The following is a 288,358-nucleotide window of genomic DNA, read 5'->3' on the forward strand; positions in this document are numbered from 1 at the left end:
TCTAAGGTCCTCTTGAGGGTTCCACCTTTTAGTCTGACTTCCAGGATGTAGAATTCTGTGGTACCAGCTCTATTTGGGTTTAATTTTGTGTTCTCCCCACCTTTTTCCTTCCCCCAAGCCAGAATCATATCCAGATAATTATTCTGCTTTCCATTGTCAAGTTCCCACTAACTTTAGATTATAAGAGGGTCTAAAACCTTTTAATTCTCTCTAAATTAATAATGGTTATCCCACTTAACCAGTCTGACTTCATTCTCCATTGGAGAATCTGCTTCTTTTTTTCAGACAGGAGCTGGACCTGAGGCAATAAACTCCATCTTGGCCCCAGCTGAAACCACAGAGGAATTGGAGAAATAAGCAAGAGTGCTGCTTTCTTAGTTAAGTTGATATCAGCACAAGGGTGATGGAGAAAGATACTGAGGACACTCAACACCTACCAGAGATCCAGAGGCTCCTAAGTGCCCCTCACTGAAGAAGACTTAAAACGCTCCCAGCATGGCTCAGGGAATTTTGTAGAAGAGGGGGTGGAAATATTGTTAGAGACACAAGTTGGGACATTTTAATGCATGGCCCACAATCCCCATGGTGTTGACCTGCATTCCCAACAAGGAAAGCCTCTTCAGAAAAGGTGCAGGGAGGAGAGAAAGGATGGTACCAACATGTGTTGTTTACATACAAAATATGTCCATATCTAATTAAAAAAAAAAAAAAAAACAGAACACCTAGAAACTTTGGAGCTGCTGTTGAGGTTCAAGATTCCAATCTAAGCCTCCAACCTTCAAGTGTTGATTTGGCTACTCAACTTACCAATTAGAGACAGTGGCCAAGCCTGTGCTGTAAGTAGTGGCTCTATCTTTAGCTCAGCAGGAAAACCCTACCAGTGACATTGCTTTAAGTAAATTGGGAAGCAAGGGTGAATGATGGTGCAGCGGCCCTGGAGCAAAGGGGGCTTACATTCTCATCAAATATAGAGCCATCTGCAGCCAGACCACTTGGGAGCCAGCTCTAACTTTTCCCTTTGTTAGTTTCAGGACATTAGGCCTCAGTTTGCTCATTGGTAAAGTAGGGGTAGCAATAGATTCTATTTTATAAGATATTTTAAAAATGTTATTTGAGAGAGAGGGAGAAGAAACAGTGTGAAGGTCCTATGGGCATGCCAGGGCAGGCCTCTGCTGCAAACATGAACTCCAGATGCATGCGCCACTCTGTGCATCTGGTTTTGCAAGCAAGTGCCTTCAACCACTGAACCACCTCTCCAGCACCCTTTATAGGGCATTGCTGAGCATTAAACAAGCTAGAACTTTAGATGACAGTGCTACTTAATTACCTATACCTGGCATATTGGAAGCATTTAGCATGTGTTAGCTGCACTTAGCAGACAGGACAGCTTGGCTGGAAAGAAATCTCATTTCTTTTACTAGAGTCCAATAAATATCATAGGCTATCATAGAATTATGGAGGCTGAAGGGGCCTTGCCTAGAGACTTTTGAGTTGCCCAGGATGTCAGGCTATGGGCAGGCCTCTCTAACCAGAGGTCAGATGTCAATTTCAGCTCTTCTACTTACTAGATAGGTAAACTTGAACTAATAGAGAACCTCTTTGTGCCTGTTTTTTTCCTGTGTAAAAACATGGATGGCATGCCTGTGTCAAAAGGCTATTATGAAGCTTAATAAATATATGTGAAGCTTTTAAAACCATACCTGACAGAAAGCAAGTGCTTTATGTTTGCTTTAAGAAGACATATGTAAAGCCCCTTTCTCAGAGCTTGAAACTCAGGAAGAGTTTCATGTTGACTCTTATTCCTGCTTCGTTTATAGAATGCCTTTGCAGATGCTGCCAGTATAGAGAAGATGAGGGAATTGGTAAATTCCCTGATAATTAAGTGTGATTACTCAGAGATAAAAACTTTGGGAATGATCTGAGTTCAAGACCCCTTGCTAGCTGGGTGGCCTTGCATCAGACATAGACCCGCTGAACCAGCTGCCACCACTCCAAAGAGTATACCAGAAGAAGAAGAGACGTTCTCCCAAGTTTTCTTGTAGGAAGGGGTCTGGGGTACAGGGAAAGATTGAAGGTTGCCTTCACAATGTTAGGCACAGACTGCAGGATCTCAGTTTCACTATTCATGCAATCCATGGGGGTGCTTTAGCTGCTCTTGACAGCCTGGCACACTCATTATTCTAACAATGCTCTTATTGCAATTCCTCGGGTCTATGAGTGGGGTAAAAGGTTGATTTAAAGTGAGATTCAGAGCTGGAGAGATGGCTTAGCGGTTAAGCGCTTGCCTGTGAAGCCTAAGGACCCCAGTTCGAGGCTCGATTTCCCCAGGACCCACGTTAGCCAGATGCACAAGGGGGCACACACGTCTGGAGTTTGTTCACACTGGCTGGAGGCCCGGGTGCGCCCATTCTCTCTCTCACTCTCTATCTGCCTCTTTCTCTCTCTGTCTGTCACTCTCAAATAAATCAATTAAAATAAACAAAAAAAAAATGAAAGAAAGAAAGAAAGAAAGAGAGATTCAGCAAATGAGTGGAGCAGTCAGCATTTTAATCCTTCATAAAATGCCTATGGAAGGGCAGAAATCTAGGATTTACAATGCCCCTTCTGGGAAGACAATTTTGATCTTAATGGTCCCTTAGTGCACATGTAGGTCACAGTGAACTGCAACCTGTTTTATAGGTTTAGATTTAGAATATCCAAAATGTTGTCAACACATCTGCCACACAGTATTGGAAAAACAATGGGAGTCCCTACAATTTAGTCAAATCTCAAGTGCCTTAAAGAGCCTAAGCAAGACCTTCTAGGTCATATCCTCAAGAAAGCTCATGGTGTATTTTTAAGCCTTCCCAGAAAATCTTTTGAATCACCCATAGGGGTAACTTCTGCCTATTTTACTGAATGGTACCTTGAGGCTGAGAAACCCTTTGTCCTAAAATTTTAGAAGGGCTTTTGGTGATTGCTCTCTGATGGCCCAGTGCTTAGCAAGGGCCTCTCCACCCCTCTGACTCTGAGCCTCTGGTTAGTTCCTAGGAATGTCTGAATTTCTGTCTGTCTTGCCCCAGGAGAGAATTCACTGCTAACTTGCCAGTACACAGAATCCTGACCAGGACTCATAGTTAGCTTCCCCATTGCATCCAGCATGCCTGCTTCTCTCTCCTCTGGCTCTACATTCTATCATTTTACATACCTTCTTTTCCATTCTATCTTAACGACATATTGTTGGAAAGACTGGTGACAAGTCAGTAGTCTGCTGAGGTTTTACTGAAGCCAGTTTTCATGGCAAGCTATCAAATCAATTGTCTTGTGAAGGACATAGTGTCCCCCCACCCTCGATTTGATGTTGATGGGACCAAGCTACAAAGGACCTAATTCCTCCATGGCCTCGCATCTCTAATGCTGAGACGGGAATTTAAACCTTCAGACTGGCTTGGTGGCTCACAGCTGTAAACATGCCTGGCATCTGAGAAGCTTCTCTGAATATTTGTGAAAAGGAACAGTATTGTCATCCTGGTGTTATATGATGGCCATACAAAACTCACAAAGAGAAGATTGTTTGCTCAGGGGCACAAAGCCAATAGAAATGTTTGGCCATCTCCAGCATCCTCCAAAGGGGAGATGACATTGGGATTTCAGATGAATGTGACTATGTTACTGTGGCGGCCCATGGCTACAGGCCAGACACACATAGCCATGGACACCCAGGTCCTTCCATCTCAAGTAGAGCATTGACTTGGTGAATTGTCAACTCCATTTTGAGTCCTGCAAGAAAGGGCTGGTTAACTTTATGCCTGCTTCCTCCATGCTTCCCCACAAGAAAAGAAAAAAAAAAGTTATTTCCCCTGTGTTCCAAGCAAAAGGCTACTCCATAAGGACAGTGTGGGAATGCTTGTGATCTTATCCTCTCCCCCTCAGCCCAGTAACCTGAACCTAAACCCAGGCAGGTGGGGTGGGTGAAGTGGAACCAGGAAGTTGTTATGTGTGTGGGGTTGGGAGGGTGGGGAGAAGGTGCCGTAAACTCCCCTGGTTGCTGCCTGGGCTAATAACCAGGCCAGGCCAGTGCCCCTTCTCCCACCCCTCCCCTTTCCCACATTTCCTTTGGGGCATGAGCCTCCCAAGGATTCTGGCTATAGTTGCCTGAACACTGGAAGTTCCCTTCCAGCCTCTAGTAGCAAAAACAGCATTTCCTGGAGCTAGGGATCTGAGGGAATGGGGAGGGATGGTGGTGAGGGGACAGATTTAAGTACACTGGAAGGGTGGTGGTGGTGAATTTCCCAAACCCTAGTGGCAACTGACCCTTCTAGACAATACATTAGTGTAGGCAGAACCTCAGCAGCACAGGGTCATTTCCTGGGGTCTTTTGGTAGCCCCCAACCCTCTCTGTGTCACAAATCCTATAGAGCTGGTGACTTCTATCTCCTCATGAAGCTAGGAAAGACTGAGGTGCTCTTAAAGTAAAAAGACTCTGAGATGGTGTCAGGACCTAGCATGTCTCAATTTTCTGTGCATATCAAAATTCAGTAGGGAGTGTGTTTTGTTTAATGCACAAGGGTGTGTGCTTGGCTTAATGCATAAGCGTGCTTGGTTTAAATGCATCAGGGAGAGTGTTTGAGTTAATGTACTTGGGAGTGTGCTTGGTTTAATGCACAAGGGAGCTTGCTTTGGTTCAATGCATAAGGAGAGTGGTTTAATGCATATAGGAGTGTGTTTGCTTTAAATGCAGAAGGGAGGAGCCCAGGGATTTGCATTTTTACCCCATAGAATGGTCCTGGTACAGGAATGTCACAGCAAACACCCAAGATTTGCCTATGGAAAAGGCCAGGAGTTGTAATCTGGCCTCCTTTGGTAAATTTGTCCTGATGAAATGGGATTTGGGGGTTCAAATGCAAACCCCAAACCTATGCTCCTGTCTGCTTTACTTAAAGAATTGAAATAAAACAAGACTGTGGATTATTTTTGTGAAGTACATTTATTCAGAAGTCAGGAGGGCAAAGACAGAGTCCACAGATCAAAGAAGAGGAATGGCAGAGGAGGTTACTGAGAACCAAACGTTGAGAAGTGGATGCATCCACATGGTCTAAGGACCTACCCTGGCAGCAGCTAAGCTAAACTAAGCTGCCAGAGTCAGAAGGCCAAAACCTTACTGGTAGTGAAAACCTCATATGCAGAGAAAAGAGCAGCCAGCAGCCTGAAAAGAGCAAAAAGCCCGCCTAAAGCTTTGTGAGCAGCCACACTTTATTTTGGGTCTGGGAAGGGGCTGAATCCAGAAGTCAGCACACCTGGGTGCAGAGTCAGGAAGGGGCTGAGCTAGTACCCAAGCACTTGAGTAATTCCAGCTCTGCAGCAGCTGCAGCAGATAGCAGAGTGAATACATGAGTAATTTCCTTCTCACTGGGAGCCCCTCTGCTAGGGACACTGGGAACAGGACTCCACGTAAGCCACTTATTCCTGTTAAGTTGCTAGGACTCCAAGTTCATAGGGCCAATGTGCTGCTTCAGGCCCTGCTTTGGTGTGACCTTTCTTGATCCCTCAGTAGCTTTTATATCTTCAAATCTAGTAGTGCCCAGGGCAGCACTGTTACCCTTAGGTCCTTGTAAGGGAGGGAACTGACAGAAGCCATAGCTTTGACTGCACTCTAAGCATTTTGGTGAGAGTCTTTGCAGGCACTAATGTAGGAGTGCTTTGGGGAGACTAGAAGATCTCTGTCCTGTTGGAGAGAAGGTGAATGGGAGATGGTAGCTGCAGAGTATGATGGTCCACTTTTGCCTGTCTTGGACTTTGCAGTGGTATACCCCAAGCATAGGATCCCAATAGAGGTCACATTTTTCTCTCCAAGAACAGGGGTGTCTCTTCCTGCCAGCCTCAGTGGGGGTCATGTCAGGCTTCCCAAGTAAGATGGTTTGCTCCAGGCTTAGCTGCCAAGGAAAGCCACCTGCAAGGCCTCCAGCAGAGTGGAGCTGAACCCACACATGGAAAGTGCTGCTCCCCAGTTCCCTTCTCAAAGCCCTTTGTTTACCATGGTGACTTTCACTTGGGTGCAAGGCAATGAAGTTGTCAAGGATTCACAGCCAGACAGTGTTTGCTTGCCTTCACTATCCAGGTGAATTATTCGTGGTGACTTCTATTTTCCTCCCACAAAGAAAACCATTCCATATTTCCACTCTCCTTCCACCTTTAGCATAAATGCTTATGAAAAATTGATGGAAAAACATGTCCAGGGGCCTTTGGCTTCTCCTAGAAAAGCAATGAAAAAGCCAAAACCTTGCTATTAGTAGTGAAAAGCTTAAAATTCCAAGTATTTCTCCTGGCTTCCCTGGTTTTCAAACTGATAATCAAACGTCTAACAAATGTCACACTTGTTATCTGGCTTTCTTTTTTAATACAAATGTCCTGGGAGAGGAATAATTGCATTTAAAATGTTAATTCTAATACTGTTGGAATGTTCAGTCCCCTTCTTTCTTCTGCTAGGCATATTGGCTGAATGATGATGGCAGGATTGAAAAGTTTTTGTCAATAGGTTGGTTGTTAATAGGGGGAAAAGTAGAATATAGAACTCATAAAATTCACTAAGAATACCATTATAATTTTTCCTGGTCATTCTCCTTGGTTTCTTTTACATAAAATTCCATATAAAACACAAGCTATTTATATAAAAGTTTGCAATGTTATATTAACCAATAATACAAGGAATGAAACAATTAAGGAGCACAAATAGGCATATTAATTAGCCCACCTTGCACATGTAGCTATGTGTTCTGCATTGCATTTTTCATTACTATATGAGCTGTTAAATGTATAAAAGAGGTACATTTTGTGGGCACATTAACACTATGAGAACTTGAACTTGTTCATTTCCTGGCTTTTATGGGCCCGTGTGAGCAATATGCCCATTCTTTACATACACTCCCATGCCCTGAACTCCCATTGACTTCTAGAATCCCACCTCCACGAATGGAGGGAAGCAAGGAGAAATCAGCATGATTAATTTGGCCAAATCTAAATTTTGTGTATATGCCTAATAGAAACTGCATCCTACAACTGAATCCCGGACAGAATTTATGCTCTTAACTCTTTGTGAAGTTGGGTTGGGTTCTGTTTCTTCAACCAGTGCTGTTTGGAAAGCAATTAAGCAAGTCTATCATTATTTTGGAAGTTTGATTTTTCCCTTCCTGCATTTCTTTTTTCTTTCCCCCCTCTCTCCTTTCCTTCTTATTCTCTTTCTCCTTCCTCCCTCCTCCCCTTCCTTCCTTCTTTCCTCCCTTTATTCCTCCCTCCCTCTTTTCCTCTATTCTTTCTTGTCTTTTTAATCTGTAACTATTCATTTAATCAAAATCCATGATGGCATAATGCTTGTTGTATATGAGGTACCATGCTTAATATCCAACAAGCAGTATTTCATACCCTTCTGGGAAAGTCCTTGACATTACTCCTACTTAATTGATGAGAAATCATTGTTTGTTTCTGAGGTAGCTTCTCACTCTAGCTCAGGACCTGGTTTGCACTCTGTAGTCCCCGGCTGGCCTGTAATTCACAGCAATTCTCCTACCTCTGCCTCAGGAGTGCTGGGATTAAAGGTATGCACCACCAGGCTCAGCAGAAATCAAGTTTTTGGGAGCATCAATGGCTTACTTACCATCATACTGAAAGTAAATGATAAAACTTCGGACATGTGATGTTAAGATACAACCTTTAGACACTCCAACAAACTGAATCCCTCCACTGACATGAAATAACCCTGCTTCACTCAGCAGACATGAATTCAGCAGACATGAATACAAAGTTACATAAATTTTTATTAAAGAATGTTTACTAAATTAAAAAGGTTCAAGTCAAAATGATGGATTTGACTATGAACTTGTACTTTGAGAAAAATTACCTGGATTTCCAGAAGGTGGTCCTACTTGCTCAGTCTGAAATGTTTTCCATTACTGTTCTGTTTGGAAATGTTATTTTTTGGGAAGGAAACCAGTGGTTAGCTTCAGAAATGGAAATACCAATATGAAAGATGAAATATTGGAACATGGTCAAGTTGTAATCCAGAGGTGGCTCAGTTGCAGGAGGGAAAACATGTATGAATTCTGTATCAGATAGCTCACAAATCTGATAGCTTTCTTTTTTTTGTTAAAATATATTATTTTATGCTTTTAGCATGGCTCAGAGAATTCTGTGGAAGAGGGGTTACAAAGATTGTTACAGCCACAGTTGGGACATTTTGCACAGAGACATTGCCTCTCCCTCATAACTGACTGCTGCCCCCATAATGCATGACTCACAATCCCCATGGGGTTGACCTACATCCCCAACAAGGAAGTCCTGTTCAGAAAAGGGGCAGGGAGGAGGGAAAGGATGGTACCAACATGTGATATTTACATACAAAATATGTCCATATCTAATAATATGTGTATATATAATATATAATCAATATATAATTAATATGTAATATATAATTAATATATAATATAATTAATACTATAATTAATATAATAATATATAATTAATATATATTATATATAATATTTTAAAACTCCCCCCTAAAATGTATAACTTCAAGGACCAAATTCCTGGCTGTGTTCTGAGCATATTTAGCATTTTGAGTGTTAAAAGAGCTTCAAATAAATCCCTGAGAAAATTCCTTCCATTTCCAAGTCTACCTATCCAGAATTGTCAGAAAGGGTTGTTGACCAAGGAAATTAAGCTCTCTTTACTATACAGATGGCATGAAAGTGCATGATTTTCAAAGCAAAGCTATGGAATATTAGACATGTTACTTCTCCTTGAAATAGATTTCCTTCTTGGTATTTCATACCTGAATGACAGTTGCATCTTCTATGGAAGATTTAGTCCCTTTAGTCTTTGTTTTTATGTATAATTGATTAGTAATAACTCAGAAATCTTATGTAAAAGAATTTAAAAATTCAGTTATCATCTCCAATTCTGTGCAGTTGTTAAGACAAATTGACCAAAATCTTGTAATCACTTCTGTGCATTTAGGTTGAATTTTAAATACAGTCTTAATAATTGCCATATTTAGTAGTAGAAGAATTATTTTGTGGTTGAAGATTCTTTATTTAGTAGTATTTATTGGATGTAATGAATGCTGTTGAATTGGTTAGTATGCTGTCTTTTTAATGGGGAATTATTGCTACTGGCCTGCCTTCCATAGTCATGCACTTGGAGTTGTTTTTCAGTGCTCTGAAAGTTAATGAAGGCCAATTTAAAGCAATTTTCTTGAAGATTGCTGCTCAGCCCTGTCTGAATTATAATTCCAACATTTATGCCAGGCATGAGTGAGTAACGAGAGGTTAGTAAATACAATTATATTAATATTGATGTTATTTTAGTTGCTTAGTGTTAGTAATCTTGCAGGCAGCCAGTCAGATTAATAGAGACCTGAAGCATTCAATGCATATATTACACCAATAAACCTAGCATTTAAACAGACATTGAAACTAAGTGTTCAAGAAAGGGTTACCATGAAAATAGAGCATTTATCTTGAGCTTGTTTTGAGCTGCTAAAGAGGGAAAGAATTTTTTTTTTTTCCTCTCTAAAGCTGTACTTGAGTCATTGGCATTTGTTATCTTAGATATGCCGGCTGTGTTAGCCATAAAATGAAGTTGTTATTTTTATTTTTTTGAGAGGTAAATTACAGATGTTATTTCCACCCCCAGATCTTACGCATATCTTGCTCAAATGGACTTAAGAGCTGGAAAATCAAGTACCTTGTGTTATATGTAAAGAACACACACGACACAGAAGCCAGCTCAGTAATCCTTGTTCAGCAGACACTTACTGGATCTCTCTAGCTAACTGAGTACACATCTTTCAGTGGTCCTGTATCCTGTCAGTTAAGATCAGGTTTCACTTTTTATTTTGTAAACAAAATTTCACAGACTTTCTTAACTTCACTCTGATAATTAGCCATCATAAAAAAAAACTTGTAAAACTTTCTTCTGGGAAGTCAACTACCTATATTATTGAGCTTATCGTTGTAAGGGAATTAATATAACATAACATAATATATATCTTTAATTTCCTTGAGATCAATATGAAGTGAATTCCTCTTAGGAACAAAATGCATACATATAAATGATTTCAGAGTCAATAACAAAAGTAGTATATAAAGTAGGGCATTTTCTCTTATTATATTACTTGTTGAGCAGAGAATAAAAAATACTAGTGAAGAAAATTTGAGGATGTCAAATTTATAATCAAGATTAGTAAATTGATATTTATTAATTCTTTTGCAATTTTTGAACTGTAAAATGGAGATTATTTATTTTTATATTAGTTATTTATAAGACAACAAATTGAAATAGATGAATGCTATACTAATGTTACGCTCTTTCTTTTCCAAATTTTACTCCATATTGACGGATTATGATTTGCCTTTTTAGATAAATGCCATAGTTCACAGATAGTTTAAAGAAAATTCAAAATAAAACCATGTGAATTTCCAAGATTATGCCAGTATTTTGTATTTGGTAGAATAATAATTTTGTTGTTGTTATTGAAGTAATGGTTAGGTTAATCAGATTGTTTTTCACTTTGGATCTTTCCCTCTAGTTTTTAATATTTTGACTTGACTATGAAACAAATATTATCCAAAAATTACAACTTTGAGGTCGTCACTTAAAGGCTTCTTGAATATTAAGAAAAAGTCAGTGTTTTGTGAGTGCAGTGAGCAGTTTTATCTGACACCCATTTGAAAATAATATTAGACATATTTTGACAGTAAACAACTTGAAGAGACTTTGTTAAAAGTTATTCTTATGAAGCTATGAGGCTACATCCTCTCTTCAGTTTCTTTTTGTCTTTCTGTTTATGTGTAGAATAAAGAAGTGTGTATAATTTATTACTATTTAGTAAATTTATGAATAGTCTTTCTCATATTTCTGTCTTGGAAGCCATCAAATAATTGGTTTTTGTAATACTGAGTCAAAATTCAGTTTAATATTCTTTTTCAGAACAGGATACATAATCATAGGATTATTAGACATTTCATAATTTTTAGAGGTGACTTAAAGCCACACAGGCTTATTCCTAGGCTGTGAGTTTCCTAAAATTATAATCTTTAATTCTTCTTCTCAAAAGCAAACAAACAAACAAAATGTTACCCAAGATGCATATAAAACATGCATTAAAGGGGCTTTCTACTCTATGTTATTTATTATCCCTCTACCTTACCACCCACCAGTGTTGTGGATTTAAGAGAGTCAACATAATTGAGTAAGTAAATTACCAAAAACCTAGGCAGCTGCTGCAGACACCTAGCAATAGGCTGTACTTCAGTTCTAATGTTCACGTATTAGCACATTACCACAAGCAGAAAGGGGCTCTTAATTATGCCCTGTTTTATGGGAGCACAATAAATTCCTTTTGTTGATCTTGTTGCAAACTCAATGGCGTTTTTGTGCAGTGTTGAATTAGGAGATATCAAAAGTCATAGGTTGAAGGATTATTCTGAGTATTTAAAGAACGTGTAAGTAGGTAGTAATGAACCCAAAGCACAACGAAATCTGCTTGTCTGCATGCAAAAGTACCAGTTTTTCAGCATTTCAAACTGACAGCTTGTAAATGTAAATTTTATTAAATGTACAGCAATAAAAATTTGTAGGTTTCTGTCACTTTGAATTTTAGTGGCTCAAAATGAGGCCTTTAGCCTTTTAAATCACAGCAGGTAAAAGCAGAGCTCTCATTCACTCAGCATTTAAAAACCTTTTTTGGTTTCACTATGTACATTGGCTCACATTATATCCTTTGCAGGATTCAAGATGGATGTATTATGTCACCCACAGGCCTGTGTTTTCCATTGCCTGTATATCACAGTTCACAAAATGTTTCTTGTATAACCTTACGAGAGATGGAGGGAGAGTGCTAAATGGAAACAAATAGATAAAAGAAAATTAAGAAAGAAACAAGTAATGGTATCATGTAATAATTCACAGCATGGGTGAGTATATACTAAAAAGAAGTCAAGCTCATTTTGATGTAGGTTATAGAAAATACAAAACTGAATTCAATAAAATAAGCATAAAGTGAAAAAATATTGTGTATAATAAACATTTGGTTAAGATTTCATAAAGTGTTCCAAAATATAGAAAGGAAATTAAAAACATGCATAAACCAAGGCTCAGATTATAGCTCAAAATGATCATTGATTTTTCTTTTAAAGAAAGACCAATACAAGACATAAATAACAATTGTTTCCTATGCTGCCTCCTGGCTTAATAATTAAGAAGTATTTAATTTCTGTATTTATCATCCTATAGAGCAGCAGTTTCAACTGATACCTGATCAATGTCAGAGTTTAAGCATGATCATTGAAAATGCAGTTTGTCAAGTAATGTTACTTTATTGTGCTACATACTATTGTTATAAATGACTTCTGATGAGGCTTGTGAGAAGGCATTTGGCCACCTGCAGTTGTTAAATATCCCCCTGGCACTTTTTCTAAGCGGTGAAGTATTACTCGATGTTTTGGCCACATTCCAGTTTGGGCTAATGGCATTCGTCCTTTCAAAGTTTCCATGCAGTTTTAATTGGATTTGATTCTTTTCTTCACCTTAAGAAGCCTTCCCCCTGAAACATTCCCATTCTGGCAGAAAGAGAAGAGGCAATTGTCCTGTCTTTGGTTAAATCCATGTGGATTATGACAATGTTCTGTATACTATCAATGTGAATTTCAGCACAGTGCATGTGCATTTACAATTACAAATGTTTTTTGACTGTACATAGACTCTTCCATCAATAGTTTTTCTTTTGAGTATTTTAAAGTACTTTAAATGCAGAGACTCAATATCTTATGTTTTAAATGGTGGAAATCAATGTCTTACCTAATTAACATGCATTTAAAGACTATGTTTACTAAGGCAGCAATTACATTTTAATATGTTTATTTATTTATTTGAGCAAGAGAGGCATGTAGATAGAGAGAGGTAGATAAAGAGAGAGAGAGAGAGAATATGGGCACACCAGGGCCTTTAGCCACTACAAACAAACTGTAGATGCATGTGCCTCCCTGTGATTCTGGCTTATGTGGGTACTGGGAAATCAAACATGGGTACTTCACAAGCAAGCTCCTTAACCACTAAGCCATCTCTCCACCCCAATAATTACATTTTAGAGGGCTAACCTTTCTTCCATGCCATATCACTCCTGAGTATACCCAAGTGACTCGATATCCTACTACAGACATACTTGCTTTTCCATGCTCATTGCTGTATTCACAACAACTATGAAATTAAACCAACCTAGATACCCATCAGACTGGATAGTGAAAAGGTGTTACATATACACAGTGGAATTTTCTTTAGCTATAAAGAAAAATATTATCCTGAAATTTGTAGGAAAATGGATGGAACTGGAAAATATGCTAGATTAGGTAACCCAGGACCAGAAAGAAAAAAAATCACAAGTTCTCTCTCATATGCAGATCTTAACTTTTAATATTCTATGTGTGTAATTAGAGGACATAAGAGTGGGTATAGGCTATAAAACTAGATCAAGAGGGGCCCGAGATATGGCTTAGAAGTTAAGGCACTTGCCTGTGAAGCTTACCCACAGATTCAGGTATGACTCCCCAGTCCCCACGTAAAGCTAGATGCACAAAGTAGCACATGCATCTTCAGTTTGTTTGCAGTGGTTGGAAGGAGCTGGCACACACATTCTCTCTCTGTCTCTCTTCTTTCTGTCCCTCTGCATACAAATAAATAAAATATTTTAAAAAACTGGATCAAGAACAAATGAGTTAGACAGTTTGTTAATGTTTTCTTTGATAACTCATTTAAACTATCTCTATTTCCAGTTTCTCTTTTCTCTATCACTTCTGGTTGAATCTGCTGCCATGATCAATTCCTCTATTGTTTACAATTTTACCAGTGAAATCTGTCCTATCTTCAGTCGTTGGTCACTGTTGCCACTGCTGTCTTCCTTCTTATTTGCATATGTTTGAAACTGTGCATGCACATGTATGTGGGGAACTCGAGTGCAAGTGTTCATGCATGCCTGTGGTAACTAGACATGGTGCCTTCCTCCCTTACTGAGGCAGATTCTCTCACTTGAAAACAGTTTACTGATTTGCCTAATCTGTCTCTGTGTCCTGAGCACTGTGATTACAGGCAGGTCACCATACTTGGTACTTATGTAGGTACTGGGGATTCAGGTCACCATGCTTGCACAGCAAGTGCATTAGCCAGTGAGCCATCTCAGCTCTAGCCTATCTTCATTATGCATGGGTGAATTCTACACCTGCAGGTTCAGCTAACTGTAGATGAAAAATTGTGGGGGTTGAGCCAGGATTGCATCTATACTGAGTAGGGTATTGTTCTTATTAGCCCTGGAAGAGTATATTATGTCCACTAGCTATATAGAATTTACCTTGTATTACATATTATAAATAATATAGAGGTGATTGAAAGTGTAGAGGAGGATGTGCAAAGGTTATCTGCAAATATTACACCACTTATATCAAGCCCTTGAGTGCCTTAAAAGCATGAATTTTTAGAGCTGGAGTTTCAGAGTTTATATTTAATCACCTTAATTTAATCTTTATATTTCTACTTTTCTTCTTACTTAATATGTGACTATTACAAATCATGCTGTATATAACATAATACAATATTTCTTTTCCCTGGTACCAATTCTAGATACTTTTCAGCAATAATATATATATTTTGAGGTAAGGTCTGTATCTAGTGCTAGCACAGGTTGATGTAGAATTCACTATGTAGTCTCAGTGTGGCCTCAAACTCATCACAGCAATTCTCCTACCTCTGCATCCTGAGTGCTGTGATTAAATGTGTGTACCACCACCCTGGGCAATAATTATTTTTTAAATTAATTAATTAATTAATTTGAGAGAGCAAGAAAGAGGTAGAGAGAGAATGGGTACTCCAGGGCCTCCAGCCACTGCAAATGAACTCCACACACATGTACTGTCTTGTACATCTGGCTTACATGGGTCCTGGGGAATCAAACCTAGGTCCTTTGGCTTTTCAGGCAAATGCCTCAACCTCTAAGCCATCTCTCTAGCCCCAATAATTATTAGTTTTTGACATTTTGTACATGTATATAATGTATTTTTTTAAAATTTTTTATTTATTTATTTGAGAGCGACAGACACAGAGAGAAAGACAGGTAGAGGGAGAGAGAGAGAATGGGCGCGCCAGGGCCTCCAGCCTCTGCAAACGAACTCCAGACGCGTGTGCCCCCTTTTTCATCTGGCTAACGTGGGACCTGGGGAACCGAGCCTCGAACCAGGGTCCTTAGGCTTCACAGGCAAGCGCTTAACCGCTAAGCCATCTCTCTAGCCCTATAATGTATTTTTATTACATTCATACACATTACCTAATTTTGTCTCCCTTCCACCCCTGGTGCACCCCTTCCTTTTCCCAACTAGCCCCATCCTTTCATTGTTTTTTGTGTGTGACCCACTGAGTTCAATTAGGGTTGCTTCCACAAGTATTGGTGCAGGATTATTTGCTGAACTAAGGAGGGGTGGGGCCTAATGAGCCCCTATCCCATCCATGCTGGAGCTTGAAGAGCCCAATCTTGTGCAGGCAGTCATACCTGCTCTGAGTTCATGATCGCATGGCCACTCTGTATTCCCGTGACAGCAGCCCACAGTGCTCCTCCTCAAACTTCAGATCTTATAATATTTTTACCTCTGTCTCCCACAATGTACCATAAGCTTTAGAAGGCATTATATATGTTCAGTTTATGACTGAACCCAACAGTTACCTCTTCTTAGTACTTTGACCAATTATGAATCTGCATTAATTACCTTGTATTGCAAAAAGAAGCTTTTCTGATCAGAGTTGAGAGCAGCACTAGTCTATAAGACAAGCTTAAATAGTTACAAGGCATCCAGTGGTAACTATCAACATTGTTTTGGTATTATTCTTCCAAACACAATACATTTATTTCCCTGCAATTTTTTGTTTGGTGTGATTTAAAAAATAAGATGAAATCATACCATATTTCTTGTGCAACTTGCTTTTTAATTTTGACTTGTAATATTACTTGAAAAGACTATTTCATGTTAGTATTTATACTTAGCTTTCAATATTAGTATGTTTAGATATACATTTCTTAAATTGGAGCATATAAATATCTACTGTTATGCATGCCCTATTGTTGGATGTTTTATTATAACTATGTCCCTTGCATGCTCCTTTTTGTATGTGTAAAATTATTGCTCTAGGTAACCCTTGCAGAAGTTGTATCATTTTGTAATTGTGGCAACCAGGGTCCAGAGATATGCAATAATCTTTCTAAGGACACAAAGTTTTGGCAAAGCTAAGACCTAAGCCCAGATCTCCCAACTTTTAGCTTAGTGAACTTTCTGTTTTACTTTCTAAACAGAGGCCACTGTAATGTTCTGTCCATATCCTTTCTTCATTGTTTCATCCTCAGAAGCTTGGATGTCAGCTTTTGACAACTCCCTGATACATCCCTCACTGAAAATTGCTTTTGGTTCAGGGCACTATTTTGGTTATAGTTATACTTCCTTTCAGCTTGTCCCATGAGTTGTACTAGTAGGTGCAAGAATTCAGACCTGACCCTTGGTTTCAATCAGAGACCACTCTGAAGAGCCATTCCGTGTAGAGCATCACATAGGCTAGCTGAGTCCTCCCTTGCAATTACATTCAGAGTCAGTTTCTAACTGCGTAATCAGGATTAACTTTTTCTTATAATTTAATTTTCTATTTAGTTATCTGTGTACAGCTGGAATTTACTTTTGAATACTGAATTCATATCCATGAAATTTGTTAAATTTACACAATTAATAATTAATTTATAAATCTTTTTGGATCAAAAATAACTTTTTAGTAGTGAGAGAGAAAAAGAGAGAGAGAGAGTGTCAGACAGAAGAGAGTGAATATGGGGAATCAAACTTGGGTCCTTTGGCTTTGCAGGCAAGTGCCTTAACCACTAAGCTATCTCTCCAGCCCTGTTAATCCTTTTTTCTTTTTTCATTTAAGAGAGAGAGAGAAAGAGAGAGAGATCGAAAGAGAGAGAGAGAGAGAAAGAGAGAGAATTGATGTGCCAGGGTCTTAGCCACTGCAATTGAACTCAAGACTCTTGTGCCTCCTAGTGAGCATGTACGACCTTATGCTTGCCTCACCTTAGTACATCTGGGTAATGTGGGATCTGGAGAGTCAAATGTGGGTCCTTAGGCTTTGCAGGTAAGTGCTTTAACTGCTAAGCCATCTCTCCAGCCCCTATTAATCCTTTTTATGTGTTATATGTTGCAGATGCCTTTTGTGGGTCTGCTTCTTGTCTTTTGACTTTGAACAGGGGCTCAAAGTAGTTAAGAAAAAGTAAATTATTTAATAAAGAGAAAATCATTTTTAAGATTTATAGATTGGGTTTAAGTTGCTAGTACCCTCTGAAGGTGTGGGTCTTTCTTTGTCATTGGTCACCAGTAGGGGACCTTCACCTACATTCATATTCTTAATTATTTTTCTCATTATCAAGATTTCCTAGTTACTGGTCTTGTGAGTGAGGGATTTGGAAGGAAGAGGCAGGAGGCTCTTAGTTCAGTATGTCACACAATGAAGCTTAGAGATAGGTATTTTTCTTGAAATACTTCAGCTATGACCTGAACTACTGGAGTTCAGCTCAACATAACTGCAGCTCAGCAAGGGGCCTCTTCTGAAAACCAGCTGCTGGCTGGGCTGGGTTTTCATTCATCAGGGGGATTATGACTCTACACATTTTTCTAGACTGTTGTGGCCATTTAAAGGTAAGGGGAAAAAGAGGAGTCTGGGGAACTAATTAGGAAGGAGTGACTCTCTTCTGTGTCTTGACCTTAACCCCATGGAAGAAGTATGGGGTTTAATTTACCCAAGTAAGGAAAAAACATAAACAGTAGGCAAAAATGCTTTGTGGTAAGGCTTTCAGCAAATAATGCATTGGTCTGATGCAGAAAGAGAAACAAGGAAACAAAACACGGAAAAATGTCAAATGTTTTAAAACGAGCAGCTGAATGTATCATTGTGGGGTGTGTGAGTGTGTGTGTGTGTGTGTGTGTGTGTGTGTGTGTGTGTGTGCAGTGTTGAGGATTGAACCCAGGTCCTCAAGCATGTTATGCAGCTACTCTATGTTGTCTTTCATTACTTCTGATAAAAGGCTTGACCTTTTAGGAATATTGTCTTTATCACATTCTTTCCAGCTCTAGTTGTATGCTACACTTTCTCATTTTATTCTCCATGTTTCTAAATCCTCCTTTCATACTTTTAATATCATGTCATGTTTGTGCTAGGTTCTAAGCAATTTCATTGTATCTATTGTTTAGTTACTGAGCTGTTGTAATTGTAATATTTAATCTATTCACTAATAAAGTTTTAATTTCAATAATTGTAACTACTACTTCCAAAAGTTTCATTAACAAAACATAGAGGGGCTTGAGAGATTGCTTAGCTGTTAAGGTGCTTGCCTGCAAAGCCCAAGGACCTAGGTTCAATTCCCCAGTGCCCACGTAAGCCACATGCACAAGGGGGCACACACTCTGGAGTTTGTTTGCAGCAGCTGGAGGCCTTGGCATGCCCATTCTCTCTCTCTTACTACCTGCCTATCTCTCTTTCTCTGTCTAATAAACAAACAAATTGATAAAAACATAGAGAGGCTGAGGAGATGCTAGCAAGTATGAGTACTTTAGATTGGATCCCTAGAATCCATGTAAAAGCCAGATGTGGTAGGCACCTGTAATCCCAAGGAGAAAGGAGGTGGAAACAGGAGGATTTCTAGGAAATGCATGGGCCAGTTAGTATGACAAATACACAGGTGAACAATAATGAGAAACCCTGTTTCAAACAAGAAGGAAGGTGAGGATTGACAGCTGAAGTTTTCCACTGAACTCCATGTACCACCTACTCCATGCACATCACATACTCAAAACAAAACAAAACAAAAGAGTTTTGGCTTTTGTTTTTTACTTTTAATTAAGTCTTTAGTTTTGTGACTGCAGGACTTTATAGAGTTTATGCTTTGCTAAATATGTTAGAAGAAATTTAACCATTTTCATTAAAACTTAGGAATAAAAAATATGTAATATCTAGGAAATCCAGATGAAGACAATCAATAAGCACTTGGTATCTATGTCTAGTTTTAAGAGTTCTTTAAAATAATCTCATATAACTTGATCTTCATAGTGCTCTTGTGAGGTCTTTACTCTCATTTCCATTTTATGCATAACAAAACTAAGACTAGGAGGCCTACCTAGGGCCACCAAGTTAGTAATAAGAGGAGCTGAAATTAAGCCCATGTTTTATTATTCTCATTACTTTTATATATTAAATAATTTTCATGAGAATGCCATGGGGGTAGTGGAGGGTTGAGTAATTAGGGAAAGGTGTATCCATTATATAGAAATTGGATTTTCTAATGTTGAATAGGCTTAGGTCAAGACAACTCAGTGTTTCCTGGAAAATGACAAGAGATTTAAAAGATTATTTTCCCCAATTTCTACATTTTCTTTTTTTTTTTCTCTCCACCTCCATTTCCAATATTTCTTTCAGAATCTTGAGGAAGGTGAGCACAGGGAATAGTTTAGCCACCTAGGACATTGCTTGACTTAAATCGTAAACACACCCTTCTACGCAATGTAGCTAACAACCTACTGGGGACCTGAGTCATACCTGTACCAAACACAGCAAACTAGCAACTGTTTGTTCTTCCTGATCCGTACCCATTTAAATATATTTTTAGGTAGATCTGGGATTGGAGCAGCATGAGGCCATTCAGCTTGGACCGATTTTGGGTGCAGGAAGGCAAACTGTGTCCTCTAGGTGAACTTTTAGGAAAAATCCCTATTTACCATCTTATGCTTATGCATACCTGGGCACACACATGATTAAAATCAGATGCACCATGGAGAGAATCATGCCCATTAAAGAAAATATTATATAACCCAAACCTGTCAATCAAACCATGGGCCACCCAAACTAGACCCCTAGTAATCCATCCTCCCCTAAAAATCCTATAATGAGAAGCCCCAGACCACTTCCAGGGGCCCTTGAGCACTCTACTTATGAATGGCCTACTGCCCATTTGTCAATGTCTTCAGACCTTTACCATAGCTTTGCTCTTAATAAAGTGCCTTTCCACATAACTTTTGTGGCAACTCAATTCAGTAAGATTCCAAGAGCTTGGAAACACCAAGAAACTGCTTGTAACAATCTCATGTTCTGTAAAGTGGCTTATAAGTTATCATTTGTGATAATTAAAGATTTAATTATTACTTTGTCAAAATATTGTGAAGATGAAATTAGATAATGTATATCAAAGTTCTTTTGAGTTATCTGCCTCATTGCTCAGAGAAGGGAATTACAAATTTCTTTAATATGTAAGGGTACCATTAACATTAACCAAAGTCAGAATTCATCTTTTTTTGTTATTTGCAGCATGTATCAGAGTTTTCTACAGAAACAGAATCCTGAATGTGTAGACATGTGTGCATGTTTGTGTGTAAAGAAGGAGAGATTTAAGAATCAGGTTATGTGCTGGGGAGATGGCTTAGTGGTTAAAAGTGCTTGCTTGCAAAGCCTGCCAGCCAGGGTTGAATTCTCTAGCCACCCACATATAAGCCAGATTGGCATTCATTTGGCAATTCAGTGGCAAGAGACCCTGGTGTGCCACCTCTCCAACACACACACATGAAAATGATTTTTTTTTCAAGGTAGGGCCTCACTCTAGCCCAGGCTGACCTGGAATTCACTATGTAGTCTCAGGGTGGCCTCGAACTCATGGTGATCCTCCTACCTCTGCCTCCAAAGAGCTGGGATTAAAGGCATGTGCCACCATGCTTGGCAATATATGTATGTGTGTGTGTGTTGGATCATGTGATTGTTGTTGCTGGCACTTAGGAGAGCTAGCTGGAAACTATGGCAGATTTTTGCCCTGTGACCATTTTGAGGTACAATTTCTTCTATGGGAAACTTCAGTTTTTGAAAATGAATCATCACACATGAAAAGTATTAATCCATGTCCTTGCATGTACAAAGGTTAATCCAGTGTTTTGGCTGACTTTGGTTCAATTTCCTGGAGATAATGTTTCTGTCATACCCAACCTTTATTCACACTTAGTCAGATATGTCACTTCCCCTTTGCTTTCTTGCAAATTTTGTTTTATTTTATTCTGTTCTAAGCTAAAGCCTCACTCTATGGCCCGTGTTGGCTCAGAATTTACTATGTAGCTCAGGGTGGCCTTGAATTCATGACAATTCTCCTGCTTCAGCCTCCAGGTACTGGGTTTACAAGTGTGAGCCACCATGCCTAGATAGCTTGGTGTGTGACTGTTTTACAGCCAAACTCACACATGAGCTCTAGTATGCTTACTTGACATTGGTAGCAGACACTTTTTCAAGAGACTGTAACACAGATTTAGTGTATACACTGTACATGTGCTGCTGATATGCTTCCCAAGAACCCTACACAAAGCATGTTGGTTACTGTAGAATCTTCTTTAAAGATGAGGAGTGGAAAATCAAAGAAGTTAAACTAATTGCTCAAGTTCAGAAGCATGACTGCCCATGGGCCCCAGATCCACTCAGGTCGAGGCTCTGCTTTCCCTGCTGGAGGGACCTTCATTTGACACTGATTTATTTTACTAGCAATATCTGAGTCTGAGAAAGCTTTAAACATTGAGTCAAAATATATGAACCTTTCAGTAATGAGGATTTCAGTATATTTAAGAAAATCAGTTTTGTTTTTTTTTTTAAAGAGACCATCTGTGTGTTTATTTCTCCCCTGATGATGATGCTGTCTGTTCACAAGAGTGATGCCAGGCCACTGGAGACCATAGACACTGCGGGACGAGGGCAGCGCCAAGCAGTCAGGGTGTGTCCAATAGACCTGCCATCAAATCTTCTGACGGGACAGAGATACCTTTTACCCCCAGGGTCATTAAAATGCAGTAGAGACATGTGCTGAAGACATATGTACCATTGCACTGTTTTATAAAGAAAAGTTAATTTCTTTTTCTTTCTTTTTAAGGTAGTGTGTTGTTTGAGCCCAGGCTGACCTGGAATTCACCATGTAGTCTCAAGGTGGCCTCGAACTCATGGCGATCCTCCTACCTCTCTCTGCCTCCCGATTGCTGGGACTGAAGGTGTACACCACCTCGCCTGGCCCCAGAAAGGTTAATTTCTTTCTTTCTTCTTCTTCTTCTTCTTTTTTTTTTTTTTTGTTTATCCAGGTAGGGGTCTCACTCTAACTCAGGCTGACCCGGAATTCACTATGTAGTCTCAGGGTGGATTTGAACTCACAATAATCCTACTACCTCTGCTTCCTGAGTGCTGGGATTAAAGGCATGCACCACCACGCCTGGCCCAGAAAAGGTTAATTTCTTTTCTTTACTTTCTTGTTGTGTTTTTTGTTTTGGTTGGGTCTCACTCTAGCTCTGGCTGACCATGTAGTCTCCAGATAGCCTTGAACTCACAGTGATTTTCTTACCTCTGCCTCCCAAGTGCTGAGATTAGAGGTGTGTGCCACCATGTCAGGCAAGAAAGGTTAACTTTTTTTTTTTTTTTTTTTTGGTTTTTCAAGGTAGGGTCTCACTCCAGCCCAGGCTGACCTGGAATTCACTATGGAGTCTCAGGGTGGCCTCGAACTCACGGTGATCCTCCTACCTCTGCCTCCCGAGTGATGGGATTAAAGGCATGTGCCACCACTCCTGGCTAGGAAAGGTTAATTTTTTTTTTAATTTTTATTAACATTTTTCATGATTATAAAAAATATCCCATGGTAATACCCCCCCACTTTCCCCTTTGAAATTTTATTCTTCATCATATTACCTCCCCATCTCAATCATTGTTCTTACATATATACCATACCAACCTAAGAAAATCAGTTTTTAAAGAAATATTTTCAAGCCTTTTCCTGGAATTTTTCCATTTAAAAAAATATTCATTAACATACAAATAATCAGGTTTCATTATGATATTTTTGTTTTGTTGTGTGTGTGTGTGTGTGTGTGTGTGTTTGAGGTAGTGTCTCGTTCTAGCCCAGGCTGTCCTGGAATTCACTATGTAGTTTCAGGGTGGCCTCGAACTCATGGCGATCCTCCTGCCTCTGCCTCCCAAGTGCTGGGATTACAGGCATGCGCCACCATGTCCGGCCATTATGTTTTGTTTTTTTTTTTTTTTCCGAGGTAGGGTCTCACTCTAGCTCAGGCTGACCTGGAATTCACTATGGAGTCTTAGGGTGCCCTCAAACTCATGGTGATCCTCCTACCTCTGCCTCCTGAGTGCTGAGATTAAAGGTGTGCGCCACTATGCCCAGCCTGCATTATGGTACTTTTAAACAGTGTTTTGTTTCCCTTCCCCCTCTTTCTCCTTCTCTTGCGCCTTCCTCCCAAACTTAAGCTCCTTCTCTTATCATAATATCTTAATATATGTTTCCTTTTGTGAATTTTTAGTTTTAAAGTAGTGTTTTTGAAATTATGAGTTCTACTATTTTAGCTGTGTATGTATTAATAAATATTACTTGGAAAAGTCTTAATTTTTTTGACCCAGGAACCCTTTTTTGCAAGTAACATCAGGCTAGTTCTTTTAAATTACATTGGCTTAGGAAGGTAAAAGAGTTGTTTGTTGCCATGATTCTCAGAATATAATGTCAACTGAATTGTCACTTTTCAAATCTGGGGTTGTGCTGGTTTGATTCAGGTGTCCCCCATAAACTTAGGTGTTCTGAATACTAGTTTCCCAGGGGATGGAGATTCGACAATTAACACCTCCTGGAGAAAGTGTACTGTTGGGGGCGGGCTGATAGGTGTTATAGCCAGTTTCCCCTTGCCAGTGTTTGGCATAGTCTCCTGTTGCTATGGTCCACCTTACATTTGCCAGGGGGGTGCTAGCTTTTTTTTTTTTTTTTTTTTTTTTTTTTTTTTTTTTTTTAGCTTTATTTGAAAAGCAATTCATGGGACTAGTGTCCCAATGAACTGACTTTTGCATGACAGCATCCCAAAGTTAAGATGATAGGATCTCACTTGTCTGAATGTTTTAAAATTGAACTTTACAGCATATAAAATGGGAAGCCCAGATGACCTAGTTAGAGGCCACCAAGCATGCAGCTGTTGTGCCATAGGGGAAGTCTATCTAAAACAAGGTCTCAGACAGGATCAAAGTAAAGGATGTTTTGTCTTGAAATACACACTACTATCTTGTAGAATCTGGAAATGTACTGTCCCTAATCATTCAGTTCTCTCTGCTGCATCTTCACCATCAGGGAAATTCATGCCTCAACAGCCCCACAGTCCAGGTCTAGATAACATTTTGTATTTACATCCTAACTCCTGTTTTTCAAAACACTTCCACACTTACTACCTATTTAAACATATCAGCTTCACTGGTGGGTTATGACATGTCTGGTTTTCACAGCTGTAGAGGAGATCTGAGAAATCTCCTGCTCTACAGATTTTTGGTTTTGTCTGGAGCTATGTTTTAGGAATCAATGAAGCATAGCCCCAAGTAACGAGGCAGAACTGTGGACAGCTGGGAAGTTGCCACTCACATCCAGGCTGGGATTCTGGTACCAGAATAAATTTTTCCTTTTCAGACAAAGGCTTTTAGATGATTGCAAAACCAATCAAGTAACATCATGTAATAATAAAACAAGAAAGTCCCCATCTGTTCCCTGGAAGGGACTGCTGTTCAACATTAGTGTTAATAATGCCAGTGGATTTTAAGTCCTGTATAAATTGAATCATGGAAGATGTTTTTGTTTGTATCTGGCTTCTATCCTTCAATATTATATTGGTAAGATTATTTCATATTGTAACATACAACAGCAATCTATTCATTTTCATTGCTGTATAATATTCTGTTTTATGATTAACTGGTAATAGGCATTTGGATTCGTTTTGGTTTGGGTGTTGTGGTGATTTGAATGTGACATTCCCTCAACTGCCTCATGTGTTTCTGATTAAGCCTCATACTTGATCTCCAGCTAGTGGCAATTTGAGAGGTAGAGACTTTCTAGAGGAGACATGTTGCTGGGGCTAGGCTTTAGAGTGGTATAGCTCAGCCCCCATCTGCCAAAGTTAGCTGACTCATTCTCTTGCTGCTTTCTGCCAATTGCTGTGGCAAGATGTGATGCCCAGTCTCTGCCTTGCTATGCCATGGTGAAACTTCCCCTTGAAACTATAAACTGAAATTAACCCCCCCCCCCCCATATCCTGCTTTTGATTGCTTTAGCTTTGTCTCCAACAATAAGTAGGAGACCTTGCAAACTAAAAATCAACCAACTGGTCAGGAAGTATTTACTTGTGCAATAGTGGCATGACTTCATAGGTAATAAACTGTTCTCTGATTGGACATGAGGTTCCATGAGTGGGAAAGAACTCATATCTAGTACTGGAAACCAAGTCAGAATTTCACTGACAGGAAATTCACAGACTCTACAGAGAAGCTCCCACTGCTCTGTGGAAAATAAGAGTGAGGCTTGCACACCACAAAAGAAAATCTCTCAGCTGTGCATACTCCCTTTTAACTCAAGAAGTTTTCACTGTTGTTTAGAAAATCTGCTTTACTTTACATATGGCAGAGAAATGGAGGAGAACCAAGACCACTGACAGAACAAGAAGTTAGCTGACTGCCCACCATGAGATGTGCCACCTTTACCAAATATGCCAGAGTCCAGGAGAAAATGCAGAGTGATGACATGGACACTGCTCTTACTACTAATCTGACAACCAGACCCAGGTTGATGGTGACAAACATGGTGACCAATCAAAATAGCAATCCAGAGGCTACAAAGAACTCAACATTAAATTAGAAGAGCTGCTTTCTCAGTGAACCTGGTATCAGCACAAGGGTGAAGGAGACAGACACAGAGAACACTCAACTCCTGCCAAATCAAATATCCAGAGACACAGAGACTCCCAAGACCTTGTCACTGAAATAAACCTAAGATGAACCCAACATGGCTCAGGGAAATTCACAGAAGAGGGGGTGGAATGATTGTTAGAGCCATAAATTGGGTCATTATGCACAGAGACATTGCCTCTCCTCTATAACTGATGGCTACCCCCACAATGTAAGACCCACAATCCCCATGGGGAAATGATAGGGAGAAGGCTCATGATGGTACCATCAAGGCTGTATACAGACTACATACATAACTAATAAAAAAATTAGACTGCCAACAGGTCTGCTTATGGCTCAAGGAACATTGAGGAAGAGGGAAAGATTATAAGAACCACATAATGGATAGGAATATCCTGAGGCACAGTTCCCCATTACCCTACAAGGACAGACTGAGGCCTTCATGAACCTACAGTGAATACCATAACTCTGCTAAGGAGGGTTTCCAAGTTAATGGGAGCTGAGGCAAGGGGATAAAAGACAATAACCTGTTATAATTAATATAAAATAAAAATTAACATAAAGCATAGAAGAAACAAAACAAACAAAAAATAGAAGGCAAAGGGTATGTGTAATGAAGCAGTCCTGGTCTAGGTATGGTCCTGCCTATCCCTGACCTATCATTGTCTCAGCTCAAGTCTCTCCTCCAAGATGGCCTGACAAGTTGCCAAAACTGTGAAATCTCTTTCCAGGAGATAAAATCCTTCTCCACTTGGCACCAACTTTCAGCCTTTGCCTTATCCCCAGCATGAGGTTTCTGAAATAATTCCAATGCATTGAAGTTCATTATTTCAATACTCTGATAGCCAGAGAGGGGCACAAGTGTCTCTTTAGAATATGCATTCCTCTGTTGGTTTGGTTAGACTATCAAATTGGCTTCCAAAGTGGTTATAGATATTTATATTCCTGTCTGCATGCAAAGAGAGTTTAATAGCGTCAGCTTTTTTCCAGTACTTGGCAATGCCAACCATTGTAAGTTTGAACAGTTCTGGTAGGTGTGCAGTTGTAGCTCACTGCATTTTCATTTGCACTTACTTTATTGCTAATGAAGATATTATTAACCATTATATGAGGCACCTATCCTTGCCTCAAGTCTAATATTCTATTTTTGTCAGTTTCTAATAATGTGGGCATAAGTTCTTATTCTGTCTATATGTCCCCTGTAAGTTACATGCATTAAAAGTATCATCATCATTGAGCTGGAGAGATGGCTTAGTAGTTAAAGTGCTTGCCTGCAAAGCCTGAGGACCCAGGTTTGATTCCCTAGTAGTCACATAAGCCAGATACACAAGGTGGTACATGCATCTGGTGTTTGTTTGCACTGGCCAGAGGCCCTGGCACTCTCATTCTCTCTCTCTCTTTCTGTCTCTCTCTCTCACACACAAAATAAATAGATAAATATATTTTTTTAAAAAATAGTACAACCTTTAATAAAAATATTGTCATCACAAGAATAGGTAGCTGACTTCCTGGAAGGAGAATAAACCACCGCTGGTCAGCATCTAGGGCCCAGGTGAAGCCATAGAGGATTTGGAAAGATGAACAAGTGTGCTGCTTCCATGGCAAGCCTGACAACCTGGGCCAGGGTAAAGGAGACAGATACTAAGGATACTTAAAATACACCAAAGCAGAAAGCTGCTGAGAGTTCAACAGCAAAGCAGACTTAAAGCACACCTACCAAGGCTTAGGGAATCTTGTGGAAGAGGGGGAGGAAAAAATGTAAAAGCAACAGGGTGGGAGTGACTATCCAGAGGCTTTACCCTCACTCGCACAGTGACTGACTGCTGCTATCACAACTCATGATCTATGACTATAAAGTATACCAGCAATCCCATTATGGATGACCCTCAGTGGAGTTGGGGCAGGGAAGAGGGGAATGATGGTACCAACCGATGATGTGTCCACACAAAGTTTCTACTTAATAATAAAAAATCGAATCTCAGGCCAGGCATGGTGGCACATGCCTTTAATCCCAGCAGAGGGAGGCAGAGGTAGGAGGATTAAGTCCACCCTGAGACTACCTAGGTCATCTGGAGCTAGAGTGAGACCCTACCTTGAAAAAGAATATCAAATGTGAGATTTTCATTTTCATTTATTTCAGGTATTATTATTATTTTGTGCTACTGTGGATCAAATCCTGGGTCTTGCACATGCAGGGCAATCACTATCATGGAACTACATCCCCAGCCTAGAGGTGTCTTCTGATGAGAAGTTGAAAATTCTTTTTTCTTTTGCTTGTTTTCCAAGGTAGGGTGTCACTCTAGCTCAGGCTGACCTGAAATTCACTATGTAGTCTCTGGCTGGCCATAAACTCACAATTGATCCTCCTACCTCTTTGTCCCAAGTGCTGGGGTCAAAGGCATATGCCACCAAGCTCAGCTGGTAATTCTTAATGCAACTCATTTAAACAACCTTTTTTTAAAAGATTTGTTTCATTTCTCCCTAAGACTTCCATTCAATGATAGTAAAAATGTTTTTTTCTACATAATCTTTTTATTTTATTTTATTTTATTTTATTTTATTTTTTCTTTCACAATTTTTATTAACATTTTCCATGATTATAAAAAATACCCCATGGTAATACCCTCCTTCCCCCACCCACTTTCCCCTTTGAAATTCCATTCTCCATCATATTACCTCCCCATTACAATCATTGTAATTACATATATACAATATCAACCTATTAAGTACCCTCCTCCCTTCCTTTCTCTTCCCTTAATATCTCCTTTTTACCTTACTGGCCTCTGCTACTAAGTATTTTCTTTCTCACACAGAAACCCAATCATCATATGAGGGAGAACATGTGGCACTTGGCTTTCTGGGCCTGGGTTACCTCACTTAGTATACTCCTTTCCAGATCCATCCATTTTTCTGCAAATTTCATAACTTCATTTTTCTTTACTGCTGAGTAGAACTCCATTGTATAAAAGTGCCACATCTTCATTATCCATTCATCTGTCGAGGGACATCTAGGCTGGTTCCATTTCCCAGCTATTATAAATTGAGCAGCAATAAACATGGTTGAGCACGTACTTCTAAGGAAATGAGATGAGTCCTTAGGATATATGCCTAGGAGTGCTATAGCTGGGTCATATGGTAGATCAATTTTTAGCTGTTTTAGGAACCTCCACACTGATTTCCACAATGGCTGGACCAGATTGCATTCCTATCAACAGTGTAGAAGGGTTCCTGTTTTTCCACATCCCCGCCAACATTTATGATCATTTGTTTTCATGATGGTGGCCAATCTGACAGGAGTGAGATGGAATCCCAATGTAGTTTTAATCTGCATTTCCCTGATGACTAGTGATGTAGAACACTTTGATGCTTATATGCCATTCGTATTTCCTCTTTTGAGAATGCTCTATTTAGCTGCATAGCCCATTTTTTGATTGGCTTGTTTGATTCCTTATTATTTAACTCTTTGAGTTCTTTGTATATCCTAGATATTAATCCTCTATCAGATATATAGCTGGTGAAGATGTTTTCCCATTCTATAGGTTGCCTCTTTGTTTTTTTCACTGTGTCCTTTGCAGTGCAAAATCGTTGTAATTTCATGAGGTCCCAGTGATTAATCTGTGGTTTTACTGCCTGAGCAATTGGGGTTGTATTCAGAAAGTCTTTGCCAAGACCAATATGTTGAAGGGTTTCCCCTACTTTTTCCTCTAGCAGTTTCGGAGTTTCAGGTCTGATGTTAAGGTCTTTAATCCATTTGGACTTAATTCTTGTGCATGGAGAGAGAAAAGAATCTATTTTCATCCTTCTGCAGATATATATCCAGTTTTCCCAACACCATTTGCTGAAGAGGCTCTCTTTTCTCCAATGAGTATTTCTGGCATTTTTATCGAATATCAGGTGGCTATAGCTACCTGGACTTACATCTGGGTCCTCTATTCTGTTCCACTGATCGACATGTCTGTTTTTGTGCCAGTACCATGCTGTTTTTGTTACTATGGCTCTGTAGTATAGGTTAAAATCAGGTATGGTGATACCGCCAGCCTCATTTTTGTTGTTCAGTATTACTTTAGATATTCGAGGTTTTTTGTGCTTCCAAATGAATTTTTGGATTGTTTTTTCTATTTCCATGAAGAATGCCTTTGGAATTTTGATAGGGATTGCATTAAATGTGTATATTGCATTAGGTAAGATTGCCATTTTCACAATATTGATTCTTCCCATCCAGGAACAAGGGATGTTTCTCCACTCTCTAGTGTCTTCTGCAATTTCCCACTTGATTGTTTTAAAGTTCTCATTGTAGAGATTCTTTACTTCCTTGGTTAGGTTTATTCCAAGGTACTTTATTTTCTTTTGATGCAATTGTGAATGGGAGTGATTCTCTGATTTCCTCCTTGTGTTTGTTCTTAGCATATATGAAGGCTACTGATTTCTGTATATTTATTTTGTATCCTGCTACATGGCTGTAGGTTTTGATCAGCTTTAACAGTTTGCTAGTAGAGTATTTAGGGTACTTTATATTATAGAATCATGTCATCTGCAAATAATGATAACTTGATCTCTTCCTTTCCAATTTGTATCCATTTTATGTGTGTCTCTTGCCTTATTGCTGTGGCTAAGACTTCTAAAACTATATTAAATAAGAGTGGGGACAGTGGACACCCTTGTCTTGTTCCGATTTTAGTGGAAAAGCTTCCAGTTTTTCCCCATTTAGTAATATGTTGGCTGTAGGCTTGCCTTTGTAGGTAATTTGATTTTTCTCTCTAACTGCTTTCAATATTTTTTCTTTGGTTGTGTGTTTGGAAGTTTGATTATAATATGGCTAGGAGAGGTTCTTTCCAGGTTTTGTCTGGCTGGGGTTCTAAAGGCTTCCTATATCTGCATTGGCACCTTTTTCCCAATTTGGGGGAAATTTTCTTCTATGATTTTGTTGAAGATGCCTACTATGCCTTTGGAGTGGAATTCTTCTTCTACTATGCCCTGAATTCTTATGTTTGATCTTTTCATAGTGTCCCTAATAGCTTGAAATTCCCACTCATACTTTTCTTTAAGTTTGTCTTTCTCTTTGTTGGACTGTATTAGATCTGCCACCTGGTCTTGTAGCTTAGATATCCTGTCCTCTCCTTCATCCATTCTACTGGTGAGATTTTCTACAGAGTTTTTTATTTCATTAACTGTGTTCTTCATTGCTAGTAATTCTGACTGGTTTTTCTTTATTATTTCTATTTCCTTATTTATGTCTTATATTACCTTCTTTATTTCATTAAATTGGTGTCCTGTGTCTTCCTTGATTTCCTCTTTGATTCCTTTGATTTCCTCTTTGATTTCTTCTTTAATTCCTTTGATTTGTTCTTTGACCTCTTTGAACATATTTACAATCATTCTTTTGAAATCTTTCTCAGGCATTTCCTCTAACTTGTTCTCACTGGAGGTCATTTATGATGCATTAATACTTTTAGGTGGATTTATATTGTCTTGCTTTTTAGTGTTTCTTGTGTTATAATGTATATATTTTTGTATCTTGGATTAAGTTAATGTTTGGATTTTCTAGCTAGCTGGGTATTCTTAGCTGTATCAATTGATTTGATGCTATATATTTTCAGGGTAGGAGCTTAAGGTGTTAGGTGTGGCTCTTACGACTCTCAGAGTATCTACAAAGGTGTTCATAGGGGTTGAGTTTCCCTGCTATGGGAGTATTCAAGTAGGTTGAGTGGAATAAAATGCAGGTAGATTCTAAAAGTTCACTAAACACTGAACACATTCAATCAAAAACAGCCCCAAGTCTTTATGCAAGAGTAGTTATTATAACAACCAGATCCTCTATAAACAAAAAGGTTAAGATTTCTGGTCTGTTGAGGGATCCAGGTCAGCTTTTCTTGTGGCTCGAGGTGAGCCTGGCGGCTTTCTGGTGCGTCAACGCCACAGTCGGTGAACCTGCTGGAGCCGCTTTTGGCAGCCTGTGCGCGCTCTGGATCTCTTCTACTTCTCCACTGCTGCTTCAATTTCCTATATACCTCACTTTTAGGAAAAGTGTGTATTTTGCTGAGTTTTTTGGTCTTCCCCCCTCCAGGCTGCTTTGGCGTGGTACCTATGCTGCCATCTTAACTGGAAGTCCTCTACATAATCTTTTGAGTTAGCTTTACAGTTTTTTTTTTTTTCTCCCTTCCTTCTTTTTTTTTTTTTTTTAAATTATCTCATGTGTCTTGGGCTGAACTTGCTATACAGCAAGGGATGCAAGTATACCTGATTTGAGCTGGGTGTGGTGGCACATGCCTTTAATCCCAACATTCGGGAGGCAGAGGTAAGGGGATTGATGAGGGTTTGAGGCCACCCTGAGACTCCATAGTGAATTCCAGGTGTGAGACCTTACCTCAGAAAACCAAAAGAAAAAAAAAAAGGCCTGGTTCTCTTATTCTTGCTTACCCAGTGCTGGGATTACAGGTGTGTTCTACTACACTCAGTTGCTGTGCTAAGGATCAACAAGGGTTTCCTGTATTCTTGCCATGTTCTCTACCAATTAAGCTACATCTACAGCATAAAGTTAACTTTATGAAATAGTTAGAAATGTTTTTTAATTATTAAATTATTGTATTTATTGAGGGAATTATAGAACCAAGGGAAAGAAATTGAATACACCCACATGGTATGAGCACCCATGTGTGCCTAGAAGAATGTAAAAAGAGACTTAGAGAGAAAAGAAGAGAAAGTACTGAAAGCTCTTGCCATGGGGAGGGAAAGAGTGGATAAAGAGGAGGAGAGACCTTCCAGAGCCTGGAGGCTTAGGAATGATGAACGGGCTGCCAAGAGAGCACAACTGATTTTTTACAAGATATAAGGTAGCATCTAACATCCTCTTTTTTTTTTTTAATTTTTTTTGTTTTTATTTTTATTTATTTATGTGAAAGTGACAGAGAGAGAAAGAGGCAGAGAGAGAGAGAGAGAGAGAGAATGGGCGCTCCAGGGCCTCCAGCCACTGCAAACAAACTCCAGACGCGTGCGCCTCCTTGTGCATCTGGCTAACGTGGGTCCTGGGGAATCGAGCCTTGAACCAGGGTCCTTAGGCTTCACAGGCAAGCGCTTAACCGCTAAGCCATCTCTCCAGCCCCCTAACATCCTCTTTTTTAAAAAAAGTGGCTCAACTACTTATTGAAAGGAAAACCGTTCTGTCATTTCTCTATGATGCCTCCTTTTTTTAGAATGGCAAGTATATATTTCACTCATTCTCTTCTATAGTCTTTATATCCTTTAGTCTAGCCATTTCCTTCTGTTAAAAAAATAGTGTGTGTGTGTGTGTGTGTGTGTGTGTGCCCATGTGGAGATCAGAGGACAAATTCTGGTTTGGTCCTCAACTTCCATGTCATTGCCATAGATGCACCAGGATTACAGAAGACCACCACAGCTTCCAGCTTTTATGTGTAATCTGGGGATCTGAACTCAGGTACTTAGAACTGTTCAGCAAGCATTTTACCCATTGAGCCATCTCTCCTGCCCCTGATAGCTTTGTATTTCTTTTTTTCAAGTGTGTCTAAACATCTATAAAACTTATTCTTAGCATTAGTTATATGTTATGACTAATTTCTATTTGTTTCATTTTTGTACTTTCCTCTTCTCGACAAAAGTCTCAATCTTGTCATTTAATCTCATCAAACTGTTTTTTTTTTTTTTAATCTCCATTATCTAGATCTACATAGTAGACTTCTTGTAGACTTCTTTTGCTCATGATTTCCTTTGGTTTTCAGTCACATATTTTGGTCTTCTTTTTTTTTTTTTTTTTTTTTTTTGGTTTTTCAAGGTAGGGTCTCACTCCAAGCTGACCTGGAATTCACTATGAAATGTCAGGGTGGCCTCGAACTCACGGCAATCCTCCTACCTCTCTGCCTCCCGAGTGCTGGGATTAAAGGCGTGTGCAACCATGCCCGGCTTCTAACTTTTTTAGTAGTTGATAAAAACGATTTTATTTATGTATTTATTTGAGAGAAAGGCAGATAGATAGAGACAGCATGGGTGCGCCTGGGCCTCCGGCACTGCAAACAAACTCCAGACACATGTGCCACCTTGTGCATTGGGCTTACATGGGTACTGGTGAATTGAACCTGGATCTTTAGGCTTTGCAGGCAAGTGCCTTAACCATTAAGCAATCTCTCCAGACTTTAATAGATTTTTTAAAAAACTTCTTTTGTTGTTGTTGGCATGCAGGGTTTTTAGTTGGCATACAGATATTTAGGTATCATTCATTATTGCATTTTCAAATGCATTTTGTTTTTGCTGATTCCTATTTCCCACACTTCCTGCATCCATTATATCGGCTCTTTGATGTGTTGATGACCTCTTTTGCTAAAGTTTTGATGGAGGGTTAGACAATGACTATGGAAAATCACAGAGATAATTTTGTATTGTCTTCCTTCAGAAAGATTATAGGTTTGCTTCTGGGACTGCAACCTCAGATTATGTTAGCTTTTTTTTTTTCTTTAAAGAATTTTATTTTTATTTATTTATTTGAGAATGACAGACAGAGAAAGAGGCAGATAGATAGATGGAGAGCGAGAAAGAGAGAGAGAGAATGGGCACACCAGGGCCTCCAGCCACTGCAAATGAACTCCAGACGCGTGTGCCCCCTTGTGCATCTGGCTAATGTGGGTCCTGGGGAATCAAGCCTCAAACCAGGGTCCTTAGGCTTCACAGGCAAGCACTTAACCACTAAGCCATCTGTCTAGCCCAGATTATGTTATTTTAATGAGGAATAGTAAATACTCAAAATTGGTGACAGAGAAGAGAATAAGAGAAGAAAGGGACAGTGAGAGTGAAAGGAAGAGAGAAAGATGTGGAGATAAGAATCAACTAAAATAAATTGCATTTGAAAATACCATAATGGATAATACCTAAATCTCCATATGCTGCCTAATAAAACAAAATAAAAATAACTTGGCATTAGAATTTATGGATACAATCTATTCTGTTTTACCCACCCTTACTCATAATTTTTCAGTCTCAGTCCAAAGAATACATCTTCCTTCATGAAACCTGAATGCCAAAGTCCCCTTCTCTTCCAGCTTTATGAGGCTGTTAAAAGTGCTAACTTATGGGCTGCAGGGATAGCTTAGTTGTTGAGGCATTTGCCTGCAAGGCCAAAGGACCCAGGTTCACTTCCTCAGGACCCATGTTAGCCAGATGCACACGGTGGCACATGTACCTGGAGTTCATTTGCAGTGGCTGGAGGTCCTGTTGTACCCATTCTCTCTCTCTCTCTCTCTCTGTCAAATAAATAAATATTTTTTTTTTTAAAGTGCTACTTATCCTGTCTACCAACTTCACTTTTTTTTTTTTTTTTTGAGGTAAGGTCTCATTCTAGCTCAGGCTGACCTTGAATTTAATATTTATTCTTAGGGTAGCCTTGAACTCAAGGCAATCCTCCTACCTCTGCCTTACAAGCGCTGGGATTAAAGGTGTGTGCTACCACACCTGGCTCCTCAACTTCACTTTTTAATGAGTACAGATAATTGGGAATGTGGTCCCAAATACTGACTTTTGCTCTTTGGGCTTCCTTCCTTGTCTATATTTTAGCTCTACAATTCAGTAACTTTGGTAATAAAAAAGCACTTTTGAAATATTATATCTATATTTCCTACATGTCCACAGTGAAAAGGTTGGCACCAATTGTCCAGTTTTTCTGCTGAAAGGCTCTGTGATCCTGATTTGAGAATTTCTGGTGTTGGGAGATTAATGAAACATTTCTTGGCTATTAGTAGGGTGTTGAACTCAGGAATTAGGGAGTGTGGTAATGTGAATGGATGTTTCCCATAGACTCATGTGTTTTATTAAAACTTGTATCTTGGATATCCAGCTGCCTGGCTGGAGGAGGTGTCACTGGGGGTGGATTCTGGTGTCCAGCCCAAAGGTGTGTTTGGGGGAAGACTTGGATTCCAGCCCAAAGGTATGCAGAAAGGTGTGAGCTCTGGGGTACTTCTTACTGCAAGTTTGTACTGGCTGCTTCTTGGTGTTGCTGGCTGCTGGTTGTTTTTCTCTCTGCTTGAATTTATCAATGGGAGCCAACTTCTTCTACTGATGTAACTTCTATTCCCTGGGATCTATAAGCTTGAAATAAATTCCTTCCTCCCATAAACACTGTCTGGTTTGATGTTCATCCCAGCAATGTGGATGACTACTATAGAAATTTGGTATCAGAGAAGTGGATGCTGCTGATATGAATCTGACCATGTGGATTTTAGTCTTATTGGAGGAATATACATGGACTTGGTACTTTGGACTGCAGAAGACACAGAAAGTGGTAAGGCATCAAAATGGGCTACTTTGGTGAGTTTGAAAATGCTAAGTGCAGAGAGAATTGTGCTGGCTTCTGAACTTTCAAAGGGTAAGGAAAGAAAGCAGAGAACTTTGTTAGAACTGGGCTACTGCCATGACAGCTGGTTGCATTCTGCTGTCCACGCCCAAGGAATCTGATTATTGTGAGAGCGATGGTGCATTTCTTGGCAATTAGTTGGATATTGAACTCGGGAGTTAGGGTGCTAGATGTTCATAGTCATACAAAACTTCCACTAAATCTGTGGCCTACAGGTTTTTGTATCATGAATTTAAAGGATGAAATTTCTGCATTACAGAGGGTGAGATTTTGAAAGATTTTATTATAGCACTTAGGATAAGGAAAGAAAGCAGAACTTCTGCAAAGCAAGAAGGGTCTCCAGAAATGAGAAAACCACTGAAGGTTTCTGCCTTGTAGTTAATAAGACTTTACTGGATGGATGATAAGCTGGTCAGTTCAGTTCTCATACCAGGTACCTAAATTCCTTGCAAGTCTTCCTTACACCTGGTTTCTAGGGTAGGAGACCTCTTTTAGGGATAAGAAATAAGGAAAAATTGGATTCCCCTTTACAGGCTTAAGAACATTTCCCCCTTTTAGCTTCACTTTACTTTTGGGGCCATGCTAACCCTAAACTGCTTCTCCTAATGGTGCTGTTAGTCACACGAAAGTTTAAAATATAAAGCAGTTTTCATTTTGTGACTTGGGCTTCAAATTATACTTAATGAAGCCCTTGTCATTCTAGGTTATAAACATTCATCCATGTTTTTATCTAGTTTGTTATGGCTTCATTAAAAATATGAATTTCATGTCGAGTTGATTCTGGGATAGGAAATCAGATACAATTTTTAAAATTACCTCGTTTTTCTCACTCATGAGGAAGTACCACTTCTACTAAGTGACCTGTTCATTTCTTTATATATATGGATCTTTCTAAACTGTGGATTTAAACATCTGTGTATTTCAGTGCCTATTCCATACAGTTTAAGTATAAAAGTTTAATAATTTTTAAAAATATATTTGGAAGTTTTCATGTCTTTTTAAAACTCAAAACTTTTGATAGCCACCTCTTATTGTTTCTTAGATAGAAAATAATTTAATTAAGATATGAATGTCATATGCCACTTAATAAATTAATATCCTCCTACTACATAACGTTTGAGTAATTATTCTGAAAAGAACCTTTGGATTATTTACCTAATGAAAATGAACTAGGACAACTCTTGCACATTTCTCCTGCCATATATATATAAAATTTCCCAGAGTTAGTACATAGTGTGGAATTGCTGGGCCACAAGGTATGCAAATCTTTACAAAGAACTAGAGAATTGTTCCACCTATGCCATGCAGGAAGGATATGCAGTCTTATGGGCTATGGACTCTCCAGCAGTGCCTCTCAACAATTGGTATTGGGCTGGTTACAAAGATACTGTTTTTAAGCTCCATGTCTACCTGCAACACTAACTTGGATAGGACTATGGTTCTGGGTATAACAATGTTTCCTTGTAGCTTCTGTGAATGGAGATGCACCTAAGGAAGTCTGAGTACTAGCAGGAAGTTTTTTAAAAAAAGTTTCCTTTTCTATTTATTTGGTGCTTTTGTTTTTCCAAAGATGGCATTCCACATGGTCAGCAGCAGATGGTGACAGCTATGACTGTTTCCAGCTTCTTTCCACATTCTAGAACCAGTCTAACTGTGAGCTGTTATGAATTTTTAAAATCTCTATATGATAAAGACAGTCTTAAGGGAATTAAGTTTACTTTTCATATGTAAAAGTTTAATTGTAATTCATTCCTTTGTCACGAGGGAGTATAGAATGCAGAAAATTTCCTTTCTCATATGGTTCCCACGTACTGTCCTTTCCTCTTTGGCACACTCTCGTATGCACTCTATGGTATGTGCTATGAATGTGACATCCCTTTTCTTGGCTCTTAATTTTGTTGTAGAGGACAATTTGCCTAACATTGGAATAGTGCCACAGTATAGCTTAATTAATATAACTTTATACAGCATCCTGATGTTTGGTAGGGCATATTATTTGACCTTTTTCTTGTGGAATATTTAAGGCTATTTTTTTTTGTTTTTGCCTTCATTTCAAATTCCACAAAAAAGGCTTACTTGAGTTGCATTACCATTTGATAGGATTGGTATATTTACACTGATTTTTGTTCCAAATTAATGAGATGCCTCTCCAGTTTTTTTTTAAATATACATTTATTTGTACATGTGTGCATGTACATGTGTGTGTGCACACACACACTCTTTAGGGTCTCTTGTCAGCAGAAATGGAACACCAGGTCCATTGGCCTTCATGTAGGTGGCTGGGAAAGTGAATATAGGCCAGCCCTCTTTGTCATCAAGTGCCTTTGACCATTAAGCTCCAGCCTCTTGTTCAATAATATTTTATTATTTTCCCCCATAAAATATACATTGTTTTGTGAGAACATGATATTTGGAACTGCTACAACATTTTCAGGCTCCCTTTGAGGTACTTTACTACAGAAAATAATGCTATTAAGTCACTTAAATGAGGTATTGCTTTGCTTGCAAATAAAAACATCCTAGCTCTAACAACTACTTTGGCAAAGAATAAAGTTACAGGATTGAGTTTCATGTGTGGCTTCATATGGATGGAAATCTAGAAGACAGCTTGCTATCTCCTCTGATCATGCTTGATTGCTTGCATGGACACAGAACATTTAGGTGGATTTGAGTGTATTCCTAGGGCAGTGTTGATGCAAATGAGAGAAGAGGGCTCTGCTCTATATCTCTCCTCCCTTGTTTCACTTTTCTTTTTTGTGGCATGTATGAGCATGTAGTGTATTGGGTATGACAATGCATGCACGTGTGTGTGCAGATGTTGGTGCCCTGTGTATTTGTGCGGGGAGGCCAGAGGGGGATATTAGGTGTTCTTTTTCATCACTCTTCTGAATAACTTCCTTGAGACATAGTCATTGACTGAATCTGGAGCTGCTGCTTTGTCAGTCAGTTCAGCAATTTTCTGGTCTTCATCCCCAGCAGGACTTAGGTAATATAGTTTTTTTTTTTTTTTTTTTTTTTTTAATGTGGATTGAATTCATGCCAGCTTAGGTCCTCATGCTTCTGTGGCAAGTGCTCTAACTGGCTGAATGATGTCTCAAGCTCCTCTTTCCCTTTACTTTAATAAAGGAAGAACATCTTTTCCAAATGTCTCATAAGAACAGCTTTCTTACTGGTCAAGTTGGGTCACATAGCCATTTCTACTAATGGAGAAAGGAAAAGGAAGCTTCTGGGATGTTTTAAACCCCCCTTAGACAAGAAAGGGTCATCTGTTTTCATTAGAAGCAACTTCTTCAAAGTGAAAATTACAAAGACCTTTCAAATATACTGTTTCTTCTAATTTTCCTTAACAAGTCCAGTGAGGTAGAAAGTTACATGGTAGTGTTGATGGTGTATACTAGGGAAAATAATTGGGGACCAGGTTTGTGTACCTATTATTATGCATCAGTCCTGTGCTGATGAAGACTGAAACTCAAACTTATGTGAGGTAACACAGCTAGAAGGCACTAGATCATTCAGTAGTATCATCATCTAAGGACAATGAGGTGGTGATAGTTATACTGGCTAAGATTGGGCACTTGTGAGTTTTCATTTGATGAGTAGTCTACTGTACAAATGGGAAATTGTGACTCAAGGCTACATATTTAGTAAGTTCAGCAGGATACTTCCTGACATTGCATTTCTTTCCCATTTTAGTTCCCCTATTATCAGATCTCCTGTCACCAAACTAGGCCTTAAGCTTCTTTATTTGTAAAATGAAGTTAATTTTACTTTCTTTCTTTCTTTTTTTTTTTTTTTTTTTTGAGGTAGGGTCTCACTCTGGTCCAGGCTGACCTGGAATTTATTCTGTAGTCTCAGGGTGGCCTTGAACTCACAGCAATCCTCCTACCTCTGCCTGCTGAGTGCTGGGAATAAAGGTATGCGCCACCATGCCCAGCTCAATTTTACTTTCTTTATAGCACTCCTATGAGGAGTAAAGGTGATAGCCCATGCAAAATTAATAATGGGACAAAAATAGTAGGTCAGCAGCCAGGCAAGATGTGCCACTGATGTAATAGTGGTATGGATGTTATGGGGGTAACTAACTACTCTGACCAGATTTGAGGCTCACTCCACAGGAGGGAATTCATGCCTGGTACCAAAAACCAAGTCAAAAGTCTATGGTTGAGAAGATCATAGGTCCTAGGGGGAAGTTATTATTGTTGTTTGGCTAAATGGATATGCTGTGTCCATCAAAATTTCCTCTCCAGTTTTATGCCGATATTAGTGCTACTCTCACATTTGGTCAGAGAAGCCTCTTTTTGTAGATTAGTGGTGACTACTGGGGAGACTAAAAACTCACCAACTTGCATAGAATGAGTGACTGTTGAGAGCTCAACACTAAGTGAGACATCTATATCTTCTCATCATCTAAATCAAGCTCAGGGAACGAAGATGTGATAGAAAGTTGAGGGATGGAGAAGCATGCTTTGGAATGCTGTCTTCCATTGTGTTCATGACCTCATGGTGCCTGTTGTTTGTTGCTTGCACAAGACCTGCACAATGTTGGGCCTATCAACATGTCAACATGGATAATGGGGAAGTGCAAAAAAATATATCAAAATAGAAGGGGGACTAGTTGGGACAAAGAAGGGATTCGGGATATGGGAAGGGGAGAAAAGAAGGTAATGGGGGCACTGTGATCAAAATACACTATGTACATTGTTGAAAATTGTCAATAAAAAAGCTAAAAAATAAACAGAAGTATTATAGTAAATAATTTATTATTAAATTATTTCACTGTAAAGTAATCTTTAGGTATTTCATTTACTTCTGCGCTTGAACTGAGATGATAATCTAGGGTAGCTCTCCAGGGTTTTGGACAGGAGCACCTTATACTCTTAAAAATTATTGTAAGGAGTTGGGGAAAATTGCTGTGGTTAAAGGCCTTACTTGCAAAGCCTACTGACTGGAGTTTGGTTCCCCAGAACACATGTAAAGCCAGAGCATGCCTATAACAATGGGAGGAAGAACCAAGAGAATCCAAAGCTTATAGGACAGTTAAATTGGCAGTCCTTTCCAGTGGCAAGAGACCCTGACTCAAAGGAGGTAGAAGAACAGCACAGACACCTTGTGGTGGTATTTCTGACCTCCACAGAGGAGCAAGCACAAGCTCACATAGGTGCTGGAATGATGACATCATGCGCACTCACCAGGCTTCTTCATGAAAATTGACTTCTGAGACAGTGATGGTGCAAACAAGGCGTGTATATGACTGCGGAGTATTGTTTTTGACTTCAACAGAGCTTCAGGAGTCGTAGAGCACACTTTGAGAACTGCTACTCTAGGGCAAAGATTGTATGCAGGAAGCTGGCATGATGCGCGGCTTGATCAATGAACTGAGCCGTGGAGTCTGGCAGTTCAGAGGAACAGGAGAGTCTGAGGCCAAGGCAAGAAAGAGCTGTGGAGCTCCAGGGAAGCGTTCCCTTCACGCTTAGCGGCCTACAACTTCCAGCTCCTCCACGCGATCCCCATCCTCAACCGAGCTCTCTCCTCCAGCAACTTTCGGAGCCCACTCCACCCCAGAGGCCCCAGGTGCTCCATTCCGCCGTGTGTCCAGCCCTCCAGAGACAAGCCCCGCCCCTGCCTCCCCGCCGCGTGGGGGCATCCATGACAACTACCTCCTCTTTGGACTAAACCATTAGTTTGAGAGGGGGAGTCTTCTCAGACGGGACACAAACAAGAAAGCTTGGTACAGCTCCAGAGATCTACTCGACCTTCATTTATCAACCAAAATATAAAAGCTGCACTTCTTTGTAAATTCTGTAAAACGGCCCCGCGAGCCCCGTGCCGCGACTGGCCGAGTCCTGTTCACTACCCCTACGGCAGACCTATGGTTGGGCTGGGGGCGGGGCTCGCGCCCAACGTACCGCGCGGGAAGGCGTGGCCCGAGGGACGGCTCTTCGTAGGAGGCGGGGCGACGGTCAAGATGGCGTCTGGAGACTGATTCTTCTCCAGCGTCTTCGGAGACGCCGGGGCGGGGGTCCTGCCCTCCGTTGCTGACCTTCCTCTTCTCCCCCGCCCCGGAGACGTCCTCCTCCTTTTCTTCTTCTCACCCTGGGGGGTGAGGCGGGCCAGGTTTCCGGGACGCCATGTCAGACTCTGAGGAGGAGAGCCTAGACCGGCAACTGAAAATCGTCGTGCTGGGGGACGGCACATCCGGGAAGGTCAGTCCTGGGGCGGCCGTCCCGGCCTTCGCCTCCTCCGGGTCGCCGGTTTCCTCCGGCGGCGCCCGCCGCCTGGGGTTTGGGCGGGGCGTTTGCAGGCCGAGAGCTGTGCAGAGCCCTGGGCTGCACGCAGGACTCCAGCCGGGCGCCGGCCTGCGTCCCCCGGCAGAGGCGGCCGGGCTGTGGCCGGCGCCCCGTGGGCCCCTGCCTCTGGCGCTCCCGCCCCGCGCCCCCGCCCCGCGCCGCTCGGGCGTCGCCTTTCCTGGGTGAGGACGGATGTGGACGGAGCCCACCACGCCCCGGGCTGGCTGTGGCGATGCTCCGCGAGCGTTCAGGGCTCCCGGCCGCTGTGCGCCCCGTTCCCATCCCGCGCAGCACCTGTCGTACCGGGTACGCCCGGAGCTCGTCGGCCGGGCAGCCAGCCTCCAGTGACTGGCCTCTGGTTGAATGAATGAATGAATGCGCGCGTGCGTGAGGACATGCTGCTGTCTGGCAGTCTCCTACCTTCTAGGTGGGTGTTCTTGTCTCAAGCTTGAACTTCTGAAATGCATAAACATTGTCTGGCCTTTCTCGGAGGGGAAGGTTCAGAGGATCTCGGGGGACTATGACCTACCCTCCAAATAAAGAGACGAACCTTTGTTCATAGAGTCCTACCCCTCTGTCCTTCTGTCAAAGGAGTTATGTCTGAAATGTGTCTCCCTTCTCCCAGCTAGCACCCTGACTGACACACTGGTTCTTACGCTTGTCACATTCCGCTCTCTGCTTTCTGTTTCCGTGTTTGGACCTTGGTTTCTGTGGTGATGGCTTCCTTTTTGCATCCTTCCCAGAAGGAAGCCCTGCACAAGGGGCTTCTGCACTTCGCTTTGAAATTTGAGTTTCTAGGGTCTCCAAGAAAGTTCATCAGTCAGCAAATTTAGTGTAATCTGTTCATTTCTTTTTTTGTCTTCCCAACATTGTTATGGTGCCGTATTCAGAGAAAAACAATTTAATGAATTGTGATTACCTTTAAATTTTGGAGGAAAGAAAAGAACTTGCAGTTGCTTTTCTTTATTAAGTATTATATGAAGTTTTGTGCACCTAAAACATTTTGAATTAGGCGAATTGTAAATAAATCAGAATCGTTTCTAACACTACACAATAAAAAATTTAAGTTAGATTTTTTCAATTGTTTTCATCACTTAGGTTTTTCTTTGGAGGCTATTTTTCTGTGGGTTTTTTTTGTTTCTTATATTTTATTGCATTCAGTTAACTGAACAACTTTTCTATTTAAAATTATGATGCCTTGTAATACGAATACATTTCTTAAAAGGCCTTCAAATTACCCACTATACCTACATGGTGTTGTTTCTTTAAAGTTTTTGTTTTTCCTTTCAGTATATTTATCTATTACCGATATTGGTAATTTTGTATCTAGTTTTTTTTTTTTTTCAATTTAGATTGTCATACATTCTTGCTGTTCCTGATTTGGTGTGAATAATTAAGATTTTCCTGCTTAAAGTCCGTCAGTGTTGGACAAAACATTTTTTTTCTTCTATGTTATCAAATTAGGACTATTGTTCTGTTTAAAAGAAAAACTGTTTTTTAGAATGATATTCTGACTTAATGTTTAGTATCTTGATGAGATAATTTGTTTTATTAGTTTTTTTCTGCCAGAAATATGCCAAAATGAGCATTTGAAATTTAACCTCCTTTCTTCCATTAGTCTTATAAAAGCGGTTTTCTCCATTTTCTGTTCAGCTCTCAGATTATTACAACATTCTCATTGTTTGTCTTACTGTCCTTTTCTTTTATAAACTCAGCTTTTCTTTCATTCTTATTTGTATCATCCTCTTAAGTCTTTGCTGTTTATCTTATGTTTGTTCTTTCTATTGGTTTTACCTCTGAACATTTTGTATACTGACAGAAACAATAAAGAACAGCACTGAAAATGCCACTAATGGTTTCTTTAAGAGAAGATTAGCTCCTCCTAGTAGCATGTATTTTTATTTGTTTCCTCTTTTGCTTCATGCTTTGGATTTAAAAATAAATTTTCTTTTTTTTTTTTTTAGGCAGATATTCTTTTGGTATTATTTCGTGGTAGTAGATGTAGTTTGTTTTAAAAAAAAGTTTTCCAAACCAATATTCACACCAACAGAAGACACTTAACTATACACACACACACTCTTTCTCATTAACTCACTCATTCTTGAGTAATCAGATAAAAATGTTCCAGGTATGATAGCTGGTTGTTCACTTTATTTGAGAAAGGTACTTATAAACTGGGCATCACACCTTTAATCCCAGCACTCAGGAGATAGGTAGGAGGATTGCTATGAGTTCAAGGTCAGCATGTGCTAGAGTGAGATGCTACACCAAAATAAATAAATAAACAAATAAAAATAAAAAAGAAAAGAAATGGAAGAAGACAAGTATAAAAAAGCAAAAAGGGTGCTTTTTACAGTGAGGAATAATTAAATGTTAAAATCTGATACCATAAGCCAGGTGTGGTGGCACATGCCTTTAATCTTAGCACTTGGAAAGCAGAGGTAGGAGGATTACTGTGAATTTAAGGCCAGCCTGGGTCCACAGAATAAGTTCCATGTCAGCTTGGGGCTAGAGTGCAACCCTACCTTGAAAAAACTATTCCGCCCCCCCAAAAAGAGTAGATTGCTGAAAAGTGTCTCCTATGGATTCAGTTGATTCTACATAATTTTTATAGCAAGATGTCAGGATGATAGAAGAGCCAACATTAGTACTCTGTGTGTGGCCTATGACCTGTGCATTGGAAAGTTTATTACTTTAGTTCACTTTGATTTTGAAGCTTTATGTCTGCCTCAAATATTTGAGGGCAGGGTTTTAAAATCTGGATAATGTTTTCAGAAAAAGAAATTTAGCATTTTTCTAAATATTAATGACTTAAAATATTTAATTTAAATCTGAAAAGGTGGAATATTACCTTAAGTAATATTATGCTTATACTATTTATGCCTTGTTCTCTTCTACTTTTAACTATCTCAACCATCCATTTGTTAAACATTTGAAATACAATAGTATAACCAGTGATGTTTTTCTCTAGACCTCTGAGCCTTTTCAGAGAAGATTTTGTTCTCTAAGTTTGACAAACTCAATGGAATAATTAAGGCTAAATGAAAACCAAAAAGGCCTTAAAAAAGGCATGCTTTTTTTTAATGCCAATCTCTGTCTTGATATTGTTACATGCTTCCAAGATATGATAAAGGTAGTTGGTTTTATTTCTGTCTAGGTTGATCAGTTTTCATATAGAAGGACTTAATAAATACTTGATGAAATATCAAATTTATTACAAATTTAGACTGTTTGAATATCAAGAATTTTGGAGTTACAGTGTGAAAATCACCATTTGTGTGAAAAATTTGGATGTCACATAAAAGTTTTGGTTGCCTTGTTAAATTGAAATTTGACCAAGTTTTCTTTTGTGTTGCTGAACTTATATCATAATGAACTATAATGCGCTATCTGGAAATGTTATTTTAGTTTTTGTTATTGTAAGTGTTGACATCTAATTTTAACTTTAACTCTTTTTTTTTGTTTTGTTTTTTTGAGGTAGGGTTTCACTCTAATCCAGGCTGACCTGGAATTCACTATGTAGACTCAGGGTGGCCTCGAACTCCTGGAGATCCTCCTACTTCTGCCTCCCAAGTGCCGGGATTAAAGGTGTATGTAACCACACCCAGCTAATTTTAACTTTAAAAAGGGTTATTTTTCCTTAATTTTGATAGTCTATTTTGAAGCCTAATGAAGACACCTTTCTCTCCGTTATAGAGTGGGTTTTCAAGTCAGATTAGTTTATTTTAATATTTAAGAACATTGAGTTGTTGAGTCATTTCAGTTAGTAGAGTGGCTAGCAAACATTGATAAGAAATACTGCTTTAAAAGAATCCTAGAATCCTTGAATGAAACTTTGAGGTTTTACTAAAGAATTTACATGAACAAATGTCCTGGTTATGCTATCTTGTGATTTTTTTTTTTTTTTTTTTAGCATTGTCTTTCAGTGGAAAATATTTTTCTTTATAATCATATGAATAAGTGATACATATTATTGTGGTTACTCTATATAATTATGTTCATTTAATATATTCAGTATAGACAACACTTAAGACAATTAAGATGTTTTATTCATAGGAAAAAAAGAAAAATTTTACAAGCAATGCTTCCTTCCGTAGTCAGTGTTTATTAGATAATGGCATGGTTACTCATAGAATATATAACCACAGTGATGTGGAAAATTCAAATCTTTAAGCATGTTGCTTTAAGCTTTTCATTGGTGATTCTCAAATTCTAATTTCCATCAAGCAGAAGGAACTTGAAAATCAAGGGATTTAAGGAGCCTGACTGATTAGTCTTGTGGTTCCTACTGCTGACTGTAGTAAGTGAAATTTACTTAATGGGTCCTTTTCTCTCCATGCAACTGAACAGAGCTGCTTAAAGTTGTTTGTTGGCCTAACTGGAATAGAAATGCTGGGATGATAATATTTTGCAGTGGTCTTATATTTATATTTCTTAAACAAATTTAATTTTGTTATTCTGTATAACAATTTTCTTTTCTCCTTAGACATCCTTAGCTACGTGTTTTGCACAAGAAACTTTTGGGAAACAGTACAAACAAACAATAGGACTGGATTTCTTTTTGAGAAGGATAACATTGACAGGTAAGTGTGCTAATATAGACAGTTGTACAAATCTTATAGAAAGAAGCGTGTGTGTAGAAATCTGTAAAATAAATTGAAGGGCTGCTTCTGCATGAAAATATATATGTAACTTTAGGGAAGTTAACTTCGTGAGCATCTACCATGAAAGCATATTATCCATGGGTATAAATTTATATATTCTCCATTTTCTCGCTATTTTTGGCCACTAGACATTTTTTTTGAGTATAAACAATACTTGCTTATAATGTCCTAGAAGGCTTTTAAAAATTAAATGCTGTGCATTTTAATAGATATTTTGTTAACTCAATGTGAAAAAATTGGGAATGATTTTTTAAAAATATATTATTTTGATTAGCTTCTGCTTCAGTTTTTTGTTTGAAAGTTGGAAACAGAAGTATAATGTAGCTATGGAACTTCTGTGCTCTAATATGTGAATGCTGTTTTATGCAAGGCAGCATGAAATTGCTGGCATTTAATAGACCACTAAAATTTAGGGTCCCTAGGCACTCATAAAAATACAGTTTGAGCATTCAAGATGTTTCAGTTCACCATGCAAAGGAACTATTTAGATGCTAGTTGCAGCACATTTTGTGGGAAATACAGGGAAATAATAACACAAAAAGTAGCTTATGTTTCAAGTTTGTTTCTGAACAATTGGGGCTTTAAAATGCTATATTCATTTAATTTCAATGGCTAACTTATGTTTAAAATATTTTATTAACGGTAGTTTATCTCAGCTTTATAAACCATCCATCCTCTTTTCTGAGGATGCACATTTAAATAAAATGGTTGCAAGTGTAATATCAGATTCATATATTGAGATATGTGTGGTAAATTTCAGTATTGTTGAAATGCACTAGCTGCTCAAAGTCCTCATTTACTGACAACTCTCTATGGAAGTTATATAGCAAGTAAGGGAAGCTCTTGGTAACTGGAGGTATTCTTCATGTCTCATTACCACTATCCCCTTTTATAGTTTATGATGGTTGTATGGGGCTGCCATTAAAAAGTGGATTAGGAAATGCAGCATGATAAAAACAGAAAATTTAAAATTTCCCTTCGTTATTATTTAGTAAGAGATTTAAAGAGAAACACACACGTACAATTTCATCTATATTTTCATGTAATCAAAAATTAAAATATCATTTTACTTGTGTTATTTCTACTGTTGTGGATTAAGTAATGCTAATTCAGAATACTGACAGTTACATAGAATGCATGCTGTAAATCCCCTTATGTAACAGTTTCTTTTAGAGATGCTGTTTGTACAAGTAGAATCTTTTTTTGTGTTTTGTTAATGGCTGTTTTTGGATGATTAATCAGCCAGAATACTAATTTACTAATTTTGTTTAATCTTTCTAAATTTTTAGTTGCAAGGCTTAAAAAGGAATAATAGTCAAATATTATAAACAAAAATTGATTTTGAGCATTTATGTATATGATATTTGTAATGACTTTTGACCTCTGGCATAGTGTTCCCAATTTGAAAATTGTGATTACTTTGTAAACAAAGTTATTCTTGAAATTCAAACCTCTCTTATGCTTCATATTTACGTTAAAAATTTTAACTTTTTTTTTCAAGTTAGAAACTCTTAATGAATCTATATTTTAATTATCCTGATGAAGTTTCTGTTTTGATGATTAGAGTTATAGAAAGAATTCTGAAATTTTAGAAGATAGTTGGCTTTATGTTACTTAATAGACTCAAAATTATTACAGAAATTTCATTATGGAAAAACTTTAAATATATATATTTAAATATTTTATTTATTTATTTGAGAGAGAGAAAAATAGAGAATGGGTGCACCAGGGCTTTTAGCCACTGCAAAAGAACTCCAGATAAATGTACCACTTTGTTCATCATCTGGCTTTTTACTTGGGTTATTGGAGAATCAAACCTAGGTCCTTTGGCTTTGTCAGCAAGTGCCTTAACTGCTAAGCCATCTCTCTAACCTAAATTTTTATATTTGTTTTTACAATGAATAGGCATATCAAAAAATGAGGAAAAGGGCTAGAGAGATGGCTTAGTGGTTAAGGTGGTTGCCCGCAGAACCTAAGAACCCATGTTTGACTCTCAAGATCCCACGGAAACCAGATGCACAAGGTGATGCAAGAGTGCAAGGTTGCACACAAGGTGGTACACATCTGGGGTTTGATTGTGGTGGCTGGAGGCCCTGGCATACCCATTCTCTCTCTCTCTGTCTCAAATAAAAACATGAGGAAAATAAATGGCAAGATTCATAGTATATCATACTTTCTATGTCTCAATCCCAGTTTACTACATAACTGTCAAATGCAGGACAATTAGTGTTTGCATCATTTTCTAAATCAAACATTACAGAAGCAGTACTGAATTTATAATAAAACAGCATAGTGTGTGAATCTAATATTTTTCTCTGGTCAGTTACATTGTTAGGGGTGTAGGCCTCCTGTCCATCTCATTACATTCTCTTCATGCAAGTTTTCAAGGTCATTACTTTGTAAATATTCATCCATTTTAGTATATTCATGACTGGTATGCTGTATAGTCTGGATGCAACCACTGTGCATACTTTACTGCTTAAAATAGTCTATCTGTTAGTCAGAGATTCTGCTGATAGAGCTTCTTAAGAGCCTTAGTCAAAATACTCTCAGGAAGCTTGTGGGTACAGTCCAGTAAACAGTGTCCTACTGTGAAAAGGATTTCTAAGTCTTTAGTACAAGAAGTGGGCAGTCTTGTGTTTTTAGGTCCATGTTGACTATGTAGCACTTTAAGTAAGGTTAACCAGTACACCAAGTATACTTTTACAAGCTCATTGTTGAATCCCTTTTGTGGCTTTGATTCACACTGAATGTGTCCTTCCTGTATTTTGCTACCTTAATGTATTTTTTTCTTTCGTAGTTTTATGTGTCATTTCTTACAGAGGCATAGGGATTTATAGCAGTGTACGCTTGAGATTATACTACTGATGATTTCCTTAAGTATTCTTTGTTTTTTTAGAGACTTGCTTTAGTTATGTTTTTGATTAAATTTATATTGATTAATGCTCTTGCATAGCTGCATGGTATATCATCTTAAAAATGTAATAAGTGACATCCTATATTTATTCCTGCTAAAATGTAAGTGAAAATTTGTTTGAATTTATATCTTTATGTGTTTTTTGTCCTCAAATAGGGAATCTCTATCTTATTTTTACTTTCATTAGTAAGTCTAAAATTCAAATATGGAATTTAAAATATACTTCTAAGCATATTGAATAATTATGAAGTTAATACCACTTGTTGGAGGTGTAAATCATAGTAATTTTTTTTGCTAGTATTCTAACAAAGCATTTATTACTGGTAATTCTTGTGGAATTTTTACTTTTGAATCATTAGAAACTATATCTTAAGGAAAAAAAGTAAGAAGTATTTGTAAAGATAACGATTTAAAAAATACTCTCAACATATGAATGTAAATCTCCTAGATAAGAGAAAATTGAATCTAGGAGCTAGGTTTTTGAAATGATTATAGTTAGAATTTGGAAACATGCCATGAAGTGTATGTTCCTAAACATTTAGCTGAAATATTCATAATGCCTAATTCAGAAAGGCTCGGATATCAGAATGTAAAGAAAGGAAAGAAAAGAGAGCTTCATATCTTGATGTGAGGTTAAGCAAAAGGGACTGTTGGTCTTGACCAATATCTTTTAATAATTATTCAGTGTTGCATAACAATCTTACTTTGTGAGAGCTCTGATTGTTAATTGCTGTCATTTGATGTTTTAAAAAGTACTATAGAGAGTTTTGTAAGTAAAATTAATAGATGTTTCCTGTTTAGCTACAGTAAGTTCCTGTTTAAAAACTTTCATAGACCTCTAGTGATAGCTTCTTCTCAACTAGTTTAATTTGAGATGGCATTATTGGAGAATAATTTCAGTTTTAATTTGACAAAGTTTTGGTTTTAAGAAATTGGACCTATACAAGTTTTTAAACAAATCTTAGTTTGTGACATTCCAGTTTTTTTAATTCATAGGGTTTTAGGAGCATTTTGCTCATTCCTGTGACCGTTGATGGTGTGTCTGTGAGAGTGGTGATGGTGATAAACATGAGCAGTTCTAATTAATGCTAACAGCAATTCCTGTCAAAACTGCAGTGCAGCACATGAAGCATCAGGTCTACATTATGATGGAAACAGTGTAATACAAATCCACCAGAACTTTGGGGGTTCATCCAGTGACATACTTTCTTTTCAGTTGTGTAGCTGAACAGCTAAATATAACAGACCTTTGCTGATTTAAAGTTTGCTGTGGTTTAGAAACTTATGTTTTTATCATGCATTTTGTTTTGGAAGGAAAATAATTCTTTCAGCTTAACGTTCTTTTCTTTTTTAAAAAATTTTAAAGTACCTGTGTTCTTTTTAAGATAGTTTTTATTATTTATTTGAGAGAGAGAAAGAGGGGGAGAGAGAGAGAGAGAGGGAGGGAGGGAGGAAGGAAGGGAGGGAGAGGGGAGCAGAATGGGCGTGCCAGGACTTCCAGCCACTGCAAATGAACTCCAGATACATGTGTATCTGGCTTACATGGGTCCTGGAGAATCAAATCAGGGTCCTTTGGCTTTGCAGGTAAATGCCTTAACCACTAAACGATCTCTCTAGCTCCCTGTTTTCTTTTTAATTTTTCTAATTTGTAAACCTTTTAGAAGGTAATTTAGAGAAAGTTTGCTATGTTAAATTATTAGATATATTGGACATGGTCTTTGACTTTCATAGCTGAGTACTTGATTATATTGTTAAGAGAGAACAGCTTATTTCATAAGTTTTTGTTTAACATAAGTATTTTGAAAAATTCATAAATAGATGTCAAGGATTGCCTTTTAGTGTTTTAATTTGCTTTGTAATGATTGCATGAGGAAGAAGGCTAATTAGACCATGTTATGAATGCTTTGAAGCATGTATAATTTGTTTCCATAGACATGCTGTGAACAAGAATGAGCCATAATGTTCAAAGATATACACAGTTTTTGTATCCTTTATCAGTTCTTAATGGGGCTGTCAAGTGGTTATTGTAGAGTTCTATCTGAAAAGATGTAATTTTTAAATGTTTACCATAATATTTAATAGCTGACATTCAAATTAAGAAAGATTCATTTAAGTTAAAATAAGTGCAATTTTATGATCTATTATTCTATGAGTTTTACAACTCAGAATTTAGAACCAACAGCAAAATTCACATGTGTGATGGAATGGGTTAAGGTATCAAGTCTCGTGATTTATGTAGTTTTTCTTTTTGCACATGTGCTTTATTTATATTGATGTATGAGAAGAGAATACGTTTGCTTTTTTTTTTTTCCCTTGGTTTTCTGAGGTAAGGTCTTACTTTAGCACAGGCTGACCTGGAATTCACTATGTAGTCTCAGGGTGGCCTCGAACTCACGGTGATCCTCTTACCTCTGCCACCATGCCCGGCTTTACTTTTGAAGTTTTTAAGTTTATGAACTAAACTATATTTTGTATTGAAATAGATTATACATGTGTTTCCATGGAATTATGGAGTAAAGGGGTAAACATAGTTTCCCACCTATATTTTTTAACAACCCTATTTTTAGTTTTAAAATATCTGACCATGTGAATTTGCAGAATAAAAGGCAAATTGGCCTTGGAGTTTATCATTGTGATAAGTGTTATATGGAACTGTCTTCAGCTGTTACACCATTGTATTTTTTAAAATTGTTTTTTTATATTCTAGGCAATTTGAATGTTACTCTTCAAGTTTGGGATATAGGAGGGCAGACAATAGGTGGCAAGATGTTGGATAAATACATCTATGGAGCACAGGTATGACATTAGTTCTAAGATGATTCTATTATTTAAAAAACTTTTCTTACAAAAGTAGACAGACACAAACTTGCTCTCAGTCTTATCTGAGACTAATTTTGCATTTATGCTAGTCTTTTGGTTTTATTCTCTACAGATTATGTTTGCATTGACATTGTTGAGGTTTCTGATATACTATTAGATGGGAACTAGGAAAGTCTTCACAACTTTTAAAATATATTATTTGGAGAGGTGGCTTAGCGGTTAAGCGCTTGCCTGTGAAGCCTAAGGACCCTGGTTCGAGGCTCGATTCCCCAGGACCCACAAGGGGGCACATATACCTGGAGTTCATTTGCTGTGGCTGGGGCCCTGGCGTGCCCATTCTCTCTCTCTCTCTCTCTCTGCGTCTTTCTCTCTGTCTGTGGCTCTTAAATAAATAAATAAGTAAGTAAATAAATAAATAAATAAAATATATTATTTATTTAAAGGGGGGGAGAGTGGGGTGCGTGCACGCTAGGGCCTCCAACCACTGCAAACAAACTCCAGATGCATGCACCACCTTGTGCAGCTGGCTTATATAGGCCCTGGGGAATCAAACTGGGGTTCTTTGGCTTTGCAGGCAAATAAATGTCTTAACTGCTAAGCCATCTTCTGCAGCCCCACAACTTTTATATACTCTTGTGTTAGTAGATATCATTGTCAGTAGTTGAATAAATATAGTGATTTGTGTATAGTAACTTTTGTTATATAAACTGAGGATGGAGATTTGGGAATTAACACCTTCTGGAGGCAGTGTATTTTTTGGGGTGGTCTTATGGGTGTTATATCCAGTTTCCCCATGCCAGCGTTTGGCACATTCTCCTGTTGCTGTTGTCCACTTTATGTGGGCCAGGGGGTGATGTCCACCATCTACTCATGCTATTGTTTTCCCCTGCCATCGTGGAGCTTCCCCTTGAGCCTGTAAGCCAAAATAAACCTCTTTTTTTCCCACAAAAAAAGAAAAATATGGGAGGAAAAATTAAATTTAAATTGCAAGGACAAAAAGCATGCTTATTTTCGGTGTATACTTCTACTAAATTGTTCAGATTAATAGGTATAGTGTTTTGTATCAGACAAATGCACTATATGTGTGAAACAGTTAACAGTAATTTATGTAATAATGATTATGATGTATTTTTAGAAGGAAATTTACAGAGAAAGTAAAGTCACTTGAATATTTGTCTAAAATTTTTTGGCAATGTGCTTATAAAAGTAGTTAATTATTTTTTAATATTTATTTATTTATTAGAAAGAAAATGGACATGCTCCAGGGCTTTCAGCCTCTGCAAATGAATTCCAGATGCATGTACCCCCTTGTGCGTCTGGCTTATGTGGGTCCTGGAGAGTCCAACCGGGATCCTTTGGCTTTGCAGGCAAATGCCTTAACTTCTAAGCATCTCTCCAGCCCCTAATTTTTGAAACACTGTCTTACTTTGTGGCCCAGGCTAATCTTAAACTCAATATGTAGCCCACTCTGGCCTTAAATTCACACCAATCCTGTCTCAGCCTCCCAGAAGCAGAGTTTTTAAGCATGTGGCATAATGCCTGTCTATAATTTGTTTCTGAATAAAATTATACAAGTAGAAAATATATAAGCTAGCAATATGCTTTACTTTTTTTATCCTAAACATGCTCAGTGAAGAATAATTGCCTTTTTAATGCTTTGGCAGCTTGGTTTTGATGTAATGACAGACTTTAGAGATACAGTGATGCCATTGGATGGCACTGTCTGATGAAGCAGTGTGTATGTGTGCTATAGCTGGAAATGAAGCATATGGTACTTTCTGAGATCCATATGTAGTACTTATTTCTGTGCTGTTTACTTCTGCATAGTCTTCAAGTTTGATTAGTACACCTTCTGTGTCATCGTGAGACACTGAGGATAGTACTCAAAATGGTCACTGCTTTTGAGTGGACTTCACTGTTTAAAGTATTCATTAGCTGGGTGTGGTGGTGCACACCTTTAATCCCAGCACTCAGGAGGCAGGGGTACAAGGATTGCCATGAGTTTGAGGCCGCCCTGAGACTACATAGTGAATTCCAGGCCAGCCTGGACTAGAGCTAGACTCTACTTCGAAAAAACAAACAAAACAAAACCCCAAACAAGTAAATGAAGTATTCAAGAAACATAACTTGGAAATATGGAACATTTTTCCAGGTAGAGTCTCGCTCTGGCCTAGGCTGACCTGGAACTCACTGTGTAGTCTCAGGGTGGCTTTGAACTCACGGTGATCCTCCTACCTCTGCCTCCCGAGTGCTGGGAATAAATGCATGCACCACCACACCCTGCTCTTTGGAACTTTAGAAAAAAAAACACATAATATATAGCATCAAGATAGCACTCTATTTTACATAATTTGGCTCTTGGCAAGTGTCACAGAAAATAAAATCTATTTATTCTCTAAAATATTCTGAGAAATATAAACAAGGCTAATAAATGTGGTTCTAAGTCATGTTTTTTTCCCACTCACATATAGGTTTAGCTCTTGAAACTTTCTTCTGGAGCTGGGGAGATGTGTCAGTAGTTAAAGGCAGTTGCTTGCAAAGTCTGCTAGTTTGGGTTCAGTTCCCTAGCTACCCACATAAAGCTGGACCCTGGCATGCCTGCACATGCATGTGTGACACACACACAGAGCAAATTTCCTTTTTTGCTTTCTCTCTCTCTCTCTCTCTCTCTCTATATATATATATATATATATATATATTTTTTTTTTTTGGTATTCTGCTCATGTTTAACATTTATACTTGTACATATGATCTGAAAATGTGCCCACATTCATTTTGTAAGGACACCTCTGACTCTTGTATTTTTTTTTGCAAATGTTTTCTCCCCGCCCCCCCTCCATTCTTGGGATCATATGAAGATAGAGCTTGGAACATAGTAAGCAAGTGCTGTACCACTGAGCTACATATTTAGGCCCTTGCAATTTTTTTTTTTTTTTATTAAACTGATTAGTTTTAAAGTAGATACTAAGCTAAAGAACAGTGGGCTGATCAAGAAGCCATAGTCTCTGTTTTACTTATATGGTTGGTTAAATTGGATTTAAAAAGAATACCATCTTTCCTCTTCCATAAAATTTACCTGTAGACTACACATTTAAAAATATTATTATTATTAGTTATGTGCAGAATGTGTATATAGCCATGTTGGTACCATCATTAGTCTCCTCCCTGTCTTCCTTCCCTCTGCAGGGACCCTCCTTGTTGGGGAATGTGGGTCATGCATTGTGGGGATAGACATCAGTTATGGGTAAGAGGCAATATCTCTGTGCATAATCTCCTAACAAGTGGCTCTAACAATCTTTCTGCCCCCTCTTAAACAAATTTCCTTGAGCCATGTTAGGTTCGTTTTAGGTCTACTTCAGTGATGAGGTTGTGGGAGCCTCTGTGTCTCTGGATATCTGGTTTGGTAGGAGTTGAGGGTTTTCTGTGTCTGCTGGTACCAGGTTTACCAAGAAAGCAGCCCTCTTGCTTATTTCCCCAGTTACTCTATCACTTCAGCTGGGGCTCTTGCCAGGTGCAATGGGCTGATTCTCTCCTTAGGGTCTGCATCTGTTTGAAAAAGAGAAGCAAATTCTCCAATGGAGAGCGAAGTCAGCACCAGATAAATGGGATAATCATCATTATTTTAGAGAGACTTTAATAGGTGGATGCTCTCTTATAGCCCGCAATTGGTTGGAGCTTGATAATGGAGAGTGGGCTCGTTTTGGATATGATTCTGACTTTCCTAGAACCAGCTAGGGGTCTCATTCCACTGAGCCAATCTATTAGCCAAATCAGGAACAGTTGGTTACCAACTATGGCTGTGTGCTACTATTGCACTTGTGTGAGCATCATCACATCAGGTTGTTTGCTGCTGAGTAGCTTAGACCATGAGTTTCTTGGACAGATGTTGGTCATTTTCTCCCAGTTGCTCATGTAGCACCTTCTGGCACTAGACAAGCTGTTTGGGGCCTGATTCCCTTCCAGATTCCAGCCAGGTCACTCCATGTTCTGTATCAACAGCATATGGTGTCTTCGACAGTAGGGTCTTACCACTAACTTTTGGTGGACCATCAAGTACTCTGACAGAAATCTGACTTCTTTTGAGAAACCTTGTAGGTCTCTCTGATCAACAGTTCATTATGGATGCTAACCACATACTGGTACTGGGAGTTCCAGGCCAGCGCCAAGGAAAAGAAGGAAGAAAAAGATAGGTAATATAAAAGAGAAAGAGAGAAGAGGGAAGGGGGGGGGGGAGAGAAAAAAAAAGGAGAAAATTAAGATTAGTCTTCATCATACCCTCTCTAGGGCCCTGTGACTCAGGTGTTCCCTCTAAGGACCTGATGAAGGTTCAACCATTTAGTTTGTTTTTTAGGTTATAGAATTTTATGGTATCATTGCCATTTGGGTCTAGTTTTGTGTCCCCTATCCCCCATTCTAACCCTCCCCTCCTGCCCCACTCTCCCTATTGTCTGGTCCTTGAAATGCTTATTAGGTATGTCAGCATCTTGGGCAAATTCAGGTTAGAAGCCACGGATGAGTAAGACCATGTGACGAATATTTTTCTGTGACTGGGTGTATTTGCTGACAATGATCTGTTCCAAGTTCAACCATTTTTATTCAGATTTCATTGTGTTATTGTGTAGAATTCCATCATGCTGATATACCACATCTTGGTTATCCATTCCTCTAATGATGGACATTTGGGTTGATTACAGCTCTTAGCTATATGATTTGAGCAGTTATAAACATGGTTGAGCAAATCTCTCTGAACTGAGGCATGGAGCTCTTAGGGTAAGTGCCCAGTAAGTGAATAACTAGGTTTCTTGGTACCTCTATAGTCATCCTTTTAGGAGTCTCTGTAATGCTTTCCATAGTGGTTGTACCATCTTAAATACCTACCAACAGTGAATGAGGGTTCCTATTTCTCCATATCCTTGCCAACATTTGTTTTCATTTGACTTCTTAATGTTTGCTATCCTTACTGGGATAAGGTGGAATCTCATAGTTGTTTTAATTTGTATTTCCCTGATGATTAGGGTGATGAACATTTTCTTAAGTGTGTGTTTGCCATTTGTATTTCTTCCTTTGTGAACTGCCTGTCCAGTTTGCCCCATTTTGTGAGTGGGTTGTTTGACTTTTTGTTGTTTAGGTTTTTTGAGTTCTTTATAGATTTTATATTTATACTTATATTTATAGATTCTAGAGATTAGGTCAGTCGTAGACTTAGCAAAGATTTTCTACCATTCTGTGGGTAAACTGTTGGCTCTGCTTATTGTATGTTTGTCTGTGAAGAAACTTTTCAGCTTCATGAGATCCCATTGGTTGGGTGTTTGTTTAATTTCCTGGGCTACTGGGGTTTTGTTCAGGAAATATTTTCCCATTTCTATATCATGGAAAGTTCCTCCCATTTTTTATTCCAGTAGTAGCAGAGTTTCAGGTCCTATATTGAGGTCTTTGATCCATTTGGACTTGATTTTTGTGCATGGCAGATGTGTGGATTGAGTTTCATTTTCCTACAAATGGTTATCCAGTTTGTCCAGCCCCATTTGTTGAAGATGCTATCTTTTTTCCAGCCTACAATGTTAGGGCTTTTGTCAAATAGCTTTTTTTGTCAAGTAGCTGTACTTATATTGACTGAAAGTCTGGGTCCTTGATTATGTTCCATTGGTCTATCCTGTTTTTATGCTAGTACCATGTTGTTTTTATTGCTATGGCTTTGTAATACAGCTTTAGATCAGGTATGGTGATACCTCCAGAGGTGTTTCTTTTGCTGAGGGTATGCTTGGATATCTCAGACCTTCAGCCATTCCACATGAATCTTGAGATCACTTTTTCTATCTCTGTGAAGAAAAATGTTGGTACTTTTATTGGTATTGTATTCAATCTGTATATTTTGCACATTTTCCAACAAGTAAAATTTTTAATAAGTAAAAATTAAGATAAAAGCATAATAATTTATGTATCTTGGAATCAATAATATAAAAATTAGTAAATTATTTTGCTTTTTACTATAAAATTAGGGGAATATATTGCTCATGAATTGGATACTGTTAATTCTGCTTTATTTAAACTCATGTAATAATATTATGTATTTAAGTTATTGAAGATTTAGGGCTTCAACAGTTATTGCAGTACTATCTGTTGTCTATCTGATGAATACTTTGGATTTTTAATTTTTGTTTATTTAATGATTTTGGTTTTTTTTTATTTTTTTTTGAGGTAAGGTCTCACTCTAGCCCATTCACTGTGTACTCTTATGCTGGCCTCATACTCACAGTGATCCTCCTAAATCTGACTCCCAAGTGCTGAGATAAAAGTCTTGTGTCACCACACCTGGCCAGATTTAAAAAAAAAATTATAAAAATTAATACTGATATGAAAGTTATATAATATAAAGCTAATCATTATCAGGTATATAATCAGTGGAATTTAGTAACAGATAGTACTATGTAATCATACCCTTAAAGTAGTGTAAATTTTATGTTGTTATAATCAGTAGACATTAATATGAAGATTTATAGAAATTTTAGGTTTCCTATTTTTATTTATTTATTTATTTATTTTTTAAATTTATTTTTATGTTTTTTAAAATTTTTATTAACATTTTCCATGATTATAAAATATATCCCATGGTAATTCCCTCCCTCCCCACCCCCACACTTTCCCATTTGAAATTCCATTCTCCATCATATTACTTCCCCATTACAATCATTGTAAATACATATATACAATATCAACCTATTAAGTATCCTCCTCCCTTCCTTTCTCTACCCTTTATGTCTCCTTTTTACCTTACTGGCCTCTGCTACTAAGTATTTTCATTCTCACGCAGAAGCCCAATCATCTGTAGCTAGGATCCACATATGAGAGAGAACATGTGGCGCTTGGCTTTCTGGGCCTGGGTTACCTCACTTAGTATAATCCTTTCCAGGTCCATCCATTTTTCTGCAAATTTCATAACTTCATTTTTCTTTACCGCTGAGTAGAACTCCATTGTATAAATGTGCCACATCTTCATTATCCACTCATCTGTTGAGGGACATCTAGGCTGGTTCCATTTCCCAGCTATTATAAATTGAGCAGCAATAAACATGGTTGAGCATGTACTTCTAAGGAAATGAGATGAGTCCTTTGGATATATGCCTAGGAGTGCTATAGCTGGGTCATATGGTAGATCAATCTCTAGCTGTTTTAGGAACCTCCACACTGTTTTCCACAATGGCTGGACCAGATTGCATTCCCACCAACATTTATGATCATTTGTTTTTATGATGGTGGCCAATCTGACAGGAGTGAGTTGGAATCTCAATGTAGTTTTAATCTGCATTTCCCTGATGACTAGTGATGTAGAACATTTTTTTAGATGCTTATATGCCATTCGTATTTCTTCCTTTGAGAACTCTCTATTTAGCTCCATAGCCCATTTTTTGATTGGCTTGTTTGAATCCTTATTATTTAACTTTTAGAGTTCTTTGTATATCCTAGATATTAATCCTCTATCAGATATATAGCTGGCGAAGATTTTTTCCCATTCTGTAGGTTGCCTCTTTGCTTTTTTCACTGTGTCCTTTGCAGTGCAAAATCTTTGTAATTTCATGAGGTCCCAGTGATTAATCTGTGATTTTATTGCCTGAGCAATTGGGGTTGTATTCAGAAAGTCTATGCCAAGACCAATATGTTGAAGGGTTTCCCCTACTTTTTCCTCTAGCAGTTTCAGAGTTTCAGGTCTGATGTTAAGGTCTTTAATCCATTTGGACTTAATTCTTGTGCATGACGAGAGACAAGAATCTGTTTTCATCCTTCTGCAGATATATATCCAGTTTTCCCAACACCATTTGCTGAAGAGGCTGTCTCTTCTCCACTGAGTATTTTTGGCATTTTTATCGAATATCAGGTGGCTATAGCTACTTGGGCTTACATCTGGATCCTCTATTCTGTTCCACTGATCTACATGTCTGTTTTTGTGCCAGTACCATGCTGTTTTTGTTACTATGGCTCTGTAGTATAGGTTAAAATCAGGTATGGTGATACCACCAGCCTCATTTTTGTTGCTCAGTATTATTTTAGATATTCGGGGTTTTTTGTGATTCCACATGAATTTTTGGAGTGTTTTCTATTTCCATGAAGAAAGCCTTTGGAATTTTGATAGGGATTGCATTAAATGTGTAGATTGCTTTAGGTAAGATTGCCATTTTCACAATATTGATTCTTCCAATCCAGGAACAAGGGATGTTTCTCCACTTTCTAGTGTCTTCTGCAATTTCTCGCTTGAGTGTTTTAAAGTTCTCATTGTAGAGATTCCTTACTTAGTTGGTTAGGTTTATTGCAAGGTACTTTATTTTTTTTGATGCAATTGTGAACGGGAGTGATTCTCTGATTTCATCCTCTGTGTTTTTGTTGTTAGCATATATGAAGGCTACTGATTTCTGTGTATTTATTTTGTATCCTGCTACATTGCTGTAGGTTTTGATCAGCTCTAACAGCTTGCTAGTAGAGTCTTTAGGGTCCTTTATGTATAGAATCATGTCATCTGCAAATAATGATAACTTGATCTCTTCCTTTCCAATTTGTATCCCTTTTATGTGTGTCTCATGCCTTATTGCTATGGCTAAGACTTCCAAAACTATATTAAATAAAAGTGGGGACAGTGGACACCCTTATCTTGTTCCTGATTTTAGTGGAAAAGCTTCCAGTTTTTCCCCATTTAGTAATATGTTGGCTGTAGGCTTATCATAAATAGCCTTTATTATATTGAGATATGTTCCTTCTATTCCCAGTCTCTGTAGGACTTTTATCATGAAGGGATGTTGGATTTTGTCAAATGCTTTCTCTGGGTCTAATGAGATGATCATGTGATTTTTGTCCTTCAACCCATTTATGTAATGTATTACATTTATAGATTTGCGTATGTTGAACCATCCCTGTATCCCTGGGGTAAAGCCTACTTGGTCAGGGTGAATGATCTTTTTGATATATTCTTGTATTCTGTTTGCCAATATTTTGTTGAGAATTTTTGCATCTATGTTCATGAGGGAGATTGGTCTGTAGTTTTCTTTTTTTGTTCTATCTTTGCCTGGTTTTGGTATCAGGGTGATGCTGGCCTCATAGAAGGAGTTTGGTAGAATTCCTTCTTTTTCTATTTCCTGGAAAAGCTTAAGAAGCAGTGGTTTTAGCTCTTCCTTAAAAGTCTGGTAAAATTCAGCAGTGAATCCCCCCCGGCCTGGGCTTTTTTTAGTTGGGAGATTATTGATAACTGTTCGGATCTCCATGTTTGTTATAGGTCTACTTAAGTGATTAATCTCATTTTGATTTAATTTAGGTAGGTCATATAGATCAAGGAAATCATACATTTCTTTCATATTTTCATACTTTGTGGAGTATATGCTTTTATAGTATGTCCCTATGAGTTTTTGAATTTCTCTGGAATCTGTTGTGATGTTACCTTGTTCATCCCTGATTTTATTAATATGTGTCTCTTCTCTCTTTCTTTTGGTCAGATTTGCTAAGGGTTTATCAATCTTGTTTATCCTTTCAAAGAACCAACTCTTTGTTTCATTAATTCTTTGGATTGTTTTTTTTTTTTTGTTTCTATTTCATTAATTTCTGCCCTAATCTTTATTATTTCTTCCTGTCTACTGATTTTTGTTTTGCCTTGTTCTTCTTTTTCCAAGACTTTAAGGCGAAGCATTAGGTTGTTTACTTGCGACCTTTCTAATTTCTTAATATAGGCACTTAAGGCTATAAATTTACCTCTTAGAACTGCCTTCATTGTGTCCCAGAGATTTTGGTATGTTGTGTTCTCATTATCATTTGACTCTATAAAGTTTTTGATTTCCTTTTTGATTTCTTCATTGACCCATTCATCATTTAGTAATGTATTGTTTAGTTTCCATGTTTTTGTGTATGTTCTATAGCCTTTCTTGCTACTGATTTGTAGTTTAATTCCATTGTGGTCAGATAGAATGCAAGGAATTATTTCAATTTTCCTGAATTTGTTAAGATTTGCTTTGTGTCCCAATATATGGTCTATTTTAGAGAATGTTCCATGTGCTGCTGAAAAGAATGTATGTTCTGCAGCCTTTGGATGAAATGTCCTGTATATATCTGTTAGGTCCATTCCTTCTATGACCTCATTTAGTCCAGATGCCTCTCTGTTCATTTTTCCCGGGATGATCTGTCAATTGATGAGAGTGGGGTGTTACAGTCACCCACCACCACTGTGTTTGGTGTTATCTGTGACCTTAGTTCTAATAGTGTTTGTTTGACGAAGTTGGGAGCCCCCATGTTAGGTGCATATATGTTTAGGATTATAATGTCCTCCTGTTGGAGTGTGCCCTTAATCAATATAAAGTGACCTTCCTTATCTTTCTTGACTAACGTTGGACTAATGTCTACCCTGTCCGATATTAGGATAGCAACCCCTGCTTGTTTTCTTGGCCCATCTGGTTGAAACACCGTCTTCCAACCTTTCACCCTAAGGTAAAGTCTATCCTGTGTAGAAAGGTGAGTTTCTTGGAGACAACAAATTGTAGGATCCTGCTTTTTAACCCAGTCTGCGAATCTATGTCTTTTCATTGGGGCATGGAGACCGTTATTAAGAGATATTATTGAAAGGTGTGTATTTATGTTTGCCATTTTTGTGTGTGTGTGTGTGTGTGTTACTGGTTCTACCTGTGCTCTCTTCTGTTAACTGGTATTTGAGTATAGCTTGTTTTTTTAGGTTCCTTATATGAGTGCTTTTCCTTTTCTTCAGCATGGAGGATTCTATCAAGTATATTGTGTAGAGCTGGTTTTGTCTTTAAATACTACTTTAACCTGCTTTTGTCATAGAACATCCTTATTTCTCTGTCTATTTGAGTGGATAACTTTGCAGGATAAAGTATCCTTGGTTAACAGTTGTTATCTTTCAGAACTTGGAATATATCACCCCAATCCCTCTGGCTTTAAAAGTTTGTGTTGAATAATCTGCTGTAATCCTGATGGGCATACTTTTGTAGGTAACTTGATTTTTCTCTCTAACTGCTTTCAATATTTTTTCTTTGGTGTGTGTGTTTGGAAGTTTGATAATAATATGGCGAGGAGAGGTTCTTTCCAGGTTTTGTCTGGCTGTGGTTCTAAAGGCTTCCTGTATCTGCATTGGCACCTCTTTCCCAATTTGGGGGAAATTTTCTTCCATGATTTTGTTGAAGACACCTACTATGCCTTTGGATTGGAATTCTTCTCCTTCTACTATGCCCTGAATTCTAATATTTTATCTTTTCATAGTGTCCCGAATATCTTGAAATTCCCACTCATACTTTTCTCTAAGTTTGTCTTTCTCTTTGTTGGCCTGTATTAGATCTGCCACCTAGTCGTCTAGCTTAGATATTCTGTCCTCTCCTTCATCCATTCTACTGGTGAGATTTTCTACAGTTTTTTATTTCATTAACTGTGTTCTTCATTGCTAGTAATTCTGACTGGTTTATCTTTATTATTTCTATTTCCTTATTTATGTCTTGTATTGCCTTCTTTATTTCATGAAATTGGTGTCCTGCAACTTCTTTGATTCCTTTGATTTCCTCTTTAAGTTCCTCTTTGACTCCTTTGATTTGTTCTCTGACTTCTTTGAACATATTTACAATCATTCTTTTGAAATCTTTTTCAGGCATTTCCTCTAAGTCGTCTCACTGGAGGTCATTTCTGATGCATTAATATTTTTAGGTGGATTTATATCGTCTTGCTTTTTAGTGTTTCTTGTGTTATAATGTATATATTTTTGCATCTTGGATTAAGTTAATGCTTGGATTTTCTAGCTAGCTGGGTATTCTTAGCTGTATCAATTGATTTGATGTTATATATTTTCAGGGTAGGAGCTTAAGGTGGTAGATGTGGCTCTTAAGACTCTGAGAGTATCTACAAAGGTGCTCCTAGGGGTTGAGTTTCCCTGCTATGGGAGTATTCAAGTAGGCTGAGTGAAATAAAACACTGGTAGATTCTAAAAGTTCACTAAACACTGTACACATTCAGTCAAAACCAGCCCCAAGTATGTATGCCAGAGTAGTTATTATAACAACCAGATCCTCTGTCAACACAGATGTTAAGATTTCTGGTCTGTTGAGGGATCCCAGTCAGCTTGTGACCAAATGAGACCTTTCCCTGGTGCAAACCCAGTTACCTTGGATGATTTTGGTCTCAGTGAAGTTGCTGCCTGGGTTGTCGGCTGCTGTTCTGATTTCTGGAGCTGGGCAGTGGCTTTTCCTGCGGAGCAAACCAAGCCTGGCAACTGTGGCCCTGCAGATCAGCACCCCGGCTGCTGGAACTGCTCCTTCTTCTGGGTCTGCTGTTGTTGTCGATCCTGGGTCTGCTGCTGCTGACGCTCCTGGGTCTGCTGCTGCTTGGGCTGGTGGTACCGGTTCCGGAGGTGCCGATGTTGCTGCTGAACTCTGCTCTTGCTTGGGTCCCACTGTCGGCTCAAGTTGGTGTGGCCGGGTCCCGGGACGCTGCTCTGTTCGCTGGAGCTGGGCTCAGGTGGTGTGGGAGGGGAGGGCGCCACAGCTGATCTGGTTCTCTCGCTCCTCCACGTGTTCTACCTCGTGGTCTGCTCCTCTGCTGCTCACTGCCACTCTCCCTTCACGTGTCCTGAGTTGCGGAGAGCACGGTGTGAGGGGAAAATCCCGCACCTGGCTTTTCCTGCAGCTGGAGCCGAGTCTGGCGGCTTTATGGTGCTCCCCGCCGCCGCGGCGGTTGACGGAGCTGCCGGGGGCTGCTTTTGCCGGCCTGTGCGGGCTCTGGATGCTCTGGATCTCTCCTACTTCTCCGCTGCTGCTTCAGTTTCCTATACACCTTACTTTTTAGTAAAAGTTTGTATTTTCTGAGGTTTTTTGGTCTTTTTTCCCCCAGGCTGCTTTGGCGTGGTACCTATGCCGCCATCTTAACCGGAAGTCCTCCTATTTTATTTTTTGAGCATACTTGTGATTGATAATATTTCTTATTTATTGGGAGAAAATGAATGCTGTTTTCCTCTCAGAACTGTCATATGAGGCTTTGACTTATTAGTGCATGTTGCTTTTTTCTTTGGCTAATGTCTTATGTTATTTATTCTTTATAGTTTCTATGGTGGCTATAAACACAATCCCAGTCATACTAAATAACAGCATAACACAGTGTTTCTAAGTAATTCACGAACATTGTCAGGAAATTGTCGTAAAACTGGTAATTCTAAGATGATAAATATAATCATCCTGAATTGATGATAATGTAATAACTTTGTGCTTTCCAGAAAGTCCAAAGGAAATGCTATGTAAAATACAGCAAAGTACACTGTTGAGGAATCTACTTTGTTGAAGTATATGTAAATAGAATATCCCACCCAGAGAAGCTTTTAAGTCATTACCATAAGTTGGGGAAAATGTCACTTTTCTTAATATTTTTTATGTTTATTTTTGCTGTGCTAGGGATTGAATCTTGGGCTTCATTCTATGCTGGCATGTGGCCTGTCACTAAGCTTCTACTTCTTTCTTTCTTTGAAAAAAAAAAAAAATTGTGTGTATGTGTACATGTGTGTATGGGTGTGTTGAAGCAATATAAATCTACTTGGAAGAATAATTACTTGATTATATAATATAAGTTAGGTATTTTCAAATGTTTTTCAAAGCAGCTTTTAGAAAGTAACCTTTTGTGGCTGTAGAGATGGTTCAGTGGTTAAAGGTGCTTGTTTCTGTAAACAAATGAATGCCAGATGCATGTGACACTTTTGCACTTTTTCAGCTTCATGTGGGTCACTAAAGAATTGAATTGTGGTCAACAGACTTTGTAAGCAAGTATCTCTAACCACTTAACCATGTCCATAGTCCCCTAAAAATGTTATTTTTTGAAAGCAATGTTTTCAAAAATTTTTAGTAGACCTAGTTTATATTATATACTCACATAGTTAGTTTTCCAAGTTGATTTGTATTGCTTCAACAGGTACTGCAGTATTATTTTTGCTTATCTGATGAATACTTTTAGATTTTAAAAATTTTTTTATTTATTTAATTTTTTTTTTTTTTTTGAGGTAGGTTCTCGCTCTAGCCCATTCACTATGTAGTGTCATGTTGGCCTCAAACTCACGGCGATCCTTCTACCTCTGACTCCCAAGTGCTGGGATTAAATGCTGGCCAGATTTAAAAAATAAAATTATTTGTTTATTTCTAAGGTGTGGTGATAGAGAATATGCGAAGGAGAATGAGAATGAATGGGTGCACCAGGGCCTCTAGCCTGTGCAAACAAACTTCAGATACATACACTAGTTTGTGCTTACATGGGTACTGGGAAATCGAACCTGTGTTCTTAGGCTTTGCAGGCAAGTACTTTAACCTCTGATAAACCATCCCTCCAGACCTTTATACAGATTATATAGAACAGAAACTTATCATAAATAAAATTTTGGAAAGCTGCTTTCAGAACATGAATTTGATGTGTTCCCTGGGATTCTGTTTTTGGTTCTTTAATTTTTGTGTTGTGAATAGAAGTAACTTAGATTTTGTTAGGTCAAGATGGGCTTCCCAAAATGGAGTCACCAAAGACAGCAGGATGGTGACAGACACAAGGAAGTGGGTCATCCACATTCCTCAAGAAACCATCCAGCCATTATTCCTTCCTTACCTAACAATGCCCCAGGTCTAGGATTCCTGTCCCCTTATCTCCCATCTGGTCACTGTTCTGGTCTCATACCTTAGCTATGTGAGATGACTAATGTAAAGAACAAAGGAGTTCTTTTCCCATCCTCACCTTCCCCCAACTGAAGAGCTCTATATAGCCCACTATCTATAATCTCAAAGTTGGCTGTGCTGTGCTTTTGAGAGTCAGACCGGGCCGTCTTTGCCTCAGAGTGGTCTCCGTGGTCTTGGTCATTCCCGAATTTTACACATTTGTCTAACTAATATTGTATTAAGAATTATTTTAGGTATGCTTGGGCTACTGAGGCAATATAATATTAAGGTAATATATGTATATGTGTATATATATGATGAATCTATTTTTTAAAGTATTTCTTAACATCTAGCAAGAAGTATTTTTGTAAGGCTAAAAATTATCTCAGCTGTAAATAAAACTGATTATTTTACCTTCTTTACTTTTTCTTCCAGTAATATGAAATTTTGGCCACATAGTGAATAGTGTTGGTTGGAGGTAATTGAATTAACATACAAAAAGAACTAGTGAGATATTTTGACAAGAACTAGTTCTAAGAATTTAAATGTGTCCTAGTCAAATTCCCAGATTTTAAATTTACTTAAATATTTCTTGGAGCCTTCAGGAAGATGTTATAGACTATATTTTTCCAGTGGTTAGGAGCAAATACATAGTACATAGTGTTTAGTACCCTGTAACCTGTGGCTAACAGAAGCTAATAACAAACCTCAGAGAAGGACTGGATGTTTCATTTTCAGAGCTCTTTCCATCCTGGAATCTAAGTGGTTTGCAAACACTGCTTCTCTGAGCATAAATTCAGTGAAGTGTAGTCACTTGCAGAGTAGAACACAGCTGCTGCTGTGTGTCAGCGCCCCACACAAATGAGCTTGCTTGTTAACCACCAGAAAAAGGATTTGGTACCTGTATTAGTCAGGGTACTCTAGAGAAACAGAACTGCTAGAATGAATCATTTTAAAAAGGGGATTTATTGGATCAGCTTATAGTAGTCCAATAGCAGTTGCAGGCCCGAGAATCACTGAACCTGGTAGCTTCTCAGTCCATGTGGCCAGATGCCTCAGCAGTTCCGACCTGGCACTGCAGATGGTGCCGGAAAGCCTGGAGGCTTCCTGAGGAGCTGCTGGGTTTCCATCCACGCGGGTCTTCAGTTGATGCTGGTCTTTAGTCCGCACTGGTCTTCAATCCATGTTGGAAGGTAGTGAGCAGCTCCGGCAGCCAAGTGGAAGGGAGGAAGGAAGGAAAGGAACTCTTTTTATCCAGAGCTTCCTTACATCAAGTCCCCCTCTGAGCAGGCCGCCCACTCTGGGGGAAGGGCTCACCCTGGGGGGAAAGACTTCCTCCTTTTTAGTTGATCCTTCCTAGAAGCAATCTGTGGATTACTAAACAGATCAAGTTGACAACACCTTAACTATCACAGTACCTATATGACAACTGGGGAGAGAATATATCTTGCAACTGGACTCCCAGAGACTTTCTGCTATCTTTTTACTATGATTTTGTTTTGTTGGATATTTGCCAACATATAGCTATAATGATAGCCTATTTGCATTATTATTTCTTATAGGTTGGTTGCCTATGTATAGCAAGGTATTATATTATGGCTCTTGTATAATCTCTGTTATTTAATTTCTCTATGCAACTAAAAATTGAAGAAGGTGATTTGTCTTACAGGTCAGGGAGAAACAACCTGCATTTTGGGAATGAGGGAACTTTTTATTTTTGAGGATAAATATTGTGCTTAGTTTTTAGTAAGTGATAGAATGAAATCTATGCAATATTTTACAATTATTAAGTCTATGAAATGTTGCCACCAATGTTTGTTGCTTTGAAACTGCTATCAGTGTTTACTGTGAGATTGATATGCATTTATTGTTCTGACTCATGGCTATATGATGATAAATTCAACAGATAAAGCAGCATACAATACAAAGGTTACATAATAGGAGAGCTTTGATGCTACCCAAAGGAAGGAAGGCATATTTTTAGAATTGGAGGGAAGATAAAGAGCAGTTAAATCACAAAAAAATAAAGGGTTTATTTATTTATTTATTTATTTTAGCTGGGCATGCTGGTGCATGCCTTCCAGCATTCAGGAGGCAGAGGTAGGAGGATCACTGAGAATTCAAGGCCATCCTGAGACTACATAGTAAATTCTAGGACAGCCTGAGCTAGAGTGAGACCCTACCTCAAAAAAAGGGGGGGGGGATTTTATTAAATAATGTGAAGATAAATAAGGATTTATTTAAGTTGAAATATGATTTCCAGTGGCCAAGTAAGAAGGTTCTAGGAAGAGGAAGAGCAGCTGGAGATTAAATTAGGGAATATTTGGGTAGGGGTTATGAAATGGGGATGAAGACAGAAAGGTAGAATGTGAAGACCAAGGTATTGCAAAGAACATTAGATCCAATAATTCCCAAGAGTCACTCACACTTCAGTTGAGATTAAAATGGCTTGCATTTCTGAATCAGTTTTAGCTTGTTTGTGACTGGAAAGATTCTTATAATTTCTGGAAGAAATCTGAAGAGGTCTGGTTCGGTTGGTGTAGGTAGCTAGAGACTCAGCTTTGAAGGTGCCACTGAGGATGTGACTACTTTGAGTTCTGTTTTTTTTTTAATTTTTTTATTTTTTATGCTGAGAGGTATAAGCCCTGGGAGTCAGAAGTTTTGGTAGTGAATGACTTTGAAACATTTGATCCATTTCATCTAGATGATCAAATTTGTGGTTATAAAATTATTGATACTGCTATCCTTTAATATTTATGATGTCAGTACTGATGACTTTAATTTTATTTCTGATGATGTTAATGTGTATCTTTTATTTTCTTTGATCTTTTTTGAAGACCTACCTTTAGGTGTTACTGTATTACTTTTTTTCTTTTCAGTTTCATTGATTTCACTTTATTACTGTTTCCTTAACTTGTTTAGTCTGAAGTTGCTCTTCTTGTTTCTTAGTGTATAGGACAAAGTTTGGTTATTCTTTGTTTCTCATATGTAAATTCAGTACTGAACAGTATTTTCCATTAATTGCTGCCTTTTGGGGGGCAATGTGGTATGAAAAGACATTGCTATGTAGCCTAAGCTGGCTTTGAACTTGATAAGATTCTCCTGCCTCAGACTTCAACATTCTGGAATTAGTCACAATCCTCCATGCCTAACTGAGTAAATGCTGCTTTTGCTGAATCTCACAAGTTTGTGTTTTTATTAGTTCTGTAATGGCTTATTTGATTCATGTGCTGTTCTGAAGTATGTTGTTTAATGTTTTTGAGTTGTAATTATAGTTTAATTTTGTTGTAGTTTAAGAATTTGCTGGGTATGATTTCTGCTTTTTTCTTTTTTTTTATGGTTTTTCAAGGTAGGGTCTCACTCTAGCCCAGGTTGACTTGAAATTCACTATGTAGCCTTAGGGTGGCCTTGAACTCATGGTGCTTCTTCTACCTCTACCTCCCAAGTGCTGGGATTAAAGGTATGTGCACCATGCCAGGCCCCAATTTCTGTTTTTATGCATTTGTTAAGGTATACTTTAAGCTCAGAAAATAGTTGGCCTTGGTAAATTTTCTGTGACTACATGAGAAGAGAGTGTATTCTGATGTGGGATGTGATACTTTGCAAATGTCAGTTACAGTTATTTGTTTGTGCTGTTTAGGTCAGCTATATTCATACTAAATGTTTCCTTACTAAATTCTTTTTTTTTTTTTGGGTTTTCGAGGTAGGGTCTCACTCTGGTCCGGGCTGATCTGGAATTAACTCTGTCATCTCAGGGTGGCCTTGAACTCATGGCGATCCTCCTACCTCTGCCTCCCGAGTGCTGGGATTAAAGGCGTGTGCCACCACACCTGGCTTTACTTACTAAATTCTTACTAATTGATTTATCAATTAATGAGAAGAGCTTAACACCTATGATACTGAATCAGTGGATTTGGAATTCCTTGCAGTGCTATAGCTTTTGGCTATTTTTTTTTAAATAATGCACTATTAAGAGGCGTGTACACTGAGGATTATTATATATTCCTGGAGAAATGACTGTTTTCTTTGTTTATTTTCAAGGTAGATTCTCATTCTAGCCCAGGCTGACTTGGAACTCATTCTGTAATTCCAGGCTGGTCTTGAACTCTTGGCAGTTGTCCTACTTCTGCCTACCTAATGCTAGAATTAAGGTATGTACCACTACACCTGGCTGAAAACTGACTTTTTATTGTTATGCCAGCCTTTATATTTAACTTTCTTTATTCTGAAATCTGCTTTGTTTGACCACTTAAGCTTTTTTTTTTAATTATTTTTTTTTCTTTTCACAATTTTTATAACATTTATTTTCCATGATTATAAAAAATATCCCATGGTAATACCCTCCCCCCACCGTACTTTCCCCTTTGAAATTCCATTCTGCATCATACTACCTCCTCATCTCAATAATTGTACTTACATATATACAATACCAACCTATTAAGTACCCTCCTCCCTTCCTTTCTCTTTCCTTTGTATCTCTTTTTTAGCTTACTGGCCTCTGCTACTGAGTTTTTTCCTTCTCACACAGAAGCCCAATCATCTGTGGCTAGGATCCACGTAAGTGAGAGAACATGTGGTGCTTGGCTTTCTGGGCCTGGGTTACCTCACTTAGTATAATCCTTTCCACATCCATCCATTTTTCTGCAAATTTCATAACTTCATTTTTCTTTACCGCTGAGTAGAACTCCATTGTATAAATGAGCCATATCTTTGTTATCCACTCATCACTTGAGGGACATCTAGGCAGGTTCCATTTCCCAGCTATTATAAATTGAGCAGCAGTAAACGTGGTTGAGCATGTACTTCTAAGGAAATGAGATGAGTCCTTTGGATATATGCCTAGGAGTGCTATCGCTGGGTTATATGGTAAATCAATCTTTAGCTGTCTTAGGAACCTCCACACTGATTTCCACAATGGCTGGACCAGATTGCATTCCCACCAACAGTGTAGAAGGGTTCTTCTTTTTTTTTTTTTTTAATTTTTTTTTTTTATTTATTTGAGAGCGACAGACACAGAGAGAAAGACAGATGGAGGGAGAGAGAGAGAATGGGCGCGCCAGGGCTTCCAGCCTCTGTAAACGAACTCCAGACACGTGCGCCCCCTTGTGCGTCTGGCTAACGTGGGACCTGGGGAACTGAGCCTCGAACCGGGGTCCTTAGGCTTCACAGGCAAGCGCTTAACCGCTAAGCCATCTCTCCAGCCCAGGGTTCTTCTTTTTCTACAACTCCGCCAGCATTTATAGTCATTTGTTTTCACATGATGGTAGCCAATCTGTTAGGAGTGAGATGGAATCTCAATGTAGCTTTAATCTGCATTTCCCTGATGACTAGGAACGTAGAACATTTTTTTAGATGTTTATATGCCATCTGTATTTCTTCCTTTGAGAACTCTCTATTTATCTCGATAGCCCATTTTTCAATTGGCTTGTTTGATTTCCTATTATTTAACATTTGAGTTTTTTGTATATCCTAGATATTAATCCTCTATCAGATATATAGTGGGCGAAGATTTTTTCCCATCCTGTAGGTTGCCTCTTTGCTTTATTCACAGTGTCCCTTGCTGTACAAACTCTTTGTAATTTCATGAGGTCCCAGTGGTTAATCTGTGGTTTTATTGCCTGAGCAATTGGGGTTGTATTCAGAAAGTCTTTGCCAAGACCAATATGTTGAAGGGTTTCCCCTACTTTTTCCTCTAGCAGTTTCAGTTTCGGGTCTGATGTTAAGGTCTTTAATCCCTTTGGACTTAATTCTTGTGCATGGAGAGAGAGAAGAATCTGTTTTCATCCTTCTACAGATACATATCCAGTTTTCCCAGCACCATTTGCTGAAGAGGCTGTCTTTTCTCCAATGAGTATTTTTGACATTTTTATCAAATATCAGGTGGCTATAGCTACCTGGACTTGTATCTGGGTCCTCTATTCTGTTCCATTGATCTACATGTCTGCTTTTGTGCCAGTACCATGCTGTTTTTGTTACTATGGCTCTGTAGTATAGGTTAAAATCATGTATAGTGAATGATACCACCAGCCTTATTTTTTTTTTGCTCAGTGTTATTTTAGATATTTGAGGTTTTTTGTGATTCCAAATGAATTTTTGATTTTTTTCTATTTCCATGAAGAATGCCTTTGGAATTTTGATGGGTATTGCAGTAAATGTGTAGATTGCTTTTGGTAAGATTGCCATTTTCACAATATTGATTCTTCCAATCCAGGAACATGGGATGTTTTCCCACTTCCTAGTGTCGTCTTCATTTTCTCGCTTGAGTTTTTTATAGTTTTCATTGTAGAGATCCTTTACTTCCTTGGTTAGGTTTATTCCAAGGTACTTTCTTAATGTAAATGTGAATGGGAGTGATTCTGATTTCATCCTCTATGTGTTTGTTGATAGCATACAGGAAGGCTACTGATTTCTGTGTATTTATTTTGTATCCTCCTACATGGCTAAAGGTGTTTATCAGCTCTAACAGTTTGCTGGTAGATCTTTAGGGTCCTTTATGTATAGAATCATGTCATCTGCAAATAATGATAACTTGTATTTCTTCCTTTCCAGTTTGTATCCCTTTTTTGTGCTTCTCCTGCCTTATTGCTATGGCTAAGACTTCCAAAACTATAGTAAATAAAAGTGGGTACAGTGGACACCCTTGTCTTGTCCCTCATTTTAGTGTGAAAGCTTCCAGTTTTTCCCCATTTAGTAATATGTTGGCTGTAGGCTTGTCATATATAGCCTTTATTATACTGAGATATATTCCTTCTATTCCCAATCTCTCTAGTACTTTTATCATGAAGGGATGGTGGATTTTGTCAAATGCTTTCTCTGCGTCTAATGAGATGATCATGTGATTTTTGTCCTTCAGTCCATTTATATAATGTATTACATTTATTGATTTGCGTATGTTGAACCATCCCTGCATCTCTGGGATAAAGCCTACTTGGTCAGGGTGAATGATCTTTCTGATATATTCTTATATTCTGTTTGCCAATATTTTTGTTGAGAATTTTTGCATCTATGTTCATGGGGGAGATTGGTCTGTAATTTTCTTTTTTTGCTCTATCTTTGCCTTGTTTTGGTATCAGGGTGATGCTGGCTTCATAGAAAGTTTGGTAGAATTCCTTCTTTTTCTACCTTATGGAAAAGCTTAAAAAGCAATGGTGTTAGCTCTTCCTTGAAGGTCTGGTAAAATTCAGCAGTGAATCCATCTGGGCCTGGACTTTGTTTATTTGGGAGATTTTTATTCTTTTTTATTTTTATTTATTTTTTAAATTTTTATTAGCATTTTCCATGATTATAAAAAAATATCCCTTGGTAATTCGTTCCCTCCCCCCCCACACACTTTCCCCTTTGAAATTCCATTCTCCATCATATTACCTCTATTTGGGAGATTTTTGATCACTGTTTGGATCTCCATGCTTGCTATAGGTCTATTTAAGTGATTAATCTCATCTTGATTTAATTTAGGTAGGTCATATAAATCAAGGAAATCATCCATTTCTTTCAGATTTTCATACTTTGTGGAGTATATACTTTTATAGTATGTCCCTATGATTGTTTGAATTTCTCTGGAATCTATTGTGATGTTACCTTTTTCTTTCTTTTTTTTTTTTTTTCCTTTTTTTTCTTTTTTCGAGGTAGAGTCTCACTCTGGTCCAGGCTGACCTGGAATTAACTCTGTCATCTCAGGGTGGCCTTGAACTCATGGCAATCCTCCTACCTCTGCCTCCCGAGTGCTGGGATTAAAGGCATGCGCCACCACGCCCGGCGATGTTACCTTTTTCATCTCTAATTTTATTAATTTGTCTCTCTTCTTTCTTTTGTTCACATTTGTTAAGGGTTTATCAATCCTGTTTATCCTTTCAAAGAACCAACTGTTTGTTTCATGGATTCATTGGATTGTTTTTTCACTTTCTATTTCATTAATTTCTTCCCTAATCTTTATTATTTCTTCTGCTTACTGATTTTTGGTTTGCCTTGTTCTTCTTTTTCCAAGGCGTTAAGGTGAAGCATTAGGTCGTTTATTTGCGACTTTTCTAATTTCTTTTTTTTTTTTTAATTTTTATTAACATTTTTTCATGATTATAAAATATATCCCATGGTAATTCCCTCCCTCCCCACCCCCACACTTTCCCATTTGAAATTCCATTCTCCATCATATTACCTCCCCATTACAATCATTGTAATTACATATATACAATATCAACCTATTAAATATCCTCCCCCCTTCCTTTCTCTACCCTTTATGTCTCCTTTTTAACTTACTGGCCTCTGCTACTAAGTATTTTCATGCTCACACAGAAGCCCAGTCATCTGTAGCTAGGATCCACATATGAGAGAGAACATGTGGCGCTTGGCTTTCTGGGCCTGGGTTACCTCACTTAGTATAATCCTTTCCAGGTCCATCCATTTTTCTGCAAATTTCATAACTTCATTTTTCTTTACCGCTGAGTAGAACTCCATTGTATAAATGTGCCACATCTTCATTATCCACTCATCTGTTGAGGGACATCTAGGCTGGTTCCATTTCCCAGCTATTATAAATTGAGCAGCAATAAACATGGTTGAGCACGTACTTCTAAGGAAATGAGATGAGTCCTTTGGATATATGCCTAGGAGTGCTATAGCTGGGTCATATGGTAGATCAATTTCTAGCTGTTTTAGGAACCTCCACACTGATTTCCACAATGGCTGGACCAGATTTCATTCCCACCAGCAGTGCAGAAGGGTTCCTTTTTTTCCACATCCCCGCCAACATTTATGATCATTTGTTTTCATGATGGTGGCCAATCTGACAGGAGTGAGTTGGAATCTCAATGTAGTTTTAATCTGCATTTCCCTGATGACTAGTGACGTAGAACATTTTTTTAGATGCTTATATGCCATTCGTATTTCTTCCTTTGAGAACTCTCTATTTAGCTCCATAGCCCATTTTTTGATTGGCTTGTTTGAATCCTTATTATTTAACTTTTTGAGTTCTTTGTGTATCCTAGATATTAATCCTTTATCAGATATATAGCTGGCGAAGATTTTTTCCCATTCTGTAGGTTGCCTCTTTGCTTTTTTTCACTGTGTCCTTTGCGGTGCAAAATCTTTGTTATTTCATTAGGTCCCAGTGGTTAATCTCTGGTTTTATTGCCTAAGCCATTGGGGTTGTATTCAGAAAGTCTTTGCCAAGACCAATATGTTGAAGGGTTCCCCTACTTTTTCCTCTAGCAGTTTCAGAGTTTCCGGTCTGATGTTAAAGTCTTTAATCCATTTGTACTTAATTCTTGTGCATGGCGAGAGAGAAGAATCTATTTTCATCCTTCTGCAGATATATATCCAGTTTTCCCAATACCATTTGCTGAAGAGGCTGCCTTTTCTCCAATGAGTATTTTTGGCATTTTTATTGAATATCAGGTGGCTATAGCTACTTGGGCTTACATCTGGATCCTCTATTCTGTTCCACTGATCTACATGTCTGTTTTTGTGCCAGTACCATGCTGTTTTTGTTACTATGGCTCTGTAGTATAGGTTAAAATCAGGTATGGTGATACCACCAGCCTCATTTTTGTTGCTCAGTGTTATTTTAGATATTCGAGGTTTTTTGTTATTCCAAATGAATATTTGGATTGTTTTTTTCTATTTCCATGAAGAAAGCCTTTGGAATTTTGATAGGGATTGCATTAAATGTGTAGATTGCTTTAGGTAAGATTGCCATTTTCACAATATTGATTCTTCCCATCCAGGAACAAGGGATGTTTCTCCACTTTCTAGTGTCTTCTGCAATTTCTCGCTTGAGTGTTTTAACGTTCTCATTGTAGAGATTCTTTACTTACTTTGTTAGGTTTATTCCAAGGTACTTTATTTTTTTTGATGCAATTGTGAATGGGAGTGATTTTCTGATTTCATCCTCTGTGTGTTTGTTGTTAGCATATATGAAGGTTACTGATTTCTGTGTATTTATTTTGTATCCTGCTACATTGCTGTAGGGTTTGATCAGCTCTAACAATTTGCTAGTAGAGTCTTTAGGGTCCTTTATGTATAGAATCATGTCATCTGCAAATAATGATAACTTGATTTCTTCCTTTCCAATTTGTGTCCATTTTATGTGTGTCTCTTGCCTTATTACTGTGGCTAAGACTTCTAAAACTATATTAAATAAGAGTGGGGACAGTGGACACCCTTGTCTTGTTCCTGATTTTAGTGGAAAAGCTTCCAGTTTTTCCCCATTTAGTAATATGTTGGCTGTAGGCTTATCATAAATAGCCTTTATTATATTGAGATATGTTCCTTCTATTCCCAGTCTCTGTAGGACTTTTATCATGAAGGGATGTTGGATTTTGTCAAATGCTTTCTCTGCATCTAATGAGATGACCATGTGATTTTTCAATCTTGGATTATTTCATGATTGGATTTTCCAGTTAGCTGGGTCTTATGAGATGTATCAATCAATCTGATGTTATATATCTTTAGGGCAGGAGCTTAAGGTGCTAGGTGTAGTTCTGAAGACTCTCAGAGTATCTACAAAAGTGACTGTAGGTGTTGGGTGTGCCTGCTATGAGGGTATTCAAGTTGGCTAAGTGGAACAAAATACAGGCAGATTCTAAAATTTAAATATACAATATTCTCATTCAGTGCACAACAGCACATTGTATTTATCTAAGAGTAGGTATTATAACCAGGTCCTTTGTCTGTCCCTTAGGCTGTGTGGTGCCCTACCCACTCCCTTAATCCTGACTACAAGGAGGTTAAGATTTCTGGTCTGTAGAGTGTTCCAAGTGAGCTTGTGACCAGGTGAAACCCTTCCCTAATGTATAACAGAAGAGTAAACAAAGGCACTATAATTCAAGAAGCACCAAATAACAAGCCCAAAATACAGCATATTTAAGAATGGCAAATGTGACCATCCATCCGATTTAACGTATAATTTATCCTGATATGGAAGGTGCAATTGCCGTTTCTGGTTCAGGCATATACATACCAGGTTTATTAGGCAGGTACTGACCTGGTGTAATCCCAGTTACCTTTTGGGATGATTTTGGTCTCAGCTGAGCTCTTGATTGTGTCCCTCTTTGGTGCTTCTTCAGTTCAAGTAGGTGTGGCCGGTTCCATGGACAGCTGCTCTTTTTGGGAGGGCTGGGCACTGGCTGTGGGGAAGGGGAGGGAGGTGATGCTGCTCTAGTTCGCCCGCTGTTCCACGTGTTCTTCTACCTTGTGGTCTGCTCCTCCGTTGTTCACTGCCATTCTTCTTTCGTGTTTCTTGAGTTTGTGGAGAGCTCTGGTGTGAGTGGAAAATCCCCTCACCTGGCTTTTCCTGCATCTCAAGATGGGCGCTGCCTCCGTGGTCTGGCGCCCAGACCTGCCCTGCTGGAGGTGCTTCTGCCGGCCCATGCCGGCTCTGGATGCTCTGGATCTTTCCTACTTCTCCGCTGCTGTTTCAATCCTATACACCTCACTTTTTAGTAAAAGTGTATATTTTGCTGTTTTTTTTTTTTAAACTTTTTCCTCCCTGGGGTGCTTTGGCGTGGTACCTATGTCGCCATCTTAACTGGAACTCTGTTGCTTCAAATTGCCACAGAAAAGACCTCATGGTTTTCTATCTAAAAATGGGCAAAATAAGTTGAGTAATGATTAAGATAAATAGGCCTGCTTAGTAAGTAGTTTTATGTTGCTGTGGGCCTGGTTGTGCTGCTTTTAACATATGCTGCAGTTCTAGATGCCAGAGACAGCAGATTACTCTGGTTTTGTCTCCTCATCTCTTGGGTTTCTTAGTGACCTCTGCCTAATTGAAATGTGTGTTTTGTAGCTCATTAAGTTGTCATCAGTTGCTGCTATCCTGGGACCTTGTTGGTATTGTGGTAAAATGTGGGGGAGGGAAAATTCTATGTTTTTATGAAAATGTGTCACTCTTTTGTGGGCCTGTGTCACTTACTGAGAGCTTATTAAGTAATTTTTAGCTCCTACTTATTGAGAGGTTGGCCAGAGAAGTCAGAAGTTGGTAGCTGTCCTTCATGCATGAGATGCAAGGTTCTGGTTCTATATCACAGTGCATGTCACATTCCAGAGCCATGAGGGGATCGTTTTCTGCTTTTTATTCTGGAGGTAAAAGCCATGACAGTGTGGGGTGATCTAAACTGTGGGCTACTAGGAGTTTCTTGTGCTTAAGTTAGACATAGCTTCCTACAGTTTGTCAAAGTTAGCATTTAGGTTAGATGTCTCCAAAGTTAGGGCATGCCGCATGTGTCTTGGGTTAGTTTTAAATGCAGCCCAATACATTTTTAGATGACAACGCCATGTTACATCATGTCAATAGGTTGGAGACTCCAGGCTTAGATGTTCTTACTGTCTCTATTAGCTTCTGTTCCAAATGTCAGATCTTGGCTACTTGGCTGTGTCTGTCTTGATTTGCCTGTTTTTCTAGGTTTTATGGGATGTTTTGCCCTGTAATCTCATTTCTCTGATAAGTCTAAAAAAGTCACTCATTTTGTTTAGGATTTTTCTTGTAATGACAGAGGTGATTACTTCCAAGTTCTTTATATGTCAGAGATGAAACTAAAAGTTTTAAAATTCTTTTTGTGTTTTTTACATTTTCACATTTTTTTTAGATATTTTTTATCAAACTACTAAAAACAATGATAATTATGATGGCAAAATCAAAGACAAAATAAATTTTTTACTAAATTGTACTGAGAATACAAACATAGAGATATTTGGTCAAAGGATAAGCTACATTAATTGAGTAAGAATTTTTCCTTTTTTTGTGAGTCCTCAAAGATTCAGAAGAATCACTGGCTGAAATATATCAGAACATACTGGTTCAAATCAGGGATTAGCAGATTTCTTAAAGAGGTCTGTAATAAATTCTTCAGGTCTTGCAGGCCACTACTGTGTGTTATAGTGAGTCAACTCTGGTTGTAGTACACAGATAATGCTTAAGCAAAAGTCTATAACTTTGTTTTTGTAAAGCTTAGCTAGAATACATGTATATAATCATTTTTCACAGTGTATAACCTTTTGTTCTGGAGGAATGGTTTTATTTTTCCACATCACTAATCAGTCTTGAGTAAGTAGTGACATGGATGCTTTACTTACACATTTTTTTAAAATCACATTCAAGTATTGTCCCATGTTGGAATAAAAATTTTCATATATTAGAAGGATAGCAAAAATCTTAAGATTTAGTTAACATAATCTGGAATCTAAATAGAGTCCATTGAGTGAATGTAAAACATATTTCAGGGCTGGAGGGGTGGCTTAGCTGTTAAGGCGTTTGCCTGCAAAGCCAAAGGACTCAGATTCAATTCCTCAAGACCCAGATTAGCCAGATACACAAGGGGTGTATGTGTCTGGAGTTTGTTTGCAGTGGCTAAAGGACTGGTGAAGGCCCATTCTCTTTCTCCTTCCCTCCCTCCCTCCCTCCCTCCCTGCCTCCCTGTAAAACAAATAAATAAAAATAATATTTAAAAATATTTCAAAGCTACTATGAAAATGTGATTATTATTTACAGAGAATAAGAATCTTGTGTAATTATGTAAATATTCTTTTGAATGTTTTATTTGCTATGTATTTTTATTATTTCACTTAATCATAGAATTTTAATGTATGATCGTAGCCTTTTCCCACTGTTTTTTGCCCCCTCATCCCCTTCCACATAACCCATTCTTCTTTTCCAATAAATTACTGTTGTATTTTGATGCCTTTTTTCATCTTCCTCTGTCATCTATGATGACATGTTGATGGACCCAATCTTAATGTAATACAATAGCTGCTGTGAAGTTTTGAATGCAACAGCCATTTTGTATCTAGAAAATACTGTTCCAAAACACTCCTCAGTATATTTCTCTTACATTCTTTCCACCACCTTTTCTGCAGTGTTCCTTGATCCTTGATGGGTGTGATAAGTATATCTCATTAGCAGTAAGTACTCAACTGCCATTTCTCAGCACTTTGATGAGTCTTGAGTCTTTCCTGTATTCATGGCCAGCTAGAAAAAGAAGCTTCTAAGTATGAAAGTGAAAGCAGCACTAATCTGTGGACATAAACATAAATATTTAATGGGCAATTTGATGAGTACAACATACCCATTTAGGCAAACAACAGTGTAGTTTCCCCCTAGGACTTACGACCTTCAAAGCTACAGACATTTGACTAGGTTTTCAGTATCAGGCATGAATTCCCTCCTGTGGAGTGGGTCTCAAATCTAAATTAGCTAGCAGTTGGCTACCCCCATAACACTCATGGTACCATTGCACTAGTGAGTACCCTTGCCCGGCTAATTATATAGCTCTCAGTGTCCACTGCTGGTTGAGTGTTGATGATTTTTCTTACCTACCTGCCTGCATAGCACTTTACATCACTGATAGCTTGCTGGTAGGAAGGAGACCTTCCAGCCTTATTCTGGCTTGATTTTTCAGTGTCTGCCACCAATGCATGTAGTGTCTGCAGCAATAGGGTCTTACTTTCTAGTTCTGGTGAGCAGTCAAGAGCATTTTCCACTCTTCCACAGGGTAATTCTGTTCAGATTTTCGTCCTCTCTGTGCTTAAAAAAAAAAATTTTCTCCCCTAGGCAGGGTCTCACTCTAGCCCAGTCTGACCTTGGAATTCACTCCATAGCTCTAGGCTGGTCTTGAACTCACATGCCCCTCTTACTAAGCCTCTAGAATACTGGGACTAAAGACATGTGCCATCATGCCCACCAGTCTCTTTAAATATAAATATTAATAATATAAATATAAATGTATGTATGTATATGTATGTGTGTGTGTGTATATATGTGTGTGTGTATATATGTATGTGTGCATGTATGTATGTGTGTATATACATATATATGTATATATATGAAATTTGTCCATACTCTGTGTGTGTGTGTGTGTGTGTGTGTGTGTATGTGTATATGTGTGTATGTATGTACTTCACTGTCCAGTGGTACCTAGGAGAATGCACAACAAACAAGCAGTACACACAATATCATTTGATGGAGGGTCTGACTGCTTTTATTCAGTTTTAGGCAGCCAAAGTTATGTGGAGTCTAGATAGAAGATTATGAGTTTGCATCAGATCAGATAATGAGTTATTTGTCTATGTTAATCAGGGAATCTTTGGAGAAGCTGATGAATTCCTTGTGTCATAGAAATCCTTGTGGAAAGATTAACCTGTTTCTAATTAGCTTGATACCCACAATATACAAAAAAAGTGTGTGTATATACACACATATACATATAATGTATAATATTTTTATTCACCCATTTCAGTGGGGAGACGGAGAGAGAAGGATGGGGGAGAGGAGAGAATGGTATGCCAAAGCCTCTTGCCACTGAAAGGGAACTCCAGATATATGCACCACTTTGTGCATCTGGCTTTACATGGGTATGGGGGAGTCAACCTCTGTCCAGCAAGCTTTGTCATGTTGATGATTTTAGTGGAGTTTGGTGTTTTTTGTTCATCATTTTCTTTTTGTGGGTACTGGGGAAATAAACCTGGGTCATCAGAGTTTGCAGGCAAGTGACTTAATAACTGAGCCATCTTTCCAGCCCCAACTAATCTCATTTTGAGTGATAGCTCTTTGCTCTTGGGCCTTAGTGGAAACTGAATGTTGGATGATGGGCTTCCTAGTTACCATGAGACCTGAATGCCATGAGCTGGTTCTTATCTAATCCACAAAGTCATAAAATTTGATGTACACAGCAGCACTCCATCATCAAATTGAAGTGGTATTTATGTGGTATGCGATCAGGCTCAAGCAGATCTAGAAGGCACAAGAAAGTTCCATAATGAATTTGGCCAAATATGATTCCTATTCCTATTGCAATGCTTTCTGACCTCAAGCATGCACCTATATGACATGGGGTGTATCATATGATTGATTTGCTGAAGTGGAGGAGGAACTAGAGCCTGGCTTACTTATGGCTCTGCACACTGTACAGGCACCTCCCAGAAGTGGACAGCTACAGCATTTTAACCCCTTTCTGGAAGGGCCCTGAAGGACAGTGGTGAATGGAAATCTTCACAATGGGCTGTACTGTAGGCAGTGCACATAGTTATACGTTTCGCTTGGTGGGGGTTAGCCACATGCATATTTATATACAGATTCTTAGGCCTTAGCCAGTGGTTTGGCTGGATAGTCTAGACTTGAACAGTACACAATTTGAAAATTGGCAAGAAAGACATTTGGGGATGGTGTATGTGTGTAGGTCACTTTGAAGGGCAAAGGGTATAAGGATACTTGTGCCCATGTAAATGTTCATCAAAAGGAGGATGCCTTTAATACGAGATAAGATGATCTGTTCTGTGGAAAGCAACTGCTTTCCCCAGCCATCCCTGTCATTGTCCAGTGGGTGCATGAACAAAGTGGCCATGGTGGCAGGGATTGAAGTTATGTTATGCGTTCAATGACATGGACTTCCACTCACCAAAACTGACAGCTGCTTCTGAGTATCAAATCTTTTAGCAGCAGAGACCAGCACTAAGACCTCAATATGGCAGTATTTCCTAGAGGAAAAGCCAAAAACCTGGTTGTAGTTGGTGACAATTGGACCACTTCCATTGTGGAAAGGATGGTGTTTTATCACTACTAGAACAGAAGCTTATTCTGGGTATGGGTTTACCTTTACATCATGTAATACTTTTGCTAAACAAAACTACGACCCTTGGGACTTTCAGAATGCCTTATCCCCCATCATATTTTCCATAGAGAATTGCTTTGACCACTAAACTTTTCCCAGTCAACTGTAGGGGGGAATTCACTGGTTTTACATTTTCCCCTTCATCCTGAACCAGTTAGCTTGATAGGATGGTGGAATGGAATGGCTTTTTTTTTTTTTTTTTTTTTTTTTTTTTTTTTTGGTAGGCTCTTACTCTAGCCCAGATTGACCTGGAATTTACTATGTAGTCTCAGGGTGGCCTCAAACTCATGGTGATTCTCTTACCTCTGCTTCCTGAGTGCTGGGGTTAAAGATGTACACCACCATGCCGGGCTGGAATGGCCTTTCAAATAAATAGCTACAGTGCCAATTAGATGGCAGTAGCCTGAAGGGCTGAGGTAGGGTTTTCCAGAAGATTATATGTAATATGTCTGAGTCAGTGTCAGTACATGGTACTGTTTCCCTTACAGCCAGAAATCATGGGCCAACAGATCAACAAGTGAAAATGGGAATAGTACCACTTACCATCACCCCAAATGACCCACTAGACCCACTTTGCTTGTTGTTCCCATGACCTTATGCTGTACTTGGCTAGCTCAAGACCTTGGTGCTAGATAAGGGAGTGCTTCTGTTGGAAGACACAAAAAACATTCCATTGACCTGAAGGATGGCCACTTTAGTTTCCTGATGCTCTTGAGTCAACAGGCTAAGAAAGTAGTTACAGTGCTAGCAGGAGTGATTGATCCAGACTACTACAGGGAAATTGGACTGCTTTCCATAGTTGAAGCAAAGAGTATATCTGGGCTCCAGGATCTCCTTTAGGGCACCGGTTAGTATTACTATGTGCTCTCATCAAGAACATGGAAAACTACAACAACACAGTCAAGGCAGGGTAATAAATGCCTATACCATTCAGGAATAAAGATACAGGTCACATCCAGGTCAAGAACCAACTCCGTTGTCTGTCATGATGGCTTAGCAGTAATGATACTTGCCTATAAAATCAAGGTTCAATTTCCTAGGACCCACATAAGACATGCACATGGGGGCGCATGCATCTGGAGTTCCTTTGCAGTGGCTGGAGGCCCTGGCATGTACGTTATCTCTTATCTGCCTCTCTCTCTCAAATTAATAAAAGTAAAATATTAAAAAGAAGAACCAAGTCTTGTTGAGGTTGAGGTGCTTTCTAGAATTGAAGGAAATATAGACTAGGTAATAGAAGAAAATAGTTAAAAATACCAGCCAATGCCATTTGACTAGTTACAGAAATGAATATTGCAAATGGCATGAGTGTTTCTTCCCTGTTTTTTAAAGAATGTGCATATATACACAAATATCAAAATGCTTTTATTTTTCTTTCCTTTATTTCTCTACTGTGTAATATTGATTGACTTTATATCAGTCTTTAAGTGTTGTTAAATTATTAGGTATTCAAGACTAAGTATTCCTCAAGGTCTTTGCTATGTGTTTTTTTTTTTTTTTGAGGGCAGTTAGTGTGCTTCTGGTTGCACATGTGGTAGTTATATCCTGTTAGGTGGAATTATTATCTTATTATTATCTCTATTTGAAAATTAAGCACAAGGGAGATGTGCCTTGGTCCTCAGATTGACAAGGGATGGATTTATGGTTAAGTTGCTGTTGTAAGCTTTATCGGATATGGAATTAAGAAGAGTCATGCCTCTTGGGTGTGTCTGTGTTTCCAGAAGAGATAAGCTGAGGGAAACAGTCTGTCATTCAAAATGGATGGCCTTTCTTGTGGACTATATATAAAGAAGCTCATGCTCTTTTGCTTGGTTCCCTGTGCTGCTTGCTGGAGTGTGTTTTTTATTTAGCTGTCCTTGCTATTCACTTAGGTATGCATCAACCCTGTTTCTGCTATCCTTCATGGGCATTGAAACAGAGTTTCATCACCCTTCAAATGTAGACTTAACACCTGCAGTTCTTCAGGAATCCTCCAGGCCTCATAGATGGATTGGGATTACTGAGGCATTAACAATTTTGTTGACTGAACAGCTACTGGGTTCCTTGACCAGACGGCTATTGCTGGACTGCTAAGCTTGTATCCTGTATCATGTGAGCTAATGTAATAAATCCCTGTCTATGACTGCCTGTTTTTGTGCAACCTCAGGGGTGAAATGAAGAGGAGTTCTTCCTTAAAATCTTATTGAGAACTTTAATATACAAATACCATAATTTGGTCATATCTCCATCATGTTATTCTTTTAAGTCCTCTGTCTTTGACTTCTACTCTACTGAGGGCGCCTCCTCAGTGGTCATATTGGTAGTCACTGTCACAGATGCACCAGTCAGTTCCTGAGGGGAGGACTATGCTTTGGAATATACCTTGAGGCTCTTACATTCTTTTTGCCCTTGCTTTTCTATTCCCTGAACCTTTAGAAGAGTACATTAGTATTGAGCTCTAGGCAGCTACTTAGTATCTGCTTTGATGAGTTTTGAGTCTCCTCATTGTCTACTGCCATGGTTCTTGAGAAGGTTATCTGGCGAGCAGTGAGACCATCACTCATATTTAATCCTCTTTCTCCTCTATAATGTTTCCCTGACTTTAGCAGGTGTGACAAACATGACTGTCTCATGCTAAACACATAGGTTCTTCCCTCCCCGCCCCTCCCCTCCCCTCCCCTCCCCTCCCCTCCCCTCCCCTCCCCTCCCCTCCCCTCCCCTCCCCTCCCCTCTCCTCCCCTCCCAGGGAGGGAGGGAGACAGAGAGAAAGAGAGAGAGAGAGACAGAGAGACAGAGAGAAGAGAAGAGGGAAGATAGAGGAAGAGGTAAGGAGAAGGGGAGAGAGAAAAAAACACTGCAAGTATGAGCTGACTGTGAGCACTCACAAAGCTGGGCTCAATCCCAAACTCCACCCCTGGTGACAGACTTCCTCCAGCAGGGCTACACCTTGCAAAAGCTCTACTACATGGGGACTAAGTAAGAAACTTAATTAAAAACATGTCAGGCTATGGAGATGTTTACATTCAGAACCATCCCACCCCATTCCACTGAGAGCCCTCCTCAGTGAGGGTATTGTTAATCACTGGGGTCCTAAATGCACCCATTAATCTCTGTGTGTGGTGGAGCAGGCAGTGCCTCACAATATACCTTCCTACCTGTGGGTCTTATATTCTTTCTGCCCTCTCTTTTGCAATGTTCCCTGAGCCTTGGAGGTTGTGATATAAGTTTCCTTTAGTGTTGAGATGTAGCCTCAGATTTGATGAGTTTTGAGTCTCCTTGTTTTCTGTCACCATTTCCTGGAGAAGGCTGCAGGATAGCAGTGAGAGTAGCACTCATATTTAATTGGCTGAGAGAGAAACATGAATAAAAGGGATAAACATAGATAGACATTGACAACTCTTAAAAAATATGCACTCATTTGAGGGCGGGGGGAGAGAAAGAAAGAGGAATGGATGGGCATGCCAGGGCACTTTGCTATTGCAAATGAACTCCAGATGAATGTGCCACCATGTGAATTTGGCTTTATGTGGGTACTAGGGAATAAACCCAGGCCATCATACTTTTCAAGCCAGGCCTTTAACCACTGAGATATTGCTCCAGCCCCACTACAAGATTTTTTGATGGACATAACCTTTCTTTTTATCCAAAGCACAGTAGAAGCTTTATTGTATGGTCTGTGAACTTCCAAGCCATAGTTTTCTGATTTGGATCTCAGTGCCAGTTATGAATTCCTTCCCACTGAGGAACCCTCATATTCATTCAGAGAGTAGTTGATTATCTACATAGCTTTTGTGTCAGTATTACATCTGCTATGTACATCTTGCCTGGCTGGCTGGTTGGTTTTTTTTTTTTTTTTTTTTTTTAGCTTATAGGATCTGTTATGGGATATTGTGGTATAAGGTGGGCTGCTGGTCTGTGAACCTCAACCTCAACTTTTAGGTTCTTGTCCATTTTATAAAAAAAAATTCAGGAAACTGATTCTGAGAAGGGTAAATTATGAACTTCAACATTTATCTAGGAAAAATTGATGCCCAGAGAAGGTTAGAAAGACTCAGGCCGAAGTGAATTCCTTGCCTGGCTGGAAAGGGTAATCATTTAATCATTGGTTAGAAAGACACAGGCCAGGAAAGAATTCCTGTTTGGCTGGGAAGTGAGATGAGAGAGTATAGAGTTAGGGAAACCTCCAGGAGAGAAGCCCATGGAAAGGACATCTGTCCAAAAGAAGAGTCCATGGAAAAGGCCCAGGCCATGAAATAAAATAAGCACACACACACACACACACATGAGGAGGAGCATGGGAGAGCTCTTTGCCTTCACATAAGAAAGAAGTAAGAGATTAGGTAGTACAGGTCCCAGGCTTAGAAGCTAGAGTAAAAAAGTGAGAAGGAAGAAATTTTCCTTCCCTCCTATCCCAGCCAGGCTGGGAATGGGTTAGGACTTAACACAACAGGGATCAGGAAATTGAGTAGACAGGAGAATGAATAGCCAACCAAGTGGTTAAGCATGTGGGATGCTCTTTTATAGTTAATTGGGATGGATTTTGTTGTCAGACTCATATTTGTAAGGGAGAGACTTGATTAGTTTGTGAACTTTTGTGGCTTATCCATGAGGGGCCAGGCCACCCATGTGCCAGACTGAGGAAAGAGAGGGTGTGCTGCCATTGAGGAATTGTTTGTAGCCATGTTGGGTGAGACTGGATCAGATACTGAGTTTCAGTTCCACCAGGGCTTGGGACCTGTCCCTGGCTGTAAAAATCAACCTTGCACCCATTCCTCCAGATCTTCTTGTTCATGCTTATGGTAGTTTGATTCAGGCTTCCCCCTTAAACTTATGTATTCTAAATGCTAGGTCCCCAGCTGGTGGCTGTTTGGGAATTGGAGCCTCCTGGAGGTAGTATATTGTTGGGGTTAGGCTTCTGGGTATTATAACCAGCTTCCCCTTGCCCCAGTTTGGCACACTCAACTGCTGCTGTTGTCCACCCAATGTTGGCCGGGAGGTGACGTCCAACCTCTGCTCATGCCATCATTTTTCCTTGCCATCATGGATCTTCCCTTCAAATCTGTACGCCAAAATAAACCCTTTCCTCTGACAAGCTGCTCTTGGTTAGGCTTTTTTTTTTCTTCTTGCAAGCAGTGCAAAATTGAATGCAACAGTAAAATTGGCACTGTGAAGTGAAGTTGTTGCTGTTAGAAACCTGACTACCAAAATCTTGGCCTTTTGGGACTAATTTGAGGGAAGAATGTGGGAGTATTTGAAACCTTGTTCCAAGAGATGTCTTTCAGTGCTGTAAGTACAGCTTGATAATGGACTATTTTGGTCAGAGTTGAAATACTTGAATGCAGTAAGACCTAAGACTGCGAGGTTTGGCTTATAAGGTGAAGAAAGATTTGCTGGGACTGGGCTAAAAGCAGTTTATGTGAAAGGCTTGCTATTATGCCTGTGTCCTCAAAACTTATACAGGGTTGCATTGTATAGAAATGGGCTGGTATGAGCAGATAGATATGACACAGAAAGAAATGAAATCTTTGGGCTGCAACTGCTGCCTGTTCAGCTGCAGTTTGTGAGATTACAGCCATTGATATTGGGCTGCCTGATCTGCAGGGAGATTGTGGACTCTTGAAGTAAGTGGCCTGAATCCTGATGGAGTGCCCTGCTCTTCTAAGTTGGATTTATTTTCCCCCAAATTAAAAAATTGATAACCCAGCTGGATGTGGTGCCACACACCTTTAATCCCAGCACATGGGAGGCAGAGGTAGGAGGATCACCATGAGTTCAAGGCCACTCTGAGACTACATAATGAATTCCAGGTCAGCCTGGGCTAGAGTGAGACCTTACCTCAAAAAAACAAAGCAAAAAAGAAATTGATAGCCCACCTGTATTATGGAGTTTAATAAATGCAGGAAAGAGAGGGTTATTGAATTTGTAACAAGGTTTTGTGTTTGGGACATGGCCATGGGCACTGTAAGGCAGGTTTGTTGGATTAACTGCGTGGTGGCCCTTTAGAGCCTTGTGAGTTGCAGTGGAGACTAGTAGAGATTGCAGGACTATGGATGGTTTTCAAGGAGAGCTGCTAGCACCCGATGAAGTTTTCTGGGACTGTGAGTAGACTAGCTGTGGGTGGGTGTGGATTTGGAAATACAGAGACTCATCACTTGTTAGAATGATCAAACTTGGAGACTTGTCACTGGTTAAGGTTGTTGGGCTTGGAGCTACAGTTTGATGTTGGCCTTGTTTGTTTTAAACCTTGTGTTGGTTGAATATTTCATTCCTATGCCCAGTGCCATCTTTTATTGTATGAATATTTATTCTGTACTATTATGATTTTTTGGGGGGGGTATTATGGCTTAGTTAAGAGATGAACTTTGGGCATGTTTGACCATCATTGGGATAAAAACCATGGGCAGTTTTAAAGTTGGACTGAATGCATTGCATTTTATATCATGGCTGGTTATCAGTTTATGGGGGCTAGGGGCAGAATGTGGTGGTTTGATCCAGGTACCCCCCCCTTAATGCCAATTTATACATTCTGAATACTAGGTCCCCAGCTGGTGGAAATTTGGGAATTCCCTGGAGGCAGTGTATTGCTAGGGGTGGGCTTATGGGTGTTATAGCCAGCTTCCCCTTGCTAGTGTTTGGCATATTCCTCCTGCTGTTGTCCACCTAATATTGGCCAGTAGGTGATATCCACCCTCTGCTCATGCTATAGTTTTTGCTGTCATCATGGAGCTTCCCCTTGAGTCTGTAGGACAAAATTAACCTTTTCCTCTTACAAGCTGCTCTGCAGCAGTGCTGTTGGTGACCATTATCCCTCAGGCACTCACATAGCACTTTTCAACACTATGAGAGCTAGCTGGCAGGGAGTTGGCTTGCATCTTAGTTCCAACATGATCGTTCATTATTCTGAAAACACTGCCTGTGTTGGCTTTAGCAATAGCATCTTACCATTTAGTTGTGGGTGGTAGCCAAGTTCTTTGGCAATGGTTTGTATTGTTTTGTGGCCACATTTGCCTCTTTGTCTAACAGCTCGCTGTGGGAGACTAATTCTGACACTGGAATATACCACAGTAGCCTATGTTTTAAGGCAAATTTTTTCTCCCTCTATGCAGGGTACTTCTGCCCAAACTGTTTCTCTTTATGTCTCTTTCTTTTGAAGAGAGTTGTATCTTTTAATTTGCCAACAAAAGATGGCTTTCTATAGTATTAATTCCATGTTAGGATCCACATATGAGAATATGCAATGTTTCTTTCTGTGCCAGGTTACTCACTTACTACATATATTTTTCCAGGTCTATCCATTTTCCTGCATATTTTATAATTTTACTTTTCCAAATTGTTGAATATAATGTATATATGTACTACATCTTTATTATCCATTTATCAGTTAATACATATCTGGACTGGATCTATTTCCTAGTTATTGTCAATAAAACAGCAACAAACATTGCTGAGCAAATATCTCTCTACTAAAGGATAGGGTATATATCAATGTAGATCTGTTCATCGACTTTTGAGATGCTTCCATATTAATTTCTGTAGTGGCTGTACAACATTACATTCCCACAAATAGTGGGACAGCATTCCCTGTCATTTGGTGTTTTTTTTAAACATTCTTATTTATTTATTTGAGAGGATAGTAAGAGATAAAGAAGCAAACAGAGAGAAAGAATGGGCATGCCAGGGCCTCCAGCCACTGCAAACAAACTTGAGATACATGTATTACCTTGTGCATCTAGCTTAAGTGGGTTCTGGGGAATTGAACCAGGTTTCTTTGGCTTTGCAGGCAAGTGCCTTAAGTGCTAGGCTATCTCTCCAGTCCCTCATTTGTTTTTTTGATGCTAGGCATTCATACTGTAGTGAGAAGGGATTCTAAAGTAGTTTTAATTTGCATTTTGCTGATGGCTAAAGATGTTGAACATGTTTTCAAGTTGCTTGTTGACCATTTGTATTTCATCTGTTTAGAACTCTGTCTAGTTCTCTGCCCCATTTTTTAAAATGATTTTTAATATTTCTTATATTTATTTGCAAGAAGTGGGGGGGGGGGGACAAAGAATAGGTGCATCAGGGACTCTAGTTGCCACAAACACTAGAGGCATGCACCACTTTGTATCTGACTTAACGTTGGTGTTAAGGAATTGAACCCAGGTTATTAGGCTTAGCAGGCAAACATTTTAACCATTGAACCATCTCTCTAGCACTAGTGATTTAAATTTTTTTAAATTTATTTTTATTAGATATGGACATACTAGTATGTAAACAACACATGTTTGTACCATCCTTTGCATCCTCCCTGTCCCTTATCTGAAGAGAACTTCTTTGTTGGGCATACAGGTCAACCCCATGGGGATTGTGGGTCATGTATTATGGGGCAGCAGTCAGTTATGGGGGAGAGTCTGCCATATTTTTGAATGGGTTGGTTGTTATTTCATTACTTAGTTGAGTTCTAGATATGAAATTTTTGTCATATATATAGCTGGTGAAGATTTTCTTCCATTTTGTAGGTTGTCTATTGACTGTTAATAGTATTATTAGCTGTACAATTGCTTTTTTTCCATTTGATCCCAATGGTTGAGTGTCTTTTTGTCCCTGTTCTACTGGAATTTTATTCATAAAGTCTTCTTTTATGCCTATGTTTTCCTAGTCATTTCACAATTTCTGGTTTTCTATTGAGGTCCTTGATTCATTTACAGTTTATTATTATTATTACTGTTTCTGTGCAGGGTGAGAGAAGATGGTCTAGATTTATTCTTTTGCATGTTATCTAGTTTCTCAGGTACTATTTATGGAAAATGCTGTCTTCTCGAGTGTGTTTTTGTCCTTGCTGTCAAAGATCATGTGTATATAGATAGATACAACTTACACTTGGATCTTATGTTTTATATTGTTAATCTATGTGTTTGTTTTTGTTTGATTATCATACTATATTTAATACTTTGGCTTTGTAGTATATCTTAAAATCAGATATGGTGACATACCAACAATATTCTTTTTGCTAAGGATCCATTTGACATTTTGAGACTTTTGTTTATTCCATTTAAATAAATTGAGATTATTCTTTACCTTTCAGTGAAGTATGGTACTGGAATTTTCATTGGAATTATATTGAATTTGTATATTGCTTTTTGCAGGATGACCATTTTCACAATATTAATTTTTCAAATTGATGAGCATGGATTCTTCAATCTACTGTTGTCCTCACTTTTGTTCTTCAGTGTTTTTATTTACTAATGTTTATTTGTTTAGTTGTGAGAGAGGAAACACAGGTGTGCCAGGTCCTCAAACTGCTGCAAATGAACTCCAAATGCATGTGTCACCTTGTGCATCTGGCTTTATGTTGGTTCTGGGAAATCTCCTTGGTCCTTAGGCTTTGCAGGCAAGCACCCTAACTGCTAAGCCATCTCTCCAGCCCCTTGCTTGAGTGTTTTAATGTTTTCATTGTCTTTTACTTCCTTGGTTATAGATATTCTAAGATATTTAATTTTAGGTGGCTATTGTAAATAGGACTGTTTCCCTAGTTTCTTTCCTAGTATGTTTGCTATTGGTATATACAATTGATACTGAATTTTGTATGTTATTTTAAAAATATTTTATTTTTATGTATTTATTTGAGAGAGAGAAAGAGGGGCGGTGGGGGGGGGAGAAAGAGAAAGAATGGACGCACTAGCACCTCTAGCCACTGCAAATGAACTCCACACACATGTGCCACCTGTACATCTGGCTTACCTGCATCCTGGGGAATCGAACTGAGGTCCTCTGGCTTTGTAGACAAGTGCCTTAACTACCATCTTTCTAGCCCTTATGTGTTAATTTTATCTGCTTCTTTGGTGGAAGTGCTTATCAGCTTTAGTCATGTTTTGGTGGGGTCTTTACCTCCTCTTCATATAAAATTATATGCAAGTAGGTATAGTTTGATGCCTTTCCTGTTTATGTACCTTGCATTTCTTTTTCTTGTCCTATCACTCTGGCTAAGACCTTAAGTACTATGTTAGAATAGTAGTGGGGGAGAGGTCATCCCATCTTGTTCTAGAACTGTGGGAATACATTTAAGATTTTCCCCATTTAATATGTTATTGGCTTTTAGTTTTGTTGTGAAGGTATGATCCCACCACCTCTAGTTTTTCCTGTGTTTTTGTTTTCTTGAGTTAGAATTTTTTTTTTTGAGTGCGAGGATTAAAGGTGTGTACAACCATGCCTAGTCATTATTGTATTTTGATGGTGTTTTCTACATCTATTTAAAATGATCATGTGGTGTGGTGGTTTGAATAAAATAGATGGCCCCCAATATATTCAGTTGTTTATTTGTTTGTAGTTTGCATTCTGCAGCTACCTGGCTGGAGGCAGTGTTACTGGGTAGATCTTTAGGTGTGGTGGTGGGTTTCAGATTTCAATCTAAAGATATGCAAAGTGTACCTAGCTGGTGTTCCTGAAGTGTGCTGTGTTGTGTGGCTTTTGGTTTTTGGCTTGTGCTTCTCTGCTTGGTCCTATGAAGGCAGGCCAGCTTCTTCTGCCATTATGGAACTTCCCCTGGATCTGTAAGCTTCAATATATCTCTTCCTCCATAACTGTGCCTGGTCTGGAAGTTCATCTCAGTGAACCTGAAGCTGTCTGCTACATGTGGTTTTTGTCAAATCTATTTATATGTTGTATTTCATTGTATTGATTTCCATGTTTTTTACATCTAAGTTTATCAAGAATATTGGTTTATAATTTTGTTTTCTTGATATGTGTTTTTCTGATTTTGGTATTAGTGTAATGTTGACTTTATAGAAGGAGTCAGGGAACATTCCCTACTTTTCAATTTTATGAACTAACAATAGAAGCATTGGTTTTAGTTTTTTTTAGTGATGAATCTGTCCTAGGCTATACTTGTTGGGTTTTATTTACTGGTTCATTATCTTTATATGTTTTAGTTATAGTTAGACAATTTATGTCTTCTGGCTATAGATCATGTATGTCAAAGAATTGATCCATTTCTTCTTAGTTTTCCAATTTGGTGATTTATAGATGTTTTAAATAGTCCTTATGATTCATTCACTTATGTTGGTATCTTTGTAATACTTGTTTTCATTTCTAGTATTACTGATTAGGATACCTTCTCTTTCTATTAATTTTATTAGGTATTTATCTCTCATTTATTTTTTGGAAGAAGCAGCTCTTTGTTTCCTTAGTCATTTAAATTGCTTTCTTTTTTCATTTGATTTGATTTCATTGATTCTGTTGGGTTCTTGATTATTTCTTTCTCTTTGGTACATTTTGGCTTGCATTGTTCCTGCTTTTTTTGTTGATTGTATATTGCTCCCTAATTTGTTTATTTGAGATTTTCTATTTTTGGTAATATATACATTTAGAGCTATAAATTTTTTCTCTTAGGACTGCCTTCTTTGTGTCCTATAGGTTTTGGTGTGGTCTGTTGTCATTCTTATTTAGTTCTAAGAATTGTTTGATTTCCTTCTTTTATAAAAAAATTATTTTTATTTATGTATGAGAGAGAAGGGTGGGGAGAGGTAGATAGGAAGATAGAGAATGGGCACGTCAGGGCCTCCAGCTGCTGCAAATGAACTCCAGACACATGTGCCACATTGTGCATCTGGCTTATGTAGGTCCTGGAGAATCAAACCTGGGTCCTTGGACTTTCTAGGCAAGTGCCTTAACTGCTAAAGCCATCTCTCCAGTCCTGATTTTCTTCTTGAGTTCTTCAGTGACCCATTCAATTTTCTTCAGTGTATTGTTCACTCTCCAGGTTTGTGTATTCCTGTTCTTTTACTTCTGTTGATTTCTAGCTTTTTTGTATTGTAATAGGATCTAATATCAAAAGTTATATCAGTTTCCTAAAGTTTTCTTGACTTGCTTTGTGTCCTAATACATGATCTATTTTAGAGAAGATTTCATCAGCTGCTGTGCATAATGTGTATTTTGGAGAGTTTGGATGGAATGTTCTGTAAAGTCTCTTGAGTCCATTTGATTTATATGTCATTTTACTCCACTGTTTTCTTTTTCTGTTTTGATAATTTCTATCTCTTGAGTTCCATTGTCTTTTTTTTTTTTTTTTTTTGGTGTAACTTTCCCATTGCATTTAGTTGATTGAGCTCCCTATGAATTTGGTTAGTGTTGCAGTCAGGTTCACATTACTGGTAGATATCACCCAACCAAGATCAGCTTTTGGGAAAAAGGGATTTTTTTGGCTTATAGGCTTGAGGGGAAGCTGCACGATGGCAGGAGAAAATGATGACATGAGCAAAGGTTGGACATCACCCCCTGGCCAACATAAGGTGAATAATAGCAGCAGGAGAGTGTGCCAAACACTGGCATGGGATAACTGGCTATAACACCCATAAGCCCGCCCCCAACAATACACTCCCTCCAGGAGGCGTTAATTCCCAAATCTTCATCAGCTGGGAACTTAGCATTCAGAACACCTAAGTTTATGGGGGGCACCTGAATCAAACCACTACATTCTGTCCCTGGCCCCCATAAACTGATATCTATACATGATATAAAATACAATGTATTCATCTAACTTTAAAAGTCCCATAGTTTTTATCAATTCCAATGATGTGCGTACATCCCCATAGTTCAAGATCCTTTAAGTGAGCCATAATACCAAAAAATAACCTCAAAAAAAGCATAGTGGGGGCTGGAGAGATGGCTTAGCGGTTAAGCGCTTGCCTGTGAAGCCTTAGGACCTCAGTTTGAGGCTCGGTTCCCCAGGTCCCACGTTAGCCAGATGCACAAGGGGGCGCATGCGTCTGGAGTTCGTTTGCAGTGGCTGGAAGCCCTGGCTCGCCCATTCTCTCTCTCTCCCTCTATCTGTCTCTCTCTCTGTGTCTGTCACTCTCAAATAAATAAATAAAAAATGAACAAAAAAATATTTAAAAAAAAGCATAATGGCACAGAATTAATATTCACTTTGCAAAAGATGACATTGGGTATAAGAAATATTCAACCAATACAAGATTTAAAACAACCAGGGCAAACATCAAACTCTGTGGCTTCAAGTCCAACAACTCTAGCCAGTGACAAATCTCCAAGTCCAATAATTCTAACTAGCAACAAGTCTCTGGCATTCCAATTCCGGCCCTCCATCTAGGCTACTCACAGTCTTGGAAAACTTCATCGGGGTGGCAGCTCTCCTTGGCATCCATCTCGTGGTCTCGTAGCATCTTCACTGCAATCCATGGTTCATCCTCACGGCCCCATCAAATCTCCATGCAGGCGTCCAGCAAACCTGCTTCACATTGCCCATGGCCATTTCCAAAACACAAGACCACGTTGCAAACTCAGTGACCCTCTTTCCAGCATTTTTTAGAAGATCAGGACTTCTTGAGTATTCAGGTCCCTTCCAAAGTGTCTACATTCTTCCTGTTGTCCCAACACAGGTCAGCTGTCCTACTGTCAAAGTTTGTAATTTCTCAATTGCAGGTGAATGAACAGCACTTCACCCAAAGATTTTGCTTTTTTGCTGTGCCATATCCCTCTGCTCACACCAGTTCATTTCTACGCAAAGCAACCCTGCACAACTCCTCAGGAGATGGGCATAAGAGCAAGCTTCTCATACAAACTGTTACCCCAGTCCAAGCAAAGCTCTTTCTTACCCTCATGAGCCAAACCTCACAGCCCATAGTTCTTACTGCACTCAGGTCTTGCAGCTGAGACCAGAACAGCCCATCAAGCTGTACTTACAGCACTGCAAGGCATCTTTTAGGTCAAGGTTTCAAATCCTCCCACATTCCTCTTGAAAATCAGCTCCAAAAGGCCAAAGCCATACAGTCAGGTGTCTTGCAGCAACCCCACTCCTGGTACCACTTTACTGTTGCACTCTGGTTCACATTGCTGGCAGAAATCAACCAACCAAGAACAGCTTCTGGAAAAAAGAGAATTATTTTGGCTTATAGGCTTGAGGGGAAGCTCCATGATGGCAGGGAAAAATAATGGCATGAGCAGAGGGTGGACATCACCCCCTGGCCAACATAACATGGACAATAGCAACAGGAGAGTGTGCCAAACACTGGCATGGGGAAACTGGCTGTAACACCCATAAGCCCGCCCCCAGCAATACATTCCCTCCAGGAGGTGTTAATTTCCAAATCTTCATCAGCTGGGAACCTAGCATTCAGAACACCTAAGTTTATGGGGACACCTGAATCAAACCACCACAGTTACGTATTTGTTCAGCTGTTTATTGAGTTATTTTCATTAATTGTCTTGTATTTCAGATGTTTGGCTATGTTCCCTTTATTTTATTGTATATGATTATCATCATGCTGTTTTGGAATTCTTTGGATTTTCCTGTCAGTAATTCTTCTTTTTATTAGATATAAACATTCTTAATATGTAAACAACACATGTTGGTACAATCCTTTTCCTCCTCCCTGTCCCTGTTCTGAAGAGGCCTTCCATGTTGGGGATGTAGGTCAACCCCACGGAGATTGTTGGTCATGCATTATGGTGGGGGGAGGCAATGCCTTTGTGTAATATGTCCCAACTTGTGGCTCTAACACTCTTTCCACCTCCTCTTCTGTAAAATTCTCTGAGCCATGCTGGTAGCATTTTATGTCTACTTCAGTGATGGGCACTTGGGAACCTCTGGGTCCCTGGTTTGGTAGGTGTTGACTGTCTGCAGTGTCTATCTCCTTCACTCTCGTGCTGATATCAGATTCACTAAGGAAGTAGCACTCTTGCTCATTTCCCCAATTCCTCTGTGGTTTCAGCTGGGTGGTTTATCTCCTCAGGTTCAGCACCCATCTGAAAAAGAGAAGCAAATTCTCCAATGGAGAATGAAATCGGCACTGGTTAAATGGGATAACCATTATTAATTTAGACAGAATTTAAAGGGTGTAGACCCATTTATAGCCCAAGGTAGTGGAAGCTTGACAATGGAAAGTAGAATCATTATCTAGCTATGATTCTGACTTGTTTCCCAGTTCCAGATATGGTTTACTTTCCACTGAGCAGATCTGTTAGCGAATCCAAGAGTAGTTGGTTACCTACCATGACTGTGTGTCACTGCTGCATTTTTGTGAGCATCACGTCAGGTTGTTTGCTTCTGAGGTGCTGAATCATCTGTCTATCCATATAACTTAAGATTTTGGAAGAAATAGATTTCTAAGCTGCAAACATGAATCATACAAGTGGTTTTATATAAAATAATGAGATAATTACATTTTTTTTTCTGGATGAAGTAAAGACATATAGTCTAGGATGGCTAGAAAATTGCTGTGTAGCTAAGGTTTGCCTTAATCTTCTTATCCTTGTGCTTCTGTGTTACTAGTGCTAGGATTACAGGCCTGTGCCCCCATGCCTTCCCCTGTCCCCCAACAACAACAAAAAAGAAAACTGAAATCTTTTTTTGAAATAGGATTTTGCTGTATAGTCCAGAATGGCTTGACCTTCACTATATATACAGGACTAGCCTTGAACTGACTTTAGTCTTTCAGCCTCTGTATTCAGGATTACTGGTGTTAGCCATCATAACAGCATATAAAACTTACAGTATACTTACTGAGTTTATCAAAGATCTAATTTTAGAAACAAGACATCTGAGACCCAGACAAGCTAGGTGTTTGAAGGAGAGTTAATTTCATAAAAGAGCACCACACTAGAAATTCATAATAGTAACCAGTTTATTCTGGCTTTAGAAAGTCGTCTTTTAAAGTTTTGGTAACTTTTGTAAAACAAATATTGAGTATATTCATAATTAATTCTTTTACATAAATTAATTAACTTTGTTCAAAGAAAGATGTTCTAAGCGCAGAATATATCATTTTATTATCCATTTTTGCTATTTGTGTCCCTAGGATTATTTATATTTAGTTTTTCTGAGTGGTAGGAATGGCTTATAATGATATCCTTACCAGCTCTGCATTGAGTAATGTCACATTGATAGCAGCCCCAGGAGTGTCTACACCATGAAAATTGCAAATGGCACAAGTCATGCTCACCCTCAATTAAGCCCCAACTGCTTTAATGAACATCTATTTATGTATTTCTGGCAGTGACTACTGTGCTCTGCATGTACCTGTTTATATGTCTGGTTATCTTTGAGGACTATGAATTCCTTACTATACAATTTATATCCCAGGCACTCAGCACAGAGCATGGTGTAGAGTTTGCAGACAGATGTTTAGTCATTTTGTTCTTGACTCAAGTTTTCATTCTATTACTTATCTACCTATGTGACCTTGGCTATTGTTCCCTCTGGGACATAATGGGAATAATAATGCCAGTCTCTGTTGATTGTGCTGAGGATTAATGACAAGACCTAGATAAGTAATTTAAAAATATTTTGGGGGCTGGAGAGATAGCATATTGGTTAAGACACTTGTCTCTAAAGCCTGTGGACTCAGTTCTATTCCCCAGGACCCACATAAAGCCAGATGCACAAGGTGGCACATATGTCTGGAGTTTGTTTGCAGTGGCTGTAAGCCCTGGAACACCCATTCTCTCTCTCCCTCTATCACCCCCCCTTTTCAAATAAGTACAGATTAAAAAATTGTTTTGTTTGTTTATGATATCTGTATGATGTGTGTGTGAGTGTGGGTGCACATATGCCATGGTTTGTGTGTGTTTATGATGTATGTTTATATGATGTGTGTGTGTATGTGTATACACACATGTGCCATGGCTTATGTATATTTTGTCTGTTTCTGATACATGTTTGTATGATGTGTGAGAATGTGGGTACACATATGCCATGGCTTGTATGTATTTTGCGAGTTTATGACATGTTTGTATGATTTATGTATGAGTACACATGTTCCATGTCTTGAGTATAGAATTGAGAAGATAGCATCAGGTGTAGATCCTCTTCTTTCTTGTTTGAGACACAGTGTCTTTGTTGCTTGCTACTGTGTCTCCAAAGCTAGCAGGCCTGAGAGTTTTAGTTCTGTGTCAGTCTGCTGTAGGAGTTTTGGGGATTACAGATGCATGCTACAGTGTCTGGCTTTTAATTAAGTGGCTGGGATTAAAATTCCTGTACTCAAGCTTGTTTGGCAAGTACTTTGCCCACTGAACCATCTTCCCAGTCATAGATATGTGTGTGATACTCAGTAGATGTATAAAAGTAGTTAACTTTATTATCATAGCTCATTATGTAGACATAAATGCCATTAAACCCAGATTTACACTATAACCATAGTTTTGTATTAAGTATTTGACCACAAACTGGATGAGAATCAAGAATGTGGTGGTTGATGTTGTGTATGTATGTATTTCTTTCATTTTACCATAAAATAATGAGATCAAAGAAGAGGAATGATATAGAGGCAGGAAGCCATTGATGACTATTATATTTGGGCTTCTTAGACTCTTACTGCAGTATCATGTCCAGTTTTACATTGCTCATTTAAAAGAGAATATACAAAAACATTGTGTGTAGCATGTCCTGGGGAGAATCAACAACTATGATTCAAAATAGCCCTTAAGCAGGTTGAAGGAACTGTGTTTATTTATTCTGGAAAGTAGACAGTTACAGGAATTACTTTACTATTTTAAGTTTCTGAGTGTTTTTTTATAAGGAGGATATTCTCAGTTCTCCAATTCACAGAGGACCAGAAGAGGAAATTGACATTTCATTTATAAGAAAATTGTGTTTAACACTGAAATTGGCTATCAAGGGATATCATGGAATCTCCAGTTTTGAAAATATTTAAGAAGAGTAGCAGCGTATGGTTATTTATCAAAAAGTTTAAATATCTGACTTTGTGACAGTAAGAGGCAGGATTCTAAACCTTGTAGTTTCCTCTTGTCTGTGCCATAATATACTTACATTCACTGCAGTTTACTAAGCATTCTTCAGATAGCTTATTGGGAAAACACAACTTAGATAGAATTATACTTCATTTCTTACATTGCATCTTACAAGATTAGTGAGAATGATGAGTAAAAATATTTGGTATTTCGTTTCTGCACATAACTAATATATGTTGAAATCAGTTCATGTGTAAGATAAGCTTGAATCTTTACATTCTACTTGGCATATCTGAAGTACTAGTATACTATTTACTATTAATATTATTTGGAAAGTTCATTACACATATCCTGCAATGCTTGTGTTACAGGGAATCCTCTTGGTATATGACATTACAAATTACCAAAGCTTTGAAAATTTAGAAGATTGGTATTCTGTGGTGAAGAAAGTGAGTGAGGAGTCAGAAACTCCACCACTTGTTGCTGTGGTTGGCAATAAAAGTAAGTGCTCTCTTTCTAGCTCATGTTGCTGCTTTTTAATGTAACGTTTATTTGCTTCTATGGACTATGTGTTCTTGTCTACCTACTAATTCCTGTATTCACACTTGAATCTCCAGTATGATGGTACTTGAAGGTGGGCTTTTAAAGGAAGACAACTGGGCCATGAGAGTGGAGTTCTCTTGAATGGGATTAATGACCCAGAGATGGCTTCTTTTCTCTGCCATGTGAAGCTACAGCAAGAAAGAACTTGGAAGAGGGGCCTCACAGAAACCAAATCTGCTGGCACTTTGATCTTGGAATTCCCAGTCACTGGAACTATGATAGATAAAGTCTCTTATTTAGTTTATCACTTTATGGTATTTGTTACATTGGTCTGAACTTAAAATTTACAAAGACATTTCCCTGTCCTGTAAAGATTATTCCTAAGAAAAAAATAATTGACATTTGAAAACAGCTTATTCTTGTTTCTTTATAATAGAAAATTCTTGAATAAGGAAACCCTTTTTGATAACATTTTTCATAAATAGCCTTTATTTTGTGAAATTTAGGGCAGATCACATGGTGTATTTACACTGCTTTCTAAGAGGTATCTTTTAGACATGTGAAATGAACCTCCTTTTCAGGTATCACAGTGTGGTAAAGATGTGCTTTACTGTCCAGTAATAGTCTTGAGGCTTGCTCTGTCATAATTGCTCTGGTGCTTTGGGCTGGTTCGTGTTATACTCAGTTCAGTTCTTAGGGCATATGTTTGGCTTCCTGTGATCTTAAAGAAGCACCAGCACAGCTGTGATTTTATAGTACTGTATTTCAACTTCAGTTCTGTCCCAGTGGTTTTGAGATATATTTCATTAAATGATATTCTATTTTAGAGAAGAAAATAGTGTCTGGTGGAATTTTAGATACATTGTTCCCTTGTTCCTGTCATACGTTTCCTTTTCTGAATTTTAGGATCTGTTCTGAAATGCAGAGTGTTTTACTTGAGAAAGAGTAAATTTTATTAGGGAAAGGAGCAGTCTTTGATAAAAATTATGTATAAGTAATTTTTGAGAACTATTTCTAGGACTATGGTATATAACATAAAAATCATAAAACTAAGATTGGTTCTTGGCTACTTCAATGGTTATAAATACATGAAATACTATGGTAGGATCTGATATCCTCCAACTTATTTTCGGTCAGGAAAAGAAAATTAATTCAAATCATGCCATGGAGGATTTAGGTCAGGAGCTGGTTTCTGAGCACAAGGATCATTAACTCAAGAATCAGGTATACTACCAAGAAAGCTATCTTTCCCAAATGTTTGAAACATATAGTATATTTTCTCTGCAATTATTTAGGAAATAGTGTTTCCTAAAAGGCAAACTAAAATCTATTTATGATCTAGTTCTACACACTGAGATGTACATGTAATAAATGTTAGCTTTATTTTAAAACCATTACAGAAAAACAGATGTGAATACCATTTCCTGCAAAGTTAAAAATGTTAATATTGTCATGCTCTGAAAACAGTAGCACCTATCACATGGCCTCGGTAGAAATTGTAGTGCTTTTTAAGGCTTACTAAATTTTCCATACCTTTTTTGTAATTGTTTCTGAGTGAATCAAATACCTTTTCATTCATTGACGTTTCTCTTGCAAATAATAACATTTTGATGATTTTGTGTTCTATTGTTTGTGTAGCTTTTCATTTATGAGATATAATGTCTTAGTCAGTTGTCATGTTACCAAAACATTAAATTATACTTTGTTTAAATTTCTACCTTTTGGGGGGGAGGTTCCCCATCACATTATAGTAAATTGTAAAGGATGGAGTGTAAATGGTATTTTTTTTCATTTCTTTCAGGATTAATGTAACCACCATCTGAAACAATGGCATAGTAGTGCATAATTATATATATTATGATGTGCTCAGGCTATCCTGTGGCATATCACCATTGGTTACTGTGAAGTATAGGATAGTAAACAAGATGAGTATTAGACCCAGGCTAGTGATTTCATGCCCAGATTTTTTTTTTTTAACTTTCAAGTTTTAAAGACAAATATAGGCGTTAAGGTAGCAGGATAGTAGCCATGCCAAAGAAACCAGGGGAATAAAAAGGCTAATAAACACACAGTACTCTTGTCCACCAAAAAGTTAAGGTATGTAAGGAATTATTAACTCAGAAGAGACCCTGTCAGAGAAGCAGGAGGGAACAGGAAGCTTCCAGTAACCATTTAATCAGAGAGGGTTCGGGGTATAGCTGCTGGGAAGTGCTTCTACTCATCTACCCCTGCCTTCGCCAGAAAAAGCAGAGTTGCTGGGAAGGGAGTCTTCCATTCACAATGGCCTTAAAAAATCAAAACAAAACAAAAAATGAACTAAAGGAGTGTGCAAGTGGAGGACAATGATGACTATGCAACAGGTTCCAGTAGTGAACCTAGTCTGTGTAATTAGGGCCAAGTTAATCTTCCCTCTCCCTTACATAGGTACCTGGCCCACATTTGCCCAGTTTATGGGAGGGAAGAGGTTTATTTCAAGCTTAAGGTTTCCGGAAAATTCAATCATTGGTGGAAAAAGCTTCTTCCATATGGCTAAGCAGAGTGAAACAGCCATCAAATAACACAAGCAGGAAGCACAAACCTATAGCAAATAGGAACCTTATCCCTAGAGTTCAGACTGCTCTGCATAACTTTGGGCTGGAACTCAGATCATCTCCCAAATAGTCTTTAGTGCTGGACCCCAGGATGTGCTCCAGTGCCACCTTCTCCAGTCAGGCAGCCCGAGACTCAAGTTATAAGCTTTAATAAAACACCCACATCTATGGGGGATATATATTCAAACTACTTCATTACATCACTGACACCCACTAGACTCATGACCATCTCACATTGTAAATTGTATAGATTCCAACTTCAAATGTCCCATAAGCTTTACCAAGTTGAAGACTGTTTCTTGCTTGGCATGGTGGCACATACCTTAAATCTCAACACTTGGGAGGGAGGCAGATGTAGGAGAATCACCATGAGTTTGAGGATAGCCTGAAATTACTCAGTGAATTCCAGGCCAGCTTGGGCTAGAGCAAGACCTTACCTTGGAAAACAAAATAAAACAAACAACAAAAGGAAAACCACCACCAAAACAAAACAGACTTGTGAGCCCTGAAAAATAAAATCAAGTGAAATACTTCCAACATATAATAGCATAGATTAAACATTTACATTGTTATAATACATAACAAAAAGAGAATGGGCCAATGTAAACATCAAACATCTGCAATTCAAGTCCAGCATCCATCCCGCTGGTATAGTAGCCATGGAAAGCTTCCATCCCATGCCAACAGTGCTTCATGTTACATATAAAACATCTTTGGGTCTCTACTGCAAATCACAGTCCATGTTACAATGCCCTCACTGGTCTCTCTACCAGGGACATTGCACCCTTCCTCATATGCTACATTTTAGCAATGCCTCCTGGACCCATGTACACTTCATGACCCACTTCCTTCATTTTTCATGCTGCTAAAGTCAATACCAGGTATACAATGACACAGCCATTTATTAATCCAGAGAGGAAATAGATCTTGATATTGAAGACCAGGTTTCTTCCCTTCAGTCATCTCCTTTCAATGAGGCACTTGCCTGCAAAGCCTAAGGACCCATGTTCGGCTCCCCAGATGCCACATAAGCCATATGCACAGAGTGATGCATACCAAGGCCGCACATGTGCACAGAGTGGTGCATGAATCTGGAATTTGATTGCAGTGGTTGGAGGCCTTTGTGTGCCAGTTCTTAGTCTCTTTCTCTCTCTTGATCTTGCTGTCATACAGAAAAGCCAGTCTGTTGGGCTTGCCTGAAAAAAAGTTTGTATTTCTACCATTCATTATATTCTGGGTGGAATCACCTCCGGTATCTTTCCACTGTTTCAAAGTAAAGTAGTTGGGCCATCCTTAGCATTTTCAGTAGCCTAAAATCTGTCTCTGTGCTAGTAACTTTAAACCTTATACCTTTCAGTTCTGTATCTTCCTCAATGTACATCAGTCCATTACTTTCAAATTTAACCCTGATCAAACTCTTGGCATGGGCTGCAGAACACAGCCAGTCTTTATGCCAGTAGCCAAGGTCCAACTCTCAGAAGTTCTCTATTGTCTTTCCTTTCACTTTGAAAGCTCATAAGCCAGCACAGTTCTCTCTATACTTAGCTTTTCTGTCACCAAAATAGCTTATTAAATTTTAGTTTACTGTTCTCTTTGGCTTCTTAGACCAAAGTATCAAGTTCTGCCCCATTCCTATATCACAAAAGTTCCAAAAGACCAAAATCCATATGGTAAAAATTCATCTCAGCATCACTTCTTTGATACCAAATTCTGTTGTCAGTTTTACATTGCTGAGCTGAGCATCCAAACCAGATACATTTTATGGGAGGAAGGGTTTTCTTTCTAGCTTACAAATCCAGGAGGAAGTTCTGTCAATGGCAGAAGCTGCTTCTACTCATATAGAGAGAAACACCCAAACAGCCAGCAAAAACCAAAAGTAGCAAGCACAAATCTATAGCAAGCAGGACCCCTAGTGCTCAGATTTCTCTGTATACCTTTGATCTGAAATTCATACCTGCTTCCAAACACACCTTTGGGTTCGACCCCAGGATCCACCCCCAGTAACATCTCCAGCCAGTTATCTGGAGACTTGTAAGGTTTAATAAAACAATATCCAACAGAGGTTTAATATATAAAATTTACAAAAAGTTGAAATAAGTAAACAATTAAAAAACCCCAATAATCCTCTGAAAATATATAGCAGGGAATTGAATATAGCTCTCAGTGGAAGAAATACACATGGACAATAAACACCTAAAAGAGATTCAGTATCTTGACCCATTAGGGAAATGTAAATTAAAACCACTTTGAGATTTCATCTCACTCCAGTCAGAATGTCAATCATCAGAAAATCAAATGATAGCAAATGCTGCCAAGGGTGTGGGGAAAGTGGAACTCTTATCTACTGCTGGTGGGAATGCCACTATTGCACAGGTGTATACATCTTGTCCAGCTGGTTGATATTGTAGCTTACATGATCTCCTGCTTGTTTACTCTTTTGATGACCATTATCTCCTAGTAGCTCACAAAGTACTTTCTAGCACTGTACTAGCTAGCCAGTGGGGAGCTGGCTTCCATCTCAATGCCAGAGTGATCTGTCAATGTCCTGTGACTGCAGCCTGTGTTGTGTCTTCAGCAGCAGTGTCTTTCCATTTAGTTCAGGTGGGTAACCGAGTACTTTTGACAATGGCCTGCATTAGTTTGGGCATCTCATGTACCTCCCTTCCCAACAGTTGACTGCGGGGAGTAACCCAGTTCTGATAGTGGGATTTACCAACAATAGCCTGTGGATTTTACAGTTCTGTTCACCCCTATAAGGGTGCTTTGCTCAAACTATTCTTTTCCCTCTCTTCACCTTATTAAGAAATTTATAACTTTTAATTAGCTAAGAGGAAGGTTTCTGTGGTACTGATTCATGCCGTCTTTGTTTTATCTCTTCCTCTTTTCCCTCCCCTACTGGTTCTGTAATCTGCCCCTCTGTCACATACCCCCTCCTCTCATCCTTTTGTGCTTCTCTCTCTGAGCCCCATTCTATCACTGTAATTCCTTTAAAAACATTTTTACAATGGTGGCCATGGTGATGCACACCTTTAATCCTAGCAATGGGGAGGCAGAGGTAAGAGGATCGTCATGAGTTCAAGGCCACCCTGAGACTACAAAGTGAATTCCAGGTCAGCCTGAGCTAGAGTGAGACCCTACCTCAAAAAAAAAAATTTTTTTTTTGCACTATTTTCCTTCTTAATAACATGTAAGAGTATATAGTCTCAGAATGTTATATATGTAAAGTGAAGGGATTACAGATGTTCATTTTCCTGGATATTATTTACTGCCTAATCTCTCACTGCCCCAATTTCATGTGATTATTTACTACATGATTATTCTACAGTTAAGCTCATTAGAGCTTTACCTCCAGGTCTCCTGAATATTTTACAGTTTCTCTTTCCAAATTGATGTAACATTAATTAGCACAGAGCTATGAATTCATTTTCTTTAGTGTGATACAATTTTATTAGAAAGTAATAAACTTTATAGTTTTTAAAAATACCGTAACAAGGCAAGAAAAACATGATGGACAGGTATCTGAAACTGGATCACCATGTTAGAATCTAAACAAAGTTGTCTTCTGTTTAAATTCATTTTAAATTTGAGCATTGTGTTCTGTTCTTTGTAAATTCAGTAGCAAGTGTTTGGTGAAAAGGATTCTATTTAGTCTGCAAACATATTAGCTGCAGTAGTCAGGTTTAGATGAAGTTCTCAGGAGAATACTGTATGTATGAATTTATTCCATAGTGTGAACTCATCATCAGTATGTTATGATTCCTTTGTTTATTCAAAGTATTAAACTCTTAGAGGTTTGGGAAAGAGGATTATTTTATGCACAATTAATTATGAGTTTATTTTTAATGGAAAATCAAGTTTTGTAGTTTATTGCCTTGGTTTATTCCTTATGATATTTTCTTGGACTTATATAGTCAGAGTAAGTTAAGGAAGCAGATAGTAGAAAAGCGGCTTGCTTTAATTTAGTGGATGAAATAATTCATAATTAGGATATTATTTTGGTATATAGTGCTTACTTTTATATAATTGATTTATTTTAGCTTACTGTTCTGTTTTGAAAGCCTATCAGACACTTGTTAGTAGAATTTCTTTGTATAACTGAAGATAGTAAAAGAAGTAGTGGTTAAGTGCTTAAGATTTTAGTTTTTGGACTTAGAGAGACTTTGCTTACAGCTTAAGTTGCTTCATTTAAAAGAACAGAGTGAATTCATCTTCAGGACATCTGTAGATGAGAATAGCAGTTTTTGATACATGGGTTTAAGAATTAAATGAGATACTTCATGCAAAGCACAGATTATGTGTTTTTATGCATCGTACATTCTCCATAATTTTAGTTTTACTTGTTATAAGCATAATAGTCTTTAAAAAGTACTGAGTATATATTGCTTCAACTTGAATGATCATGAATAAAAATTAGTATATTTGAAACAGTTGTTCTTTGAACCTGGCTGGGAGGAAATGGTTGTAAGGGAATTCCTTTGCTACCATCTTATTCATTTAACCAATGTTTTTCTTATATTTGTAGTTCTCATACTATATCCTGGAGAGGGCCATTCATTCAGCAGACTTTTATTTTGGTATGATAAATGCAGAAAAACCACGAGGGCAGGATCCCATGCCATCTCAGAATCAAGCCAGGAGTTGGGATTATACCATCTGAGAACAGTTCTTTCAGAGTTTTTTTCAAAGAATGTAAAGTTTTTCCTCTTAATCTCTTCCCTTAAGTGGTTGGATGAGAATGGACTGCCTATTGAACAGATAGAGGAAATGTTCAGAAAAAGTTTAACAGGAATTAAGCCTGCCACCTGTCCCTGTGCCCCCCCTCCATACATTCTAGGTATTTTCCAAAGCCAGCAGAGTACCAAGGGCAGTGGGGGGAGGATCTGCCTCAATAAGCTTTTAAAATACCAGCTATATATATGATACATTGTTAGATTTTGTTGACTTCTCCAATATTGAGTCATAGAGAGTTTTAAAGGTGTGAGTAGTGCTTAACTGCATACGTTGTCTGATGTGTCATGGATACACGTCTGACTATTGCAGACATGGCAGCTTCTACAGGGCAGGGAGCTAAGTCAACCAGATATGTTACTGTTCCTTGCTCTGAAAGTGTTGCTCTTCTAGCCTTGGGGAACTTTCATTTGATCAGAACCCTATGTGACAGAGTCTAGGAGTATTTAATTTTTGTTCACTTAAAGGCTTTTCATTGGTGGGCCATAACCTATCACTCATATTGGAATCTTTCTAACTGGGCTTCCTACTCATTGTTTTGTTCTATAATCCATTTGCCAAATGACACATCTTATGGTCCTTTTGCTTAAAACCTTCTAGTCCCTTGTCATATTTAGAGTGAAAGCCAAATACCTCCAGCTTTACCAGACCTAGCTTACCTCGTTCTTACCTGCCCCTCAGTCCTTATCATGTATATGTTTCCCTGCCCACTAAATGCACAAGGTGTCCACTCTTTTTTCTCTCCTTTTTCTACAACTTCTCAAGTTCATTTGTACTTTGAAGTCTCTTCTGCTTGACATGCTTTTCCTTCTGGTCTTTACTTTTGGCTGATTCCATATTGCCATTTGTATCTTACCTTAAATGCCATCTCCTTTTCATGAGCATCTCAATCTAAAGGAGCTAAATTCTTCATGTCACTTCATTCTGTTTCAATAATCAGTTGAGTCTCATTGTGATCTGATATTATTTCTTGTCTTTGCTAAAATTCCAGCTTTATGTAAATGGATTTCTTAATGAGGAAAATACATATGTACATAATAGGAAATTTTATATGCCCTAAAGGCCAATGGTCCATTGATTTCTACGATAGGGAATAATGTCAGTGGGAGTTTCATATGAAACTGTATCATAGTTATATTATGCTGGGTTAGTTTTGAAATAAAATATTACTTTTTGACAGGTATTAAGTTAATATGTATAAAAGTTTTAGAAATTTTGCTGCTTTTTCCCAACTTGTGACTTTTACATAATGTTAGGAACATGCACATTTTGACTTAAAAGGTTCTAAATTTTAAGTTTAATTAAAAACTCATGATCCACACTTAAGTATACTTATTTTTTTCACTATCTCAGGTAAGAGCACAACTAAAATGAAAATTTAGGAATGCTATTTTTTTAAACATTTATTTTAAACTCAGTCCATTTTTTGTAACTATTTGGCATTTTAATTTGTCATTTTGTTATTTTCTGTCTTTAATCTGTTATACTTTTCTACTATCTGATCTATCAGCTAGCTTCTTCCCCAACTAGCTCACTTCTCAGTTAGATAGATTATAAACAGAATTAACAGGGGTTGCATAGGAGCTGCCCTACTCCTGATTTATTGCTTCTTAGTTAGTAGAAGGTGGTGGTTATCAGTAACTTGTGTGAGGGTAGGAATTATCATGCTTTAGTGTAGAGAGAATGGATGAATTATTTCTGCTCTTAAAGATATTAACCAGATCCTTTCCCAAATAAAGACTAATAACTCAGGTTTTAAAACAGTCTTCATGACAGATGAGGGCATAAAGAAGAGTGCATCAGAACTAATTAGCAATGTTGAGTGTATATTCTTCCTAACAGTAATTGATTGTTCTTGGAGTACTATCTCTGCTCAGGAAGTGATGTTTTACATGGGGAAGTTTAAAGGTTACATTTTAATGTACTGTATAATTTCTGTCCCCTGAGCTCAGTGGCTATATACCAGTAAACACAGTAAGTTTTAAGTTGAAAATTGTATTGATGCTCATAATAGAGTTATCATAAACCTTTCAAAAAACTTTGTTTTTTATAAGACTATAAGTAGTGGTTGTAGAGAATTTACATCAAAATATTTGCCTATACTGTGAACATTTTAAGCCTTCAAAATCCTTATTTTGTCTAGAATGTAGATACATAAGCTATTAAATAGTTAACACTTAATATGATTCTATCTTGAAGGATTCATACCAATTTTTATAAGATTCACTAACTACAATGTTATACTAAAGCAAAGAATAATCAGTGTTATCAATTCATTTAAGGGAGTTAAATTTATAAATCATAAATAACACTCCTTAGGATCTAGCAAGTTCATTCTGTTTATACATTTTTTTAAAGAAGAAGCTCTTTTCTGTTTTTTTTTTTTTAAATTTATGTATTTATTTGCAAGGGAAGAAAGAGGGGAGGGAGAGGGAAAGAAACAGAGACAGAGACAGAGACTGACACAGAGAGAATAGACACAGCAGGGCATAATGCTTGTGCCACTTTGTGCATCTGGCTTTATGTGGGTACTGGGGAGTTGAACCTGTTGTATGTGTGCATGCATGTGTATATGTATTTGAAATAGAGCTATGGTTATTTACTTACTAGAAGCTAGTGAGAAAAAGTATATGATAGAAAGGCAAAGTACTGCTTTTACAGTAATTTTCCAAATTCACACTACTTTCAGGAAATGTTGGTAACATTTCAGGTTAATTGGATGAGTGATTATCTCCTAATGAAATGAATAAGCTTGCCTCCTTTTGGTTTGGGGACTAGGGAAGAAAATGTCAGATGAGTGCTGCTTTTTAACCTTAATAAAAAAATTTGGTCTTCAGTTGACATCTGTTTCAGTGATACTGTTTTTCATAGTTATTTAGAAACTTGCCTCAAACCATTGTGAGCATACTACATATCACTTAACTGAAGAAATATTTTCATAGTTTTGCTTACTTTGGCTGGTCTGGAGGGTGAGAAGTTGGAGGGGATGGGGGATGAGGGTCCTTTATATAAGCGTCTGGAAGCATAATATGCCCTTTTCCCCTTCTTTTATGGTTAACCACTAATTTTAAGTGTTAGAAGAAATTCTTAATTATTAGATTGGGATTACATGAAAACAGCAATATAAAACAGTTTTCTTTGTATATAGTTATATGCAGTAAATATAGGAATGATTGGAAAATTACCTTTCTACCTCAGGAAAAGATAGAGTTGTTGACTTTGAGAAGATAAAGCAAAAATATTATTATTTTATAGCTTTTGCATAACTAAATCCACAATTTTCATTCTCTTAAGTTTAACAACAGTCTGTCAAAGATTTATTGATTGTAAATATGTGGATACAATAGGTTATGGAGCTTTTTTTAAAAAGATTTTTTTAACATTCTTTACAGACACACATAACACACACACTACCCTTATCATAATCTGCTTCCACTATCCTCCTTTGTCCTGTCAACTCTATTCCCCTCTACTAGAGTTCTTATTCTTCCATAGTAGACCCCATTTATTTTAGTGTTATTATATACATACATACATACATACACACACACACACACACACACACACATATATATATATACACACATATATATGTATATATATTTTCACTCATGTTATGCAGGTCTTGTGTAGGCAGCATGAGCCATTGTGAGTTCAGGCAACAGCAACTTTATTTGCAAGATGATATTTCAGAGCACTCCTACCTTCCTTTGGCTTTGACATTCTTTTTTTATTTAATCTTTTTATTAGTTATGCACACAGTGTGTATACAGCCATGTTGGTACCATCATCAGTCTCCTCCCTGTCCTTCCCCATCCAAAGGGAACATCATTGTTGGGGAATGTGGGTCATGCATTCTGGAGTTAGCCATAAGTTATGGGGAGGAGGCAATGTCTCTGTGCATAATGTCCCAACATGTACCTCTTAACAATATTTCAGCCCCCTTTTCCACAAATTTTCCTGAGCCATGTTGGGTTCCTTGTAGGTCTACTAAAGTGATGAGGTCATGGGAGCTTCTGTGTCTCAAGATACCTGGTTTGGTAGGAGTTGAGTGTTTCCTGTGTCTATCTCCTTCTCCTTTGTGCTGGTACCAGGTTCACCAAGAAAGCAGCACCCTTGCTCATTTCCCCAATTACTCTGTGGTTTCAGCTAGGGCCCTGGTGAGGTGTGAAGGGCTGATTCTCTCCTCAGGTTCTTCGCCCATCTGCAAAAGAGAAGCAAATTCCCCAACAGAGAGTGAAGTCAGTATTGAATAAATGGGATAACCATTATTATTTTAGAGAGAATTTAATAGGTGTAGGCGCTACTGTAGCCCACATTTGGTGGGAGATTGATAATGGAGAGTGGGCTCATTTTTAGATACGGTTCTGACTTGTTTCCTATCTCCAGCTATAGGTTCCATTCCACTGAATAGATCCATTAGCCAAATCAAGAGCAGTTGGTTACCCACCATGGCTGTGTACCACCATTGCACTTGGATGAGCATCACATCAGGTTGTTTGCTGCTGAGTATCTTAGACCACGAGTTGCTTGGACAGATGTTGGTCATTTTCTCCCAGTTGCTCATGTGGTACTAGATGAGCTAACTTTCTGGAGACTAACACTCTTCCATATTTCAGCCAGGTTGGTCACTCCATGTTCTGTACCAACAGCATATGGTGTCTTCGAGAGTAGGTTCTTGCCACTAATCTTTGGTGGGTCATCAAGTACTCTGACAGAAATCTGTCTTCTTTTGGGAAACCTTGTAGGTCTCGAATCAACAGCACATTTGGATGTTATCCACATGCTGGTACTGGGAGTTACAGGCCAGTGCCAAAGAAAAGAAGGAAGAAAAAGATAGGTAATATAAAAGAGATAGAAGAGGGAGAGAGAGAGAAACAGGAGAAGATTGAGGTTAGTCTTCATCATACCCTCTTCAGGGCCCTGTGATTCAGGTGTTCCCTCTAAGGACCTGATGAAGGCTCAACATTTAGTCTGTCTTTTAGAATACAGAATTTTATGGTACCATTGCCATTTGGGTCTAGTTTTGTGCCCTCACCCTGTCTGTGGTGGTTTGATTCAGGTGTCCCCCATAAACTTAGGTGTTCTGAATGCTAGGTTCCCAGCTGATGGAGATTTGGGAATTAATGCCTCCTGGAGGGAGTGTATTGTTGGGGGCGGGCTTATGGGCTTTATAGCCAGTTTCCCCATGCCAGTGTTTGGCACACCTTCCTGTTGCTGTGGTCCACCTTATGTTGGCCAGGGGGTGATGTCCACCCTCTGCTCATGCCATCGTTTTCCCCTGCCATCGTGGAGCTTCCCCTTGAGCCTGTAAGCCAAAATAAATCTCTTTTTCCCAGAAGCTTCTCTTGGTTGGGTGATTTCTACCTGCAATGAGAACCGGACTGCAACAGTAAAGTGGTACCAAGGAGTGGGATTGCTGCTAGACACCTGACTGTGTGGCTTTGGTCTTTTGGAGCTGATTTTCAAGAGGAATGTGGCAGGATTTGAAACCTTGGCCTAAGAGATGCTTTGCAGTGCTGTAAGTACAGCTTGATGGTCTATCCTGGTCAGAGCTGAAAGACCTAAAGGCAGTAAGAACTATGGACTGTGAGGTTTGGCTTATGAGGGCGAGAAAGAGCTTTGCTTGGACTGGGCTAGCAGTTTGTGTGAGAAGCTTGCTCTTATGCCCATGTCCTGAGAAGTTGTGCAGGGTTGCTTTGCGGAGAAGTGAACTGGTGTGAGCAGAGGGATATGGCACAGAAAGAAAAATCTTTGGGTGAACTGTTGCCGGTTCAGCTGCAACTAAGAGATTACAACCTTTGAGACTGGGCTAGCTGACCTGCCCTTTATATATAGCCTTTATTATGTTGAGATATAAACCGTCCATGCCTGTTTTGTCCAATGTTTTGATCATGAAATGATGTTGTATTTTGTCAAAGGCCTCTTGTGCATCTATTGAAATGATCATGTAGTTTTGTGTTTTAGCTTATTTATGTGGTGTATTACATTGATAGATTTTCATATGTTGAACCACCCCTGCATTCATGGGATGATGCCCACTTGGTCAAGGTGGGTAATGCTTTTGACGTGTTGTTGAATTCGGTTTGTGAGGATTTTGTTTAGGATCTTTGCATCTTAGTTCATCAGGGAAATAGGCCTATAGTTTTCTTTTGCTTGTGCCTGGTTTTGGTATTAGGGTGATAGTAGCTTCATAGAAGAAGTTGGGGAGTTTTCCCTGTTCTCCGATTGTGTGGCTGCAGGTTTGGTTTGTGTTCATACAGTTGTAAAGCTGAGTTTTATCTTGGAAAGTTTTTCTTTCATCTTCTATTATGAGGGATACTTTTGCAGGGTAGGGTAGTTTGGGTTGGAAGCCATAAATTCTTAGACTTTGCAGTGTTCCATTCCAGGCCCTTCTGGCATTCAGGGTTTCCATTGAGAAGTCTGAAGTAATGCTGATGGAGTTAACTTTAAGTGTAATGTGTTGTTTCTTCCTAGCTGCTTTTCGGACTTTCCTTAGGGTCTTAATGATATGATGGTCCAGTCTGTTTGGCATCCTGTTAGCTTCTTATAACTTGATGGGGCCTTTCTTTTGAAAGAGTGAGAAAGTTTTCTTCGATAATTTTGTTGAATAAGTTCTTCATGCCTTTGGTCTGAATTTCTTCCCCTTCTGGTAGTCCCATGGTCTGAATATTGGGATGTTTAACTCATAATTTCTTCATGTTGTGTTCACAAAATTTTTTGAACTTTTTGCAACTTTTGGACTCATGAACTATTTCTTCTGTTTTATCTTCTGAGTTTCTTTTCTTTGCTTTTCTTTGCTTTGCTTTGCTTTGCTTTGCTTTGCCTTGCTTCCTTGCTTCCTTCTTTCCTTTCCCCTCCCCTCCCCTCCCCTCCCCTCCCCTCCCCTCCCCTCCCCTCCCCTCCCCTCCCCTCCCCTCCCCTCCCCTCCCCTCCCCTCCCCTTTTCTTGTTTTGTTTTGTTTTGTTTTGTTTTGTTTTGTTTCGTTTCGTTTCGTTTCGTTTCGTTTCGTTTCGTTTCGTTTCGTTTCGTTTCGTTTCGTTTCGTTTCGTTTCGTTTCGTTTCGTTTCGTTTCGTTTCGTTTCGTTTCCTTTCGTTTCGTTTCCTTTCGTTTCGTTTCCTTTCGTTTCATTTCTTTTCTTTTCTTTTTGAGGTAGGGTTTCACTGTAGCCCAGGCTGACCTGCAATTTAATATGTAGTCTCAGGGTGGACTCAAATTTATGGCAGTCCTCCTGAGAGCGGGGATTAAAGGCGTGTCCCACCATGCCTGGCATTTTTTTTTTTTTTTTTATTGACAACTTCCATTATTGTAAACAGTATCCCATGGTAATTCCCTCCCATCCCCCACCTTCCCCTTTTGCAGTCCATTGTCCATCATATCCCATCTACCCTCTCAATCTCTTTTTTGTTTTGATGTCATGATCTTTTCCTCTTATTATGATGGTCTTGTGTAGGCACTGTGATATCATGGATGTCTAGGCCATTCTGTGTCTAGAGGAGCACTTTGTAAAGAGTCCTACCCTTCCTTTGGCTCTTACATTTTTTTCTGCTACCCCTTCTGCAATTGATCCTGAGCCATGGAAGGTGTGATTGAGATATTTCAGTGTTGAGCATTCCTCTGTCACTTCTTCTCAGCACTGTGGTGCCTTTTGAGTCATCCAAAGGTCACTGCCATCTGAAAAGGGAAGGTTCTCTAACCAAAAGTGAGAGTAACATTAATATATGAGTATGAACTTTAAGAGAAGCACTTATTTGGCCGTGTGATGAGCATAGTATATACATTTAGTCAGGTAGCAGCAGACATTATACCCCTAGGGCTCATGACTACCCCTGTTGTAAGTTTTCAGTGTCAGGGATGTATTCCTCTTATGTAGGGGGGCCTCCGGTCCAATTAGAGGGTAGTTGGTTTCCTCCATAACAGATGTGCCACTATTGCACCCGTTGACTCATTTGGCCTGGCTGGTCAAGTATAAGGCTTACAGTGTCCACTGTCGAATATCTTCATTAGTGATTTCTCTCTCTCTTATTGAACTTCATGCAGTGTGGCTTTTTTTCAGCTTTTTGTCAGCTGGTCTACATGGAGGAGGTTTTCAGCTCATATCCAGGAGGATTTCTCAGTGACCTTTTAGCCCAAGTATGTGGAGTCTTCAGCAGTAGGGTCTTACCATCTATTCCTGGTGGGAACCCAAATGCCTTGGCAATGGCCTATAATGTTGTGGGGATATCTGGGAACTCCTTGGTCAACAACTCACTGGAAGGTATCCCATCCCTGGCACTGAAAACTTCCTAGTAGCAATCTATGGCTCCTGTGTGTTCTATTGTACAAAAAAGTAGGTTTCCATGTGACTTACTTATATCTTCTTAGGTTTTTATTAGCCTTCCATCTACCTTTCCTTTACTTATTCTTTTCCCCTGACCTCACTTAGGCCTTTTCACTTCCATTAATCTGTTTTTCTACTTACATATATACAATACCATCCTATTAAGTCCACCCCCCCCTTTTATTCCATTTTGTGTCTTCTATATAATTTTGGACTTGTTCAATTTGATTTGTATTTGCTACTGCTTTTTTATGTATAGTTTCCATCCCTCTGTTGTATTCCCTTTTCACATCATTTTTTTATTTTCTTAATGCTCCCTGGAATTCATCCTTACATTGTCTTTATTGTGCTTAGCCAGCTGGTTTTTAAGGTTCTCTCTCTCTCTCTTTCTCTCTCTCTCTCTCTCTCTCTCTCTCTCTCTCTCTCTCTCTCTCTCACTGTCTCTCTCTTTTTTTTCCCTGCTGTCCTTCAGATCATTTAACTGTCATTGGAACCCTTCCTGTTTCTTTTCTGTTAGGTCTTGTAATGAGGACAGCATTCATACAATATTTGTCCCTTTGTTGATTTTCTGCAAGTTCTGCTATTTGTTTGGCCATGGTAGCATAGCTTGTATCTTCATTTTGGAGTTCTGATCCTATTGTCTCTTCTATGTTTTGATTAGAGATTTCCATTGTGGGACTGGGCAATCTTGTTGGATTTTCTTGCATTTGATTTTTCATGTTATTCCTTTTGTGCTGTGTTCTCCCCGTCATGGTGTATGAATTTTATTTAATTAAAAGGAAGCTGTATTCTACCCTTGAAGTATCTTCAGTAATTATTCACTTTTATGTTTGTTTCAACTAGGCTTCTATGGCAATGGGTTCTACCTGCTCAGAGGGAAGGAGCCTGGGAGGCTCTGGTTGGGGCCTTTGGGCCTGATGAAGGATCTTGCTTTTCAGTGTTCTGGGATATGTGATTGGGTGGTCATGTGGCCTGCATGAACAGCAGGTAGGGTGGAATGGTACAAAATAGACTGTTGTTACCACTGGGCTGCGGAGGACGGTTGGATGGGAATGTGTAGTGGTTTAGTGATGCTTTGGGGTGAGGGGATGGGATACAGGGTCCACTGGGACCCAGTAGCAGCGGGTGTATGGGAGTGCTTTGTCTTGTGACAAGGCAGGCCAGGGATGTGGGACTGCTGAGGGTCAGGTGATACACTGGGGGTTGGGGTGGGGGATTCGGCATGGAGTTCCTCTGGTGTAGGAAAGCCTAGGGAGGTGGAAAGAGGGAAAGCTTAGGGAGGGGGCAACATTAGCCTGCTGGCCTGGTTCCTCACAGTGATGGGGGGGCAGCAGTGAATGGGAAGGCGCTTTCCTGTAGAGTTCCTCTGGGGGAATGCTAGCCTGGGTCTTTGCACAGGGGTGGGGGGGGGTGGTAGAGTGGGATGGCGTTGGAGTCTTGAGGTCCCCTCGGGGAAGGGTAGCCTGCTGGCCTGGGTTTGCACACAGGGGGTGGGGGCGGTAGTGAGTGGGTCCTGGTTCACGCGTGGAGTTCCTTTCGCTGGCCTGGGTCTGCTCTCACTGGAAGAGGAGGGGGTCTGCAGCAGCATGTGGGATGGAGTTCTTATTTGGAGTTAAGCTAAACTGCTGGTCTGGGTCCAGTCAGTCTGTAGTTTTTGTAGGAGTTATGTGGGGTTTGCTTCTTGTGGGGACTGGGGGACTCGTGGGCTACCTGAGAGCATGGCAAACAGCGGTTTCCCTACTTTGCTCCTCTGTGCCCTCCCACTGGAGGTCTACTACAATCTGCAGCCCCCTCAAAAAAAACCCCAATGAACCCTAAAGGTTTTGCCTTTACTTGGAGGTTTTTGAGGTCTGGTTAGGCATACTCCATCTTGACTGGAAGTCTGTCTCTTAAATTCTTTCTGCCTCCTTAGCCTGTCTCACTAAGTGCTGAACTCTACTGTTATTTTTTCTCAGTATTTTGATGAGTTCTGTGTCTCCTCAGTAGTTACTATCTGCAAAGAGATGCTTCTCTAACCAAAAATGAGAATAGCATTCCTTTATAAACACAAATATTCACAGGGCATTTTCATGGTCATAATAGATCCCTTTCAAACAACAGTAGTAGCTTCCCCTGGGGCTCTTAGCTACCCTAGCCATAGGCATTTGATTAGTTTTTTGGTACCAGACATGAATTTTTTCCCATGGAGCTGACCTCAAATCCAACTAGAGAGCAGTTGGTTTCCCCCATAAAAGACATACCACTATATTACTATTTATCATACTTTGCCTGGCTGGCAAGCCATATAGTTTGCAAAGTTCCGTGCTGGTTAAGACTGTTGATTTTTCTCCCTCAATAGGCTGCAAAGCACTTTGTAGCACCATGATAGGTAGTGAGACTTCCAGCTGCTGCTGCTTATTTATCCAGTGTCCTGTAGCCCAAGCATGTGGTGTCTTTAGCAGTAGGGCCGGCTGGCCCTTCCTTCCTCCTTTTTTTTTTTTTTTTTTTTTTTTAGGGAGGGTTTCATCTCCAGCCCAGGCTGACCTGTAGTCTCAGGGTGGCCTCCAATTCATGTGATCCTCTTACCTCTGCCTCCCAAGTGCTGGGATTAAAGGTGATCACCACCATGTCCTGCTAGCAATAGGGTCTTAACCATCTAGTTCTGGTGGACATCCAAGAACCTTAGTAATAGGCTATATCATTTTGGGGGCATTTGGAACCTCCCTGACCAACAGCTCTCTAGAAGGTATCCCACCCCTGACAATGAAAATTTCTTTGAATTGTTTATGGTTTCTGGGCACAGTGTTATCCACCATCACAGGGTACTTAAGCCCAAGGCCCCACTCCCCTCACGTGTGTGTGCGTGTGTGTGTGCATGTGTGCGCGCACACATACACACTTTAGCTATTGAAGTAGATTTACATATAGTTTTTAACATTTTAAATTTTGATTAACCCTCCTCTCCTCCATTTCCTCCCTTGACCTCATTTTGAAATTCATCCCCAGTATTCTGTCCATCTACCTATGTATCTACTATAACTACCCTTTCAGCCCTGTCCTTTCCTCCCTTACTTATGGTATGTTTCTGGCCTTTACTAGATTATTATTCAAACTCATGTACAAATCTAAACATTTAAAGCAAGGATCCACTTGTGTCACCGCACTTAGTATGATCTTTTCCAGATCCATCTATTTCTTTGCAAATTTCATATTCTTATTTTTCTTTATAGCTGAATAAAACTCCATTGTATATATGCATCACATCTTAATTATCTGTTCATAAGTTGATGAGCATCTAGGCTGGTTCCGTTTCCTCTAGCTATTGTGACTAAAACAACACTAAGCATGGATGGGCAAGTATCTCTGTAGTAAAGTATAGTCTTGATGGTATATCCCCAGGACTGGTATAGATGGGTCATAATGGTAGATCTGCTCATAGCTGTCTCAGGAACTTCCACATTGATTTCCATGAAGGCTTTACCAATTTACATTTCCACCAAAAATGGAGTAGGGTTCCTCATTTCCCTATACACTTACCAGCATTTATTGTTACTCAATTTTTTGATGATAACCATTCTAATTATAGTGAAGTGGAATCTAAAAGTAGTTTTAATTTTCATGTTTCTTATGCCTAAGAATGCTGAACATTTTAATAAATATTTATTGGCTATTTGTATTTCTTTATTTGTACTCTATTCAGTTTATAACTCATATTTTGATTTCTCATTATTTAGGTTTTTTTTGAGTTCTTTGTATATCTTTGATATTCTCTGTCAGATATATAGCTGTCAAAGATTTTCTCTCACTCTGTGGGCTGCCTTTTTGCTCTTTAACAGTGTCATTTTGCTATACAAAAGCCCTTTTAGTTTCATGAGGTCCCAGTGATCGATTAGTGACTACTTGTATACTAAGTAACTGGAATTCTGTTAAGAAAGCCCTTGCCTATGCCTCTATATAGTAGTGTTTTTCCTACTTTTTGATCTTGTAGTTTTAGAGTTTCAGGTCTGAAGTTAAGGTCTTTGATCCATTTGCAGTCAGTTGTTGTATATGGGGAGAGAAGAAGAAGAAGGAGAAAGAGGAGGAGAGGGAGGGGGAGGGGGATGATGATCTAGTTTCATTCTCTTACATATATTTATATCCATCTTTTCCAGCATTATTTGTTAAAGAGAATGTTTTTTCTCCAGTGAATATTGTTGGCATTTTCAGCAGAAAGCAGACAGCTATAACTGCCTGGGTTCATATCTGGGTTCTGCATTTTTTCCATTGATCTACGTGTCTGTTTAATTTTATATAAACCTTTTTTGTTACTATGGCTCTGTAATATACCTTAAAATCAGGTGTGGTGATTCCTCCAGCCTTATTCTTATTACTCAGAATTGTTTTGGCTATCTTAGGCATTTATTTATTTATATATTTGTTTATGCTTCTGAATGAATTTTAGATTTCTGTTTTTCTCTTTCAGTGAAGAATGCTATTAGAAATTTATAGGGATTGTAATAAATAATGTAGATTGGTTTTAGTATGATAGCCAGTTTTACAATATTGTCCCTTTAATCCATGATCATGGGATGTCATTTTATTTCCTAGTGTCTTCTCTGGCTTGTCTCTTGAGGGTTTTGAGGTCTTCCTTGTAGAGGTCATTTACATTCTTGGTTAGGGTTTATCCAAAAATTTTTTTGAGTCAATTTTGAATGGGATTGCTTATCAGATTTCTTTAGCACGTTTATTGTTGGTATATAGGAAGGCTACTATTATCTGTGTGTTCATTTTGTATCTTTCTGCTTTGCTGGAAATGTTTTTCAGCTCTAATAATTTTATCGTAGGGTTTTTAGGGTCTTTTAGATACTGGATCATATCATCTACAAAATAACCATAATTTGACTCTTAACTATTTGCATCTGTTTGATTTGTGTCCCTTGTCTTACTGCTATTGTTAAGACTTCCTGCACCTATTCTTATTAAAAGTGGAAAAAGAGTTTTGTTTTTTTCCTGATTTGAGTGAAAATCCTTTTGAGTTTTTCTCCATCTAGTATAATGTTGGTTTTAGGTTTGTTGTATATAGTCTTCATGATATTGAAATGGGTCCTTTTATTCCTGGTTTATTTAGGACTTTTATCATGAAGGAATATTATATTTTGCCAAGTATCTTTTCTATATCTATTGAAATGCTCATGTAATTTTGTCCTTGAGTCCACATTTAAATGATGTATTACATTTATTTATTTATTTGTTTTTGAGGTAAGGTTTTACTCTAGCCTAGGCTGTCCTGGAATTCACCCTGTAGTCTCAGGGTGGCCTCGAATACACAGAAATTCTACTTCTGCCTCCCAAGTGCTGGGATGAAAGGCATGAGTCACCACACTGGCTATATTTATTATTTGCATATGGTGAACCATTCCTGCATCTCTAGAATAAAACCCTTTTGATCAGGGAGAATGATCTTTTTGATTTGTATGTTCATTCTGTTTGCCAACATTTGGTTATAATTTTTGTGTTTGTGTTCATGAGCAAGATTATTTGATAATATTTTTAAATATTTTATTTATTTATGAGAAAGAGACAGATAAAATGGGCACGCCAGGGCCTCTAGCCACTGCATATGAACTCCAGATACATGTGCCCCCTTATGCATCTGGTTTATGTGGGTCATGGGGAATCGAATCCAGGTCTTAGGCTTCCTAGGCAACTGCTATAACCACTAAGCCATCTCCCCAGTACGATAATATTTTTTTGTATATCTTTATTTAGTTTTGGTATCAGAGTAATACTGGCATCATAAAAATAGTTTGGTAGTGTTTCTTTTCTATTATACGAGTAGTTTGACAATCATTGGTGTGTGTTCCTCTTTGAAAGTCTGATAAAATTTATTTGTGCCTGGATTTCTTTTAGTTGGGAATTCTTAAAAAATATTTTTTGTTCATTATTTATTTATTTATTTGAGAGCGACAGACACAGAGAGAAAGACAGATAGAGGGAGAGAGAGAGAATGGCCCCACCAGGGCTTCCAGCCACTGCAAATGAACTCTAGACGCGTGTGCCCCCTTGTGCATCTGGCTAACATGGGACCTGGGGAACTGAGCCTTGAACCGGGGTCCTTAGGCTTCACAGGCAAGCGCTTAACCGCTAAGCCATCTCTCCAGCCCTAGTTGGGAATTTTTTAAAAAAATTTTTGTTTATTTATTTATTTGAGAGAGAGGAAGAGGCAGAGAGAAAGAGAGAATGGGCATGCCAAGGCCTGCAGACACTGCCAATGAACTCCAGATGCATTGGATGGCCCCTTGTGCATCTGGCTTACATGGGTCCTGGGGTATCAAACTGTGGTCCTTAAGCTTCCCAGGCAAACGTCTCAACTGCTAAGCCATTTCCCCAGTCCTAGTTGGGAGATTTTAAAATATAACTGCTCTGATCTCATTGCTTGTTGTTTGTCTGTTTAAATGGTTTATGTCATCTGGCTTTAATTTTTGTTGGTCATGTATGTAGAAATTCATCCATTTCTTTTGGAGGTTTTTTTTTTTTTTAAAGGTAGGGTCTCACTCTGCCCCAGGCTGACCTCAAATTAACTATGTCATCTCATAGTGGTCCTGAACTCATGGTGATCCTCCTACCTCTGTTTTCTGAGTGCTGGATTTAAAGGTGTGTGCCACCATGCCCAGCTTCTCTTTTAGATTTTTAAATTTAATGCAGGATATGCTTTAAAAACATGTCCTTATGATACTCTGAATTTCATTGGTATCTGTTGTAATTGTGCCTGTTTTTTTTCTAATTTTACTAATTTGAGTCTTCTCTTTTGGTTAGTTTTACTATGAGTTTATTGATCTTATTCTCTTTTCATAGAACTGTTTTATTAATTTTTGTAATTTTTTTTGATGGGAGAGTTCTATTTTATTAATTTGTGCCCTGAGCTTCATTAGTTCTTTCCATCTGCTGATTTTACTTTGGTTTGTTCTCTTTTGTCAAGGCCTTAAGGTATATTATTAATGCATTTATTTGTGACATTTCTAATTTCTTAATGTAGTATAAATTTTCTTGTTAGGGCTGCCTTCATTATATCCTGCAGGTTTTGGCATGTTGTGTTTTATTATTTGATTCTAGAAATATTTGGATTCCCTTCTTGATTTCTTCAATTACTAATTCATCATTCAATATTTTTATTTATTAGTATATTGATTAATTTTCATGAGATTGTGTATGTTCTCTATTCTTGATTTGTAGTTCTTGTTCCATTGTGATCAGATTGAATGTAAGGAATTACTTCTGTTTTCTTGTATTTGTTAATATTTGTTTTTAGATCCTAATATATGATCTATTTTAGAGAATGTTTCATGTTCTGCTGAAAATAATGTATATTATTCAGCATTTGGATAGAATGTTCTGTAGATGTCTGATAGTTCCATTGTTTGAATATGTCATTTATCCCAGACATTTCTCTATTTAACTTTTTTGATAGGTTCTATAATCACACACAATAAACCATGATAATTCCCTCTCAATCCCTACTTCCCCCTCTCAAATCCACCCTCCATCATGTCTCCCTCCCCTCTCAAGTAGTCTTTCTTATTTTTATGTCATCGTCTTTTCCTCCTATTATGAAATAGGTCTTTTGTAGGTAGTGTTAAGTATTGCAAGGTCATGAATATCCAAACCATTTTGTGTCTGGAAGATTGCATTGTAAGGGCTCCTACCCTTCCTTTGGCTCTTACATTCTTTCTGCCAACTCTTCCTCAATGGACCCTGAGCCTTGGAAGGTGTGATAGACATGTCTCAGTGCTGAATACTCCTCTGTCATGTCTCAGCACTTTTGAGTCATCCCAGTAGTCAATGCCATCTGCAAAGAGAAGTTTCTTGAACCCAGAGTGAAAATAGTATTACTTTATGGGTATGAACATTAAGAGAAGTGCATATTGGGTGGTTTGGTAAGCATCATATATATATTCAGCCAGAATCCAGCAGATTTTATATCCTTAGGACCCACGACTTCCCCTATCATAAGTTTTCAGTATTAGGCACACATTCTCTCCTGCTCCTCCCCTGTGGAGTGGGCCTTCAGTTCAATTAAAAAGTGGTTGGTTTCCCCCATAACAGTCATGCCACTACTGGACCAGTTGGCAAATTTGGCCTAGCTTCAGGGTCTAAGGGCTTGCAGAGTCCACTGCTGTTTATTACCATAGGGCTGCATATAGCATAAGGTTTTCCAGCTTTCTGTCAGCTGGTCAACAGGGAAGGGGTTTCCAGCTGAGCTCCAGCTTGATTTGTCAGTGACCTGAAAACCAAGCATGTGGAGTCTTCAGCAATAGGGTCTTACCATGTAGTTCTGGTGGGCAAACAAGAACCTTGGCAATAGCCTGCAAAGTTTTGGGGACAGCAGGGTCAACAATTCACCGGAAGATATCCCATCCCTGGCAGTTAAATCTTTTTAGCAACAGTCTATAGTTTTTGCGTGTGCCATTATCCAAAGAAGTAAGTTTTCATATGGCTTATTCATTCATACATCTTAAATTTTGAGTAACTACCCCCCCTTCCTTTATGCAGTCTTTTCCCCTAACCCCACTTTAGGCCTTTGCACCCTCAGTTATCTGTTATCTACTTACATATAATCTGTTCATCTGCTTAGATATATCCCCCATTCTCCCTGTCTTATAGCCCCTTTCTAGCTTATTGGCCACTATTACTGGCTTTTACTCCAGTACCATGCTGTTTTTGTTATGGTGCCTCTGTAATATATCTTAAAATCAGGTATGGTAATACTGCCATCCTTATTTTTGTTTCTCAATGTTGTTTTGGCTATTTGATGTTTTTTTTCTGCTTCCAAATCAATTTGAGGATTTTTTTTTTTTTTTTTTTGTATCTTGGTGAAGAATGCCATTAGAATTTTGATGGGGATTGCAGTAAATGTGTTGATTGCTTTTGGTAAGATTGACATTTTCACAATATTGTTTCTTCTAATCCATGAACATGGAATGTCTTTCCATTTCCTAGTGTGTTCTGCATTTTCTCTCTTGTGTGTTTTAAAGTTTTCATTATAGAGATCCTTTAGTTCCTTTGTTAAGTTTAATTCAAGGTACTTTATTTACTTATTTTTTTGAGGCAATTATTAATGAGAATGTTTCCCTGATTTCATCGACATGTTTGTTGTTAATATATAGGAAGGCTACTGATTTCTCTGTGTTCATTCTGCATCCTGCTACATTGCTGAAAGTATTTATCAGGTCTGATAGTTTGCTGGTACAGTCTTTAGGATCCCTTATGTATAGAATCATATAATTTACAAATAATGATAATCTGATCTTTTACTTTCCAATTTGCATCCCTTTTATTTGTTTCTCTTGCCATATTGCTATAGCTAAGACTTCTAGTACTACATTAAATAAAACTAGACACCCTTGTCTTGTTGAAGCAACTTGAGTGTGAAGCCCAAGGACCCAAATTAAATTCTCCAGTACCCAAAGCAAGCAAGATCCACATGTAGCCTATATGTCTGTAGTAGAAAGGCTTCATGTTTTCCACTATTTACTATAATATTGGCTGTAGGTTTGTCACAATTAGCCTGTATTATGTTGAGATATCTTCCTTCTATTCCCAACTTCTTTAGGTATTTTGCCATGAAGGGATGTTGGATTTCATCAGATGCCTTTTTAGCATCTGTTGAGATGATCATGTGATTTTTATCCTTCATTCCATGCATATGGTGTATTATATTTATCAATTTGCATATGTTGAAACATCTTTGCATCTCTGGTATAAAGTCTTCCTGGGCAGAGTGAATGATTTTTTTTTTTTTTTTTATTGTGGTAGGGTCTAGCTCTAGCCAAGGTTGACCTGGAATTTACTGTGTAGTCTCAGGGTGGCCTTGAAATCATGGCTTTTCTACCTCTGCCTTCCAGGTTCTCAGATTAAAAGGCATACACCACCATGACTGGCTTTTTGTGAGTGGTCGTTTTTGTTGTATTCTTGTATTCTGTTTGTCAATATTTTTTTTTGAGATTTTTTGCATCTATGTTTATGAGGGAGATTGGACTATAATTTCCTTTTGTTCTGTCTATCTTGTTTTGGTATCAGGGTAATGATGGCTTTGTAGAAGAAGTTTGGTAGTATACTATCCTTTTCTATTTTATGGAAATGTTTGAGAAGCATTGGTAATAGTTCTTCCCTTAAGGTCTGGTAGAATTTACCAGTGAATCTATCTGGCCTTGACTTCTTTTCACTGGGGGGATTTTTTATGACTGCTTTGATCTCAGTGCCTGTTACATGTCTATTCAAATGTTTTCTCTCATCTTGATTTAGTTTTTTTAGGTCATACACATCTAGGAAATCATCCAATATTTTCCAGATTTTCAGACTTAGTGGAGTATATGTTCTTAAAGTATGTCCTTAGATTTTCTGAATTTCAACGGTATCTGTCATAATGGTGCCTTTTTCACATCTAATTTTATTAATTTGTGTCTCTTCTCTCTTTCTTTTGGTCATATTTGCTAATGGTTTGTGAATCTTGTTTATTCTTTTAAATAACCAGCTCTTTGTTTCATTGATTGATTATTTGTAATCTCTTTTGGTTTCTAGTTCATTAATTTCCACCCTAATTTTTATCATTTTTTTCCCGCTTACTGAGTTTTGGTTTGACTTGTTCTTCTTTTTCCAAGGTCTTAAGGTGAAATATTAAATTGTTTACTTGTGACCTGTCTAATTTCTTGATATAGGCATTTAGAGTTACATATTTCACTCTTAGGACTGCCTTCTTTGTGCCCCACAAGTTTTGGCACATTATGTTTTTATTATCATTTGATTTCCTTCTTGATTTCTTCAATGACCTGTTGTAGTGTACTCTTCAGTTTCCATGATTTTTGTGTGTGTTGTATAGTTTATCTTGCTGTTGATTTGTAGTTACATCCCATTTTGATCAGAGTAGAAGGAATTATTTCAAATTTCCTGTTTGCTAGATTTGTTTTGCGTCCTACTATATGGTCTATTTTAGAGAATTTTCTGTGTGCTGTTGCAAAGAATATGTTTTCTGCACCATTTGAATGGAATGTTTGGTAGGTGTCTGTTAGGTTCATTGGTCTGTGATATTATTTTTTTTCACTGTACACATTTTATTTACAGTTTTGTACACTGTCTTAATGTGAATGGGACCGCTTTTCTACTTGAACCATTTTAACCAAAGCAAAACAACCTAAGTAATATAAAGTGTTAATATACAGCATAAAGATATAAAAAGAGACATACTAATTCCAGTTAGGAATGTATGGTGTTGTTTTTTTTTAATAATCCACAATTATGTTTAGGAAATCACATAAACATAGATCACTGATTTGAATGAAATGCATAAGTTTGTAGCAAAGCTTTGTAGTTATAAAAAACCCCAAAAATTAGAATGCACAAAATTAATGTTAATTCTACCTTCTGTCATATTCCTAGATCCTTCACCAGTGTTACATGAGAAAAAACAAAAGCAGAACAAATGAAAAACTGCAATCAGAATCACTCATGTTTCCAAGTAGGGAAACAAACAAATTAAAAACTAGCAGCCATTAGCAAGAGTACAGCAAACATAATGCTGTAGAAAGAGAAACTGCTAGAAAACTGTACTCATCATACTCAAACCAGCAATATGCTCCTGCATAAAGTGGAACATAAAGTATTTTCCTTGCTAAGGTATAAAAATGCAAGTTCTTTTTTGAATATGGTGGAAAGGTAAAATGTACTTATAATTGTAATGGTAATTCAGCTAAGCTATTACAGTGTAGTCCAGGAACACATTTATGGATTCTGGGCATGGTGTATATGGTAATTCTTTGATTGGGAGAGTGGACACTCTAGAAAAAAGTTTTCAAAAATGAACGCAAAAGTACAAGACAAAGGAGAATGACACCTGTCTTATATCTTAGCAACATTTAGATGGAATAAAATTCAAATGCAGTCCACTCTGCTGTGATGAGGCTTTGGTTCAGCTCCCAAATCTCGATTGCTTGATGCAGTCTCCTATGAGAATTCTCAGAAGGTGTCTTCTTAAACAACAAACCTATTTTTAGTGGTGGAGCTGCTTTTAGTCGCTGTGTCTGCATGGAACTGATAACCAATCACTATCTTTGGAAAAAGTCCTAATCTTTCCTTGTATACCCTCCCTGTATGTGTAACAGCTTCTCTCTGTTCACATTCAGTCGTCCATATTGCTGTCTTATCACCTTTAGCTCTAGCATTAACAATGGCTCCACATACATCATCACTGTAGTCATCAAAAGATTTTCCAATAAGGCACAGCAGTGTCTCTAGCCAGGTCACTTCGTCTCTGCTGTTTGTTTAATATTATTAGCCGTTGTCCTCCCCATTTATTTTTCTCATCTTCCCACATAGGTTTAATACCATCCTTAAAAAGTAAGGGCATTAAATTACTAGATAACTGGATATGGTTGTATAGAGCCCAAAAGTCTTCAACAGTATCAAACTTAGAGATCAGTCGAAGGTTTGCTTGCCAAGTTTTGCTTTTATCATTTTTAAAAAACCAGAGTGCCCACCTGTTCTATAAAGGATGTTTAATATAGTGTTCTGGGTTAGCAACCTCCTGATTCGATTCTGTTTTTTTCCTCTTCTGTAGGTGGGGAATTAGGAGTAGGGGTGGCTTCCAGTTCTACAGTTGCCATCTTAGATCGATCTCGGTCTGTGATATTTTTAATCCAGATGCTTCTCTTTTTATTTTTTTTTTTACCAGGATATCCTGTCAGTTGATGAGAGCGATTATTGCAGTCATCCACTACTATTGTGAGAGGTGTTATCCGTGACCTTAAGTCTAGTAGTGTTTGTTTCATGAAATTGGGAGCACCCATGGTAGTTGTGTATATGTTTACAATTGTAATTTCTTCCTGTTGAATTGTTCCTTTAATCAATATAAAGTAACCTTTATCTTTCCTAAGTAATGTTGGTTTGAAGTCTATCCTGTCTTGTGATAGAACCATCTGCTTGTTTCCTAGGCCAATTTCCTTGAAATACTATTTTCCATCTTTTTACCCTAAGATATTTTTTGTCTTTTATGGAGAGGTGAGTTTCTTGGAGGTAACAATCCAATCTGGAAGCTTGTGTCTTTTGGTTGGGGCATTGAGGCCATTAACATTAAGAATTGTTACTGAACAGCCTGGAGAGATGGCTTAGTGGTTAAGGTAACTTGACCCTGAAGCCCAAGGACCCAGATTAGATTCTCCAGGACCCAAAGCAAGCCAGATCCACATGGTGGCCCATATGTCTGGAGTTTGTTTATAGTGGCTAGAGGCCCCTAGCATGCCCGATATCTCTATGTGGCACACACTCTCTTTCAAGTAAATAAATAAAATATTAAAAATAATAGTTATCATATGTATTTTTTCTTGCCATTCTTCTTGTAGTACTCCTCATTTTTCCATTACTCTCTTACATTGAGTATTATTTGGATGTAGTTTAATGTTTTCTGTTTTGTCATGTGTAAGTATGTTCTGTAGAGTTGGCTTAGTGGTCATATATTCCTTTAGCCTGTTTTTGTTATGAAAAGTCCTTATTTCTCTGTCAGGTATAATGGATAGCTTTGCTGGATATAGTAATTTTGGTTGTCAGTTGTGATCTTTCAGAACTTAGAATACATCTTTCTAAACCCTTCTGGCTTTTAAAGTTTGCATTGAGTAATCTGCTGTTATCCAGATGGGCTTGCTTTTTAGGCAACTTGGTGCTTCCCTCTTACTGCTTTCAGTATATTTTGTTTGTTTTATATGTATAGCAAACAGCTTCATGTTTGCTGAGATGAACTTCCAGGCCAGGTACAGTTATGGAGAAAGGGATTTACTTGTAAGGGTTTGAAAATTTGCTGAAGAAAGACCCCAGACTTCAATAGTATGTAAAAGCAAACAGCATTTATTCTGCAGAATCAGTCAGCATGCGGGGGTCAACCATTCATACAAAACGGCAACCCTGAGAGGAGCTCATAGGCCCCTTTTAAGCACAACTAGAGGAATTTTGGTGGGCTTAGTTTTTTTGTAACATGATTGACTAATTTGAACAGAAACTATACTTGTATTTCTTTTATTGGTTGGGGTGAAAGGTATAAAAGGGACATGTCTAGGAATGTTTGGACTTGTCTTCACGAACTGACTCAGCCCCTGGGCAGCTATCTTCTCTGGCCACATGTCAGGGTCACTGTTGAGTAACAGCCTGCCTTTTCCCATAAGTTTTGCCTGCCTCTCTGGGAAACTGAAACTTAGGCCTAGTTAGGGTGACACCTTACTGAAGCTTGTCATGGCGTCACTTTGGTTCCTTCATTCCCCTCTTGGGTACAGTCGCATCTCAAATCCTTGAGCTATGTCTAACGGTTGGTATTGTTGTCTAAGAGCCATTAATTGTACTGTGGCTAAGCGATCCTTAGCAAATTTGACCAAGGCATTAATAAGGCAGGGCCCACAAGTGAGAGCCAGCAGCAAGAGGATAAGGGAGCCTGCTAGGGAAGAACTAGAGTTGTTAATTAAGGGGACCAATTGAACAAAGATTCATACCAGTTTCGATTTTCCTGTCTTAATTTTAGCCCTTTCTTTCAACCTCTTGTGGACCATGGCCAGGCTATCTCTAATAATTCCTGAGTTGTTGACATAAAAACAGCATTGTTCTCCTAAGGCCTGGGAAAGCCCTCTTTGCTGCAGAAAGAGAAGGTCTAATCCCCTTCTATTTTGCAGTACTACCTCAGCTAATGAGTTCAGTGACTGTTCTAGGTGATGGATAGACTTTTCTAACTCAGTAAGATCTGAGTCTGTAAGGTCAGTTAGAGCCTGATAAGTCTGATCTGCCTTAATTAAGGCTGTTGTACCAGTGCCAATTCCTGCTGCTATGCCAGTGCCAATTAGTGTTGTGAAAAGGATTGTTGAGATTCCAAAATCTCGTTTTTCCCTGCAGTGGTTGTGGTCTAGGGTTTCCATATAGGTGTTGAAAGGAAGGTAGTAAACTTGAGGGAATAGGGTAACTAGAACACACAAGCTGGTGGTGTTCTGAAGGATTTTGGGGTGGATGCAAGGGGTTAAGCCCGTGGTGCATGCAAACCAAGTTTGGTTAGGGGGCACAAGTTAGGGCATATTAGCCCTCTGTGTGATGGTATGTGTACAGAGATGCTTAAGGTGTGGAAAGCGATCTAGTTTTCCCCTTATTCCTCTCACACATAACCCTTTTCCAATTACAGTTTGAATGGTAAGAACTGGAGACTTTCCCCAAGGGCATCTTGGAGGGCTTTCTGAAGGAGTTGACAGATTTCCTGTGGTAGCCCGGCCAGTATGGTATGGTAGCCTGGGATTCAAGCAGAGCCAAAAGTCTTCCCTAGTAAGGTTAGTTGTGGAGTTCAGAAACTTGAAAGTAAAGTAGCTGTGACTCAAATACATGGGACATATCTGGGACTCTGGGGGGAAGCATGACTTTGGGTATGGCTGCACCCCTTGGTGGGGAGATGCCTGAGACCAAACTTGGCACTGTGGGTTTGAGTTTTTCTGGCTGTGGTTTGATGGGGTGTAAGAGTAGGATGGGGTTGGGCCCAATGGGTACTCCATGTTTAGCCCCTCATGGCTGGACATGGGGTCAAATGGTAAATACCACTCCTGGGTCCTTTCCTTGTATATAGTCTTAGTCCCCAACTTTTAGCAGTCTCCCATCTGGTGGCAGCTTTTCCTCTGTTAGTAAGCTTAATTAATAGCCAATTACATTGGGACTGCTCACCTGAGGGGGACCCCCTGATTCTGGTGACAGTGATACAGTCTGTTTTCATGGTGGCGGAGGAGAAGAAATGGCCCCTTTGGATTCACATCCCCATGTTGTACAATCGTGTGATTCTGGGCCACCACACTTTTCCTGTTTCCCTAAGGTTCTGTCATGACCAGGACACACATAAAAGGGCTGCTTTCTTGTGTTGGCTTGCACTTGAGGGAAATTGCATCCAAAAGATGGGTTGCACTGGTTGGTAGAAGCATAGTCCCCAGATTGTCCCACTAGGTCACACAAGTCAGATACCAGATCAGGGAACCAGGTTCCATGAGGGGCTAAATGGGATATGGAATTAACTACCTTCCCTATGATCATATTAATAATTGTCCATGTAAGATTGTAGGGCTGATGTGGGTTTGAGGTGATCAAGGTTAATAGACAATAGAAGACAGACATAATCCATAATAATATGGCCATCATTGAGTCTCTAGCTTATGAATTCTTGGTTTGAGTGGGTCCTGCAGGTGTACAGTGGCCTGCCACAATCTTGGTTTCCCCTCAAGAGCGTAATTGTCTGGATCCACATGCGGGTTAGCAGGCTTCATGTGTGAGTGATGTATCCAGGCAGGTATACCGTCCACCTTGACAGCAGTTGGGGTGGTCAGGATGATGGCGTAAGGTCCCTTCCAGCCGGGTTCAAGAGTCTCTTTTTGGTACCTTTTGATGAGCACTAGATCTCCCAGTCTGAACTCGTAGGGTGTAGGTGGAGGTACTTTCTCATAGATGGCCTGCAGCTGAGGCTGGAGATGTTCTTGCACCTGAAATAAAGCTTGTAAGGAGGAGAGAAATCTCTCATTATCAAATTCAGGTAACATTTCTGCTTTTATAGTAGGTAATAAGTTTGGTGTCTTGCATACATGATTTCAAAGGGAGCCAGCCCCATGGTATAAGGGGAGTTCCAAATGTGGAAAAGGGCAAAGGGAAGGAGAGAGACCCAGTCACTGCCAGTTTCAAGGGTTAATTTTTGGGGTCTCCTTTAGGGTCTGATTCTTTCTTTCTGCCTGTCTTGAACTCTGGGGATGATACACACAATGGAGTTTCCAATTTGTCCTCAGGATTTCAATTATAGCTTGGGTTACCTGTGAGTTGAAGGCTGGTCCATTGTCTGACCTCAAAAGAACAGGTAAACCATACCTTGGAATGATGTCATCCAATAGTTTCTTGGCCACAGTTGTAGCAGTCTCATTCTTGGTTGTAAAAGCCTCAGTCCATCCTGAAAAGATGTCTGTAAACACCAGTAAATACTCATATCCATACAAACCAGGTTTTATTTCTGTGAAGTCAATTTCCTAGTTTACTCCTGGTCGGGTTCCTCTTTCCCTGATTCCTGACCAAGAAACTCCGCTTTTTGCATTTACCAGGAGGCAAGTATATCGGGCTATTGCTTCTGCTGCTTTTTTAAAAAATATATTATAATTTTTTAAAATTTAATTTATTAGTTTTCTTTTCAGTAAATACAGGCAGTTTGGTACCATTATTTCGGCTCATCTGTGATCTACCCCCTCCCATTGGACCCTCCTTGTTTATGAAAATGGGTCTTGCATTGTGGAGTTAGCCCCCAGTTATTGGTATGATAAATGTCTCTGCAAATCATGACCCAACATGTGACTCTGACATTCTTTCTGTCCCCTCTTCCGCAAAATTTCCCTGAGCCATGTTGGGTTCGTTTTTGGTCTGCTTCAGTGCTGAGGTGTTGGGGGCCTCTGAGGCTCTGGCTCTCTGATTTGGTAGGCATTGATTCTTCTCTGTGTTGGTCTCCTTCCCCCTTGTGCAGGTATCCAGTTCACAGGAAAACACCACCCTTACTTGTTTCGCTAGTTGTCCTTAGTTTCAGTCAGGCCCCTTTTGAGGTATGTTGGGGCAGCTTTCTTCTTAGGATCTGCATCTATCTGGAAAAGAGAAGCAGATTCTCCAACGGAGAGTAAGTTAGCACCCAGAAAATTGAGATAACACTTACTTTTTTAATAGACAGTATGATAGGTGTAGGTCCTCTTATACCCCGTGATTGATGGTAGCTTGATATTGTAGAGTGGGCTTGTGTTTGGGTATGGTTCTGACTTGTTTCCCAGCTCCAGCTATAGGTCTAGTGCCACTGAGTGGATCAGTTAGCCAAATCAAGAGTAGTTGGTTCCTCACCATGGCTGTGTACCACTATTGCACTGTGTGGGCATCACATCAGGTTATTTGTTGCTAATTAGGTTAAACAATGTGTTGCTTGGACAGATCTTGGTCATTTCCCCCAGTCGCCTATGTAGCACCTTCTGGCACTAGACACGCTGACTGTCCGGGGACTGACTCTCTCCTGGCTTCCAGCCATGTCATTCCATTTTACGTGTCAGCTGCGTATGGTGTCTTCAGCAATAGGGTCTTACCACTGGCCTTTGGTGGGTCATCAAATACTCTGACAGAAGTCTGTCATTGTTTTGGGAAACCTTGTAGGTTTCTCTGATCAAAAGCTCATTGTGGATGGTAGGCCCAAGCTGGAAGTGGGGGTTACAGGTCAGTGTCCACTAAGAAATTGAGGAAAAAGATAACTAATATACAAGAGTTAGAGAGGAGAGAGATAGAGGGGAGAGGGGGAGAGGGAGGGAGGGACGATGTAGGAGATTTAGGTCAGTCTTGATCCTACCCTCTCCAGTGTCTTGTGGTTCAGGTGTTTCCTGTAAGGGTCTAGTGAAGGTTCAGCCATTTGGTCTGACTTTTAGGAAGTAGAATTTTATGGTACCATTGCCGAACAGAGGAAGAGATACAAATGGCAAACACACACTTAAGAAAATGTTCATCATCCCTAATCATCAGAGAAATGCAAATTAAAACAGCTATGAGATTCCACCTTACCCCAATAAGGATAGCCAACATCAGAAGGTCAAATGAAAATAAATGCTGGCGAGGATGTGGAGAAGCAGGGACACTCATTCAGTGTTGGTGGGAATGGAGGATGGTACAACCGCTTTGAAAAGCAATATGGAGACTCCTGAAAAAGCTGACTATAGAAATACCAACAGACCCAGTTATACCATTACTGGGCATCTACCCTAAAACCTTCAAACCAAAAGCCAGAGAGATTTGCTCAACCATGTTTGTAGCGGCCCAATTCGTAATAGCTAAAAGCTGGAATCAACCCAGATACCCATCATTAGAAGAATGGATAACAAAGATGTGGTATATATACACAATAGAATTCTATACAGCAGTAAGAAAAAACGACATAAAGAAATTTGAGGAAAAATGGTTGAACCTGGAACAGATCATTCTCAGTGAACTTACCCAATCACAGAAAAAAAAACGACACATAGTCTCACTCATCTGCAACACCTAACCTGAATCTACCCAAGATACCTTACATACCCAGCAAGCACCTCATGGACTAGATAATAGGGTGGATGGGAGGGTGGGGAAGGCATCGAAGGGTGGAAATCAGTAATTCTGCTGCTTTTTGTCTTAAGTCATAAACCTTGAGTTGAGCTCGGCTTAGTAAGTCTTCAATCTTCTGTTGACCCAGATGTGTGCGTGTATTTGTCTAATGAGTTGACTAGCAAAGTCTGATCAGAGACTAATCCTCCTGTCAGGGTTTTATACCATCCTTCTTCCTTATAGGCTGCTGTTCAGGTATGGATCCTCCGTAGTTCTGAGTCAGTATAGTTTGGTGTTGCAGGCGGTTGGCGTCACCATTGGAGGCACTTTTGTCACCAGGGTGGTAGCAACCTGGAGGGCTGCCTCTTCTGCTGCCTTATCAGCCCTGTTGTTCCCTTTAGAAATGGGATCCTCCCTTTTCTGGTGACCAGGGCAATACATGATTGCTATTTCCTGGGGAGCCATATAGCCTGTAGGAGGTCCAAGAGCTGCTATTTATTTTTAGTGGTTTTTCCTTATGCTGTCAATAGTCCTCTCTCTTTATAAATGGTTCCGTGAACATGTACTGTTGCAAAAGCATAATGGCTATCAGAATAAATTGGGTCTCTTTCCTTGGCCTAGTTGTAAGGCCTTGGTCAGGGCTATCAATTCAGCTTTCTGGGCAGATGTACCTGAAGGGAGGGTTTCTGAACATACAATTGGCTCTTCGGTTGTCACTGCAGGTCCTGCATACCAGACACCATCCTTAAGGAAGCTGTTACCATCTGTATACCAGGTCAGCTCTGCCCCTTTCAGGGGAACATCCTTGAGCTCTGGTCTGGTCCCTTGTAAACTGTTTAAGATCTCCGAGCAGTCATGTATGGGACTGTTCAGATCCGTATCAAGTAACAGGGTTGCAGGATTGAGGACCTGACTGGCGGCAAATTGTACCTGTGGGGGTTTAAGGAGAAGAGCTTGATAATGTGTCAGTCTGGCATTAGTCAGCCACCTGTGAGGGGGCTGCTTTAGCATTCCTTCAATAGGTGAGGAGTAGTCATTCTCCAGGTTTGGCCCAAAGTTAGTTTATCTGAGTCTTTGTCCAATAAGGCATTGCCACTGGGTCTGATTTCTTTGATAGGTAAGCAACTGGCCTCTTCCAAGGGCCGAGAGTCTGAGTCAATGCCCTGTTTGCTATACCTTTGTTTTCATCCACATAAAGAAGGAAAGGTTTGTGGATGTCCCAGTCAGGGCAGGCTAAGGGAAAGGCTGCATCCATGACAGCCTGCACAATCATGGGTTGGCCATTAGGTCCAGGAACTAGCTTGCAGGTGGCGGCTAGAATCCGTCCCCTTTCCTCTGTTGTGAAGAGAACCTGCAAAAGCTGCTGATAATCATCCCCGTGGGCTGATGGGTTATCATTATGGAATCTAACAAGTCTAGGAGGGCTGAGGGCTTCTCAGAAAACTTTGGTTTCTGCATCTTCCCATTATATAAGTCACTGGTAGTAAAAGGCATATGAGTCACAAAGGGTTGGCTGTCCTGATCAGGTGGGGGGGGGGGTTTCCCGCAGAGGCAGCACAATTGTTGTTGAGTCTACCTGCCTTGCGGTCTGGGCCTGTGTATGGGGAGGACTCCTCATGTTTCCTCCTCCTTCCCCTAGGCCCAGATCGGCAGCTACTACTTGCGATACTGGTTCTGGCTTGGGCAGGTACACAGGGAGGCAGGTAGAGGTCTTCCTTGGGGTAAAAGGGAACAGGACCACTGGCTTGTGATCCTCTGGTGGCTTAGACTCCTTAACATACAGGATGGCTGGGGCTTGTGGTAAAAGGGGACTTAACCAAGGAGGGGGGCTTTCTACCAGGTACTGCCAGACTGTGATGTATGGGACCTGGTCAGAATGCCCAGGATTCCCATACACAATACCTTTAACCACAGAAATGGTGGGAAGGTGGAAGGTACCTCCCTCTAGCCATCCCACATTGAAAGTCGAACATTTATTCTTACAAAAGATGATTAGTTTTCCTGACCGTACTGTTCAGATTGTCCGCCAGGTATCTGAAATCCTTGAAGTCTGACTAGACTAGGCCCAATTGTGTGGAACTTGCTGCCTGTCCCATGGTACCTTTCTAGAAAGTAGGAAAGGACAAACAAGACACAGATACACAGACGCAAAAACAAATTTCCCGGGATGTGAAAAAGACACTCAAATGTTGCTGATGGCGGTCTATCCCATGAATGGGCTCCACCAGATGGGCCCAACCCATGAGTATTTATCAAAACCAGAGTCAGACTGGAGCTCTCCATCTGCACTAGTTTGGAGCCTTCTGGCTCCACCATAAGGGGGTCTGGAGCATCCTTGGAACCCCCTGGTCCTAATGTAATAAGTGGCTTGTCAGCCTTACCTCTGTGGGCCACCAGATTGCATACAGACACCAGATTTACCGAAAATGAAACAAAGAACAGAGCAGGACAAAGACACACAGCACAGAGGGCCTCCCCGTCACCAATTGGCAAAGAACCAATTGTTCCCTTAAAAATGTTCCACTGTTGAGTCATAGGTGTACCCCAGCAATCCCGGACAACCCCCCAAATGTTAGGGGTCTGAAAATCACTGAAGAAAGACCCCAGACTCAACTAGTATGTAAAAGCAAAGAGAAGCAGGCAGCATGTGGGAGTTGACCATTCATACAAAATGGCGACCCCGAGAGGAGCTCGCAGGCTCCTTTTAAGCACAGCTAGTGGAATTTTGGTAGGCTTATTCTTTTCTAACATGATTGACTAATTTGAACAGTAACTGTACTTCTATTTCTTTGATTGGTTGGGGTGAAATGTGCAAAGGGACATGTCTGGGCAAGTTTGGACATGTCTTCAGGAACTGACTCAGCCCCTGCCTCTGGCCACATTTCAGGGTCACTGTTGAGTAACAGCCTGCCCTTTCCCAGAAGTTTTGCCTGTCTCTCTGGGAAACGGAAACTTAGGCCTAGTTGGGGTGGCACCTTACTGAAGCCTGTCATGGCATCAGTTTGGTCCCTTCATTATTAAAGCTTGTAGATCCAGGGGAAGTTACATTAATGGTGGAAGAATTTGGCCCTGCTTTCACAGGTCCAAAGAGAGAGAGAGAGAAAAAAAAACCATAAGCCAAAAGCCATACCACACAGCGCACTTCAGAAACTCCAGGTGGAACTATCCATTTTGCATATCTTTAGATTGGAATTTTAAGCACATCACCATACCTTAAGATCTGCACAGTGACACTGTTATGAGCATGTAAGGACCAGCATATGGTCCAGGGCCAGTTTAGGATAAACAAGTTTGTTGTGAGAGTAAAAAATGCAAAGTCAAAGCTTGTAAGCAAAACTCTGTGTGCAGTGATGTAGTAGAGATTAGCAGATGTGTGTGTGGAACTATTAGATAAGTATTGGAAGGTATAAAAACCCCAGCTGCTCAGTAACCATTGTCTCAGTCTCCCCGACACTATGACTGACTGAAAGGTTACTCAGCAGTCCTGACTGAGACCCCCGCGAGAAACATCACCGATCCGAATTCATCAGCCCGACACTCTGTCCGAATGATCATCCGTAAGCCAGAGCACTAGCTTACGCCAGCAGACCAAGACTCGGCTTGAAGCGCAGCAAACCGAACGTAAAACGTCGCAGCTAGAACCTCGTGTTGGTCAGGTCGTAAAACATCGTAAAACGTCGCAACTCAAATCTCGTGTTGTCAGGTCGTATACATGTTAGACTCGTTAGAAATATTCTTGTGTTAGTAATGTAGTGATGAATATACCTTGGTTATATATTATATTAGCTATAATATTATTTGTGATAGTTTGGACTTGCTTGTGCGTGACTTTCATCCCAGTAAACTCCTTTGCAAGTATACCAGTGTCTGAGTATCATTGACCTTCGCTGGCGGAATCCTCTCAACCAATCACCTTTGAGAGTGCTCGCGACAGACACCTCCTCCAGCCAGGTGGCTATAAGTCCAAACTACAGACTAATAAAACACGGAATATATTTGGGGCCATCTATTCAAACTATCTCAGTATGTTCAGTAGTTTAATTATAATATGGTGAGAAGTTCTTCGCTGGTTTTCTGTTTGGTTCTAAATCTTCTGTTCTAAATGGTTCCTGTATCTATGTTGGCATCTCTTACTCTTATTTGGGGGAAATATTTTTCTATGATTTTTTAAAAAACACCTATTAGGCCTATAGAGTGAAATTGTTCTCCTACTGTACTGTGAATTCTGAAGTTTGGTCTGTTCATAGTGTCCCAAATGTCTTGAAATTCCCATTCATACCTTCCTATTTGTTTGTCTTTTTCTTTGTTGGACTGTTCTAGATGTGCTACCTTGTCTTCTGTTTTAGATATTCTCTACTTGATTCATTCTATTGCTGAGACTTTCTGTAGTGTTTTAAAATGTGACTTGTTATGTTTTTCATTTCTAGTATTTCTGATTGGTATTTCTCCCAAATTTCTGTTTTCTTACCCATGTCTTGTATTGACCTCCTTATTTCATTTAGTTGGTTCCCTGTGTTCTCCTTTGGGAGTTTGTTTTCTTCTTTGATTCCTTTGACTTCTTTGAGCCTATAGTTATAATTAGTCTTTTGCATTCTTTGTTTGGCATTTCATGTAAATCAGTCTCTTTGAAGGTCATTTTTGATTGATTTATAATTTTTGGTGGAATTGTCTTGATGTCGTGTGCTTCTTGTTTATAATGTAAAGGTTTTTGCATCTTGAGTTAATTCAGTGTTTGTGTTTTCTAATTATCTGCTGTGTTCTTAAATGTGTACATCAGAAGTTATATATCTTCAGGATAGGAGCCTGAGGGGTGGCTCTTACCTTACTCTCAAAGTAATAGTGGAAGTGACACAAGCATTGGATTTGCCTGCTATGCAAACATTCTAGTAGGCTGGGTGGAGACAAATACTGGTGAATTCTAAAATTCAACTGAGCAATGAATACATACAAACAAAACCAGCAAGGAATATTTATGCAAGAGTATTGATTAAAACAAACACGTAACCTATTAGCTGTAGTGATCAGGAGTGACCAAGACCACGGAGGCCACTGTGAGGCAAATATGGAAGCTTTTGTTTAGGAAAAACACAGCTGCCAGGACTGACTCTCAAGAGTGGAGCAGTCAACTTTGGGATTGCATACAGTGGACTGTATAGAACTCTTCACCTGGGGGAAGGTGGGGAAGGTGAGGAAGGGGGAAGTAAAATAAAGGTTTCTTTAGGGGAGATCTAATATAGCCACTATATGACACCAGAACAGTAACCTGGTATCCTGAGGGATAAGGGGGCAGGAAACCTAGACCTGGGCATTGAAGGGATAATGGCTGGGTGGTTTCTTGAGGAATGTGGATGACCCACTTCCTTATGTCTCTGTTGCCCTCCTGCTGTAACTCCATTTTGTCCTGACCTACCACTAACAATGCTGAAGTCCCTAAGAGTAGGTGTTCTCTCACACCCCACATCCTGTCCACTGGCAGGCTGTGATTCTGGGTCTGTAATGGGTTACACATCCGTCTGGCCCTGAATGAGACCCTGCCCCCAAGAAAGAAGAAAAAGACAAGAGCAGTATAAATCAAGAAATACCAAAACTGACAAAAGTCAGCCACAAAACACAGCTTACTTAATTATGGCTATGTTGACCAAAGTATATCACCCAAATACAGCACTTCAGAATTTTTGTCTTAAGTGTGCTAGGTTTCAATTCATTTCTTCCCTAGGATTTTTATTTAGTGACTTGCCCTGACATGCACGTGCAATTAGCACTTCCAGTGCAGGCCTGTAGTGTTTTGATTCAGGTGTCCCTCATGAACTTAGTTATTTTTGAATGCTAGTCTCCCCAGCTGATGACAATTGGCAATTAAAGCCTCTTGGAGGCAGTTTATTGTTGGAGGGGGTGGGCTTATGGGTGTTATAGCCAGTTTCTCCATGCCAGTGTTTGGCACACTCTCCTGTTGCTATGGTCTATCTGTTGTTGGCCAGGACATTGATGTCCACCCTTTGCTCATGCCATAGTTTTTCCCTGCCATGATGAGCTTCCCCTTCAGTCTGTAAGCCAAATTAACCCTCGTTTTCCCCAAAAGCTACTCTTGGTTAGGTGATTTCTGCCAGCAATGCAAACCTGACTACAATAAGCTACAATACCCAGCTTTGGAGTAGGTATTGGACTAGTTTTAGTAGGCTCTGTTACCTTTGGTGGTGGCTTCCTGGCTCATGTATGAAGAATACCCTTCTGGTTCCTTCTGTTATACTGTGGGCTCTGCTAGGTTGGTTGGTTTGGTGGATTTGCTGTTTAGATGGGCTGTGCTGGCTGCTGTAAGGCTGAGGGGTGGCCAGATCCCTTGGCATTCGCAGATCTCAAGTGGTTCCTGATACTGGGGGTTGGAGGAAGGTAGGTTTTGGAGAGTGTCTGAAGTTATTCTGGAGCTGTTCTGCTGGTCCCTGTTGTCTTTTTCAGGGTTTTTGACTTTGTGAGGCTGATGTGTGTGGAGAATGACTTCCCTTTGGTTCTGCTTGTGCTGGCTCAGACAGGTCTAGGTGCATAGCTTTTCCCAGTGGACCACTGATACTGCAGCTGGAGCCAATTCTGGCTGGTTATGTGGTTGGTAGAAGCTACAGGTCTCTCCTGCTTCTTAGCTTGAGTTAATGAATCCTTATGCACTTTACTTTTTGGTAGAAGAGTGTATTGTGTTTTCTTTTCTTTTCTTTTCTTTTCTTTTCTTTTCTTTTCTTTTCTTTTATCTTATTTTATTTTATTTATTTATTTTGTCTCTCCCCCCACTAGGCAGCTTTGGTGTGGCTCTTGTGCTTCCATCTTAGTAGGAAATTTCCTTCTCTGTTTATTTTTTAGCGGATGACCTTTCAATTTTGAGAGTGGGGTATTGAAGTCACCACTGCTATTGTGCTTGCTCATAGTGTTTGTTTCATGAAATCGGGTACACCCATATTCAGTCCAATATGCTTAGAATTATAATGTCCTCTTGTTATGTTGTTCTCTTAATTAGTATAAAGTAAACTTCTGACTAATGTTGATTTGAAGTTGATCGTTTCAGATATTAGAACAGCAATATCTGCTTGTTTCCCAGACCCATTTGCTTTAGTATAATTTTTCATGCTTTTACCCTCTGGAAGTATTTGACTTTTATGCAGAGAGGTGAGTTTCTTGGAGGCAACATACAGAAGTATTCTGCTTTTAATCCAGTATGTAAGTCTATATCTTCTGGTTGGGGCATTGATACTTTTGATACTAAGAGTTATTGAAACATGTTCCCTAATTCTTGTTATTCCCCTAGGTTTTGTAGCACTAGCTGTTTTTCTGTTACTTTCATGCATTGAGTAAAATTCAAACATGTTTTCCTCCCCTGTGGCATTCTATATGTACTTTTCCTTCTCTTCAGTCTGAATATTTGCTATGGAGATAGCTTAGTGTTCACATATTCCTATAGCCTGTTTTTACATAAAGTTCTCCTCCTTAAGTTGTGTGAGTAAGCTTTGTTGAATATAGAATTCTGGGTTGGCAGTTGTTGTCTTCTAGAACTTGGAATATATTCCAAGCTCTTCTGGTTTTTAAAGATTGTGTTGAGAAATCTGTTACTTTTCTTATGGGCCTACCTTTATAGGAGTCTTCTCTCTTATTGGTTTCACTATATTTTCTCTGATCTGCATGTTTAATGATATAATATGATGAGGACAAATTCTTTTCTGGTCTTGTCTGATTCTAAATGCCGCCTCTTCTTCTGTATCTGTATTTGCGTCTTTTTCACTAATTTTGGAAAAATTCCTTTTGTGATTTTTTTTGTGTGTAAAGTTTTTTCAAAAAGTTTAATTATTATCTCTTAATAATAATAAATTGCATATTTTTGTTCACAGATAAAACTACCATATGATCTAGTTATACCTGGGCATATATCTAAAGAGTTTGTCTTACTACAGAGATACCTATACTTCCATGTTTATTGTTGCTGTCTTCACAATAGTAATGACTTGGAACCAGCATAGATACCACCAACTTGATGACTGGATAATAAAGATGTGGTACATATCTGCATTGGAATGCTACGTATCTGTTAAGGAAAATGAAGTTATGCAATTTGTAGGAGTATGAATGGATCTGGAAAGATAATAAGTGGGATGACTGAGACTTGGATAAAAATTACATGCAGATTGTAAGTTTTAAGTTTGTATGTAAATAAGGGGATGAGAGATTGTGAATAGGCTATGAAACTAGATAGTAGACCAGCCGAGAGGAACAAGAGGTGTTGAGAAGTTGGTGGGGGAATGTCAACAGGATGCATGAGGAAGAAAGAGGCCCACTGGATGGAGAGCTAAGGGTGATTGGAGGTAGGGAGAAACAACACAAACATATTTTCTTTTTAAAATGTCCCATTGAAGCATAGTCCTTTGTATTACAATACATATGCATATATCAAAGCATAGTATGCTAAAATATGAACATTGTGTTTTTCTTAATAATTATATAATGTGTTCTGCCATTTTAATCTCTAATAGAAGCAGACAATACATAGCCCAGATTCTAACTGAAACCACTTAGATTCAGATATGGGCTCATTTATTAACTACCACTAGAATAGTAAAGTATTTACCATTGTGTACCTCAGTTTTTACATAACAGGGCTGATTATAGCCTATAGAATCATGCTTGTAACATAGTACTGTTACAAGTGGTAGTTGTTGCTATTGTTTTTCCTATCAGGTAATAAAAAGAGACTCTGCTAAATGTATGTATGTCTCTCCCATCCCCCTTCATCTTGGTAGTGCTGAGTATTGAACTTATGACCTGATGTATGGTAGACACGTACTCTACCTCTGAGCTACATTCCCAGTCACTATATTTTTTTTTTATCATGTAAGGATTAAAAAAAATCAAGATCTTAAAATTTTGTGAAATATCTTTGATATATATGACTAAAATGTTGGCTATAAGTAATGTTTGGAAAGTAAACCTTCTTTTAAATGTATATATTTTTTGAAATAAAATATTTAAATTCAGTTGATAGAGATGATATAATTTTGACATCTAATCTGAATGACAAAAACTGTTATACTGTTGCTGTGCATTTTTATCTCAGTTTATTTTGCTATAGGCATGTGTGTATTTAAAAAAGATGCTGCAGGAACCAGCGCTTGAGTTTGAATGCACTTCTGTTTTTGGTTGAGTTATAAATGTTATTACTGGCTGTGTCCTTCATACTTAGCCTTTCTTACAACAAATGGAAAGTCCTAAATTGTTCCTAAGGGAATAGTTAATCCACAGTGGACATATGGTGGACAAAAGCTGAGTCTATTAGTTGGAAACATTATAAATGGCAAGCATGTGAATGCCTATGGAGCCTGGAAGTAATAGCAGATCGAGTATTTGTGATTAGGAAGTTTTAGGTTCAGTGTAATACTTTTGGGGGGCACGTTTGTGTCATATGTGGGTATATAAGCACAATGAAAATGTTCTCTCAAGTTAAACATAACTGTATTTCTTTTATACTGTTAAATTTGGAGATGTGACTCTGGTACCGACAGCAGAGACTGATGGTTTCACCTTCTGGAAAGTGACTGCTCTTTTGATTGGATGCAGTTAATTAACATTAACCCAGAACAGTTTTTGGGCTTTACGGATTTGAGCACATCTATGTGGTTCACTGCTCCAGCAAAAGGTTAAGTATTAATGGGAAATGGTCACAGCCCTTTCACATAAAGAAAACATGTTACTTGTAAGTTTTCTTTTGATTTTATGTTTACAGTTAGGTTGAATGTCTTCATTCACTGAGCCGTCCATAAAGCAAATATTATTGCACATGCAGTGGATAATGTGTCTTTTTGGGACACTCTGTGTGGCATGCCACAGCTCATTAACTGCACGTTAACCACCTGACTCGAGGGAAGCCTGGATGCATCATTATAGTGCAATGAGCTGTTCATTAGGTATCATTGAAGCACATTGATTTATAGAAATGTCTCAAGTTGCTACCATGAAAATATTTTTCATTGTCATTTAGGTACTAATAGAGATTAACTTCTGTAAACTTTAAAAGAGATTTGTTAACAACAGTGGAAAATAAGAATAAGTATTATTATGGTTTGTGTTTTGTCTAATAATTGTTATTAAAAGAACTATGAAGTAGTTAAGCTAAATAAGGTGATTCTTTAGAATTCATTGTATGTGATGCTGTAGAAATATTCTAGGCATGTTCAAAGGCTTCATAGCAAAGGAATAGAAAACTTTTTGTGATCATTTTAACATAGTCAATGCATAAAACACTAACTTCTCTCTGAGTCTATAAATGCTTTTTATTGTACATATACCATGAATCTGTCTTTAGGAAACTAAAGTCTTGTAGGAGGAAATTTTTCCATGTGAAGAGAAATTGGTTATCTTACTTCCACAGGAAGAACTTTAGTCTACAAAAGAAAAATAACATTTAATTAGTTGTATCACTTAGAGGGAAAAATTTTCAGCTAAGAGGTAACAGAATAATAGAACTCAAAACTAGATCTTTATAAACAGTACAGTTCAAATAAGAAGTAGATGTACTAACATTTAGGCAGATTGTTATATTTTAAATATTTTATTTATTAATGTAAGGAGAAGGAGGGGGAATGGGCATGCCAGGGTCTCTTATCACTGCAGATGCACTTTAGATGCACTCATCACTTTCAGCATCTGCCTCTGCATGGGTACTGGGAAATTGAACCTGGGCTATCAAGGTAGCTCCTTTAACTGCTGAGCTTTCTCTTTAACTCCAGATTGTTGCATTTTAAAATAAGACCTAATTAGAGTGAACTAGGTAGAAATCTTGAATTCTTACATATTTGATTCACTGGAGTCTATGCTAGCTTTTACTGTTATTTAAATGACTAATATGAGCTTTTGCTTTAATTTTGTTTTACTTGGGCTTTATTATCTAACTCATATGACAGTACAAATGTATATTATAGTACTTGGGAACATTGGTAAACTTTAATTTTTGTTAGTAGTTAGGTAGATAATGCTAGGCATCATGCTCACTGAAATTCCATTTTAAGATTCTGGACTCTTAAGAAAGTAATTTGCCTATTTTTAAGTAGCTAGTGAAAGAGAGAGGTAACATTTAAACCCACTCCTCTCTACAATCACATCTATTTTCTGTCTTGTCACAGACAAGTCTTGAACCAATTCATGAACCATCTTTCTATTTGGAATTTAGTATTGGCTGTCTTGCTATTAAAATAAACAAACTAGGGTTTGGAAATTGGGTGTCAGTAAAGTGCTTGCCATACAATCATGACGACCTGAATTTGGATCCCCAGTACCTACCTGTAAGCTGGGTATATGGTAATTCCCATAAATCCGGCTCAAAAACAGGATGATCCCTAGAGTTCACTGGCTAGCTAGTCTAGGTTCAGAATGAGGCATTTGTCTAAAAAAAAAAAAAAAAATCAAGGTAGAAAATGATTGAGGAGGAACCTAACATTGACTTTTGACCTCCACATGTGCCCCCACACATACAAAGAAAAACAAACCTAGGTATACATCTACCATAACACCAAAAGCTAGTAGCAGCCCGATATAGTGGCACAGACCTTTAATCCCAGCATTCGAGGGTTAGATGTAGGCAGATTGCTGTAAATTCAATACAAGTACATAGTGATTTCTTGGTCAGCCAGGGTCAGAGTGAGACCCTATCTTGAAAAACAAACAAAGTCTAAAAATTAGTATAATATTAAGCTCATATATAATGAGTGCCTTTCTCATTAAATAACTAATGAATAGGGTTCTCTCTCTGATCACTTGGGAACTTCCAGCTGTGCGTGAGCTTTTTCCTCTGCTGGGCCTGGGCTGGCTTGGCCCAGGCCCAGGCCCATCCGGGAGGGCCCCCTCTCCCTTACTCTCCACATGGGTTCTTTATCCCCTCTAGCTCCCCACATTGCAGGAACTCCTTGAATTTTCTATTCTGTTCTTTCCATGTTTGTTTTCCCCTGATCCGTATCTGGTCACATGGACTGCTGAGATACATGTGGTCCACATGGGCTTTTGGGCTCCACCTGATGTACTTCTCTTCTCCCTACTTTATCTCCCCTTTCCTCCCAGCCTTCCCCTTTCTGCACTCCTTTGTAAGATTTGAATGAAATGTGGGATTTTAAAAATCATTCTCTTGAATCTGGAATTGCCAGTTCTTTGGTTAGTTTGCAGATACGAACTCACGGTTTAGGGTTCCAGGAAGCACCACAAACCTCAATTTCCCCATTACATAATGGAGGTTCCACCAGTATATTTTGAGAAGGATTTTTATAGAAATAGCCACATTTTTATTTGATGTCCCCAGTTTACTTTTGTGAGCCACTGGTACGCTCATCTGCTGTTCCTGTTGGTTCCATGGTACTCCAGATTCTTCATACTTCAGCAGTTTCTGGCAGTAAACAAAAATCCCACAAAATTTTACTCATTTCTTGTAGCCTTACACTGAGGAAGATAGAAACTGAACAGAAATGAGATTTATGGTTTGCATTTTGTGCTCACGCACACATTCACTTACTCACTTTCTCTCTCTCTCTTAACTCTGCCATGCTGTATGACTATACAAATAATTCCGGACCTAATCCTGACTTACCTTTCTTTCTCTCAAATTTAAATTTAAAATACGTCTTACTTTTCTCTGGAATACTAAGACGTATGTTTTACAAAGTACTAATGAACACATGGTTAATTAAAGATGGCATGTACCATGTGTCTTTTCCCTAATCAAAGATGGCCTTTCCTCCATTAAAGATGATGTCTGCCATATGGTCTTCCTGGATGGAACAATAGATTGTCCTTCTGTACTCTAACCTAATAATCTCTATAGCTAATTTAAGGGGATTTGTATAGGATTACTTCATTCCACTGAGAGGATGAAGCCACCAAGCTGGTTTGTAAGTTGCATTTCCATAATACTGGAAAACAACAAGGCCATCACCTGGGAACTGGCATCAGGGTTTGCTATGTTCCTGGTTTAAGGTGATACCCAACGTATGATAACTGTTCTTAATATTCATAATTGTTATTATTTTTTCTAGACAATCCTATATTAAGGAAGTTTTTTGGTACCATAGAAGTCAAAGAGGAGATAAAAATAAATAAATGGATTTCACTTTTTCTCTTTTCCCTCTACATTTTTTCCCTTTACATTGAGGTCTTAATATGTGTTTTACATAAAGTTGATGAAAATAAATCGTAAATGTTGGATGACATAGGATTAATAAGAAGGAATTATTTCAGTGGTACTTTTAAAGAATAATAGCAAGTGTTATGTTGGTAGCAAGTACTAATGCCATTGGCCAGGCAGGCCCAGCTACCTGCCATGGCTTCTCAGCCTGGCCTGCCCCACTCTGCTGGGGATTGGAGCCCTTTTGCAACACACTGTTACCTGAGGCCAAACTGGTATAGTCCCAAACAGGGATGCTTTGTAAAGGTGACAACATTTTTAGTGAGATGCACTGGGTTGAGCTTCTCTGACCTCCAAGACTGAACTCCATAGCTTGGGAGCTGGTTCTGCTGAGCTGAGGGGGAGAGGCCTCATGGCCACATGTAGGCTCCAGAACCAAATACCCCTGGCCTAGTTTTTTCTCCTCCCTTTTCCACTACAAGCCACTGTGCCACAAGACTCATGGCTGCCTGGGGGATTGGTGATGGCAGGATGGAGCTCTGACTCCTGCTCTGGGCTCTACCCATCCTGCATCATTGGCCTCTGCCCTACCTAAGTGGAGATTTGAGACTTCAGAGCTTCTTGGAAAGCTGAGATAGGAGAATCACCAGTGATAGCCTGACTCCACATTTTTACATCACGTGACTTTTAAACTGCTTGGTAATTACTTCTTTGTCAGTGGGTAATAGGATTAATCAATTTGGTGTAGTTTCTCTTAATAGACTTATAAGAAAGACGGTTAATTGTGGATTGAGATGAGATGATTGAATGAACTAGGAAGGAGTTTTTCAACGTTGGACATAGAATGCTTATTAAAAATGATTTTTTGGGGCTGGAGAGATGGCTTAGCGGTTAAGCGCTTGCCTGTGAAGCCTAAGGACCGCGGTTCGAGGCTCGGTTCCCCAGGTCCCACGTTAGCCAGATGCACAAGGGGGTGCACGCGTCTGGAGTTCGTTTGCAGAGGCTGGAAGCCCTGGCGCGCCCATTCTCTCTCTCTCCCTCTATCTGTCTTTCTCTCTGTGTCTGTCGCTCTCAAATAAATAAATAAATAAATAAATAAAAATGATTTTTTGAGTGAAACTTAGGTCAGTATGTTAAAGTATGTGGGTGAAGGTATGCATATGTAAAAGTATATAGGAGATCTTAAAAGACTAAATTTTGCCTAAAATTAAATTTTCTTTTATAAGGAATCAAAAGGTAATTTTCAGGCTAAACATAGATAAATACCATACCTAAAATTAAAGATTTTTCAAGTGTTTACAGACTTAAGGATGCTCTAAAAGTTTTATATAGGGATATAGACTTAATGTAAATTCAGCTTACATTAGACACAGGTGATATCCTTTGCTAGGTGGATCACAAAATCATAAGAACAGATATAACTCATATTCTTTGGTGGTCTAACCAGGTTAGACATAGACAAGACCCTCTCACATAATGTACTACAAATGGGTAAAATAAATTTGCTAGATAGACAACTTCAGAATAGGGTAACGAATGTCATGATGCTTAGCTCTCTGCTCTAATGTTTCCTTTTGCTTTTGCTTACTGTTATATGCTGTTTAAGGTCATGGCACCCCTGGACTCTGGAAAAAGGGATGGTATCCCCTTTATCTTAGAGCCCATGCAAGTTTAAGCCATGTGTCCCCCAGACTCTGTCCAGAGACAAAATGGCCAGTTGTCTCTGACAAAGAAAAGGGAATGATAAACAGCATATAACTTTTCCTTTGTAGTTCCTTTTTTTGAACACCTAAAGTCTCATCTGCTAGATAAAATTTTTTCGGTAGACAAAATGGTTAAATAGGTAAACTGAGTCAAGGTACTTGATCAGGTTACAAAGTCCTTATATAAGACAAACATCAGACTTACATAAAAGTTATATCAGAGTATAAACATTATAAAGCATCAAGTAAATGATGGATTAGCAGTTAAGGTGCTTGCCTGGGAAGCCTAAAGAACTAGATTTGATTTTCCAGTACTCACATAAGCCAGATGCACAAGGTAGCACATGTATCTGGAGTTTGTTTGCAGTGGCTAGAAACCCTGGCATGCTCTCTCTCTCATCTGTTTCTCTCTAATATCAATAAAGGGTAGGATCCCTTATATATAAGGTAATAAAACCAAAGATTACCTTTAAAATAATACCCGTTAGTCCCTAGACCATTCTGAAACATTTGCAAAAGGGGGTGGTATATCACAGGATCCCACAGAGCAGAGAAGGGAAAGCAGTCCCTGGAAAGCCTTCTGCCAGAAGGGCCTGTCTGTGAAAAGTCTTCACACTTAGGTCTATCTTGCCAATGGCACTACTTACATGCCATGATGTAAGACACATTGAGGGCTGTGGAACTACTGGAGGTACTCAAGCATGGGAGCTGTCAAGGAGTATGAGCACAGACATCCTGTACTGGACCTTCCTTGCTCCTGGAGGCACATAGACCACACTATGTCCCCATGCTATGCGGTTGGGGAGAAAACAGGGAAATTTGGGTGAGACCTCCTGTAGGAAGGAGATAAAACAGCCTTAATTTCTTCTCCCAGAGGTAGTCCAAGGGATGCCCCCCCCCCCCTTCTACAAGAAGATGCGAGCCAGGATTGGGTATAACCTGACTCTAGACTCTTCTTTTTACTTTCCTCCACTTTGTTTCAGATGGGACATTCTGCTTCCAAGATACAACAAAAGTCTCTGCTACCCTGTATCCTTAAAAACTGGGCTTATTTAGATAATACAGGAGAATAGGAATTGTCCATTAGTACTCTCTAGAGACTTAAGGAAACAAATAGAAAAAATACCAGTGTAACTCCAGATACCAGGGAGAACAAAACTCTTCTTAAAGGTAAATTCTTAACTCAGTCAACACTGGATATTTGTAAGAAATTACAAATATGGGTAGCCAAACCAGATAAGAACTTAAAACAATTGCTCCAGGTGGCAGCTTTTTTTTTTTTCTTAGTTACAGACATACGCAGTATGTAAACAGCACTTCTTGTTACCATCCTTACCCTCATCCGTGACCCCCTCCAAATTTGGTGATGCTGGTTATATTCCCATGGGGGTTGTGGGTCATGTGTTGTGGGGAGTAGCTATCAGTTATGGGGAAGAGGTAATGTCCTGTGTGTAGTATCCCAACTTGTGGCTCTAACAATCTTTCCACTCCCTATTCTGCAAAATTCCTTGAGCCATGTTGGGGTTCGTTTTAGGTCTACTGTGATAGGCTCTTAGGAGACTCTGGATCTCTGGTTTGGTAGGAGCTGAGTGTACTCAGTGTCTTATCTCCTTCACCCTTGTAGTGATATCAAGTTCACAGAGAAAGCAGTGCTCTTGCACATTTCTCCAATTCCTCTATGGTTTCAGCTGCAGCCCTGGTGAAGTGTGATGGGCTGTTTCTGTCCTCTGGTTGGTCCTGCTTCCATCTGAAAAAGAGAAGCAGGTTCTCTAATGGAGAATGAGGTCAGCTGAGGTTAAATGGGATAACCATTGTTAGTTTAGAGAGAATTTAATAGGTGTAGGTCCTCTTGTAGCCCAAGATTGATGGGAGCTTGATATTGGAGAGTAAGCTTGTTATCTGTGTATGATTCAGACTTGTTTCCCAGCTCCAGATACGGTTTCCTTTCCACTGAGTGGATCTGTTAGCCAATCCAAGAGCAGTTGGTTACCCACCATGGCAGTCTGCCACTATTGCACTTGTGTGAGCATCACGTCAGGTTGTTTGCTTCTGAATAGCTTAGATTTTGAGTTACTTGGGCAGATGATGGCCACTTTCCCCCATAGCTCATGAAGTGCCTTCCAGCACTAGACAGGCTGTCTGGAGACTGGCTGATTCCAGCCAGGTCACTCCATGTTCATATGGTGTCTTCAGCAGTAGGGTCATACCATTAACCTCTGGTGGGTAACCTAGTGCTCTGACAGAAGTCTGTCTTCATTTGGGAAATCTTATAGGTCTCTCTGATCAGTAGCTCATTGTGTGTTTTAACTGCATCCTGGTACTGGGAGTTACAGGCCACTACAAAGGGAAAAGAAAGAAGAAGGAGAAAAGGAAGGAAGGAAGGAAGGAAGGAAGGAAGGAAGGAAGGAAGGAAGGAAGGAAGGAAGGAAGGAAGGAAGGAAGGAAGGAAGGAAGGAAGGAAGGAAGGAAGGAAGGAAGGAGAGGGAGGGAGGGAGGGAGGAAGGAGAGGGAGGGAGGGAGGGAGGGAGAAAGGAAGGAAGGAAGGAAGGAAGAAAGAAAGAGAAACGGGAGAAAATTAAGGTTAGGCTTCATCTCACCCTCTTCAGGGGTCTTTGATTCAGGTGTTCCGGTTCAAACTTTTAGTCTGTCTTCTAGGATATAGTATTTTATGGTACCAGTTCCATTTGGGTTCAGTTTTGTGTGGTACCCCCCCCCCCTTACACTCTTCTCAAGCTCTACTTTCCCCATTGTTCAGTCTTCAAGATGCCTATTAGGTATGTCAGCATCATGGCTGATCCACGTTAGGAGCCACCGATGAGTGAGACCATGTGATGATTGTCTTTCTGTGATTGGGTGAGTTCACTGAGTATGATCTGTTCCAAGTTTGATCATTTTTCTAAAATTTCATTGTGTCATTTTTTTCTAACTGCTGAATAGAATTCCATCATGTAGATTTACCACATCTTGGTTATCCATTCCTCCAATGATGGGTACCTGGGTTGATTCCAGTTCTTAGCTATTATGAACTGAGCAGCTATAAATATGGTTGAGCAAGTGTCTCTGAACTGAGATGTGGAGCTATTAGAGTAAATGCCCAGTAAGGGAACAACAGGGTCTGTTGGTAACTCTATAGCCAACTTTTTTTTTTAAGGAGTCTCCATATAGCTTTCCATAGTGGTTGTACCAGCTTACATTCCCATTAACAGCCAGTGAGGGTTCCTATTTCTCCACATCCTCTCCAACATTTCATTTATTTTTTTCATGTTTGCTATCCTTACTGGGGTAAGGTGTAGTCTCATAGTTGTTTTAATTTACATTTGTCTGATGGTTAGAGATGTTGAATCTTCTCTTAATTGTGTATTTGTCATTTGTATTTCTTCCTCTGAGAACTCCCGATTCAGCACTCTGTCCCACTTTGTGAGTGGGTTGTTTGATTTTTTTATTTTTATTTAGGTTTTTGAGTTCTTTGTAGACTCTAGAAATTAGGCCTCTGTCAGTTGTATAGCTGGCAAAGATTTTTCTCCCATTCTGTAGGTAGTCTATTGGCTCTGCTTGTTGTATGTTTGTCTGTGAAAAAACGTTAGTTTCATGAGATCCCAGTGGTGCAATGATTGTTTAAGTACCTGGGCTACTGGAGTTTTTGTTAAGGAAGTCTTTTTCATATATTGTAGAAAGTTCCTTCTGTATTTTCTTCTAGTAGTAAGAGTTTTCAATCTTATATTGAGGTCTTTGATCCACTTGGTCTTGATTTTTGTGCATGGCTAGATGAGTGGGTCTAGTTTCATTTTTTCTGCATATGGTTATCCAGTTTGTCCAGGACCATTCCTCAAAGATACCGTCTTATCTCACACCTAAGTGTTTAGTTTCCAAAGATGAGGTACTCATACCTAAAGACACTGTGACTTTGTGACTTTAAAAGGTTGCGGGGCTCCTTCCCGGTCAGGTAGTGCCTAGGGAAGGACCAGGCCTGCTGGTTCCTCCCTAGGGGTTGAAGGAGGATGATAAACGTAGGATGACTCAGAAACCTCTCCTGGCTACCAGAGAAAAACCACACTGAGTCGGGAGTCTTTTCAATGCAAGAACTCGCAGAAACAACTCACTTTATTACTCTGAGCAGTTGCCTATATCATGTTAGGGACGAAGGCGGGGATTTTAGGATGGGGGAAGAGGTAAGGGCCAATAGTAAACTGTAACTATTAAAATGGTAATTACAATTACCACATGGAAGTGGCAGGCCAGAAGCCATTAGGAGTCTTGCTGAGTCCTAGCTGGCCAGAGACAGGTCGCCAAACTTTAGCTAGGCTCAGGAAGTTCCACTAGGCCTCACGCCTGGGCCTTTCAGAGCCCAACAAAAGGTAGTTTCTGTTTTATTCTAATTCAATTGAATGGTCATCACTAGGTTTAATCACTTAGGCTTAAGTGATTTATTTTCAGTAATGATAGCTTTCAACTTCTGTTAGATAAAATATGTTAGGATAGCTTACCTGCCTTACCAATTTAAGTCTGTATAAGACATAAATTATTTTATGTTAATAAAACTTTATATTGTACATAAAATGAATTACTATCAAGATTAAGCTAAAAGCATTGGTTGTCAAATGATGTTTTCTCCTTCAGAACAGATTTGTCAAGGCTTATATTAGAGCTTAGCACTTTTGACTCAAAAATGACCAGACTTCTCAATTATATGTAAAGTAACTGTCTCATTTCTGGCATCTCAAGTTCAGTGCTTATAACAAAATTAATTCTTAACACATTTTTGCTACTTTAGGGTACAGCCTCATGCTCAAATAATGGTCTTCATCTGAGAGAAATAATTTCAACATCTGTGGTTCTGTTTTCTGGGTAATTGGTACCCGCCCAAGTATCTGTAGTGATTCAAGATATTTTCATACATAGGTGCTAACCCTTTATACTATCTTACTTGTCCATTTCTAACAATTTCTAGGTTAAATTAATTGTTTAGATTTGTATTGTTTTTAAGACTGATAACAGGTTCTGCCTGTATTTATAACTATTAGATATTTAAAGGATAAATGCCTACTCTCTGTGACTCAGATATGGCCTATGTTGCCAAAGGACAGCCACATTGTAAAAGGTTGGACCAAATGACTTTAAGCTCTTGTTCCATTCTTTAAGTCTGTTTCAGTAATCAAATGTGCTGTATATGTGCATACATCCAGGTTGGTGTAACTTCCTGTCTAAGTGTATTAATAACCTATGTAGAAGCCAAAGCCAATTGGAACATCAGAGCAAACAAGGCCAATATTTTGGCCTTTACTGTCAGGTCAGGAAGCTTTTGGAGATGATGGGACACTTCTCCACTGGGCCCTGATAAGTCACCTGTCTCTCTTATCAGGGTTGATATGGAGACCCAGAAAAAAAAAAAAAAGAAAAAATATATCAGTGTACACCGGAGAGTCACAACTGAAGAGCAGTCAGTTCTTCTGGCTTCCCAAAGAAGGGAAAGCTACTTGGCCAGTCAGGCCATGTCTCATTCTAACAGACAACACCAATATTAGAGAAGCTACTCCTGTGTCCCTAACTTTCCTTTGGAGAGCCATTAGGGACCTCCAAAATTAACCCTTGTTTAAATTTTGGCTGCCTACTTAGTATTAAACACTCAAAGAGGAACATAGATAAAAGAATACCTCAAATATCTGGCCTATTAAGTAATACAACAAGCACTTTCCAAGAGGGGAAACAAAGCAAGGCCTTAAGACAAGTTGTCCCCAGCTTCAGTAGTTCTAATTCTACAATAAGGAAAAGCAACCATAGATGTCAAAATGGTTATTTTCAAATCTGGAGTGTGTGTGTGTGTGTGTGTGTGTGTGTGTGTGTGTGTGTGTGTGCCTCTGACCAAAATGTGGCTTAACTCAGAAGACTTCCTTATGCTTGGAACAACATTGAATCTCTTCTAACATGTACCAGGACATCCGTAAATAAGTCCTGAGCCCAAAAATATATTGGTACAGCTTTTATTTGCACTCAGTGGCTCTGTGGTACCAACCTTTGGCCCTGGCTAGGCCCAGGATGAATTCTGAAAGGTGCATTCTGGGAAGCCATTATTAAGGTTAAATGTTGTGTACATGTTTTTAATAACTCTGTTAATATCTTGTCTGTTTTTTAAGCCATACACAAACAGATTCAGACTATATCAGACACTACTGTGCCATTCAATGAACAGTTCTGGGAGAAAATCATAGCCAGCTCATGCTCAGATAGTCCTGAGACAATCCAACTGTATCTACCTGGGTTCCCTCGAATGCTCCCCAAGGCCTAGAAGTCCACAAGAAGGACAACCCTAAAGGCAACTAGTTTGCTGTGTGCTCACTTCTCATTAACTCATTACTTTTATTCTTTCTCCCTAATATTCTCTTCCAAGGCTATCTTCCTGCACTCCATCAATACACTTCCAGGGTCCTTTAGAGTAGTTCCCCTCTCTGGGAGAGACTCTGCAACTGCCACAACTTTGTACCCAATTCAGCAGGAAATAGCCGACCATCTGATGTCATCGCCCCATGTCCTCTAACAGCAGTTAGAGTGTCTTCTCATAAGAGGCAGAAGTGGGGTGAGTAGAGTTAGGAAGACTGAATCTCTGAAGGTAAAAATGGCAGTAAACTTTGCACTTGGTAGAAATCTGATCTCCTGCCTAGTTCCCTAGAAATGCTTTTCCACAAACAGGACCCCTTCTTGGTGGAAAGTCTTTCATAGGATTTAAACGTTGTTTAATCCCCCAGAACTTGGTGTCAGAGCTAATCTCTTCATGTGATAGCCTTCAGCCTTAACTAACCAGCTGGCCCTCTGGTTCACATGGGCCAAAAGATAACCCACCTCCCTAATATTATACATACCTTTGCAAGGAGAGGTCAGTTGCTTTCTCTGATCACCTGGGACCTTGCAGCTGTGGATGAGTTTTTTTTCTATCCTGGTTCAGCCTAGTCCCAGGCCCAGCTGAGAGGCCCCCCTACCCCTTACTCTCCACATGTGTTCTCTTTTTAAAAAAATTTGTTTATTTATTTGAAAGTGACAGACAGAGAGAATGGGCGTGCCCGGGCTTCCAGCCACTACAAACGAACTCCAGACACGTGCCCCCCCTTGTGCATCTGGCTAACATGGATCCTGGGGAGTCAAGCCTCAAACTGGGGCCCTTAGGCTTCACAGGCAAGAGCTTAACCGCTAAGCCATCTCTCCAGCCCTCCACATGGGTTCTTTATCTCCTCCAGCTCCTCACATAGCAGGAGTTCCTTGAACTTTCTTTCCTCTTTTCTTTCCATGCCTTTTACCCCCAGATCTGTATCTGGTCACACAGGCTTCTGAGCTACACGTGGCCCACATGGTCTTTTGGGCTTCACGTGGTGTACTTCTCTTCTCCCCGACTTATCTCCCCTTATCTCCCAGCCTTCCCCTTTTCTGCACTCCTTTGTAAAATCTGAATAAAATGTGGTATTTTAAAAATGAAAATAATTAATGGAAAACTTAAAAATAGATCTAGTACTAAGGTAGTTTTTATATTTTTATTTCATATTAATTATAACAGGTTATTGTCTTTTATCCCTTTGCCTCAGTTATATATATGTTAATAAATGAGCAAATGACTATTCCTAAAACCTCACAGTACCTAAACTGATCTCACCTTTTGAAAAGGAGATCCAGAGTCATTTTATGTCTTATTTATTTAGACAGGTTTCATGTATCCATCCCAGTTTGTCCTCAGATTTACTATGTAGTAAGATTGGCATTGAACTTTTGATACTCCTGCATCCTCCTCCTGAGTATTAGGACAACAAGAATGAAGGAGGAAGGAAGAAAGAGGGGAGAAGGGAGACATTCTTTTTACAAACTTAGAAACAATTAGAAGATCATAGTAGAAGATCAGGCCCTTTAAGAATATTGTGTACTTCAGGAGCAGAGTATGGGGATTATAGGGTGGAGTCGTTTTTCTTACACCCCACATTTGCTGCATCCATGTAGTATGTAGAGGAAAAGAAGGAGGTTGATGATTAAAAACATACTGCAGGGCTAGGAAGATTGCTTACTGGTTAAGAACACTTGTTACTTAAACAGGAGGGTATGGAAGGTCTGAGACTGCCCAAATTCAACTCTCCAGAACCCACACATGTCTGTTAACCCCAGTTGACAGGGAGTAGAGGCACTGGAGAATTTGTGGTGCTTGTAGACCAAAATGCAACAGCTCTGAATTGGAGAAGAGATCCTATCTCAAAGAAGCATATGAGCAAACAGTTGTGGCAAGCCCCAGAAGTTCTCCTCTGACTTCTGCATGTGTGCACATAGCAGGTGTGTGTCTGCCCACACATGTATACATAATACAACACACATACTCTACTCTCTGTCTCTCTTCTCCAGCATGCTTGTTTTAGGGGATGGCCTTGAAAATCCTTTTAAGTATGTGTCGGTTCATAAGTCAAGTTAACCTACCTGTTCGGTGAAAATGTACTTATTAGTTGTAATTTTGAGAGTAAAGATTACCAAGATTAGAAATAATAATGAAGTATTTTTAAAGTCCACCAGATATTTTGACTATTACTTTCAATGATATGAGTATATTCTTATTAACACAGTATGATAATGTATTTATTTAGCAACCATTTCTTTTCAGAATGTGTTATCTTTAGGAGTCATGTTAAATACTAGAATTCAGAAAGAATAAGATATGATCTTTGTCCTTAAGGACTTGACAATTTTCAAGGTATAGACACAAAATTATGTACAGCCAGGGGAAGATGGGATATTTAGCTGGTGATCAGAGTAGAGATTTTTTTTGTTTCTTCTTCCTTCTTTCTCTATCCATCCCTTCCTTGAAAAAAATGAGCAAAAGTTCAAGTTCTTGTTAAGGGGAAGCTTGAGGTATCATGTGGGATCTTAGGAAAACCTTGAATCTTCCTTACCATGGTTCTTTTTTTTAAATTTAATTAATTTATTTATATGAGAGAGATCGAGAGTGAAAGAAGCAGAGAGAGAGAATAGGCGTGCCAGGGCTTCCAGCCACTGCAAACGAACTCCAGGCGTGTGCGCCCCCTTGTGCATCTAGCTAACGTGGGTCCTGGTGAATTGAGCCTCGAACTGGGGTCCTTAGGCTTCACAGCCAAGCACTTAACTGCTAAGCCATCTCGCCAGCCCCCTTACCATGGTTCTTATTATTGTCATCTTTTAGAGATTGTTGTTCAAGGTTACTCTCTATTCATTAATATGTCTTGTCAGATTAGATGAGCCTAGGTATTGTGTCTATTCTTATTTGCTTGCATCAGCATGACTTTTGCACTGCTTTGTGAGGAATCACATAGAGATTTTTTTCAGGAGATGAGGATGTCAGAGATGATATTCATGTTGAAACTAGGCAGTAGGGTAAGCTTTCTTTATTTTGAAATATCAAAAATTTAAACCGTAGATATGATAGGTAATAATAGAAGTTACAAAGCAAGTTACATAAAGTTACATGTTAAGATTTCATCTTGCTTTTTGTGCAAGCTGTAATTTACTTTTTATATGCTTTTTGCTATCTTTCAAGCAAGGGTTAAACAAGAATGGAAGAAGGGAGTTATACCTCAAAAATGCTAATCCTGTTATGATCAATACTTGTGTATTGTTTAGAATTAATGCAGCTTAAAAGTGCCATGCTGTGATATCAGAATGTGTTGCACCAGAACTGTGTGTATATGTGTTTAATCAAAACAAAACAGAGGTTAGTGTTTTCTGTTAGCCTCTAAAAAGACAGAATTATCTGTATCTTAAAAGTATTTATGGACCCAATTTGAATTTCTTCCTTATGTGCACAAGTAGATATCCATACATGCAAGTGTGTGCATAGACATGCATATGCAGCTTTAAAGCAGGATCTTGAGTCTTTTTCATAACATTAGAGATTGAATTTTCTAATATAGGGGTTTCTGAAAAAAGATTTCTGTTAAGGGGCTGGAGAGATGGTTTAGCGGTTAAGCACTTTTCTGTGAAGCCTAAGGACTCCAGTTCAAAGCTCAATTCTCCAGGACCCATGTAAGCCAGATGCACAAGGTGACATATATATCTGGAATTCATTTCACTGGCTGGAGGCCCTGGCCTTCCCATTCTCTCTCTCTCTCTCTGTCCCTCTCCCCTCCCTCCCTCTTTCCCTGTCACTCTCAAATAAAATAATAATAATGAAAATATCTCTGTTAAATTATTGTGAAGAGAACCTTTTGAAAGCAGCATTTGTTAGTGTTTTATATCATATTCAGTCTTTAATTTTAGTATTATTCAAGGGTATTTATTTAATTCCAGTCATTCATCTGCTTTGTGCTGATAAAGTTAATATTGTAATGTCAAAGAATATTTTAAAAAGTTCTACACAAGGATTATTTCCAGAGCATATCAAAGAATGATTTTTGTGTACTTCTGACACCAAGAGCATATTATTGTAAGAAAGCTATACAGAAGAGAATGTCCCAAGGAGGGAGAAATCAGTGTTTTTTTTAATGCTGCTGATAGATAGAAACAGAGTCAGTAACATCCAGTTGGAGTTCATGATAAATTATTGTTTACATTTATAAGAATAATTTTGGATAAGTAGTTAACATAAAAGCTAAGATGGCTTCAATTGGGTTGAATTCCTAGGATGGACACACACTCATAAAAATGGAGATGAAGGAGAGAGAAAGGAGAGGGATGGAGAAAGAAGGAAGAAGAGAAAAAAGGAAGGAAGAAAGGGAGGAAGGGTTGCAGATAGTTTCCATGTCACTGAGATGAACTTCCAAACCAAGCACAGTTATGGAGGAAGGGACTTATTGAAGCTTACAGATTCAGGAGACGTTCCATAATGACAGCAGAAGTTGGCCCCCTCTTAAACACCCAAGGAGAAAGAGAGAGAGAGACAGACACACAGAGAGAGGCAGACACCTGAAGCCAGGAGCCAAATGGCATACAGCACACTTCAGGAACTCCAGGTGGAACTAGGCACTTTGCATATTTTTAGAGTGGAATTTCAATCTCACTACCTCACCTTAGGATCAGTTCAGTGATACCTCCTCACACCAGGTGGCTATAGATCCAAACTACAAACTAATAAAACACTGAATATTTTAGAAGTCATTTATTCAGACTACCACATTTTGCCCCTGGCCTCAAGTAGATTCAGAACCATCACACATTTGAAATTGTATTTAGTCTAGTTTCAAAGGTCCCCACAGTCTTTACTAACTTAAGACAGTTCTAAAGTCCCAAGTCTTATCTGATATTTAAGGTTGTGTTTTAGATATGAGACCTGTAAAATCAAAAAAGCTCAATACTTTGAATATATAAAGTTACAGAGTAACCATTTTCAATTGGTATAATGTATAACAAGGGGATACTAGAACAATGTAAACTTAACAGCCATCTAGGAAACAAACTTCTGAAGTTCAAGTTCAATATAACCAGATATTGACAGTCTCAAGATTTTCCAGTTCTACCCCTCCAGCTGGCCTGAGTAGCCAGGGAAAACTTCCCTTCCTAGCCAACAGCCTCTGTGGTAGCCCTTGCACAGTTCTGGTATGTCCAAAACATCTCCAGGGCTACGTGCATGCCACAGTCCATCTTCCAATGGATTTCCCAGCTTATCAGGGTTATCATGCTCTGCCTCATGCTGTTATCATAGCTGTGGCATTTTTCATGCTTCTAAAACCAATACCAGGTGTATAGAACACAGCCATATTGGCTTAATTCAGAAATAAGTAAGTCATGATCTTGACAAGCAGGTTCCTTCTCCAGTCAACTCTTTTTAAGAGTTTGCATTTCTGTCAGTCTTTCCTCAGGTATCTTCTCCATTGTTTTATGTAAAGCAGTTGGGCCATCTTCGTAAGATTGCTAATGTGTATGACAGTAGCAGCTTTAGTAACCTAAAACCAGTGTTAGTGCCTGCACCTGTAACTTGCTTGAGTTTTTCCAACTTAAAATCTGAAATCTCAAAGCCCAGTATCTTAAGCCAAGCACATCAGTCCATTACATATTTAGTGTCGATCAGTCTCGGTGGTCCTGGGCAACAGAACACAGCCAGTCCTTATAACAGTAGCCCAGTTCCAACAAAGTTCACTGCAGTGTTTCCTTCCCCTTAATAAGCCAAGCCTCCAAGTTCACAAGTCCAGCCTTGAAATATAATTCTTGCTGCACTTAGCATTCTCAAACTCTTACTAGAATAGTCTGTAAAACTTGGCTTGCCACTCCAGAATGCGTCTTCAGCTGTAAGTACCAAGTCCATGCCCATTCTTCCAAAAGACCAAAGTCTGCATGGTCAAATTCATCTCACCCCACATTGTGGTACCAATTTCTATAGTAGACAACTTCCAGGTCACTGTGTTGTAATTTATGTCTGACTTAATGTCTTGTAAATTTGGCTTTATTAAATTTGTTGCATGCATGTTTATGATATCCTATTGTTGAATTGTTCTCTGTATGAGTATAAAATGTTCATCTTTATCCATTTTGATTACTTTAGGTTTGAAGTCTGTGTTTTTAAATATTAGTATAGTCAGTTACACCTACTTTTCCCCCTATTTCTACTAATTTGGCATATCACTTCCATCCTGTCATGTGAAGATAGTGTTTATCTTTAATGGTAAAATGGGTTTCTTGAAGATAGCAAATGCATAGATCCTGTTTTCTCATCCACCCTGTTAACCTGTGTCTTTTAAAGAAAACATTTTATTTACTTGAGAAAGAGAGAATGAGAATGGGTTGTGCTCAGGGCCTCCTTCCACTGCAAATAAACTCCAAATGCATGCCCCACTTTGTACATCCATCTTTATATAAGTATTGGGGAATCATTCCCATGCTATCAGGCTTTGCTAGCAAGTACTTCTAACTGCTGAACCTCTACAACCCCAATTTGTGTGTTTTGAATGGAGAAGTACTTCAGAGTTATAATTGAGAGATACCAGTTAATCTCTGTCCTATTGAAGATTTTGTTGAGTTTGATGTTTTCTTGATCTTCATTTCCTTTAACATCTCTTCTAGTTTTGATTTGTATAGCTTGAATATTTATGTCCTTCTTCTCATTATATAGCATTCTTTCCAGTATTCTTCATATACTGACTGAATGTTTGTTCATTCTTTAAGCCAGATCTTACTGTAGACATTTTTACTCATTGCTTCTATTATCAGGGATAATTTTGTTGGGTATAGTAGTTTGAATTTCCAGCTGTGTTATTTCAAAAACTAAAATGTTCTTTTCAAAGTTTTTTGGGCTTTTAGAGTTTCCATTGAAAAATTGCATGTAATTTTGATGGGCTTACATTTGTAAAGGAGGGACTGTTTTTCTCTTGTAGCTTTTAATATTCTGTGTTTGGTACTTTAAGTATAATGTGATATGGTATTCCACACAACCCCCCCCCCCCCCGGTCCTGGTTATTTGGTGTTCTTTGTGCCTACTGTACCTGAATGGGCCTCTTTCATAAGATTTGGAAATGTTTCTTCTATAATTTAATTGATGATATTCTCTCTGCTTTTGCCTATAGTGCTTCCTTTTGCTGTATGTCCATCATTCAAATGTTTGGTCTGTTCATGATGTCCTCTTTTTCCTTATGTTCTATTCATAGTTTTTTATTTTTATTTTTATTTTAGCCTCTTGGTCTCCTTCCTCTCTCTTGTCCTCATGCCCTGATACTCTATCCTCCAAATGATCTATTCTGTTGGTCAGGCTTTCTTGGGAGCCTGAATTGAGTTATTTCATTTTGATTTCTATTTAGTTTTTACTCAGCGTCTGTATTTCTTTAAGTTCCATAGTATGACTTTCTCATTGCAATTGGTTGATTGTCTGTACTCTTTTGGAATTTATTCAGGTATTTGATCATGCCTGCTTTGAACTCATTGTTCTTTTGAGTTCTATATGGGTTTTTTTTTTTTTTCCATTTTATTCAGCCTCTTTTTTTTTTTTTTTTTTTTTTTTTTTTTTGGAGGTAGGCTCACTGTAGCTCAGGCTGAGCTGGAATTCACTATGCAGTCTCAGGGTGGCCTGGAACTCACCATGATCCTTCTACCTCTTCTTCCCAAGTGCTGGGATTAAAGACATGTGCCACCATACCTGGATTATTCAGCCTTTTGTTCATAATCTTGTTTAGTTAGTTGAACATGCTTATCCTAATTTCATTTTAAAATTCTTTGGAGTTTCCTCTGTGTAGTTTTCATTGGGGGGTTCCACTCTGGGACTAGGTGTTCTTGGAAGGTATATCTTACCTTGGTTTGTTGTATTGTTTTGCTTTTGAATTTGTCTATGTGGAGGTCATCACTTTGTATTGCTTTTGTTTATAATATAGCAACAGTAGCTCTTGTGATACCTGTGTTGAGAGGCATGGTAAGCCTTGATCCTGGTGTTCATAGTCTTGTGGTTTGTCACATGGCACAATAGAAGCTGAGCATCCTGTTCTGTGTAAGAGCAGTATTGACAAGGGTCCAGATTGTGTGCTTTCGGGGAGGTCTGTGCTCATAAATGAATGGGCACGTGGGGGCGGGATTACTTGGATACTGAGCAGCCTCCTCTTTGGATTGACTGTTTCCACACTCATATCAGCTCAAAACATATTTTTATTTATTTACTTAGTTTATTTGATTTATTTGGGAAGGAGGGAGGAAGAGCGGGAAAGAGTAAATGGGTACACCAAACCCTCCTGCTACTGCAAACACACTACATTCATGTGCTACTTTATGTATCTGGCTTTACCAAGGTACTGGGGAATTGAACCCAGGTCATTAGGCTTTGCAGCAGAGTGCCTTAACTGCTGACTTTATTCTCCAGTCCCCTATCAGCTTTTCTGAATTTTTTTCTGCCCTAGTCAGTAAGATAAGTCTAATAAGTGATAGTATCTGAACCAAGTGACACATTAATATAAGAAAGCTACCTATTCAGAACATTATGTTTTCATAAGTTTTTTTTTTGACTTTCTACATAGATTTCATTTATATTGATAGCTTGCTTTGACTTCTTTTTCATATAGATCCATGTGTTCCTTCCTTCAGCTTCTGAGAGCACATTGTATATATGGGATAAACTTTTATCTTAAATAAGGAGAATCCTCTCATTTCATAATACATCCTAACCAAAAAGATTGGTGATGTTAAGTCATATTTTTGGACTGAGATTTTGGTTCTTCCTTCCAGTCCCCAACTCTTCTAGCAAAAGCCATTTACTTTTAGTGATTCTCTTTGGCAAACAGACTACACAAAACACTGACTTTTTTGAAATGAATACTTGAATGTGAAGTTTAAAAATTCCTCAAGAGTTAGGGAGCATTCCCTCCTTTTCAATCCTGTGATATAACTTGAGAAGCAGAAGTCCTAGTTCTATAAATGTTTGGTAGAATGCAGCAGTGAATTCATCTGGACCTGGGTGTTTTTTCATTGCTTGGGTTTTATTTTTTTATTTATATTATATAAATTTTTTAAATTATTCCAGACAGAGAGAAAGAGGCTGGGGGGGGTGGTGGTGTGAGTATGCAAATGGGCACACCAGAGCCTTCAGCCACTGCAAACAAACTCCAGACACATGTGCCACCTTGTGCATCTGACTTAGGTGGGTCCTGGGGAATTAAACCTAGGTCCTTTGGCTTTGTAGGCAAGTGCCTTAACTGCTAAGCAGTCCTTCCAATCCCCCCTTTTGTAATTAACTATTTTCATTTTCACATAGGTTATAGTCTCATATTCCCTCTGTCTGGTCCCTCTTTTCCCATGGCCCTTCTCAGCAGTGTTATTGATGTTCATAGTGGGGTAATTAAGGCTCAGTCAGTCTCTAGAGGCAGGAAGGGGTGAGCTGTGTCTCAGGATATTTTTAATCACCCTGTAGCTCTTACAACCTTCCCATTTCCCCTTCCGCAGCAGTCTCCAAGCCTTGACAGTTTTGTTAGCAGTTTGGTTTAGTGTTGAGTTCTTTGTATATTTGTATATTTCTGCTTCATTATGTTTTTATGTACCACCATGCTACCATTGGGGGTAATACTATGTTGATGCTTCCTCTGCAATTTTTCTGAACCTCAGTAAATGTGGTAGAGGTGGCATGTTTCATGTGGTTGGCTTTTATTTACTGCTTCAATTTCATTAGATAGTATAACACCATTTATATAACTTACCACTTCTGAGGTTAGTTTTGGTTGGTAGGTGTTTAGAAATCCATTTCTTCCAGATCTTCCAATTTGGTAGAATATAATTTTTTGAAAAATAACTTTGATTCTGCCAATTTCATTGGTATCCACCATTTCTGTGCATGTATACTAAAGACTGCCAAGATGCCTATCAACTGATGAATGGTAACATAGATGTGGTATGTATACACAATGGAATTCTATTCAGTGGTAACAAAAATGAAATTTGCAGAAAAATGGATGGACCTAGAAAAAACATCTTTCCAAGTGAGTTAACCCAGACTCAGAATGACAAATGTTGTATGTTCTCTTTCATCTTTTTCATACGGAGATCCTGGCATGGAACAGTTTGATTTCTTTATAATTGTAGTGAGCATCAGTAGAACTGGTTAGAATGGTAGAATGAGGACTGGAGAGAGGAGGATATAGTAAACAGGCCAATTGAGCAATGGAAAGTTTTCTGGAGGATAGGGATAAGGGAGGGAAGTAATGGGGAGATACACAAAAGTAAAGATGGCATGAATTACAACTATAGAATTATATATCTTTGTTAGATATACCTCTCTTAAGAAGGGGGGGGAAGGGTGGGAAAAGGGAGATATTGAGAGAGATTGGGCAGAAGCCTCCTGCAGGGGTGATAAAACCTTTACCCTAAAACTATAGGCTGTTGCTAGTAAATCCCAGTACAAGAATTGGGTTACTCCCCACAGTAAGCTGTTGGGCAAAGAGGTCTATGAGCCCAAAACAATGTAAACAATGCAGGCTCCTGCCAAAGTACTTGGTTATTCACTGGAACTAAGTGGTAACACACTATTGCTGAAGACACCACAGATTGTGGTCACAGGACTTTAAGAGCTCATGCTGGAACTGAGTTGGAAGCTACCTCCTTACTTGCTATCTCCTAGTGTTAAAAGCACTGTTTGAGCTGCCAGTGGTGTCAACAACAGTGTGAATAAGCAGTGTATATTCTAAGCTACACAATCAGCCAGTGAGGCATGATGTACCCACTGGTACGTAGTGGCTTGTGTTTGGAGGTAATCATATGCTCTTTCATTGGATATGAGGCAGAAGTCAAATGGCTTGGAAAGTGATTGATCCTTCAGTGAAGCTCCCATTGATACTTGGTATTGAAAGTGTTTATACCCATCAGAAAGTTTTCTAAATAATTTTGGTTATCACCTTTGATCTATGCTGCTCTCACTCTGTGTTAGAGAATCTGCTATTTATTTATTTATTTATTCATTTGTTTGTTTGTTTTTGAGATAGGGTCTCAATCTAGACCAGGCTAGCACAGAGATCCTTCTGTCTCTGACTCTTGAGTGCTATGATTAGAGGCATGTGTCACCTGTTAAGATCTTTTTTTCTTTATTAGTTATGCACACACACAGTATGTAAACAGCACCTGTTGATACCATCATTAGCCATCTCCCTGTCCACCTTCCGAGGGGACCCTCTTCATTGGGGATTGTGGGTCATGCATTGTGGGGGTAGCCATCAGTTATGGGGGAGAGGCAATGTCTATGCGCATAATGTCCCAATTTGTGGCTCTAATAATCTTTCTACCCCTCTTCTGTGAATTTCCCCGAGCCATGTAGGTCTACCTCAGTGATGAGGTCTTGAGAACCTATGTGTCCCTGGATCTCTGGTTTGTTAGGAGATGAAGGTTCTCTATGTCTATCTCTTTCACGCTTGTGCTGATGCCAGGTTCACCAAGAAAGCAGCACTCTTGCTCATTTCCCTAATTACTCTATGGTTACAGCTGGGGCCCTGGTAAGGTGCAATAGGCTGATTCTCTCCTCAGGTTCTGTGACCATCTGAAAAAGAGTAGCAGATTCTCCAACAGGGAGTGAAGACAGCACTGTATAAATGGGATAATCATTATTATTTATAGAGAATTAAATAGGTGTAGGTTGGTAGGGGCTTGATATTGAAGAGTGAACTCATTTTTTGGATATGATTCTGACTTGTTTCCCATTTCCAGCTATGGATTCCAGTCTACTGGTCAATACTCTTACATAATATTGAATTTTTTTTATTAAGTCTTAGGTTCATTCAGGAATGAATTTTTACTTTATTTTCCAGAGTTTTGGGGGACTGAAGAGATGGCTCAGCAGATAAAGGTGCTTGCTTGCAAGTCCTGAAGGCCTGGGCTTGATTCCCCAGTATGATGTAAAAGCCATATGTACAAAGTGACACATGCAGCTAGAGTTCATTTGCAGTGGTGAGAGGTACTGGTGTGCCCATACTCTTTCTCACTCTTATAAATAAGTAAATAAAATATCTTTTAAAAAGAGTTGTTTTTTTTTTTTTTTGTATTAGGAATTGTTTGTTCCTGGAGTAGATTCAGTTTTTCTTTAAAGGAATCATATTTTTGGACATCCATTGTATTATTTTTTTTTCTTGCGACATATTAAGCTAACATCACTGTCTGAGAGAGTTTGCTACACCAGTTTATTATTAAAAACTAAGGAAATTACGTATGGGACAAAACAGTTTCTAGCTTTATTGGAATTTAATATTTCTCCGACCAGCTTCATTAACATCAGTTTGTTTATTTATTTTGGCTTTTTGAGGTAGGGTCTCATCTAGTCTAGGCTTTCCTGGAATTCACTGTTTTCTCAGGCTGGCCTTGAACTCACAGCGATCCTCCTACCACTGCCTTCTGACTACTGTGATTAAAGGGATGTGCTAGCATACCCAGCTTAAAATTTAATTAGTATTAAAACAACTATATGTTAGAATTTGGTTCTCATAGGTTGTAAGCATTTTTATACATTGTTCCCTCATGCCTTTTTTAAATGATTTTTGCTATTGTTGTTTTTAAAAAAATAATTATTTGCAAGCAGAGACAGAGAGAGGGAGGGAGAGAGAATGGCCACTCTAGGGCCTCCATCCACTGCAAGTGAACCCCAAATGCGTATGCCACTTTGTGCATCTGGCTTTATATGGGTACTGGGGAATCAAACCTAGGTCGTTAAGCTTTGCAGGCAAGTATCTTAACTGCCAAGCCATCCCCATAAGCCCCTCCTATCTTAAAATACTCATTCACTCATTGATTTATTCATGAGTACCTTTTACATACCAAGCACAGTGGTAGGAGAGGCAGCATGATAATATTTTCAGTGATTAGGTCCTTTACAGGGAGATGTGCTCTGAGAAGATTTTACAGTAGAGGTAAGAAACAGATTGTGAGAAAAATGCCATAAAGAAAAGGGTGAGAAAGAGAAGGTCAAGAAGAAGTGAAGGAAGAAGAAAATGTAAGTTAGAAAATAGTCTGAAAGAAGGGAGGAGCATTATAGTATTGTGCTACAGCTGAAACCTTAGGTATAAGGCAAAAGAATTAAAAATGGAGACAAAATATTTGAAGGAATTTGCATTTTTATCATGAGAATTATGGAAAGACACTAAAAGGTTTTCGGCAGAGGAATTATTTGAGCTATGGTACAGAACTAAGGTAAACAAAAGAACCTGTTTTCATTTTATTTATTTATGAGAGAGGGGAGGGGGCAATGCCAGGGCCTCTAGCTGCTGTAAATAACTCCAGATGCTTGGGTCACCTTGTGCATTTGGCTTTACGTGTATACTAGGGAATCAAACCCCAGTTCTTAGGTTTGTAAGCAAGTACCTTAGTCACTGAGCCATCTTTCCAGCTCCCAAATAACCTGTTTTTATGTGATCCACTTCCAGAATGTTTGTGCACTCAATCACTGCAAATACAACAATTCATGACACCTGAAAGAGACATGGAATCAAACACTAATGTCTGTAAATCATTGTATTGGAACAGAGTCACACTTAATGTGCTTATAGGGCTGATTTTTCACCAAAATGGTAGAGTGATTTTTTCAAAGAATATATAAAACAAAACACAGTCCAAAATATTTACTATTTTTCTTTTATAAAATAGTGTGCAGTTTCATTTTCACTATTCCAGTTAAAATAAGTAGTTAGAATCAAGTGTGGTGGCTTAAGCCTTTAATCCCAGCACTCTGGAGGCTAAGATAGGAGGAGCCTCATGAGTTTCCAGCCATGTAGGACTGCATAATAAATTCTAGGTCATCTTAGACTAGAGTAAGTCTGCCTCAATCCTCTCTCCCTCCAAAACCAAACCAACAAAAAATACGGTAGTTGTGTATTTATAGAAAGTAGGCTCATCTGATATGCTGTTTATAAGGATCACATTTAAATACTAATGCTGATACTGATGTATTACAAAGAGCAAAGAATGGAAACTGGTGTATTCCACAGATAGTAATCAGGAGAAAGCTAGAAGAACTGTATTGATGTGAGAAGCAGGAATTTAGTAGGGGTAAAGTAGAGCACTTACATATTACTAAAAAAAATCAACTCTCATAAATGTGTATAATGTCCAAAATGTGTATGAAACCAGAAACATAACCTGAAATTACAAACAAAACCTGATAGAAAAGAGATATAAATAAACCCACCATTGCAGTTGATACTTCCACATTCCTTCACTATCTACTCTGTTAGAGTGCAGAGCAAAGCAGTCAGCAGGGTGTAGATGCCCAAACAAAATGAACTGTCTGGACCTAATTTCATGTTGATAGTGTTTTCTAACCTGGGTGAGATGGCTTATGCTTGTAATCATAGCACTTGGGAGAATGGGGCAGGAGGATTACCAGAACTTTAAAGCCAGCCTACCTTGTGAGTTCTAGCCTAAACTAGGGTATAGAGTGGGATCTTGTCTCAAAAACAAACAAACAAACAAGCAAAAAACCACAAAGAATAAGCAGCAACAATAAAAGAACAGGAAAGGAAAAAGTCATCTCTTTGACAAAAGAAGAGAATACATGTTGCATTCAAATTTACATGGGACATTTACCATAATAGAACATATTCTTACCTGGAAAGAAAAGGCTTATTAACACATTAAAAATAATTGGATATATTCTGTGACATTAATAATGAACTAGAAAATGTTTCCAGAGAAATTTCTATAATATCCTCAAATCTTCAGAAATTGAGAAACTCATTTCTAAATAGCCTATAGGTTAAAAAGTCATGAAAAATCTAAAATATTTGAATTAAACAAAAAAATCCAAGACTGATTACCGAAGTTTATGGTACTCAGTTAAAGCAGTGGCTAGACAAACTTGTTTTTCATTAAAAAAATTTTTTTGCTCATTTTTATTTATTTATTTGAGAGCGACAGAGAAAGAGGCAGATAGAGAGTGGGGGGGGGGGGGCGTGCCAGGGCCTCCAGCCACTGCATATGAACTCCAGTCGTGTGTGCCCCCTTGTGCATCTGGCTAACGTGGGTCCTGAGGAATCAAGCCTCGAACTGGGGACCTTAGGCTTCACAGGCAAGCACTTAACTGCTAAGCCATCTCTCCAGCCCTTGTTTTTCATTATTAAATCCTTGTATTTAAAAAGAAAGAGGTCTCAAAAACAGGGCTCTACCTTAAGAAAATTTTATAAAAATGAATGGCAAATTAAAACTCAAAGCAAGCAAAAAGGAAGGAAACAGTGAAGGTTAAGAGAAGTCAGTGAAAGGAAAAGACAATCCTTTGAAATGATCAATAAAATTGACAAATCTTTAGCCAAACTAACCATAAAAATTAAAATGCAAATTACATTATCAGGATGAAAAGATAAACCACTTAAAATTCTTTAGGTATTAAAAGGAGAATGGGGAATAGTTTAAAATTTTTACTTCTATTAATATCATAGTTTTGATTAAATAAACTCCATTAAAGACACAAACTTTCAAAATATACTGAAGAAGAAATAGCTGATAATATATGAATGCCCTTATTTTTTATGAAAAATTGAATTCGTAATCTAAAATGACCCTCACATGTAAACTACAGGGCCTGTTATTTTTTTTTTTCTGGAAAATTCTAAGAAACATGTAGAAGAGATAAGATGGAGTAGCATTGTCCCTAACTCATTTTATAACACTACTACGCTAAGAGGGACAATATCCCTCATTGTATCAGGGTGCTAGGGGTCCAGGGAAGTTCTAGAACCCCATACCCTAGGTTCATTTATAATTTTAATCAGAGTTGAAAAGAAGGAAGACTGAGAAAGATAATTATTAAATTATTATATTTATTGAGAAGAGTACAGAGCCAAGGAATGGCACCCACGTGGCAAGAGATCCCTTGTGGAGGTCTGGCACAAAAAAAAACCTGGGGAGAGCAAAGAGAGAAAAGAAAGTTCAAGGAGCTCTTGCCACGTGGGGAGCTGGAGGTGCTAAAGGGACCCATGTGGAGAGTAAAGCCTAGCTGGAAGTTCCCAAGTGGCTAAGAGGGCCTGCCCTTCCCTAGCAAAGGTCTTTATAATCTTACAGTGGCTGGTTTTCTTCTGGCTCAGGTGAACCAGATGGACAGCCGGTTGAGTAGCATTCGGGGCTGTCTCAGGAAGAAGCTAGTCCTATCACCAAGTTTCAGGGGCTGAACATGATTAACCACAATGTTTAAATCTTATGAAAGACCTCCCTGGATGCCAGGAGGGGTCCTGGTTGTTTGTGGAACAAGTCTAGGGAACCAGGTAAGCGATAAGAAGTCAGATCATTTTTTGATTTCTAGCAAGTGCAAACTTTCCTGCCTTTTTAACCTTCAGGGGCCCAGTCACCTAACTGTATCCCCCACTCATCATGACCATAGATACACTAATCATTTAATAAAATATTGAGTTGAATCCAGTAGTATTTAAAAAAGACACCACACCATAATCAAGTAGGTTCTATCTTGGGAATGCAAGGCGTAATTTGTGTCCGAAATAAATTAGTACAATGTATATACTGAGAGTCTTCAGGGTAATCACAATGTATGCATGAAAACCATTTGATAAAATATAAACAGAGTTATTCTAGGTGGTTAGAGAGGGTATTTAACTCAATCACAGAGCTGTCAGGAGTGCTGAGCTGCCAAGCTGGAGAGCTGTTTGAAGGTTCAGAGCTGCTAGGCAGCTGGAGGTAGGCCATGACAAACAAGAATTGCTAACTTGAAGTACTAGAAAAGGGACAGAGGTGGGGCTTTGCTGCCTGTGCTGCATATACCTGGTGGCCTAACATTGGGTTGGTGGGAGACACTTCTTTGGTATAGTCTAGGTAAGGGGGTTGTTTCATTCATTGGTAGCAATCTATATAAGCTCACAGCCTGGTTTCTCTGATAAGGTCTTGATATTTCCTTTTGTCCATGTATTCCTGATTTAATTGGAAAAACTTGCAAGTGGAATTTTACAAATAAGGTTTTTTATCAGTCTGTGCCTCCTGATTTGTGCTGGACAGATATTCACTTGCATAAGCCGGAACAGAGTCATTCTGCTGCAGCAGTGGTACTCAAAGAATAGCGAACTGCTGCTTTTTAAGATGAACTCTTAGGATAAGGCACAGGCTACTGTCCTGTTAGAATGTGGAAGAACTCAGAGTAGGGTGTAGCTTGAGCTCCAGAAGAATCTGCATGTGAAGAAAAAGCAGGGTGGTAGTAAAGAAGGCAAGACTACCTGGGAGTTGAGCTCTGTATTCTCTTGTCAAATGATCACTGTCTTGTTAAATGATTGAATCCATACAAAGTGTTCATAAAAAACAAGCAAACTGTGTGCTGCTAAGTGATAGCTGTTCTGATTACTCTGAATTCTATTGCTTTTGGAGCAATTTTCAATTCATGTTTTGTTTTTTATTATTTTCAGTTATATTCTGTCACTTCCCCTTCCCCAGTAGATGTAATATATGGTCATTGTTGATAATTGGAAGAGAATAGTTTCAAAACCACACTATACTAGCTCAGTGAAGTCATTGCTTAGTATGATAGTTTTTCTTTGCAAGATTCCATGATGTCTAGGCAGAAGGAAATTTTTAAAAATTTTCATGCAGGTATTTTATATATATATATATATATTATATATATATACACACACACACACACACACATACATACATACACACACACATATGGCATAAGTAAGGTATGCTTTATTATCTCTGATTATACAAAAATTTTAAACAAAATCTATATAATGCTGTCCGCATATATAATTGTATAGTAAGAATTCCTAGGGGAAATGCACAAAACATGAATTGGAATAAAGACAGACTATTAATTTCCCTGTTTTATAAGTCTTTTAGGATGTGGGCAAATACTAATTTTCATGATTGGTTTATGTATAGATGTGATAGAAAGCAATAAGAACTGTAGTCAGCACAGAGATTTTACTTATGTTTTTATTACTTAGACCCATTATTTCATTTCTACTGAGACTGTAGACATGTTTATGCACTACCATCAGGGCATTTCAGTGACCTTGGAAATAATGGAAAACTTTAATACTCCTTTCTCTGTTTTGATACTGGCTTTTGGTGGGAGTTTTTAGTGACCTTACAAAGACAAGAATATAATCCTTGTGGGTTGATTCATGAGTATATATGTGACTGTACAATGCAAACACAATGCAAATTGAGAAGGCAAATTTTGGAACAGTACAGTCTATAAAAGAATACTAGAAGCAAAGGATTAACGAAATTCTTTAGAAAAAAATGATGAAAATTACATGTATTTTTGTCACAGAGATCTTTTCTTATGAGTATATGAAAAGTTAGATTTTTTTAAACCAAAAAAAAATATATATAATAATAAATAAATAAATAAATAAACAAATAAACAAACAGTCTAGAGACTGGCTTTCTTCTGGATTTCAGCCAGGTCTTTCCATGCTTTGTATCAGTAGCATATGGTATCTTCAGCAATACCTTCCGCCTCAGGCAGGTGCTTTGACAGAGCTGTCTTGTTTTGGGGACCTTATTGGTCTCCCCAGACAACAGCTCATTGTGGGTAGCAACTGATTTCTGGTACTGGAAGTTACAGGCCATCAACTAAAAAAAAAAATTTTTTTTAAGTTAGGCTTCCCACCCTCTCACGGTATTTTCAGATGCTACCCCTTCTAAATTTATGGAGGCATACTTTATGGCCTAATGTATGGTCTATTTTGGAGAATATTCTGTGGGCTGCTGAAGAACATGTGTATTCTATAAAATTGGGGTGGAAAGTCCTGTAGATGTCCATCAGGTCTTGTTGTTGAGCTCTATTCTTTCCCTGTTGACTTTCTGCTTGGATGATCTGTCTGTTGATGATAGTGGAGGATTGAAGTATCTAACTATGATACTTATTTCTGTTTGTTTGTTTGTTTATTTATTTATTATATATTTTTGGTTTTTCAAGGTAGGGTTTCACTCTGGTCCAGGCTGACCTGAAATTAACTCTGTCATCTCAAGGTGGCCTTGAACTCATGGCAATCCTCCTACCTCTGCCTCCCCGGGGCTGGGATTAAAGGTGTGCGCCACCACGCCCGGCTTTATTTCTGTTTTGATGTCAAGTAGGTTTTATGAATTATGGTGCACATGTTTGGTGCATACAGGTTTGTGATTGTGATGTCCTCAGGCTGTATCGTTCCACTGATAAGTTAAGAAGTGGCCTGTTATGTCTTTTTTTGATTACTTTTGGTTTGAAGTCTATTTTATCAATATTAATATAGCAACACCTGCTTGTTTCCTGTTTTCATTTGCTAGGAGTATCATTTTCTATTCTTTCACCCTGTAGAGGTGATTGTCATTAGTGGTGAAGTAGATTTCTTGAAGACAGCAGATAGAAGGGTCCATTTTTCTGATCTACCCTGTTGACTTGTATCTTTTGATGGATGAGTTAAGACTGTTAGTATTTAGGGATATAACTGTGAGGTTCAATTTAATCCTGTCATAATGGGGTACTTTATGGGGCTTGGTGCTTTTTGGCGCTTTGTACTTTCTGAGGCTGCTGTAGTTTTGGTTAGTGTCATCTTTTTCTTACAGGCTTTTGAGATTGGTTGTTTGACTCCTATGTGTGAAGTATTCCCTGAATTATTCTCTGTATGTTTGGCTTTGTGTTCATATAATCATAGAGTTGACCTTTTTCATGGAAAGTTTTCTTTCCACCATCTATGATGAGGAATACTTCTGGTGGGTACAGTAGTTTGGGTTGGAAGCTATTGTTTTTTAGGTTTTGAAAGGCCCTTATGGCTTTCAAGGTTTCCATTGAGAAATCTGAGGTAATTCTGATGGAATTGCCTTTGTATGTAGTGAGTTATTTCTCTTTTGCTGCTTGTAGCACTCTCTTTGTTTTCATTGTCAATAGTTTTAACTATGATGTGCCATGGAGAGTTTCTTCTTTGTTTCTGTTTTTTGGTGTTCTGTAGGCTTGTATCTGGATGGGCTCTGGAGAGATTGGGAAAATTTTCTTCAATAATTATTTTGAATATGTTCTCTATGCCTCTGGCCTGGATTTCATTTCCTTCTGATATATCCATGATACTCATGTTTGGTTGTTTGAGGGTATCCCACAGTTCCCTCATATTCTGTTGGCATGAGTTTTTGAACTTAGCAAAGTTTGTGGCCTCCTGATAAATTTTTTTCTGTCTTGTCCACTCAGAGGTTCTGTCTTCCTTCCACATGAGTAACTCTGTGAGGGGTTCAAGAGATGTTTTTAAAAGCTCTATTTGATTTTTGTTTTCTTTTGTGTTATTTTGCATCATATCCATCTGGTTTTTGAGGTATGATTTCAGTTTGATTTCTGATTTTCTTGATGCTTCCTAGAATTCATTCTTGCACTTAATAATTTCTTTGTTAAGCTTAATCAGTTGGTTGGTGAGATTGGCTATTTGTTAGCTTACCTTCAGTTCATTTACATCTCTTTTGAGGCTTCTCTTGTTTTGTTCAATTAAGTTTAGCCTAGTGACAAAAGCTGAATGCTCTAAGAGATGATTCTGCTCAATTTCACTTATGGGATTGTTGGCTTTTTATGGTTTGCTTCCAGCTCAACAATTCTTTTGATCAGTGTCACATAGCTTGTTGTGTTACCATTTTGGAATTCAATTTCTGTTGTTTTCTCTATGATTTCATTGGAGGCTTCCATTGTGGGATTAGGCATCCTTGGTGGAGATCTCTCAGTTTTCTTTCGTGTGTGTGTGCGTGTGCGTGTGTGTGTGTGTGTGTGTGTGTGTGTGTTGTAGTCGACCCATCTTGTGGACAAGTTTTATTTTATTGAGGGGGAAAGGAGGATTTGTCCTTGTAGGATCATCACTGGTTTTTTTTTTTTTTTTTTTTAAATGTGAACTGGACTAGTGTATGATTGGGTTACAACCACAAATGATGTAGATTGTAGAGATTGCATATACTTTTAAGTTACCTAGGGAACTAGTAGGTGGGGAACTGGGATGTCCATTCTTAAGCATAAGGGGACCAGTGGTTGTTGACCTAGGATACAGGAAGCTGGGGAGCCAGCAGCAAGAGGCTGGGTTCCACCATGGCTGGGTTTTCCCTCTGGCTCAGGGGCATAGGGATTTGGAGATGGGGGTGGGGTAAGTAAGTCATTAGGAATATGGGCATAAAACTGAATGAGACCCTAGGGGTGTTAATAAGGAAACCCAAGGAAAAGGCCTGATTCTGTGACATACAAGCAGGGACCAGGCCAGTCCCAAGCCAGCAGCAGGAGTACTGGGACCATGGAACTGTGAGGTGGGGATGGAACTGGGAGCTCTGGCCTACTCACTCCCTGGGCATACCCTCTGGAGCAAGGGATCTGGGAGTTGGGGACTCAAGGCCTATTCATTCAGGAAGGTGGAGCAAGGGCCCTGCTTCTGCAGCATGCTTGGAGGGTCCAGGCATCCCCGAGCCAGCAGCAGGGGAGGGAACCAGGACCAGGGAACTTGGAGGCCAGGAAGGAACTGAGCGCTCTGGCCTATTTACTCCCTGTTAACACCCTCTGGAGCAGAGGATCTGGGAGTTGAGGAACTAGGGGCCATTCTGAAATTCTTAATACAATCAGATACCAATGTAGGAGAACAATTAAAATTGTATTTAATAGTTTAAAGAACTTTTATCAGGCTAAGGCAGAGCATTGCCAGCATCTCAGAGTTTTTCTGATCCAGGGCTTTTTTTTTTTTTTTTTTTTCAATCCAACCTTCATCCTTTATCTTAATATTCTTCCCTCCCTTACACTTTCTTTTTTATCACCTACATGGGCTTCACCAAATAGCTGGTTTCTCCAAGTCAGAAATTCATATGACTTCAGTTATATATCACATTCTTTTTAGTTTTGTCAAATTTATGATACGTACTTTCATTCTGGTGTAAAACTTGCTAATTTTTACTCCCCAGTAGTATTCCTGTAAGATGATGAAATAGCTATTATTTTAGGTATGATTAATGTTTTACAGCTATTATTGAGAAACTAAAAGCATTTTTCATTCTACTAATACTTTTGCTGTTGTATTTGGGGGATTTTGTTGCTGTTCCTCTGCTTGTTTTTGTTTTTAGCTGCATATAACAAAAGAGTAAAATAAATTTGGTTGAAACAATAATAACCTTATTTCAAGAGTATTTGACTTCATGAAATCACAGTTTCTGCTTTTCAAAAGCATAGTGAATCATATAAAAGGAAGATCCATCCCAGCCTGAAGGGATCTTGAAATAAACAATGGCAAGTACCATTCTCTTGTAGTTCTTATAGAACACACTTTAACAAATTGATGAGAAAACGCATAAAATACTAGGAAATGGGAAGAGAGAAATAAAGACATTTCATTAAGAAACATAAAAATGATTATATAGGGAGAATGTTAAAGTGCACTGATCTTCAAATTTATGCTGTAAATTAGAGAAGCTTCCTTGCTGATTTGCTTTTCTTTTATCTGTTTGGGGAACACTAATATTCAGGTGGTTATTTTTGTTAAAAGGTTGGTTTAAGGATCAGCAAATCAAAGTCAAGTTCTAGTAAATTTTGATTTCCTTTCATTAACAGCTCTTCTCATAGGGCGTGATTTACTGGGCTATCATGGAAAGACTGTGCATGGCTAAGTAAAATTAAAACACATGCTCACAATCAAATTAATGTATTTCATCTGTCTTCAACTAATAACAATCTGTCATGTTATCTATCTGAGTAGGGGCATAAACAGTTTATTTTGTGTTTAGAGTAACTTCCTGGAGGTAGTTAATGTGACAGGTAGTTTGTTTGAATTGAGTATAACCAGATCAACACTCTAGATTTTTCCTTGATAACCTAAAAATTACTGTGAAAATCTGTACAAGTGCTGTATTTACATTTTGCTTTTGCTTCTTTTAAGTTAGACATTTTTTATAATCATTTCACTGAGAATGTTCCTCTTGTTATAGATGGAGAGGGGAGCAAAAACAGTTTATACTTTTAATATGTTCTTCCATTGATAGGGACAGACATTAGTACTGTAATTTAATTAGCATCATGTAGTACTTTCCCTTTTTTCAAAACATGAGGTAACTTTCTGTTTTGAATGAAAACAGTGATGTTCATTATAGATTATGCTCTTATATTGAAAAGTGAAAATTTTGGAAAACAGGAAGCCATAAAGTTTTAGGCTAGTATGAAGTGTTTCAATTTTTAAGTTTTATATCATTTACTCTGATCAGTAGTTTTGGTTACATTTTATATATCTAGTTTTTAAAATCTATTTATTATACTTACTAAACTATCTTTGACAATTCTGTATACATTGTGATCAGTGATTATATAGGTAATGGCAGGGAAATTTTTGAACAAAATATCCTAATTGCCAATAAACAAATAGGCACTTCAGAAGTAAAGTTATTTTATAGTTGGTATTAGCTTGTGTGTTTTAGAAGTCAAAATATATACTATTTTTTAGCACATGTAAATCATATTTAGTACATTGTGGGAATTTTTGTGTCATGTTTGGCATAATCATGGTGGATCATTTTCAAATATAAAATTTCATTGCTGGTATGTACAGTTTCAAAACTATGTAATAAACTTAATATAATCAAGTAAATGACTGGATAATGTTTCCAAGGTAAAGCATTTCTGTTGTTCTGCTATAGTGCTTATATGCAGTTTTGTAATTACTGTTAATAACTGCAGAATACTAACAAGTAAACAACCAGTGCTACATGGATTCACCTTTTAAAATAATAGCAATTGGGATTCGAGAGATGGTTCTATGGCTAAGACACTTGCCTGCAAAGCCTAAGGACTCAGGTTCAAGTCACTAGTAACCACATAAAGTCAGATGCACAAGGTGGCACATGCATATGGAGTTTGTTTTCAATGGCTAGAGACGCTGGTGTGCCCATTCTCATTCCTGCTCTCTCTCTTTCCCTCTCTCTCTTCCCTCCCTCTGTCTTTCTATCTGCCTCTTTCATAGTCTCAAAAATAAATAATAAAGAAAACTAATAGCAACTAAAGTGTTTTTTGAATTGTTTTTAAAATGAAAGATAAGATGTTGATGTACTTTCGTCTTTGGACACTCTTCAATAATGTAGTATGATTCCACTTTTGATACCACCAGTGGCTAGTACTTAAGTTTTAGGCAGTTCATTTAGAAATTTTGGTTTTCGGTGCATGTTAAACTGGAATAATGTTTGCCTGTTCTCCAGGGCCATTGTGAAGACCCAAAGAATTCTGCAAATTTTGAAGTAGAATTTGGATAGTTTCAGAAGTTTTCTCATATGTTTCCTGTGCTTCTGCTTTTGCCCTCCATTATCTTTTCCTTCTTGTGGCAGCCAGAGTAGTTTTACCAAAATGCAGAGATCATATTATGCTTTTTCTTTTCTTTGCTTTGCCTTTTCTTTTTCCTTTTCTTTTTTTTTCTCCCTCCACCCCCAAAGGTAGGGGCTCACTCTAAGCCCAGGTTGACCTGGAATACATTATATTCTTAGGCTGGCCTCAATCTCACAGTGATCTTTATATCTCTGCCTCCTGTGTGCTGAGATTAAAGGCATGTGCCACCATGCTTGGCAGAGATGTTGTGTGCTTGGTTGTAGTCTTTGGGTAGCTTCTTCCTCTTGCTGCATCTGAGTAAGTACTATCATTTGCTTAACCAAAATCAGCTTTTACCTCCTAAGGATTCTTGTCTGTGTTGTTTCCCCCCTTCAACCTCTTCTCGTTTGACTTATTGTTAAAAAATATATATTTCAGAGAAAGAGAGAGAGAGAAACGAATATAGGTGTACAAGGACCTTGTGCTATTGCATGTATGTGCCACTCTGTGCATCTGGCTTTACATGGGTACTGGGAAATTGAACTCAGGCAGTCAGGCTTTATAAGCAAGTACCCTTAACCACTGAGCAATCTCTCCAGTCCAGTGACTTCCTTATGTATTTATTTAAAGGTAGGGTCTCACTGTAGCCCAGACTGACCTGGAACTCACCCTGTAGCTCCAGGCTGGTCTCAAACTCACAGTGATCATCCTATCTCTACCTCTTCAGTGGAGGGATTTAAGATATGCACCACAACGCCCCTGGCATGACTTATTTTATATTAAATCTCAGACCAACGAAGGCTATATTTCATGGCTAACCTATATAAAATTATCATAGTTGTTTTCCTGGTTCCTATTCTCCTCCATTCAGCTACTCTTTATCTGGTCACCTTTTTGCCTCCGCATTTTTGAATAGGATTAGTGTTGTAATTTTCTTACTTATTTAGCTGTTTCTTTTTCCAGTAGGGATTTTCTTATGAAACCTAGGCTATACTAGAACTGATTATGTACCGTTGGCTGGTCTTGAACTAACAACTCTTCTAAGTGTTGGGATTATTGATATGTACCACTGTGCCCACTAAATTTCATCATTTATTTACATGTCTGCTTGTTTTTATTAATTGTGTCTTATAACCGTGAAGGTAATGAAGATATATGTTTGTTCAACTGTTTATTGCTTGTGCATGCAAAATGGGTCAACAGAAAAATGTAATATTCATTACATCAATGTGTATAACATTTAAACTATGTATTGCTTTTGAAATTAGAAACAATTGTTACTCTGTTTAGTCAGTGGGAGTACTTTGACTCAAATGGACATATTGAAAGTTATATCACATATGTCATCTATAAGGATTTCATTTTTGTGCATATGTGGGTGTATGTATATATGTATGTATATGTGTGTATATATGTCTGTGTGTATATACACTTTCTGATCAGGTAGATTGGAATGTGTGAGGTTAAGAATAGGTAGAGCATGGATACTTTTCTGGAGATCCTTCCTGTTACCACCCAAGCAATTTGAGAAATTTTCTTTCTCTATATTCCTGTTATACCTAATCATCTGCAAACCTATCCATTTTAGGATTATGTCTCAATATATACCCCTTTTACATGTGTTCTTCTTAGTCTACCTAGTACTTTAAGCACTTAGAAAAGATGCTGGGTAAATGGCTGAGCAAATGAGTGTATGAGCAAACTGCAGCAACGCCAGGCCATACCTCATGTATTTCTGTTACACAAACATGTACCTCACCATGTCATTAGTCACTTTGCTTTGTTTAAATTTTTAGGTATCTATTATTTTTCACAGCAATCACCTTATGAAAGCAGTACATCACTAACCCATTTTATACATAAGGAAGCAGAGTAAAAGTTTATACCCAAGGTCCCACAGACCAGGACTGGGAAGTTTAGGTTTCTCAAATTTTTTTTTAAATTTTTATTCATTTATTTATTTTATTTGAGAACGACAGGCACAGAGAGAAAGATAGATTGAGGGAGAGAGAGAGAATGGGTGTGCCAGGGCTTACAGCCTCTGCAAACGAACTCCAGACGTGTGCGCCCCCTTGTGCATCTGGCTAACGTGGGATCTGGGGAACTGAGCCTCAAACTGGGGTCCTTAGGCTTCACAGGCAAGCGCTTAACCGCTAAGCCATCTCTCCAGCCCGGTTTCTCAAAATTTTTAAGGGTCTTTATTTGAATTATGTTTCAATAGCAATTTGCATATATTGTCTATAACATTGTATTTTAAAACATGTATGCGTTATTGGGTGAATAAATTGTAACTAATATATATTATACACACATTTATTACATCACATATTTCTTTTGCAATTTAAAGTGATCTTCAGGAATACAGTACAGTAATTTGGCACTGATGTCACTGTCAGGCTTGCCCTCTGCACAGCTCTCAGTAGGGTTGACTAGATTAGGCCCTCTTTGAGTTGCTGGTACTCCCCAGCACAAGTTTCTGTGAAGATTGTGCCTGCACTGACTAGGCCATCCAGGGTGAACACTCTCCCCACTGTTTTCTTTCAGCTGCACTGGACAAACACAAGCCCACAAGCACTGATTGGGGTTTCAGTCTGATTTGGTGCTAATCTTACTACATGGCCTTCTTTTGAAAGAGAGGTTCACATCTGTGTACAGGAAACATACAGAATACCAAATAGACAGGACCAGAGGAGAAATTTCACCACATCACATTGTAGTTAAAACCAAGCAGAAAGCAGAAAGAGAGTTATGAGAGATAAGCAATTCCTCACTTACCAATGCAAGCCAATCAGAATTATATCTGATATTTCATTGGAAACTCTAAAAGCTAGAAGTCTTTGGAATGCTGTAACTTGAATTTTGACAGACCACAGCTTCAACCCCAATGTACTGTATCCAGCAAAATTATTCTTCATGATTGAAGGTGAATGGAAACTTTTCATGATGAAAACTGCCTTTATGAATATAAGACCACTAAACCAGGCATATAGAGAATGCTGGATGGGATACTTTGCACTAAAGAAAAGAGTAAAAATATTCAAGAAGCTACAGGAAGGACAAACAGTACCCAAAACTAGAACAGACTTGAAAAATCAAATGAAGACCAAGAAAACATCAAACTCTGTGCTGGAGAAATTGTTCAGTGGTTAAGGCACCTGCCTGCAAAGCCTGAGGACCCTAGTTTGATTCCACAGTATTCATGTAAAGCTAGATACACAAAGTAGCAAATGTATCTTGAGTTTATTTGAAGTAGCTAGATATCTTGGCATGCCTATTCTCTCTCTTTTTCTCTTTTGCTTCTCACTATCATTCTTCACTTGCAAATAAATAAAAATTTAAAAAATAAAACACCAAACTCCACAAAGTCATCAACTTGTTAGTGATTAACTGACACCTCTCAGTTATGAATATGAATATCAATGGACTCAATTTCTCAATGAAAAGACACTGGTCAAGAGGCTAAATTAGAAAAGAGGACCCATGTATTTGCTGTTTTCAAGAAACCCACCTTGTTAAAAAAAAAAAAAAAAGAAATCCACCTTGTAATTTAGCATATACATCACTTTAGGATAAAAGAGTGATTACAGGTAATCCAAGTAATGAAATTAAGAAACAAACAGGTGTGGCTATACTAGTAACTGACAGTATAGATTTTAAACCAAAAGTAATCAAAAAAGATAAAAAGGTTGCTACATAACTCATCAAGGGACAACTTCTACAAGAGCATATTACAGTTATTCTTATATATGCACCAAACATAGGTGCAACGAATTTCATAAAGCTGAATCAGATATCTCAACACAACGAATGATGGGGGACTTTAATACCTCTATTATTCATAGACATATCTCCTTTTCTGCTTGCCTGTGGTCTGTGTTAACTTTTACTACAGAATAAGAGCAAAGAAATGGAGTACAGCTGCAGTCCAGTACCTTTTGATACTTCTAAGTGATGTGGTTGAAAGTAATAGCTAAATTAGAAGTTCAGAGTGTTTTTTTTTTTTTTTGTTTTTCTTTTTCTGGCTGCTTATTGGCACTTTCTACTGGAGAGTGGGAGTTTAGGAGCAAGAATTAGTAACAAAATTTACATAAATGTATTGAGGTTCTTGGGAAGAAGGATCGCAAACACTATATTTTAAGTTATGCAGTTATCATTTTAAGGAAAATTGCTTGGATAGAATTTATTGAAGCAAAAGAAAAGCAGTAAGAGAGAACGCCCTATCTTTCTTTTACTTCTAAACATTTATTATGTCATCTGCCAGACTTAGATCAGTGTGCTGTCATTTTAACATGTTTTCTTCTATTAAAAGCATCACTCTGCCTGTTCCTTGTCATACGTGGATCCTAACATGGAATAGTTTGATTTGTTTGTAAGTTGGTTGTCTCAGTAGGACTGGTAAAGAAGGTAGATTAAGGCATAGAGAGGAGAAGTGCAGATAGATCAGAGGAGGGGATAGTAGATATGCAAATGGGGGTATTGAATACCAGGGATGAAAGTGTCTGGGGGGAACAGGAGTAAGAGAAGAAGTGGAGATAAGGTATGCACAATTAGTGATGGTGTGAATTAGCACCATAAATAACTACCTCTTCGTTAATAAAAATTAATTCAACTTTAATATTAATTGAATTCCTCCTAAGGGGAGGGATTAAGGCAGAAGCACTTTGTAGGTGTGAGGAAGCTTTACTCTAAAACCATAGGCTGTTGCTGATATAGTTCATTGCCAGGTATGTGTTATCCCTTGCAGGGAAGCCCACAAGGCCCCCAAACAATATATCCCAAATGGCCAGAGCACTTGATTATCCCCCAGAAATAAATAGTAAGACCCTAGTGATGAAACCACAGGCTGCAGTTGCAGATCATTGAGAGATCATATTGGAACTGAGATGGAAGTCCTGCACTCAGTAATATTTACGCTATTAGGAGGTATAAATCACCAACAACTGAACAAGCAGTATTTCTTATATCCTACAAAATTAACCCATCAGACAAGATGCATGCACTGGTACAATAGTGGCACATGGGTTATGGGACATTCCTCCTACTTCTGCCTCCAAAATACTGCCATCTGAAAAGAGAAGATTCTCTACCAAAGTGAGACTAGCATTAATATAAGGGTGTGAACATTAACAGAAGTGCTTACTGGGCAGTTTGATAAGCATAGTATATACATTTGGACAGACAACAGCAGATGTTACACCCTTAAGGCTCATGACTACCCCTGTTTTAAGTTTTCATTATCAGGGATGTATTCCCTTCCCATGGAGAGGGCCTCCAGTCCAATTAGAGGGCAGTTGGTTTCCCCATAACAGACATGCCATTATTGTACCCATTGGCTCATTTGGCCTGGCTGGCCAATTATAAGGCTTGCAGTGTCCATTAATGAGTATCTTCACTAGTGATTTCTCTTTCTCCCATTGAACTGCATGCAGAATGGCTTCTTCCAGCTTTCTGCCAGCTGGTCTACATGGAGGAGGTTATCAACTCAGATCCAGAAAGATTTCTCAGAGGCCTTGCAGCCCAAGTACATAGAATCTTCAGCAATAGGATCTTACCATCTATTCCTGGTAGGAAACCTAGGGCCTCAGCAATGGCCTATAATGTTTTGGGGGCATCAGGGATCTCCCTGGCCAACAACTCACTGGAAGATATCCCACCCCTAGCACTGAAAATTTTCTAGCAACAGTCTCTGGCTCCTGAGTGTTCCATTGTCAAAAAATGTAGGATTACATATGTTTTATTAATATCCTCTTAGATTTTGATTAGCTGTCCCTCCACCTTTCCTTTACTCAATCTCTTCCCCAGACCTCATTTTGGGACTTTCACCCCATTAATCTATTCTTCTACTTACATATATACAATACCATCCTATTAAGTACCCCCCCACTTCCTCTTCCCTTTCTATATCTTTTCTAGCTTACTGGCCTCTGATACTCAGTTTTTTCCTTCTCACACAGAAGCCCAGTCATCTGTAGCTAGGATCCACATATGAGAGAGAACATGCGATGCTTGGCTTTCTGGGCCTGGGTTACCTCACTTAGTTTAATCCTTTCCAGATCCATCCATTTTCCTGCAAATTTCATAACTTCATTTTTCTTTACTGCTGAGTAGAACTCCATTGTATAAATGTGCCATATCTTTATTATTTTATTATTACTATTCACTATTATTATTATTATTGCCTGAGCAATTGGGGTTATATTCAGAAAGTATTTGCCAATACCAATATGTTGAAGGGTTTCCTCTACTTTTTCCTCTAGCAGTTTCAGAGTTTCGGGTCTGATGTTAAGGTCTTTAATCCATTTGGACTTAATTCTTGTGCATGGAGAGAGAGAAGAATCTATTTTCATCTTTCTACAGATAAATATCCAGTTTTCCCAACACCATTTGCTGAAGAGGCTGTCTTTTCTCCAATGAGTATTTTGGGCATTTTTATCAAATATCAGGTGGTTGTAGCTACCTGGACTTATATCTGGGTCCTCTATTCTGTTCCATTGATATACATATCCGCTTTTGTGCCAGTACCATGCTGTTTTTGTTACTATGGCTCTGTAGTATAGGTTAAAATCAGGTATACTGAGTGATACCACCAACCTCAGTTTTGTTGCTCAGTATTATTTTAGATATTCAAGGTTTTTTTGTGATTCCAAATGAATTTTTGGATTGTTTCTTTCTATTTCCATGAAGAGTGCTATTGTAATTTTGATGGGGATTGCATTAAATGTGTAAATTGCTTTTGGTGAGATTGCCATTTTCACAATATTGATTCTTCCGATTTAGGAACAAGGGATGTTTTTCCATTTCCTAGTGTCCTCTGCAGTTTCTCACTTGAGTGTTTTATAGTTTTCATTGTAGAGATCCTTTACTTCCTTGGTTAGGTTTATTCCAAGGTACTTTAATTTCTTTGATGCAATTGTGAATGGGAGTGATTCTCTGATTTCATCCTCTGTGTGTTTGTTGTTAGCATATAGGAATGTTACTGATTTCTGTGTATTTATTTTGTATCCTGCTACGTGGCTATAGGTGTTTATCAGCTCTAATACTTTGCTGGTAGAGTCTTTAGGGTCCTTTATATATAGAATCATGTCATCTGCAAATAATGATAACTTGATCTCTTCCTTTCGAATTTGTATCCCTTTTATGTGTGTCTCTTGCCTTATTGCTATGACTAAGACTTCCAGTACTATATTAAATAAAAGTGGGGGACTGTGGACCCTTGTCTTGTTCCTTATTTTAGTGGAAAAGCTTCCAGTTTTCCCCATTTAGTAATATGTTGGCTGTTGCTTGTCATAAAAAGCCTTTATTATATTGAGATATGATCCTTCTGTTGCTAGTGTCTGTAGGGTTTTTATCATGAAGTGATGTTGGACTTTGTCAAATATTTTTTCTGTGTCTAATGAGATGATCATATGATTTTTGTCCTTCAGTCCATTTATATAATGTATTACATTTATTGATTTGCATATGTTGTACCATCCCTCATTTTTGGTATAAAGCCTACTTGGTTTGGGTGAATGATCTTTCTGATATATTTTTGTATTCTGCTTGCCCATATTTTATTGAAAGTTTTTGCATATATGTTCATGAGGGAGACTGGTCTGTAATTTTCTTTTTCTTTTTTTGTTCTATCTTTGCCTGGTTTGCGTATCAGAGTGGTGTTGGCTTCATAGAAGGAGTTTGGTAGGATTCCTTCTTTTTCTATTTTATGGAAAACCTTAAGAAGCAATGGCGTTAGTTCTTCCCTGAAGGTCTGGTAAAATTCAGCAGTGGGTCCATCTGGGCCTGGCCTTTTTTGGGGGGAGATTTTTTTATAACTGCTCGGATCTCCATACTTGTTATAGGTCTTTTTAAGTGATTAATCTCATCTTGATTTAATTTAGGTAGGTCATATAAATCAAGGAAATCATCCATTTCTTTCAGATTTATATATATATATATATATATATATATATATATATATATATATGTTTTTATAGTATGTCCCTATGGTTTTTTGAATTTCTCTAATGCTTGTTGTGATATTGCCTTTTATCTCTAATTTTATGAATTTGTGTCTCTTCTCTCTTTCTTTGGTTCAGATTTGCTAAGGGTTCATCAATCGTGTTTGTCCTTTCAAAGAACCAACTCTTTGTTTCATTGATTCTTTGTATTTTTTTTGTTACTATTTCATTAATTTCTGCCCTAATGTTTATTATTTCTTCATGTCTACTGATTTTTGGCTTGCCTTGCTCTTCTTTTTCCAAGGCTTTAAGGTGAAGCATTAGGTCGTTTACTTGCGACCTTTCTAATTTCTTAATATAGGTACTTAAAGCTATAAATTTACCTCTTAGAACTGCCTTCATTGTGTCCCAGTGATTTTGGTATGTTGTGTTCTCATTATCGTTTGACTCTATGGATTTTTTGATTTCCTTCTTGATTTCTTCATTGACCCCATTCATCATTTAGTAGTGTATTGTTTAGTTTCCATGATTTTGTGTATGCTTTATAGCCTTTCTTGTTACTGATTTGTAGTTTGATTCCATTGTGGTCAGATAGAATGCAAGGAATTATTTCAATTTTCCTGTATTTGTTAAGATTTGCTTTCTGTCCTATTATATGGTCTATTTTAGAGAACGTTCCATGTGCTGCTGAAAAGAATGTATATTCTAAAGCATTTGGATGTAATGTTCTGTATATATCTGTTAGGTCCATTCCTTCTATGACCTCATTTAGTCCAGATGCCTCTCTGTTTATTATTTCCCAGGATGACCTGTCCATTGATGAGATTGGGGTGTTGAAATCCTCCACTACCACTGTGTTATCCAGTTTTCCCAGCTCTACTTGTTGAAGAGTCTTTCTTTTCTCCAATGAATATTTTTTGCCATATTTGTCAAAAATCAAATGGCTTTAGCTGCCTAGATTAACATCTGGGTTCTCTGTTCTGTTCCATTGATCTAAATGTCTGTCTTTGTGCCAATACCATGCTGTTTTTGTTACTATGGTTTTGTAATTTAGCTTAAAATATGTATACCACTAGCCTTATTTATTTTGTATCCTGCTATGTAGCTGTAGGTGTTTATTAGCTCTAATAGTTTGCTGGTAGAGTTATTTTTGTTGCTCAGGATTGTTTTGGTATTTGATGTTTCTTGCGCTTCCAAATGAATTTTAGGATTTATTTTTTCTATTTCTGTGAAGAATGTCATTGGAGTTTTAATGGGGATTGCAGTGAATGTGTAGTTTAGTAAGACTGACTTTTTCTCAATATTTCCTTTTGTCTTCTGCAATTTCTTGCTTGAGTGTTTTAAAGTTCTCATTGTAGAGATCCTTTGCTTCCTTGGTTAAGTTTGTACCAAGGCACTTTGTTTTGTTTTTTAAAATTTTTGTCTATTTTAATTTTATTTTTTGAGAGCGACATACATACAGAGAGAGAAAGAGGCAGATAGATAGCATGTGCCCCCTTGTGCATCTGGCTTATGTGGGTCCCGGGGAATCGAGCCTCAAACTGGGGTCCTTAGGTATCAAAGGCAAGAACTTAGCCACTAAGCCAACAGTTTTCCTGATTTCATCCTCCACATGTTTGTTGTAATATAGGAAAGCTACCGATTTCTGTGTGCTTATTTTATATCCTGCTATGTTGCTAAAAGTGTTTATCAGCTCTAACAGTTTGCTTGTAGAGTTTTTAGGATCTTTATGTATAGAATCATATCATCTTCAAATAATGATAATTTGATCTCTTCCTTTCCAATTTGCATCCCTTTTATGAGTGTCCCTAGCCTTATTGTTATAGCTAAGACTTCCAGTAGTATATTAAATAAAAGTGGGGACAGTGGACACTCTTGGTATGTTCCTGAATTTAGTGGAAAAGTTTCAAGCTTTTCCCCATTTAGTATTATGATAGCTGTAGGTTTGTTATAAATAGCTTTTATTATGTTGAGATATATTTCTTCTATTTCCACTGTCTGTAATATTTTTATCATGAAAGGATGTTGGATTTTGTCAAATGCCTTTTCTGCATCTTTTGAGATGATCATGTGATTTTTTTCCTTCAGAACATTTGTATGATGTTTTACATTTATCAATTTGCATATGTTGAACCATCCCTATGTCCCTGGGATAAAGACAACTTGGTGACTAATCTTTATGATATATTCTTGTATTTTGTTTGCCAATATTTTGTTCAGACTTTTTTCCATCTGTGTTCATGAGAGACATTGGTCTATAATTTTCTTTCTTTTTGTTCTGTCTTTGTCTGAATTTGTTATAAGGGTGATGCTGGCTTCATAGAAGGAGTTTGGTAGAATTCCTTCTTTTTCCATTTTATGGAAAAGTTTGAGAAGCATTGGTGTTAGTTCTTCCATGAAGGTCTGGTAAAATTCATCAGTGAACCCATCTGTACCTGGACTTATTTTAGTTGGGAGAATTTTTATAACTGCTTGGATCTCTGTACTTGTTATAGGTCTATTTAATTGGTTTATCTCATCTTGTTTCAGTTTTGGAAGGTCATATTTATATAGGAAGTCATCCATTTCTTTCAGATTTTCAAATTTCAAGGCATATATATTCTTAAAGTATGTCCTTATGATTTTCTGAATTTCTTTGGTATCTGTTGTAGTGGTGCCTTTTTCATCTTTAATTTTATTAATTTTTGTCTCCTTTCTGCTGGTCAGATTTGCTAAGGGTTTATCAATCTGGTTATTCTCTCAAAGAAACTTCTGTGTTTCATTGATTCTTTGGATTTTTTTTGTTTCTTTTTCATCAATTTCTGCCCTAATCTTTATGATTTCTTCCTGTCTACTGATTTTTCGTTTGCCCTTTTCTTCTTTTTCCAAGGTCTTAAGGTGAAGCATTAAATTGTTTATATGTGAACTCTTTAATTTCTCAATATAGGCACTTACAGCTATAACTTTCCCTCTTCAACTGCCTGCATTGTTCTCAATGGTTTTGGTATATTGTATTATCATATCAGTTGATTCAATGAAATTTATTGATTTCCTGTTATTTCTTCAATGACTCATTCATCATTCAATAGTGTACTGTTCATTCTCTATGAATTTCTGTATGCTCTGTAGTTAAAAAAATTTTTTTTATTTACTTTTATATTTATTTGGGAGCGACGGGGGGGGGAGGGGGGCAGAGACAGAGAGAGAGAATGGGTGCGCCAGGGTCTCCAGCCATTGCAGATGAACTCCAGACATGTGCACCCCCTTGTGCATCTGGCTAACATGGGTCCTGGGTAATTGAGCCTCGAACTGGGGTTCTTAGGGTTCACAGGCAAGCGGTTAACCATTAAGTCAGCTTTCTGTAGCTTTTTTTTTGTTGCTGGTTTTCAGTTTAATCTGATTTTGTTCAGATAGAGTATGAGTGATTATTTCAGCTTTCTTGTATTTGTTGAGATTTGCTTTCTTTCCTAATATATCATCTATTTTGTTGTATGTTCCATGTACTGCTGAGAAAAATGTATATTCTTCAACATTTGGATGGAGTGTTCTATAAATATCTATTGCATACATTTGTTCCATGATATCATTCATTTCATATCTTTGTGTATTTTTTGCTGGGATGTCCTGTCAATTGATGAGAGTGGGTTATTGAAGTCACCCACTACGATCGTGTTTGATGTTATCTGTGACCTTAAGTCTAATAGTGCTTTTTTGATGAAACTGGGAGCCCCCATGTTAGGTGCATATACGTTTAGGATTGTAAGGTCGTCCTGTTGGAGTGTTCCTTTAATCAGTATAAAATGACCTTCTTTATCTTTCCTCACTAATGTTGGTTTGAAATCTATCCTCTCAGATATTAGGATAGCAACCCCTGCTTGTTTCCTAGGCCCATTTGCTTGAAATACCATTTTCTGTCCATTCACCCTAGTGTCTATCTTTTATTGAGAGATGACTTTCATGGAGGCAGCAAATGGCAGGATCCTCCTGTCCTTTAATCTAGTCTGTGAGCCTGTGTCTTTTGGTTGGTGCATTGAGGCCACTGATATTAAGAGTCTTTATTTATTTATTTTAGCCATTCTTCTTATTTTGTAGCGTTTACTATTTCCTCTTTACTTGGTTGTTTTAAGTGTTGAGTGTGGTTTATTTTTTCCTATTTCCTTCAGTATGTGTTTTGCTTTCTCTTCAATGTGAAGAATTCCTTCAGTTATTTTCTGTAGAGCTGGTTTAGTTGTTGTAAGTTCCTTTAGCCTGTTTTTTTTTCTTTTTTTCTTTTTTTTTTGTGGAATGTCCATATTTCTCTGTCAATTTGTATAGATAGCTTTGCAGGTAAAGTAATCTTGGTTGACAGTTGTTGTCTTTCAGAACTTGGAATACATCACTCCAAGCCCTTCTGGCTTTTAAAGTTTGTGTTGAGTAATCTGCAGTCATTCTGATGGGTTTTCCTTTGCAGGTGACTTTGTTTTTCTCTCTAACTGCTATGTTTATATATTTCCTTTGTTTTGCTTATTTAGTAGTTTAATTATAACATTGCGAGGAGAGGTTGTTTCCAGGTTTTGTCTGTTTGGTGTTCTAAAAGCTTGTATCTGCATTGGCATTCCTGTCCCAATTTGGGGAAAGGTTTTTTGTTTGTTTGTTTGTTTTTTATATGATTTTGTTGAAAACACCTATTAAGCCTCTGGATAGAAATTCTTCTCGTTCTATTATGCCCTGAATTCTTATGTTTGATATTGTCCTGGATATCTTGAAATTCCCATTCATACTTTCCTATTAGCTTGTCTTTTTATCTTTGTTTGACTCTTAAGACTGTCACCTGGTCTTCTACTTTAGATATTCTGTTCTCTCCTTCATCCATTCTTCTGGTGAGACTTTACTCAGCGTTTTTTATTTCATTGACTGTGTTCTTCAGAGCTAGGATTTCAGTCTGTTTTTCTTCAGTATTTCTCATGTCTTATAATGACCTCTTCATTTCATAAGCTGGTTTCCTGTGTTCTCTTTCAGAAGTTTGTTTTCTTCTTTGAGTCCTTTCTTTTTTTTCTTTGAAATTTTTGTCAGACATTTCACCTAAAACAGTCTCATTGGTGATCATTTCTAATGGATTTATAATTTTTGGTGGGACTGTATTGTCTTTATTCTTTGTGTTTCTTGTATTATAATGTAGTGACTTTTTCATCCTAAATTGATTTGATACTTGGGTTTTCTACTTATCTCCAGTGTTCTCTAGATGTGGCAATACTCATAACTTCAGGATATGAGTTTAAGATGCCAGGTATAGCTCTTGTACCCCAATCCAGCCACAGAATTAACTTCAGGTGTTGTTTGCTTGCTAAGCAAGTGTTCTAGTGGACTGGGTGGAACAATATACTGGCAAGTTCTAAACTTCAAGTGAGCAATATACACATTCAATAAAAAGAAGCACAGAGTATGCAATTATGGGGATTAAAACAAACAGCTAGTCTTATAATGCCAAAAACTCTAATGGTGTTTGTTGTTCTACACCCTTAATCTTGCCAACTGGGATGTAAGAGATTTCTGTTCTGAATTGGGTTCCCCGTCAGCCTGATCTGGGTCCGACCCTGCCCCCAATAATGACAGAGGTAAAAGACAAAGGCCCTACCAATATGAAAGCATCAAAGGCAATAATATTCAACCCCCAAATACAGTTTATTTGAAAATGGTGAAGCCAACCAAGAATATGTAACCCATAACCTGTCCTAACAAAGAAAGAGAGATTAGCTCTTCCAATGCAGGCCTATGTACCTGGTTTTGTTTTTGCTTTTGTTTTGGTCGGTCAGCCTTCTTCCCTTTTGGGGTGGCTTCCAAACTCACCAATGCTGAGTGCCCACCTTGATCCCTCAGTGTTGTGCTGTCGAGCTAGAGTCTGATCAGCTGTTCTGGTTGCGCTGCTCCTGGGTGCTAAATGCTGGAGTTTTGTAACTTTGATGGTTGGGGGACAGGAAAGTGCACACACCTGGAGTTGCTGACACAGTTCCATCTGTGTCCCTTTCAGTAGCTCCTTAGTTGATCTTCAGATTTATGAACTTTGCAAGAAGGCTGATGAAGTTGAAAAATCCCCTTGTTTGGTCTCTGCTGCTGCTGCCACTTGGCATGCCTGGAAGGTTCTTGCTGGGAGTGTGGACCTGCAAGGCCCAAGTGTCTCAGTGGGATTCTGACCATTTTCCTCCTTTCTGGTGGGTCTTGGCCTCTCCGGCTTCTCCACTGTGTCTAAGAATAACCCATACTCCTTCACCTTTCAGAAGAAGAGTGTATTTTGCTGGGATTTTGCTTAAGTCTCTCTCTAGGCTAGTTTGGCATGGTTCCTATGCTGCCATCTTACCCGAAGTCCTCTCCACATTCTTACTGACACTTATTATTCACTTCTGTATTGTTTTGATGGTAATCCTTCTTACAGATTTGATGTGGTATCTTTTTGTTGTTTTGATGTTCACTTCTAAGGTGATACATTGCCTTTGAAGAAATGTCTATATAAGTCATTTGCCTACTTTTAATTAAATTTTGAGTTTTTATAGAACTTTAAAAATATATTAAAGATGAAAAATCAAAATATAGTGTAGTTGTTAATCCCTTATATATATATTATCTTCAGACTGAATATGTAGCTTTTTTGGTAGAATGCTTGCCTAACATTCACAAAGCCCTAGGTTTGATCCCACCACTGCAAAAAACAGGTGTGCTGGTACATACTTGTCCTCCTAGCACTTGGGAAGTAAAAATGGGAGGAACAGGAGTTCAAGAACATGACCAGCTCAGGTTGTAGCCCATGCTGACCTCAATCCTGTAATCCTTCTGCCTTAGCCTCAGTGTCCAGATTATAGGGATGTGCCATGGCCTTCTCTTTATTAATTTAAAGAATATTTCAAAATTAGTGTCTTCACCTTCCAACTTGCTTCCTGTTTAGTCTGTCTTCCCTTTTCTCAAATCCTGTATTCATCCTCTTCACTTCTGACACTGTTCTCCTGGGGCTTTGGTAGTTTATAAATCAGACTTTATTATTGTTCTTAAGTAAAAGAGTATTTAAACTTCTTCCTCTGAGCCCTCCTCCTCCTGTGCTGTCTTCTGAATCTCTTTCCAAGAGTTAAATATTCTCTAGTCCATATTCCCTACCACTGGGCCTAGAGGTAGAGGATATAAACTTCATGTACATTACTCTTTCCATGTACTCTCTTTCATCTCTCTCAGAAACCTTTATAGTCTGCCTGCCTTCCTCCCTCCCTCCTCCTTCCCATCTTCTTTATTTCTTGTCTCTTTCCCTTGTTCTAAATAAACTAGTGTAACAACACACCCTCTGAAAGGCAAATATTGTAGACTGCTTCATGTTGCTGGGATGGACTTCCAAACAGACACAGTTTACAGGAAGAATGGTATATATTTTAGCTTACTGATCCAAGGGGATGTTCCATCAATGGTGGAAGAAACTGGCTCCCATTCATAAATCTGAATGATAAGAGAGATCACCAAACAGCCGACACCAAAAGCAAATATAAAACTGGCAGCAAAAGCAGCAGGAGACTTCAACAGCTCTCAGACTTCTCTACATACCTTTGGGCTGGAATTCATATTCACCCACAGTAGCACCTTATAGCTGGACCCCTGGACCCAGCCCCAGTTTTATCTCCTCCAGCCAGGCAGTTGAAAACAAGTTTTAATAAAACACCTGCAGTTATTGGGGGCATACATTCAAATAACCACAGCAGATATAGCATGCTTCCTCTCATCTACTAATCCTAGCTCTTAATATTATATTATGTATATTTATGTGAGAGTAAAGGTAGGTATGGTTTGTAAAACAAGAAAGAGGCCCATGATAGGTGAAAATGAAGCTTTAAGGAATGGGGTAGGCCATGTGTGACATGAAAAAGGAAAGGGGATTAGTAGGGAAAAATCATCTAAGCAGAGAAGAAGTAGGGAGTTGGAGGAGAGGAGGTAGGGCAGATCATCCAAAACTAAGTATGTATGAATATAACATAAGAAAACTTGTTAGTTTGTAGGAAGACCTATATATGTGAATTTTAAGCTATCAACCTATTCATCTTGCTATTTATATTTGTTAGAGTCATCAACAAAGCCCAAGTGATTTCCATGAGCTTTTTAAAGATTCTGGCTCTTGGATTACAGTTTTGATCCTTTGTGATTTCAGTGTCTACATAGAGAACCCTTCTCCTAATATGTCAGGACTCTTTTTTGGGTTCCTCATGTCCAGAGTCATCTTGCCTTACACCACTAACAATTATTCTCTCAACACCTAGTTGATACCAGTTTTTGTACCCTCACTACAATGTCAGCATCAGCTTCATGCATCTTGATTTCTATAATCTTCTGTCTTTCCATTTCAGTTCCTGTAGTAACTCCATCCTCAGTAATATATTTTAAACCCATACCAGACCTTAAAATCAGTGGATCTTAACAGTGTTTTCCTCATCTTTGTCCTTATCCAGTATATATGTTGTGCTCCATTATTTGATCTCTTATTATTTTTATTGTCTTCAACTTATCTGCTTCCCCCCCTTTTTTCCAGGTACCATACATGATTGGGAAAACCTCAGCTATACTTAAATATGAATCTTCTTTCTTAGCACCTTCAGTATGAAGCTGGAACAACACATAAAATACACTGTGTTTTACTTCAGATCTAGAATAACTATCTTCAAGTTACTTCTCTGTTTCTTCCACATCAACTCCACTAACATATCCTATCCACTTTGTATTACAAAAGTGTCTCAAGAATATGTACACCTTTTGTCATCTCAACTTCAACTAAACTGGTCCAAACTATCATCTCTTTGCTAGGTATTTACAAAAGCCTTCTTTCATTGGTTATGTGCTTTACATAGTTTTTTTTTTTTTTTTTTTTTTTGTAGCTAATTTGCAACATAGCAGCCCAGGCAAACTTATAAAATGTCATCTTGTTCATTTAGTTATTTTTGTATAACACCCTCTAGTAACTTCCCATCTTTTTTTTTTACAGTAGCCTACATGCCACATGGGAGCTGGTTCTTGGTTTATCCTGTAACATTAATTCCCCACTATTGCCCTTTGTTGTTCATTTTCAGCTATTCTAACCTAAGTTTTCTTTGAATCTGCTAAGCAGGTGTTGCATTTGGGCCATTGTTATATTTGCAGTTCACCCTGCTGGAAGGTTTCTTCTGGATGTCCTTGCTTTCTTGCTTCTTAAGGACTTTGCTTACCTACTTAAATGATAATCTCCTCATGTTACCATTTATTTTTCTCAATAAAATCTCTTGGCATTCACTATGCTATGTATTTTACTTGGTAGTTTCTTTTACTAAAACATAAACTTACTGCTATATCTACAATACCAAGGATAGTCCTTCTCATACTAGGTACTCAAATATTTGTTAATGAATGAAGAACCAAAAAAGGGGTTATCTATTGAAATGGCTAAGCACATGCTTAAGAAATATGCATTATTGTGATAGTCAAAGATTGCTTAGATATTGCAAAGATATACCCAAATTATTTAATATTTAAAGTTAATATTTAAATTTTATCTTTCTTCGTATTTTTTTTGCACAGTCTGTGTGTGTGTGTGTGTGTGTGTGTGTGTCCATGCGTACATGCACATGCACCAGGATCTTTTCTTACTACTGCAAATGAATGTCAGATGTACTTTGCTTCTGGCATTAAATGGGTGTTGAGGAATCAAAGCTAAGCCAACACGCTTTTCAAGCAAGCACCTACAATCACCAAGACAAAGCTCCATCCCCCTTAAAATTTATTTTCTCAATTGTTTCTCATGTATGAAGAAATTTTAGTTCTATGCTAAAAGTAGTATGTTAAATGTAAACAAATGATGTGATTAAATAAAGGACCTAAGGATGTTCAGTCATTCTAACAGCAAAAATTTTATCATATGTATGATAGACGGGTACTACATAGTGATTTTTTTCATTTTCAATTTTAAAACACACACACACACACACACACACACACGTAGATATATATGTATAGTTTTTTACATAGTGTAATGGAGAAATTGGGATTCTGGGGTACTTCCTGGAAACCCAGGCCCTGAGTTTATATCTGCAAACTAACCAAAGAATTGGCAATTTTGGATTTAAGAGAATGATTTTTAAAATACCACATTTTATTCAGATTTTCCAAAGGAGTATGGAAAGGGGAAGGCTGAGACGTAAAGGCAAACAAAGTGGGGAGAAGAGAAGTATGCCATGTTGAGCCCAAAAGTCTGTGTGGCCCACGTGTAGCTCAGGAGTACATGTGACCAGATAGGGATCTGGGGAAAAAAAAGTATAGAAAGAAAATTCAAGGAGCTCTTACCATGTGGGGAGCTGAAGGAGATATAGGACCCATGCTGAGAGTAAGGACTAGGGCCTAAGCCTGGGTTGAGCCAGCCCAGGCCCAGCCTAGGGAAAAACTCAGCCAGGGCTGGTAGTTACCAAGTGATCAGAGAGTGAATGCCCTCCCCTTGCAAAGATATTTATAACCTTCAGGTGGTGGGCCCAGGTAAACCAGAGGGCCAGCAGTTTGGTTAGGGCTAAGGGCTGTCTCAGGGGCTGAATTTGACCAACCATAATGTTTAAATTTTATGAAAGACCTTCCTCCCAGTAAGGGTCCTGTTTGTGGAAAAACAGTTCTTTGAAACCAGGCAAGAGGTAAGAAAAACGTTCTTGCCCTTTTTACCTTCAGGGGTCCAGTCACCCTAACTCTAACCCTCTAATAGGTTATTGTCTTAAACCCCCTTATCTCCACTCTGTTTCCCTGCGGGCTCTCCTCAGTAGATTCTTTGGTGTTCACTATGGGATAATTAGGCCTAATTTAGTTTTGAAGGGGCTCTACTTCAGGATATTTCCACCTACCCTGTGGCTCTTAAAATCTTCCTGTCCCCTCTTCTGCAAAAATCCCTGAGCCTTGGGTATGTTAGCAGTTTGGTTTTAGTGTTGAGCCTTTGTATTTCTGTTACAGTGTGTTTCAGTTCACCTCCATGTTTTGTTGTTATTTCCCTAGAGATGATTGCTATCCTGACTGAAGTAAGGTAGAATCTCAAAGTTATTTTAGTTGCATTTCCCTGATGTCTTAAGGATTTTAAATATTTCTTTAAGTTAGTAACTAGATAGTAATTTTAAGGATGCTATTAAAAATAGAAGAAAATGGACTGGAGTGATGGCTTAGCAGTTAAGTGCTTGCCTGTGAAGCCTAAGGACCCCCGTTTGAGGCTCGATTCCCCAGGTCCCACATAAGCCAAGATGCACAAGGGGGTACATGCATCTGGAGTTCATTTGCAGTGGCTGGAGGCCCTGGCACGTCCATTCTCTGTCTCTTTCTCTCTCTGTCTGTTGCTCTCAAATAAATAAATAATAGAAGAAAAGATTTTATTAGTGTCTCTCTATAATTTCCATTTGTCCATCTGTCTTAATTTAGAATGAACTGATCTAGTGTCTGACTTTGTTATTCCACATAAAACTACCTGAAACTGAAATATAAACAATTATAAACAATAGCAACTTGTTTCTCACAGTTCTAGATGCTGAGAACTTCTGGATCAAGTCACTGGTAGATCAAGTGTCTGGTCAGAGGACCATTTGCTAATGTGAGAATATTAAGAGATAGGGTCTTAAGAGGTTCTGGTGTACCAATTTCTTTTTCTTTTTTTCTTTCTCTCCCTCTCTCTTTCCTTCCCTCTCTCCTTTGCTTCCTCCTCTCTCATTCCCTATTAAATAATTGATATATATATTTAAAGATGTGTGGTCTTTAGGACATAACTAAATCAAAAGGGCTAAGATCTTCATGGATAAGGCTATACTGAACTTTTATTAAAAAGCTTGAAGAAGTAGGTTTGCTTCTCTTCTGCTCTTTCTCTATGTAAAGACAATGTTAAACCTCTTTTGCCTTTCTGTCATCTCACATTGGAAATTAAGTTTCAACAAAAATTTGGAGGTGGACATATTCAGACCATACAGTTTTGTAGCTGAGTTATCTTAAATGTTGTGTACTAAATTCTAACACATTAGAGGAAGAAAGTATAGGGAAGTGCTATGAGGGCCTTTCTTTTAAGCCTGCTTACCCCTATTTGTGAGAATGTCAGCTATTGAAAATAATTATAAATTTAATTATAAGTGGAATTCTTTATGGTCTCTTATGTTGACTGGGGGTAGCTTTTTGAGATAGTGGATTGTCTAAATGTTGGCTTCTCACTGCAAAATACAATTTCTGACATGTGCCCAACAAATGCTTGATGAATAAACCCTGTTTTTGATTGGCAAGTAATAACTACCCTCCTCATGATTATCTTTTATAAGAAAAAAATGCTTTAGTTTGAACAGTGAATCTATCAAAGCTCCATATGGATATATGTGGTAGTTAGAGGAGGTGGGAAGGAGAAGAAAGACAAATGCAAAAGGACTTTAAAGATACAACTTTGTGGTTTGTTTTTTTTTTAATAGATAGAAATTCCACTGGGGTTTTACTTAACAATATGATTCATTCTTATTCTTTTTGAATCAAGATTTTATGATATACTAGATATACAAATGTCATTCTAATAACTTAATAGTTTAATCTTCTACAAATTGATGTTTGTGGCATGTTTCCGTTTTTATAATTAGGCTATTTATGATATTTTAGGAACAGAAACTGTCCAGAAAGAAATAAAACAAAACAAAAACACTTTATGAAAGTGAGCAATATAAATGGGACTCAGGAATCCCCACTGGCTCAGGGAAAGGCTTTTGGCCTAAAACTCTGAATATTATTTTAAACAAAGTCCTGAATAAAACAGAGCATTTTGGTTGATAATCAGTTGCCACTGTTCCATGGGCAACTGGACTTGTAGATTTATAAGGTTTGCAAGTCAGCACGGTACCTTCCTAAGGAAACCAGTTTCAGGTTTTGTTGTTTATTTCTCTCTTGACTCAAAGAGCCTAGTTGTTCTTCAATACTATAACTATATTTGCCTATTTGCTTTACAGTTTGATGCATTGGGTCAACACCCTTATAGTAGTGTTAAAAAAAGGAAAACTATTCAGTAAAGGAACAAAGTATTTGAAAAGAATATTATGTATCTGTTAATATATAAAAGCTCATAATAAATATTACAGAATTTTCTAATTATTAAATTACTCTATAGTTAATATGTTTCAAGTCTCATACACTTGTCTGTATCCACCTTATCCTCAACTAGGCACTGTGTTTCAATGCATTCTGTTAAGTAGATCTGCCTTGAACATTGTCATTGTGCCTGAATTTATGTAGATAACAATGAGAGCATACATTTCTGAGTACCTATATGCTAGCCTTTGTTTATTATTCATGGACTAATTCTGAAAGAACTCTACTTTAAATAGGTATATTTGTTGGTCACAATATATAAATATGGAAACTGAGGCATAAAACGTTAATAAATCGCCCCAGATTATCCAGCTATTGTTTAAATCAGGATATAATTTTGGAACACAAATAAAATTTAAACATTAATGTATTTTAATTGATTTTAATATTGAATTTTATTCTCTTTTTAACACTTTTCTAGTTGACTTGGAGCATATGCGAACAGTAAAACCTGAGAAACACTTGCGATTTTGTCAGGAAAATGGTTTTAGTAGCTTCTTTGTCTCAGCCAAGACAGGAGACTCTGTAAGTAAAATAATAAATACTAAATATTACAAGTTATGTTTCACTCTAATTTGCTAGCATTTCTTGGAAATACATGTCTGTTTACTAACAAAAAGCAAATCAATGCTTATTCAAGACAAAATACATGAAAATGTTTACTCCATGTTAATTTTATAGTAAATTTGACAACATTCATTCAGTTTAAGGACTCTAAGCATGCAGAAAATTGTAAAGTATATATAAATCATCCATAATCCCAGCATTAAGAAATTGCCATTTTTAGCTTCAGATGATTCCTTTACTCTTCTGATAATTACCATTGGGAGTGCTACTGCTTTGCTATATGATTTTGGTTTTGAAATAGGAAGTTGTCATTGTCATGTTAAATCTTTAAAAATGTGGTGTGTGGGGAAAATATAATTTGTGTATGGTGTGTACACATGTGTGCAGATGCATGTGCCCCATGCCTGTAAATGTCAAGGCCAAAGGAGAACTTCAAGAGTCACTGCGTAGCTCATCCACATGTGTCCTTGAGATGGGGTCCCTCATTGATTCAGGTGCTTATGATGTTATGGAGCCCCAGCAATTCTCCAGTCTCTGCTTCCCACTTGGACTTGGGTTACAGATATGTGTGACCACACCCAGCTTTTTATGTGGATGCTGGAGAATTGAACTCTGATTTCCTCAGGCCTTCATGATTATGCTGGAAGTACTGTTACCTTTTGAAGTACCTCTCCAGCACCTAAAAGTTTGTTTTTAAAGATAAAGATAAGACTGGGCATGGTGGCGCACACCTTTAATCCCAGCACTTGAGAGGCAGAGGAGGATTGCCATGTGTTTGAGGCCACCCTGAGACGACAGAGTAATTTCCAGGTCAGCCTAAGCTGGAATGAGATCCTACCTCAAAAAAGAATAAAGAAAAAAAAAAGATAAAGATAAGTTTAAGCTAATTCAGTGAACTGTATGGATTTTCAAATTAATGGTTTTTAAATGCCATTGTCAGAACATTTGCTGTTTTATCTTTTTTAAGAATTTTAATATATTTGAAGATAACATAGACGTGCTTGTTTCAGGTCATTGAAACCTATTTTTGTTTTGTAGGTCTTCCTGTGTTTTCAGAAATTTGCTGCAGAAATCCTGGGAATCAAATTAAACAAAGCAGAAATAGAACAGTCACAGGTGATTATTTTAAACTTTTTCATTTAAGAAATTTCTTATAAAATATTAACTTTGATTCATGAATTCTTTCCCATTTATTCATCCTATGCACATGCCCCTAAAAGTTTTGGAGATCGATTGTGCATATAATTTAAGAAAGTGAATAGAGGGTGTTGACTTTCTACAAATTTTGATACTTTAAAACTCCAATTTAGCCAGGCGTGCTGGTACTCACCTTTAATCCCAGCACTTGGGAGGCAGAGGTAGGAGAATCACCATGAGCTTGAGGCCAGCCTGAGACTACATACTGAATCCCAGGTCAGCCTGGGCCATAGTAAGACCCTACCTTGAAAAACCAAAAACAAACAACAACAACAACAAAAACCCTCCAATTTATCTCTTTTGGTGAAAAGCAGTAAAAATTGTATCAGTGGTTAATTGAATTAAGGTTTTGAGCCTACTATTTTGTACTTTTGTGTTTGTTCTTTTGAGACTGTTTTAGCTTAGGCTGACTTTGAACTCATGGTCCTTCCACCTCAGCCTCCAAAGTGTAGGAATTACAGGTATATGCCACTATACCTTGCATGTACTTTTTTACTTAAGAGCTCTCTCTCTGTTCATTTTTAAAACAGATTCATATTCATAAACAAATTCATATTTAAAATAGATTCATAGCCATCTCATACTATTACTTGTATTCAGTCCAGTTTCAAAGATCCCCACAGTCTTTACCAACTTAAGATAGTTCCCAAGTCTCAAATCTTATCTGAGATTTAAGATTGTCTCGTAGCTGTGAGTCCTGTAAAATCAAACAAGTTATATACTCTCAACATATAAAGGCACAAAGTAAACATTTTCACCTGGCATAAGGCATAACAAGGAGAGACTAGAACAATGCAAACTCAACAACCAGCAAGCAAACATCAAATTTCTGTAGTTTACGTCCAGTGACTGACAGTCTCTGGATTTTCTAATTTTGCCCCTTCGGTTTGACTGAGTAGCCAGGGAAAACTTGCATCCCTAGCTAACAGCCTCTATGATAGTCCTTGCACAGTCCTGATATATCCAAAATATCTTCAGGTCTCCATGTAAACCACAGTCCATCTTTCAAAGGCTTTTCCAGCCTATCAGGGTCATCATGCCCTGCTTTATTCTACATCTCTGCAGCAGCTCCTGGAACTGTGTATACTTCTTGACCCACTCCATGTATTTTTTCAATCTTCTAAAACTAATACTAGGTGTGCAGGACACAGCTATATTCCTAGTTCAGGGACGAAATAAATTGTAACCTTGAAAAGCAGGTTCCTTCTCCACTGAACTCTTTCCCAAAAGAATTTGCATTTCTATCAATCTTTCCTTAGGTATCTTCTCCATTGTTTTAATATAAGCAGATAGGCCATTTTCCTTTAAGATTGCTCATGTTTTGACAATAGCGCTTCAGTAACCTAAAACCAGTATCAGTGCTTATAATTTTAACTTGCTTGAGGTTTTCCAACTTAAAATCTTAAATCTTTCAGTTTAATATCTTTAGCCAAGCATATCAATCTATTACAAATTTAACCTTGATCAAACTGTCTGGGCCTGAGCAGCAGAATGCAGCCAGCCCTTATGCCAGAAGCCCAGTTCCAACAAAGTCCTCTGCAGTCTTTCCTTACACTTAGAAAGCTAATAAGCCCAGCCTTGAAGTTCAGTACTGTCAGCTGTTAGCATTCTCAAACTCTTATCAGAATAGACCATAATACTTGGCTTACCTCTTCAGAAGGTGTCTTCTTCTGGTATAAGTACCAAGTCCATCCATATTCCTCCAAACCAAAAGTTCCAAAAGACCAAAATCAACATGGTCAGATTCATCACACCCCACATTCTGGTACCAATTTACAGAAGTACATATCTGAGCAAGAGTAGTTTCATTAAAACCAACAAACTGACAACATTTGTCTTCATCTTCCTTCACCACCTTCCCATACAATAGCAAAAAAAAAAAAAAAAAATTCACTGTCCTTCACCATATCTTTAAATCATTAGAGTCAGTTCCATGACAGTCACGTGGGTGTGTGTGGGTGTGTGTCTGTTTGTTTAAACAAATATTAATTGAATATTGTTGCATTGAGGCAGCTGATTTTAGGACATAATTAAGATATTTGAACTCTAGAAATTTGCTACTTTTCATTCTTATCATTCACTGACATTTATTTCAGCTCTTGCTATGAGCAAATACAAAGATAACATATTTTGTACTATATAAATAGTTGCCACACACACAAAATAGTTTCTTAATTTTGGCTCAGATGAATCTAAAACAGACTTACAAGCATTTAAAAATGTCCCTGGGCTGGAGAAATGAATGACTTAGTGGTTAATTCACTTGCCTTCAAGGTCAAAGGACCCAGGTTTGATTCTCCAGGAACCACGTAAGCAAGATGCAGTTTGTTTTCAGCCAGAGGCCCTGATACACCCATTCTCATTCTCTCTCCCTCTCTTGCCTCTTTCAAATGAATAAATAAAAGTAAATATTTAAAATGTAGTCCCTGTTTCTAGTGAAAAGAATAAACATATGTGCCAGGCTCTGTGTTACTTGACTACATTTTTATAATAACTGTCAATGGAAGATGGCATTTCATCATTTTATGACCATGACACAGACTGTGGAGAAGCCAGATAACTTGAACCCTAAGAGATGCAGTAGTGGAGCTGGGATTTGAATCCAGATTTGTCTTATACCAGTGCCCTGCTGTTTGTACCCTGCCATATTGGAGAAGCTATGATGTGCAATTTGGAGTTGAGATGGAGAGCATGTCTGAAAGCTGAGCTGCATGAATTTTGGCAGAGAAAGCTTTGGGTAGAAAAACTTAGGTTATATTTGGAGATAAGTGACTATAGTGAATAGAAGTATAAAGTAGATTTTAGAAAAGAATATGGAGATTCATGCATACCAAATTGATGAATTTTACCTAGGATAGAGGTTCATAAATATTTTTAGACAGGGAATAAAATGAAAGCAGTTTCTAGATAGAATTAATTTAATAGGGCATTGTGGGGTATGGCTGGATGGAAAGGAAATTGAGATAGAGACTGTGTTACTGCTATCATTCATGTGATTATGGACAGAGTCATAATGACTACATTGGAGAGAGAAAGAGAAGCCCAAGATAACATTGGGATAATCCTCCCCCCTCACCATGTGTGTTTATGTTTGTGTGTTTATATTAGAGATGGTAGAGATGAAATTTGTGGTTTCATGCAGTCAGGTTTGCATTGCTGGCAGAAATCACCCGACCAAGAGAAGCTTGTGAGAATAAAGGTTTACTTTGGCTTATGGGCTCAAGGGGAAGCTCTATGATGGCAGGGGGAAATGATGGCATGAGCAGAGGGTGGACATCATCTCCTGGCCAGCATCAGGTGGACAACAGGAATAGGAGAGTGTGTGAAACACTTGGAAGGGAAAACTTGCTATAATACCTATGAGCCTGCCCACAGTAGTACCCTGCTTCCAGGATGTGTTAATTCCTAAATCTTCATCAGCTAGGAACCTAGCATTCAGAAAACCTAAGTTCATGGGGGGGGGGGGGAATGCCTGAATCAAACCATCATATTCCACCTCTGTCCCCCATAAACTAATAGCTATCCATGATGTAAAATGCAATACATTCAGTCCAACATCAAAAGTCCCCATAGTTTTTATCAGTCTTAATGATGCTCAAACATCCCTGTAATCCAGGGTCTTTTAACTGAGCCATAATACCAGAAAATCCCCCCAAAACTCATAATGGCACAGAATAAACACTCACACTGCAAAAGATGGCATTCATTGGGCATAGCAAAGCAATATTCAACCAATACAAGAATTAAAACAACCAGGGCAAACATCAAACTCTGTAGCTTCAAGTCCAACAACTCTAACCAGTAATAAGTCTCCAAGCCCTATAATTCTAACCAGCAACAAGTCTATCAAGTTCCAATTCTGCCCCTCTAGCTAGGCTATTCATACTCCTGGAAAACTTCATCAGGGCTGGCAGCTCTTCTTAGCAGCCATTTCATGGTCCTGGCATCTCCACTGCGTCTTCACTGCAACCCATGGTTCATCCTTATAGGTCCATTGGGTCTCCATGCAGGCAATCCAGCCAACCTACTTCACACTGCCTGTGGCCATTTCCAAAACACTGACTATGTTGCAAATTCAGTGACACACTCTTTCCTGCATTTCTATCTCCATAATACCAGGTAGGGTGCCCAGTTTGTTAATCGAGGGCAAATAAAGCAGACTTTGAAGTCTAGAACAACATCTTCAACATTCAAGCACCTTTAAAAGACTGCATTTTTTTTTCTTTTGTCCCAATGCAGGTCAGCTGGCCCAGTCTCAGTGGTTGTGCTGAATGGGCAGCAGTTTTGGCCCAAAGATTTCATTTTTTTCTCTGTCATATCCCTCTGCTCACATCAGTCTATTATTTATTTATTTATTTATTTGAGAGACAGACACAGAGAGAAAGACAGATAGAGGGAGAGAGAGAGAATGGGCGCACCAGGGCTTCCAGCCTCTGCAAACAAACTCCAGACGCGTGCGCCCCCTTGTGCATCTGGCTAACGTGGGACCTGGGGAACCGAGCCTTGAACCGGGGTCCTTAGGCTTCACAGGCAAGCGCTTAACTGCTAAGCCATCTCTCCAGCCCACATCAGTCTATTTTTATGCAAAACAGCCCAGCACAAGTTCTCAGGACACAGGTGTAACAGCAAGCCTCTCACACAAACTGCTTCCAGCCTAGTCCAGGCAAAGTTGTTTCTCATCCTCACAAGCCAAACCTCAACAGTCCATAGTTCTTACTGCATTCAGGTTTTTCAACTCTGACCAGAATAGCCCATCAAGCTGTTCTTACAGCACTGCGAGGTATCTCTTAGACCAAGGTTTCAATTCTTTCCACATTCCTTTTGAAAAATCAGCTCCAAAAGGCCAAAGCCACACAGTCAGGTGACTAGCAGCAATCCCACTCCTGTGGTACCAACCTTACTGTTGTAGTCAAGTTTGCATTGCTGCAGATATCACCAGACCAAGAGCAGTTGTAGGAAAGAGAAAAAAAAAAAGTTTACTTTGGCTTATATGCTTGAGGGGAAGCTCCATGATGGCAGGGGAAATGATGGCATGAGCAGAGGGTGGACATTACTTCCTGGCCAACATCAGGTGGAAAACACGAACAGGAGAGTGTGCCCAATATAAGCAAGGGAAAATTGGCTATAACCCCCGTAAGCCCACCCCCAACAGTACCCTGCTTCCAGGAGGTGTTATTCCCAAATCTCCATCAGCTGGGAACCTAGCATTAAGAACACCTAAGTTTATAGGGGACGTCTGAATCCAGCCACCACAATGCATATTAGATAAGGATTCTACCTCTGAGCCACATCTACAACCCCTTAAATGTGTTTTCCTTTTTGGTGTTTGTTGTGTAGGAAATTGAATCTAGGGCCTCACATTTGTTAGACATGTTAGTTTGAATCAGGTATCTCTATAAACTGTTCTGTGCAATTGGTCCCTAGCTGGCGGCATTTTGGAGGTGAAGCCTTGCCTAAAGAAGAGTGTTGTTGGGGATGGCCTTTGGGGTGTTATGATCAGCTTGCTTTTGTCCAAAGCTCAGCTCACTTTCTTGTTGTTTCCTGTCACCTTCTGTGGTAAGAAGTGATACCCAGCCAGTGCTTTACTATCCTTTCTCTACCATCATGAAGCTTCTTCCTGAGTCTGTAAGCCAAAATAAACTTTCTCTCCTTAGCTGTTTTTGATCGGGTGTCTTTTTTATTACCCAATATATATATATATATTTTTTATTTATGTATTTGAGGGTGGGGAGAAGGCAGAGAGAATGAGCACACCAGGGTACCTAGCTGCTGCAGATGAACTCCAGAGGCATGCACCACCTGGTGCATCTGGCTTATGTGGATTGTGGAGAATCGAACCTGTTTCCTTTGGCTTTGCAGGCATGTGCCTTAATCTCTGAGCTATCTCTCCAGCCCTGATCAGATGTTTTATCCTAGCCACACAAAGGACTACAACATTAGGCAAGTGCTCTACCATTTAACTATATCACTAGCTCTTAAGCCTGAGATTACTTGTCTGGAGGAATAGAGACAACCTCAGAGACTCTTATACCTCTTAAAAGTAATAGTTGAGTCAACATGGATGTGCAGGTCTTTGTGGTATGTTGCCTTAGTGTCCTTCAGTTGTATGCCCACAACTAGTATAACTGGGAAATGTGGTAGTTCTATTTTCAGTCTTTAAAGAAATCTCCATACTTCCACAGTAGGCGGACTTATTTATATCGCCTCTCCCCAGTAGTGTTGATACCCCCTACACACAGTCTTACCAAAATTTGTTACTTATTGCTTGTTTTCTTTTTTCTTTTTTAAACTATGTTATTTATATATTTAAGTGAGAGAGAGAGAGAATGGGTGTGCCAAGGCCTCTAGCCACTGCAAACAACCTCCAGATGCATGCACCCCCTTGTGCATCTGGCTTACATGGGTCTTGGAGAATCAAACCAGGATCCTTTGGCTTTGCAGGCAAGTGCCTTAACCCCTAAGCCATCTCTCCAGCTCCTTTGCTTATTTTCTTAATGATAGCCATCCTGACTGTCCCAATAACTAGAGCTATTGAACATTTGTATATATTCATTTGTTCATTTACTGATTGGATTATTTTATTGGTGTTTGATTTTTCAAAATTATTTAATTTATTTATGTATTTATTTATTTGAGAAAAGGGAAATAGGAAGATAGAGAGGGAGAGAATGGATGCACCAGGGCCTCTAGTCACTGCAAACAATCTCCAAAAACATGTGCCACCTTGTGCATCTGACTTATGTAGTTACTGGGGAATTGAACCTGGGTCCTTAGGCTTTGTAGGCAAATACTTTACCCTATAAAAGCCATCTCTCCAGCCTAGTGCTCTCTCTCTCTCTCTCTCTCTCTATATATATATATATATTTTTTTTTACTTCTTTATATATTCCTTCCAAATTCTCTCTCAGTTGTATAACTTGTAAAGATTTTTTCCTATTCTGTAGGCTGTCTTTACTTTTAATTGTTTCCCTTGTTCTGAAACTTTTTAATATTTATGCTATTATTTCTTAGGCTGTTAGAGTCCTTTTTAGAAAACTTTTGCTTATGCTTATGTTTTGAAGTATCTTGCCTATGTTTTCCTCTAGCAGTTTCAAAGTGGGGGTATGCATTTTCATTTGAATTGATTTCATTTTCTTTTTCTATTTTTTGGTTCAAGGTAGGGTCTCACTCTAGCCAGGATGACCTAGAATTCACTATGTAGTCTCAGGCTGGCTTCAAGCTCATAGCAGTCCTCCTCCTACCTTAACCTTCACAGTGCCTGGATTAAAGGCATGTGCCACCACATTAGGCTGAATTGATTTTTGTGCAGGGGAAGAGATAGGGACTTAGTTGGCTTTTTCTACATTTGGATATATACTTTTTCCAGCACCATTTCTTTTTTTTTTTTTTTAATTTTTTATTTATTTGAGAGCGACAGACACAGAGAGAAAGACAGATAGAGGGAGAAAGAGAGAATGGGCGCGCCAGGGCTTCCAGCCTCTGCAAACGAACTCCAGATGCGTGCGCCCCCTTGTGCATCTGGCTAACGTGGGACCTGGGGAACCGAGCCTCGAACCGGGGTCCTTAGGCTTCACAGGCAAGCGCTTAACCGCTAAGCCATCTTTCCAGCCCCCAGCACCATTTCTTAAACAAGCTTTCCTTTTAGAATTTAAGTCATTCATTTGAAGGTTAAGTGAAACTCCTGGAGCCTTTCTCCGTTCTGTTTCTCAAAATTTTGTGTATAATGAAAGCATCATTATTCTTTGTTAAGCCTGATGAGTTGGTGCCCTTGCCAATTCAGTGATTGTTTCACAATTGATATTTCTCAGTGGAAACTTTTCTGAAAGTTCATTTAAGGGAATAACAAGTCCTAGGTGGGTGTAGTGGCATGGATCTGTAGTCCTAGCACTCAAAAGACTGAGGTAGGAAAACTACTTGAGCCCTACATTAGGGTCACATAACAAGACTGTAGCTGAGAGAGAGAGAGAGAGAGAGGTAGAAAATAAATAAGAATTCCAGATAGTGAGTGTATGTATATATCTTTCACTATCTTTATGACATTTGACAGATTGCTGGGATAGAAATTGATGTCTGAAAGTATTTTGTATTATTTTATGAAGAATTATATGTCACACTCAGTCATGTAGGAATTTATACATAACTTGGTTTGTGATATAAGTATTTATAATGAGGTTTCAGTTTTTATTCTATTCACTTCTTATTGACATTCTGATGTTTTTATAATAGACTCTTACATTTCATTAAAAAAAGAAATCACGTAGTACTTCTGTAAGTATCTGCAACACAGAGACTATTGATTACTTTTGAATGAATTGTGGTAGCACGCGTTTTCATTTTTGAGTGTATTTACTCCATATTCTGGCTATGACAAACTATGACTTCTGCAGTGGTAAATACTATATCAGATGCTATTGCATGAATGACCAAATTCATCTTTAATGTCTTCCAGTAAGTCATATTTTCTTTTCACCTTTTACCTGGACTCCTTAATTACTTTTTGTGACATAGCTGATTACCTTTATCAATTCTTCCCAATGTTTACTTGCAAATACTCTTCATCAAGGTCAAAGTTAAGCTCTGATCTTTATTCCCCTCCATTGACCAATAGCTGAAATTAATTGTACATTTTCTGCCTTCATAAATAAAGGCTGGCATTTTGGAGGGAATATTTCTCTCAAAAATTTTGGTAAATGGCTCATTCGTAAGAGAACTACCGTGAAACCACCTACTGTGAACTGTGAAGTTTATGATTGGGGAATTACATTTTTCTATGCATAATAAGCAAAGTTTTGAATCTGCAGAGCCTTTGTTATGGCTTCAGGTTTGGAAAACTTATATATAGCTTTATGGCACAGTAAAAACCCAAAGAAAAATTTTGCCTTTTGAATTATTTATTTGGTAGGAAGAATGATGCAAACCTGTCATTTATATTAGCACTTTGACCTAAATGTCTTAAGTATAGGCATCAACATTTTGATGAATTGAGTTGTTTACTGATTATGAAAAACTCCTCTTCATTGTAATCCATAGTTTGGAACGATACATTTAGACTGTGGGAGATCAGACAATGGTATATATTTCACAAGTGTGCCCTCCCCACATCCTACCTGGCTGTTGTAATACTTGTATTGATGGCATCAGTCCAAGTGCCTAGAAAATCATGAACCATGGCCAAAAGATAGTACTGCTTGTGAGAGGATTTCAGCAGAACCCTCATTCTTGTACTCTAGCATCAAACTGTCTTTATACACAGCAACTTATGTGAAGGTATTTTTCTGATGACTTACTCAACAAAGCTATTGTGAAAGGATTTTCTGAAGCATGATATTTGCAATCACATGTAAAAGCAATGATAATTTGAAATCAAAAAACTTGAACATCTTATGTTAATCTGTATCTGGTCCTTTTTTTTCCTCATGTAGCCCAGGCTGAACTGGAACTCTGTATGTCGCCAAGAATAAAGATTATTCTTTACATCCTGTTCCTCCTCCTTCACCTCCCAAGCGGAGATTACAAGTGTACACAATAACTGCCTTCATGCATTTAAAAGCATAACACTGGTTTTCATTTTTGTTTAGAAAAATTTAAAGGTTTGAAAGTCACAGCTATTCTGTTTAATATTACATTGCATGATTGTTACATCTCCTATAACTATACGTTGAACTTGTTTATTTCTGTAATGAATTTGGAAATATGGAGATTGCCGTTAGGAGAATGGGAGAGAAAATACAAAAATTATAATTAGCATATGGCTGCTTCTGATTTCTGAAACTATATTGCCCTCTTCTCCAATGATAGTTAATTACTGTTTTTCCATGTTCTTACAGAATTAAGTCCATTCATAAAATGCTTGTTTGACAGTTTGTTGTGTATGTGTTTCTTTTCACATTAGTTTCTCAGCAGTGTTCAAATACATCCTGCATAGTGTGTTCATTCCTTCCCAGGATAGAGTGATTGGCACATTGTAGATCCTCAGTAATGCTATTTAAGTGAAATCTGATTAATACTTTTATTTTACATTAACATAGAAAGTCCCAATAATTCTTTATAGCCTTCGGAAGTTACAGATGTGTAGTTGGTGTGTCAAAATAGAACTTGGGAACTTCATGAGACATCTGCTTCAATAATTGAGTAAAATCATGAATAATGGTTTTGGTTCTTTCCTTTTCCTTTTATGTATAAACATTTTGTTTCTTTGTGATTTGTTTAAATTTATGTGTTAATTTCCTTTTCTATTTTGGTGTTCCTTTCTATTTTTAGTCATTAAATATGATTTTTATTTTCTCTTTCTCTCTTCCCTTTCCATCATTTTGTTTATGTTGTATGGATTTGACTGACAGCATATTGTCAGGGCAGAAATAGTCAAGTACCTGGAAGAAGATAATCAACATAGCAGCTCTTCTCAGAGTAGAACCTGTTCAGTACAGTAGTGCAGGTATTAATGGATACATTCTTGGAATTTGGGGAGGTGGGTGGGGAGGGCTACTCCTCATGAATAGGTAAGTTATTGTACATTTTGTAAATTGACATTGTATAAATCTTGCTTATCAAGATACCTACATATTAAACCAGAATTGAGAACAAAAAAAGTAAAACAAAATGAAAAAAAAAATTGAGACCAAATTAAAATAACAGATCAGTTACTTTCAAGCATATCCATTTTTATAGTTGTGTTTATTGCACATGCAATGAAGTAGAAAATTAGGCAGTTATCTTTCTCATTCTTTATTATTCTATTCTTTTATATTCCTAAAATAGCTGGTAACTGAAAGTATATTTTGTTTGTTTTGTTTTAGTTTTTGCTTTGACTTTCCCTTCTTTGTCTGCTTCTATGTGCAGACTTACAAAAGAGTTGAAAACAGTAGGGATTTGTTTAAATTTAGGTAATTGCTTAGAGATGAATGTTAGAAAATTTTTCTGAATGCATTGTTTCAGATTTAAGTATGTATTAAAGTGATGGAAGGAAAAGTAGAAGTGTCTTTTGGTTTAAGTTATTTTAAGCGTGACTGAGTTAATTTTTTAAATTCTTTGGGTTTTTTGTTTGTTTGTATGTTTGTTTGTTTGTTTTTATTTTTTCTTTGAGGTAGAGTCTCACACTAGCCCATGTTGACCTGGAATTTTCTATGTAATCTCAGGTTGGCCTTGAACTCATGGCAGTCCTCCTTCCTCTGCCCCCAAGTTCTGGGATTAAAGGTGTGTACAACCTTGCCCCGCTAATTTTCTAAATTCTTTTTTATGCCATATTTTATTAGAGTCATTATTCATAACCCAGTGGTGGACTGTTTGAAGGTAAGAGTTTGTGAAAGATAAACTAGAAAAGTTTTAAAAATTGGGTTGTCCAAGACACTTCTACTTTATATGTAAGTCCTTTAGAACATTCCTTTTTCCTTTAATTCACATGTCCTCAAATATCCTAAGGAAAATTAAGGCTGAGTATAATGGCTCATGGGAATATTAATAATGAACACATTAGAAATCATCAAGTCTTATCTATAAAATAAAGTGTATATTACTGATTAATTCTTTAGCATACATTTTAATCACAGTTTAAATTTCATACTGACTTGTCAGTTTTTATTGACTTGTTAAAGACCTTTGTTAAATTTGTAAAATTAGGGGTGACTCAGTAATTGAGTTGACTCCATTAAAAAAGGAAGACAAACAAGTAAACAAAAAAATCCAACTCTTTAGTAGTTCTGATTGATTTTTTTTTTTTTTTTTTTTTTTTTTAGTATTAACTCCTGCTTCATTTATGACATTGGTCATCAGGAGTTCACTAAAGTTCACAAAATAAAAGTATGCTCTCGGGAGCTCTTTCAGCTGTCCTGATAATAGCTCTTTTCTTTTCTGGCAGAGGGTGGTGAAGGCAGACATTGTGAACTACAGCCAGGAACCCGTGTCAAGAACTGTTAACCCGCCCAGAAGCTCCATGTGTGCAGTTCAGTGAGCGCATTTGTCTTTTGTGTGGATAGTGCTGGCTGCCCTTCACCTTAGAGCGGGCCCAGGCTGTCTAGGAACGTGTTTTATCAGTGACCATTTCTGTAGTGCAGTTCACACTTTCCTCAGCTCCTTCATCATTAAGCTTGCCTCACAGCCGCAGGCAGCTCTTTGGACTGGAAAGAATTCAGCTTTGGGACCACACACTTTGAAATCAAAATGGAGAGTCTATTTTCCAGAATTAGACTGCTTTACTGCAGAAGACAGATGCTGATCCTTTATGTCCTTGCTTTTTTCCAGGTGTAATTTTTTTTTAACCAAATATGAAAACTCTTAAAGTCTTAATCATTAGCCAGAATTTCCCCACAACAAGATTCTTACTGGGACTGTCATGTATGTCAGACGGCACTGCAGAGCACTAATATTGAAACAATGGACAGATTTTACTTACTGTTACTTAAGAAAGCATTTTTTTGCAAAAAGAATATATGAAGTTGAATCTAGCTGGAAATGCCTGAAAGAAGTTGTAGTAAAAATATTTTTTATTTTTTAAAATGGAGGCTAAATTGTTTACATTGTAGTTTGTAATTCACAAAGCTGTATTTGACAGTGTATTTTTATGACTGCATCATGGTCGGTACATATTTTATCATACTCTGCTTAGATGGCTCTATGAATTTTGGTACTTGTTCAGCTTCACATGGCATTTTTCCTACAAACTGCATAAAAGCACCACCAGAATGAGCTGTGACATCCTGTTGGATCATTGTGGATCACACTGTACCTGATATTTTACTCTCAGAAATAAATTTATTTAAATTACTTTTTATTGTGTTCTTGAATTTTCTTTTAGCCATCTTTCTTTTTATTATTAAAAAAGAAACAGTATATTTGAATACATAGTCAGAAATCCTGTCAAGTCTATTATACAGTCAGCTACTCTGAGTTTTTATATTGTTTTCTTATACTAATTACAGTCCAGGTTCCACAGCCTGGCATTTTGGTGGCTTTTTGAGTTGCTATCCATTTTCTACCTGATTCATGCCACTCTTATCTTTGTGCACATAAAACTGTTGTATGATATCCTTATTCTACAGGTCCCTCTGCTAGGAATTTTTCCTCCCTTCTTCTCACCTTCCCTCTCCTCTTTTGCCTTTTCCTCCCTTCCCTTTCCTTCCTGTCTTCCATTTTCCCATGCTTTGTCTTGGTCATAACTGTGTTAGGTTTGTGCTGAGGTCAGGTACACAGCTGCTGCTGAAGCAAGAACAAGCACCACCCTGTGCAGAGTTGTTCTCATCTTCACAGATGAAGATTCTATGTTGGTACCTTATGGATACCTGCCCCCCTTCCTGCCCTAGATCATAGCTTTTACATTCTGGTCTTTTATAAGAATACACACTGAAGAGCAACTCTGAGTGTTGGTCTCTTTCAAATTTTTTTTTTTTTTTTTAATTTATGAGAAAGAGAAAATGAGCATGCCAGGGTCTCTGCCACCCACTACAAACAAACTCCAGATGCATGTACCACTTTGTGCATCTGGCTTTATGTTGGTACTGGGATGTCAAACCCAGGATAGCAGGTTTTGGCCATCTCCCCAGCCCTGATTTAGTCTTTTCATTCATGTCTTTGTATATGCCAAGCACTGTGCTTGTCTTTGGAGATTTGTCAAAAGTGTGTGCAAGGTCAGGCATGGTAGTACACACCTTTAATCTCAGCACTTGGGGTGAGGGGTGCATAGAGCTAGAAGAATTGCCATGAGTTCAAGGCCACCCTAAGACTACATAGTGACTTCCAGGTCAGCCTGGGCCAGAGTGAGATCCTACTTCAAGAAACAAAGAAACAAAAAAAGTGTGTGCAAAAATTTTGGGCATCTAAGTTTAAAGCTGTTCTGATTTTACAAAAACTTTATATCTGGAGCTAGGAAAATGGCTCAGTGCATAAAGTGAACATGAAGGCCTGCATTTATCTTCTGCATTCATGTAAAAATGGGTGTGATGGCACAAGCCCATAATTGTAGCCATGGGGAAGTAGAGACAGGAAGGTCCCTTGGGCTTACTCACTAGCTGATCTAGGTTAATTGCTGAGCTCTGTGGTAAGTGAGAGCACCCCCCCCCTTATAAAAACGTAAGGTGGAAAGTGACTAAGGAAGATTCTAGACATTTGACTTACGGCTTTTACATGCATGTGCTCAAGCATTTGTACACACTACTTATATGCACATGCACATACTACAAAAAGAGAAGGGAAAAGTATATATCTATGTGTCTAAAGAAAATGAATTGAGGGGAGGAAAAGCATCTTGTCAGATGTCATGCTATCTGATAGCTAGACCTGATATAATAGATCATCTGTCTCTGGACCAAAGAATTAAATTTAAAATATTTAAAAATTATGACTGTTCTCCATAGGTAGTGGGTCTAATCTCTTATTTTGATTACCATAATTTTTTATTTTATAATAATTTAGCACCCTTTTAAGCCCTTCAAGGTGATAACTCCTTCACACTGGTTCTGTTTATACTTCTTTCAACATCTTCCTAACAGGTGAAGGCATTTAGGAGAAAATGAAGTTGAATGAGGAGATCTCAACCTTCAAGGATTTCACGGGCTCCTAGGAGAGAGGTTTTCTGTTAATGCTGTGGTTTTAAATGCTGTGGCTGGTCAAAGCCCACTATTGTATTCAATCTGACTGAAGCTTTACCTTGAGTAAAGGATAAGCCATGTTCATTTTGTGTTATTTTTTTACATTTTACTTTCAGAAGTTCTTTTCCCCTGATACTGTAGTATTGTAGATATGATTTCAATCATCCATACAGGTATCCAGAGGGAATAGAGAGAGAGATACATTGACAATGAAACTCTACTTGTGTTCTTGTAAAGTTAGCATTGACTGGGACTCTGCAGGGTGACAGGGAGAGAATAACCTGTATAGGTCAGATATAGGCATGTGAACTGTTACCGTTTTATATCAATCTATGAGAAAAGAACCATTGTCCCTTCATGGAGGAAAACAGAGTTGAGAGTAAATAATTGTCTATGGTTAAGTGGTCAGTTTAAAAGCCACAAAAAATACTTCTCAAATTGGAGGGAACTGGCTGGTACTGATTTTCTGATGGCTATGCATGTGTATCCTTCCTAGGAACTAAGCAAATCTGGATGTAGCCCTTACCTTCTCATTGTTGGGACAAAACACCCAACCAGGGGCAGCTTATGAAAGGAAAGGGTTTATTTCTAACTTACAGTTTGAAGGGAGAGTTTCATCATGGAGGAGCAAATGGCTGGGAGTCAAATATGCACATCAGCAAGGAGAAAGTAGACGGCTGGGCTCCTAGCAACAAACCTCCATCAAGGCTCTATCTCCCAAATTGCCACGGGTGGGGGAACCAAACATTCAGAACACATGAGTTCCTGGAGATATCTGATTCAAATCACCACTTTCTGCCCTGGCTCCCAGTGACTCATGGCCATCCCAAGATGTGAAAGTTCATTCAGTCCAACTTCCCATATTGATATATTTTAATCAATTCAACCCTATTCAAAGTTCAAGATCTAATCTGATATTCAAGACAGTCTCTTAACTGTAAAACAGAAGTTAAATACACATAATGATGCAGAGTAAACATTCTACTGCAAAGGGCATAGCAAGAAAAGTGAACAATTGCAAGATCCAAACATAGATGCTCCATGTGCAGCATCTATGACCAGTGATGGTCTCTGGGGTTCCAATTATGCATCTTCAACTGGGTTGCCTATAGTCCTGGGAAAACTGTCCTGAGTCAGCAGCTGTCCTTGGCAGTCTCAATGTGAACAGTACTAAGAACCTCTTGTTATAAGAAAAGTAGGCAGAAGTAGCAAGTAGGAAAGCACAAGGAGAGAAGACTTCTGAATTCCATATTACAATTTTCCCATACCTCAGGGTTTATTTTTGAAACAAAAATGTAGAATTCATGCGCATTTCCTTTGTTACCTCTTCTGTCTATAGTTTTTAATTTAAAAAAATTACAAGTCTTTCCATCTAGTTTTAGGCATTTTGTCTCCTGAAGAAACATGCTATAAGGTTTCAAACACATTGTGGTCACATTTGCTGCTTATTGAGCTTTTGGAAAACAGAAGTCTTCAGCCAGAACTGGTCATTGGACACTTGCTGCCTTTCAAATACACCCTATATTATGTGTGGCAAACCACTCTGGCATGGTTTTTGGAGTGGCCCAAAGAAGTCCTGTGACTATTCTATTATTCCAGAAGTTTGTAACTGAGATCTCTTTAAGGTTGATCACTGAAACAGAGTATAAAAATTTATGTGCCATTTAAAAAAATAGTAAAGGGTTTTGGATATGTCCCATGCTAATAATGGCTGTGATATTGGATATAAGCGTCAACAGAAATAGAAATATAGGCCTATTCAGTATCATGATAGAGATCTGTCATGTCTATTCCCATTCTCATTTAAATGGTTTAAGCACATTAGGACATAAATTCCCTCTTGTATCAATGGTTGGTGCCTATATGAGCTGATAATTCTCTCAGAGCTAATGACAGGAGGTGATGTTTGCTGAGCTTTCTGAGAAAGAGAAATGAAAAGAAACTTCCTTTCTAGAAGTTTCCATAAGACTATATTTTAGACTAGAAGAATGTAACTTTGAGGGACTTTGACAGCCATTTTGAGACTAAAGAAGCAAAGCCTACCCAAGGAAAGAATGGGGCTTAGCATGTCAAGTGTGGTAGAGGCGGCTAGTCTGTCATTATATTGGAGCCCTGGATGAAGCCATGCCTTGAATTGTTTAGTAGTTATATGCCAATTTATCTTTGAGTCTAGCATTTATTGTATGTTTTGGTTATTTTCTTGCATAAACACTATTATGTGTTAGAGGTCTCTGCTTTACACCCAAGATAGAGATTAATGTGGCCTGTTTTGCCTATCAATCTTAGATTAGGCATGTACATAATTCATCAAAATGTAACTCACCTGTTACGTGCTTCAATAAAATAAGATGTGACTTTGCAGGAAGTCTGGGAAAACCATGGATTTTATATACGAAGAAATAGAGCCAATAACAACACAACTACCTTCAAAAATTAATGGAATCTGAGACTATATTCATGTGGTCTGAGCACTTGGGTGCTGGTGGGGCTTGAGGGTCAGCATCTATAGCAAGTTCCCAAGTAAGGCTACTTCTGTTGGCTTTGGGATTCTAACCTGAATTGCACGAGATCAGACCATGCCTGCAGCATTTTCCCCCTTGATAGATATCCCTCTTCTAAGAGGGTAACAGCACTGTGGTGGTTTGAATGTAAATGGCACCACAGCCTCAGGTATTTTTAAAAAAATTATTTATTTATTTGGGAGAGAGAGAGAGAGAGAGAGAATGGGTGCACGAGGGCCTCTTGCTGTTGCAAACAAGCTCCAGACACATGTGTCACCTTGTGCATCTGACTTACATGGGTCCTTGGGAATTGAATCTGGGTCCTTTGGCTTTGCAGGTAAGTGCTTTAACTGCTAAGCCATCCCTCTATCCCTAACCTTAGGTATATTTGATTAAGCTTCCTACTTAGTCTCGAGCCTTGCTGGAGGATGTGTGTCCCTAGGGTCAGATTTTGAGTCCATTCTTAGCCAGAGCCAGCTTGTGCTTCCAGACAGCAGTCTGTTGTTGTCTCTATTGTGGATATATGATGAAGTAAGTCAATAACTTCTGCCATGATGAAGCTTCTCTTGGAAGCTGTAAGCCTGAAATAAACCCTTTCCTCCCATGCTGTTTGGGTTGGGTGTTTGTCCTAACAACAAGAAGGTAACCTACAACAAGCACCTTCTGCATAAGGTATAGTGATTTCAATGCAAATGAAACAATTGGAGGAAGAAGACAACATGGAAAGGAGAATGCCTTGGAAAGATTGCCATAGAATTGTTTACACAGCGTACAATGTAAAAACAATTATTTTACACTCAGAATTAAGATAAGTAGGAATAAGCTGAGAAGATTTGAGTCAGGCCTGGGAAAGAATCTTGCAAATATTTGCTCCCCAAAGATTTAGGCTTCACTTTATGAGCTGCTATGCCCTACTGCAAGGTTGTAGGGTTGTGGACCCATGTATTCTGGGGCTATCCCGATAAATGAATGAAAAGCAATTAAGAATATGATAAAATTCAAATTGTGATAGGTAAACAATCACAGCCTTTCTAATCCAATTTTTGAAGTTCTTTTAACCAAACTTCAGAAAGCTTTAGATGGATAGGTTCACTCCTAGGCCGCATGGAACCTTTATACCAGATTTAAAATATATCTCCTTTCTCAAGTCTGCTTCTTTTTTGTAAAGAATATTCTTACTGTTTTGTTGAAACAAGATGTTTTTCTGTCCTTGAAATTTGATGAGTCTAATAAACACTGCTACTGTGAATGAGGGTCAGGTGGGTAGTTTTCTGGACTCACTATAAGCTTCAGTTTCCATTTGTAAAGTTGATTAACTTAAAGAAAATCCAGGCTAGGCCTAGAGACATGGGGTACCCAGAGCTGGTGTCTGCCTCTAAGAGGTCCTGTGCTGGAGGTAGAAACAGATGGACTAGCATGACCTCATGGCATCTTGGGCATCAGGAGATGCCATCTGAGGGAGATGTGGCTCGCAGAGCAGGATAGGGAGTCAATTCCATCTAAATAGGGTGGGTTGGAGTGTGGAGCTATCAAAGCAGATTTAAGGGAAGCGAAGCTTAGACTGACAGCCTTGAGTGTGAAAGCCCTTCTCCTTGGTATCTGGCTTCTGTGGAGCAAGGGCCCTGTGTACTGAGCTCAGAACCACACACACACTTATTCTTCCTGCAGTGTACCAGCTTTCTATATTGGAGACCTGGAAATGAGAAGGCAGGTGGTTTTTGTCTTGGTTCTAGGTTCCTGATTCTCCCACACTTGCTTTCTTCATGGGAAGAAGCAGAGGACTGGACCAGAGCAGTAAATGCTGAGTGCAGTTGCTCTTTTTTTTTCTGTCCCTGTAGCTCAGCCAGTGCATGCAAGGCTTTCTGTGGTGTAGATTAGTCAACTTTCGAGGTAGTCTTACAGTTCCTACCTCCTGGTATTCACACCTTTGTTTCACCATTACATCAGCTAACCTCATGACCTTGGGAAGTAGTGGCTTGTGATTTTTAAGGAAACCACATAAGGGTGGCTACTTCCACCATGGTGTTTGGAATTGTTTCTGCTGAATGAAGTCAGGCAATGTGGACATGTAGAAAAGACATGCCACCAACAGTCAAACCCATCTTAGTAGTTCATTGGTACAACTAGCTTGGAAGCAAATCCCCCAGCTTCAGTAAGGCATTCTGGTGACTGCAACTCCATTATTTCTGTATTTATTATTTATTACCTCTTTAATATGTGTGAGTGTGTGTATATGGACACAAATGCCACAGTGCACAGGTGAAGGTCAGAGGACAACTTTGAGGTGTCTGTGTGCTCCACCTTCTTTTATGTAGGGTCTTTTGCTGGTGCAAACAAACTGACAGACTACAAACTAAGGGCAGGCTTATGAGCTGCAGATTCTTCTGGCTCCACCTCCTACTGTCTTAGGTGTGTTAGGATCACAGATGTTTTCGCCACTTTGCATTTGGCTTTAAGTAGGTGCTGGCCAGTTGAATCTAGGCCAGAAGGCTTTGCAAGGAAGGAACATTAACCACTGAGCCATTTCCCCAGGCCCTATCCTTTATCAGACTTTCAGACTGAAGTCTTAGAGAAGAACCCAAGTTAGAAGTATGTATCCGAACTTCCCAAATTCCTGATCCAGAAAAGCTAGGAGCAAAGAAAACTCATTAGTGGTTTCCAGCTTCTGAGTCTTAGAGTAATTTGTTTCATAGTGTCTCTGACGGATGAGAAAACTGAGGCTGTATACAACATGATAAGCCATCTTAGGCTGTGGAGCTACTGAGTTACAGGGCAGGGATGCTAACCCAGACCATCCAGCTCAGAGGTCTGAACTGTTAAGCTATAATGTCATGCCCCAATGTCACTGTGCCCATATTTATTAGTTTCTAAAGAATTAAGAGACTTTTCATGACTGAATTATGTGAGTATATATTTATTAGGAAGCTAGTGAAAATACAGAATGAATATTTGTATCCTCCATTACATTAGGTTTAATTAGGTTAAATTTCTTCAAAAATATTAATCTCCAAATAAAACTAACCAAATCATTTGTTCTGATGATATAAATATTGTCAAATAATGCATAAAAAGTCAATTAAGACCACTGCTTTCCATGTTCATTATTCTTGACATTTAGGTAATAGACATCTTCTACTCATATATGTTTAAATATACATTTTCAAAAGTTGTATTTACATATAAGTTACTTTGTATTAAATAACCAACTTGAAAATTTTCTTCTTATTATGTGATATTATAGATATTTTCTTCTATCCATGAGCAGAAATATATATCATTGTTAATGACTTTATGATTTTTAAGTATATTTCTTTCATCATTTTACCAATGTTCATTTTCCCCCAAGTTTTCACTGCTATTAAAAAAACTAGGTTGCATATAACTTTTTATATATTTACCCTCAGTATAATGTAGAGGTATAATGGTCCAAAGAATATTTTGAAAATATTGTATAATTTTACAATTTTGCCAGCCTATCCTTTGAAATAATATCCTAAATTATTTTACTAGTCACATGAGACTGTTCACCTTCCTATGACCTTGTAACTTACACTAGAATTAGCAACTTGCTTCTGTAGACTTAAGGAGTGTGTGAATCTGTTCAGTCTTTTGTGCAGCACTGACCAAGTCTGACTTTCACCAGCAGTGCTGGGCAAAGGCAGGTAGATCCCAGAAATATATTAAAGAGCCACACTTATGAAGCCATTTCCCTGGTGTCTCTATCTTTTTTCCCCCCTTTTTTCCACTTTTTATTTCAATGATACTTAGGACTCAGTGAAGAGATAGTCAATAGTATGCCTTTAATAAGGGTGATGATCCAACAGTTTCCATAAACCCATGGCTAGAGAAGTTACTGACCTCTCTGAAAACAGAGGTCAGATACTGGAAAAATACACTAACCCAGCTTATATAGACAGTAAGAAGATGTGATCAGAGTTGCCACTGGCAAGTCGTCCTAAGGAAATGGGTAGACATTGACAAAGAAGAGCTTGAAGAGGCTTGGATGGGTCATGTAGGCCATCCTCTCGCTTCTAAACAAGATAAATGTCTGCAGGAGTAGCCTGCTTAAGTCTCTTGGAGTCAACATTTTGGGGGGCAAGGGAAGGAACATGGTCTCAATATGTAGCTCTGGCTGCTTGAACTCTATGGAGATGAGGCTGACCTCAAATTTGTCAGATAATCCTCCTACCTCCACTTCCAGAGTGCAGGGATTATAGGTGGATACCACTGTGATCCACCTTTGTATTTATCTTTTCAAAGTTCCTAAAGGTAGTATCTTTGCAAGGTGAAGCTGAAGAAGTTCCAGGGGCTTGCTGGGCATGGTGGAGGTAAAAGTAAGATTGGAGACACGGGAGAGTACCTGAGGTGGTGCAGGGCAGGACAGCACCACACCAGGGGTTGGGGAGCCAGGAGATGACCACTTGGCAGACTGCACTGTGGACTCCCCCAAGATCCAGTGACGTGCACTCTCTCTTATAGCAGTGTCCTCAACAGGGGACAATTTTTCCCACAGGGGACATTTGGCAATGTTGGAGACATTTTTAGCTATCCTCACTGGGAATAGGGTGCTACTGGCATCTAGTGGGTACAGGCCAAAGGATGTTGCTGACCACTGCACAAGTCACAGGACAGTCTCCTACAGAGAATTACTGAAATGACCATAGTGCTGAGTTGATAATCCTTGTTCTAGATGGGGAAACTTTTCTCTTACCATTCCCAATCTAGTATGACCCAAGATCCTTGGAATGCACAGTGAGTCAGACCCTCTATCTCAAGCCCTACTGGTCGGTCATGCCATTGCCATGCTGAACAGGAAGATTCCCAGTGCCCCACAATTTCCAGTTGGCTGCTAGCAGCTAAAATTCCAGCTAATACAACAATGGAAGCCTTGGGTCCATTTTGTCTTCTTTTTTCTTCTAAAACTGTCTACTTCTTTCCAAGTGTGAGAGCCACCCAGACTGCCACTGCCAGGATGGCCACAGCCGCAGCCCCTTCAAATAGCAGTACTGCCTTGCCCTCAGTGGGCAGCGCGGCTTTTGCTCCTGCAACAGGGGCGGCCTCTCCAGTGAGGCTCTCCTTCCTACCCAGGGTCGCCTCCGCACTCCGCAGGGCAGTGTGGCTCACGCCCTCCACGGCAGCAGGCCCCACTGGTGCTGCCTGTGACTCTTACACACCACGCTCCACAAGCACAGAGGGAGTGAGACTGGCTTCCTCAAGGGAAATCATCCCTGCAGCAGGTTCCCTGGGCTCCAGCAAAGACGTGGCAGAGATCTGTGCAAGAAAGGGAGCAGGGGCTCCAGGAAGCGCTTCCTCAGCACCCTCCAGGATTTCTCTCTTCTCCACGTGCACAATGTCATAGTTAGAAGAGTTGTTCTCACTCTTCTCTCTGGCTCCATTGCTGTGTAAGCTTTTGACTTTTGGATCCTTTGCAGTCTGCTGCCAGGACTCAGGACCGAGGGACACTGGGAGGCTTTTTGTGTGCCAACTCTGGCTAGTACACAGTGAGACAGGCAGACTTTCAGATTGCCAAGAAGTTGGAGACTGGGTGACTGATTTGTCCACAGTTGTCACTAGGCAGAATATATAAATGTCCTTGCTATCTTCTGCAATGATTCCAGGACATTCTTCCTCCTCAGACTCAAGATTAAAGACAGTGCCCCAGCCACCTTGCTGAATGATGTACTCTGCTGCATAGTCCTCCAGATATGTCACAGCAAACTGTAGCAGTGCATTCAAAGGCTCTTGACCACATCTTGTTAACTCCAAAAGCATTTGTTGCAGTAAAACCAGAGGTGCCACAATCTTGTTTCATCTACTAGCATGAGCTGCGGTCTCTGCTGGGCATTCACGGTATGCCTGATATGTCACTGGCTGGCTGAGGAGCATTTGGAACACTTTTTGCAGAGACTCTTTAAGTTCCTGGGACACTTTCTCCGAGATGGGCCATGCAGCCCTCTATTGAGCTTTTGGGATTAGCAGGACTGAACACTGGAAAGGTATGATGTCAAGGCCTGTGCTCATAAAGGTTTCAGAAATTTCTTTGTGCAAGAATTTTAATTCTTCAATTTCGGATTTAACTTTTAATAAAACTTCTGGATTCAGTGAGTGTGAAGCTATATCTAGTTGAACACCTTGGGGTGAGGGACCATGACATTCTTGCAGACTCTCCTTAGAGAGGAGTCTCAAGTAGCCGAGAATAGTGTATTTTGTTTCTAGAAAAGTACTAGAGGCACAGTAGAAGATGCCATTGAACTGATTGGCAGAGCTTCCAAGAAGTCTATTTAAAGATGTATAAAATGTGAGCCGGTGCTGGAGAAATGGCTTAGCAATTAAGCACTTCCCTGTGAAGCCTAAGGACCATGGTTTGCGCCTGGATGTGCATCTGTGTGTCTGGAGTTCGTTTGAAGTGGCTAGAGGCCCTGGCATGCCCAGTCTCTATCTGCCTCTTTCTGTCCATGTCTGTCCGTCACTCTCAAATAAATAAATAAAAATTTAAAAAATTAAAAAAAAAAACCTGCGCCAGCCATAACCTACAGGAATGAAGCACACATTGGCAGCCGTGGCTGCTTCCCACGGGGTCCCCCAGAGCCTGCTCTGATATGCCGCCGCCTTCATGTTAAAGGTCTCTATCTTTTTAAACATTTTAAAAAATTTTTTGTTTTATGTTTATTTATTTATTTGAAAGTGACAGACAGAGAAAGAGGCAGAGAGAGAGAGAGTGAAAGAGAATGGGCACACCAGGGCCTCCAGCCACTGCAAACGAACTCCAGACACATGTCCCCATTTGTGCATCTGGCTAACATGGGTCTTGGGGAATTGAGCCTTAAACCAGGGTCCTTAGGCTTCACAGGCAAGTGCTTAACCGCTAAGCCATCTCTCCAGCCCTTTAAATTTATTTTTAAAAATATTTATATATTCATTTTGTAAGCAGAGAGAGAGAGAGAGAGAAGACAGAGGCAATGGGCTCATCAGGACCTCAAGCCACTGCAAATGAACTCCAGTTGCATGCAGCACTTGGTACATCTGGCTTTTTTTTTTTTTAAATAAGAATATATTTTTAAATTTTTTTTAATTTATTTATTTAAGAGTGACAGACACAGAGAGAAAGACAGATAGAGGGAGAGAGAGAGAATGGGCGCGCCAGGGCTTCCAGCCTCTGCAAACGAACTCCAGACGCATGCGCCCCTTGTGCATCTGGCTAACGTGGGACCTGGGGAACCGAGCCTCGAACCGGGGTCCTTAGGCTTCACAGGCAAGCGCTTAACCGCTAAACCATCTCTCCAGCCATACATCTGGCTTTTTGTGAGTACTGGGGAATCAAACTCGGATCGTTAGGCTTAGCAGGCTTCTGCTAGGGCATCTCTCCAGCCTCTGGTGTCTTTATTTTTATCCTAACACTTTTATCAGATTATTATATCAAATTGTTTCAACACAATAATGTTTTTTAAACATCCTTAGAGTTATTTAAATTATTTATGAAATATAAATATATAAAATATTTAAATTATTTAAACATCCTTAGAATTATTTCACCCAAGATTGCTTATTGTAATTTGTATGTCATAAAGTTGTTATGGGATTTTGGATCATGAGGGATCCTTCTGGACCTGTGAACCTCAACTTATAGGTTGTTGCCCACTTTAACAAATAATTGAGGAAATGCACTCTGAGAAAGGTAAATTATTAATTATGAGGTTTATATAGGAAAATTAGTATCTGGGAAAAGGCTACATCAGTTAAACACACATGTGGATTTGAGATCCCATGCTAAAAGATTTGAAAGAAACACATGTACACATATGAGAAGTGGAGCATGGGACTATAAGCCCTTCGCTCTTACAATCACATAGAGGTCAGGAAAAACACACACACAAAATATGATAATGAAGGACTCAAGGCTTAAAGAAAGATTGCACAGGTAGCAGAGCACAAGAGCATCAAAGCAGAAATTAGGAGTCCATTGCCTGGAGAAAACAGCCAAGAGGGTATGGCAGATCCAGAGTTAAGAGAAAAATCATACCTATAACAGCGAGAAAGCATCTGAAAACAAAATACACGTAAGAAGCAAGCAGAGAAATATCAGGCAAATGAGAGATCTTTCTCATTACCAGTCTGGCCAAAGAAGTAGGGTCCTTGTGATTCAGATGCTAGGAAAATGAATAGCCAAGAAACTAGTTATGAATGGGACAAGCTGGTTTTTAAAAATTATTTTATTTTCCCTTTGTGTTTTATTTTAATTTTTTAAAACTATTGACAACTTCTATAGTTATAAACCATGATACTCCCCCCCCCTCCACTTTCCCCTTCACAATTCCACTCTCCATCATACCCCCTTCCCCTCTTAATCAGTCTCTCTTATTTTGATGTCATCATCTTTTCCAACTATTATATTGGTCTTGTATAGGTAGTGCCAGGCACTGTGAGGTCATGGATACTTGGGCCATTTTTTGTCTGGAAGAGTGTATTGTAAGGAATCCTATCCTTCCTTTGGCTCTTACATTATGATTGCTACTTCTTCTGCAATGGACCCTGAGTCTTGGAAGGTGTGATAGAGATGTTTCAGTGCTGAACACTCCTGTCACTTCTCAACACTTTGGTGCCTTTTGAGTTATCCTAGAGATCACCACTACCTGAAAAGAGAAGTTTCTCTGACCAAAAGTGAGAGCAGCATTAATATATGAGTAAGAACATTAAGGAAGGTGCTTACTTGGCAGTTTGGTGACCATAATATATGCATTTAGCCAAACACCAAGAGGTGTTACAACCCTAGGGCTCATGACTCCCTGTCATAGGTTTTCAGTATCAGGCATGTATAATCCCCTCCCATGGAGTGGACCTCCAGTCCAATTACAGAGTTGTTGGTTTTCCCCATAACAGATGTGCCACTATTGTACCCATTGGCTCATTTGGCCTGGCTGGCCAAACAAGGCTTGCAGTATCCACTGTTCTTTATCTACGTTGATGACTTCTGTCTCTCCCATGGAGCTGCATGTAATGTAGCTCTATCCAGATTTCTGTCAGCTGGTCTCTTCCAGGCAGGAGGTTTTCAGCTCAGCTCCAGCAAGATCTTCAGCAATAGGGTTTTACTATCTATTTCTGGTGGAAAACTAAGATCCTTGGCAATGGCCTGTAATGTTTGGGAGCATCAGGGATCTCTCTGGTCAACAACTCACTGAAAGAAATCCCATCCCTGGCACTGAAAATTTTCTAGTAACTATCTATGAATAAGTCATATCAAACCCATTTTGGGGGGCAGTAGGGTATCCAGAAGCTATAAGTTGGGACAAGCTATTTATAGTTAAGTAGGATGGATTTTCTTATTAGACTCAGGTGTGTGAGGGAGAGACCTGATTGGTTGGTGGACTCAAGGGGCTGACACAGGAGGGGCCATGACAAAGGTGGACTACACTGGGGAAGATCTATGGGGGCCACTGTTGCTGAGGAATTGTTCATAGCCATCTTAGGTGAAACTGGGTCAAATGACAGTTCTAGGTTTGCCAGGGTAGGTACGTTGGTATTTTCTCATTCCTTCTCTTTGGGCCTTTGTTCCTGACTGACTGCCTACTAAAAAACTACATTGTGGGCTGGAAAGATGGCTAAGTAGTTAAGGCACTTGCCTACAAACTCTTAAGAACTTATGCTCAGACCTCCAGGACCCACGTATCCAGACGCTGTGACACAAGCACTCATTGTTGCATATATGCACAAGGGGCACACAGGTGTGGAGTTTGTTTGCAGCAGCTGAAGGCCCTGGCATGCCTATTCTCTCTCTCTCTCCCTCTCTCTGCCTCTGTTTTTCTCTTTCTCAAATCAATAAAACAGACAACAAAAATACAACTACCTTACTCCTATTTCTCCTTTAAAGTTACAGCACACAAATGACTTACTAAACAGAAGGAACCAGCATGGCATGAAAGAGCCTTTATTTTCTTATTTTTCTTTGTCTTTCTTCTAAAGACTTCCAGGCAGATGTTACTAACCTGCTTCATCTCCTCATTTGTACATCAAGCCACCTGTAGAAGCAACCTCTAGAAGCACCACCAGGCCATACTTCTGCCAGGAGACTACTTGTTCCATTGAGTCCCTTAAGACCAAAAACATGGGTCTGGCTCAAAATTATACTATAAAGGTTTGTTAAATGAATAAAACCTTTCTGCATTGTAGGTTGTCAAAAGAAGCTAACAGCTCATGGGTGAGCTTGGTGACCTCTGTTATGGAGACTGTATAGGTGGAGGAACAAATGCCTTGACCTAGCCAATAACCAACTGAATGACTCTGGGCAAACTCCTTCTCTCTGTCAGGCTCTGTTTCTTTATCTACAATGAATCTGTTGGGCAATATCAGAGTTTCCTAAACTGGTTTGATCATCAGAATCACAGAGAACGCTGAAAACACAGCTAGTCCTTGGGCATAGCCCAAATGCAGGGCACGAGATTCTATCTTTTTTTTTTTTTTTTTTTTCTGGTTTCTCTGCCTTTCTTTTATGTGACTAACAGTATACTCTCAGTGATGAGTGTCAGTTGTCAAATCTGTAAAATGGGGTCAAACCACTTTCTCCTGGTGGTGAAAAGAGGCCCTGATATATAAAGCTTGAAGAGATGAAAATATAAAAAATCATTCCTAACAAGTAAGTGAACTTTGCATTTGCTTGTCTCAGTGGGACTTGGAAGACAGTTTTGGAGAAGGGGTTCTGGTAGAGAACTAATGGCTTTCCCTTTGTTATGGCTACTTAATGATTTTTTTTTTCTTTTGGTTTTTTGAGGTAGGTTTCACTGTAGCCCAAGCTGACCTAGAATTCATTATGTATTCTCAGCATGGCCTCGAATTCATGGCAATCCTCCTACTTCTACCTCCATAGGGTTGGGATTAAAGGTGTGTGCCACCATGCACGTAATCTTTTCTTACTTTTTTAATTAAAAATTTTTATTAACATTTTCCATGATTATAAAATATATCCCGTGGTAATTCCCTCCCTCCCCACCCCCACACTTTCCCATTTGAAATTCCATTCTCCATCATATTACCTCCCCATTACAATCATTGTAATTACATATATACAATATCAACCTATTAAGTACCCTCCTCCCTTCCTTTCTCTATCCTTTATGTCTCCTTTTTACCATACTGGCATATGCTACTAAGTATTTTCATTCTCACACAGAAGCCAAATCATCTGTAGCTAGGATCCACATATGAGAGAGAACATGTGGCGCTTGGCTTTCTGGGCCTGGGTTACCTCACTTAGTATAATACTTTCCAGGTCCATCCATTTTTCTGCAAATTTCATAACTTCATTTTTCTTTACCGCTGAGTAGAACTCCATTGTATAAATGTGCCACATCTTCATTATCCATTCATCTGTTGAGGGACATCTAGGCTGGTTCCATTCCCCAGCTATTATAAATTGAGCAGCAATAAACATGGTTGAGCACGTACTTCTAAGGAAATGAGATGAGTCCTTTGGATATATGCCTAGGAGTGCTATAGCTGGGTCATATGGTAGATCAATCTCTAGCTGTTTTAGGAACCTCCACACTGTTTTCCACAATGGCTGGACCAGATTGCATTCCCACCAGCAGTGTAGAAGGGTTCCTTTTTTTCCACATCCCCGCCAACATTTATGATCATTTGTTTTCATGATGGTGGCCAATCTGACAGGAGTGAGATGGAATCTCAATGTAGTTTTAATCTGCATTTCACTGATGACTAGTGACGTAGAACATTTTTTAGATGCTTATATGCCATTCGGATTTCTTCCTTTGAGAACTCTCTATTTAGCTCCATAGCCCATTTTTTGATTGGCTTGTTTGAATCCTTATTATTTAACTTTTTGAGTACTTTGTATATCCTAGATATTAATCCTCTATCAGATATATACCTGGCGAAAATTTTTTCCCATTCTGTAGGTTGCCTCTTTGCTTTTTTCACTGTGTCCTTTGCAGTGCAAAATCTTTGTAATTTCATGAGCTCCCAGTGATTAATCTGTGGTTTTATTCCCTAAGCAATTGGGTTGTATTCAGAAAGTCTTTGCCAAGACCAATATATTAAGGGTTTCCCCTACTTTTTCCTCTAGCAGTTTCAGGGTTTCAGATCTGATGTTAAGGTCTTTAATCCATTTGAACTTAATTCTTGTGCATGGCGAGAGACAAGAATTTATTTTCATCCTTCTGCAGATATATATCCAGTTTTCAAAACACCATTTGCTGAAGAGGTTGTCTCTTCTCCAATGAGTATTTTTGGCATTTTTATCGAATATCAGGTGGCTATAGCTACTTGGGCTTACATCTGGGTCCTCTATTCTGTTCCACTGATCTACATGTCTGTTTTTGTGCCAGTACCATGCTGTTTTTGTTACTATGGCTCTGTAGTATAGGTTAAAATCAGGTATGGTGATACCACCAGCCTCATTTTTGTTGCTCGGTATTATTTTAGATATTCGAGGTTTTTTGTGATTCCAACTGAATTTTTGGATTTTTTTTCTATTTCCATGAAGAAAGCCTTTGGAATTTTGATAGGGATTGCATTAAATGTGTAGATTGCTTTAGGTAAGATTGCCATTTTCACAATATTGATTCTTCCAATCCAGGAACAAGGGATATTTCTCCACTTTCTAGTGTCTTCTGCAATTTCTCACTTGAGTGTTTTAAAGTTCTCATTGTAGAGATTCTTTACTTCCTTGGTTAGGTTTATTCCAAGGTACTTTATTTTTTTTGATGCAATTGTGAATGGGAGTGATTCTCTGATTTCATCTTCTGTGTGTTTGTTGTTAGCATATATGAAGGCTACTGATTTCTGTGTATTTATTTTGTATCCTGCTACATTGCTGTAGGTTTTGATCAGCTCTAACAATTTGCTAGTAGAGTCTTTAGGGTCCTTTATGTATAGAATCATGTCATCTGCAAATAATGATAACTTGATCTCTTCCTTTCCAATTTGTATCCCTTTTATGTGGGTCTCTTGCCTTTTTGCTATGGCTAAGAGTTCCAGAACTATATTAAATAAAAGTGGGGACAGTGGACACCCTTGTCTTGTTCCTGATTTTAGTGGAAAAGCTTCCAGTTTTTCCCCATTTAGTAATATGTTGGCTGTAGGCTTGTCATAAATAGCCTTTATTATATTGAGATATGTTCCTTCTATTCCCAGTCTCTGTAGGACTTTTATCATGAAGGGATGTTGGATTTTGTCAAATGCTTTCTCTGCATCTAATGAGATGATCATGTGATTTTTGTCCTTCAACCTGTTTATGTAATGTATTACATTTATAGACTTGCATATGTTGAACCATCCCTGCATCTCTGGGATAAAGCCTACTTGGTCAGGGTAAATGATCTTTTTGATATACTCTTGTATTCTGTTTGCCAATATTTTGTTGAGAATTTTTGCATCTATGTTCATGAGGGAGATTGGTCTGTAATTTTCTTTTTTTGTTCTATCTTTGCCTGGTTTTGGTATTAGGGTGATGCTGGCCACATAGAAGGAGTTTGGTAGAATTCCTTCTTTTCCTATTTCCTAGAAAAGCTTAAGAAGCAATTGTGTTAGCTCTTCCTTAAAGGTCTGGTAGAATTCAGCAGTGAATCCATCCGGGCCTGGGCTTTTTTTTAGTTGGGAGATTATTGATAACCGTTCGGATCTCCATGTTTGTTATAGGTCTATTTAAGTGATTAATCTCATTTTGATTTAATTTAGGTGGGTCATATAAATCAAGGAAATCATCCATTTCTTTCAGATTTTCATACTTTGTGGAGTATATGCTTTTATAGTATGTCCCTATGATTTTTTGAATTTTTCCGGAATCTGTTGTGATGTTCCATGTTCATCTCTGATTTTATTAATTTGTGTCTTCTCTCTTTCTTTTGGTCAGATTTGCTAAGGGTTTATCAATCTTGTTTATCCTTTCAAAGAACCACCTCTTTGTTTCATTAATTCTTTGGATTGTTCTTTTTGTTTCTATTTCATTAATTTCTGCCCTAATCTTTATTATTTCTTCCCGTCTACTGATTTTTGGTTTGCTTTGTTCTTCTTTTTCCAAACCTTTAAAGCGAAGCATTAGGTCGTTTACTTGCGACCTTCCTAATTTCTTAATATAGGCAATTAAGGCTATAAATTTACCTCTTAGAACTGCCTTCATTGTGTCCCAGAGATTTTGGTATGTTGTGTTCTCATTTCATTTGACTCTATAAATTTTTTGATTTCCTTTTTGATTTCTTCATTGACCATTCATCATTTAGTATTGTATTGTTTAGTTTCCATGATTTTGTGTGTGCTCTATAGCCTTTCTTGCTACTGATTTGTAGTTTAATTCCATTGTGGTCAGATAGAATGCAAGGAATTATTTCAATTTTCCTGAATTTGTTAAGATTTGCTTTGTGTCCTAATATATGGTCTATTTTCGAGAATGTTCCATGTGCTGCTGAAAAGAATGTATATTCTCCAGCCTTTGGATGAAATATCATATATATATCTGTTAAGTCCATTCCTTCTATGACCTCATTTAGTCCAGATGCCTCTCTGTTTATTTTTTCCCGGGATGACCTGTCAATTGATGAGAGTGGAGTGGTAAAGTCACCCACCACCACTGTGTTTGGTGTTATCTGTGACCTTAGTTCTAATAGTGTTTGTTTGACGAATTTGGGAGCCTCCATGTTAGGTGCATATATGTTTAGGATTGTAATGTCTTCCTGTTAGAGTGTTCCCTTAATATAAAGTAACCTTCCTTATCTTTCTTGACTAACGTTGGACTAAAGTCTACCCTGTCCGATATTAGGATAGCAAACCCTGCTTGTTTTTCTAAGCCCATTTGCTGGAAACACCGTCTTCCAACCTTTCACCCTAAGGTAATGTCTATCCTTTGTAGAATGGTGAGTTTCTTGGAGACAACAAATTGTAGGATCCTGCTTTTTAACCCAGTCTGCGAATCTATGTCTTTTCATTGGGGGCATTGAGGCTGTTGATATTAAGAGATATTATTGAAAGGTGTGTATTTATGTTTGTCATTTTTTTGTGTGTGTGGTTCTGGTTCTACCTATGCTCTCTTCTGTTAACTAGTATTTGAGTATTGCTTGTTTTTTCTAGGTTCCTTATATGTGTGCTTTTCCTTTTCTTCAGCATGGAGGATTCTATCAAGGGTTTTCTGTAGAGCTGGTTTTGTCTTCAAATACTCCTTTAACCTGCTTTTGTCATGGAATGTCCTTATTTCCCCATCTATTTGAATGGAAGGCTTTGCAGGATAAAGTAACCTTGGTTGACAGTTGTTATCTTTGAGAACTTGGAATATATCACCCCAATCCCTTCTGGCTTTAAAAGTTTGTGTTGAATAATCTGCTGTAATCCTGATGGGCTTACTTTTGTAGGTCACTTGATTTTTCTCTCTAACTGCTTTCAATATTTTTTCTTCGGTTTTTGTGTTTGGAAGCTTGATTATAATATGGCAAGGAGAGTTTCTTTCCAGGTTTTGTCTGGCTGGGGTTCTAAAGGCTTCCTGTATCTGTATTGGCACCTCTTTCCCAATTTGGGGGAAATTTTCTTCTATGATTTTGTTGAAGACACCTACTATGCCTTTTGAGTGAAATTCTTCTCCTTCTACTATGCCCTGAATTCTAATATTTGATCTTTTCATAGTGTCCCGAATATCTTGAAATTCCCACTCATACTTTTCTATAAGTTTGTCTTTCTCTTTGTTGGCCTGTATTAGATCTGCCACCTGGTCTTCTAGCTTAGATATTCTGTCCTCTCTTTCATCCATTCTACTGGTGCGATTTTCTACAGAGTTTTTTATTTCATGAACTGTGTTCTTCATTGCTAGTAATTCTGACTGTTTTTTTTGTATTATTTCTATTTCCTTATTTATGTTTTGTATTGCCTTCTTTATTTCATGAAATTGGTGCCCTGCATCTACTTTGATTCCTTTGATTTCCTCTTTAAGTTCCTCTTTGACTCCTTGGATTTGTTTTCTGACTTCTTTGAACATATTTACAATCATTCTTTTGAAATTTTTTTCAGGCATTTCCTCTAACTGGTTCTCACTGGAGGTCATTTCTGATGCATTATTACTTTTAGGTGGATTTATATCGTCTTGCTTTTTAGTGTTTCTTGTGTTATAATGTATATATTTTTGCATCTTGGATTATGTTAATGCTTGGATTTTCTAGCTAGCTGGGTATTCTTAGCTGTATCAGTTGATTTGATGTTATATATTTTCAGGGTAGGAGCTTAAGGTGTTAGATGTGGCTCTTAAGACTCTGAGAGTATCTACAAAGGTGCTCCTAGGGGTTGAGTTTCCCTGCTATGGGAGTATTCAAGTAGGCTGAGTGGAATAAAACACAGGTAGATTCTAAAAGTTAACTAAACACTGCACCCATTCAGTCAGAAACAGCCCTAAGTATGTATGTCAGAGTAGTTATTATAACATCCAGATCCTCTATCAACACAGAGGTTAAGATTTCTGGTCTGTTGAGGGATCTCAGTCAGCTTGTGACCAAGTGAGACCCTTCCCTGTTGCAAACCCAGTTACCTTGGATGAGTTTGGACTCAGTCAAGTTGCTGCCTGGGTCGTTGGGCTGCTGTTCTGATTTCTGGAGTTGGGCACTGGCTTTTCCTGCGGGGCAAACCAAGCCTGGCAACTGTGGCCCTGCAGATCAGCACCCCCACTGCTGGGACTGCTGCTGCTTCTGGGTCTGCTGTTGGTGCCGCTCCTATGTCTGCCACTGCTGCCCTCCTGGGTCTGTTGCTGCTGGCGCCGTTGGTACCGGTTCCAGAGCTGCTGATGCTGCTGCTGGACTCTGCTCCTGCTTGGGTCCTGCTGTCGGTTGAAGTTGGCGTGGTCGGGTCCCAGCACGCTGCTCTGTTCGTTGGAGCTGGGCTCAGGCGGTGGGGGAGGGGTGGGAGACGCAGCTGATCCGGTTCTCTCGCTGCTCCACCTGTTCTTCTACCTCGCGGTCTGCTCCTCCGCTGCTCACTGCCGCTCTCCCTTCACGTTTCCTGAGTTGCGGAGAGCGCGGTGTGAGGGGAAAGTCCCACACCTGTCTTTTCCTGCGGCTGGAGCCGAGTCTGGCGGCTTTCTGGTGCACCGCCGCCGCCGCGGTTGGCGGAGCTGCCAGATCCGCTTTTGCCAGCCTGTGTGGGCTCTGGATGCCCTGGATCTGTCTTACTCTTCCGCTGCCACTTCAGTTTCCTATACACTTCACTTTTTAGTAAAAGTGTGTATTTTGCTGAGGTTTTTTGGTCTTTTTTCTCCCCAGGCTGCTTTGGCGTGGTACCTACGCTGCCATCTTAACCGGAAGTCTAATCTTTTCTTAAGGTCCTCTTTGTTGTATCTCCCACCAACCATCCAGCAAACTTGAAATCCCCTCATTGTTAGAGCTCTCTTGAAATCCACTGTGACTTTGGGCAAGGAAGATTGTGTCCTCTTAGCCTCAGAGACATTGGCTCTTTTTTTCCCTTACCCTAGCACCACCCCTTTGTTATTCCCATCCCCTGACTTTTTCAATGTTACCTTCAAAATTGGCTTGCTATCCTGCATTGGTTAGGCACCGGTATGATTCTATTAAAAGTTGCCACAAAACATAGGAGTTCAGAAGGAGGCTCAGAGGCTAAAAGCACTTGTTTGTAAAAGTTGCCAGAAAGCTGAGCAAACCAAGATGTGGATATTGTCTCATTCCACAACCAGCTGGAGGGAACACCTTTGGTTCTGGTGCTACCTTTGCAGGCCACCTCTGAAGACAGTACAACCAGGAGGGAAGACAAAAAGAAGAAATCAAAAGATGGAATCAATAGCTACAATGCACCAGGTACCATGCCAGGCATACTGTTGTATTTTTCTGATAAAGGCCAGCCCTCATGTGCACCTGTCCTGTGATGCAGTCAACACAGGTCCTTTGATGCCATCCTAATCCCAGGCTGCAGTGAGATTTTCCCTGTTCTCTGCTTTCAGATAAGGAAGCTGAGATATGGAGCAGGAATGCCCAAGGTAAATTTCCAGTAGGAGTCAGGGAGAGGACTTGAAGCTATCCCACAGACTCTGAGTCTGTCCTCCCTGACAGGACTAAAAGTGATTCAGGCTCCATATTTACCATTTACATTTCTAGGGAAATGAACCTAGAATGGGATTTCTTTTAAATTCTTGTAGCCAAAATTATTTTAATTTTATGGCTGGGAAAAATGTAAACTTACATTTTCAGCAGAGCAGAGATGATGAAGTATATGTTTGTCAAACAAAATTCTTTACTGTGATAAAGTAAATCATTCCTTGGCTTTGTAAAAGAAAATGAGGCTTCACTTGAACTGCTTTCACTTGGGCCCTTAGTAATATTTCTGTTATCTCCACTAGGGATTACAGTGACAAATGCCTTTTATTTGCATCGTTAAGCACTTGGGTGAATGTGTGAACACATGGAGCTTCATAAGTCATCGGGAAATGAAACAACATGGTCTAGAAATAGTTTGAGAGCCCCACAGATGGGGTTAGCCCTTGCCTCTGCCACTCAGGAACTACATAACCTTTGTCAGATTCCTCACCTTCTCTGAACCTTAGTTTTACAGTGGGTAAGACATGGATATTACTGTTTCTATGGGTGTTTTCTCAAAATATGTGTTCGTGTGTGTGTGTGCACAAGTATGCATAAACACGTATATGAAGGCCATAGGACAAACTCAGGTGTCACCCTCAGGAATACTTTCTACCTTTTTTTCTTCTTTGACACAGAGCCTCTCATTGCCCTGGAGCTTGCCCAATAGGCTAGACTCACTGGCCAGCAAGCCTTAGGGTTCCATTCCTCCTATCTCTGCCTCTCCAGTGTTTCTGGGATTACAAGCATGGGCACTGTGTATGCTTAGAATTTTCATGTGGGTACTGAGGATCGAACTTAGTTCTTCATTCCTGTGAGATAAGTACTTCACTGAGCTATTCCTTGACCCTCTCTTTGAGAAATTTTAAGAATGTGATAAGGAGGTACTTTATTTTATAAAGTTCCTGGTATGGAATGAGCATACATAAAATGTCATGATGATTATTGGGATAGTAATAATTCTCAAGGTAACTGTTTGATGAACACACTTACGGGTTCACTGTACTAAAATTTCTTTGAGAAAAAGACAGGTTTGGCCTAGCTGTGGGAAGCCCCAAGTGCAAAGATGCTTCTGTCCTTCTGAGACCTGTAGAAGCCAGTTGGCAGGTGGAGCTCATTGGCCAATAGACCTACTGAGATCCATATCAGTAAAGATCACAAAATGTCAGACTTAGTATGTCCTAAACAACTTAAAAATGTCAATTACCTCCCACAAAAAAGACTGTAAAGATAAGGTGACTCTGTGGTGGTTTCAATAAGTTGCCCAAAGTTGCCATACTGTTCTAAGATTCTTCCTTTGCTTCCCCTGGCACCTTCAGCAAGTGACTCAGAGTATATTTTTCATGGTTCCAAGAAAGCTGTAATGACTGTAAGCATCACATCTTTGCATTCCATAGCTAAAAAGTCAGAAAAAGGAGACAGTTTATCTTGTACTGTTTTAAAGAAGGAGAAAATTTGCCCTCAAATTTTCACCTCACTCCTTTTACTGGCCAGAATTTCATTAAATACTCATCCAAGATCAGTGGTAAGGGAAATAATTAGAGTAAATGGTGATCAACTCTGGCTGAGAATTGATTAGGAATCCCTAAAATCTTTACAGATATTTACATCCTGTCTTTAAAAGGGAATATAATTAGACTTGCTTGGGGCCCTGTTATACACATAAGTTTTTGTGCACATGTGCCAGAGAGTTGGATTGAGCATCTAGACTGTCAGTGTTTTGCCCTCTGGGAATGGAAGCATCTTAGTCTTCTCTGAAGCACATGGCTGCCACATTATATGCATCCAGATTGAAGTTCTGGAGAAGATAAGAGACTGCTAAATGTATGTATGTATGTATGTATGTATGTATGTATGTATGTATGTATGTATGTTTGTTTGTTTGTATGTTTGTATATTGATATTGTGTGGTAGTTTGAATGTATGGCTCCATAGACTCAGTCATTTTTTTAATGTATAATTTTATTATTGACAATTTCTATACTTATAATCACCCCTCCTCTCCCCCACTTTCCCCTTTACAACCCCACTCTCATTCTTATCTCCTCCCTCTCTCCATTAGACTCTTTTATTTTGATTGCATCATCTTTTTCTCCTATTATGCAAGCCTTGTGAAGGTATTGCTAGGCACTGAGAGGTCATGGGTATTGAGGCCAAGTTCTATCTGGACAGCTACACTGTAAGCAGTCCTGGCCTTCCTTTGGTTCCTACATTCTTTATGCCACCTCTTCCGCAAAGGACCCTGAGCCTTGGAGGGTGTGATAGAGATGATTCAGTTTGGTAGGAATTGATTTTTCTCTGTGTTGATCTCCTTCCCTCTTGTGCTGGTACCCGGTCCACCAAGAAAACAGCACCCTTGCTTGTTTCACCAATTTTTCTCACTTTCAGCCAGGGCCCTTTTGAGGTATGATGGGGTGGCTCTCTCCTTAGGATCTACATCTATCTGAAAAAGAAAAACAGATTCTCTAACAGAGAGTAAGTTAGCACCAGACAAATGAGATAACCCTTGCTTTTTTTTTTTTATAGAGAATTTAATAGGTGTATGCCTTCTTGTAGCCCACAATTGGTGGTAGCTTGATAATGGATAGTGGGCTTATGTTTGGATATGGTTCTGACTTGTTTCCTAGCTCCAGCTATGGGTCCCATACCACTGAGGGGATCAGTTAGCCAAATCAAGAGCAGTTGGTTTCCCACCATTGCTGTGCGCCGCTATTTCACTTTTGTGAGCATCATGCCAGGTTATTTGCTGCTAAGTAGGTTAGACCATGAGTTGCTTAGACAGATATTGGTCATTTTCCCCCAGTCACCCATGTAGCACCTTCTGGCACTAGACATGCTGACTGTCTGGGGACTGACTCTCTTCCAGCTTCCAGCAATGCCATTCCATTTTACGTGTCAACCACATAAGGTGTCTTTAGCAGTAGGGTTTTACCACTAACCTTTGGTGGGTCATCAAGTACTCGGACAGAAATCTGTCTTTCTTTTGGGAAACCTTGTAGGTCTCTCTGATCAAAAGCTCACTGTGGATGGTAGCCACGTGCTACTACTGGGAGACTTTTTAAGTTAGGATTTTTTTTTTTTGTTTTTATAACTGCTTAGATCTCTGTACTTTTATAGGTCTATTTAAATGGTTTATTTCATCTTGATTTAATTTTGGTAGAACATATAAATCTAGGAAACCATTTCTTTCAGATTTTCAGACTTAGAGGCATATATATTCTTGAAGTATGTCCTAATGATTTTGTGAATTTCTTTGGTATCTGTTGTAATAGTGTCTTTTTCATCTCTAATTTTATTAATTTTTATCTCTTCTCATTTATTTCTTCTTATTTATTTCTTCCTATCTACTGGTTTTTGATTTGCCTTGTTTTTCTTTTTGCAAGTCCATAATGTGAATCATTAAATTATTTACTTGTGAAATCTCTAATTTCTTGATATAGGCACTTAGAGCTATAAATTTCCCTCTTAGGACTGCCTTCATTGTGTCCCAACGGTTTTGATATGTTGTATTCTCATCATCATTAGATTCTATGAATTTATTGATTTTCTTTTTTATTTCCTCAATGACACATTCATCATTCAATAGTGTACTGTTTAGTCTCCATGAATTTCTGTATGCTCTGTAGGTTTTCTCATTGCTGATTTGTAGTTTAATCCCATTATGGTTAGATAGAGTCCAAGGGATTATTTCCATTTTCCTATATTTGTTAAAGTTTGTGTTGTGTCCTAATATATGGTCTGTTTTGGAGAATGCTCCATGTCCTTCTGAGAAAAATGTATATTCTGCAGCATTTGGATGGAATGTGCTGTAAATATCTGTTACATCCCTTTGTTCCATGATATCATTTAATTCAGATGTCACTCTGTTTTTTTTTTTTTTTTTTTTTTTTTGCCAGGATGACTTGTCAATTGATGAGAGTGGTGTCACCCACTACAATTGTATTTGATGTTATCTGTGACCTTAAGTCTAACAGTGTTTGTTTGATGAAACTGGGAGCCCCCATGTTAGGTGCATATACGTTTAGGATTGTAATGTCCTCCTGTTGGCGTGTTCCTTTAATCAGTATACAATGACCTTCTTTATCTTTCCTCACTAATGTTGGTTTGAAGTCTATCCTTTCAGATATTAGGATAGCAACCCCTGCTTGTTTCCTAGGCCCATTTGCTTGAAATTACTGGTTTCCATCCATTCACCCTAAGGGAGTGTCTATCTTTTATTAAGAGATGAGTTTCCTGGAGGCAACCAACACAAGGATCCTACCTTTTAATCCAGTCTGCATGCCTGTGTCTTTTGGTTGGGGCATTGGGATCATTGATATTAAAAGTTATTATTGAAATATCTGTACTTATTCTCACCATTCTACTTGTTTTGTAGTGCTTCCTGATTTCCCTTACTCTCTTGTTTTTACTGTTATTTGAGTATGGTTTATTTTTTCCTGTTTCCTCATGTGTGTGCATTTCTTTCTCTTCAGTGTGAAGAGTTCCTTCAAGTATTTTCTCTAAATGTAGCTTAGTTGTCATAAATTCCTTTAGCCTGTTTTTGTTATGGAATGTCCTTATTTTTCCTTTAAATAGGTAACTTTGCAGGATAAAGTAATTTTGATTGACAGTTGTTATCTTTCAGAACTTGGGATATATCATTCCAAGTCCTTCTGGCTTTTAAAGTTTGTGTGGAGTAATCTGCTGTGATCCTTATGGACCTGCCTTTACAGGTGACTTGCTTTTTCACTTTACTTTCAATATATTTTCTTTGGTTCGTGTGTTTAGTAGCTTAATTATAACATGGTGAATAGAGGATATTTCTATGTTTTGTTTCTTTGGTGTTCTAAAAGCTTCTTATATCTGCATTGTATTTCTTTCTCAATTTGGGGAATAGTTTCTTCTATGATTTTGTTGAAAACACTTAGTATGTCTTTGGATTGACATTCTTCTCCTTCTACTATACCCTGATTTTTTTTTTTTTTTTTGAGGTAGGGTCTCACTGTAGCCTAGGCTGACCTAGAACTCACTATCTAGTCTCAGGGTACCCTCAAACTCACAGCGATCCTCCTACCTCTGTCTCCCATGTACAGAAAGCACAGAAAAGAGAATATAGGAAGGAGCCTGGGCAGAATACATTCTCCAAGGATATACCCTATTAACCTACTTCTTACAGCTCAGCCATACCTCCTAAAAGTTTTTGGAGACTCCCAAAGCAGTGTTAGCAGATAGAAACCTAGCATTCAACACTTGAGCTTGTCTGAGGCACTTTATATTCTAAGCATATCAGAGATCAGGGAGGTGAGGACAACAACACTATGGTAGGGATGGTGAGCTTTCTGTATTCCAGAGAAGAAAATATAATTGGGCCTACCCTGGGATCCCTATGGCCTGATTCATGTAGTTGGGATATTTTTACTTGATTGTAAAATTCCTCTATACTATTTGGATATGAGACCCCTTTGAGAACTGTTTTTCCTAGACAGAGTTGGATGAGAGATTTTCTGTTCCCATTTAGGAAGGAGTGAATTGTGCATTCTGGGTAGCTTCTAGGGTAGACAGGCCTCTAGAGTCCATTCTTAACTGCTTAATGGGAGCTCTGGTCATAGCCAGTTTCCTTCCAGTCTACACAATGGCCTCTTTATCTGTCTACTGACCAGTAAAAGAGTCAAGCATAAACTAACCATTCATGTAAATGGGCTGTCAGGTGACTGAACCAATGTTATGGTTAATCTGTTAAAACAGTGAAGTCTCCCCATTTGTAAACACCCCTTGATAAGCTCCTTATAGTATATACAACCTCAGAAAATGAATGGCATCCCACCACCTGCCCTGGATTCACTGCTTGCAACCCCACTGTTTGTATAGAGGATCTCTCAATTAATTCAGCTCAGTTCAACTTCACCCTACTCAATTCCCATGGCTGTCTGAGCTCAGCTCTGTGCTGCTTCTGCAATGGAGTCAGGAATTCCAAAGAGCAATAGCAGAGGACCTCCAGCTTTAATAGGGTTAGAAAATAAGAGATGAAGACACTCTGGGATATTGTTTGGTATAAGATCAGGCAACCCTGGGCTTGAATCCTGATTCTCAAGCTTATATTTGGTAAGAAATGAGTCATATCTCATAAGCATGTAATCCCATAGATATTAACTCCACACATTTGATATAAGAAAATGAGAAGAATAGAGATTACTATAGATGCCATGGGTGCTTTTGCCTGCTAGTCTATTCAATGAATTCTATTCAATGAATTTCTGTACCCTGGAATGAGAGAGGCTGTATTAGTTACTTTTGCCTGGCTGTGACCAAAGTATCTGGCAGAAACAACTTAGGGGATGAAAGATTTTGGGGGACCATGGTTTTAGTAGATTGTTGCCCATTATAGCATGGTCCTCTGTGGCATGGGAAATGTGAGGCAGCAAGTTTGAGTGCATGGTGGTGAAACAGGAGTAGAGCTGGGGACTAGACTCAGGACTTGGAGATAACCTTCAAAGGCCTGCTGTTGTGGTTTGAATATGCAATGTCCCCCATAGGTTCATGTGTTTTATCACTTGGTTCCCAGTTGTTAGTTCTGTTTGGGAAGGATGTGGAACTTTTAGGAGGTGAAGCTTGAGGGAGCTTCAAAGTGAGTCATTAAAGGCAGGCTTTGAGGTTTAATAGCCTGGCCCCACTTCCTGTTCATACTCTGCTTCATGGTTGTGGAGTCGTATGACCTTCCAGCCTTCTTCTCTTGGTGTCATGCCTTCCCTGCCATAATGGAATGTATTACCTCAGACCTGTAAGCCAGAATAAACCCTGTACCATCCTTAAGCTGCTTCCTATCAAGTATTTTGTTACAGCAATAAGTGCACCTGCCTTTGTTTAGCTACTCCCACAAGCCAGGCTTCAAGGCTCTAGAATTTTCAGAATAGCCACAAGCTGGAAGATGAACATTCAAAACATGAGCCTCTGGGGGTGGGGGAGACATTTTAGATTCAAATTATAACAGAGAGATTTGGACCCGGTATGTCTGGGTCACTGTGGGATGGGCTTGCCTCTCATGCCTGAAGCACTTTGATGTCTGTGTGTGAATCAAGTCTAGGGCATACTTATTTGCCTTATTTTTGCCCTGTTTTCTAACTTCACAGTTCAACCTCAGTGTAATATTTCCTGGCATCCCATTTAACTCTTCACTCTCTAAAGTGAGAGGGACCTTAAGGGGAAATCTGCCTCTTCTCTTTGTTTTTGTTCCCTCACTGCTTTTGTCTTTTAAAGCTTAACATGGAGTACTACACTTACAAAATAGTAAACTTAGTGCTTGTTGACTATGGTAGACCTTTCTGCCCCCATCTTATCCTTAAATGGAAGCAGAGAGAAAATCCTGATGTGACCCACACTCTCTAGCCAGGTTGGTTCGCTCAGGAATGAGTCATTTTCTAGGATCACAGAATTTAAAAATAGAACAGTGGCTTAGAAATGAAATGCAGAAATAGAGGTTTTGGTGGCATTTAAATATCTGAGTATGGTATGTCTTAGAATTCAAACACATTTGTCCTTGGGGTCCATGGGACCCAACATCCTTATAAGAGACTCAGACAAAATGAATATGTCTGATTTTCATAACCCAGGTCTCATGCTTATTTCTTGACCATAAGGAAGCCTAGAAAGACAAGCTTTGTACTTTTGGGCATGGAGAGGTAGGACACCTAATGTAGACAATTACCAGCAAGTGAAAGGGTATTCAAAAAGTGATGAGCAGCATAGTAGCCAAGGTTGCTGCACTCTTCTTTTTAGCCAAGGCCCAAAAATTGATCATTTCTAGGCAGATTTACCTTAATAAACTTGCTTCTATACTCCTTCTACTAGGTTTGCCACTGCTTTTGCCATTGGACACCACAGAATCTCTGATTAGGTATGTGACTCACTGACATGCAATATAGTCACTGTGCTTACTGTAACAAAGGCACTTTGATGTAAGCATAGAATGAATGCCTGCCAATTGTAGATTTACTGTCCAGAGGCAGGCAATATGTGTTTCTGGCCATTATTATATTACATTATGTACTATAGTTTCTTGCTCTTCCCATGTGCTAAGCACTTTTATAATAAAAAGCAACAAATTGTATATGAATAGTTTTCAGGCATAGGTAATCAGAGTGGCATTTTATTTTATTAGCCCTATTGAAACCTATCTCTGCTCTTCGTAGCACTTGGGTTACAGATGTACGGAGCAAGTGAGAGAATAGAAAAAGAAGATAGTGTAGCACCTTGTTTATGATGTCAACTTATTTGTAAATGACCACATCCAAAAGCAAACACTCAGGCTGATCTGTACATAGATGTGTAGTCAGGTGTTAAAATGGATAAAATAAGATGCACACATTGGTGATGTTACTTAAATTCTAAGAAGCCAGTAAGGTAGGTTTTCTTGCTTCCCTTTTTACAAGTGCAGAGATGGAAGCTATATTTTCTTCACTGTCTTATCATAAGGAAGCTGAGAGATTCCAGCTCAATTTTGTCTCATGTTGGGCCTTGAAAGGCCCAGGCGTGAGGCCTAGTGGTACTTCCTGAGCCTAGCTAAAGTTTGGCGATCTGCCTCTGGCCAGCTATGACTCAGCAAGATGCCTAATGGCCTCTGGCCTGATACTTCTGCATAGGAGTTAGAATTCCCGCATGCGTGCTTAGAACCAATCATTTCAAAAGTCATGGTATACTATTGGCCCTTACCTCTCCCCCCATCCTAGAATCCCACCCTCATTCTCAACACTATATAGGCAACCGCCTGTAACAATAAATTGAGTTCCTGCTTCGACAAGACTCCCGGCTTGGTGGTATGTTCCTGGCCATCAACACTCACCCTCCTCCTCAACCCTTTGGGAGGAACCAGCTGGCCTGTTCCTTCCTCAGCACTACCTGCCGGGGAGCCCGGCATCTGGCGCCCAATGTGGAATAATTTTTTTAATTTTTTAAATAGATAAATAAAGTAAACTTCTACTTAGTGCAACTGAATGTTGTATATATTAAAGTATTTTGTTAAAGGAAGAGATTGCCAGACATGGTAATGCATGCCTGTGATTCCCAAATGTGAGATAAGTCATAGTACTTTTAAAGTTTTTGAGGTAAGATAATCTAAAAACAAAAATATGTGTAGGGTATAATCCTATCACCTGAGAATGTGGACACAGGGTGATTGAAGTTAAGTGCTGTCAGGTGTGTGGCACGCACCTTTAATCCCAGCATTCCAGAGGCAGAAAGCTAGGAAGATCTCAGTGATGCAGGGCCAGCCTGGAACTGCATAGTGAATTCTAGGAAGACCTGGGCTATTAAGTGCTATCATTTATCCAATTTAATGTCGTTTGGCTGTTCTTTCATCTTTCCCCCACTTTCAAGTAAGAAAGAATTGGTAAACTTAAGGAAATTTTTATATTTGAGGATTTTTTTCCACTGTCAGGTGCTAATTTGTTCAGTATAAAAGGCAGGCTTTTGAAAAAAAGCAATACAAGTAATTCTACCCACAGTGAATAACTATAATTTTTATAGACTTGTGTGAAATGTTCACACATTCTACTCTTCCTAAAATGAAAGAAAAAAAAAAAAGCTTTGTTGGAAGTATTTGCCTGTAAGCCCAGCATGTGGGAGGTGTGGAGGCAGGAGGATGTAGTTTGCTACACAACAAGACCCTGTCTCAACTCCCACACCCTGAGAAAAAAAGAGAGTCTAATTAGTGGTGTCATTTACTTAAAAGACAAACTTTGTTGGTGGTGTACACCTTTAATCCCAACACTTGGGACACAGAGAAGTGGGAGGATCTCTGAGTTCAAAGTCACCCTGAGACTACATAAGTGAATACCAAGTCAGCCTGGGCTGGAGCGAGATCCTACCTTGATAAACAAAAAGCAAACAAACAAACAAAAAACTTTAACCATATAATTTTGTAAGTGAACTCATTTTATTTCTTATCCTATATATAGCTTGTTTAATGAGAATGAAATTACATGAATAATCATGATAGTTTACTAGGATCAGTATGACTGGAAAACCTTTAATATCTTGAAGGTCCTCAGGCATCACATAATTAACCCTGGGACCTTTGAAAAAAGTATATATTCCGATGCAAAATCAGTTAATAATGTTCACAAGATGGTTCATATGTCTTAACAGACTTAGTATGATAGTATTAGAGGTACAAGAGATTATAAACAGTAGAAACTTGAGCAGAAAAAAAAAGGCAGTGTAGTTCTTTGCTCCTTCTGATGAGCTGCATATGCTTGTGTACAATATGACACAAAAGATTAAAATACAAATAGAAAATACTATAATTGGGTTTTAGTAATTTAGTTTTAGTTACTATCTATTGGCTTTTAATGTAGCCAAACCCCACCTGAGACCATAAAACTTGTGGATCATTTTGTTTTTGACACAGGCCTAGTCTTAGGTAACATGCAAACTGACCCTGAATTTGTTATATAGCCAGAGATAGCTTTGAACTCTTCTAATATTTCTTCCTCAACCTTGGGTGCTGGCAGGTGCCAGTGTTAGGGATGAAACTTAGGGCTTTATGTGTGCTAGGCAATCACTCTGCCAGCCAGCAATAAACTTATTTTCTCCATCTTTAAATTTATTTTTATCATTTATGCAGCATATTTTTAAATATATAATGAAGCTGAGTATGGTGGTTTGAATAGAATAGGTGACCCCCAATATATTCAGTTGTTTATTTGTTTGTACTTTGCATTCTGTAGCCACCTGGCTGGAGGCAATGTCACTGGGTGGATTTTTAGGTGTGGTGGTGGGTTTCAGATTTCAATCTAAAGATATGCAAAGTGTACCTAGCTGGAGTTCCTAAAGTGTGCTGTACTGTGTGGCTTTTTGGCTTTTGGCTTGTACTTCTCTCTCTCTTCTTGGTCCTATGAAGGCAGGCCAGCTTCTTCTGCCATTATGGAACTTTCCCTGGATCTGTAAGCTTCAATAAATCCCTTCCTCCCTAACTGTGCCTGGTCTGGAAGTTCATCTCACTGAACATGAAGCTGTCTGCTACAGAACTTGGTACTGGGAGTGGGATGAGATGAACCTGACCATGTGGATGTTGATCTTTTGGAAACTTTGTTTTGGAGAAATGGGCATGGATTTGGTGCTTACAAATGAAGATGACTTCTGGAGTGGTAAGCCAAGTTTTATGGACCATTATGATGAGAGTTTGAGAATTCTAAATGTAGACAATATTCAACTTTGAGGCCTGGCTTATGAGCTTTCTAAGGGGCAGGAAAGACTGCAGAGGACTTTGTTGGAACTGGGCTACTGGCATGAGGGCTGCCTGCGTCCTGCTGCCAAGGCCCAGAGAGTTTGTTCAAGGTTAAATTTATAATGGACTGATGTGCTTGGGTATAGATATTGGACTGAGAGATTTAAGAGTTTAAGCTGGAAAACCTCAAGCAAGTTAAAATTACAGGCACTGAGACTGGTTTTAGGTTACTGAATCTGCTATTGTCAATACATTAGCAATATTAAAGGAAGATGTTCCAATTGCTTTACCATGGAAAGGATGCCTGAGGAAACACTATCATAGAACTGCAAATACTTTTGGAAGGAGTTGACTGGAGAAGGAACCTGCTTTTCAGGGTTATGATTTGTTTTGTCTGTGAGTTAAGAATATGGCTGTGTCCTGCTCACCTGATATTGGTTTCAGAAGCATGAAAAATGTGAGGAGTGGTCGTGAATTGCACATGGTCCCAGAAGCTGCTGCTGAGATGTGGCATGAGGCAGGACATAATGCCCTGATAATCTGAAAGAGTCTTTGGAAGATGGACCATAGTTGGCATGAAGACCTCAAAATGTTTTGGATATACCAGGACTATGCAAGCGCTACCGTAGAGCACACTGTTGGCCTGAGATGGAAGTATTCCCTGGCTACTCTGCCCAGCTGGAGGGGCGGAATTGAAAAATCTGGAGACTGTCAGTCTGGTTGTGTTGGACTTGAACAGCAGAAGTTTGATGATGGTTGAGTTTGCATTGTTTTTGTCTGTCCTTGCTATGCGTTATGCCAGTTGAAAATGTTTACTCTGTGCCTTTATATGTTAGAAGTGTTTAACTTGTTTGATTTTACAGGTCTTACTATCTTAAATTGGTCAAGACTGTGGGGATTACGTTGTTTATTTGTTTATAGTTTACATTCTGCAGCCACCTGGCTGGAGGCAATGTCACTGGGTGGATCTTACATAAAAGCCATGTCCAATGCTATCCTTGATCTCCAACAACAGCTAGATTCCCTGGCTGAGGTAGTCCTACAAAGCAGGAGGGGACTAGACCTACTAATGGCCGAAAAGGGAGGCATATGCTTGTTTTTACAGGGAAAATACTGTTTCTATGCCAATAGATCGGGAATCATTCAGGACAAGATCAAAAGACTTCAAGAGTACCTGGAGAAGAGACAGTGGGAGCTCCAGGACAACCCACAGTGGATGGGCCTGCAAGGCTTCTTACCCTACCTTCTACCTCTACTTGGGCCTCTTCTTCTTTTCCTTATCCTCACTGTCAGGCCTTGTGTAATTAACAAAATTACACAATTCATTCACCAGCAGCTAGAGGCAATAAAACTCCATCAGATTGAGATACATTACCACAGGCTGGCAACTCAGGAATTAAGTTCCTCAGATGACCCACTGCCACCTCCTCTGCCCTCCACGTGTCTGATGACGGGTAAGATCTCAGACTGACTGAGAAAACCTAAGACAGGCCATGGAGTGGGTTCTCAGCTAGCTAAACACCTCTACCCAGTGATGGATAAGATCCACAGAGGGGGACAACCTAAGTCAGGGCCATGGTGACTAATGCTCTTACAAAAAAAGGGGGAAATGTTGGGCCTTGAAAGGCCCAGGCGTGAGGCCTAGTGGACCTTCCTGAGCCTAGCTAAAGTTTAGCGATCTGCCTCTGGCCAGCTATGACTCAGCAAGATGCCTAATGGCTTCTGGCCTGCTACTTCTGTGTAGGAGTTGGAATTCCCGTATGTGCGCACTTGGGTCCAATCATTTCAAAAGTCACAGTTTACTATTGGCCCTTACCTCTCCCCCCATCCTAAAATCTCCACCCTCATTTTCAACATTATATAAGTAACTGCTTGTAATAATAAAGCGAGTTCCTGCTTCGACAAGACTCCCGGCTTGGTGGTGTGTTCCTGGCCATTGACACTCACCCTCCTCCTCAACCCCTTGGGAGGAACCAGCAGGCCTGGTCCTACCTCAGCACTACAGCCTGGCAGTCTCATTGTCAACTGTGAGTTCGCACTTTAAAATTCGTGACATTACATTTCCAGGATTAGGAGAGACCTTACGCAAAGTGTCAAAGAAAAAGTGTTATCAAACACTCAGATCAGCCATTTACCCTGTGGTATAGACTGGAATTCCATATCAGTTCCTGCTTCATTTCTCAGCATCCTACAACACAGCCTTTGGTGTCTTCAGTGTCTTATCATCTAGTTCTGGTGGTAATCAAGTGCTTTGGCTATGATCCACAGTTCACTGTGATGGGATTGACTCTGTTCTGGCACTAGGACTTAGAAACACCAGGCTATGGTTATAGGGTAAAACTTTCTCTACTCAAGCAGAGAACTTTCACCTACTTTCTCTCCCCCCACCTCTCTTTATGAAAGTTATACCAATTAACTAACAAAGAACTGATTCATGCTCTTTTGTGTATTCCGCTTCCCTTTCCCCAGATACTTTCATCCCCTGTATTGTGTCTCTCCATTTCCCTGTCTTCTATCTGCTCCTATAATCCCTCCTCACATCTCCGTACAAGCCTCATTCTAGCCTCTTCACCAGTACTACAGATGCTTGCTACTAACTATAAATAAATAAATAAATAAATAAATAAATAAATAAATAAACAAACAAACAAACAAATCTCTTCCATGTTAGTATTGTATTGAGGGAGAATATGTGGCATTTGTCTTTCTGAGCCTGGGTAACCTAGGAGTATAATTTTTCCATGTCCATCCATCATCTTGTGTATTTCATTTTTCCTTACCATTGAATATACATTGTGTATATGCACCACATCTTAATTATCCATTCAACAGTTGATAGATATTGGGGCTGATTGTGTTTCTTAACTATTGTGAACGGAACAGCAAAAACCATACATAAACAAGTATCTCTACAGAAAAGTAAAGAATAATTAGGGTATATACCCAGGAATGGTACAGCTGGGTCAAATGAATGTTCTACTTTTAGATTCCTAAGAAATATCTATGCTGATTTTCATAGTGACTATACAAGTTTACACTCCCATCAAAAGTGAATGAAGCTCTCTTTCATGAAAAAACTTAATTTAAAATGAAATTTAAAAAGCTCTTTCTGGGCTGCAGGGTTGGCTTAGTGTTTAAGGTGCATACCTGAAAAGCCAAGGACCCAGGTTAGATTCCCTAGGACCCATGTAAGTCAGATGCACAGGGGGGCATATGCATCTGGAGTTCATCTGCAGTGGCTAGAGGCCCTGGCATGCCCATTCTTTTTTTTTTTTTTCCCTCTCTCTCTCTCTCCCTGCCTATTTCTGTATCTCTCTTTCAAATAAATAAATAAAAATAAAATATCTTTTAAAACCTCTTTCTCTCTTATAACAAAAAGGTAATTTAAAACGAACTGATAAAAGTGAAAGTTTCCCTTTTACTTAACCATTGCCAGCATTTGTTGTCATTTTAGTTTTTGTAGCCATTCTGAGTGGAATGACATGGAACCCCAAAGTGTTTTAATTTGTTTTCCCTGGTGGCTAAAGATATTGAATATTGTTTTAGATGTTTATAGGGTATTTGTATTTTTCCATTGAGAATTCTCTATTTAGTTTCCTGTTCCATTTTTTTGAGTGCAAGCATTGTAAATTCTTTTGTTGCTTAGTATTTTGAATTCTTTTGATAGTATGGATATTAAGCCTCTATTAGAGTTATAGCTAACAAAGATTTTCTCCCATTCTGTAGGTTGTCTATTGACTCTGTTGATGGTTTGCTTAGCTATACAATACAACTTTAGTTTCATAATCTTCCAGTGGTTGAGTGTTTGTCTTAATTACCTGGGGTACTGGGGTCTTATTTAGAAAGTATTTCCCTGTGCCTATATCTTGCAGTTATTCTCTCTCTTTTTTCTTCTACTTTTTTTTAGAATTTCAGAACTTATATTGAGGTTTTTGGTCCATTTGCAGTTGATTTTTGTGCAGGGTGAGGGAAGAGGCTTTATATTTGTTCTTTCACATGTGATTATTCAGTTTTCCCTGGATCATTTGTTGAAAATACTATCTTTAGTCCAGTGTGCATATGAAGTTTTGACCTCTGTCAAAGCTAAGGTAGCTGTAGTTACTAGAACTTATGTCTAGATCTTTTATTCTTTTTCAATATTTGATGTTTATTTTGTGCCAATATTGTGTTCCTTATTTAATGTATAATTTTCATTGACAACTTCTATACTTATAGGCAATAAACAATGATAAATCCCTCCCCCACTTTCCCCTTTACAACTCCACTCCATCATATCTCCTCCCTCTCTCCATTAGTCTCTCTTTTATTTTGATGTCATCATCTTTTCCACCTATTATGAGGGTCTTATGAAGGTATTTCTAGGCACTGTGAGGTTGTGAGTATCAAGGCCAATTTCCGTCTGAACAGTGGCATTACAGGAAGTTGTACCCTTCTGTTGGCTCTTGCATTCTTTCTGCCACCTCTTCTGCAATAGACCCTGAGCCTTGGAGGGTGCAATAGAGATGTTTCAATGTTGAACATTCCTCTATCATTTCTTCTCAGCACTATGCTGCTTTTTAGGTCATCCCAGTGGTTACTGCCATATGAAAAGAGAAGCTTCTGTAACCAAAAAATGAGAGTAGCATGAAGATATGAATATGAATATTAAGTGTAGTGCTTACAGGGCAGATTGGTGAGCATAGTATATGCACTTAGCCAGATAAAAGCAGGCTTTACATGCCTAAGGCCCATGATCTCCCCTACTATAGGCTTTGATTATGTTTTCAGTACCAGGTATGTTTCCCTCCCATAGAGCAGCCCTCCAGTCCAATTAGAGAAACGCTGGTTTTCTCCAGAATAGACATGCCACTATTGTACCCATTCAGTCATTTGGCCTGTCTAGCCAAACTTGAGACTTCCAGTGTCCACTGATTTCACTGCTGTTTACTTCTGTCTCCCATAGGGCTGTATGTAATACAGCTTTTTCCTGTTTTCACTTGGCTGATCTACAGGGAGAAGGTTTTCAGCTCAGCCCCAGCTTGATTTCTCAGTGACCTTGCCACCTAGGCATGTGGAGTCTTCAGTAATAGGGTCTTACCATCTGTATCTTGTGGGAAACTAATGGCCTTTGCAATAGACTGTGTTTTAAAGGCAAAAGGAGCCTCCCTGGCCAACAACTCACTGGTAGGTATCCCATCCCTGGCACTGAAAATTTTCTAGTAACAACCTATGGCTTCTAGATGTGCCATTACCTGGGGAAAAAAAAGTAGGCTTTCATATGTCTTATTCAAAATATCTTGAATTTTGATTGAAGCCCCCCCCCACCTCCTTTTTACTCAATCTCTTCCTATGGCCTATCTTAGGCCATTCCACTCCCTGTAATCTATTTTTCTAATTACATAAATATAATACTATCTTCCTTTTCCTCCCTCCCTTATAGCCTTTTTCTAGCTTAATAGCCTCTACTACCAATTTTTGGTTCCAGCTAACACACAAGTCTAAACATTTGTAGCTAGGATCCACATGTAAGAGAGAACATGTGATGTTTGACTTTCTGGGCCAGGGTTACCTCACTTGGAATAATCCATTCCGGATCCATCCATTTCCCTGCAAATTTCATAATTTCATTTATCTTTACTGCTGAATAGAACTCTGTGTAAATGTAACATGACTTCATTATCCACTCATCTGTTGAGGGACATCTAAGCTGGTTCCATTTCTTAGCTATTGTGAATACAGCAACAATAACACGGTTGCGCAAGTGTCTCTAAGGTAGCAAGAAGAGACATTAGGGTATATGCCTAGGAGTACTTATAGCTGGATTATATGATAAACCTATTTTTAGCTATCTCAAGTACCTCCACATTGATTTACACAATGGCTATACTAGACTACATTCCCACCTACAGTGTAGAAGGGTTCCCTTTTTCCACATCCTTGTCAACATACATTGTCATTTGCTTTCTTGATGATAGCCATTCTGAAATGAGTGAGATGGAATCTCAAAGTAGTATTTTTAAATATATTTTATTTATTTATTTAAAAGGGAGAGAGAGAAAGAATGGGGACACCGGGCCTCCAGCCACTGTAAATGAACTCCAGATGCATGTGCCCCCTTCTGCATCTGTGTGGATCCTGGAGAATTGAACAGGGATCCTTTAGCTTTGCAGGCAAGCGCCTTAACCACTAAGCCATCTTTCCAGCCCTCAAAGTAGTTTTAATTTGCATTTTCCTGATAGCTAAGGTTGTAGAACACTTTATTAGATGTTTATATGCCATCTGTATTTCTTCTGGTAAGAACACTGTACATAATTCCAGAGACCATTTTTTTTTAATTGGGTTGTTTGAGTACTATTGTTTTGTCTTTTGTGTTCTTTGTATATTCTGTATGTTAATCCTCTGTCAGGTGTATACTGGCAAAGGTTTTCTCCCACTATGTAGGTTACCTGTTTGCTCTATTCACAGTGTCCTTTACTGTACAAAAGCTTTATAATTTCATGAGATCCCAGTGGTTGATTAGTGGTTTTAGTTCCTGAGCAAATAGGGTTATATTCAGAAAGTCATCATCTATGCCAATATCTTTGAGTTTCCCCTACTTTTTCCTCTAGTATTTGGACTTGTTTTTGTGTATGGAGAAAGTCAAGGATCTATTTTCATCCTTCTACATATAGATATCCAACTTTTCCAGCACCATTATTGAAAAGGCTTCTTTTTCTCCAATGAATATTTTTGTCATTTTTTGTCAAAAATCAGATGGCTGTAGCTGCTTGGATTAACATCTGGGTTTTCTATTCTGTTCCATTGATCTATATGTCTTTGTGCCATACCATGCTGTTTTTGTTACTATGGCTTTGTAATATAGCTTAAAATCAGGTATGGTGATACCACCAGCCTTATTGTTGTTGCTCAAAATTGTTTTGGCTATTCAAGGTACTTCGTACTTCCAAATGAATTTTAGGATTGGTTTTTTTTTATTTCCATGAAGAATGCCATTGGAATTTTAATGGGGATTGCATTAAATGTGCAGATTGCTTTGGGTAAGATTGAAATTTTCATAATATTGATTCTTCTACTCCAAGAACATGGGATGTCTTTCCATTTCCTAGTGTCTTCTGCAATTTATCACTTGAGTTTTTTAAAGTTCTCATTGTAGTGATCCTTCACTTCCTTGGTTAGGTTTATTCCAAGGTACTTAATTTATTTACTTTGATGCAATGGTGAATGGGAATGATTCCCTTATTTCATCCTCTGCATATTTGTTGTTAGTATATAAAAAAGCTACTGATATCTGAGTATTTTTTCTGTGTCCTGCTACATTGGTAAAAGTGTTTTTCACCTCTAACAGTTTGTTGGTAGAGTCTTTAGGGCCCTTTATGTGTAGAATCAAATCATCTGCATATACTGTTAATTTTATCTCTTCCTTTCTAATTTGTATCCTTTTTATGAGTGTCTCTTGCCTTATTGCTATAGCTAAGCTTTCCAGTACTATATTAGATAAAAGTGGGGACAGTGGAACCCTTGTCTTATTCCTGAATTTAGAGGTAAAGCTTCAAGTTTTTCCCCATTTAGTATATGTTGGCTGTAGGTTATTAGGCATTGCAGGCAAGTGCCTTAACCACCGGGAAATCTCTCCAGCCCCAGGTCAATTTTCTTTAAAGCTTCAAGTGTCATCCTTGCCAAAAGCTCTGCCCAATAGCCTTCAGCTTCTATGGGATCTTAGTAGATCATTTATGTAGTTTGATGTTCATACAACTCACTGTTAATCTGTTCATATCTGCTTTTCTAGAATTCAATTAAACATTGAATGCATTGATTTCAAGAGCATTTATATGCTTCAGTGTTTTTGATTACTCAAATTCAGAATAATTTGTTGGGTGCCCCATCTTTAAACCAGGGGAGAAATATGTCTTGAATATTGCCCAATATTCAACAATTAGACAAAGTGTTGGAATTTTACCTTTGACCTTGGGACTTTCCCATTTCTGGCACTGATTTTAAGACCACAGCAAAGCTCCCAGAATTTTGAGGCATGGGACTGACTCTTTCTTCCCAACAGATTAATTTTAGAATCACTGAAATTCCGCCAACTCTTGGGGGAATGATTGGGAGCCAAGCTGACAACCAACAAAGAAGGAAATTACTCTCTGTCTATTTCAAGATGAGAGAGTTGTAACCATGTGCTTTCCCTGTGATGATGTTCAAGAACACATAAATTTAATACTTTTATGAAATTCAATCTTCTAACCATAAGTATTCCAGGACTTGCTTTGATGCTCAGTGAAAGCAGTCCAGTGCCAACTTGCTTTGCGCATATGGAAAGTACACTGTCTTACACCTAAGCAGAGCATGTGGGGTCCCTCAGCTCTCTGGAAGGATCACCTTTTGCTTGTACGACTTATTAAGTGCTTAGCTAGTGCCAACCACATTCAAAACATATTTTGTTGTTGGCAAATCACATGCATTTTTATGTCAGACAAAAGTACATTTTGATTCTGTTGTTGGTCAGGTATAGATCACATCCATGATTTCTCTTTGGCATCATTTCATCACATGTGAAATGGGTTGTATTTACCTTTAAGGAAAATAGTAAGGAATATGTGAAGCAGAATAAGGAGGAGCTAATCTTGCATAGTGGCTGGTCTCTAAATGTGTATATATGAGAAATACAAGGAGAATCTACTTCTGTGTAAATATATAAGCACTGAGTTAAGTTAGAAATTAAGAAAAATATTACACAGTTATAGCATTTTCTTTTCTTTAATACTTATTTATATATTAGAGAAAAGTGTAATAGGTATGCCATAGACTTCTGACTCTGCAAAGAAACTCCAGATGTATGCACCACTTTTAGGTCAGGTTTTACTTGGGTATTGGGGAATCTAACCAGAGCCATCAGGCTTTGCAAGCAAACACCTTTAATGGGGAGACATTCTGGATAGGTGAACTATTACCACATGACAGGGTCTGCTTCGTGGGAAGTCAGATGCCCTGTACCTGGTGATCTGGTGGCAGCTTACATCTGCCATACCTCCACTCTTTGGTCTGTGCTCTAAATGGACTGCAGTATGTATTGTGTACCTGTTTATGTCCAGTGGCACTTACCCCCACCCCAGTTTCCTTTAGAGTCATTGACTCCTGAAATAGACCCTTTAGAGGATACCAAGTTTTCAAGGACCCCAGACCATCCTGCTCCCCTGCTCCCCACCTCACATAGAATTTGGACAGGAGCCATGTCACTGCTCAGCAGCATTCTGGCCTATTTTAGGTAGAGGCATCCAGGTATTTGTGCACCAGAAAGAATCAATGATAACTTTTTACTAATGTACACCACAGGCACATTGTGGAGAAGCAGGTTTGCTTTTTAGTTAAATGGAAGAAAATTACCTCTGCTCAAAAAGCTTAAGTTTTTCCACCTCAACCTTAAAAGCATGTCAAGAAATCCTTGTCAAATGCCATAGACATGAAATTTGGTTACAATCTTAGTGGATGGGAAACTGAATAAAAAGTTTGCTGTCCTCCTCAAAAGATTCCAAAATGTCAAGGTCATTGATTGTGTTTAACTGTGAACAATAAAAATGTATTGTTAGAAATGTACTTGGGGCTCGGGCAAGGCAGACTAGGATCCCAGGTAAGTGTACCTCTTATACCCAATCCAGTGGCAAATGAGAATGACCACCACTGCCTGCCCAGAGACAAGAAGGAATAGATAACCTCACCCATGTCCCCATTGAGTGAAACCATAGGATCACCCTTGTTGTTAAAGGAGGTAAATGCCAAAAAAACACCAAACTTTACAAAATCATCAACATGACAGGGATTAACTCACTCCCTTCAATAATAACTGAATACCAGAACACTCATTTTCCCAATCGAAAGAAACAGATTATCCGACTGGATCAGAAAACAAGATTCATCCATTTGCTGTCTTTAAGAAACCCACCTTCCTATTAAAGACAGATTCCACCTTAGGGTGAAAGGATGCACAAAGATATTCCAAGCAAGTGGAAATAGGAAATAAGCAGGTGTGTCTATACTTATATCTGACAAAACAGATCTTAAACCAGAAATCAAAAGATTTAATGAAGGCCACTTAATACTCATGAAGCAAACAATTTAACAAAAAGATATTACAATTCTGAACCTATACCCCACAAATACAGGTACACTGAATTTTATAAAGCAAAATCTATGAGACAAATTAGACATAAATCCCAAGACAATAATAATGGGTGATTTCATCAGTATCATCAATAAACAAATAATATAAATAGAAAAACAATAGAGCTAAGTGGCACCATAGATCAAATAGATTTAAAAGACATCTACAGAACATCCCACCCAAGCACTACAAAATACACAGTCTTCTTAGCAGCTCATGGATAAGACAGATCATATATTAGGTCTTAAAGCAGGTCTTCACAATTTTAGGAAACTTGGCATATCTCTTTATGTTGTACCTGGCTACAATGCAATAAAGCTTTAAATTAACAAGAGAAATAACAGAAAACTCACTAACTCCTGGAGATTTAACTGCATACTATTAAACAATGAGTGGGTCATTTAAGAAACCAAGAAGGAAAATTTAAAAATCCTAGAATTGAATGAAAATGAAAACACAATGTATCAAAACATAGGTGATAAGCTGAAAACATTCCTAAGAAAATTCATTACATTACATTACAACAATGGAGAGATCCTAAATCAGCGATCTCATTATCCATCTCAAGATTTTGGAAACACAAGAAAAATCCAAACCCAAAAGCACTAGAGAAAGAAATAATCAAGATAAAGGTAGAAATCAATGAAATAGAAATGAAGAAAATAATTTAAATATTGATGGAATAAAGATATGGTTCTTTCAAAGATTATCAAGATTTGTATAGACCTAGTAAAATTAACCAAATGAAAGAGAGGAAAGACCCAAATTAATAAGATTAGCAAGTCAAAGTAGATATTATAAAATGTTACCAATGAATTTGAGATAATTATAAGGACAAATTTCAAAAACTTACATTCCACCCAAATGGAAAATTTGGACGAAATGGATGAACTTCTTGACATATATGTTCTACTAAGTTAAATCCAGAATAGATAAACAATCTAAATAAAGCAATAACATCTAACAACATTGGAGCAATAATTAAAAATCTCCCAACATTCCAGGCCCATATGGATACATAGCAGACTCTACCTTATAGAACATCCTTTCTTGATTAAAAAAAAAAAAAATCCCATGGGGAAGACTAGAACTATACTGGTCTTGTGGAGGTATCAGTAACCACTGAGGGGAGATATGAAGTGATCATATCTCAACATCATTAAGACCATATACAAGGAACCTAACACCCATATTATCCTAAATGGAAAAACTTGAAGCATTCTCACTAAGTTCTAGAGCAAGACAGGGTGTGTGCTCTCCCTACTGCTATATAATGTAGTACCTAAAGTCTTAGCTGAAGTGACAAGAGAGAGAAATAAATGGGATAAAAAGGAAGAAGTTAAACTAGCCTTATTTTATTTTATTTTTGTTTTTCAAGGTAGGCTCTCACTCTAGCTGAGGCTGACCTGGAATTCACCATGGAGTCTCAGGATGGCCTTGAACTCATGGCCACCCACCTAGTTCTGCTTCCCAAGTGCTGGGATTAAAGATGTGTGCCACTATGCCTGGTTTAACTTTATTTTAGACAATATGTTTGTGTATTTAAGAGACCCCCCCAAAGATACCACAAAAGTACTTCTAGAGTTAATATGGCATTTTCAGCAAAGTGGCATAATATAAAACTAACAAACAAAAATCAGTAGACCTTGCATATATCAATGACAAACATACTGAGAGAGAAATCAAGAAAACAGTCTCATTTACACAATAACCACAAATGTTTAAATATATTGGAAATTCCCTAACAAAGGAAGTGAAAGACCTCTACAATGAAAACTTTAAAACACTGGAAAAAAAATTGAGTAAGACACAAAAATAGAAATATATCCTAGGATTATTGATTAGAAGAATTAATGTTCTGAAAATGGCCATCTTACTAAAAGCAATATATAGATTTGATGTAATTCCAATAAAAACCAGAACCATTCTTCACAGAAATAAAAAAAAAATCTAATAATTTAAATGGAAGGACAAAAGTCCTCAGATAACAAAAAAAATATCCTGAACAAAAAGAATATTACTGGTGATATTACCATAACTGATTTCAAGATATGCTACAAGCCAGACTGATATAAACATTATGGTACTGACCAAAAAAAAGACACATAGATCAATTGAATAGAGAAGATTCAGGTATAAGTTCTTGTTGTAACTACAGCCAACTGACCTTTGACAAAGAGGCCAAAAATACACACTAGATATAAGACAGCATTTTCAACAAATGGTGCTGGAGAAACTATAACTACTTGTAGAAGAATAAGTCTGGATAATATTCTCTCTCAATGCATAAAAAATAACTCCAAATGGATCCAGTCCTTTAATATGACTTAAAACTAGGAAATAAATAGAGGAAATAGTAGAGAGAATATTCCAAAATACAGGCATAGGGAAGAACTTTCTGAACAAGACTCTAAGTGCCCAGAGAATAGAAGAAACATTCAAATACTGGGATAACATGAAATTAAAAGAATTATTGTACAGCTAAACAAACTATCAACAGAGTCAGTAGACAAATTACATAATGGGAAAAAATGTTTACCTGCTATATCTCTGTGGGTGGGACAATGCCTCAGAGTACATGTTCTCACCCTGTGGCTCTTACATTCTTTCTGTCCCTCTTCTACAATGTTCCCTGAGGTTTAGAGGGTGTGTTAAAATTCTTATTTAATGTTGAGCTCTCAGCAGTGTCTCATTTTCAGTTTTGATGAGTTTTTGAGTATCCTCAGTGCTATAACAATCTTCCTGGAGGAGGTTCTCAAGCTGCCTATAACAGAAGCACTAATATTTAATATGCTTCTTCCTCAGCTTGTTTTCTGGGCTTTGTCAAATGTAATAGAGAGGACTTGTCTCCTGCTATGTAGCCAAGTTTCTTTTCATACTGATGTAGTGAGACAGCATCTTCCACCATGATGAAACTTCCCCTGGACACTGTACGACTGAAATAAACCTTTTCCTTCTATAAATAGCTTCTGATTGGGTTTTTGTCCCAGCAATGAGAATAAAACTACAACAGAAATTTAGTGTTGACAACTGGGATTGTTGCTATTATGACTTTGACCATGTGGTTTTAGGTCTTTAGAACCTGTTTAAAGAAGAAATATAGAGGATTTGGTACTTTGGACTGGAAAAGTTTTCCAGTGTTGTAAGTAGAGCTTGATGGGCTATTCTCGTGAGAGTTTGAAATTGCTAAATGCAGAGAAAATTGTGGACTATGAAGGCTTGGCTTATGAAGTTTCAAAGGGGAAGGAAAAAACTTTGTTCGAACTGGGCTATGTGTAGAAAGGCTGGCTGAATTCTACCTGTGAATTGGAGCATAGTTGAATTTAAAAGTAATTGACTAGTGCACTTGAAAAAAATATAGAGAAGAAAGATATGAGAGATACAATGTTTGCCACAGGAAAAAACATAAGCAAATTAAACTAACCTAAGTTAGGATCCATTGAAATAAGCATGCAGTATTGATGAAAGAGAACATGCAGTATTTGTCATTCTTACCCTAGGTATCTCATTTAGTATAATTTTTTTCTAGGTCCATCCATTCTACTGCAAACTTCATAATTTCATTTTTCCTTACCACTTAATATAGATAGATAGATAGATAGATAGATAGATAGATAGATAGATAGATAGATATGAACACCATATCTTCACTATCCACTTAAAATTGACTCTTAAGCAATTTTAAACTATACAGCACATTTTTAACTACAGTTGTCACTGGCAAGATCACTAAACTTTCTTTCTTTACAGACTTTTTATTGAAAATTTTACTATATAAATATATAATAATTTGTTCATGATCCTATATCTTTATTCTTTTATTTGTCCCCTCTCTCCAACTTCCATTCCCTAAAGACTCTCCTCTTTAAATGTAGTCCTTCTATTTTTTGTCTCATTTATTTTTTTTTACTCCTATACCCCTCCCCCCATGTCAAAATGTTGATGGGCTCAGAACTATACTGGTCTTGTGGAGGTATCAGTAACCACTGAGGGGTCATGAATGTACCAGTCAGTTTGTGTTAGTAGGACATCTATGTGGCTCTTACATTCTTCATGCCCACTCTTCTGAAATGTTCCCTGAGCCTTTTAGAGCATAGTAGAAATCTCCTTTAGTGTTGAGTTCTTAACATCCTCTTATTTTCTACTTTGAGGACTTTAGAGTCTACTCAGGGTCTACAAACATCTCTGTAGTGATGATGCTCTGGCTAGCTATAAGAGCAGCACTCATTCTTTTCATGACTACATCTGCAATGTTTCATGAGCCATGGCAGGTGTGATAGAAATGACTTGTTCAGTGCTAAGCCCTGGGTTTACTCTTCTTGTCATTTTGATGAGTCTCCCAAATATCTAGGCATGTTTTTTAAATTCATTGCTATTCTCACAGATGCCAAGAACAACTCCATTAGAATATTCATGAGTTAGAGAATGAATTTAGTAGAAATACATTCTTTTTATGTTGCCATAACTCATCCTCAAATGCTAGGTGTTGTATTTACCTTCACATTGCTGGGACAAAGCACTGGACCAAAAGTAACTGATAGAAAGCTTTTATTTTGGCTTATAGACTTGAGAGGAAGCTTCATGATGGTAGGGGAAAACATGATATGAGAAGTGTCTGGACATTACCTCAGCCACAGCAGTTGGAAAACAGCAGCAAGAGAGTGAGCTAAGCTCTGGCAAGGGGGATCCTACTACAACACCCATAAGCCCACCCCTAACAACATACCTCCTAGCAAGGCTCCACCTCCCAAATTGCCATCAGTTGGGGACTAAGTATTCAGATCATTCAAACCACCACATTAGTTTCTAGAGTTGATTCAGGCAGGGATACTTTGTTAGTTCCTACCTCATTAGTAGCTGAATAGAATATAAAGGTTTCTGTGTGCTTTTAGGTCCATATTGTATTTACTGACTTGTTTTCAAAGGGAACTTACATTGAAAATGGATGGATGATAAGACAAGAATATATCTGACTGCCCACCACAAGACTTTCCACCTTTTCCACATGCTTAAAGTCACACAGCTAGTAAGGATTCAGAGCCTAGATAGTTGGCTAAGAAAATAAATGTGTGTCGCTAGAATTCTGTGTAGCTTTGTGGCAGTATGGCTTTCTTATGGAAGGAATGTGACAGTTAGAACTGAGAATAAAATGGATAAGGAGGACTTCCCAAGTGAGTAGAAAGCAAAGTGCATGGATGAAACGTTTCTGGGTGAGCTCTCTCTCTAGTCGCACAGTTGACATGGCAACACATCAACTAGACTGGGAAAGTGCAGCTCATGTGACCAAAGGGATGGACTCCTCATAGCGTCTAATTTTAATAACCTTCATTATAAATTGCCGCATGTGACTAGAGATATCCATAGTCAGGTTGAACAACATATCCCCAGTGATCTTCCGCATTAAGGCCATGTGCTCATGGGAGCATGGGAAACTCTCTGTTTGAGAGTAGAAGTAAGCTGAGTGAGGGAATTGCCAGCAATCAGAGGAGAAAAACCGATGATTATAGATGATGTGGTTAAAAGAGGGAGCTGACTTTTGTTTTATTTTAAATTTTAATTTGTAACTGCATACACACACTGAGAATGAAACTCAGGCCCTTGCACGTATTAAGTACATGCTCTGGCAAAGGGATCTGGTCAAAGTAATATATGAAGGAAGTAACTTGATAAACCAAGACTTTAAGGAAACACAGATCAGGGTGAATTTGAGACTGGACATTGATCCATGTATTGATCATTGGAGCAGTGATCCATGTATAAGGCTATAGTAGTCATAATTCTTTATGAAGGTGGTTAAGACTACTAAAAACTATTACATGAGGCTGGGAAGGAGGCTTAGCAGATGAAGGCACTTACTTGCAAAGCCTGCCATCCCAGGTTCAATTCCAAAGCCACTCTACATGTTGGATGCAAACGATAGAACAGGTGTCTGGTGTATGTTTGCAGGGCACAGATGCACCTGCACACATGAACAGAAATATTAAATTAAAAATTAAAAAGCCAGACATAGTGGCCCATATCTTTAATCCCAGAACTTGGGAGGTAGAGGTAGGAGGATTACTGTAAGTTCAAGTCCAGTCTGAGACTACATAGTGAATTCCAGGTCAGCTTGGGCTAGAGTGAGACTCTATTCTACCCATCCCCCCAAGCAAAAAGGTTTTTGAAAAAACTATTAAATGAACTGTGAAAAAGTAAAGAATAAATAAACTAAGGACCTAAGGTCCTATGTTAATTTCTTCTCTCTGTCTTTCCTTTCTCTTTTTGAGACATTTCTTTTATGGTTTCCTATGTTGTCTCAGCACCCCTGAGCCCAACTAATCCTTCTACCTCAGCCTTCAGAATATCTGAGACGGTAGGTACATGGAACCACCACACTCTGGGGGGGTGGGGTGGGCAGTGTAGCTTCATTTGCTTAGCTGTAACTATAGCCTTAAATCTTAGCACAAACTCTATTTATTGTAAGTGTTTGAGTCAGCTTAAGCATTATTGGGCAATCAGTAGACAGATGACTAGTAACTACTAGAATCTAAGAGCTTCAGGGTGGGGAGAGAGGTGGCACTCTGAAAGAACTGGAGCCAAAAGCTAGAAAACGAGCAGCTCCCTGTCCTCTTGTGCTGTTTTACTATATATCCAGTGTGTCCACTTTGTAGGCTGCTCACCCAGCTGCAGTTGGTTGCAGAAAATGATGATTGCATTAAAGGTTATGAATTGGAATTGTTTCAGCACAACCACACGTGAAAACTCACCACTGTCTCAGAAACCTGGAGAAAGTGTACTTTGTTATAAGCAACTGCTGCCAGAGATAGCAACTCATTGGCTGGGGAGACATCTCAGCAGTTCATTTTTTAAATTTCTCTCTCAAATAACTAAATAATTTAAAAGAGATGTACAGTTATGATACAAACATGGTGGCAGGATCAGCCAGGTATGAAGAAAGATTCTCAGACACCAAAAACCTTTATACCCTGCACAAAAACACAAAAAGTTGGCTGTCACAGTTCACTTTTAAAAAACTTAAAAATTAATTAAGTAGTTAATTAAATTACAAGGAGCAATAAAGAGAGAGGGAGCAAAAGAGGGAGAGAATGGGCATGTCAGGTTCTCTTGCTATTGCAAATGAATTCCAGATGCACGCACCACTTGTGTATCTGGTTTTACATGGGTACTGAGGAATTCAACTCCAGGCCAGCAGGCTTTTCACTCAAGTGCCTTTAAGTGAGCCATTTCTCCAGTCCTACAGTTAACTTTTGCTGCTCTCATGTGAAAATGTTGACTGAGCTTCAGTGCTAATTGAGAAATAAAAACCTGACAGGTATTTATGCCAACAATAAACAGAGACAGGAGTTCAAACATTAGAGTTGGTAGCCAGGATGTAAGCATAGCCCGGACTGGCCAGCATGGTTAAGTGTTCTTTCCTACCAAGCTCTTAGCTTCCCTCTGACTTTTTAGAGTCTGTAGAGCTTTTTACACTGCATTCCAATTTGGGAAGCAACACTTTAATGTGGTTAGGAGACAGCAGCATTATTTCCCCCATTATCTACGTGGAAAAATACAAGAATATAGTGGTAAAGTTATAGTAATATCTCAGATTTGGGGTATTATTTTGTTGAACAACAAAATAAACATGGAAAAGAATTCCATATATACTCACTTCTCAGTTTTTAAAAAATAATTTTCAATATTTTGTATTTTAATCTTTCAAATGCTGTATTTCCTGGCATCACATTGTGGTTTTAATGTGCATTTTCCTAATGATGAATATTTTAATCTGCTATTTTTCATTGTAATTTGTTATATAAAACATAAAACTACAAATCTGTAGAAGAAACTATAGGAAAATATTTTTTTTGAAAAAAAATGTTTATAACCTAAGGAGTAGCAGAGCTCTTTGACATGATACTCAAAACATAATCCAGTCAAAAGTTTTTGGTAGTGCTCACTTCAGCAGTACATATTCTAAAATTGGAATGATACAGAGAAGATTAACATGGCCCCGTACAAGGATTACACCCAAGTTTATGAAGTATTCCATATTTTAAATTTTTTAAAAAATTTTTGTAGTCAGTGAATACAGTCAAGTATTCAAGTCCCTGTTTGTTGGGGAATATGGGTTGTGCATTGTGGGGTGAGCCTTTAGTTTTAGGTAGGAGGAAATGTCTCTGCCTATCATGACACAATGTGTGGCTCTGACATTCTTTCCGCCCCCTTTTCTGCAAATTTCCCTGAGCCATGTTGGGTTCATATTAGGTTTGCTGCCATGTTGAGATCTTGGGTACCTCTGTGTCTCTGGATACCTGGTTTAGTAGGGGTTGATTGTTCTCTGTGTCTATCTCCTTCACCATTGTGCTGGTCCTGGTTCGCCAAGAAAACAGCATACTTGCACATTTCTCCAATTATTCTTAGTTTCACCTGGGGCCCTTTTGAGGTATGATGGGGTGGTTCTCTCTTTAGGATCTTCATCTATCTGAAAAAGAGAAGCAGATTCTCCAACAGAGAGCAAAGTTAGCACAAGTAAATGTGATAACCATTGTTTTTTAGAGAGAGTTTAATGGAGAGTGGGTTCAATTTTTTTTTTAATATTTTTTATTTATTTATTTGAGAGTGACAGACACAGTGAGAAAGACAGAGGGAGAGAGAGAGAATGGGCACGCCAGGGCTTCCAGCCTCTGCAAACGAACTCCAGACGCATGCGCCCCCTTGTGCATCTGGCTAACGTGGGACCTGGGGAACCGAGCCTCGAACCGGGGTCCTTAGGCTTCACAGGTAAGCGCTTAACTGCTAAGCCATCTCTCCAGCCCCGAGTGGGTTCATTTTTAGATACGGCTTTGACTTGTTTCCCAGGTCCAGCTACAGGTTCTGTTCCACTGATCAGAACAATTAGGCAAATGGAGAGCAGTTGGTTTCCCACCATGGTGCAACCCTATTGCACTTGTATGAGGGTCACATCAGGTTGTTTGCTGCTAATTAGGCTATACCATGCATTTCTTGGGCAGATATTGGTCTTTATCCCTCAGTCGCTCATGTAGCACCTTCTGGCACTAGACACTCTAACTGTTGGGGGACTGACTCTCTTCCAGATATGTTGCCCCATGATACATACCAACAGTGTATGGTATCTTGAGCAGTAGGGTCTTACCACAAACCTGTGGTGGGACCTCAAGTACTCTGACATAAGTCTGTCTTCTTTTGGGAAACCTTGTAGGTCTCTGTGATCAAAAGCTCATTGTGGATGATAACCACCTGCTGGTACCGGAATATACAAGTCAGCACCCAAGACAAGAAGGAAGAACTGCATAAGTGATATAATAGAGATAGAGAGATAAGAGAGAAGAGGGAGGGAAAGAGAGAGAGAGAGAGAGAAAGAAAGAGAGAGAGACTGAGAGAGAGAAAGAGAGAGAGAAGCAGAAATAGGAGGAGATAATGGACAGTTTACATCACACCCTCTCCAGTGTCTTGTGAATCCAGTGTTCCCTATAAGGGCCTAATGGAAGTTCAACCATTTGGCCTGTCTTTTAGGATGTAGAGTTTTATGGTGCCATTGCCTTCTAGGTCCAGTTTTGTGTCTCCTCCTCCCTTCCTTACCATCCCTGTCCTCCACGGCCTCCCTATTGTCCAGTCCTCGAGATTCTTGGTAGATAATGTAGTCAACTTAGATATGCCACATCTTAGTTATCTGTTTGTCTAATGAAGGACATCTAGGTTGATTCCAGCTCATGACTATTATAAATTGAGCAGCTATAAATATGCTTGAGCAAAACTCTCTGAGTTTACTCTAAGGGCCTGGTGAAGGTTCAACCATTTGTTCTGTCTTTTAGGATTAGAGTGTTATGGTACCATTGCCTTCTAGGTCCAATTTTGTGTCCCCTGTCCCCTCCTTTACCCTTCCCTCTCTCCCACCCTCACTGTTATCTGGTCCTCAAGATGCTTGGTAGATATGTCAGCAACTAGAGTAGATACAGACCATATATATATATATGAGACTGTGTGGTGATTATCTTTCTGTGATTGGGTGAGTTCACTGAGAATGATCTATTCCAGGGTCAACCATTTTTCTTCAAATTTTAGTGTGTCATTTTTTCCTTACTGATGTGTAGAATTCCATCATGTAGATATGCAACATCTCAGTCATCCATTTGTCTAATGAAGGACATCTAGGTTAATTCCAGCTCATGGCTATTACAAATTGAGCAGCTATAAATATGCATGAGCAAAACTCTGTGAGTTGTGGCACTGAGCTTCTAGGGTACATGCCTGGTAAGGGAATAACTGGGTATCTTGGTAACTGTACAGTCAGTTTTTTTAGGAGTCTCCATATGGCTGTCCAAAGTGGTTGTGCCATCTTACATTCACACCAACAGTGGATGAGGGCTCCTATTTCTCCACATCCTCACCAGCATTTGTTTGGATTTGATTTTTTGATGTTTGCTATCCTTACTGGGGTAAGGTGGAATCTCAGAGTTGTTGTAATTTGCATTTCTCTGATGATTAGGGATGATGAACATTTCCTTAGGTGTGTGTTTACCATTTGTATTACTTCCTCATTGAACTACCTGTCCAGTTCCTTTCCCCATTTTGTGATTGGGCTGTTTGACTATTCATTGTTCAGGTTTTTGAGTTCTTTGTAGATTCTAGAAATTATGCCTCTGTCAGTTGGATATTCAGCAAATACTTCTCCCATTCTATGGGTAAACTGTTGGCTCTGGTTATTGTATGTCTGTGAATAAACATTTCAGCTTCATAAGATCCCATTCATTGACTGATTGTTTAAGATCCTGTGCCACTGGGATTTTGTTTAGGAAGTCTTTTTCCATTCCTAACTCATGAAATGTTCTTCCTAACATTTCTTCCAGTAGTATCAGAGTTTCTGGTGTTATATTGAGGTCTTTGATCCATTTGGACTTGATTGTTGTGCTTAGCAAGATGTGTGCATCAAATTTCAATTTCTTGCATATGGTTATCCAGTTTGTCCAGCACAATTTGTTGAAGATGCTGTTTTATTTCCAGCCTATATGTTAGGGCCTTTGTTAACATCATGTAACTGAAGTTACTTTACCCAAAATCTGGGTCCTCAATTCTATTCCATTGGTCTATATTCCTGTTTTTATGCTGGTACCATGCTTTTATTTGTTTTCTTACTATGGCTTTGTAATATAGCTTTAGATCAGGTATGATGATGCCTCCAAAGATATTTCTTTTGCTGAGGATATGGTTGGATATCTGAGGCCTTTTGCTTTTCCACATGAATTTTGAGATCAATTTTTCTATCTCTGTGAAGAACGATGTTGGGATTTTGATGGGAATTGCATTAAATCTGTAGATTGCCTTTAGAAGGATTGCCATTTTCACAATGTTAATTCTGCCTATCCAGGAGCATGGTATGTCTTTCCATTTTTTAAGTTCTACTCAGTTTCTTTTTTTGAGTGTTTTTATGTTTTCATTGTATAGATCTTTCCTTGGTTAATGTTATTCTAAGGTATTTTTTGTTGCTATTGAAAATGGGATGTCACTTATTTCTTGCTATGTATCTGTTTTTGCATATAGAAAGACTACTGATTTTTGTGCATTGATTTTTTTTACCCTTTTACTTTGCTGAAGGAGTTTATCACCTTTAAGAGTTTTGGAATAGAGGCTCTCAGGTCTCTTACATATAGAATCATGTCTTTGGTGAATAGTGCTAAGTTGGCTTCTTCCTTTAAAAATTGTATCCCCTTTATTTCTTTCTCCTGTCATATTGCTTGAGCTAGGACTTCCAGTACTACATTAAAGAGCAAAGGTGAGAGTGGACACCCCTGTCTTGTTCCTGATCTCAATGGGAATTCCTTCAGTCTCAATCCATTAAGTATTATTTGGGCTTTAGGAGCTTTATATATAGCCTTTCTTATGCTAAGATATAAACCAACCATGGCAATTCTCTCCAATGTTTGATCATGAAGTGATACTGTTTTTGTTTTTTTTAGTTTTTAAAAATATTTTTGTTTATTTCTTTTTGAAGAGAGAAAGACAGACAAGATAAGACAAACAGATGTGTCATGGTCTCTGGCCAGTGAAAATGAACTCCAGATGCATGCACCATTTTGTGCATCTGACTTTATATGAATACTGGGGAAGTGAACCGGGGCCATCAAGCTTTGCAAGCAAGCATCTTTAACTATTGAGCCATCTCCCAGACCCCCTTTTTTCTGTTTTTTCAAGGTAGGGTCTCACTTTAGCCCAGGCTGACCTGGAATTCACTAAGTAGTCTTATGCTGGCCTTGAACTCATAGTAATCCTCCTACCTCTGCCTTCCAAGTACGAGGATTAAAGAAGTGTGCCACCATGCCCAGCTTTTTCTCTTTTCTTTCCTCTTTTAGCTTTGATTTTGTTGTTGTTGTTGTTGGTTTTTTTGTTTTGTTTTATTTTTGTTTGTTTGTTTTGTTTTTTGAGGTCTCACTCTAGCTCAAGCTGACCTGGAATTCACTCTGTAGTCTCAGGGTGGTCCTGAACTTACAGAAATCCTCCTACCTCTGTCTCCCAAGTGCTGGGATTAAAGATGTGTGCCACCACGCCCAGCTTTGATTTTTTTTTTTCTCTTCTTATTTTTTAAAAATTTTTATTAACATTTTCCATGATTATAAAATATATCCCATGGAAATTCCCTCCCTCCCCACCCCCACACTTTCCCATTTGAAATTCCATTCTCCATCATATTACCTTCCCATTACAATCATTGTAATTACATATATACAATATCAACCTATTAAGTATCCTCTTCCCTTCCTTTCTTTACCCTTTCTGTCTCCTTTTTACCTTACTGGCCTCTGCTACTAAGTATTTTCCTTCTCATGCAGAAGCCCAATTATCTGTAGCTAGGATCCACATATGGGAAAGAACATGTGGCGCTTGGCTTTCTGGGCCTGGGTTACCTCACTTAGTATAATACTTTCCAGGTCCATCCATTTTTCTGCAAATTTCATAACTTCATTTTTCTTTACCGCTGAGTAGAACTCCATTGTATAAATGTGCCACATCTTCATTATCCACTCATCTGTTGAGGGACATCTAGGCTGGTTCGATTTCCCAGCTATTATAAATTGAGCAGCAATAAACATGGTTGAGCATGTACTTCTAAGGAAATGAGATGAGTCCTTTTGGATATATGCCTAGGAGTGCTATAGCTGAGTCATATGGTAGATCAATATTTAGCTGTTTTAGGAACCTCCACACTGTTTTCCACAATCGCTGGACCAGATTGCATTCCCGCCAGCAGTGTAGAAGGGTTCCTCTTTTTCCACATCCCCGCCAACATTTATGATCAATTGTTTTCATGATGGTGGCCAATCTGACAGGAGTGAGATAGAATCTCAATGTAGTTTTAATATGCATTTCCCTGATGACTAGTGATGTAGAACATCTTTTTAGATGCTTATATGCCATTCGTATTTCTTCCTTTGAGAACTCTATTTAGCTCCATAGCCCATTTTTTGATTGGCTTGTTTGATTCCTTATTATTTAACTTTTTGAGTTCTTTGTATATCCTAGATATTAATCCTCTATCAGATATATAGCTGGTGAAGATTTTTTCCCATTCTGTAGGTTGCCTCTTTGCTTTTATCACTGTGTCCTTTGCAGTGCAAAATCTTTGTAATTTCATGAGGTCCCAGTGATTAATCTGTGGTTTTATTGCCTGAGCAATTGGGGTTGTATTCAGAAAGTCTTTGCCAAGACCAATATGTTGGAGGGTTTCCCCTACTTTTTCCTCTAGCAGTTTCAGAGTTTCAGGTCTGATGTTAAGGTCTTTAATCCATTTGGACTTAATTCTTCTGCATGGCGAGAGAGAAGAATCTATTTTCATCCTTCTGCAGATATATATCCAGTTTTCAAAACACCATTTGCTGAAGAGGCTGTCTCTTCTCCAATGAGTATTTTTGGCATTTTTATCGAATATCAGGTGGCTCTAACTACTTGGGCTTACATCTGGGTCCTCTATTCTGTTCCACTGATCTACATGTCTGTTTTTGTGCCAGTACCATGCTGTTTTTGTTACTATGGCTCTGTAGTATAGGTTAAAATCAGGTATGGTGATAACACAAGCCTCATTTTTGTTGCTAGGTATTATTTTAGATATTCGAGGTTTTTTGTGATTCCAACTGAATTTTTGGATTTTTTTTTCTATTTCCATGAAGAAAGCCTTTGGAATTTTGATAGGGATTGCATTAAATGTGTAGATTGCTTTAGGTAAGATTGCCATTTTCACAATATTGATTCTTCCAATCCAGGAACAAGGGATATTTCTCCACTTTCTAGTGTCTTCTGCAATTTCTCACTTGAGGGTTTTAAAGTTCTCATTGTAGAGATCCTTTACTTCTTTGGTTAGGTTTATTCCAAGGTACTTTATTTTTTTTGATAAATTTGTGAATGGGAGTGATTCTCTGATTTCATCCTCTGTGTGTTTGTTGTTAGCATATATGAAGGCTACTGATTTCTGTGTATTTATTTTGTATCCTGCTACATTGCTGTAGGTCTTGATCATATCTAACAGCTTGCTATTAGAGTCTTTAGGGTCCTTTATGTATAGGATCATGTCATCTGCAAATAATGATAACTTGATCTCTTCCTTTCCAATTTGTATCCCTTTTATGTGTGTCTCTTGACTTATTGCTATGGCTAAGATTTCCAAAACTATATTAAATAAAAGTGGGGACAGTGGACACCCTTGTCTTGTTCCTGATTTTAGGGGAAAAGCTTCCAGTTTTTCCCCATTTAGTAATATGTTGGCTGTAGGCTTGTCATAAATAGCCTTTATTATATTGAGATATGTTCCTTCTATTCCCAGTCTCTGTAGGACTTTTATCATGAAGGGATGTTGGATTTTGTCAAATGCTTTCTCTGCGTCTAATGAGATGATCATGTGATTTTTGTCCTTCAACACGTTTATGTAATGCATTACATTTATAGATTTGCGTATGTTGAACCATCCCTGCATCTCTGGGATAAAGCCTAATTGGTCAGAGTGAATGATCTTTTTGATATACTCTTGTATTTTGTTTACCAATATTTTGTTGAGAATTTTTGCATCTATGTTCATGAGGGAAATTGGTCTGTAATTTTCTTTTTTTGTTCTATCTTTGCCTGGTTTTGGTATCAGGGTGATGCTGGCCACATAGAAGGAGTTTGGTAGAATTCCATCTTTTTCTATTTCCTGGAAAAGCTTAAGAAGCTATGGTGTTAGCTCTTCCTTAAAAGTCTGGTAAAATTCAGCAGTGAGTCCATCTGGGCCTGGGCTTTTTTTACTTGGGAGATTATTGATAACTGTTCGAATCTCCATGTTTGTTATAGGTCTATTTAAGTGATTAATCTCATTTTGATTTCATTTAGGTAGGTCATATAGATCAAGGAAATCATACATTTCTTTCATATTTTTCATACTTTGTGGAGTATATGCTTTTATAGTATATCCCTATGATTTTTTGAATTTCTCTGGAATCTGTTGTGATGTTACCTTGTTCATCTCTGATTTTATTAATTTGTGTCTCTTCTCTCTTTCTTTTGGTCAGATTTGCTAAGGGTTTATCAATCTTGTTTATCCTTTCAAAGAACCACCTCTTTGTTTCATTAATTCTTTGGATTGTTCTTTTTGTTTCTATTTCATTAATTTCTGCCCTAATCTTTATTATTTCTTCCTGTCTACTGATTTTTGTTTTGCCTTGTTCTTCATTTTCCAAGGCTTTAAGGCGAAGCATTAGGTCGTTTACTTGCGACCTTTCTAATTTCTTAATATAGGCACTTAAGGCTATAAATTTACCTCTTAGAACTGCCTTCATTGTGTCCCAGAGATTTTGGTATGTTGTGTTCTCATTATCATTTGACTCTATAAATTTTTTGATTTCCTTTTTGATTTCTTCATTGACCCATTCATCATTTAGTAGTGTATTGTTTAGTTTCCATGCTTTTGTGTATGCTCTATAGCCTTTCTTGCTACTGATTTGTAGTTTAATTCCATTGTGGTCAGATAGAATGCAAGGAATTATTTCAATTTTCCTGAATTTGTTAAGATTTGCTTTGTGTCCTAATATATGGTCTATTTTCGAGAATGTTCCATGTGCTGCTGAAAAGAATGTATATTCTGCAGCCTTTGGATGAAATGTCCTATATATATCTGTTAAGTCCATTCCTTCTATGACCTCATTTAGTCCAGATGCCTCTCTGTTTATTTTTTCCCGGGATGACCTGCCAATTGATGAGAGTGGGGTGTTAAAGTCACCCACCACCACTGTGTTTGGTGTTATCTGTGACCTTAGTTCTAATAGTGTTTGTTTGATGAATTTGGGAGCCCCCATGTTAGGTGTATATATGTTTAGGATTGTAATGTCCTCCTGTTGGAGTGTGCCCTTAATCAATATAAAGTAACCTTCCTTATCTTTCTTGCCTAACATTGGACTAAAGTCTACCTTGTCCGATATTAGGATAGCAACCCCTGCTTTTTTTCTAGGCCCACTTGATTGAAACACCATCTTCCAACCTTTCACCCTAAGATAATGTCTATCTTTTGTAGAAAGGTGAGTTTCTTGGAGACAACAAATTGTAGGATCCTGCTTTTTAACCTAGTCTGCAAATCTATGTCTTTTCGTTGGGGCATTGAGGCCGTTGATATTAAGAGATATTATTGAAAAGTGTGTATTTATTTTTGCCTTTTTTTTTTTTTTGTGGTTCTGGTTCTATCTGTCCTCTCTTCTGTTAACTAGTGTTTGAGTATTGCTTGTTTTTTCTAGGTTCCTTATATGTGTGCTTTTCCTTTTCTTCAGCACGGAGGATTCTATCAAGTATTTTCTGTAGAGCTGGTTTTGTCTTCAAATACTCCTTTAACCTGCTTTTGTCATGGAATGTCCTTATTTCTCCGTCTATTTGAATGGATAACTTTGCAGGATAAAGTAACCTTGGTTGACAGCTGTTATCTTTCAGAACTTGGAATATATCACCCCAAGCCCTTCTGGCTTTTAAAGTTTGTGTTGAATAATCTGCTGTAATCCTGATGGACTTACTTTTGTAGGTAACTTGATTTTTCTCTCTAACTGCTTTCAATATTTTTTCTTTGGTGTGTGTGTTTGGAAGCTTGATTATAATATGGCAAGGAGAGTTTCTTTCCAGGTTTTGTCTGGCTGGGGTTCTAAAGGCTTCCTGTATCTGTATTGGCACCTCTTTCCCAATTTGGGGGAAATTTTCTTCTATGATTTTGTTGAAGACATCTACTATGCCTTTTCAGTGAAATTCTTCTCCTTTTACTATGCCCTGAATTCTAATATTTGATCTTTTCATAGTGTCCCAAATATCTTGAAATTCCCACTCATACTTTTCTATAAGTTTGTCTTTCTCTTTGTTGGCCTGTATTAGATCTGCCACCTGGTCTTCTAGCTTAGATATTCTGTCCTCTCCTTCATCCATTCTACTGGTGAGATTTTCTACAGAGTTTTTTTTATTTCATTAACTGTGTTCTTCATTGCTAATAATTCTGACTGGTTTTTCTTTATTATTTCTATTTCCTTATTTATGTCTTATATTGCCTTCTTTTTTTCATGAAATTGGTGTCCTGCATCTACTTTGATTCCTTTGATTTCCTCTTTAAGTTCCTCTTTGACTCCTTTGATTTGTTCTCTGACTTCTTTGAACATATTTACAATCATTCTTCTGAAATCTTTTTCAGGCATTTCCTCTAACTGGTTCTCACTGGAGGTCATTTCTGATGCATTAGTACTTTTAGGTGGATTTATATCGTCTTGCTTTTTAGTGTTTCTTGTGTTATAATGTATATATTTTTGCATCTTGGATTAAGTTAATGCTTGGATTTTCTAGCTAGCTGGGTATTCTTAGCTGTATCAGTTGATTTGATGTTATGTATTTTCAGGGGTTGGAGCTTAAGGTGTTAGATGTGGCTCTTAAGACTCTGAGAGTATCTACAAAGGTGCTCCTAGGAGTTGAGTTTCCCTGCTATGGGAGTATTCAAATAGGCTGAGTGGAATAAAACACAGGTAGATTCTAAAAGTTAACTAAACACTGTACCCATTCAGTCAAAAACAGCCCCTAAGTATGTATGCCAGAGTAGTTATTATAACAACAAGATCCTCTATCAACATAGAGGTTAAGATTTCTGGTCTGTTGAGGGATCCCAGTCAGCTTGTGACCAAGTGAGACCCTTCCCTGGTGCAAACCCAGTAACTTTGGATGAGTTTGGACTCAGTCAAGTTGCTGCCTGGGTTGTTGGTCTGCTGTTCTGATTTCTGGAGTTGGGCACTGGCTTTTCCTGCGGGGCAAACCAAGCCTGGCAACTGTGGCCCTGCAGATTAGCCCCCCCTCTCCTGGAACTGCTGCTGCGAAAGCTGCCTCTGCTAGGTCTGTCAGCAGCTCAAGCTGCTGCTGCTGCGCCCACTGCTGCTGTTGCCTCTGCTGCTGCTGAAGCTGTTGTTGCTGGGTCTGCTGTTGTTGCCACTCCTGGGTCTGCTGCTGCTGGGGCCGCTGGTACCGGTTCCTGAGCTGCTGATGTTGCTGACGAACTCTGCTCCTGCTTGGGTCCCACTGTTGGCTCAAGTTGGCGTGGCCAGGTCCCAGGATGCTGCTCTGTTCGCCGGAACTTGCGGTGGTGGGGGAGGTGAGGGAGCCACAGCTGCTCTGGTTCGCTTGCTGCTCCACGTGTTCTTCTATCTCGCAGTCTGCTCCTCCGTTGCTCACTGCCGCTCTCCCTTCACATTTCCTGAGTTGTGGAGAGCTCCGGTGTGAGGGGGAGCTCCTGCACCTGGCTTTTCCTGCAGCTGGAGCCAAGCCTGGCATCTTTCTGGTGTGCTCCACCGCCACCGCGGTTGTCGGAGCTGCCAGGGCTGCTTTTGCCCGCCTGTGTGGGCTCTGGATGCTCTGGATCTCTCCTAGTTCTCCACTGCTGCTTCAATTTCCTATACACCACACTTTTTAGTAAAAGTGTGTATTTTGCTGAGTTTTTTTGGTCTTTTTTCCCCCCAGGCTGCTTTGGCGTGGTACCTACGCTGCCATCTTAACCGGAAGTCCGATATTGTGTTTTGTGAAGGCCTTTTATGCCTCTATTGAAATGATCATGTGGTTTTTGTGTTTATCCTTGTTTATGTGGTGTATTACATTGACAGATTTCCATATGTTGAACCACCCCTACATTTCTGGGATGCAGCCCACTTGATCAAGGTAGATAATAGATTTGATGTGTTGTTCAATTTGGTTTGTGAGAACTTTTTTCAGGATCTTTGTAACTAAATTCATCAGGGAAATAGGCCTGTGGTTTTCTTTTCTTGTGGCATCTCTAGCTGGTTTTGGTATTAGGGAGATAGTAACTTCATAGAAAGAGTTAGGGAGCTTTCCTTGATCTTCAATTGTGTGGCACACTCTGAGAAAGTTTGGTTTCATTTCTTCCATCCCCACAGGGGTGAGATGGAGCTTGAGTGCAGGACACATGTGGTCTGGACAGAGCTTCTTTGGTCAAGACTTTCTTGGGGATGGGGCGGGGTGGTGCAGAGGAGGTTTGAATTCACAGGGGGCTGTGCGGCCTGAGCAGAGCTATGAAGTGCAGGTCTGAAGTCCAGCAAGTCTGGGGTGGAGCAGAGCAGAGAAGGTCAGAATTCAGGTGGGGGTGGGGCTGAGCAGTTGGATCTGATGTCACAGGGGTATGGGGGGGGGCAAGCAGAGTGGGTTAGAAGGAATACATGGGGAGACAGGGCCACATGGGGTTGGTGGAAGTCAAGGGGGGGGTAACAGGGCAGAGTGGAGCAAGTGATTCCAGATTCTAAAATTGCAGTGGGCAGGGGTGGAGTGTGGGTGCCAAGCATATCCTCCACAAAAGAAACACCTCTGGAGGCATAACCTGATCTAAAGCTATATTACCAAAGCCATAGTAAGTTTTTTATTTAAAAAAGCATGGTACTAGCATAAAAACAGGAGTATAGACCAATGGAATAGAATTGAGGACCCAGACATCGGGTAAAGTAACTACAACTACTTGAGATGTGACAAAGGCCCTAACAATATAGGCTGGAAAAACACAGTATCTTCAACAAATGGTACTGGACAAACTGGATAACCATATGCAAGAAATTGAAACTTGTGCACACATCTTGCCATGTACAACAATCAAGTCCAAATGGATCAAAGACCTCAATATGACACCAGAAACTCTGCTACTACTGGAAGAAATGAGCATTTGGGGGATAAAGAACAACATCTGCCCAAGCATCACATGGTGTAACCTACTTATCAGCAAACAACCTGACATGATGCTCATACAAGTGCAATAGTGGCACATAGCTATGGTGGGAAACCAACTGCTCTTGATTTGGCTAACTCATCTGCTCAGTGGAATAAAACCCATAGCTGGAGCTTGGAAACAAGTCAGAACAATATCTAAAAATGAGCCTGCTCTCCATTAAACTCTCTCTAAAAATCAATGGTTATTCCATTTACTTGGTGCTAACTTTACTCTCTGTTGGAGAATCTGCTTCTCTTTTTCAGATAGATGCAGATCCTTAGGAGAGAACCACCCCATCATACCTCAAAAGGGCCCCAGGTGAAACTAAGAATAATTGGGGACATGTGCAAGAATGCTGTTTTCTTGGTGTACTGGGAACCAGCACAATGGTATAGGAGATAGACACAGAGAACAATCAACCCCTACTAAGCCATGTATCCAGAGACACAGAGGCACCCAAGATCTCAACATGGAAGCAGACCTAATATGAATCCAACATGGCTCAGGGAAATTTGTGGAAGAGGGGGTAAAAAGAATGTCAGAGCCACACCTTGGGTCATTTCCTCCTACTCCAAACTAAAGACATTCATTGTGGGGTTACCACAATGCACGGCCCATGTACCCCAACAAGGTGGGTCCCTATGGAGAGGGAAGGACAGGAAGGAGGGTAACAATGGTACCAATTTGACCATATTCACTGACTACAAAAGTAAAAAATAGTTTTTGATAAATTGTACTTCTTATATTCTTGACTACTTTTACAAATGATACTAAAATGCAATTTTGTAACAATAGCAAATGTAGACATAGCCACTCAAACCAAAGTTTGGAGAGAGTAGAGACTACTTTAGAGCCAAAATATACCAACATCATAATTTTGGATATGCCCCTACTCTCCACATGAGCTCTTTAGCCCCTCCAGCTCCCTACATGCAGGAGCTCTTTAAATGTTTTTTTCTCCTTTCTTTCCACAGTTTTCCCGGGCCCTCCATGTGGGTTCCTTTCCTTGGCTCTGTACTTCCCTCAATAAATTTACTAAATATCCTTGTCATTTTTAAAATTCAATTCTTTGATTTAAAATTTGAAATGAACCCTCAGGTTTGGGTTTCAAGGATTTTCCTGAACCCTGAACACCCCATTAAAAAGCTACTCAGAGGTCTTTGGAAAGCCACTGAAACATGAGTAGAGTGATATGATCTGACTTATGAAATTTTGGGAGTTATATTTACAATCCTAATAAAAATATCATTTGAAAAGTTTTAAAATATATGAAACCCACTAATTCTTTCCAAGTCAAGATATAAAACATTTCCCTCACTGTTAGAATTTGTTTCAGGACCCTTGCTATGATCTTAACATGTCCTTCCTAAATATATATATATCTGTAAGCCTTATTGTTCAGTACATCCTATGAAGAGATGAAGTCTTTAGGAGATGAAGATGGATTAGTGCTATTTCAGAGCTCAAGGTATCTTTCTAGCCTCTCCTGCACATGAGCACATAGATGAAATCATCTACCAGAAAGGGCCCTCACCAGACCCTGAATCTTCTGGAACACTGATCTTGAATTCCTGGACTTTAGAACTGTGAGTAATATATTTTTCTTGGCTATATTTGGTCTAAAATATTTTGTTTTATCAGTAGGAAGAGAATAAGAAAGTGTTTATTAGTTGGGCATTGTGTTACATGCCTTTAATCCCAATACTTGGGAGGCAGAGGTAGGAGGATTGCTGTAAATTCAAGGCCAGCCTGAGACTACCTAGTGAATTCCAGGTCAGTGTGGATTAGGGCAAAACCGTTCCTCAAAAAAAAGGGGGGAGGCAAACAAACAAAAACAAAAAGGAAGTCTTTATTAATTTATTATATATTTGTGTCTATTATTTCCTTCCTTATGGTGCCTCAGGGTTTAATTTTTGCTTCCTTTCTAGGTTCTAAATTGGGTAGCTAAGATTAGGAGTTAAGAAACGTTTTCTATAAAGGCTGAATAGTAAATATTTCAAGGCTGCAAGAGCCATATACTTTTTGGTTTCACTGTTAATGTCTATCATAGCATGAAGCATCCAAAGACATAAGTAATCAAATTAATATGCTTGTATTGCATCAAAACCATTAACACAAAAGGGAGACTAAATTTTGACTGGGCCACCATCTAGATTGTTCTGATCTAGGTCTAATCCTTGGATCCTATAGTCTCAGTTAATATGCCTTCATTTATTCAACTTTAGGACTTGTCATATTCAGCTTCACACTGCTGGGGTGAACCTTCAAACCAGACATGGCCATGTTGTTAATTCAGGGATGAAATAAATCATGATCTTGAAGAGCAGGTTTCTTCCTTCCTAAAGAGTTTGCATTCCTACCATTCAGTCTTTCCTCTGGCAACTTTTCCATTGTTTTAATGTAAAGTACTTTGGTCATTGTCCTTACAATTGCTAATATATTTGTCAGTAGAAGGTTCAGTAACCTAAAACCAGTATCTGGGCCTGTAAAATTTAATCTTTTTTGAATTTCTCCAATATTAAATCTTATATATCTCAGTTTTATAACATTAGCCAAGCACATCTGTTCATTACAAATTTAACTTTGATCAAGTTCTCTGGACATGAGCATCAAAATGAATGCAGCCAGCCCTTTATACTATTATCTCAGTTCCAACAAAGTTCTCTGAAGTCTTTCTTTCCCCTTTGAAAGTTCATAAGCAAAACTTCCAAATCCCTCTGCACTTGTCATTTCACAAAATATCACCAGAATAGTCAATAAAACTTGGCTTATAAATAAATAAATAAAACTGAAGCCATCTTCAGTTGCAAATATTAAGTACATGTCCATTCCTCCAAAACAAAAGTTCCAAAAGGCCGAAATCCATGTCGTCAGATTCATCACACAGCAATAAGCCACTCTTTGGTACCAATTTTGGTCATTGTCAGTTTCATGCTGCTGGGATGAACCTTCAAACCAGACCCAGTTTATAGGAGGAAAGGGATTTATATCTGGTTTACAGATTCAGGGGAATTCCCATAATGAGAGAGAGAGAGAGAGAGAGAGAGAGAGAGAGAGAACACCACAAAAAGTAAAAGCAAAAACAGCCAAACAGCAAAGAATCCAGGCAGAACTAAAAGGGATCTCTGCATACCTTAGGCTGGAATTCCAGATCCACCCCAGACACACCTTAGGGCTGTACCCTAGGATCTACCCACAGTGACTTTCTCCAGCCAAGTAGCTGGAAACCTACATTATAGCCTTGAATAAAGCCTCTCAATCTATTAGGAGACATCTATTCAAACTACCACAGGAGACTTGTAGGATTTTTAGCTGTGTTTGTAAGAGGAACAGAAAATAATATATGTGATTCATAACATAATGCATGTGACATGCACCTTTAATGCCATGAATTTTCTCTAAGAACTGTTTACTTAACTTTTGATGTGTTGTATTTTTTTTTAATTATTATCCATCTGTAAATATTTTTCTATCTTCAGTTTACTTCTGGTTGACCCTATGGTTTAGCTAGAAATAACAAAATATTTCTGGATTTTGTAGATGTATTTTATTATTTATTTCTAATTTCATGCAAAAGTAATCTGAGAATATACTCTTAATTCTATTATTACTTTTTTATTTATATAAATTTGTACAATAGTTTTAGGTATAGTCTATTTTAATTAAACTTCCATATCTACTTGAAAAGTAAGCATTGTTTGGCATTCATGGATGTTGTAAATGCCAGTTAGGTCAAATCAGTTGATAGTGTAGCTTAACTAATTAAACATGAAAACTTAACATTAGAACATATAGATGATTAAATGTTGGTTTGCCCCAGAGTACTAACAACCATTGACTTTGAAACAGTGCAGTAGCTAAGGGTTTGAGGTCTCTAATTTGTCATGCCTCAGTTGATATCTTCTGGCCTCTCAGACATTATTATTTTTGTCTTTATAATGACTAATATGTATCTTGTGATAAAATTAAGAAAAGTTGAGAGGTTATATCAGAAATAAAGATAAATTTTATGAAATCTAACTATTCTCATTATGATCTCTCCTTTATCTGACCTTGTCTCTTCTGATGTTCTCAAGCAGAAAATCCTGCCTCAAAGAAAAGATTATTTGTTATGAGATACAACCTAGAAAATTCCATACTAGATTGAAATCTTCATTTGTAAAAACACTCTCTCCTAAAAGAGACCACACTCATGTTGTCAGATGTGCTTCCATTCTCCTTCCTTTGCCTAGCCCTCATGTTTAAGCTCATGCTTAAATATCTTTAAGAAAATCTTCAACTGTGCTTCATACTGCCCTAAAATTCTATGAGTCCTAGATATAGCCTGAGCTGAGGTTCCTAAAAGTCTAGGGGAATTTCTCAGGCTGTCAAATATGACAATGTAGAGCTGTGTCTCAGTCTCCTTGTTACTAGTATTTTGAGGACTCACAGAAGATCCATCAAAAACATTGTGGATAAGTTTTGAAACTATTGCTTCTCCTCAACTGTATTCTTAGATTGTATGATATCTTTGTTTCTTTGCCTTAATCTATTTTTCTGGCCAAAAACCCACGTAGCATCTGATGAGAGCCATGGGCAAGGAGGACGAATATTTCCTAGATACCTATACCCCATTCCGGGATGAGATGGAAAACTACATGGCTTTTCCAGGAGAAACCATATAAAGGCTAATCATCTAGATGTCCTAAGCCATTTTATCATCTCCAAGAGAACAACCCGAGACACAGTGAAAAAACAAAAACAAAAAACCTACTAAAATGAGCACATTCTGGATCTTAAACACAAGGAATGACCATTTCTCTCCTAAATTTCCCCTGCCTGTCTATGGCTCCCATAATATCTGTTCTATGAAACTGATAGCATCAGGTAAAGAGACTTGCCCTAAATGCATTTCTACCAGTCCTTCATTTATTTATTCATTCATTCATTTATTTATTTTGGTTTTTTGAAGTCCTTCATTTAAAAGAACAGATAGCTAGCCTTTCTCCTTATGAGAATGAGCATGATGTGTCATTAAATCTGCATTCTTGCTTGATATTCCCTAGCCTTCAAAACAAAAAAAAAAAGATAATTTTTCTTTGTTTTATTTATTACTGTTTTATTAACAACATATTTTGTATGGATACATCTTATGTTGGCACCCTCTTTCCCTTGTCCCTGCCCCCATTCCTCTGGGGACTTTCTTCAGTGATATGCAGGTATTCCACATGGGGTTGGGACTTATGATTTGTGGGAGCAGCAGCCATTTTCAGAGGAAGGAATGTTTCTGGGCATGATGACTCAACCTGTGGCTCTTACAATCTTTTGGTCCCCTCTTCAACAAAATTCCCTGGGCCATGGTGGGTGAGTTTTAAGTCTACTTCAGTGATGAGCTCTTAGGAGCATCTAGATCTCAGCTTTAGTAAGTGTTGAATATCTCAGGGTCTATCTCCTACACCCTGGCACTGATTGTCAGGGTCAGCATGAAAGCAGCACTCTTGCTCATCTTCCAATTCCTCTGTGAATTCCAATTTGGCTGTGGCTTGATTGAAGTGTGAGGGATGATTTTTCTCCTTGGATCTCATTACTTTCTGAAAAATAAGAACAGTTTCTTCAAGGGAGAGTGAAGTCAGCATAGTATAAATGAGATAAGCATTATTAATTTAGGGATAATTTAATGTATGTAACCCTCTTTTAGCCAAAGACTAGTGAGAGATTGACACTGGAAAACATAATCTTTGTCTCCATGGGATTCTGATCTGGTTCGCAATTCCAGATATGGGTTCCTTCACACTGAATGGATCTCTTAGCCAACCTAAAAGCTATTGGTTACCAATCACAGCTGTGTGCCACTATTGCACTGGCATGTACATCCTGTCAGGGTGTTTGCTTCTAAGTAGTTGTCAATATATATATATTTGGTGTTATTTCTTCCATGAAGGTCTGGTAAAATTTGCTAGTGAATTCATCTGGATGTTGGCTTTTTTTTTTTTTTTTAATGGGAAGACTTTTTATAATTGCTTGAATCTCTGTACTTGTTGTAGGTCTATCTTATCTTGATTTTATTTTGGTAAGTCATATGAGTCAAGGAAATCATCCATTTGTTTCAGATTTTCAAACTTAGAGGAATATATATTCCTAAAGTATGCCCTTACAATTGTCTGAATTTCTTTGTTATCTGTTGTAATAGTGAATTTTACATTTCTAATTTATTACTTTTTGTTTATTCTCTCTTTCTTCTGGTCAGATTTGCTAAGGGTTTATCAATCTTGTTTATCCTTTCAAAGAACTGACTCTTTGTTTCATTGATGTGTTTTTTTGTTTCTATTTCATTAACTTCTGCCCTAATCATTATGATTTATACTCATCTACTAATTTTTGGTTTG

The 288,358-nt window shown here is 38.7% G+C and overlaps 1 protein-coding gene, 1 non-coding gene and 2 pseudogenes across 6 annotated transcripts; 2 read left to right on the forward strand and 2 right to left on the reverse strand.

Annotated features, from left to right (window-relative positions):
* Positions 1-42,118: 42,118 nt before the first annotated feature.
* Positions 42,119-218,040, forward strand: Rab28 (RAB28, member RAS oncogene family). 5 transcript variants are annotated; one of them, XR_006639575.1, is made up of 9 exons: positions 42,119-42,378; positions 46,949-47,045; positions 52,751-52,839; positions 102,139-102,268; positions 203,938-204,041; positions 205,122-205,199; positions 215,621-215,715; positions 216,416-216,473; positions 217,135-218,040. XR_006639575.1 is itself a non-coding variant. In XM_004656063.2 (8 exons), the coding sequence occupies exons 1-7, from the start codon at positions 42,304-42,306 to the stop codon at positions 215,708-215,710; spliced, it is 663 nt and encodes a 220-aa protein (XP_004656120.2). In that variant the 5' UTR covers positions 42,119-42,303; the 3' UTR covers positions 215,711-215,715; positions 217,135-218,040. The 5 variants fall into 5 exon arrangements, 4 of the variants coding, with proteins under 4 accessions (XP_004656120.2, XP_004656119.2, XP_045017259.1 ...); XM_004656063.2 differs by lacking the exon at positions 216,416-216,473; XM_004656062.2 differs by lacking the exons at positions 215,621-215,715; positions 216,416-216,473.
* LOC101616216 lies at positions 129,933-130,564 on the reverse strand (annotated as a pseudogene).
* Positions 218,041-227,286: 9,246 nt separating the features above from the next.
* LOC101596411 lies at positions 227,287-228,975 on the reverse strand (annotated as a pseudogene).
* Positions 228,976-269,692: 40,717 nt separating this feature from the next.
* On the forward strand, positions 269,693-269,798 carry LOC123453409. The gene has a single exon (XR_006632802.1). It is a non-coding gene; the product is annotated as a U6 spliceosomal RNA (small nuclear RNA).
* The last annotated feature ends 18,560 nt before the right edge of the window (positions 269,799-288,358 follow it).

The sequence above is a fragment of the Jaculus jaculus genome, chromosome 11 (genome assembly GCF_020740685.1).
Source record: "Jaculus jaculus isolate mJacJac1 chromosome 11, mJacJac1.mat.Y.cur, whole genome shotgun sequence".
NCBI lineage: Eukaryota > Metazoa > Chordata > Mammalia > Rodentia > Dipodidae > Jaculus > Jaculus jaculus.

Excerpts from the sequence above, each read along its gene's own strand:
- Rab28 (XM_004656062.2), top strand. The coding sequence starts at position 42,304 with ATGTCAGACTCTGAGGAGGAGAGCCTAGACCGGCAACTGAAAATCGTC. Across the intron at positions 102,269-203,937 it reads TGCTGTGGTTGGCAATAAAA|TTGACTTGGAGCATATGCGA; the intron begins GTAAGTGCTCTC and ends ACACTTTTCTAG. Across the intron at positions 205,200-217,134 it reads CAGAAATAGAACAGTCACAG|AGGGTGGTGAAGGCAGACAT; the intron begins GTGATTATTTTA and ends CTTTTCTGGCAG.